The 283817-nt window shown below is 50.0% G+C and overlaps 7 protein-coding genes, 3 long non-coding RNA genes and 1 other non-coding gene across 44 annotated transcripts in view; 6 read left to right on the top strand and 5 right to left on the bottom strand.

Moving 5' to 3' along the window:
- INSR (insulin receptor) overlaps positions 1-82412 on the bottom strand; it is a 130587-nt gene extending 48175 nt beyond the window's left edge. For 2 of the 5 annotated variants that reach the window (XM_033854512.2, XM_033854515.2), the window contains exons 1-3: positions 81867-82411; positions 64578-65129; positions 4545-4866 (exon numbers count right to left, since the gene is read on the bottom strand). In XM_033854512.2, coding sequence (XP_033710403.1) covers positions 4545-4866; positions 64578-65129; positions 81867-81966 — 974 coding nt within the window. In that variant the 5' untranslated portion in view covers positions 81967-82411. Of the gene's footprint in view, positions 1-4544; positions 4867-64577; positions 65130-81405; positions 81538-81866 lie in introns of those variants that run through there. The other 3 variants (XM_033854513.2, XM_033854514.2, XM_073803336.1) reach the window with 3 other exon arrangements.
- On the bottom strand, positions 55496-55568 carry TRNAW-CCA (transfer RNA tryptophan (anticodon CCA)). The gene has a single exon. It is a non-coding gene; the product is annotated as a tRNA-Trp (tRNA).
- A 39282-nt stretch (positions 82413-121694) lies between the features above and the next one.
- ARHGEF18 (Rho/Rac guanine nucleotide exchange factor 18) lies at positions 121695-215495 on the top strand. Of its 6 annotated transcripts, none has more exons than XM_033854508.2 (30): positions 121743-121890; positions 127678-127768; positions 137914-138035; positions 144266-144531; positions 145455-145605; positions 146280-146394; positions 147080-147137; positions 147467-147511; positions 148005-148082; positions 149012-149114; positions 149262-149403; positions 189210-189348; positions 190841-190953; positions 191112-191252; positions 192587-192837; positions 193583-193708; positions 195353-195470; positions 196363-196611; positions 197857-197933; positions 199350-199528; positions 200320-200411; positions 208145-208327; positions 209414-209551; positions 209959-210083; positions 210845-210901; positions 210992-211042; positions 211164-211643; positions 212029-212362; positions 213141-213257; positions 213344-215495. In XM_033854508.2, the coding sequence occupies exons 3-30, from the start codon at positions 138021-138023 to the stop codon at positions 213496-213498; spliced, it is 4098 nt and encodes a 1365-aa protein (XP_033710399.1). In that variant the 5' UTR covers positions 121743-121890; positions 127678-127768; positions 137914-138020; the 3' UTR covers positions 213499-215495. The 6 variants fall into 6 exon arrangements, with proteins under 6 accessions (XP_033710397.1, XP_033710399.1, XP_033710400.1 ...); XM_033854509.2 differs by lacking the exon at positions 121743-121890 and adding an exon at positions 122481-126666; XM_033854506.2 differs by lacking the exon at positions 127678-127768 and having other exon boundaries at positions 121695-121890; positions 210995-211042.
- Positions 215496-216462: 967 nt separating this feature from the next.
- LOC141278395 (uncharacterized) lies at positions 216463-223351 on the top strand. Its single transcript, XR_012331108.1, has 2 exons — positions 216463-217137; positions 217509-223351. It is a non-coding gene; the product is annotated as an uncharacterized lncRNA (long non-coding RNA).
- PEX11G (peroxisomal biogenesis factor 11 gamma) lies at positions 217455-232748 on the bottom strand. Of its 3 annotated transcripts, XM_073803335.1 has the most exons (6): positions 232733-232748; positions 225514-225583; positions 223618-223806; positions 221050-221228; positions 218640-218702; positions 217455-218023 (listed from the first exon to the last, which is right to left on the bottom strand). In XM_073803335.1, exons 3-6 carry the CDS (start codon positions 223804-223806, stop codon positions 217717-217719), a joined length of 738 nt encoding a protein of 245 aa, XP_073659436.1. In that variant the 5' UTR covers positions 225514-225583; positions 232733-232748; the 3' UTR covers positions 217455-217716. The 3 variants fall into 3 exon arrangements, with proteins under 3 accessions (XP_073659436.1, XP_033710402.1, XP_033710401.1); XM_033854511.2 differs by lacking the exon at positions 232733-232748 and having other exon boundaries at positions 225514-225730; XM_033854510.2 differs by lacking the exons at positions 225514-225583; positions 232733-232748 and adding an exon at positions 225164-225272.
- SAXO5 (stabilizer of axonemal microtubules 5) lies at positions 232421-239555 on the top strand. Its single transcript, XM_033854504.2, is given in 10 exon segments — positions 232421-233355; positions 233775-233790; positions 234378-234464; positions 234557-234657; positions 234921-235033; positions 235115-235224; positions 235554-235755; positions 236351-236399; positions 236401-236434; positions 236940-239555. Coding segments are annotated over 10 exon segments (1515 nt in total). The 5' UTR covers positions 232421-232780; the 3' UTR covers positions 237168-239555.
- Positions 239556-241899: 2344 nt separating this feature from the next.
- On the bottom strand, positions 241900-249863 carry LOC117311785 (uncharacterized). Of its 2 annotated transcripts, none has more exons than XR_004526061.2 (2): positions 249215-249863; positions 241900-242157 (listed from the first exon to the last, which is right to left on the bottom strand). It is a non-coding gene; the product is annotated as an uncharacterized lncRNA (long non-coding RNA). The 2 variants fall into 2 exon arrangements; XR_004526060.2 differs by having other exon boundaries at positions 249350-249863.
- ZNF358 (zinc finger protein 358) lies at positions 242988-247327 on the top strand. Of its 8 annotated transcripts, none has more exons than XM_073803331.1 (4): positions 243802-243863; positions 244454-244533; positions 245173-245278; positions 245524-247327. In XM_073803331.1, the coding sequence occupies exons 3-4, from the start codon at positions 245206-245208 to the stop codon at positions 247254-247256; spliced, it is 1806 nt and encodes a 601-aa protein (XP_073659432.1). In that variant the 5' UTR covers positions 243802-243863; positions 244454-244533; positions 245173-245205; the 3' UTR covers positions 247257-247327. The 8 variants fall into 8 exon arrangements, with proteins under 8 accessions (XP_073659431.1, XP_019787984.2, XP_019787979.2 ...); XM_073803332.1 differs by having other exon boundaries at positions 243804-243863; positions 244454-244517; XM_019932425.3 differs by lacking the exons at positions 243802-243863; positions 244454-244533 and adding an exon at positions 243355-243474.
- MCOLN1 (mucolipin TRP cation channel 1) lies at positions 248934-256959 on the top strand. Of its 7 annotated transcripts, none has more exons than XR_012331106.1 (14): positions 248934-249098; positions 250580-250785; positions 251327-251494; positions 251581-251746; positions 252367-252475; positions 252719-252815; positions 253034-253133; positions 253319-253425; positions 253530-253679; positions 253825-253926; positions 254354-254476; positions 254855-255070; positions 255886-256633; positions 256738-256755. XR_012331106.1 is itself a non-coding variant. In XM_033854501.2 (14 exons), exons 1-14 carry the CDS (start codon positions 249068-249070, stop codon positions 256772-256774), a joined length of 1743 nt encoding a protein of 580 aa, XP_033710392.1. In that variant the 5' UTR covers positions 248937-249067; the 3' UTR covers positions 256775-256959. The 7 variants fall into 7 exon arrangements, 4 of the variants coding, with proteins under 4 accessions (XP_073659434.1, XP_033710393.1, XP_033710392.1 ...); XR_004526059.2 differs by lacking the exon at positions 256738-256755 and having other exon boundaries at positions 255886-256384; positions 256503-256634; XR_012331107.1 differs by having other exon boundaries at positions 248935-249098; positions 255965-256633.
- Positions 256960-257036: 77 nt separating this feature from the next.
- PNPLA6 (patatin like domain 6, lysophospholipase) lies at positions 257037-279733 on the top strand. 9 transcript variants are annotated; one of them, XM_073803328.1, is made up of 34 exons: positions 257037-257187; positions 258402-258470; positions 258798-258885; positions 259056-259138; positions 259326-259423; positions 261189-261329; positions 261418-261577; positions 262069-262149; positions 262371-262499; positions 262853-262933; positions 263020-263182; positions 263527-263610; positions 263918-264027; positions 264169-264324; positions 264411-264488; positions 269476-269681; positions 269901-270032; positions 270121-270244; positions 270701-270814; positions 271084-271159; positions 272903-273043; positions 273261-273324; positions 273609-273777; positions 273977-274159; positions 274328-274446; positions 274634-274790; positions 275080-275196; positions 275284-275353; positions 275794-275910; positions 277484-277785; positions 278787-278903; positions 279020-279122; positions 279227-279336; positions 279441-279733. In XM_073803328.1, the coding sequence occupies exons 2-34, from the start codon at positions 258444-258446 to the stop codon at positions 279510-279512; spliced, it is 3972 nt and encodes a 1323-aa protein (XP_073659429.1). In that variant the 5' UTR covers positions 257037-257187; positions 258402-258443; the 3' UTR covers positions 279513-279733. The 9 variants fall into 9 exon arrangements, with proteins under 9 accessions (XP_073659429.1, XP_073659428.1, XP_033710386.1 ...); XM_073803327.1 differs by having other exon boundaries at positions 264157-264324; XM_033854495.2 differs by having other exon boundaries at positions 264157-264324; positions 272900-273043.
- Positions 268455-270761, bottom strand: LOC141278396 (uncharacterized). Its single transcript, XR_012331109.1, has 2 exons — positions 270651-270761; positions 268455-269241 (listed from the first exon to the last, which is right to left on the bottom strand). It is a non-coding gene; the product is annotated as an uncharacterized lncRNA (long non-coding RNA).
- Positions 279734-283817: the final 4084 nt, after the last annotated feature.

The following is a 283817-nucleotide window of genomic DNA, read 5'->3' as shown; positions in this document are numbered from 1 at the left end:
GTCTGGAACTCTCCCAGCCTCAGTGCATCCATAATAAGGCTGTAATTGCAATTGTAAGCCTGACATGAAGCTTTCTGACTGCTGAGGCATCTGTTTCAAAAGACATCTGTCAGGCTTCACTGGTGGCGCAGTGGTTGAGAGTCCGCCTGCCGATGCAGGGGACACGGGTTCGTGCCCTGGTCCGGGAAGATCCCACGTGCCGCGGAGCGGCTGGGCCCGTGAGCCATGGCCACTGAGCCTGCGCGTCTGGAGCCTGTGCTCCGCAACGGGAGAGGCCACAACAGTGAGAGGCCCACATACCGCAAAAAAAAAAAGACATCTGTCTTGAGTAAATGTAACACCGGGTCTATGACCCAGCCACTAGCAAAACAACCAGATAAGGAATTAGGCTGCCCCCACCCATGAAGGGGGCTCTTTCAGAAAGCCGTGGGGAACCTAGATAACTGACCACTTGACTGACCCTGCTTCCCCCTTCCTGTGCCCTAATTCCTGCTCTTAAGCTTTAAATTCACCATAGAGTGAACCCATAAAACCCTAGACACCCCACCCTCAGACCCTAATAAAAGCAAACCCCCCCAAGGATTCCTCTCTCTCTCTCCCTTCCTCCCTCCCACTCTTTTTCTCCCCTCTCTCCCTCTCCCCACCCCTGCTCCCCATGACTCTACTGTGTGGCCCTCCAGGACCTGTGAGTAACAAATCTTGTTCTTTGAGGTTCCCTGATGGTTTCTCACTGAAGTGCATCCTGGGATCATAATAGGAACCTCAGAGCTGGCCCAGCCATAAATAGGGGCCCCAAAGGGAGAGCGTCTGTAGAGCTCGCTATGAGTGATGCATGCCCAGGTAAGCACTGCAAGCATCCCTAACCCAAGGTGCTACCATCAATAGGCTTGGACCAACATAATAGTATAGACTTTTTTTTTTTTTCAGCTCTGTGAGTTGTCCTAGCAAATTATGGAACCCAGGGGGTTTGTGGGAGCCTCAAAATTTATAGCCAGCCAATCAGAAGTGTGGGTGACCTGGGGACTCCCAAATTGTGGCTGGCATGTGAAGTAAAGTTGGTCTGATGGAGAACCAAGGCTTTAACCTGTGGGTCTGATGCCAAGCCAGGTGGTTGAGGTTGAGCTCTATTGCAGTACACCCAGTTGGTGTCAGAGCAGCTGGGGTGGAAACAGAATAATGACCAAACGTTTGGGTTCTTTTGTTGGTTCTACAAATATTCACTGAGCATTTATCATGGGATAGATGATGCTCTAAGCCAAAGGCAAGCAAACTACAGCCCACAGGCCAACTCCAGCTGGCCACTGCTTGTGGTAAATAGAGCTATATTGTCAATATAGCTATATAGTCAAACCACAACCACTGGTTTGACTATCATAAATAGTAAATAGTAAATAGACTATCATAAATAGTAAATAGTAAATAGAGCTATATTGTCAATATAGCTATATAGTCAAACCACAACCACTGGTTTGACTATCATCAATGGCTGCTATCACTCTATGAGGCCAGAGTAGAGTAGCTGCAACCGTCCAGACCTCAGAGCTGAAAATATTTACTCTCTGGCCCTTTGCCAATGGCAGTTATAAACCACAGGCGCACAGAAGTGAACAAACAACCTACTTTCCCTGTGGGAAATCCACACGTTCTTTCCAGCCCTTCCCACCAAGAAGTGGAGTCTGCCTTCTCATCCATGGAATCTGGGCTTGGCCATATGAATTGCTTTGGCCAATGGGAGGTTAGCAAATGTGATACAGCAGTGGCTTAAGAAGTACTTACCCAGTAAAGCATGCCCTTCCTGGCTACACACGGAGAGAGGTCCCAACTGCCCATGCAGGATATGAGAGGTTAGCTTGTACCATCTCATCAGAGCTCACCCAGCCCTCCAGTCAATGCACAGACTCCTTAGAAATCATACATGAGTGTTGTTTTAAGTCACTAAGTGCTGGGGTGGTTTGTTACACAGCATAAGCTAGCTGATACACTTGTGAAGCGTATGGTCTCGTTGGGGAAGATTAATAAATTGACAATTAAAATATCAGCTAGTGGTAAATAGCATGAAAAGTGTTAAAATGGAGTGTTGTGCCCAAGAGCAACCAGATGGCTAGTTCAGAAAGAAGGTCATACAGGGAAGGAGTCTCAAAAGAAGTGACGTTTAAGCCTGTGACCTGGATGACAAGGAGAAACCAGCCATGCGAAGATCAAGAGGCAGAGAATTCTCCACACCCTTAACATGCACCCCAAATATCTAATCCTCCTCATCTCACTAAAGAGCACCCCACCAGGTATCTGGGAACGACCATAGATGGTGACGCCTCTTAATGAACCCACATGGGTTCCCAGACCTCTGCTCTAATAATATCAAGAACTACTTCCCAGGGACTTCCCTGGCGGTCCAGTGGTCGGGACTCCATGCTCCCAGCGCAGGGGGTCTGGGTTTGATCCCTCGTCAAGGAACTAGATCCCGCATGATGCAACTAGAAGAGCCGCATGCCACAGCGAAGATCCCGTGTGCCGCAACTGAAGGATCCCGCATGCCACAACTAAGACCCAGTGCAGCCAAATAAGTAAATAAATAAATACATATTAAAAGAAAAAAAAAAGAACTAGTTCCCAGATAAGCCAAAAGAATGGAAGAAAACATATCTGGCCCTTTTTAATAACAAACCACATTAGAAAACACGACAGCACCGAAGTCTTTCACAAAATAAAATAAAAGCTTCAGAAGGAAAACAAAAATTTTTTTAACCTACAAAGTAAAATACTGCCATGATGGGTCATAATTAACATCCCTCACTATCCCCTCTTTCACTCAGTAAACGTCCCAAGCATCACAGGACAAGCTGTCAATTTCCTGGGGCTTCAATCCTGGGGCCACCGGCATCAGCAAAACATCAAAGGAAGCTGTTCTATTTTTCAGATCTTTGTTATGATCCAAAAAAAAAAAAAAAAACAAAAACTTTAAAGCCAACGTCTTTTAGTGGAAGATGTTAATATCCATGCTTTATCTCAAACGTGAAAAAAAAAAAACAAATAAATCAAGAGGAATATGATAATTTTCCCAATCTTACTGATAAACTGGCCCCAAAGAAGAAAAAATAGCTCTGTCTGGCATGCAAAGGTGATTTATAGAAGCCTATTTTTGGTCAACAAAGCCACTTGATAGGTTTTATCAAAAATGAGTAAAACAAAACATACTGTACTTGCAGGTTTCACAAACACTCAAAGAGAGGCTCCTAGGAACCGGAATAAAGATTGTTTTCCTTCCCACCCTCCCCACTCAGGGAAATAAAATTTCCCACCAGAACCTGCTCACTTGGCTCATTTTCAAGTCTGAAGAGGAAGGTTTTTTACGTATGCAGGTCAGCTCAAGGCCCTTAGACGTACGTCTGTTTCTGATCTGTTTTTGGGTTGTTTTGTGGGTTGGTTTGTTTTTTTCAGACCCTCAACATAAAAATCAGGAAACAGATTTGTAAAACTCAGTTACAGCCCTGAGACACCAAAATAGCTCATCTGAGACGCTAACAGCATGAACAAAAAGTCTGAGATGTGGGTAGGAAATCTGACTCACCGTCGGGGAGAGAAAACCTTGCTTTTTCTCACCTAAATAGTAGGAAATGGTTTGATGGCATTGTCCTTCAAAAGACAACAAAGCCTTGAGAACAATCTAGAATTGAGTCCCTCTTCCTGGCACTCCAGGTTAATCTCAGGACACCACCCAGATCCAGCTTGGAGAAAACATTGAAAACATCTGAGTTCTGATCTTGATTGTGAGAGTCAGGCAGCTACATCAGTGGGAACAATCGGACCATCTCAAGGGCTGTATACAAAACCAAAGCTTCTATTTTCTTTTTTTTTTTAAATTGTATTTATTTGTTGTTTCTGGCTGCGTTGGGTCTTTGTTGCCGCACACGGGCTTTTCTCTGGTTGCGGTGAGCGGGCGCTACTCTTCGTTGTGGTGCGCGGGCTTCTCTTTGCGGTGGCTTCTCTTGCTGCGGAGCACGGGCTCTAGGCACACGGGCTTCAGTAACTGTGGCACGCGGGCTTCAGTAGTTGTGGCTCGCGGGCTCAGTAGTGGTGGCTCACGGGCTCTAGAGCGCAGGCTCAGTAGGTGTGGCGCACGGGCTTAGCTGCTCCGTGGCCTGTGGGATCTTCCCGGACCAGGGCTTGAACCCGTGTCCCCTGCATTGGCAGGTGGATTCTCAACCACTGCGCCACCAGGGAAGCCCAAGACTTCTATTTTCAATGCTAAGCATAGAAAGCTTTACATTTTCGGTATGCAAGATGCAGAAAATATTTACCCTCTGGCCCTTTGCAAGAGAAAGTTTGTTGACTCCTGTTCCAAAGGCCAGCACCAAAACCAGGAAGCAGGGATGGCATCCGAGAGACCCACGCGTGTCACTAATCACCAGTAGCTTCCTCACTCACAGTCAATTAACTCTAGTTTTCCACACAGTTTTAATAGGCAGCATCACCAACACCAACCCCATGCCCCTTCCCCTCTTTACCACCTGCCCCCAACCCCGGAACCCGTACCCAGGACTCACTTGCTGGAATTCATCGTGTACCCGGAGGGGCACTCAGGGATGCACTTGTTATTGTGAATGACATACTGGTGGCAGCCCTGCCTCCGAGAGTTCTTGCATTTGTTGTGCAGGTCCTGGCAGAAGCTGAAGTTCACACAGCGCCAGTCTTGGAAGTGGTAGTAGGGGGGCGGGCAGGTCTCCACACACCTGCCATCCAGGTAGAAGTTGCGACAGGCCACACACTTGGTGGGGTCGTCAGGCTCAGAGCAGTTGCCCAAGCACTCACTGTGGCAACAGAGACCCTCAGCGGTGCAGCCGTGAGACTTACAGATGGTCGGACACACTGGAGAGAGAAAGAAAACAGCTGGTCAGTGGCTTTGCCCAATTCCTGTCTGCACGACAGCGAATCTGGATGAGGAAGTGCAAGCCAAACAAAATAGTAACAGTAACAGCTCACTTCTGCAGCACTTGCTACGTACCAGGCACAACTATTAACTCATTTCAGCCCCCAAGCCAGTGACGTGCTTGTAGACGCTTAACAGCTTCTCCAGGGAGCGGGGCAGAGATGCTCTGCTTTGTAGCGTTTGCCAATTTCCATGGTGTAAATACTCCCACTACGGTTCCTTTCAAGCTACCCCACCTAGAGTTACTGAACGTGGAGCCAGTAAGAGATACACAGTATCACAGCATTAAATAGCACATCTATGGTATAGATGCAATAGTAGCAAATAACCTCAAAAGCATAAATCGTAGGAAAATGTAGTGAGATGATTAGGAAGTGGTGAGTTTGGAGTATTTATTACCTTTGTTTTAAACATAATTTGTTTAATTGTAAGTTGATATCATTTAAATTTTAACAACAGCTTGTTGAAGAACCAGATTTCCTGAAAATTACACAATTGGCTTTAGCAAGCCAGCTCCAGCACGCAGCTGCAGGACTGGTGTAAATAGATATATCTGGGGCTTCCCTGGTGGCGCAGTGGTTTAGAATCCGCCTGCCAATGCAGGGGACACGGGTTTGAGCCCTGGTCCGGGAAGATTCCACATGCCGCGGAGTAACTAAGCCCGTGCGCCACAATTACTGAGCCCACATGCCTAGAGCCCGTGCTCCACAACAAGAGAAGCTGTGACAATGAGAAAACTGCGCACCGCAATGAAGAGTAGCCCTGGCTCACCGCAACTAGAGAAAGCCCACGCACAGCAATGAAGACCCGATGCAGCCAAAAATAAATTAATTAATTAAAAAAAAATTTTTTTAAGATAAGAACTCTTTAAAATAAATAAATAGATAATGATCTCCATTTTACAAATGGGGAAACTGAGGCACAAGGTGGTTAAGCAAATGGCCCAAAGGTCATTCATTGCTTCAACACACATTTGCTTGCACTGATCTAGATATTACAGCTGCTGCAGGAACATGGTGGCCACAGACCCTGCCTTTGGGACCACATGGTCCGATGGAGGAGACATATTCATTATTTAAAAGTATAACTGCATAAACAGCAGGCACCGTGCTGGAAGTAAGGAGGTGGCATTTCTGCTGTGACCTGCGGGAGATCATGAACGGGAAAGGAGGGGGCCCTGCGGATGGCGGGCAGAGGCTGTGCGTGGATTTTGCGGCTGGAGTTTCTTATTTGATGCAACCGAACATGTCCACTGAAGGCTGGACTCTTCCCTGGCTTCCTGCAGCAGCTTGGAACACATCCCCTCTCTCCCGATGTCTCACTACTCATGACTTCCTGATTCCCCTTAATATGGGTCCCTCAGCATCTGACCTGGGCTTCCATGACCAGCCCTCCCTTTCCAGGCTGCCAGCAAATTTGTCCCTGGACCGATGGCTTCCCTGAGGCTGGAAAGACCTCGGCCACAGCAGAGCCTGTTCCCTGGATGCCTTCTTTGCTCACTCCGTGCACACCTTGGAACGTGGTTTGGAAGCTGGGGAGTGTTCTTCACTCCAAATCCTCAGGCCCTTTGATTGCTGCAATGAACATTCCGGCCCACGTGGACCCCACCAACCAGACCCAGGGAACTGACGAGGCTTCTGAAGCCATACTCCCCCATGAGCATCGCTGTTGGATGCAACTTTCTGTGATGATGGAAATGGTCTCCCTTGGCACTGTCCAACACGGTAGCCACTTCCCCGCGGCTGTGGAGTGTGGTTAGTGCAACAAGGAACCAATTACTTTTATAATTGCAGCAAAATAGGCGTAAAACTGACCATCTTAACCATTTTTAAGCGCACAGCTCAGTGGCATTGAGGACATTCACATTGTTGTGCAACCATCCCCACGGTCCATCTCCAGAACTTTCTCATCTTCCCAAACTGAAATTCTGTCCCCGTGAAACACTGACTCCCCAGCCCCTCCCCCAGCCCCTGGCCCCCACCACCTACTTCCTGTCTCTATGGATTTGACTCTTCTAGGGACCTGCTATGAGTGGAATCAGATCGTGTTTGTCCTTTCGTGTCTGGCTTATTTCACTGAGCATCATGTCCTCAAGGTTCATCCATGTTGTAGCATGTGTCAGAAGTTCCTTCCTTTTTAACAAAGGCAGAATTCTTGTTGACAACATCACCAGTGGGTGCTTGACTATATCTTGATAAGGAGGAAAACATCTATACACAGTAAGATGAGCTAGCTTGAATAACTGTAGCTGCTTACATTTATACAATGAAAATCAATCATGTATGTCAAAAAGGGGAGAATCCGGGGCTTCCCTGGTGGCGCAGTGGTTGAGAGCCCGCCTGCCGATGCAGGGGACACGGGTTCGTGCCCCGGTCCGGGAAGATCCCACATGCCGCGGAGCGGCTGGGCCCGTGAGCCATGGCCTCTGAGCCTGGGCGTCCGGAGCCTGCGCTCCGCAACGGGAGAGGCCACGACAGTGAGAGGCCCGTGTACCGCAAAAAAAAAAAAAAAAGGGGGGGGGGAGGAGAATCCAAGCTTTGTATAGGTTCTTAGGCAAAATTTTCTGGAATTTTAATTCTCTCCAAGCTTGTCATGATCCAAAGGGGAAAAAAGAGTCATTGAATAAGAGATGTGGAATGTGCAAATCATGATTAATAAATAGAGCTGGTTTTGCCAAAAAAAAATAAAAGGTTCCTTCCTTGGTAAGGGTAATACTATTTCATTGTGTGTATATACCACATTTTGTTTATCCATTCATCTGTCAGTTGACTCTAGGGTTCCTTCGACCTTTTGCTCACTTCGAATCATGCTGCTGTGATAATGGGTGTACAAATATCGCTTCAAGACTCTACTTTCAGTTCTTTTATGTATATACCCAGAAGTGAATTGTTGAATCGTGTGGTACTTTTATTTTTAATGTTTTTATTGAAGTATAGTTGATTTACAATGTTGTGTTAGTTCCAGGTGTACAGCACAGTGCTTCAGTTTTATATATATATACTTCTATTCTTTTTCAGATACTTTTCCTTTTAGGTTATTACAAAATATTGACGTAAACCACAGCAATATCTTTTTGGATCCGTCTCCTAGAGTCATGAAACAAAAATAAACAAATGGGACCTAATTACACTTAAAAGCTTTTGCACAGCAAAGGAAACCATAAACAAAATGAACACACAACCTACAAAATGGGAGAAAATATTTGCAAACAATGTGACTGACAAGGGATTAATTTCCAAAATACTTTTAATTTTTTGAGGAACCACCATACTACTTTGCACAGCGGCTGTACCATTTTACATTCCCACCAAGACTACACAGTAGAAGGTTCCAGCTTCTACTGAGGAACCAAACTTTTCATTGCATTTTAATTTTAAAATTTGGGGGGCTACTGGCTCTTGTATTGGACAGCAGAGTCTTAGCGAAAGAAACTCCTTGCCAAAGCCTACAGGTCTCATGTGGTCTAGTGCCTGCAGTCTCTCTGAGTCCTTCTCTCAAACCCAGGCAGTCGCCACTCCAGCATCCTTCCTGCCCCTCACACACCCAGGCTCAGCCCTACCACAGGACCTTTGCATCTGCTGCTCTGGCTGCAGCATCCTCCCCTTATCCTCCCATAACTAGCTCCTTCTCAACCTTCAGGTCTCAACCCCTTAGAAAGACCTTCCCTGACCTCCCCTCTGGAAGTCACTTTCTCCTTCTTGAACCACGTTCTAACACATGATCCTATGACATTTTTCTTACAGCACTTATCACTCTCGAAAATTATCTTGGGTGCTTGTTGACTGTCTGTCTGGAGGGGAGCTTAGGGGGCAGGGCCACTCCTGCTCCATTCACTGCACTGGATCCCACGACACCCACTCCTAGGACAGGGCCTTGCACCCAACAGGAGCTCAGTAGACCCAGGTCTGAAAAGATAGAAAGGAGGCAAAAGAAAGGCCTTTGGAGCAGTTCTAAGCCCCCAGTTTCTAGCCAGTGGCTCAGGAATTCATCCAAGAACTCCGAGTTGGAGGAGCGTCACAAAACACCATGAAAAATTACATGGAAAATCTGGAGCACCCATGCCTAGGCGCAGAGTCTGATTTTCTACGTGGATCAAGAAAGAATTAAGAAGCTGTACTAGGAGCAGGATGGAGTTAACCCCACCAATGTCTGTGTAGGATTTTCAGCGTTTACATACACGCCCCCATTGGATTCTTACTTAATTCTAACAAAGACCCCGGGAGGGAGGGGGGTAAGTAACATCGTCTCCATCTCACAGAGGAGAAAAGACTTGCTCAGCTGAGATGCAGCATGAACCCGACATTCCTGGGTCTCAAGAAGGACACGGCCATCCACAGGGTCCACCCAGTCCGGGGGAGGAGTGACACGCATACAGCTCTCCACCCACAGGCATGCCAAAAAGCTTCCTCTAAAGAATCCATGACAGCCTCAGTTTTCTTGTCTGTCAAATGGGGATGATAAACCCTTAACTCCTTCTCACGCTTAAAAGAGGGGATGCGGGTAAGGAACTGGATTCTTTGATAGACACAGTGTAGGCTGGATATCAGTTAGCTACTCTGGGCATTGTTATTATTTCCATTGTCATTAATAATCTGTCTACGAGGACCCAAGGAACTCCATGGCAGGAAGCAATATAGAAAGCAGACAACTATTTAGGACCCACAAAGACTCCACCCTCTGGGAAAGCACATGTGTGAGCAGGAAAGGGCCTGTTTCCTGGGCTGGGGCTGCATCTGAGGGTCAGCCCTTAAGTTCAAAAGAGGTGTCAGCAAAGACCTCACAAAAACTTCCCAAACACATAAGCTTTCCGGCCTAGACAATGCTAAGAAAAACGATCCAACACTCACAAACAAGGCCAGAGGTTAACCACAGGGCTATTCAATCTTCCTCTGGAGCCCTGCCTAAGAGGCCCATCTGAGAACAACTTCATTCTCCAGCAAAGGAGCTGGCAACGTTTTCCCATGGAGGGTCACAAAGCATATGTTCGGGGCTTATGTTCGGTGTCACAACTAGTCCACTCTGCCGCTGTGGCGTGAAAACAGCCCAGAGAAGGCTTATGGGGACAAACGCATTGTGTCCAATAAAACTTTATTTACAAAAGCAAGCAATGGGCTGGATCATTTGCCAACCCAGGCAAATGATCAGAGGTAAGTTTCAATACAGCGAAACTTACCTGTGATTGATTTATTTATTTTTTAATATTTATTTATTTATTTGGTTGTGCTGGGTCTTATTTGCAGCAGTCAGGCTCCTTAGTTGAAGCTCGAGGGCTCCTTAGTTGCAGCATGCAAACTCTTGTTGCGGCACGCATGTGGGATCTAGTTCCCTGACCGGGGATTGAACCTGGGCCCCCTGCCTTGGGAGCACGGAGTCTTAACCACTGCGCTACCAGGGAAGTCCCTGATTCACTATTTCTATTAGCGCCTCAACTCCAGGAAGCCAGATGTCAACTTATAGATGGATACGTTGTAAATCATTTTTTATCCCATAGAAGAAATAACCTCCAAAAATGACAGGTTTATTGCCCCTGGGACATTAAGTGTCCCCATCTAACTTTGCAATCCTAGTTCAGTGACTATACATGTTTTGGCTTTACCGTCCAGCCGGTGCCCTCACTAAAGGGTTAAAAGTGTTGACAGGTGCTTTTTTTTGTGCTTTATTTTTTTCTTTGCATAAGAGTTGTGTATTTTAACTTTTGAAGACTATACTTTGATAATGATAAGTCTGCTCTGGGTGTCTCCCATTCCGTTTCCAAGTACTTTATCTTATTTAATAGAAATGCCACTGCGGGTGTCCCCCACCCAGGTTGAATTATGAAAACCACACATCTGGCAAGATGAAAATGGAGGAGGCGTCTGACTCTCCTCTCCCTGTGCACCTTGCCCTGCCCTTTTATAGACACCAAATGAGCCACAGCCACAGTCCCAGCAGCCCTGGCTCAGAGGGCCACCACACCCAGGCTGTTTCTGCCAGAGACGATGGCAGCCTTCTCAAGAAAATGCCCAGCAGTCCGGGAGCTATGGACCTTCCCAGGACAGGTACGTGATGTGTGTGTATGCAACGTCCACACGCCCAGACCTCCCTCCTCCAAACACACAAGTTCCTTGTTCATCCCTCTCCCATCCCCCACCCCCCACCCAAGCTGCCGTGGGCTGCTGGCCTCAATTTCCTCCCAATTCTCCCCTAAAGTTTCCAAAAGCCCCTGGTCTCCAGTTCCACTAGCAGAAGCAGCCACTACCCTCCTGAAACTCTCACCTCAAGTGGCTTTTTCACTACACCCCGCTGAGAAGATTGAAAACTGAACTCTAAGCAGACCGGCAGAGCGGGAAGGAGGGAGCAGAGTCAGCATCCTCTGGTTGGACCCTCTGAAATAAGTGGAAGGTTCTTCACCAAACGACGCTTTCCCCAGAGAGAGATCTACAGAAATGCCAACTGGTTTAAGAGATGTGGTATAAAGCAAAGGAGACAGGTGCAATTTGACCTCGGTATTTCTACTGCTAGGAATTATCCTGCAGACAAGGACCATATGTGCACTTAGACACCTAGACAAGGATATTCTTTACCCTACAGGACATTAACCATTGGGGTTTAAAACTGCAAAAGCCTGTAAACGATGTAAAAGTCCAAAGCAGGAGACTGTGTAAATAAATTAATGTGGATCAAGGAAGTAGAATAGTACGCAGCTGTGAAAATGGAAGTGGCTCTATGTATTTTGATGTTGGAGTCACTTCCAAGATAGCATTAAGGGGAAAAAAGGTCTAAAGAACACAGCTTGTTCGTGGAAAAAGGAAAGAGATGTACATTGTGGGAATACAAAATGGACAGCTAGTGTGGGAGACAGTTTGGTCGTTTCTTATAACCTTAAACATATACTTCTGATCCTTACCACAGAACCTAAGGCTTTACCCGGGTGAAGTGAAGAACAAAACACTTATGTACACACAAAGACCTGTATTTGAATGTTTACAGTGGCTACATTTGTAATCACCCCAAACTGGAAATAAACTAAATATCCCTCAACTGGGGAATGGATAAACATTGTATCTGCATGCAACAAACTCTAGGGAGCCGTCAAGATAGAATGAAGGGCCGATTTCCACAACACAGGGATGAATTTCAAATGCAGGGTATTGAGTGTAAGAAGCCGGTCTCCAAAGCTACACATTCTAGGATCCCATTTTATTTGTTTTTTTTGTTTGTTTGTTTTTTGTTTTGCGGTACGCGGGCCTCTCACTGTTGTGGCCTCTCCCGTTGCGGAGCACAGGCTCTGGACGCGCAGGCTCAGCAGCCAATGGCTCACGGGCCCAGCTGCTCCGCGGCATGTAGGATCTTCCCGGACCGGGGCACGAACTCGTGTCCCCTGCATCGGTAGGTGGACTCTCAACCACTGCGCCACCAGGGAAGCCCCTAGGATCCCATTTTATATGACATCCTGGAAAAAGCAAAACTCTAGGGACAGTGAACCCATTAGTGGTAACCAGGGGCTGGAACTGCAAATGACACACAGAAATTTGGAAGATGATGGAACGATTCCGTATCTTGACTGTGGAAGTGGTTACATGACTATATAATCAGTGAAAACTCACAGAACATTACACCAAAACGGGTGAACTCTGCTGTACGGAAATTACATCTTAAAATGAGGGGGAAAGAAAAGGACAAATAGGACATATGTCCGTCTGGAAGGGACACAAGAAATGTGCCCCGTGACTGCCTGTGGGGAGGGGAATGTGGATGAAGTGGAGGGTGGGTAGCAACATCCTTGCATGTCAGCACAAGTTTTTTTATTTTTTCCTATGTATGTGTACGCCCTTCTAAAACCGACCTCTATTTAAAAATACATTTTTAATATAACTGAATCACTTTGCTGTACACTTGAAACTAACACAACACTGTAAATAACTGTACTTCAATAAAAATTTGAAAACTAAAAATACATTTTTAGAAACTCTGCTAGATGATTAAGAAATGTTTTTGATCCATTATACCATTCTACCCCCAAATATTCCTGTAGTGACTGTGTCAGAATAGCCACCAGGCATCAACGAGAGCTTTACAAAGTTTCTCTTAAGATCTTTTTTTGCCTTAGTACAAAATCAACAGTCAAAGCAACTAAACACCAAGTGTGCTCCGAGGTTGGAATCCAGACCAGGTAGAAATATTATTGATGATAGACAACACTGGGACAACAGATGAGATTTCTATAACAGACTGTGGATTCAAATACTGCGTCGGTGTTAATGCCCTGTTTTTAAGCACCATACGGAGGTCGTGTAAGAGCATTTTCTTGTTCTTAGAAAATACCCCCGAAGAATTAAAGGCAAAGGAACATCAGATGCGCGCATCTGACTCTCCGATGATTCAGGGGGGAAAAAATTAATATGTTTATAATGTGTACATAAATATATCAGAGAGATAATAAAACAAATGGGGTAAAACTAGTGAATTTAGATACAATTCTTGCAAGTTGTCTGTCAACTTGCAAACTACATCAAAATTAAACGTTACCAATTTATAACCAAGCAAGGTTAAAAGCTGCAATACTGGGAGAAAACAAAGGCCCTGCGGTAAATAACATGCTTATAAAACTACAGCCACTTTTGGTTTCTTTGCCTTTTTAAGTTCAAATCAATTTGGTTTTTCTCAGTTAAGTAGATATATGGTAAAAACAAAACAAAAACTTTTTTTAAAAAACCCCTTTTAAATGTTTCCATAGCACGACATATGTTAATAACATCTTGCTACATTCCTTTCCAAAACCCGTGGTTAAAAAAAAAGATTTATTATTCCAAAAATTACTGCTTTCCAGAAATTTCCAAACGGAACAGTTGCGTCATGGGCCTGCAGACACATTAACCACAGGGCCTCGTGGCTCTCCCTGAAAGTGTGAATATTATAAACTCCATAAAGTAATTTACTTTGTTTCCATCCTAAGCCTTTCTCTGCCGCGCCCGCCCCAGACCCTGACAGACGAGGTTCGAATCCCCGGAGCCCCGGGGCGCGGGCAGCACTTAGTCGGGAAATTCCTCCCCTTGGAATCTAGTTGATTTAATGGTGGGATTGGGCGGGGGGAGCGCTAGGTGAACTTTTGACAGCTGGGTGGTCAACAAACGCCCTTTCGGGTATGCGCTCCCTGAGAAGCGGCGACCGCAGGAGGTCGCGTCCTTGAAGCTAGGAAGCTTCCCCCTTTCCTCCCCAGACAATGCCACCCCCGCGGGCGCGAGTAGATTCGCTTCCCAGATGCGTTTGGAATCGAGTGGCGGAGCTCTTCGGAGAAATACGGCGTATGCAGGCCAGAAAGGAGGCGGAGCCCCGACGGGGTGGGGGCCTCCCCGCTAAGGCAGCCTCAGGATTGGTTGGTTCCAGGCATCTAAGTGTGTGTTCAGGAGGGGCGGACGCTGGGCAGGAGAAGCCCCGCCCCCGCGAGCTAGTGGCGGCCGCGAAGCACAAAGCCCGAGGCGCACTCCGCTCCTGGGAATCCAGGCCAGGCAGTGACGGCGGCCGCAGCACCGCCCTCGCGCTCAACCAATGGGCGGGCGTGCTGCCGGGGCGCTGGCCCCGCCCCCGGGCGCTCGGGGCTCCGCTCGTCCGACTGGCGCTCCGGCAGTGACCGCCGCCGGGCGGTCCGCGCTGGGGGCTCCGGGAGGGCCTCTCGAGGGTGCAGACCTTGAAGGGCGGGTCTGCAGAGGATGGAACTTTGGATAAAGTTAAAGAAAAGGTGAAACCGAGTGTGCGGGCCGCCTCAAGCAGCCACCGGGTGGCTTGGGCCGCGCGCGGAGCTGGGCTTGTGCCCGGGAGATCGGGTCACCGCGTGGCAGGCAGCGCCTGGGATGGCCGAGAGGGGCCCAGAGAGGGGCAGCGGCTCGCCAGGGGTCGCACAGCACAGTCTCCCAAATTGGGGGTGAGGGGGGCGTGGCAAGGGGAGAGTCCCACTCTGTCGGACCCTACCCACAAGGTTTCGACCCCTCACTCGCCCGGAATACCAAGGACCATACTCATAAATTACATTCTTAATAAAACTTACAAGGTTTCTTTTCGGGGTGCCCTCCGGCCACTGTTCCCCCAGCGTTTGAAGATGTCCACCTATACTTGCAATTCCAGGAGACCGAAGCAGCAAATGGGCATTCACTAACGCCCCCCACCCCATTCCACGTGAATACACTTTAAAATGTGTATTCCGTTTGCAGAATACAACATTCAGCCCATATCGGTTAATAAGCTTTTATTAACCCTATTATTCAAACAACCATCTCCATTACAGATGGAGAAACTTAAGCACAGAAGGCGGCTTTGCTAATGCCAGCTCAGCTAGCAAGCAGCAGGGCCAAACTGGAACCCAGCTCTCCCAGGGAGACTGGGACGGCGTGTGGCATCAGGGACTTGTGACACTGTGGGTTTCATTCACAGTGTTTCCCACTCTGACCCACCTGGATTTGGCACCTTCCTGGCATTGGGATTCAGAAAGGGATGGTGACCTTGACTCTACTCTCCCAGGATGCACAAAAGAGACAGACAGGTAGGGCCCATGAAGGGGAGGCTTATTACTGCATCTGTCTTCTTACTGCATCCCAGTGCCAGGCACACACAGCAGGAGCACAGTGAAGCTCATGGGGGGGGGGGGGGAGTGGAGGAAATCAGGTGACTGGCTTTATCCCAGCAGGAGAGGGACAGTACATGCAAATGTGTGAATCATCAGGGCTGCCTTTAACTATAAACAGTTCAGAGTTGATGAAGGGCAAAGTACAGAGAAAAAGGTATGGGACATCAGGCCAGGCAGGACGGTTAGGGAGCCGAGGGGCTTGGACTTTGCATCACAGGAGGAGCCCAAGAAGGGCTTCAACCAGAAAAGACACCACCAGATCCACATTTGGGGCCAATTTTCTGGCTCTCTGGTGGGTGGCTGAAGAAGGCAAAAGGGAACAGGGAGGAATAGGCTGGCTTCTGAAGCCATCAGGGAGGTGGAGTCATCAGGACTTATCACATGGATGACTCCCAAGTTTCCACCTTGGGCAGGTGCACAAGACTCATAAGATGAACTAAGAAGAAAAACTAGGTGCTCAAACTTGGACCATCTGAGTTTGAGGTGTGGAGTCCAGGATGTCAGGGCTTCTGCAAATGATTGATTGTTTCCAGTTGCTAAGTCACACCTCAAACAACCCCAGCCTGCTCCTGAAAACCACTCTTGCTAAAGTGCCTGGGCCCTTGTTTGTTGTGGACATTTTAGAACTTCCCCCTCATTTATGTATGTAATACATACGCATTTTAGGCAATGAACTGTAGCAATGACTTCTTAAAAGTTGTTGCGTTTTAAGGGCTTCCTTGGTGGCACAGTGGTTGGGAATCTGCCTGCCAATACAGGGGACACGGGTTCGAGCCCTGGTCCGGGAAGATCCCACATGCCACAGAGCAACAAGCCCATGCACCACAACTACTGAGCCTGCGCTCTAGAGCCCACGAGCCACAACTACTGAGCCCACATGCCACAACTACTGAAGCCCACGTGCCTAGAGCTCATGCTCTGCAACAAAGAGAAGCCACCACAATGAGAAGCCTGCACACCGCAACAAAGAGTAGACCCCGCTCACCGCAACTAGAGAAAGCCCATGCGCAGCAATGAAGACCCAATGCAGCCAATAATTAATTAATTATTTATTTTAAAAATTGCTAATTTTTTAAAAAAAGTTGTTAAGTTTTAGCCTACTTGTGTTTTCTACTTCTTGAGCCAATGTAACTTTTACAGGATTTAGAAATTAATGGCAAGAGAGCACAACTTATGAGATGTGGGCATAGCTGTTCTCAGGGGCAAATTCAGAGCCTTAATTTCTTGCAAAAGGAAATGATTAACCTAAATAAAATAAGCACTTAAACCAGTAAATGAAGTTATTTTAATAATATTCCCCCAATTATTTATTACCAGAGCTGGCTTTATAATTTTTTCATGGATTTTAAGTTACATTTCCATTTTCCTTCTTTATTTTATGCACTTGTTCTTCCCACATCCTTTTTTTTTCTTAGTTACACTATATATATAGTGTAACTCTCTATATACAGAGTCTTCCTGCTAAAACAGCACTGTCCAATAAACAGTCTGCATTGACAGAAAAGTTCTGTATCTGTGCTGTGCAGATAGTAGTCACTAGCCACATGTAGACACTGGGTGTTGGAAATTGGCTAGTGTGACTGAGAAACTGAATTAATTTTCCTGTGGCTAATGGCTACCCTATTGCACATTGCAGCTGTAAAAGATCCAGCCCTTGAACTTGTCAGTTCTGTTTTTTTTCTAATCAGTTAGTCCCTGCTAATTTATTATTTCCTTCTTCCTGTGTAGATTTGTTTCATTATTCGTTGTCTCATTTTTGTGATTTCTCTATATAATTATTTAAGTCTGCATTCACATCTCCCCAGTCTTCTAAAGCATCTATCCTTGCAGTGCTGAGATCCACCTTTGACCAAAGTTAAGAGTTGTGTTTTGTTTTTAATTATCACATGGCGGGAGTTTGTCTTGCATGCTTGTTTGGTTAAGCTTTTAAAAATTAATTTCCAGTTACGTGTACTTGCAGCCAGAGATTAGGCAGTTCAACGTCTGCTTTTTGGAATGCGTTGGGTTTCATTTTTTTTGTTTTTGTTTTTATTTGAGATTTAACAGATGATTAGTTTTTCTAAATATTCCAAGAGCACTTTAAAATGTGTATTGTTTGCAGAATACAAAGTTCAGCCCATATCTTTTACCACGATCTTATTAACGGTATTATTCAAACTCCTTGTTGCCTAATTGAGGTTTATCTACGTAATCAAAGCTATGTTTGTGACTCCCCTGAGGTTTCTTTTTTTTTTTTAATTTATTTTTGGTTGCATTGGGTCTTCGTTGCTGTGTGCGGGCTTTCTCTAGTCGTGGCGGGCAAGGTCTATTCTTCATTGCGGTGCGCAGTCTTCTCATTGTGGTGGCTCCTCTTCATTGCGGTACGTGGGCTTCTCATTGTGGTGGCTTCTCTCTGGTGGAGCACAGGCTCAGTAGTTGTGGCACGTGGGCTCAGTAGTTGTGGCGCACAGGCTTAGTTGCTCCACTGCACGTGGGATCTTCCCAGACCAGGGCTCGAACCTGTGTCCCCTGCATTGGCAGGCAGATTCTTAACCACTGCACCACCAGGGAAGTCCCTCCCCTGAGGTTTCTTAATTCTCCTTGTATTTCCTACAATTTGTTCTCTAAAGTTGGTTCTATGAATACTCTACCCTCATTAAAGACTGTCCCTTCACCAGTGGAAAACCTCTCTCCCCTTTCCTCCCGGATAATGCCTGCTGCCTTGAATTCTCTGCATATTTTCCTCGTTCATATTTGCCCACAGGTTTAAATTTTCCGTGTCATTTTTGGAATTAGGTATAACCATTTTCTTTTTTTCTTAATTGAAGTATAGTTGATTTACAATGTTGTGTTAATAGGTATAACCATATTCTAGTGGGGAGAGTTGAGAGAGAGAGAGAGAGAACCACAGCCTCCATGGGAACAAGGGAGTGGGAATGGGAAATGTCAGAGTCTGAAATCTGTCTCTGTGGAAGGTCTGCATTGCAAGAAGGGTTTTCCTGGGGACAATCTCAACCATAAAAAGGTCCACTCACATGACTGATGGCTTCTCATAACAAGTACACGGTGGTCTTGAATAGTGTACATGTCGACAGAAGCCAGTTTCCCTGAAGCTGCTACACCCACAGGCTGGCAGAGTTTAGGCACAGTGACAGGGAATGGAGAACATTTCCTCAACTCCTAAAGGACAAAAATAAACAGTACTGCCTCTCTGTGGAGACACCATGAGATGGAATCATCAGAATGAAAAAAACACCTATTTTAAATTCCATCGTGACCAAAAAGAGACAACGTTCGGCTTATTTCCTTATTGAGTTGGTTCCTAAAGCCAGTCTGGCTGCCTTCTTTTTCCATCTAGGAGAAATGAGAAGCTTGGTGTGGCGTGTCCATTCCAGGAGCCCCGTGGCTGTTCTTGGGACACTCCAGTGTGTACACTTCAGACACTGCTATTCTACTAGAAAAAGATGGAGTTCTCTGATGGGGGTGGGGGTACCCATTTGCTGCCCATGTTTATTTCGACTTAAGAAAAGAATGTGTTTGTCCCTTTGCCACTGGATCCTCAGACTTTTACTGGGTCTTTGGATCCACTTTGCAGCCCTCCATCTACCTGAGTAAACACCCTGTACACCTGGAACTTCCTGGCTCTGCTTCTATCTACGATGCCAAGCCCCAGCACACACTTGGGAGAAATGCATGAAGGAAATTAAAGCTGTGCGAATGCTTTCCCATCCGACTGAATGCAAGGTATCATCTAAGAAAGTTCTAAGAAAGATGGATAGCATTTCAACTCCCAAACCAAGTCACCTGATGGCGAGAAAGCTTACTGGTAAAAAACGCCTCTCTGGGCTTCCCTGGTGGCGCAGTGGTTGAGAGTCCGCCTGCCGATGCAGGGGACGCGGGTTCGTGCCCCGGTCCGGGAGGATCCCACATGTCGCGGAGCGGCTCGGCCCGTGAGCCATGGCCGCTGAGCCTGCGCGTCCGGAGCCTGTACTCCGCAACGGGAGAGGCCACAACAGTGAGAGGCCCGCGTACCGCAAAAAAAAAAAAAAAAAAAACAAATAAAACGCCTCTTTTACATGCATACTACGATCATGGAGGAATTTTCTTTCCCCACCCGAATCCACAATAGCCACTCCCTCACTCTCCCGCCAGTATTTATTCACAGGTGGATGTCTTCTGCACCATGGAGGTGCCCTAAAACCCTTTTGACCCCCTACAGACAGGTTCTCTGACTACTAACTTTTAGTTTCTTAATTAAAACGTTGACTAGGCAGCAAAACACACCCTGTTGCCAATCCCATCACCATCTTCCTTCTCGGTCCCTCAATCAACAGCTCTGAGCTCCTACTGAGTGGCAAGGCACCACCCTGGGCGCTGAACACAAACTGGTGAATAGAACAGACACAGTTCCACCGCCTCCTGGGGAGACAGAAATCGGTGCACCAGCACAAGAACATTTAGTTACAAATCAAGAACATTTTGTTACAAATCATACTCCAAGCAAGTTCACAGTGGGGCTGTAGCAGGCCTAACCTGTTCATTTCCTCAGATGGTTATTCTGTAAAAGCTAAAAGAGTTTCTTTCTTGCCTTGAACAGCCGGAGAGCCAAATGCCATCTACTGGCTGAACCCTCTGCCTTACCTTAGTCACGGAGGAGTTTTCCCCTCCATCTTTGCCATGTGATCAAGTTGATGGACAGACGGACAGTCAACCATGCTTCCCAGTCCCTCGGCCTCCAGGCCTGGGATGGGGAAGGTGTGACGGGCTCAGATCGTCCGAATGGGCTCTCTCGAGGCTCACCCGTCACACCTGGGATCCACAGCTTCAAATCACTCACGGGTGGAGCGCAAAGAATTATGAAGCCCGGCAGACCTGGGCTTGGAGTGGATGCAGCCATTTCCTCGTCACATGATGCCACTTTTTGTGCCTTGGTTTCCCCATGTGTACACGGGGACAGTAATAGTACCTTGGGCTGTCCTGAGCATCAGATGGGATAATGCCTGAAATGTGCCTGACACAGCATCTGGCCCCTTGCAGGGTTTGCAAAGGTGTCATCAGCAGCAGCAACAGTTTCAGACATCTCCTCTCTCAGTCTCCTCCATAAAATAGCTATAACAGTGTCCAACATCCTATGGGGGAGTTTGCGGTACGCGGGCCTCTCACTGTTGTGGCCTCTCCCGTTGCGGAGCACAGGCTCCGGACGCGCAGGCTCAGCGGCCATGGCTCACGGGCCCAGCCGCTCCGCGGCATGTGGGATCCTCCCGGACCGGGGCACGAACCCGTGTCCCCTGCATCGGCAGGCGGACCCTCAACCACTGCGCCACCATGGAAGCCCTAAATGACCAAATTTAAAGCGTGCCCCCAGAAACATTTGTTTCCTTCCCCTTGAGGTGTTCTTGGGGAAACTGTGTTCATCCTCACTTTTGCATGTCGCTCCACAAATCTGCCAGGTATGGGAGGAGGGACAGACTGAGACATGGTTTCGCTGGTGACCCTGGACTGACAGCTGATCCTGCAAATCCAGCTCATTGCTGTGCTCCATCCAATTCAACAAATGTAAATATATACCTGTTCTGTGCCAGGCATGGGAGGCAGCAATGAATGGGCTGTCCCTGCCCTCCAGGACTCCCACGACTGAGCACAGAAAGGTCCCAGCTGGACACTTCTGTATGTCCGTCGGGACCTGAACCCACAGTCTCTGCACATTCCCATCAACCCCACACCGCCCTCTTCCTCAAAAGGAAATAGCCTAAAAGAAGTGCACAGGGGGACTTCTCTGGTGGCGCAGTGGTTGAGAATCCGCCTGCCAATGCAGGGGACAGGGGTTCAAGCCCTGGTCAGAGAAGATCCCACATACCGCGGAGCAGCTAAGCCCGTGCGCCACAGCTACTGAGCCTGTGCTCTAGACCTAGCGAGCCACAACTACTGAAGCCCACGTGCCACAACTGCTGAGGCCCTCGCGCCTAGAGCCCGTGCTCGGCAACGCGAGAAGCCACCGCAGTGAGAAGCCCGCACACCTCAACGAAGAGCAGCCCCCGCTCAGCACAACTAGAAGAAGCCCGCGCACAGCAGCGAAGACCCAACACAGCCAAAAATAAATAAATAAATACATGTTTTAAAAAAAGAAGCGCCCAGGGCTCTAAATAAAACACACTGCATGCTCTTTCCAAAGCCCAGCTATGCCATAAAATAACTGCACTTCCCAGTGATATCACAGTGGCCTCTGAAACCACTTGGAAGTTTCTAGAAGGGCTCTCCCACAGTAGCAGAACACTGGGACTGAAAGGGAAAACACAAGATGCCCAATTTTCCTCTCAGAAATCAAGATTTAATAGCCTCCTAAGGAAACCATAATTGGAGGGCTACGGGGTGCATTCCTCCCCAAGGCCGGTGATTATGGAACGCCAGGAAAGGTTGGGAATTTGGACCGAGAGCAACTCTGGGCTCAGACTAAAATGAGTCTGACCCAAAGCAAGAGGTGTAGCTAAGTCCCTTCACGCACACACACAGACACTGAAAGAGAGCTGGATGGGGGCACAAAGAGATTGGAAAGAAATTCTCATGCAGAGAAACAAAGCTACAGTCAATTAAAATATGGGTCCGGGGTGGGGGATGGCCAAGATAAGGACTGACCCATTGGTGCCAGAGTCAGCCACCCCTCCGAGAGAAAGCCAGGAGGCAGATGCTAAGCTGAGGGAGGGTGGTCTCATGGAGGGATGTGAGACAGGTGGTCCTTACACCCCACGTGGTATTTTATTTAGGGTAGGGTGTGCCAGTGGTTAGAAACTAAGGCCAGAGATTATAAGATCCAAGGTGGGCTCTGCCATTCCCTGATTCTGGGCTCTTGGGTAAGTGTCTTAGCTTCTCCAAACCTTGTTTGCAACCTCAGGGCCTTTGCACATGCTGTTCTGACCACCTAGAATTCGCTCTGCCCCCCACCCCACCCCATGCCGCCCATGGCAACTTCCCCTTCATCCTTCTGGTCTAAGCTCAAACCTTAGCCTCAGAGGGGCTCCCTCAACCTCTTTATCTAAAGGAGACCCCTCTCACCTCACCCCATCTTGTCACCCTGATGTAACTGCTTCCAGGATTTATTGCCACCTGAAATTATCTTGTCCATCTCTCTGTGAACATGTTTACTGCTGCCTGGCCCACTGGAACATGGGCTACAGGAGAGCAGACCCCCTGCATTTTTTAATTCACTGCCAGACCCCAGAGCCCAGCACAGATGGAGAGCCCCACAAACAGTAGGTGCTGCTTTTAATAATGTCCTCATGTGGGCTAAGGATTCTGCCAGCCCACGGTAAACAGGGGGGCCAGTCACAGACTGGCTGAAGGCTGACAAAACTGAGGCTTCCCTAGCGATGGGTTGGGCCACAGGGCAATGCCACATCTCAGCTCCCTGTTACTATCTGAGAGGTGAATTACAGCCTTTTCTGCTCACCGTATTTATAGGGAAAACGGGGTTAGGTCCACAGCAGTCAAGCACATCGTCAGTGGCACATAATAAAACAAGAATCTAAGTTTAAAAAAAGAGTAACAGTTCTACACATGTTAAATGGTTAAGAAATACACAATCACGGCAAGATGTAAGACACTTGATCTTGAAAGAGCCTGATGTTTGCTTGTACGGAAGTGGGTGTCAGAGGGTTGTAACCTGTGAGTGACGGTGAAAAGATGGAGAGGGAGGGCTGTCTGAAATCGGATGCAAAGTCAGAACCTCAGATGCAGACGGTGGCGGCTCGTAACCCACGAGGGGCGCTGAGGGGGCTGGTGGGTGTTTGAGGTGCGTGCCTGCGTTTTGTGTCACCTGGGTGGAGTTTTCAGAGTTCAGCTCCCCTGGTGTTTCTCGGAGATGAGATCGCACAGAAGCAAACTCAAGAAACAAAATTTTGTTTTAATGTCTTTAATGGAGTATAATTGCTTTACAATGGTGTGTTAGTTTCTGCTTTATAACAAAGTGAATCAGCTATACATATACATATGTCCTCATATCTCTTCCCTCTTGCGTCTCCCTCCCTCCTACCCTCCCTATCCCACCCCTCCAGGTGGTCACAAAGCACCGAGCTGATCTCCCTGTGCTATGCGGCTGCTTCCCACTAGCTATCTATTTTACGTTTGGTAGTGTACATATGTCCATGCCACTCTCTCACTTCGTCCCAGCTTACCCTTCCCCCTCCCCGTATCCTCAAGTCCATTCTCTAGTAGGTCTGTGTCTTTATTCCTGTCTTGCCCCTAGGTTCTTCATGACCTTTTTTTTTTTTTTAGATTCCATATATATGTGTTAGCATACGGTATTTGTTTTTCTCTTTCTGACTTACTTCACTCTGTATGACAGACTCTAGGTCCATCCACCTCACTACAAATAACTCAAGTTCGTTTCTTTTTATGGCTGAGTAATATTCCATTGTATATATATGCCACATCTTCTTTATCCATTCATCTGTTGATGGACACTTAGGTTGCTTCCTGTCCTGGCTATTGTAAATAGTGCTGCAATGAACATTGTGGTATATGACTCTTTTTGAATTACGGTTTTCTCAGGGTATATGCCCAGTAGTGGGATTGCTGGGTCGTATAGTAGTTCTATTTTCAGTTTTTTAAGGAACCTCCATACTGTTCTCCATAGTGGCTGTATCAATTTACATTCCCACCAACAGTGCAAGAGGGTTCCCTTTTCTCCACGCCCTCTCCAGCATTTATTATTTGTAGATTTTTTGATGATGGCCATTCTGACCGGTGTGAGACGATATCTCATTGTAGTTTTGATTTGCATTTCTCTAATGATTAACGATGGCAAACTCAAAATTTGCATCGTGCTCAAATTGGTCCTGTATAGTGTTGGAATAAATTCAAGTCTTCAAATCGAGCCTTAGAGCAGGGCTGACCGTACAACCTTGGAAACAACACAGACCAGGTGGGAGCGTCCAGTGTAATGTCACCCACGCTGGAGCCTGGATGCATGACCCACCTGAGGCCAGTGTGGGTCTCAGCACAAGCCTGACATCGCTGTCATAATTAAGGCTTCATTCCTCCAAGCACGCCTTGCAGGGAGCAGTGAACGTACAACACACCTCCCGCCCCTGGGCAGCCTGCAGAGGCTAGACATTTATTTGGACTCTCCAGCTTACGCTCTTAAGTGTGTGCACACGTGGAGATCGACTCTGCAGAAGTCATGTATCTGACTGCATAAAAGAGCTGTGTGGGTTTGAGGATCAAAATCACACGTGAATAACTCGCAGGTTAAAATCCAGAATGTTCTGCATCACCCCCATCTTTGAATACGAATTCACCTGCACCTTCCAGTGCCAGAGCAAGGTCTGGGATGCCGCCAGCATCCCCCAAACAAAAAATGCTGTACCTTTCAAGGAGAAGGATACGCAGCAGCTTCACCACTGATAATAACAAAGGGCTGGAAATGTCCATGGATTGTGGGTTGATTAAATACATCCCTAAGGACCGTGGTCACGGAAGACAAAGTTTCTGACAACTTCCAGGAACTGCTGTTAACGGAGGAAGCCGAGCCACAGAGCAACAGGGAAAAAAGGGTATTTGTGTAAAAGGGGGGCAGGCAGATGTGTGTAACAGCCACACACGTGTACACATAAAATTCCACGGGGTGAACAAGAAATGTCTGGGGAGAGAGTGGGCGAGGAAAGGCCTTACTTGCTTTTTCTTGTAAATCTCTTTAAAATGGGTTTGACCATTGCATTTTTAAAATTAGGTTGAATGGAGGGAAGGGAAGGGGCAATATAGGGGTAGGGGATTAAGAGGTACAAAGTACTGTGTATAAACTAAGCTACAAGGATATATTGTACCACACGGGAAATATAGCCAATAGTTTATAATAACTATAAATGGAGTATGACCTTTAAAAATTGTGAATCACTGTACTGTACACCAGTAACTTATGGAATATTGTACATCAACTATACTTCAATAAAATTTTAAAAAAGAAAAAAAATAGTGCATTAATATACTGAGGGGGGAGCTTCCCTGGTGGCGCAGTGGTTAAGAATCCGCCTGCCAATGCAGGGGACACGGGTTCGAGCCCTGGCCCGGGAAGATCCCACATGCCGCGAAGGGGCTGGGCCCGTGAGCCACAACTACTGAGCCTGCGCTCTAGAGCCCGCGAGCCACAACTACTGAAGCCCACACGCCTACAGCCCGTGCTCTGCAACAAGAGAAGCCACCACCATGATAAGCCTGTACACCACAACAAAGAGTACCCCCACTCGCCACAACTAGAGAAAGCCCGCGCATAGCAACGAAGACCCAACGCAGCCAAAAATAAAAAATATTTTTTTAATTAAAAAAAAAATACTGAGGGGTTTGGTGTTTTTGTTTGTTTGTTTTGGCGTTGCTTTATGTTTTGTGCTCCACGGTCCCCATCCAGAGACTTCAGTCAAACTGCCCTTGAAACAACCAGGTAATTCTAGAAAAGTTGACCCCTTTGGGGTCAAGGTGTTGCTTTATTTAGCAAGAAGCTAAATTCCATTTTCAGGAGCTGATGCTGCCAGCCCTTCCATTCCAGGAAAGGATTTTATTCCACCCTCTGATTTTTCCAAAGCCAGCCTTTAAGAAGGATGTACATGCCAAGCTTCCTCGATGAGTGACCTGGGGCATCAGGACCAGGTCAGTTCCGGGTTTTATTATTAGCAACAAATTAAATTAACTAACGACAAAAGCAAAGCACACAACCCAGTGACCCTCTGAACCAAAACATGCACAAGCACATTTACACGGGGGCCAGAGTTATAAGCGGAGCAGCTGTGTCCTCTCCCACGGATGGAGAGCTATGGGGTGGGCAGTCATGGGGTAGGACGCTGTGCCCATCGACACAAACTGGACCAATCCACAGAGCTTACTGAGGGAGGTGGCCTGGGCAAGAGGCAGCAAACACACCTTCTGCCCAACAGGACTTTGGAGGGGATATTGGGTAATGGAGGCAGGGCAGGACGCCGCTACCACCCCTTCCTTTATCCTTGCCAGTTTCACACCTGGTAACTCCGGGGTACTTTCCCAAGTCACCAACTGGGACCAAGAAAGATCTCAGGCTGAGAATGCCATCTCTGTGGTCTTAGAGTACGGTTTCTCAACTGTTGACATCTGGGGCCAGAGCGTTCTCTGTGATAGGGGACGGTCCTGGGCACTACGGGGTGTGGGACAGCATCCCCGGTCCCCACCTACTAGATGCCAGGAAACGCCGCGTCGCCCCCAGGTGTCACAACCCCAGATGTCCCACAGATGCCAGAATCACCCTCGGGTGAGAACCACTGCCTTAGAGCGTCACCCGTGGCAAAGACAGAGGGTAATCGTAAAAGCAGATGGGGCTGAAATGTCCGCCTCGCCCTGACTTACAGCTTCAGAGGCTCCAGCACCCCTCCCCCAGGCCCCCCTGCAGGTCACTCTCCAGTTTCTGGTCATCCCCACACTCCACTTCTCGCAATGCCAGCTCAGCTCCCAACTTGCGCACATGCGCGGAAGCACCATCCACCTGTCGGAATTTTGCTGAGAGCCAGCCACGCGCCGGGCCATGGGTGTCCTGTGGCCACGGCCCTCGTGATGGTTCCAGCCTAGCAGGCAGCGAGGCAGAGTTAGAGAGAAGTTCCTACCTGCTTCTGGGCCACCCCCTGCCAGCCTCCAGCAGCCCCAGTCCCTCAGTGACTTCCTGCAGCAGAGGGGGACCCCAGGCCAGCAGTGAGGGTCCTTTCTCGGCTCCATTTAAAATACGAGCCTTGGAACCAATGCTGAGGATTCCTCAAACCACTGTAGGGCACTGCAAGAACCCACCCTCGATGAAGTCTGCAAAGAATTATTATTAAAGACCCGTTTTCCTTTTGTTTCTCTCGCCGGGGAATACTCAGGCTAAATTCTCCTTTCTGGGTTTTTAATACCTGGAGACAAAGAGCGTCTCAGGACGATTTCAGAAGCCAAGGTTGCAAGTCATTTGCCCACCTTTGGAGTCAGATAATCTTTAGCCTGGGTGCGTGGGCTGCTAAAAGAACTCACGAAGAAAAGGACACCATCCGCAACCCAACTCCAGCGGGGAAAGGCTCCTAACAGAAAAAGTTAAATAGAACCGCTCGATGCGAGGAGGAAGTAGACCCTTGGGGGTCCACGTTGGTTGGACATTTCCGAGCAATTTCGAGTGTCTTGTTTCATTCCATTCCCCAAGGTCATCTTGTAAAATGGGTTGGGTGTTCTCATTTCTCCCAGAGACTTGACTGAGGGCACACACAGCCAGGGGGTGGAAAAGCAGGGCTTCATCCTGTACTTACTTGCATGTGGTGGAAAATCCGCTAGCTGCCCACAGCCTGGGCACACGTGTGCGAGATGTCAGTGCAGAGTTGGGTTTTAAAACCCAAGGAGCACCACTGACACATGACTGGATAAACCCAGTGTGGTCCATCCATGCCATGGATTACTATTCAGCCTTAAAAAGGAGGGAGATTCTGACATCTGCTCCAACATGGATGAACCTTGAGGACATGAAACTCAGTGAAAGAAGCCAATCACGAAAGGACAAGTACTGTCTGATTCTACTTATACGAGGTCCCTAGAGGAGTCAGATCCATAAAGACATAAGGTAGGATGGCGGGTGCCAGGGGCCGGGGGAGGGGCTGGGGAGTCAGTGTTTCATGGGGACAGAGTTTCATTTTGGGGAGATGAGAAAGTTCTGGAGATGGAGGGTGGGGATGTTTGCAAAACTGTGTAAATGGACTTAATGACCGTGAACTGTACACTTAAAAATGGTTAACATGATAAATTCCACATTATGTATATATTACCATGAAAAAGTGGGGAAAAAAAAACAACTCAAGAAGCAATAATGGTAGCCAGCCCTATGCCAGGCATTGTAGTAGGGGGACTCTGCATTCTCCCATTCGCCACATCAGGTCCAAAATTATCCTCATTTTGTAAGTGAGGAACAGAAGGTTTGATCATTTGCTCAAGGTCACACATCAAGGTCATGGTGGATGGAGCCAGGATTTGAACCAGGCAGTCTGGCTCCAGAGCTGTAAATTTTTAATGTCCACATTGTACAGTCTTCAAACTCAGGCTTTCTGACTCTTCACATCCACCAATACCCCCTGCCTTCCAGTAAATTCCTTGCACTTCCTCGCATGAATCTCCAATAGCTGCCTTTTTTCCCATGACCATCTCGACAACACGTGAGAATTGTGACGATCACAGGACCCCCAGCCAGACCACACTTGCTCTTTCTCTAGTTTGACTGGCCTTGAGCTGGGCCCTGGTGACACACAGGGGGACCAGGGGCTCCCAGTCCAGTGGGGAGCAGGACAGAACTGATACCAGGTAGAGCTCAGAGCTCAGGCTCTGAGGTCAGGCAGATACGTGTTCAATAACCAACTCTACCTGCCCATATGTGAGGTCCTGCCGATTCTTGGGCCCCAGTTTCCCCATCTGTAAAACAGAGGTAATGAATAACCCTCCCTCCATAGCAACTGATTAGAAAATTAAACACATGTAACCATGGAAAGCAACTAGTCCAGGTCCTAGAAAAACCAGAAGCCCTTGATCAACAGAAGATGCTACTGTTGTATATCATATTACAGAATTTAAAATCTCTAACAATCCTAGTTATGGTCAAACAGGACCCAGAGTAAAGAGACGGAATTCTCTATGTCTGAGAAGGCGTCCTGGAGGAGATACGTGGGAATACGGGTTTTTTAAGGAAACGATGGCTAATACATAGGACAGAGGCACTTGCACTCCCTGAGACCCAGGCCAGTCGGCTATTAACATCCTCGCCAAACATTCTATGAATCAGCTCCTTTTAAGGATGGCAACTTGGTGAAAGGGTTTTCTCACTGTAATTAAACTACGTGCTCATCCGAAGGGGGAAATTCAGTCTAAGAAGCAAACCAGGTAGGAGAGGAAACATTTTCCCTGAAGGGAGGAGGTTACCTCCTTTCCTACCGCAGCCCCTAAACTCATTCCTTCCAAGGCCTTGTCATTTACATCCACCGCAGCGCCTGAGAAAGCAAGGCCTGGGTCAAATTTCCCCCTGTGCCCGCCTTCCATACACGTTTACTGAACAAATAAACAAATGGGTTGGAGGTGACAGAAACCTCAAGATGATGGGTCATCAGCTGCCTGACTGGAGGGAACCAGTTGTATGCACTCAAGTTAAAAGTTAAAAGACTCCCCAAGGTCACGGAGCTGGGACTCTAACCTGGCCTGAGGTCTTTGTTCCTCTCTGCTGGGCTTACCCGGGTTAGACCATGACTTTCTTTGCAGGTGGGCAAACGTTTGGAGGTTTTAAACCTACCATAGCTAAAGCCCAGGGAGACAGAACACAGGCCAGCTTCAAGCCGGGCACTGTGTTAGGGAATTTGCAAACACTGTCTCATGAAATCCACCCAACAACCATACACATCACATGATATTATTTATCCCAAATTTTTTTTTTTTTTTTTTGCGGTACGCGGGCCTCTCACTGTTGCGGCCTCTCCCATTGCGGAGCACAGGCTCCGGACGCGCAGGCTCAGCGGCCATGGCTCACGCGCCCAGCCGCTCCACGGCATGTGGGATCTTCCCGGACCGGGGCACAAAGCCGTGTCCACTGCATCGGCAGGCAGACTCTCAACCACTGCGCCACCAGGGAAGCCCTATCCCAATTTTACAGATGCGGAAACAGAGCTGTTAAGGAAGTCCCAAGGCCACACAGCAAAGAAGTAGTCAAACCTGGATTTGAACCCGGGACTAGGGCTCCTGTCCACGTATGTTAATGTCATCACCAGTCAGCTCGGGCACCCTCTCTTCCAGAGTGTCGAAAGCTTCTAACCAGGATGCAAAGGAACCCGCTCCACGTCATCACACCTCCAAAGACAGAGAAAGACTCAAAGCGCGACACTTTGCACAAATGGCCAGCAAGCCAGAAAATACTGAGCCTCCTTTGCTGAGGACATTTCCCCTTTCTGCTTCCCCGCTCTTCCTCCAATGCCACGTTCACACCACGAGACACAGCTCCGTTGGGAATTAGGATGCAAACTGAAAGAGGTTTTCTGAGCCTCATCTTAGGGGAACATGGTGAAGAAGAAAACATAGACCTGTGCCGGCGCGTGGTAAACACCCAAGAAAGAGTCATGGTTCTTCTGCATGACACCATTTGCGAGAGGCTGCATCGGAGTCTGGGTGGGCTGAAGGAGGGAGGACACACAGAGACCACGTCCTCAATAAGCCAGCAGCGTGCCCGGTGGTCCACTGAACAGCACTGGGAAAGGAGGAAAGATGGCAGAGGCGCTAGGAAGGAGAAGGGATTCTTAACCAACATCTGACCCAGCTTGACCCTTTGGGCTGCAGCCTCCACGGAGATCCCTGGCCTCCGATGACCTTGAGCGGTCTTGGCCCTGAATCCTAGCCCTGAACCTGTTTCCTGTTTACTCTGCTAAGTCCTGACACTTGACACAGGCAACTTCGCTAGTGGATGATGATTATGCCCTCCCCTCGCTCTTGCAGGCAGGCAGCTCCAATCCTTGGGGAGAGCCAGGCTGGAGGAACTGTGCTACAAGGAAACCTGACCACGCCAGGGACGTGGTACCAGCTCCCACACAGGGCAAAGAGGAAGGTCAGTGTACAACACTGACTAAAACCCCAGGGGTTACTGTGTGCCGGATGCTTTGCTTAGGTCATCATAAGCATTAATTACCTCATTTAATTCTCACCCAAACCAAGAGATGGAACCGTCTAGAGAAAGAAGCCCAGCATGAAGATACGAGGGGCCCTTTGGGGTGATGACCATTGTTGGGGATGAGTCAGAGAGAATTCAACAGGTCTCCGGGCTCTGGTGTAAGAGTCTGCTGCTGGGTGAAACCTAGGGTGACCACCTATTCCGGTTTGCCTGGGATTGATGGGTTTCCCAAGAAGCAGGGCTCTTAGTACTAAAACTAAGAAAGTACTAAAACTAAGAAAGTACTAAAACTAAGAAACTAATTGTCCTAGGCAAACCAGGACAATTTGGTCACTCTAGTGACCTAATTCTGGCTTCTAGGTATTGGCCTCTGGCCAGCTTTAAGAGGAACAGGAGGCTGAAGTCAGTACAGGATGTGCTTCTTCTTCATCAAACTCCTATTCACCCTTCAAAACCCAGTGCAGAAGGACCCTTCCTCTATAAGGCAGAGTATAGCAGGAAAAGCTGAGGTTCTGAAGCCATACCCTCGGTTCAAATCCCAGGTCCATGAAAAGATCGTTATGAGGTCCATGTACCTGGTAGATGGTGCTTAATAAATACTGGCTTGTGGATGTTCCCAGGCGCTTCAGAGCCCTTAATCCGCTGTATCTGTTTCCTGTCCTTGTCCTCCATTGGACCCAGAGTTCCCCATCTTCCCTTGCCTGAACCACCGGAACAAACTAGCACAGACACACACACACACACACACACACACACACACACACACACACACACACAATAAAATCTCGTAACGTGCAAACCAGTTAATGCAAATCTCCACTGCAGTCTTTCCCCCTCACCCTCAAGCCCTGACACCAAGCAGGGCTGTTTTTCACTTGGTTTTTCCTCTCCTAGTGATTTCACAAGAGCCCACAGAGAGGCGTGCAGCGAAGTAAACAAGAGAAGCTCTGAAAACCCATTCATGGGCAGCTCAAAGGTGTCGGGCAGCCCAAGAGTGCCGCCGCCGAGTCTTCAGCTGTGGGGACAGAGGCTCCGTGAAGCTGAGGAGACTTGCCAATGGTCCCACTCCGGGCAACCAAGCCACATCTGGACCAGAGGAACAAGAATGCACAAAGAAAGACACTGTCGCGGCCGGAGGATACAGGTCTTAGGCAGTACCCAGGGAGGGGCAGGGAAAGCAGAGAGACGTGCAGTCCCGAGGAAACGCACTGTGGCTCGACATAGCGGGGAGTGTTTTGATGAAGATCATGTATGAAAGTGGAGACGGTCCGGGCTAACCAATCACTGGTGGGCTTTTGCACAAATAAACCAGGGCCTTTGATACAGGGGCCTGGGGACTGTGCAGAAGATTCTAAACTCCGTGAAATAGCCAGGTGACACTTATCTCTAAGTTGGCTGGCTGAAAAAGGTCTTCGGCCAAACGGCACCAGAGGAGTGGGGAGAGAAGGAGAAACAGCAAGGTTAAGTGGCAAAAGGGGGTGATGGGGAGGTCACAGCTGACTGAGGAGAGAAAAGAAGACCATGGAGAGACAGGTGACTGTCCCATCAGGGCAGCACGAGAAAGGAGAGTCTGTCCCCATGCACTGCCTAACGCTCGGACAGCGCTTCCTACCTGCCAAGCACTGTTCCGATGGCTAACCATTTATTCCTCCCAACAACCTTAGGCGCTACTGTTATCTCCACTTAACAGATGAGAAGAGAGGCACAGAGAGGTTAAGTCACTGCCCATGGTCACAAAGCTAGTGAGTGGCCGGGCCTGAGTCGGACAATCCAGCGTTGCCGTGAGCCAGTTGCCATCGTGGGTATGAGATGATTCTTTTGTGTTCCGCCCTACTGTGTGTGATGTACTCAGGGGAAAATGCTGAAAGTCCCCTTCCCTGACTCTTCCTCCAGATCAGTTTAGGGATGCTAAGTTCCCAGCACCCACCCTGAACCAAATAAACTTAACTGGCATCCTGGACTTTTCTAGTCTCCGATGTCACTGATCAGGTGTTTAACAGATGGCGTCCAAGGCGGGGGGGGGGGGCATCTGCCTGTTTGCTCCCCGCTTCTGTGTCCTCCTTGTCACCTCGTACAGCACCTGGGAAATCCATAAACCCACCCGCACTGGATCGTAATCACATTTCCTCAGATTCCTTGGTCCCCGAAGGGTGGAGATGTGGTTTTTGTCAGCAGGCAGCGCTGCGATGCCAAACCACTGATTCTACACACACGTGGCTGACAACTGGGCCCTGGTTTCCATTTTGCCATGAAAAGGAAGAGAAAACAACTGCAGAGCGCCCTCCCTTCCCCGCATTCCATCATCCTCGTCCAGTGGTCCTCAAACGGGGGTGAGTCTGCACCCCCCACAAGGGACATGGGTGATGTCTGGAGACGTTTGTGGTTTTCACAACTGGGGCGATGGGTGCTTCTGGCATCGAGAGGGTGGAAACAACCCACACGCAGGGCACAGGACAGTCTCCGACATGGAGAATTATCCCTCCTTGAACGTCGTTAAGCGCCAAGGCAGAGAAATTCTGTCCCAGAGTGAGAAGATGCCCTCCCAATGGCATGAAAGCCAAGGTCTCGATGTTTCCAATTCCGAAACAAGCTGAGGGGAAAAGTATGTCTTTCGAATGGTTGGCTGCAACACTTTTTTTAAAAAACGCCCCAAAGCGGAGGTAAATCCCAGAAACCAGCCCAATTTTACCCCTGCTCCTAACAGGTTTCCAAATTGCAAAAACACCGATAAAAAAAAAAAATCCCTTAAGCTGACAGGATGCCGCCCCCCACCCCGCCTTCTGCTACTCTTAAGCAACATCTCAGCAATTCCACTAGGACACTGGAAATATATGCCAGAGGAGACTTATTACGCTAATTTCCTTTAGTAAACAGTTCAAATCTTACCTTGGAAACCCATGAAACAAGGCAAGCCAGCCCCAGGGCCATGCAGAATCCTTTCCTCTCAACGCTAAGCATCAGACTTTCTGTAACTTTTGCTCTTGAGGTGGTAAATATGGATGTTTCAAGAATGGCATGAGTTTCCCAGCATATGTTTTTTTTTTTCATTTATTTTCAAGAGGCTTTGGTGTGAAAGATTAGACGACCAGGAAATAAGTGACGGAGACGATTAGAAAATTAATACATTCACTGTTGGCTGCTGGAGAGCCCCTCTGGGACAAAGTGAGCTGCGTGTTAAATAACCACTTCAAAATCGAGGGAAAACTTGCATTCCTGCCTAAGAATCGCTTGTGCTTTCCAAAGCACTTCGAGTTTACTATCGATTCTAGCTGGCTCAGAACGATTCCTGACATCAGTCTCCCCTTTCACCAAGAGGACTGCTGTTCTTACACGTTCTCTTGCAAGTTACACAACAGTTTCTCCACTGAGCCACACAGGATTGTGGATTAGAAAAGCAGTCCACCTCCGTGATAACTGTACCAGCAGCATGACTGTTTCGGTTTTGTTGGGTTTTTTTTTTTTCCTGAAAGCCATCATTTATCGCCAACTATTAACATCCTGAAAGGTGTTTTTCTGTTTCTTAATACACCTGGAACAAGGTAGTCTGACACCTGTACCTTCACACGAAGATCCTATTTCAACACAGGAATTAGGGTGGCATCACCTAGAAAAACCACTAGCAAATCTGGACCAGACTGTCCCAAAGCTGGGGCCTCTCTCAGGGCATAAGAAACAGCTACAGAAGGACCCAATAAGTCCTGCTCACAAAGGCAGTTTTGCTCTGGCCACCACTGCGTAGGGCAGCTCAGAAACTTACCCAGGGGGTCGCAAGAGTTCCCAGGTCTGGAGCCCACCAGGACCCCCACTCCATGGAAAGCTGCCTCAGAAATGATTTGGCCGTTTGGACTCTGCTTGAAAACCGGGCTTGGGTCTCAAAGGCTATTTTAACAGCTTAACACATTGAATCTGCTGTCCTCACAAATGGACAAATGCCATCTGTATCTCTCGGATATATGAGACAGTCAAGAGTTCCTGATTGCATCCCATTTACTAAGAGAGGCTCAAAACCCGAAGGTCAAGAGTCTTAACCATTATATAATTATCCTCTGAAGTAAAACAATTGAAGCATTCCACTCCAATTAGAAGCTAGCGGGGCTCACCACATTCAAATCTGTCATTTATCACTGTTCCGAAGGCTCCTGCCCTAACGAGGTTAACATCCGTAACCGACATAATTATTGGTGAAGGGCAGCAAATCATTGCTATCTGCAGGTGCTATGATTATAGCGTTGGAAAATTGAAGGGAACCGACCGCACGGCTTTTAGAATTAGTAAGCACTTAATAAAGTAGCAGTGAAATGAGAAAACACAATCCCTGCCCCATATTCTGAAAAATTACCACTTTCAATGCTTTTTTGAGGGGATAGGGGGATGAAAACTGATTTTTTTTTAAGTACAGTTGATTTACACTACTGTGTTAGTTTCAGTACACAGCAAAGTGAATCCGTTATATATATTCTTTTTCAGATTCTTTTCCATTATAGGCTAGTCCAAGATATTGAGTAGAGTTCCCTGTGCTATACAGTAGGTCCTTGTTGTTTATCTACTTTATATAGAGTAGTGTGTATCTGTTAATCCCAAACTCCTAATTTATCCCTCCGCCCCCCATCCCCTTTTGTAACCATAAGTTCATTATCTATGTCTGTGAGTCTGTTTCTGTTTTGTAAATAAGTTCGTTTGTATCATTTTTATTAGATTCCACCTATTAGCGATACATGAGATTTGTCTGACTTCATTTAGTATGCTAATTTCTAGGTCCATCCATGTTGCTGCAAATAGCATTATTTCATTGAGTGTTTTTTTAAAAATCTCTGTCACATTAGATAGATAGATAGAGAGAGAGAGAGAGAGAGAGAGATAATAGATGGATAGTTAGATAAATAGATGATAGATAGATAGATACATAGATAATAGATAAAGTAGGTAGATGGATGTCTAGATGAAAGAATGGGTGGGTAACGGCTGGATGAGTAGGTGAGTCAATAGACAGATGGATGGGTAGGCAGAAAGCCAGCCAACCTACAATTCTATTCTGTTCTAAGAATAGAATTATTTTATGATTTTTCTTCAGACAGAATCTAATTCTTATGTGCGTCATTTGTAGGTTGGCTGGCTTTCTACCTATCCATCCATCTGTCCATCGACACACCTACTCAACCACCAAAAGAACCCTTGGGAAACAGAGATACAAGAAAATATTATCAAGATGTCACTTCCCTCCAAATCAATTGACAGGTTTAACATCCCACAAGAAAACTCTCCAAGAGCCTCTGGGTTTTCTCTTTTTCTTTTACTTTCTCTCCTTTTTCTTTCTTGACGCTTGGCTACATTTTTTTACATTTTAAGAAGAATAAACAAAGCTAGGGTGCTTTCCAAAAACGGGAAGGAAGACTTACCTGGAAGATCCTTTTAGGATCATTTTACAATCATTTTCATTAGGACGTGAAGGCCAAAAGGAGTGCGAAGATGGATGGTTTAGCATACATGGCTCTAAAAACAGATTTCTGCTATGTACGTTCGCCACCCACCCCCAAAATAAATAAAGGAAATGTGAGTGACCTGCCCATGAGGTGGACCATAGCCGTACAAATTTATGTCACATTCTCACCTCTAAACAAAGGTGTAATAGACCCCAGATGCTTCGTATATATGGTACAAGGAAAACTTTTCAGAATAGAAGCAATGGTGGCATCGCAGATTGGGGGGTTGACAGGAGCCCAAGTCCAAATTTAAGAGACTTAAGAGATAGGAGTGTCATGGAATATTACTTGGCCATAAAAAGAAAAAATAATGCCATTTGCAGCAACATGGATGTACCTAGAGATGATCAGGCTGAGTGAAGTAAGTCAGACAGAGAAAGACAAATATCATATTGCTTATACGTGGAAATTTTTTTAAATGGTACAAATGAACTTAGTTACAAAATAGAAATAGAGTCACAGATGTAGAAAACAAACTTATGGTTATGGGTTGGAGGGGGGAGGGATAAATTAGGGACTGGGATTGACATATACACACTGCTATATATAAAATAGATAACCGGGGACTTCCCTGGCGGTCCGGCAGTAAAGACTCTGCCCTCCCAATGCAGGGGCACAGGTTCGATCCCTGGTCAGGGAACAAAGATCCCGCATGGCATGTGGCATGGCCAAAAAAATAATAAAAATAAAAAGGGAGGGACTTCACCTTCCAATGCAGGGGGTGCGGGTTTGATCCCTGGTCAGATCCCACATGCCTCGCGGCCAAAAAGATCCCACATGCCTCGCGGCCAAAAAGATCCCACATGCCTCGCAGCCAAAAAACCAAAACATAAAACAGAAGCAGTATTGTAACAAATTCAATAAAGACTTTCCAAATGGTCTACATCAAAAATAAATAAATAAATAAAAATTTAAAAAAATAAAAGAGTGGATATATGTACAACTGATTCACTTTGCTGTACAGCAGAAACTAATACAACATTGTGAACCAACTATACGCCAATAAAAATTAAACACACACACAAAAGAGACAGGAGTGTAAACCCCAGACCCTGATCGCGTGAACTGTACTGAGGTTTCCAACCCACTTCTTTTCAGAGATAGAATCTGTATCCATTTGCTAAGGCTACTGTAACAAAGTACCACAGACGAAGTGGGTCAAACATCATAAATTTACAATCTTATAGCTCTGGAGACCAGAAGTCCGAAATCAAGGGGTCAGCAGAGTTGGTTCCTATTGTGGGACTGAGGAAAGGATCTGTTCTAAGCCTCTGTCCTTCACTTAGAGATGACTGTCATTCCTCTATCCCTTGTCACATCATCTTCCTGTACACGTTCGTCTCTGTGTCCAAATTTTCTTTTCTTATAAGGACACCAGTCGTATTGGATTGGGACCCACCCTAATGACCGCATTTTGACTTGGTTGCCTCTCTAAAGAATCTATTTCCAAACAAGGTCACACTCTGAGCTCCTGGGGGTTAGGAATCCAACATATCTTTTTGGGGGGCACACAATCCAACCCTGAACAGAGCCCTTCTGGGCCACAGTGGTGGGTGGGATCCCAGGATGTGGTGCACGCCCCCTCCAGACCACAGCAAGCCCACCAGGGATGGAACACAGAACCCACCTCTCTCCTCCACTTTCCAGTCCCCCGTTGCCCTGAACACACTTAACAGTGCCTACTTCTTTCCCCAAACAGACCCAAATTCCTCATTCCTTCATCCACTGAGTGTCACTGCTGATTGCCGTGTTGCAGCCACCAAGGAAATGCCAGAGACGCAAAAGACAAAAAGGGCACAGAGCTCTCCAAGTGAGACAAGATATTTGCAAGCCTGCCACAGGCTTCCTGGGCTTCATGACCCACTGGAATGAAATCCCAGCTTTTCCCTGAGGCCTACGGCATTTTTTTCTTTCTTTCTTTCTTTCCTTTTTCTTTCTTTCTTTCTTTCTCCTTCCTTTCTTTCTTTTCTTCCTTTCTTCCTTTCTTAATTTATTTTTTAAACTGTGATGAAATATACAGAATGTAACATTGACCAATTCAACCTTTTTTTTTTTTTTTTGCGGTACACGAGCCTCTCACTGTTGTGGCCTCTCCCATTGCGGAGCACAGGCTCCGGACGCGCAGGCTCAGCGGCCATGGCTCACGGGCCCAGCCACTCCGCGGCATGTGGGATCTTCCCGGACCGGGGCATGAACCCGTGTCCCCTGCATCGGCAGGCGGACTCTCAACCACTGCGCCACCAGGGAAGCCCTCAACCATTTTTAAGTGTACAGTTCCGTAGCATTAAGTACATTTATGAGGTTGGGCAACCATCACCACGTCCATTTCCAGAGCTTTTTCATCTTCCCAAACTGAAACTCTGTCCCCATTAAACACTCACTCCCCATCCCCTCCCCAAGCCCTTGGAACCCACCATCCTACTTTCTGTCTCTATCAATGTGACTACTCAAGGAACCTCCTATGAATGGAATCATACAGTATTTGTGTCTTTTTTGTGACGGGCTTATTAGCATGAAGTCCTCATTTGTAGCATCTGTCGCAATTTCCTTCCTTTTCAAGGCTAGATCATATTCTATTGTAAGGATATACCACATTTTCCTTATCCATTCATCCAACGATAGACACTTGGGTTGCCTCCACCTTTCAGCAATTGTGAATAATACTGCTATGAACATGAGTGTACAAATGTCTCTCCAAGTCTCAGCTTTCAAAGATTTGGGGTATACCCTCAGAAGTGAAATTGCTGGATCAGATGGTAAACCTATGTTTAATTTTTTGAGGGACCACCATATTGTTTTCCACTGAGGCTGCATCGTTTTACATTCACGCCAGCAGCGCGCAAGGGTTCCAGTTTCTCCACACCCTCGCCAACACTTGTTATGTTCTGTGTTTTTGATAGTAGCCATCCTAGTGGCTGTGAAGTGATGGCTCATTGGCCTACAGCTAATCAAGGGCATCTATCGCTTCCCCAAGGGAACGTCAGCCTCGTGAGGGCAGAAACTCTGATCTCTACTGTTTCCAGCTACACTCTCAGGGCCTAAAACAGTAACTGGCACTTGGTAGGTAGATTGAAAGCCAAAGTCAACTAAAGAGCAACTTGGACAGGGAAGACGGATTTGAAGGATATTTAAGGAGTTAAAGAGACAGGCTTCCCTGACTGATCGGGTAAAAGGATAAGGAGAGAAGGGTTTCCAGCTCCAGGCCCAGGTCGGGCTGTGAAGGGGAGGGGCGGGGGGAGTGGGGTGGAGCTGTATCTTAGGGGCGGAGCTACCCATCTTGGTAACAGCTGGGTCTCCTTAAGCGTGGTCCTGATTTTTCTGTGAGCCTCAATTTCTTCCTCTATAAAAGGGGAATGATGATGATGTCCACCTCACTGGGTCACCAAACAGTTGGTGAGATAATTCACCCAAAGGGTTCGGCTTACAGCACGGCACGCTGCCTTCCATCCACGTTAGCTCATGGTCTCCCCTAGGAGAGATTAAATCAGGCCCTTCCTCACACAGTGAGCCCTCCAGCACGCCCAAGAACCCCAGAGGTCTGTGCAGAAGAGAAACTATCTAGGGAATGTGTTTTCAACAAAGTGAACGCCAAAGGAACACGTGTCTATAGCCGGAGCTACGGCCTTTAAACGCCTCCAGCTTCCCTGCCTGGCTCGGGGCACTCACTCCCCTTAGCTGGTCCAAGACCTTGGGCGGCCTCAGGAACGAGAGCCAGGAGCCGCGAGGCGCACCAGCCTGCTGAATTGCAGAAACTCAGAATTGCCCACTTAATCTGCACAGCCTGCACCCGAGGAAACTGAAGAATCTCCGTGGAACATTCTAGCTGTTCAGCAAAGAGGGGAGAAAGTTCCTGATCCTGAAAGTGCTTCTGCCAGCACTGTTCTGGTTCAAACTCTTCCCATTGTCTTGATAAAGTTCAAAGTCTGGGTGTATATCTACCACCCAGCAACCTGCCACCTGTCCTTCCCCCTGCCACCAAATTCTTGGTCTTCGAATCCTAATGGCTCATGGCAGTGAATCTCATTGACCACGACCTGCCAACATCTCTCAGACTTTTCCAACAAAACTTTTCTTAGGCTGTGTCTCAGGCTCCGCCATGCACTTTTTGCATGAAAGGTATGAGAAGTCTGAATAACAAGGAATTAATTGAAAAGAGTGTGAGTGAACTCCTGGGGTGATGTCATCTTGTTTACGGTGGTGGTTACACTTGTTAAAATTCACTGAGCGCTTAAGATCTGTGCATTTTATTATATGTTACATGTCTTGGTTGTTAAAATCAACTAAAAGGGATTACAAAACAGCAACAATATGACTACAATTTATAAGTACAATATAAGTGAAATGATAGCAACAAGGTAACTGCTATTTATAATTACAACATATTACAATAATAACAATGTAACTATACTGTCTATCATTCCTGCATTATCTCATTTGGTCCTTACAACCACGTGATATATTTCTGCAACAGTCCCCCCCTTACCCATGGGGGACACCTTCCAAGACCCCCAATGGATGCCTGAAACCAAGGAGAGTACCAAACCGTATACATACTATATTTTTCCTACACATACATACCTACGATAATGTTCAACTTATTAATTAGGCACAGAAGAGAATATCCCAATGGCCAGCATCACTAATCTTATGCTTCGGACCCATTATTAAATAAAATAAGAGTCACCTGACACAAGCACTAGGATACCATGACAGTCAATCGGATAACTGAGATGGCTACTAGGTGACTCATGGGCAGGTAGTATATGTGGATATGCTGGACAAAGGGATGATTTCTGTCCTGGGTGGGACAGAGTGGCAAGATCTCATCACGCCAACTCAGAACTGCATGCACTTTAAAACTTATGTCACAGCAAGATCCTTTTTGACCCACCTCCTAGAGAAATGGAAATAAAAACAAAACTAAACAAATGGGACCTAGTGAAACTTAAAAGCTTTTGCACAGCAAAGGAAACCATAAACAGGACGAAAAGACAACCCTCAGAATGGGAGAAAATATTTGCAAATGAAGCAACTGACGAAGAATTCATCTCCAAAATTTACAAGCAGCTCATGCAGCTCAATATCAAAAAAACAAACAACCCAATCCAAAAACGGGCAGAAGACCTAAATAGACATTTCTCCAAAGAAGATATACAGATTGCCAGCAAACACATGAAAGAATGCTCAACATCATTAATCATTAGAGAAATGCAAATCAAAACTACAATGAGATATCATCTCACACCAGTCAGAATGGCCATCATCAAAATATCTACAAACAATAAATGCTGGAGAGGGTGTGGAGAAAAGGGAACCCTCCCGCACTGTTGGTGGGAATGTAAATTGATACAGCCACTATGGAGGACAGTCTGGAGGTTCCTTAAAAAGCTAAAAATAGAACTACCATACGACCCAGCAATCCCACTACTGGGCATATACCCTGAGAAAACCATAATTCAAAAAGAGTCATGTACCACAATGTTCACTGCAGCTCTATTTACAATAGCCAGGACATGGAAGCAACCTAAGTGTCCATCAACAGATAGATGGATAAAGAAGATGTGGCACATATATACAAAGGAATATTACTCAGCCAGAAAAAGAAACGAAATTGAGTTATTTGTAGTGAGGTGGATGGACCTAGAGTCTGTCATACAGAGTGAAGTAAGTCAGAAAGAGAAAAACAAATACCGTATGCTAACACATATATATGGAATTTGAAAAAAAAAAAAAAGGTCATGAAGAACCTAGGGGCAGGACGGGAATAAAGTCTCAGACCTACTAGAGAATGGACTTGAGGACACAGGGAGGGGGAAGGGTAAGTTGTGACAAAGTGAGAGAGTGGCATGGACATATATACACTAGCAAATGTAAAATAGATAGCTAGTGGGAAGCAGCCTCAAAGCACAGGGAGATCAGCTCGGTGGTTTGTGACCACCTAGAGGGGTAGGATAGACAGAGTGGGAGGGAGGGAGACGCAAGAGGGAAGAGATATGGGGATATATGTATATGTATAACTGATTCACTTTGTTATAAAGCAGAAACTAACACACCATCGTAAAGCAATTATACTCCAATAAAGATGTTTAAAAATAAATAAATAAATAAAACTTATGAATTGTTTATTTCTGGAATTTTCCATTTACTATTTTCGGACCTCAGTTGACCACAGATAACCAAAACCATGAGCTGTGAAACCACGGATTGGGGGGGGGGGCGGGGGGGACTAGTGTATTCCCATTTTACAGATGAGAAAACTGAGGTACCCCCAAGAGAATTCCAGTAACTTGACTGGGATCCCACAGCTAGTAAGTGGCAGTCCCAGTTTACAAATCATAGTAGCTTCCTGTGTGCCCTGGCGTGTGCTAGGTAGGGGTATTCAAAAATTCAAACATGACTACAGGTTTCAAGAAACGTCCCCACTGAAGCCCTGAAGCCAAGTGCTCTGAGCCACTGCCAATGACAGAACATCACCAACAAAGATAGAAACTCCATCTCACGCACACACACACACACACACACACACACAGCCCACTGAACTTCCCTATCATCCGTGACATTCAATACCTTCATACCAAGGCTGTCCAGTCCCTGCAGATTTGAACAGCCCAGGAAAGCTATCTTTTATTTATTTTCTCCCAACTATTAAAAGATCTATTTATTCTGACTCTTAGCAAAGTGCACCGTTGGAAGGAATGTAAATTGATGCAGCCACTATGGAGAACAGTATGGAGGTTCCGCAAAAAACTAAAAGTAGAGTGACCGTATGATCCAGCTATCCTACTCCTGGGCATATATCCAGACAAAACTCTAATTCAAAAAGATACGTGTACCCCAATGTTCACAGCAGCACTATTTACAATAGCCAGGACATGGAAGCAACCTAAATGTCCGTCGACAGAGGAATGGATAGAGTATACATTCCTGTATGTGTGTATGTGGCGTTTTGTTTTTAACAAAACAAATTAGACAAATATTTTTTAAAGCGTGGTTGATAGACGACTGCTTTCTCCTTCACACGCCTTAATCTGAACTGGGGTGTCATAAATGACGGCTTACTATGTGCTACATATTTTATTCGTGTTACCACGCAACTCCATGAGGAGTTTTATCTTTTACACGTGGGAAAGCAAAGGCCCCAAAAGGATAAACAGAGTTGTTGTCAGTTAACAATGGGCTGAGATTTAAACTCATCTGAGCCGTTCATCGCGACGGCAAAGTGTTTCCTTGAACCTGACATCTGAGTTGTTTTATCTAGAACAAATTAAAATTGACAATTTGATGTTTGTGGACACAACCCTGTTGATGGAAACTTCTGAACAGCTTTAAAAATACAGCCTGGGGTGGGAGGTAAACTGGGAGATTGGGATTGACATATACGTACTGCTATAATATAAATAGATAACTATAATATACTATGATATAAAATAGATAACTAATAAGAACCTACTGTATAGCACACGTAACTCTACTCAATACTCTGTAATGACCTATATGGGAAAAGAATCTAAAAAAGAGTGGATATATGTATAATTGAATCACTTTGCTGTACACCTGAAACTAACACAACACTGTAAATCAACTATACTCCAATAAAAATTAATCTAAAAAAAATGCAGCCTTGGGCTTCCCTGGTGGCACAGTGGTTGAGAGTCCGCCTGCCGATGCAGGGGACACGGGTTCGTGCCCCGGTCCGGGAAGATCCCACACGCCGCGGAGTGGCTGGGCCAGTGAGCCATGGCCACTGAGCCTGCGCGTCTGGAGCCTGTGCTCCACAACGGGAGAGGCCACAACAGTGAGAGGCCCGCGTACCACAAAAAAAAAAAATGCAGCCTTGGATACATGAAAAGATGCTCAATATCACTAATCATCAGATAAATGTAAGTTAAAACCACAATCGGATATCACCTCACACCTGTCAGAATGGCTATTATCAAGCATAGCACAGGGAGATCAGCTCGGTGCTTTGTGACCACCTAGAGGGGTGGGATAGGGAGGCTGGGAGGGAGGGAGACACAAGAGGGAAGAGATATGGTGATATATGTGTATGTATAGCTGATTCACTTTGTTATAAAGCAGAAACACACCATGGTAAAGCAGTTATACTCCAATAAAGATGTTAAAAATAATAATAAACAGGAAAAAACAAAATGGTAGCTTCTTAAAAAAAATTGGATTTTGAATGAGATATTAAAAAATCATGCATCATTAAACATATGAAAAAAAGAACACAAATAACAAATGTTGGCAAGGATGTGAAGACAAGGGAACCTTCGTGAACTGTTGGCAGGAATGTCAATTGGTGCAGCCATTGTGGAAAACAGTATGGAGGTTTCTCTAAAAATCAAAAATAGAGTTACCATATGATCCAGCAGTTCCACTCCCGGGCATTTACCCAAAGAAAATGAAAACACTAATTCAAAAAGATCCATGCACCCCAATGTTCATAGCAGCTCTATTTACAATAGCCAAGACATGGAAGCAACCTAAGTGTCCACTGACAGATGAATGGATAAAGAAGATGTGGTGTATAGACACAATGGAATACTACCAATGAAATAATGCCATTTGCAGAAACATGGATGGATGTAGAGCTTATCATACTAAGTGAAGTAAGTCAGACAAAGACAAATACCATATCATATCACTTATTTGTGGAATCTAAAAAAAAAATTATACAAATGAACTTATTTACAAAACAGAAACAGACTCACAGACATAGAAAATGAACTTATGGTTACCAAAGGGGAAAGGGAGGGATAAATTGGGAGTTTGAGATTCACAGATACACACTACTATATATAAAATAGATAAACAACAAGGACCTACTGTATAGCACAGGGAACTACACTCAATATCTTGTAATAACCTCTAGTGGAAAAGAATCTGAAAAAGAATGAATATATGTATATGTATAACTGAATCTCTTTGTTGTACACCTGAAACTAACACAATATTGTAAATGAACTATACTTCAATAAAAATACATTTTGTTAAGAGCATGAGGGAACTTTTGAGGGTGATGGAAACATTCTGTATCTTGATTGTGGTGGTGGTTACATGGTGTGCACTTTTGTCAAAACTCATCCATGAAAACCAACTAGTGTGTGTGTGCGTGTGTGTGTGTGTACTAGTTAGCTAGGGCTGCAATAACAAACTACCACAGATTGGGTGGCTTGAACAACAGAAATGTGTTTTCTTATCTGGAGCCTAAAAGTCCAAGATCAAGGTGTTGGCAGGGTTAACCTCTTTGCATGGCTTACAGATGGCCATCTTCTCCCTCTGTCTTCACATGGCTATCTCTCTGTGCACACGCAGGTCTGTGTCCAAATTTCCTTTTCTTAGAAGGACACCAGTCATACTGGAATCCAAATGACCTCATTTGAACTTAATTACTTCTTCAAAGGTCCCATCTCCAAATATGGTCATATTTTGAGATACTGGGTGGGGCTTGGGACTTCAACATATGAATTCTGGGAGGACACAATTCATCCCATAAACAGAAAATATGTGTACTATTTTTCCAAATTAACTTTGAAAAACAAATATCCAAAATTGTAAAAACCAAGATCTAAATAAAGGTGAGCTTTATTTGCACCCTAAAAATCACAGGTCCCAGAGGACAGTCAACCCACCTTCCATGTGTGTATCCCCTACCTCTCAGCCTTGGACTGGACACAGGGCAGGGCTGGAATAAAGACACGTCTCTCAATTGTTCATCCTGATACCTTGGCATATGAGACTGTCACCTGCAACGTCCCATGCCAATGATAAACTGTAAACAACCTCAAAATGTCCACCAACGCAGGAATTAAAAGTGTGACATAGGGACTTCCCTGGTGGCGCTGTGGTTAAGAACCCACCTGCCAATGCAGGGGACACGGGTTTGAGCCTCGGTCCGGGAAGATCCCACATGCCGCGGAGCAACAAAGCCCGTGCGCCACAACTACTGAGCCTGCGCTCTAGAGTCCGCGAGCCACAACGACTGAGCCCACGTGCCACAACTACTGAAGCCTGCGCGCCTAGAGCCCGTGCTCCGCAACAAGAAAAGCCGCCGCAATGAGAAGCCTGCACACCACAACGAAGAGTAGCCCCCACTCGCCACAACTAGAGAAAGCCCGCGCGCAGCAACGAAGACTCAATGCAGCCAAAAATAAATAAATTTATTTTTAAAACGTGTGGCATAGATTCATATTTACATGGAAAGAGCCTTAATAGATGTAAGAGGGGGAAAAAAACAGGCAACATTGGTATCATATGGCATCATATCATCTCATTTTCTTTAATGCATAATAGGATTCCAATTGACACATATATGTTTGCAGAGAAAATTATGGAAAATCTTTCATCAAAATTAAGAAGTCATAGCTCTTGGACAGTGGATATTAGGGCAACCTGATACCTTTATCTATATTTTTCTGAAATAAACATAGATAACTTACGAAATAAAGATCATGCATTTTTAAAAAGACATGATAAAAGGTTTTGAAATGGGCAAGAATAAACCATAGAATGTAGGGATGCCCTTTGGGTGGTAAACTATACAGAAATGCAAGGCAGTGCTTACTGTAAGTCAGGACACTTGTTGCTTTGGGAGACGTGAAAGGGACTGGGGTGGACATGGCCCATAGAGGGGATTAAGTGGGAACTGGCAAAAAGAAACAAGGTTCTTGAACTGGGTGAAAGAAACAAGGTTATTTGCTTGAGAGCAGTAGTTCTCAAGCAGGGGACATTTGGCAATGAGGTCTGGAGACATTTTGGATTGTCACCACTTGGTGGGGCGCTACTGGCATCTAGTGGGTGGAGGCCAGGGATGGTGTTCACCACCCTACAATACACAGGATGGTCCCACCATGACCAAGAATTATTCAGGTCAAGACGTCAGCAGTGTTGAGGTTGAGAAACCCTGCCTAAACTCATGACATTTAAAAAAGAAAAACTAGGGCTTCCCTGGTGGCGCGGTGGTCGAGAGTCCGCCTGCCGATGCAGGGGACGTGGGTTCGCGCCCCGGTCTGGGAAGATCCCACATGCCGCAGAGCGGCTGGGCCCGTGAGCCATGGCCGCTGCGCCCGCGCGTCCGGAGCCTGTGCTCCGCAACGGGAGAGGCCACAACGGTGAGAGGCCCGCATACCACCAAATAAATAAATAAATAAATAAAAGGTTTTGGTTGAAAAAGAAAAAGAAGATAAATACAAGGGAGGACTCCTTGAGGATCAGCAACCCACCCTCAGTCTCTGACCGCAGCCAAGACAGAGAAAATGAGGTTTTGGATAACAGACCTAATCCTCTGGGTGGATGTTCAGTCTATGGCCAAAGCCACCCTCCCCGACACCACTCTCAGTCATGAACAATAAAAACGTGTAAGAGACACAGATTCCAGATGGCAGATTAAAACCTCTATTAGATTTCAAATGAAAACTCCTACTGTACTATTTCGAATGTGACACACAGTCCCATAAAAATAAAGATGAATCACAAGGCATTTTCAAGGGAAGGTTGGACTGCATTACGTCACAGCAAGTCACACTGACTCTCAGCACGCTCACGCTGAGAGCAAGACCCAGAAATAGAAATGAGGGCCGAACGGCAGGTCAGCCCACGGGTCAGCTTCAGCCCTGGCCCAGCCCTCCCCCTTTAAGCCAGCATCACAAAACCCCAAGCCCATGATGAGTCAAGGAGAGAGAAAGTGTGTTTGGAAAAACTAGTTCCAGATGTCTTGAGAGGCAAGGCAGCTGGGATGACAGAGGGAGCAGGGAATGAGAACTCTGCAGAAACAATTCCTAACTCTCGTAGGGCAGAGACATTTTGCCAGTGAAGTTAAGTCTTTATTTTCACACTCCACATGCATGCGGGTCCCAGGGGAATGTTTCCTTGTGGCATTGTAGATTCTGAGCTTTGATTCTAAGTTCACTGACTCTTCCAGCTTGTGTACGACAATTACAGAAGCCAGAGTAAACAGACACTCAGCTACCAAGAAGCCACAAGCAATTATAAAGTGCAGAAACTCGACAGGTCACAGCAAGTTACATTTTTTTTAAAACCCTATCAACTGGAAATGGAGACAACCCATTAAAATGAACAGTTAATGGTTTTTAAAACCCTAACTCACTCAACGGGAGAGGCAGTGTAGCATAGTCAAAAAGGCCCGTGGTTTAGAAATAAGACCATGAACTAAATTCCAGTCCTACCCTACCCCCATCCCATTATCTGTATGACCCTGGGCAAGTCACTTTACCACTTCTAGGGCTAAGCCAGGCTGTAAAACAAGGACTATTCTTAGGGTGCCTATGAAGACAGAATGAGATAATTTATATAAAGTGATTAAAAGATAGTAAACAGGGGCTTCCCTGGTGGCGCAGTGGTTGGGAGTCCGCCTGCCGATGCAGGGGACGCGGGTTCGTGCCCCAGTCCGGGAGGATCCCGCGTGCCACGGAGCGGCTGGGCCCGTGGGCCGTGGCCGCTGAGCCTGCGCGTCCGGAGCCTGTGCTCCACGATGGGAGAGGCCACAACAGTGAGAGGCTCGCGTACCGCAAAAAAAAAAAAAAGATAGTAAGCAGCTTTCATGATAATGATTATCAAAAATAACAAATCAAAATTAACTTCACAAACTCTTTAGAAAACAAAAATGTTATATAGCCAAAATCTGTGAAGGCAGCCAAAGCCATGTTTATGGGTGAATTCATGGCCTTAAGAGCTTTAATTGTATTAAAAGTACTAGCTCTTTCCATATGAAAGAATTCTCCTTATTTAAATAAAAAAAAAAGTATGGTATTAAATTCTTCACTCATTCATTCCCCAATTTATTCCAAAAAGGATTTAGGTGCCTGCTGAGTCATCTAAACGTTTCACACCAGAGGGGAAAAAAGAAGCAAAATCATGACTCAGAATAATCTAAAAATGAAAAGAATTCAGATTATAACAGTAACTAATGCATGTGAGAAAAGAGAATTGATAAATAAATCCAAGATCTGCTTTGCTGAAGGAAAAAAAAAGAGCAAAACTGGCAAGTCTACATAGATGTAAAGGAGAACATGCCAACGAGATATTTAATAACATGCTATTAAATCTGAACATTTCAATGAAATGATCCCTAATAAAATACAAATCACAAAAGTTGACTCAAAAAGATCCCACCAGAGGTGAAAAACAATTTTAGACTGAATTCTCTAACAAGCTGGTATACAAATTTTTTAAGTTACTAAAGAATTGTTTCCTCAACAGTTTATTGCACCCTGTGATTTCTCTAACACATAATCGGTTTTTCGAGGAAGTGTTAGTCCTGATGCCATAATTCTAAAACATTTAAACTGGAAACTTGTCTCGTTCATTTTATGTGGCTAGGATATCAGATAACAAAACCTGATGAAGAGATTGCAAAATAAAACGGACCAAAAACATAACACAGTTTATCTCGTGATCACAGGTGGCAAAGATCCATAAAAACAAAACAAACAAACAAACAAACAAACAAAACAAAACAAAGCAAATCAAATTCAACATTATATTAAAAGCATAATTCATCACAACCAAGTAGCGTTTACCACACAGGAAAGCAGGGGTGATTTTATACTAGGAAATGATTGTCAGATAATACCATTGTTAAATATTTAATATTAGTCTTGAAGCCCTGGTTAGTAGAATAAGATTTAAAATGAAATGAGAGGTACGAGATTTTTTTTTAATTGTAGAGAATAAAATTGCACACAATGAATAAAAATATTTAAAACCTACGAATCAATGTCACTAAAGGATGTGTATTCAGGAGAAATATGCTTATTCACAGTAGCAACAACTAACAACCAAAACTCCGTGTTACAGAAATCAGGAATCATCACAGCAAGAAATATATGGGATAAATATTTTTTAAAGCACCATATGAAAAGATTTGAAAAAACAGAGACACTGATCACATACCTGCATGGAAAGGAAAAATATTAAGGTATCAATTTCTCAAGTTAATTTATAGATTTTACAGATTAATGCAATTTTTTAATCAAAATTTCGGTGGATTTCATGTGTACTGGAGGAGGTAGATTTGGAGATTCTTAAATTCAACAAGAAGAAGAAACACTTTGAAAAAGTGTAATAGGAAAGAAACCTGAATCTACCATCAATAAAACATGTTCTAAATCTATAGTAATAAAACCAGCATGTGGTACTGAAGAGGCACAGATGAATGCAACAGAATTGATATCTCTGAAGCAGAGCCTGGTTTTTTTATTGCACTTAATAAAAGATAAAGAAAACATCAAAAGTCTTTAGGAAAGGAATTGATTATTCAACAACTGGAATCCGGGAAATGAAATAACTACTAGGGAAAATCACTTTAGATTCTCAGTTATGCCACACACAGTCTTGGGTGTTTCATCAAGCTCTAAGTCCTGGCTAAAATGTTTCATAAGTCCCATTGTTGTTTCCCACCCTGGGATTTTGTGGCAAAAAAAAAAAAAAAAGGTCACAAATGCTTCCCCTCCAATCCACAGGTGGCATCTATATCCACCCTCTTCCTTCAAGCTTGTCTTAGCCATGTTACTTGCTGTGACCAACGGAACATTAGCATACGTGATGCAAAAAGAGATTTGAAAAGCACTTGAGGGCTGGGGATTGATCTCTTGCTGCTCTTGGAAGCTGGAGACCATGATAGGATCCAAACCCAAGCTAGGGAGGAAGAAAAAATTGATGTCTTTTCTGCAGGGAGAAAAAACAAAGCATCCCAGCTGACAGCCAGCACTGAATTTGGCGCTCAATGCTGAGCCAAGAAGACAAACTCAGGCTGAGGTTCCCTCCCTCATTCCCCTATCCATCCTGAGTCTACTTCCTCTCTACCCACACCCATTCTATTCTGCTTACACTGAAAGCGCTCTGTTCCCGGTTCCCCAGAGAAAGAGGAGAAGCCGAGAAGGAGCTGACACATTCCTCACTCTTGGTCACCCATAGACATGATGACACTCTCACCCCCAGTCGACACACCTACCCCTTCCTTGTTCCTCTTGCTCAGATGGCCCTATAATGGCCTCTTTGTTACGTTCAACTTTCCTAAGACACTCCTTCCTCTATTCCAGAGACTCTCAAGGGCTTACAAAGGTCGGAAAAAAATTCATTGTTATACCTTATCTTCAAGGGGGGAAAAAATCAAACTCAAAGTAGAGAAGAGGAATGGGATTTTAAAATTTTTATCAAAAGAAGAGGTATCAGAGCTTCCCTGGTGGTACAGTGGTTGAGAGTCCGCCTGCCGATGCAAGGGACACGGGTTCGTGCCCCGGTCCGGGAAGATCCCACATACCACGAGGTGGCTGGACCCGTGAGCCACGGCCGCTGAGCCTGCGCGTCCGGAGCCTGTGCTCCGCAACGGGAGAGGCCACAACAGTGAGAGGCCCACGTACCGCAAAAAAAAAAAAAAAGAAGAGGTATCAGTTAAAAGTAAGGAAAAAACTTTGAGGCTGGTTCCCTTACCATTTCCTCATTACAGATGAGGAAACAGAGGCTAAGAAGAGCAAGTCCAAGGTCACACAATAGACTCAAGATTCAAAACCAGCTTTGTCCGACTCTAGAGCTATCTTTAACCATGAAATGAAATGCTTCAGAGCAGTGCTACCCAATAGAACTCTCTGTGGTGATGGAAATGTCCTACGTCTGTGTTGTCCAAATGTGGTGAGTATGACCAAGGGAGAAATGCTTCATTTTTATTTCATTTTAACTTAGTCCCTTGTGGCTATTGGGGCTACCTTATTGAACTGCACAGCTCTAGAATGCCACCAAGTTGGTTCCACACCACCATCAAAGGTGGGACCCTCAACATCCTTACCCTCCCTGAATCCCATTCACCCACCCAGGAGAAGTGGCAACTGAAAGATGATAAGACCTTAAGGGGAAAAGAGCATGAGGGAGGGTTATGGCCAAGCCTAGCAAAGCCCTCCATAAATACTCAAACGTCCTCTAAAATAAAACAAATAGACAATTTGTTACCCGAAAACTGGGTTCCCCTCTGGGTAGGTGTTGAACCAATGGACACAACCAAGCCAAAGATCGGGAGAAGAAAGGATTTATTATTACTTGCTCCAAATAAGGAGAACACCGGGGATCTTTCCCAAAGCAACGTCTCCCCAAACAGCAAAATTGGGGAAGTTTTAAGCTAAGGGTGCATGCATATCTATGAGGGGACTTGAGCAGAGGAGAATTCAGGATAGAATTGGGCCAAAGGTTGACAGAGTCCAAGCTTTAGTTGGCTGAAGTCGGGACATCATCCTTCCATCCTCTACCTGGGTGGGGGCTTTAGTTCCTGCAGAACTCTAAGGTATATTATTATGTATATAATACATCTGTATATTATGAGGAACCAGGACCCTGCCCTAAGGCTGCACTATTGTTTCTTGACTGTTCCTCCCTCGTTTCTGCATTCCCTCCCTTAAGATCATTAATTGCTGGGTGTTCCCTGGTGGTCTAGTGACTAGGATTCCAGGCTTTCACTGCTGTGGCCCAGGTTCAATCCCTGGTCAGGGGAACTGAGATACCGCAAGCTGAGCGGCCAAAAAAAAAAATTATTCATTACTGAGACCTATTCAAGGTAAGCATTACAGCTGGGCTTAAATCACAAAAGGGCTTAGGCCAAAATGGGTTCTCTTATGTCAAGAAAGCCATCCCTGGCTCTCTTTGTCCAGGGACTCCCTACCCTATCTGCTTACAAAACAATGCCATGCTACACTTATTCAGCTAGCAAGAACAGGTTCTGAAGGACTGATTAACATTGTCCACTCCCGGCTGGCTAGACCCCTTCCTAGAGCTACTTCATGGAGTCAGGAAAAACTCAGACATTCGTTTACCTCTGTATAGGTAACATTTGCACTTTTCATCAAGGGGGAAAGAATTGATGTCATTTTCGGACTTCTTTGATTCTGAATTTGTAACTCTTATGAACTGGGTCTATGTTAGCTTCCTTCCTCCTTCCTCCCAAGACCTTGGGGCCAACATGCCAACATATCCTCACTTTAGGTCCCGCATCTCCTATTTTTCATTCTACCAAATGCCCACCGCTGTTATTTGCATTCCCCAGTAGGAGACACTATCGCATAAATATAACCCTCCCAACGGCCAGGAGTCCTCAAATCAAGTCAGGCAGTGCACCAGGCTTGTGGGTCACAAAGACATCCTTTCGAAACTGAAAATCCGTGAAGAATTACGCCCTCATCTGAACCACATGGGCCTCTTTAAGACAATTCTCCAACTTTTTCTCCATCAAACTCATCCCACCGTGGGACATCTTTCCTTTCGCAGATTCACCTACTGCTTTACTTCTGACATGTCTCTCAAGGTCTTCTGACTATACTGTCTTCTGTACAACCACGAATCCTGAGGTCAACTTCTTGGTTTGTTTTTTTTTTTTTCTCGCCCTTGTAAAATTCCTCTGCAAATAACCTTCATACCTCCCTCGCTTATAAAAATAATTTTCTTAGCAAAACTTGCCTTGGTAAAGAACACAGAGTTTTGTTACAAAGTTCAGTCTGTGCCTTGTTTATCACGAACTGAAAAAGGGAGGCCAGTGAGTACTATTCGACTACATAACAGGATTTTCAGATTTCTGAAAAAGAAAAAAAATAATGATTGAAGAGCACACCACCACCCATAGCCACGCTCCAGAGAAGAAGTGGCCGAAATGATCACCTCTCAAAATGGTCTGTCGCGGGCTTCCCTGGTGGCGCAGTGGTTGGTTGGGAGTCCGCCTGCCGATGCAGGGGACACGGGTTCGTGCCCCGGTCCGGGAGGATCCCACGTGCCGCGGAGCGGCTGGGCCCGTGAGCCATGGCCGCTGAGCCTGCGCGTCCGGAGCCTGTGCTTCGCAACGGGAGAGGCCACAACAATGAGAGGCCCGCATACAGCAGAAAAAAAAAAAAAAAGAAAACCCAAGTTTAAATAAAGTTAAATATGTTTCAAAAAAAAAAAAAAAAAAGGTCTGTCGCAAATAGTGCTGGGGTGGGGGTGGGGCAGGTGTTAAATAAAGTCCACTGAAGGAATAGAACCTGAGTCTGACCCTGGTTCTGGGTCCAGAGGACAGAGGACCATGCCGAACTGTGCCATGAGAGAGCAGTCAGCAACATTCACACTGGGGGACGTGCCCCAGATGGAATGCCCAGTTCTCCAACAGGAAGAAGGGAAAGAAAAGAAAGGGATGGAGGGGGAACCTCTAGACAAGGGTTTTCACCCTCAGCACTAAGACATTTGGCCCTGGATCATTCTAGGTGGTGAGGGCTTTCTCTGCATCGTAGGGTTTGAGTGGCATCCCTGGCCTCCACCCACTCGATGCCAGTAGTACCCACCCCCCAAAACTTGCGACATCCAAAAATATCTCTAGACATTGCAAATGTCCCCTGGGGTGGGGGTGGGGGGGACAAAATCACCAAGGGAATCACTGCTGTAGGGCCAAAGAGATATATCCCTTTTTTTTAACGGTCAAGACTAAACTATATCGTCTAGAGAGTCACACTCGAGTGATAAAACTATACAGAAAGAAAGAAATGACCAGTAGAAAAGACAGGACAGTGACCATTTTAGGGAGAGAGAGGGGGCTGTGTCTGGGATGGGAACCATGGTAGGGCCTCTGGAGACAGGATTGCTGGCAAAGTACTACTGCTCAACTGGGGGAGGTGAGTTATGAGGTTGTTTGCTTTAAAGAAATTCATTAGGCTGTACATTTGGTTTGTGCGGTTTTCTGAATCTGTGTGTTCTTGGATAATCAAATGTTTATTTATTTATTTAGTTGCACCGGGTCTTAGTTGCAGCACGTGGGATCTTGGTTGCCGAGTGCAGGATCTTCAGTTGCAGCATGCAAACTCTTAGTTGTGGCATGCAGGATCTAGTTCCCTGACCGGGGATTGAACCCGGGCCCCCTGCATTGGGAGCATGGAGTCTTAGCCACTGGACCACCAGGGAAGTCCCTAAAATGATTTTTTAAAAAAATAAAACCAAAAGGAAAAAAAAAAAAGGAAGAAAGGAAAAGAAAGAAACCTTGACTCTATACAAGGACATAGAACATACTTAAACATAGTACTACCAAATGACCCAGCAATTCTGCTCCTAGATATAGCCCCCCAAGAGAATTGAAAAGAAGTATTCAAACAAAAGCTTATACACAAATGTTCGTAGCAGCCCTATTCACAATAGACAAAAGGTGGAAATAACTCAAATGTCTGTCAGTCGGTAAATGGATAAACAAGATATGGTATATCCATACAATAGAGTTTTACTCAGCAAGAAAAAGGCATAAAGTCCTGGTATATGCTACACTGTGGCGAAAGGTCCAAACCACAGGTAGTGAAAGACACAAGATGTAAAAGGCCACATGTTGTATGATTCCATTTATATGAAACATGCAGAACAGGTAAATCCACAGAGACAGAAAGAAGGTTAACGGTTGCCAGGGGCTGATGGGAGGGAGAATGGGGGTGACTGCTAAAAGCACAGAGTTTCTTTGTGGGGGTGATGGAAAGATCTGGAACTAGATAGTGGTGATGACTGCACAGCACGGCTTAGTGCTAAATGTCACTAATACTAAATCTTACGTGTATTGTACTACAGTGAAAAAGATTGTTTTTAAAGAATAGAAATCTTGAATGCTTCAGGTCAAGCCTGCTTTGCATATCTCCTGCTATGATATCCGATTTCTCTGCACACATGAAAACCTTAACCTTGTCACCACTAATGAGATACCTGTGTCAAGAGTCCTGTTTGCTTGCGGACAAGCGTTGCAAGCAGTCGATAAACAATGTGGGTGCTTCACACGCTGGGTGCCAGTGTGACTAGATGCCAGGGCTTGAAACCCTGTCCTTATAAGATCTTCCAAAGAAAACAGTTTCTTCCATAGGCGAGCACTTGGAAACACTCCATAGGTATAGCCTGTCCATCCAACTCCCTTCCTAGACTGCAGCCATCATTCAAGACCCAAGACCCTCCTTGATGGGACAAAAAAGAAGCAAAAAAAATTGTATAATAAAAAGGTCAAATGATCCTTTACCCAAAACCCTCCAGGCGTTTGACAGCTGTGGGCTTTATCTACCAGCTGCCCCTCCAGAGCCAATTTGATGACCATACTTCATCGTGTGCCTCTGTGTCCTATGACTTGAGTCTGGGTTGGGAGACCTCAATCCACTTCCTAAACCTGGAATTGGAGGAAAGTGGCCCAATCTACTGCTACTCAGATGGCCCCACCCATGACAGACAACAGGGTCCCAGAGGAAAGCAATTATTTTTGTTTGTTTGTTTCCCACTCTTGATATTATTTATCTCTAAGTGTAAGCAGACATTTAGCCTGAGCTAGCAAAGACTCTAAGTCCAAGACAAAGAGAGGGGAGAGGGGGAAGGGGAGGTGGGGAGATTGAGTGGAGAGGGGAGATGGAGAGAGGGGAGAGGAGATAAAGGATACAATTTTCAAACCCCACCACCCACATCAGTTCTCTTTTACTGGGAAAGGGAATGTTCTATCAGGCACAGGTGTGTGGAGAGAGAAGTACTGACCACAAAGAGCATCTGGGCTCCCAGCCTGACAGGAGCTGAGGTCCACAGGACCTCCCTGGGGCATTTCAGGTGTTCAGCCACAAAGAACAGATTTTAATTCTGACAAAGGGTCTGGTGTCACAGTGGGAAATAACTGGTCAATGAATTTCATCAAGTAGGAGGGAGAAAAAGAAAAACTCGTCAGACCAGTTACCAAGTTACCAGACAGCCACATTTCCATAATTATTTAACCCCACCCTACCTTCTTCCAAAGGATTGGGTTGATTTATTTCTCTAAGTGAAAAGGTAGCTAAATGGGTATCCCTATGTCTCCTCCAGGAAGCCAAGCACTTGTTAGAATTGTAAGTCTGTACCTTCACTAATAAATTGTTGGATAGTACTGTCCCCAAGATGCCAGGTGACGATGAGGCTAACTGGTCTACCATTCTTCAGTGCATTCATGAACCTACTGAAACACTTTCTGCCTACCTAACTTATTTCCTTATAGTTATTTCTTTGACTTTGTCCCAGACTCAGCAAGGACTTTGGGGTCCCAGCAACATACCTGGCTCAGCACAACTGTCCACTCAATATCAGTGGAAACAACACATCCTGAATATAGCCCCAAATGTAACCTCTGTGATCACTCCATCACACCTGCGGGTAAACTTCTGGCACTCAGAACACACGAGGGCACAAGCCTCTCTTCACAGCATGAGGCGACCTCCTTACTCTTGCCCACAAGACCTCTGTGCTTTTGTCACCGCCTTTCCACCCATCTGGAACACCCTTCCCCCTTATCCTCTTTCTAAGCATCATTTACCACCCAAATCAAACCACATCTCTTCAACCACTCCAATCTGAGACAATCTCTCTCCTTCTACAGATGCCCGTGACAACTTACCATCAATCTCGGGGAAGGTAGGGGAGGCTCAGAAACATGGTCTCTAGAGCTCTTGTTCTTTCCTGCTATACAAAATCTAATCATCTCCAAAAATAAAGTTCATTTAAAATCTTCCAGGGACTTCCCTGGTGGCGCAGTGGTTGAGAATCCGCCTGCCAATGCAGGGGACACGGGTTCGAGCCCTGTTCCGGGAAGATCCCACGTGCCGCGGAGCAACTAAGCCCGTGTGCCACAACTACTGAGCCCACGTGCCACAACTACTGAAGCCCGCGTGCCTAGAGCCTGTGCTCCGCAACAAGAGAAGCCACCACAATGAGAAGCCCGTGCACCGCAATGAAGAGTAGCCCCCGCTCACCGCAATTAGAGAAAGCCCACGCACAGCAACGAAGACCCAATGCAGCCAAAAATAAATAAATAAATTTTTAAAATATATATTATATGATATTGCTTATATGTGGAATCTAAAAAAATGCTACAAATGAACCTATTTACAAAACAGAAATAGAGTCACAAATGTAGAAAACTTAAGTTTACCAAGGGGTAAGGGTGGGAGGGATAAACTGGGAGATTAGGATTGACATATACACACTACTATATACAAAACAGATAACTAATAAGAACTACTGTATAGCCCAGGGAACTCCACTCAGTACTCTGTAATGACCTTATGGGAATAGAATCTAGAAAAGAGTGGATATATGTGGATATCGTATCGTATAAGTGAATATATGTATAACTGATTCACTTTGCTGTACAGCAGAAACTAACACAACATGGCAAATCAACTAGACTCCAATAAAAATTAATTTTAAAAAAAGAAAAGAAAAAGAGGGGATGAGAAGGGCTATAGGAAAAAGCAACCAGAATGTCGGCAGGGGCAAATTCTAGGGCATCTCCCCACCCCAGCTTTCTTTGTTCTCTGCAGTTCCCCAACTTTTCACAATGAGCTAAGAAAGCACAACAGTTAAGGGCTCAGATTCTGAGCCAGAATACCTGGGGTTTGGGTTCAAATCCCAGCTCTACTACTTACTAGCGATGTGACCCTGGGCAAGTGGCTTAATCTCCTGGGGCCTCCAGGACCTCATCTGTAAGGAGGAATTGCTGGGAGAACTTGCTGCAGTATGGTAAGCAAAGCGCTTAGAACAGTGTCTGCCACAAAGCAAGCCTTCACTGTCGAGATGATTCTGATTATTACAGTACCAAAGGCAACGTTAAAAAAATGAAAAATGGATCAAGGGGAGAACAGTTGTAATCTGAAGCTCAAACCTCTGTCTAAAAGCAAACCCTTCGGGCTTCCCTGGTGGCGCAGTGGTTAAGAATCCGCCTGCCAAGGCAGGGTACACGGGTTCGAGCCCTGGTCCGGGAAGATCCCACGTGCCGCGGAGCAACTAAGCCCATGCGCCACAACTGCTGAGCCTGCGCTCTAGAGCTCGTGTGCCACAACTACTGAAGCCCGCGTGCGTAGAGCCTGTGCTCCGCAACAAGAGAAGCCACCGCAATGAGAAGCCCACGCACCACAATGAAGAGTAGCCCCCGCTCGCCGCAACTAGAGAAAGCCCCGCACAGCAACGAAGACCCAACGCAGCCAAAAATAAATAATAAATAAAATTAATTTTAAAAATAAATAAATAAATCAAAGCAAACCCTTCAAGAGAGAATGTACATGCACTTAAATAGGTAGTGTTTAATATAAATGGAGCACCTCAGCTTTCAGAGACTCTGAAACATGGATGGAAACTCAAACTCAGGAAGGAGAGAATTGCCTCCCTTTGCCTCCTGCTCCTGCCGTATGTGGCATCAACGACCAGTTTCCTGGCACCCATCGTGCCCCAGACTCACCCACCCCTCTAACTGGCAGCGAGCAGTTGGGGTGGCCTCCCAGGAAAAAAAAAAAATGCCAGTGGGTTTTCCTGGGGCAGCTGGTCAAGCAAGTCCTGTGGTTTCTGTTCCCCGCCCCCCCACCGAAAGCCCAGAGCTTGGGGTCCCCAGAGCCTCAGAAGCTGAGGCACGAGGTAAGCACAGTGATCTTCCCTCTGGGGCCACAGGTCCGAGCACCCAGCTCTCATCAGCAGGTCACACGGTGGGCTTTCCTCTGCCTGCCCCAAGACCAAAGTCAGAAATGGAGCCAAGCTTTGGCAGACACTTACCCAGTGGCTGGTCTGCCCAGAAAGGGTAGTGGACTCATGGCGTCTAGGAGAAGCTTCCAGAAAATTCACAAAGTGTCAAGGGCTGGGATAAGTGTACCCCGTGCATCATTTCATTTCGCCCCCAAAACTGCAACCCTGACAAGCAGGTGCCGTAATGATCCTCACTCTTCAGATGGGGAAACACTAGTTTGGTCCAGCTCATGAGCCATGACCGGCAAAACAGGACTCCGAACAATTCTCGTAACCACTTGGAAACGGGTCCAGTGAGGCTGACCTTCGGGTCTTTATGACACACCTATGTGGGGGGAGGGGAGATATTTTCTGAAGACTAGTTTAGGGCTCCATCCCATGCTTTCACCCCCAGATCCCCCTCTTGTAACTCTTCCTACAAGTGCATTCAGTCACATATTCAATGTCTATATTTGCCATCAGAAGGTCCTCTCCAAGGATGCAGGGGCTTGTCCCTACTGTGGCCCTGAGGACCCCAATACCTGGCACATAGTAGGTTCACAATAAACCCATTTTGTGACCCAGCTCACAAAGACTCCATCTCCACTCTGCCCATCCAAGGCTCCTTGCATCTGGCCTCCGTTGGCATCTCCACCCCAAATATGTAGACAGAGTGATGGAGAAGAAGCATCTCAAGACATACACCACAGTGACTTTCCTTTTAAATACTTTCACCACTGAGAACCTTCTTTTCCTCTCTCTGCCAAAAGCAGCATTGTTTTGGGATCAGGTGGAAAAAGGGACATTTTAGAGAATGTTTAAACTGCGTTCAGAGGACAACCCAACACCTTCATCCCAAATGCTGACCAGACCTTAGATGTTTCCAGAACCTGGCAATCATGCAAGAAAACGGCTCAAGGAGGTGTTGGAGAGGATTCTAGGGGAATTGAGGGCTTGCCAGATAGTTTTCACAGGTCCGTGTCTGTTGCCTAAGACAGGGAGGTATCTTCTAAAGGCTCATTTCGGTCCGTTTAGATTTCAAAAATCCCATGAAATGGTGTGTAAGCCACAACAACAAAGAAACATAAGCATTTTAAAAGCCAGAAATGTACACCCAGGTTCACAGCAGCATTATTCACGATAACCAAAAGGGGGAAACAACCCAAGTGTCCGTCGATAGAAGAATGGATAAACAAAATGTGGTCCATCCATACAATGGCATATTATTCAGCCCTAAAAAGGAAGGAAATTCTGACACCTGCTACGACATGGATGAACCTTGAGAACATTATATTCAGTGAAATAAGCCAGACACAAAGGGACAAATACTACATGATTCCACTTATACGAGGTCCCTAGAGAAGTCAAATCCATAGAGACGGGAAGTAGATGGTGGGGGCCAGGGGCTGGGGGAGGAGATGGGGAGTCAGTGTTTCATGGGGACAGAGTTTCAGTTTGGGAAGATGAGAAAGTTCTGGAGATGATGGTGGGGGTGGTTGCACGACAGTATGAATGTACTTAATACCACTGAGCTGTGTATTTCCAATGGTTAAGATGGTAAACTTTATGTTACGTGTATTTTACCACAATTAAAAAACTGAAAGGGAAAAAAGCCTGAGCTGAGTTATTCTTGATAGACAAGAGTGTAGGTTCAAAAAACAATCATTTCTTGACATCTGTGACCAGGACAGGACAACGCTTCCCCTAGGGGACACCACCACTGATTACAAACCAGGAGCAAACATCGATGCCAGATGCCAGGAACAGGTATCTGGCAGGTCTCCGCCACAGCCGTACGTGCAGAACCACACCTTCTTCAGTGATGAAACCCCCAGTGCTGGCAAAACAAGTCCTGCTCTCAAAAGCACAAGATAAAAAATTTTAAAAATAAAAAAACCTGCTCAAAACATCAGGGACATTTTTGCAGATAATACCATCCTGGATATTTTGACTAAAATGAGTACAGAAATAAATCCACAGAGGAATGTCTTAAATTATATCTCAAGATATGTAAGCCTGGAGCATTTCAAACAAGAACCTGAATTTGGAAAACGGAGCATTGAGATAAAAGACTATTCACTGTTTTCCCTGGTACCCCAGCTAGAAGTAGCTCACCCGTCTTTAAACAGAGGGGGGCACCCACACACACAACACACCACACACACACACACACACACACACACACACACACACACACAATTTTTGTGTCTCAGATGCGGTGCAAACCCCAGCCATCTTTTCTTAGCTGTGTGGCCTCAGGCAAGTTAAGTAACCTCTCTGGTCTCTAAAACAAAGATAACGGGGCTCCCCTTGCAGCTGTGTGTCCTTGTAACATGGTAGGTCCTACACAGCCTCTCCTCCCCTCACCATCAGAGAACACCACCCCCTCACCTCCAAATTCATCTGAATGGTCTCTCCCACCCAACTTATTCACCCTCACCCCGACCCCCACCCCCACCTCGAAGTCTCCCTGTTCTACAAAATTCCAAACCCACGGGTGGTCCTCTACTTCAGCCAAGACTCTGCCCCAGCTTTAATCCTTCTTCTTGGTCATAGCTTGGCTTCTCTGCGTCCCTGACCTACCGACGTTCTCAAGAATTTTCCACAATATAATAATCATCGTTCCCTCCTATATCTACAAACCACCAGATTCTCTTTTCCTTCACCAACTGCCCTCTCAAAAGGGAGGTCTCCACTCTCTCACCTCCTGTTTCCTCCCTTCCAGCATTCACAGAATGGAAGGACTCCCTGGGGCTCGAAGGAGTCCTCCCTGCTGAGTCTATAGAGTCTACTCAGGACTCACCCTGTGTGGCTTCCCCATAGCTTTGGGCTCAGGTGAGAAGACCCTCCTTTCTCCCTTCCCTTATCTTTCGTGATACAACCCTTAAGCCCTCCCTCCCCCCCACCCGCTCACTTTCTCCATCTCACATTTGCTAAGTCTTCCCAGGGGATTTCACAACGTGTGAAAAAAGTCAATAAAACAATAAACAAGTAACGAGTGTGTGTGTGGAACTAGACTTCCTGGATATCAAAACATTATAAAACTATACGTATTAGAAAAGTAACAGCCCCGGTGCAAGAAAGGGCAGACATATTTATGGATACCCAGAAATGACCCCAAATTGATGACGAACAGGTAAATTTCTGCAATACCTGGGGTTGAGACGCCAACTAGTTATTTGGGGGGAAATGGATACCCTTTCGAATCACAAACAGGTCCCAAATGCCCAGGACAAAAATTTTTTTAATGATAATAATTAAAGTTATAGAAAATTTGGAGGAAAGATACGTTCATTTTATGAATAGAAAGGGACTTTCTAAGCATAAAATAATGAGAGGCATGCACAAACCCAGCTCTGAACTCCATAAACATTTTAAGCTTCTCTGGCAACGGACAGCCAGAGTATATTCGTCAAAAACACCTGAACAGAAACACCTGAAAACATAACTGGCAAAGAGTTAACAGTCTTCGCTATGAAAACAACATGCAGATTAATACTTCAAAAACCACTAAGGTACTAAAAGATAAATGGACAAAGGATATGAACAGGAAGAGAAAACCCAAATGATAAATAAACATGTTTTAAAAGGTTCAACCCTGATAGCAATCAAAGAAATGCAAATAGAAACAATGACAACACACCAGCTCCTCCTTCCAGTAAATTATGAAAGATTTTTCAAACAACACTCAGAGCTAGCCAAGGTGTTCCCTCTCAGCCACTGCTAGGAGGAGTGCCCGTTGGTACGTTTCCGGAAAGCCATTTGGCAATCGGTATCAAGAAACTTTGACCCAGAAATTTCACTTCTGGAAGAGCAAAACCCGAAGGAAAAAAAAAAAATGTTCGATAAAGCTTCGACACCAAAACGTTCATCCCTCTTTGTGGAAACTAGAAATAATCTAAATGCCCAACGACAGAGAACGTTAACTAAATTCAGACACAACAGAGCCACTAGCAGGAAGTATCCCCCCAAAACTGTGAAATAAGGATGTTTTGCTTTTATCCTTTACACAGTTCTTTTTCCAAATGTCTACCCCAAGCAGTCATACTTCTGGAATCAGGTAAGAAATACATTTGCTTTTGTTTTGTGTTGTTTTTGACAGTAAAGCCCATTCTCATCTGGTCTCTCAAGCAAGAGGAACATTCAACCATCTAGCTCAGGAGTTGGCAAAATCCGGCCCGACACTTGGTTTTGTAAATAAAGTTTTATTGAAACACCGCCACGCCCACTTGTTTATTGTGCCTCCTTGCAGGGTGGCTGCTTTCCCGCTCCAATGGCAGGGCTGAGTAGTTGCAACAGAGACCATACAGACCTCAAAGTTTAAAGTATTTAACATCTGAGTCTTTGCAAAAACGGTTTGCCACCACCTGAGCTAGTGAATGTCTCCAGCTTCTTTCTAATGAACAAGCCACGAGAAATGGCTTAGAACCCCCCAAAACCTCAACGTACCTTTCTGGCAGTGGCTGTGCGTCCAACACCGCTCCACAAATTGCCCGTTGATGACGGTGGCAGGGCAGTTGGTCTTGCCCTTCGCAGCGCCTGGACAAATGTCCCCACACTCCTCATTGTCGTCTTTGTTCAGCACGATGTAATTATCCTCCACGGAATCCAGGATGCGAGACCAGTCGATAGTGGCCAGGTAGCAGAGTTCATTGTTCTTCTCGATGCGAACGGAGCCCCGGGTGATGTTCATCAAGTTGTAGAGGCCAAGCTCCTTCAGGTGAACCATCTCGAAGATGACCAGCGCGTAGTTAAAGAAGAGGCGGGAGCCCCGGATGACCGTGAGGTTGGGGAACAGGTCCTTCAGGCTCTCCAGCCCGTAGACCCGGAAGAGCAGCAAGTAATCAGTGATCATGATGAGCTTGGGGAAACTGAGGTCTCGGAAGTCCTCAGGTCTCGTTTTGAACATCAATAGGATCTGCAAATGTCCTTCGATGACCGAGCAGTTGGCCAGCTCGTGCAGCCGGGTGAGGTTATTCCGGATATCCATGCCGGGGCACACTAGAAGCGCAAACAAGCAGAGAGCAAGACAGGTGAACAAACACCCCACGGATGGTTTATAAGAATTAGTGGCAGGGCCAGCCACATGGGCATGTGACCTGGGTCCCACACCCGCTCAGAAGGGCCCTGCCCTTGGCTTCATGCTCTTCCGTCTTGAAATCCTTAATTATTTCTGAGTGAGGGGTCCCAAGGTTTCATTCTGAACTGCACCCTGTAAATTCTACAGCCAGCCCAGTTCAGTGGCTTTCTCTGTAAGGTGTCTGTGCCTAAGTAATTACTCCTGAAAGGCAAATCATCATCATCATCATTCCTTTGGCAGGACCCATTAGAAGCCTTAAAAGCATCGCATCGAATATGATGCAGTGAAGACATTGGGATTACAGGGGATTGAGTAATGCAGCAGGTGTGGAAGAGGAAAGGGGAGCCGTCCCCAGTGAGTTGGTGTGGAAGATCTTCAGGAAATGGATTTATGGGGATAAAGGTGCCCACATCAGAAATGGGGCAAGGAGGGCTTCCCTGGTGGCGCAGTGGTTGAGAGTCCGCCTGCCGATGCAGGGGACACGGGTTCGTGCCCCAGTGCGGGAAGATCCCACATGCCGCGGAGCGGCTGGGCGCGTGAGCCATGGCCGCTGAGCCTGCGCGTCCGGAGCCTGTGCTCCACAGCGGGAGAGGCCACAACAGTGAGAGACCCGCGTACCGCAAAAAAAAAAAAAAAAAAACAGAAATGGGGCAAGGAGAGCTGACTTTGTTTTGTCAATTCTCCCACTTTCCTAACACTCCTTCCCAACCCGCCCTCCTGGCAGGCAGCCAAGGTCTAATTACCTTTTACCTGGGTGTGGCAAGGGCTTCCCAGAGACTCTGATCTCCCCTGCACAAACACCCTGCACACCCATTCTCCTGCAGGTGGTCCCTCTCTTGCTCGGACACCCTCTATGTCTCCCCATGACCCTGCACTTTCCTCTCGCGGCCCTCAAGGTTCTGCCTCACCACCCCCTGCACCATGTGAAACAGGCCTGCCCACTACTCTCCAATTCCAAGGGGGCCTTCTCAAGCCTTCCCTATAACATGACCTATGAAGAGGAATAAGTGAAATAATGCAGGCACCCAAGCAGTGGCTGGCACACAGTACGTGCTCAATTAATGTCAGCTATTTTGTTGCTGTTCATTTCTCCCAAACATATCACGGTATCACCTCTAGGCTCCGTGCCTTCATTCCCCTAGACCAGGGTGGGAAAATATTTTCTATAAGGGCTCAGATAGTGAATATGTTCAGCTTTGCAGTCAGTCTCTGTTTAGACTACTCCACTCCGCCATTATAGCTCAAAAGCAGCCAGAGACAGTGAGTGGATATGGCTGTATTCCAATAAAACTTTATTATAAAAGCAGGCTGTGGGTTGGTGTTTCCCCCTGGGGTGGTAGTTTGGTGACCCTTGCCTCAGTCCAAAAAAGTCCAACAGAACTTCTGCAATGATAGAGATGTTCTATATATGCACTGGCCATTATGGAAGCCACCAGCCATTTGTGGCTGTCTAGCCCTTGAAATGCGACTGATATAAGACTGAGGAACTGAATATTTGATTTTACTTTAGATAGTGTAAACAGAAATAGACACATGTAGCTAGTGGTTACTGGACTAAACACGGTAGCCCTAGCCCCTCTGACTGTCAAAGTCCTTTATACCTTAGCTCCCTATTTTGAAATCCAGCTCATCATCCTTCAAGATCCAGTTCAAATGTCACCTCCTCCAGGAAGCCTTCTCTGATTTCCTTTCCTCCATATACTTATTTGGATCTTTCCCTCCTCCTGTGTTCCTTATATTGGAGTTAACATTCAGTAGAATTGAATTCTTTAGACAGCCTCTCCTTGCCAAAACGCAAACACACACACATACACTCACTCAGAAATTGGGAGGCAGCTTCAAGGGGACCAGGATGGCAGTTCCAGCCCCACACACTCATGCCACCCAAGGCTGAGGCTCCCAGCTTCAGTCACATCAACGGCATCTACATACAGAGGTCTGGACAGGTACCACGCCACTGACACCTCCCAACAAGCTTCATCCGCACCCCACAGAAGGGAAAACTGGATCTCTAGGAGGCAAAACCAATCAGTCAAGGACAGATGACCCACCAGTAACATTCAGGGTTGCCAGATTTAGCAAATAAAAATGCAGGACGCCCAGTTAACTATGAATTTCAGATGAGCAGCAAGTACCTTTTAGGATAAGTATATCCCATGCAATGTTTGAGACATACTTATCCTTAAAAATTACTCATCGTTTATGTTAAATTCAAATTTAACTTGGTGTCCTGTATTATATCTGGCAGTATACAGCTTAGATTCAGCCACAGGTCCGGGCTTCTCAAGCCTGAGCCTCACACTCTGTTTTACACACACACGCACACAAAATTGTGAAATCGATACAGGTACAAAGAACACCAGCCCACCATCCTCCCCAAGTTGTGTCAGAACCAAAATCAGATACGAATATGCATTCAAAGATTAACCGGCTGTTGGACATCCAGGAGATGTAAATCCAAACCACAATGATACCACTTCACTCCTACCAGGATGGCTAAAATTAAAAAGACAGACAATAACAAGTGTTGACGAGGATGTGGAGACATCAGAACCCTCCTACATTACTGGTGGGAATGGAAAATGGTACAGCTGCTGTTGTGGAAAATAGACTAGCAGTCCCTCAAAAGGTTAAGCAAAGAGTTACCATATAACCCAGCAACTTCACTCCCAGGTAGATACCCAAGAGGAATGAAAACATAGGTCCACACAGAAATGTGTGTACAAATGCCCAGAGCATCATTATTCATGATAGCCAAAAAGTGGAAACAAGCCAAATGTCCATGAACTGACAAATGAATAAGCAAAATGTGGCATGTCCATACAAAGGAAGATAATTCAGCAATAACAGGGGAGAAGCGCTGACACCTGCTACAACAGGGATGAACCTTGAAAACATCAGGCTCAGTGAAGGAAGCCCGTCACAAAAGACCACATGTGGCATGATTCCATTTACATGAAATGTCCAGAATAGGCAAATCCCTAGAAAGTAGATTAGTGGTTTCAAGGGGCTTTGAGAGGGGAAAATGAGGAGTGACAGCTCAGGAGTATGTGATTTCTCTGGGGGGTGATGAAAATGTTCTAAAATTGATTGTAGTGATGGTGGCCCAACTCTGTGAATGTACTAAGCACCACTACATTTAAACTTTAAATGGGTGAATTGTATGGTATTGAATTCGATCTCAATAAAGTTGTTATTAAAAAATTAAACAACTATAACTGTAGTGGACAACAAAGAACGGCTTTTTTCTTTTAAATCTCCAATGACTCTAACTCAACTCATTAAAGCTGTACGTGTCCCTATTAGTCTAAGACAATAGAGCAATTCACTGCGTGAACAGAAAATACCCAGAGGATGTTAGAGATGGTGCCAGCAGTAGATGTCAGACCTCGTACTGGCTTTTAATACCTCTGGGTGGGAACTGAAAGATGCTTCAGGTCCTCAGTAAGTGACACCTGGTTAATCAGCACTCTACACACAGGAAGGGAAGGACCATGAGGACCGGGGGAGGATGGGGGGTCCTGGTGACAGCTAATAACAATTCCCACGTAAAGCACTTGGCCATGTTCTGGCAGGTACGTTCTCCTGATGAATTCTCAGAATAATCCCAGAGGAGGCGGATAAACGAAATGTGGTCCATGCCCATTTTTGTGATGAGCGAATCAGACTCACACAGGCTGAGTTTTAAGGGGTAATGCTAGGATTTCAACCCAGCAATGAAATGCAAAGTTTATGCCTGAACTATGTTACAGTTTCTCCGTCTTTGTTCTTTAAAAACATACCAAATTAAGAAGCAGGTGAATCTGACTTAAATAAGGAAACAATGAAATAATGTTCATGCAGTGACAACCTGGAGGAAGCTTGTTAAAGACAGTTTCTTTCGTTCACTCCTTCAGCAACTATCTGCTGAGGACCTGTTTCTGCTGTTCCAAGGACTGGAAGTGCTTCAAGGAATAGGACGAGAGGGATAGGACAACAGGATAGGGAGATACGTGTATACATATAGCTGATTCACTTTGTTATACGGCAGAAACTAACACAACATTGTAAAGCAATTATACTCCAATAAAGATGTTAAAAAAAATAAATAAAAGGAATAAGACAGAGTCTGCCCTGGATCTCACAGACTACTAGTTGCTATTAACTACCCAAATCAACTGAAAGTATAACTGAGGAGGAGATCTCAGTTATTCAAGGACAGCTTCAGGGGCTAGAAGAGATAATGAAAATGAGCTATTTGACTAAGTCCAGGACAATCAAGGAGGGCTTCCCGGAGGAGGTAACACCAGAACTAAAACCTACACAAACAGTGCAATAAGTTCTGCCTACTTCACTGGAAGGTCAAGAGCTGTAGCCTGTCGCTGTAGGTCACAAGGGTGTGTAGGGCCTAGAGCAGCCTTATCCAATAGAAACATGATGCGAGCCACACAGAATTTAAAATTTTCTCTATAAAGGTAAAAAAGAAACAGTGAAATTAAATATTCTTAATTTAACCCAATGTATCCCCAAACTTCACTTCAGCATGTAAGCAATACAAAAAAAAAAAATCTATGGGATTTTCTTCACACTATGCCTCCCCAACGCCACAGGTTTTATACACTTGCACCGGGTCTCAATTCAGGTGCTACATTTTTATCAGAAATACTCAATCTGTATATACAGATTTCAAAAAATGAATCACTGAAAAGGTAGGTTCTTGGCATCCCCAAGTTGTTGCAAGCAAAAGAGTTGTTCAATAACAGAATCAAGCATTGATTTTTCTTGACATTTCAATCAACTAATGTTAAATAAGACTTTACATTCACATTTTTTACATTTAAATGAATTAAAGTTAAATAAAAGTAAAAATTTAGCTGCCCTGGCCATAATTTCAAGAGCACCATGTAGATAGTGGCCGCCATATTGGATGGCATAGCTACAGACCATTTCCATCAAAGCAGACCGTTCTGTGGGACAGTGCTGGTCTAGAAGCTGCCCCTCGGCCAGAAGAATCTAAAAATTTTCCAGAAGGAGAGAAGACTGACAGGAGAGCCATCTTGGAAAGTGTCCCCTCTCCCCTGGTTTTCTCTCTATCATGGAAACAGCAAAGAGGTACTAAGGATCTGGGAGAGAGGTATCTAGAAGATTCTGAAACTCCTTTACAATGCTAGAGTCATACTTTCTGCTTTCAAGCCTGAATGTACTCATTCCTTAGTCTCGACGTTCTTCAAATGCTCCCTGGTGACGTATCTGGGGCCACACGTTCCTCCCTGCATTACTTCCAGTCTTAACAGGGCTTCTTCCAAAATTCAGGCATGCCAGCCAACAAGCCTTGGGTTCAGGTGTCAGGCCACCACCCACACCCGTTTCAGGGCATGCCAGAAACCCAACAGATCTGGCTTCCCATTCCAGCACGGGCACCTGCCAGCTGTATAATCCTGAGCCATAAACTCAATTTCTGTGTGCCTCAGTTTCCTCACCTGTAAATGATGACGATCGCATGAAGAACAGATGAGAACTGGGGTCTGGCCACGTGTGTATATTAGTTCTCCACTCTAAGATACATGGAACCAATTCCCAGATTTATTCCCTTCATAAATTAGAACTTGGGCACACCGAGGTACCAGATACCCTTAAGATTCTCCACCTGCCTGAAAGACTGGCTCTTTAAAATTGACTTCAGCCAAGAGATCCCCTGGTGGTTCAGTGGTTAAGACTCTGCGCTCCCAATGCAGGGGGCACGGGTTCGATCCTTGGTCGGGGAACTAAGATCCCACATGCCATGGGTTACAGCCAAAACTAAAAAATAAAAATTGACTTCAGCCAGAGCGTGTGAGATGGATTCTGTTGCAAATTGCTGGAAACGGAAGGGCAGTAAATATCCCGAGGGTGCAGGCAACAGGCAAACTGTCGCCCAGATAGATTTTCTAGAAGAGGAAAGAAATTGAGGCTCAGAGAGGAACATGTCCTCCTCAAGGTCACAAAGCAAGGAGGAGACAGACCTGGGATTTAAACCCAGTATATGAGTCCACTGGGGCCACCCTAACAAAGGACCACAGACCAGGTGGCTTAAACAGGATAAATTTATTTTCTCCCAATTCTGGAGGCTAGAAGTCTAAGAACAAGGTGTCAGCAGGATTGATTCCTTCTAAGGCCTCTCTCCTTGGCTTGTAGATGGCTGTCTTCTCCTTGTGTCCTCACACGGTCGTCCCTCTGTGTGTGTCTGTGTCCTAATCTCCTCTTATAAGGACATCAGTCTTATTAGAGGCCACCCTAATTATCTCATTTTTACCTTGATTACCTCTTTAAAGACCCTATCTCCAAAGATGGTCACATTCTGAGGTGTTAGGGTTAGGACTTCAACACATTAATTTGGGGGGGGGGGACACAATTCAGTCCATCACATAGGTCCCCAGGGCACCAGCACCTGTGCCTTTAGCCATCACACAGGGTTCCTCAAAGTGTGTTCTGTGGACCGACAGCATCAGAATCACCTGGGGCGGCAGGTGTATGTTAAAATGCAGATCCCTAGGCCCAGCTCTAGACCAAATGAATCAATATCTCTGGGAGCCAGGCCCAAGAATCTGCATTTTAAACAAGGCCCCCAAGGATATGATAGGGCCTCAAGTAGGACAGACGTACTGTCTACCCAACCTGGGCCACCTCTCCAGCAGGGGCTCTTTCCAGCTCCCATTCTTCTGCCCCACCCATTCCTCTGAGCACTTTGCCCCAGGATCAATGCCATCAGATGCCTTCTTTGGGGCTGTTGACTGTTGCTAGAGGGAACGGCATAAGCACGGTGGACTGGCCCCCACGAATTTCAAAGAAAGCTAGACCCACACCCATCTAGTCTACCTGAGTTCCTAGATGCTGTGTTTCAGAGCCACTTCTGACCTCAGTTCTTGTCTTGGTCAGCTTGGGCTCCAATAACCAGAGGCCATAGACGGGTGGGGTTAAACAGCAGACATTTATTTCTCACAGCTCTGAGGCTGGAAGTCCAAGATCAAGGTAGCTAGCATGGTCAATTTCTGGTGAGAGCTCTCTTCCTGGCTTGCAGACGGCCGACTTCTCACTGTGTCCTCACGTGCTCTTTCCTTGGTGAATGCGTGCAGAAAGGGAGAGATCTTTCTCTGTCTCCTTCTTCTTTTAACGTCACCAGTCCTATCAGTTTAGGGCCGTCCTCTTATGGCCTCGTTTAACCTTAATTACCTTCTAAAAGCTCTCTCTCCAAATACGGTCACGTTGGGGGTTAAGGTTGCAACCCATGAATGGGGAGGAGGGAGGTGGCCATTCAGACCATAGCAGTTCTTTTTCAGCCAAACCTTTTGCTCCTAACTTCAAGCCATCCTATCCTCTCCAGGACCTGCCCCCTCTGGGCTAGACTTTGCTTCCTGCTTTGGACAAACATGTATCAATTCCTCCTCCAACCCATACTTAGGAGTATGGTTTCATTTCCCATGCAGTCAGTGTTTCGCTAGAACGCACCTCCAATGTGCAATGTCTATGGGGACCCAGACAGATATACCCAGTCTGTACTGAAAGGGAAGGAGAATGGGGTGGGTGATGAAGCCAGAGAGGGGAGGAAGGAGGCCTCTGACCCGGTTCCATAAGGAGCAAGCAGGCATCCATGGGTGAAAAGGGGGAAGAAGGGTGCTTGGGCCACAGGAAGCAAATGCAAGCACATGGAAGAAGAGGGAGCCCCAAGGAACTGCAGTCATGAGCCTGGCGAAGTGAGATGGCGCACCACACAGCTGAGGCCAGGCTCCACTGCCAAGGGTATGGACCGAGCTGGCAGCTATAGAAGGACCAAAGCAGGAAGTAGAAAACTCTCTCTGGCAGCAGGGAAGAGAAGGTACTGGACGAGGCACTCTGGGACCACATCTACGGCATGGCCTGGGGGGCCTATTCTGGGGGTGGGTACAAGGGATTAGCATCAATGGGACTTGGTCCCCAGGGAGGTGGAAGAGAGGGGGAAGAAGTGAGGGCCCTCTCTTAGTGAACCTGGAGAGGACCGGATAGGACCAGTTTAGGGTGGCAAGGACAACAGGCTCAGGTTGGGGCATGTTGAGTCCGTAGGGGCTTTGAGATGCTCCCAGATGTGGGTCCAGTGGGCACTGGGAAGATGTGGATCTGGAGCTTGGGAAAAGGGGCGGATGCTGGCAGAAGGGATGAGAGTAGGTGATGAAACCAGGAGGAGAAAAGGATGGAAGGGGGGCGTGCCTCTGGCGAGCACAATATTTAAGGCCAGGGAACCAGAGAGGGGACCAAAGACGCATAGTCATACTGACACCAACGCCTTCTACAAGCCTGTCTGAAAGCTCTGGAACATCTAGGCTAATTCCTCCAGTCAGTTCCATAGTTCTGTAATCCCAAGGACATCACACATCCAACCACAAGATGATAAGGGGCTTCCATGACATTTCAGGAGTCCTACCTCCTCGTGTGTACAAATAAGGATGGATACTGCCCACAGAAGACACCAGAAAGAAAACCAAGAGAAGTCTTGCAAGAACAAAAAAGTAGCAGATGTCTTCGATACAATGTAACTGGATATAATTAGGAAGGAACACCTCAGTGAGAACTCACCCCTTTTCTGATCTTCTGTAAGGAAACAGGATACGTCTTTGAAAACAGATTAGCCACAAGAAATCAAGAAAGGCCATCAGAAAACAGGTGGAGCCCTGCCCTCTATCCCTTTGTGTCCAACCACTACCTTTTTCCGCACCGTTAACAAACACAGTTTTTGGAAAGTACCTATGTTTTCCACATTACCACAAAGACATAGGAGAGAAGCGAGAACCTCCTGGTAACAGGCTGCTCTTCCTGAACACAAAACAGAAGCTAACCTATAAACCTGACGGGACACCACACCCTTAAGGAACTGAAAGAAAAACTCAGATTTGACATCAAATTTTAATCCTCATCCGTCTGCCATGAACTCCAACTGGCACTGATATCCAGTCTGCACTGGGCAACACAGAACAGCAAACCTCGCTCTGCCAGAAACGAAATATGTTTTTAAACCCCTGAAAGCCACTGGGGCGCTCCCTGGCACCAGGGTCAGCAGAACACGGGAGAGCCCTCCTCAAGACACAGACCAGGGGTTCCGTGCCATCTCATGAACTTTCCGAGAGGTAACCAAGGATTTGTGCCCAGATGAAAATACGACAAAAAGGGCGGATGCGTTCAAAAAGAATTCTACACGGATGCTGACAAACGCAGTTTCACAAATTTTAAACCCCAGTGATAGGAAACCACCTACAGCAGATTCTCTTTGTTTATGGAACAAAGTGTTCTCAAGAACACTCATTTGCAACTCCATCAATACCATAACCTTGTTGTATGTGCGTTTCTGTTTAAAAACACCTTATTTAATATACATTGTTGATTCACTAAACACTATACAGTTCACGCCTGAGAAAAGCTTATCCAGCAGATGTATTTTCTCCGGAAGGTACATCACAGCCTTCTAGTACTTGGGACCCTAGACAGCACTTCAGAACTATGCATGCAGACCATGGTCAACCACAAAATCACCGACAAAAAGCACAAGAAAGTGTGAAAAACATGGCACTAAATACATCACAAAAAAGGACATTTTGGGGAACCTTCCTACACTGTTGGTGGGAATGTAAATTGGTGCAGCCACTATGGAGAACAGTGTGGAGGTTCCTTAAAAAACTAAAAATAGAGTTGCCATATGATCCAGCAATCCCACTCCTGGGCATATACCTGGAGAAAACTCTGATAAATGCACCCCAATGTTCATTGCAGCACTTTTTACAGTAGCCAAGACATGGAAACAACCTAAATGTACATAGACAGATGAATGGATAAAGAAGATGTGGTACGTGTACACAATGGAATATATTACTCGGCCATAAAAAAAAGAATGAAATAATGCCATTTGCAGAAACATGGATGGACCTAGAGATTATCATACTCAGTGAAGTAAGTCAAAGACAAATATCATGTGATATCGCTTATATGTGGAATCTTAAAAAATGATACGAATGAACTTATATACAAAACAGAAACTGACTCACAGACATCAAAAACAAAGTTATGATTACCAAAGGGAAAGGGGTGGGATAAATTAAGAGTTTGGGATTAACAGATACACACTACTATATATAAAATACATAAACAACAGGGACCTACTGTATAGCTCAGGGAACTATATTCAATATCTTGCAATAATTTATAATGGGAAAGAATCTGAAAAAGAATATATACACATACGTATGACTGAATTACTTTGCTGTACACCAAAAACTAACACAAAATTGTAAACCAGCTATACTTCAATTAAAAAAAATTTTTTAAAGGACATTTGTTTTCATCCTTGGGAATTTATGAATTCACAAGGGGAGAGATGCAACAGGAAGGCAAGATGTCACCTTGTTTGATCTGAGCTGGAACATGCATGTCAGATGATGCCAATTTTTTGCCACTTGGTGCATGTCCAGGAATAACCATTAAAGCGCTATTTATTTTGGAGTTACAAATAAATTTTAGTGAATAGGGGAATTCACAAATATGGAATCCAGGAATCATGAGAATCTTCTGAGTACTTAGGTTTTCAATTTTAAGAAGATTGATCCAATTATAAGATACTTTAAAAAATATTTTAAGTTAATTTTTACTGGGGTATAGTTGATTTACAGTATTGTGTTAATTTCTGCTCTACAGCAAAATGAATTGGTTATACATATACATATATCCGCTCTTTTTTAGATTCTGTTCCCATACAGGTCATTACAGAGTATTGAGTAGAGTTCCCTGCGCTATACAGGAAGTTATTCTTAGCTATCTATTTTATATATAGTAGTGTGTATATGTCAATCCCAATTTATCCCTCCCCTACTTCCCCCTTGGTAACCGTAAGTTTGTTTTCTGCATCTGGGACTCTATTTCTGTTTTGTAAATAGGTTCATTTGTACCATTTTTTTAGAGGTATCACCTCACACCACTTAGAACGGCCATCATCAAAAAATCTACAAACAATAAATGCTGGAGACGGTGTGGAGAAAAAGGAATCCTCCTACACTGTTGGTGGGAACGTAAATTGGTGCAGCCACTATGGAGAACAGTATGGAGGTTCCTCAGAAAACTAAAAATAGAGTTACCATATGATCCAGCAATGCCACTCCTGGGCACATATCCAGAGAAAACCATAATTTGAAAAGATACATGTACCCCAATGTTCATTGCAACACTATTTACAATAGCCAGGACATGGAAGCAACCTAAATGTCCATCGACAGAGGAATGAATAAAGAAGATGTTGTACATATATACAATGGAATATTATTCAGCCATGAAAAAGAACAAAATAATGCCATTTGCAGCGACATGGAGCGATCTACAGATTGTCATACTTAGTGAAGTAAGTCAGAAAGAGAAAGACAAACATAATATACTTTTTAAAGTCTAGAGAAAACTATAGGGATGGAGAAGGATCAGTGTTGCCAGGGGTTTGAGGTAGGGATGGCATAACGATAAAGGGATGGCTGGAAGGAGTCTGGGTGGTGATGGATGGGACACTTCTGTATCCCGACTGTGGGGACAGCCACACAACTCTATGCGGGGGCTAAAATGCAAAAACTGTGCACCAAAAAAAAAAGTCAGTTTTACTGTATGACCATTTTAAAAATAAAAATGTTTAAAGATACGCACCGGGCTTCCCTGGTGGGCGCAGTGGTTAAGAATCCGCCTGCCAATACAGGGGACACGGGTTCGAGCCCTGGTCTGGGAAGATCCCACATCCCGTGGAGCAACTAAGCCTGTGCGCCACAACTACTGAGCCTGCGCTCTAGAGCCTGAGAGCCACAACTACTGAGCCCACGTGCCACAACTACTGAAGCTCGCGTGCCTGGAGCCCGTGTTCCACAACAAAAGAAGCCACCGCAATGAGAGGCCCGCACACTGCGACAAAGAGTAGCCCCCGCTGGCCGCAACTAGAGAAAGCCCACGCACAGCAACAAAGACCCAATACAGCCAAAAATAAATAAAATAAAAATAAACAAATTTATTTTTTTTAAAAGTCACACAAGAAAAAATAAACTTTAAAAAAATAGGAAAACAAATTCATTGGCCAGTACTTATGTTAAAAAAAATTTTTTTTAATAAATAAATAAAGATATACACCCAACTGATAGCATGGTCATTTCCCAGGACAGAAATGCAATGGTTTTATGGACAAAGGGGGACTCTGGTTTTTTCCTCTGTATACTTTCATAATTTTTTTGGCAATGAGAATGCACTACCTGTTATTATTTTAATTTGAAAATCATAAATACGGCTTTTTTAAGATTTTTTTCGACGTGGACCATTTTTAAAGCCTTTACTGAACTTTTTACAATATTGCTTCTGTTTTATGTTTTGCTTTTTTGGCCGGGAGGCATGTGGGACCTTAGCTCCCCTACCAGGGATCGAACCCGCATGCCCTGCATTGGAAGGGGAAGTCTTAACCACTAGACCACCAGGGAAGTCCCATAAATATGGTTTTTAAGTTGCAAAACATAACCCAAGCCACCCCGATGTGTTCTTAATAGAAATTAACATAAGGGCGGGTCTCAAGAGAACATCTCATAGCAGATACCACTTTCTTTTGGTACTAGAGACAGGGCCAGGAGCACGGAATCCTCGTTCAATGCCAAGAAGACTGTTTAAACAAATAAATCCAAAGATCGTACACACACAAACACACACACACAAGGAGGGAACATCGCTGTTATTTTCTCACCATCGGAACCCCTACATTCAGCACAGCACATGGTATAAATTTCTTTAATACAGCTTGCTCCGTAAAGGGGAAAACACAGCATCCCCGGGCGCTTCATTTAACTTGATTCATTCAAAGTTGTATCAGGGACCACACAAGCTATGAGGTATGTCATCATGATCCTCAAGGAGTTTGTTCTAAATCAGGAGTTGGCAAACTTTGGAAAGGGCCCAAGTGTAAATATTGTCGGGAGCCACGCGCTCACAGCTATTCAGCTCTGCCTGTGGAGCACAAAAGCGGCCACAGAGGGTGCATGAGCGAATGGGCATGGCTGCGCGCCAGTAAAACTTTATTTACAACAAAACTGGCGTGGGTGGGCAGGATTTGGCCCCTGTTCTAGATAAAGGCTTTGACCATATATAAATTAAAAGCTGAGTGAGACAGAGAGAGTCAAGGGTAGAGAATGGCCCTCTAGGAAGAAGGGTCTAATAGCCTAGGAAAGGAGCAGAGGAAAGGAAGAAAGAGGATGGGAGAAGTCAGACACAGGTGAAAACTCACCAGGAGACGGTGCCTTCCAGGGGGAGGCAAAACCCAGAGAAGTCAGCTGGGGTGAGGCTACAATTGGGAGGTGAGGGATGACCTTCTCTAGCGCCATGCGCAAAGAGATGGAGACACAAGCCAGATGCCGTGGGCAGAGCAGTGGGTGAAAGGTGAGAGAGCGAGGGCGGTGGGGACCCATTGGAGGGGAGGCTTGGCAGGGGAAGGCGAGAGGTAAGTGGTGAGTAATTGGGCCCAGGGGAGTATTGAGCGTTTATAGGCTGAAAAGAGAAAGGCTCCTGGGTAGATGGAGATCCCTGAACAAACAGAGGGGAGAGAGCAGGGGACCCAGGTGGGTAAGTGTCCTAGAGAAGGAAAAAGTTATCTCCCCAAATGCAGTGATTCTTAGGACAGTTGGCAATGTCTGGAGACACTTTTGGTGGTCATGACTTGGAGAGGGGAATTGCTACTGGCATCTAGAGATGAGGGATGGCGCTCAACATCTTAAAATACACAGGACAGCCCCCTGCAACCAAGAGCTATCCAACCCCATATGTCGAGAGCAGAGAATTCAAGAGGTTCTGCTCTAATCACAAAAGAAAGGAAGTCAACGATGGAGTGGAGTGAGGTGGGGACCCCAGGGGGCTCACCCCAATGACCTCTATGAGTAAGTGGGGCAAGGGCGAGGGGTGGGTCACCAGGAGGGAAGCAAAGCCTGGGAAGAACCCCAGGGAGGTGACCCGGTGAGCGGAAGTTCTGCTCTAAGGGTCCCGGAGCACACAAGAGAACACACAGGAGAAACATCCGGTGGGATCTGAAAGCAGCATCTCACACCTCAGCTATACAACTCACTGCCCACCCCTCCACCCCCGCCGAAACTCTGTGGGTTTTCACTGTAATTAATCCCACTTTGCCTTCATTCTCTGACTTTGCAATGCCCCGGGTCATCTCGGGCCGGAGCGGATCAACCCGAGGAGAAATGGAGGGGAAAGCCATTGCCCAGGTCAGCCAAGCCACAGAGACTCCATGGGGGGACGAAGTGGGACGGCACACACCATGTGACATCTCTGAGTCCTCAGTCCTTAAAAATCCCATTGATTTCCCTCTACCCCACCCTCACCCACCCCAGCCAAGATGCCATATTGGTTGCTGTTGGAGATAAGCCATCTGTAAAGTTTCACGCCCCTCCCTAAACCTCCAAAGGGCATCACATGTCATCTCTTCAGTAGTATTTTGTTAACCTTTACCACGGGGGTGGGGAGGTTCAGACTCCAAAGAAGAACCTTTTATTAAGAAACCTTTTATTCACAGACTGGGCTTCTAATCACGGCTCTGCCATCTCGCCAAAGTTCCTCACCTTCCAAAAGGACAGTAAGCCTTACCTCCCAGCACCGTGGTGAGGATTAACCGAGATTACCTATGCAAAGTGTATAGAACCGCGCCCGCTGAGTGTTTGCTTATATTCTCGTTAGTTAGGAGTTATTTGGAGAATAAAGCAGCTGTGACTTGGACTACTCCTGGGGAGGACAGGAAGGATAGGAGTTGAATCTAGAACAAATATTTATCAAATATCTACTAGGTGCCAGGGACTGCTCTAGGCTCTGGAAATGTAGCAGTGAACGAAAGAAACGTAAACCTCTGCCCCTGTGGAAACTGTACACAAGTAAGAAGCGGAAAAATCCATCCACGGACCCCTGAAAGCCCAGGCACAAATCCACCGTTAATTACCAAAGCTACCAGGAACAGAGAAGCAAGGAAACATACGGGGGTGAGCCCACGCACACATACGCAAAGCCTAACAACTGGTCTCGGACTTTTTTAACAAGACCCTAAACCACTTGCCACCCTCCTTCATGAAGCACCCACTGTATACCAGGGTGCTTGGAGACAGTGCCTAACTGGCAAAGGGGCTCAGCAAACCCGGTCTGTCAACTCCAGAGCCTGCGTGTGCTTTCTCACGCCCCTCGCGCACCGTCAGGGAGCTCAGGAACTTCAGTTTCTTCCCTCCTTGACCCCTTCCTCCTCATGACTGATCTCCTTTTATGGCGAAATCTGAAGAAGTAACCCAACAGATATTTTGAAAGCAGGGCCTGAGCCATCATGGTGGGAAACCCCAGCTACATTCTTTTAAACGATTCTTCCGTCCTTGACCTGCAGCCGGGAAGACCTGCTGCGAAGCCCAAGAAGGATGCTGGGATTTGCCCCTGGTGGCTGCCAGCACAGGGACACTCAGGAGGGAGGCTTTGGGGGCTGGAATGACCACAGGTTAGAGACCTCCCGGAGCTGACAGGTAAAAGGGCAGAGGAGGAAGGTTATTAGGGAGGACATGGGCCGTGGGCAGCAGTCCAGAGCCTTGGGCCCTGGCACCACTGGAGAGGTTCGTTTTTCCCTCTGGCACTGACTTTGGGGCAAGTGAGTTATGTGTCCTTCCTGAGCCTCAGTTTACTCCCTACGAAATGGACCAACAACGGTATCAGCGTCAAGAAGCCGCCGCAAAGGTCCAGAAAGAGGGACTTCCCTGGCGGTCCACTGGTTAAGACTACCCCTTCCAATGCAGTGGGTGAGGGTTCGATCCCTGGTCGGGGAGCTAATATCCCACATGCCTAGCGGCCAAAAAACCAAAACGTGAAACAGAAGCAACATTGTAACAAATTCAATACAGACTTCAAAATGGTGCACATCAAAAAAAATCTCAAAAAAAAAAAAAGGTCCAGAGAGATAAGACCGACCAGTCCGTGGCATTTGGTGACACTAACTACAATAATCATTAAAGCCGACACTACCTCTGCTACTACGACTGCGCTGTTGCCAAGGCGCTAGAGTTTGCCTCCCGATATCTGGAAACAGAACCCAAGAGTGTAAACATGGACCTGAAGTCGGGGTAGCCATGGGTCTAGATACGAGGAAGAGGCGGGTGGATTCTACAGTTCCCCGCCCCGGGCAGCGTCACCTACCAGCAGGGACCCTCGAGGGACCCCCTCCCCAGTCCGTCACCCTCGACTCTGGCTCCAAACCGTCTGTGCCCCAGGAACTTGGCTGTCCGAGAGTGTCCAATAACCCCACTTCTCGGAGGCGACTCAGGACGCGTGTCCCGTCTCCGGAGCCAGTTGGGCTCGGGGAGGTCCAGGCACGGCACAGGTCCGAGGAGCGCTCGGGGGAGGCGCCCGTGGAGGGGCGAGCACTAGGGCAAGGTTCCTCCAGCCCGGGGCCTGCACGCGGAGCGTGGAGCCGCGAGCCCAGGCGGGCAAAGGCCAAGGTCAGCGGCTTCCCGCCCCCCGCGAGGCTGGAGCTACAGTCCCGGCCACCCGCCCTCCCACGGAGGAGGGCTCTCAGTCCACAGCAGGGGTTCCATTTTGGCAAAGGGTCCCCTCCCCACCGCGCTGGTCCCCGCCCACTCCCGGACCCCCAGACTCACCCTCTCCAGGGTACAGGTGGCCCGCGGCGCCCACCAGCAGCGCGGCAACGGCCACCAGCAGTGGCACGGCCGCCGCCCCCCGCCCGCCCCCGGCGCCCATGGCTACGGGAGCGCGGGGTCCGGATGGATCAGAGCGCGCGGCGCCGGCCCGAGGGGTGCATGCTCCAAAGCAGCCGCCCGAGAGGCGCTGGGGGCCGCGCGTCCTTCTCTTCCACGCGGGCGGCCCAGGGGCCGCAGCCTCCGCCCGGGAGGGTCCTTGAAACAGCCCCAGGAGGGGCGCGCGGCCTCCGCCGCTGCAAATCCGGCAACGCGGCCCGGTGGAGGCGGCCCCGACTCCGGGCCACCGCGGCCCGGGCCCCGTCCCGCGATCTCAGGGCCCCGAGCCCGGCGCTGCGCCCCTGCCTCCTGGCTCTCGGCCCCGAGCGCTCGGGGGCTCAGATCTTCGGACGCGCGGACAAACGGACGCGCGGACAGGCGGGCGGGCACCTGGGCAGGCGGGTGGCGAGCGGGCGGCGGGAGCGAGGGCTGCTCGGCCCGTAAACAACGCGGCCCGTCAGCTGGGCCCCGTGCGGGCCGCGGGAAAAGGCGGCGCGGATCCGGATTCGGAAGGGACTCGGCGCCCGGGAGAGGCCCGAGAGGGGTAGAGGGAGGACCGACAGGGGGGAGGCGCCGCCCCGCCCCACCCGCCAGCGTCCCTGTCCTGGGCCCCGCGCTGGAGGCCCCCGGCGCGCCCTAGCCGAGGGGGCGCCACAGATCCCTGCCCAGCCGGAGCGCCCCTTCCAGCCCCGTGACTCCCGTCTCAGAGCCTGGGGGCGCCCCAGATGCCCGACCCAGCGAGACGGATCCTGTGTTTAACGTTTTGCTATTTTGTTCATCATGGGACTTTGGAAAATTCATTTTGATTTTTTAAAAATATTGCATTAAAATATTGTTTATCTAGGTTACTCGGTTTTTTTGTTACTCCCTTAAATGTTGTGCTCGTCTCCCCCTCGTCCCAGTCCCGCCAGCAAGTCTGGTCCTCGCGGGCGCCCTGTCCTACCCCGAGTACTCCCCAGCCCAGCGCAGGCCCCTGGGGACAGCCACGTGCACGCGCGCCCCGTGCGCTCAATGTACTGGTGGCCTGGGCCCCTCCGCGCGGTCTGTGGTTCAAGTTGGAGAAATGACCCCTTGGAGAACGTGCAGAACCTCGCAAAAGTGCAAACCGGGCGGTGGAGATCTTGGATATGACACAAATGGACACACGCAGTTTTTCAACACTGCAGACCCAGAGTCCTCTCTCTGGATCAGCCTCACCTGTATGATGCATGTGAACAGTACCTGCGGGTCAGATTTGGGGAGTTGCAGGAGAAATAAAGTATGACAAAGCACCCAGCACAACTCTTGTCTGAGGGCGTTCGTTCTTTCTCTCGTCTATTAAACAAATATTAATTTGCCAGGAGGTGGGCCCACTGTCCTTTTAACTCAAACCTATTCCTGCCTTCCCGTCCCTCCAGTGTCTGGCTTCACCTCTCTGTCCCAATGAGCCTTCCCTGACCACACTTTGCAAACGCTCCCCAGCCCTTCCTCCCTTTGTTCCCCTCCCTGTTCTTGACAGCACGCCAGTATCCCTACCTGTGTCTTCGCCCCACCCCAGGAAGGCAGAAATCTTGTCTGTCTTGTTCACAATTTTATACCCGGTGCCTGACATATCCATTGCTTAATAAATATTTGTTGAATGGAAGAATCAACATGCAGTAAGTAATGGGGATTTGCAGGGAGCAAAATACACACCATCCATTTCCTTGTAGACCTCACAATCCAGTGGGGGAGAAGGGCGTTAATTATACATCAGATGTGTTACAAGGTGGGGTGGGGAGACACTGAAGGATCCTCCGAAGAAGTGATTTTTGAACTGAAATCTGAGGTTGAGGAGAAACCAGCCCAGGGAAGCAGCAGGGAAGTGTTCCAGGTAGAGGGAACAGCATGTGCAAAGGCCCAGAGGAGGACAGGTTGGTGTTCTCATAACTGAACCAGGCATTGTAGCTGGAGCACAGGAAGAAAAGAGGGGAGACTGAGCTAGACAGCGTAGAATCTTGATATGCCATGTGAAGGGCTGTCCCCACCACCACCTTTATCCTGAAAGCAACGGGGATGCATCAGAGGGTTTACACCGAAAGGTTAACACAATCAGATTTTCTTTCCAATAATATCTCACTGTGGACAATGGGGCAAGAATGGACCCACGGAGAACAGACAAGAGGCAACTGCAGTCCCAGAGTACCAAGAATTGTGGGTCTGATCAATGTTGTTCCCCTTCTTTGAGGGGCTTCCCTCTGATCCACAGGGGCCCCCAAAAGCCACCAACAATTCCAGGCCAGTGGCATTTGCTGAAATTCCGGGGGACGTGATGCTCTCTGGAAATCTTTCAGGACGCAAGACTTCCATGTTGGGGATAAAGTCAAGAGAATCATTGTAGTTGTGACTTGCTGGATGGAAATGAAGACACACCCACTTCCCGAAAAAAACTCATTGTTTCTTTTGTAAACCACCGTGCCCCTCCCCCAAAAAATACAATCATCTAAAAGTTGAAAGTCAACCTCTGCCTTTTATTAAAATCAATAGAATGGAAGTAGAAAATCACCATTTGCTAATCTCCAAAATAATTGGTTCTGGTAAGAGCCATCCACGAATGCTAAGTGATGGTTGGAAGTCTGAAAAGTAACAGGGTATTTCCACGGTCTGCAAGTGTCTCGCTGCAGGACGTTTGTCAATAATAAAAGAAAGGAAAAATAGAAGCTTCATGGAGGAGAGAGCTGGCTTAACTAAATGATCAAAGATGCTCTTGGATTTTCTTCTGTAATAAAAGATATTACTGGAGCAATTGGGGAAGACTGAAAAGGGTGTGTCAATCTGACAATGGTATTGTATCAATATTAATTTTGATCATTGTACTTAAGTGACGTAACAGAATGTCCCCGGCTTTAGGAAATACACACTGAATGAAGTACGCAGGGGTTAAGGAGTATAATATCTGCAACTTACTCTCAAATGGTTCAGAAAACAAAAATGAGACAGAGACGGAACAAAGCAGATGTGATAGAAAGTGTGATAAAATTGGTAAATCTGGCTAAAAGTGTGCATATAAGGATTGATCGTACTATTCGTGCAGCTTTTCTGGAAGTCTGACATCATGTCAAAATTAAAAGTTGTAAAAGTTTTGAAAAACCATTTGGGACTTTTTGTTTGGCTTTGCGTTTCTCTTAGATTGGCTTTGGTCTGACATTTAAGCACACCATACTTTGAAGGCATGATGTAATGAGAGAGATCTTTTCATCGTTCATGAATATAAACACCAAATACTCTACTTTTGTTGTCCATCAAGGAGGACTAAGGGAGGCCCACCACCACCCTACTGGGGTCTTCCTTTAGCCGGTCCCTCTGGGACAATCTCCCTCAATCTAGCAGTTTTCCGTTACATTAAAGCAGGAAACCAAATGTAAATCCTGACTCCTGTGTTGTCATGGAAACCTGCTTTAATACATTACATTTAGGAGTGGGGGGGGGGGAACTGCAAACTGATTTCATTTGTGAACAACAGGGCAAAAACACAGCAGTGAGAATTTACCAACAGAATCAGGCTGAAGATTGAAAGAACACAACACCTATACCAGGATTAAGTGGACCGTGGGCCAGGAGGGCAAAGACGGTTCAATGTTAGGAAGTCTAGTCATCAAGATCACAGTATTCGCATGTCCGAGGAGAGGAGGTACAAGAACATCTCCATGCTACTAAAAATGTATTTGATGAATTCCATAGCCATTCAAAAATGAAACCATAAGACTGCAATTTGGAAATTTTGTTTTATAATTGCAAAGTAAGGAAAATCTCTTTAAGCAAGATGCAAATCCCAAATCTAAAAATAGGGACTTCCCTGGTGGCACAGTGGTTAAAAATCCACCTGCCAATGCAGGGGACACGGCTTCGAGCCCTGGTCCGGGAAGATCCCATATGCCGCGGAGCAACTAAGCCTGTGCACCGCAACTACTGAGCTCGAGTGCCGCAACTACTGAGCTCGAGTGCTGCAACTACTGAAGCCCGCATACCTAAAGCCTGTGCTCTGCAACAAGAGAAGCCACTGCAATGAGAAGCCCGTGCACTGCAACAAAGAGTAGCCCCCGCTCCCCACAACTAGAGAAAGCCCACGCGCAGCAACGAAGACCCAACGCAGCCAAAAATAAAATTTAAATAAATAAAATAAAATAAAATCTAAACACAACAAATCTGGCTATGAAAAAATTAAGTTATTTGAATAGTAAAAAAAAAAATCCATGCATAAAGTTGAACGTCAGATTTTTAAAAGTGAGAAAAATATATGCAACTTAAGTGACAGATAAAGGGCATGCATTATAACATTTTACATAATATATAATACATAATACTAATTTTTTCAGTGAGAAAAAAAGCGCAAACTCTTATTTGCCAAAATAAAAATGGCAAAGGACATGAATAGGCAGCTCACAGAAACAGACCCACTGAAAAGACAAAAAGAAGGAATACTAAAGGTATTCAAATATATAAAAGGATGTTCAGCCTTCTTCATAGTTAGAGGTATGCCCATGTCATCTTCACTGAGTTTGCCAACTGTCAGGAAAATGGGCAACACAATGTGAAGATTTGTGAGAATCCGTTCTCATCAACACTGGTATAAATGAGTTCAACTAAGGGGTGTGGCAGGGGGGAGATTTGGCAAAGACTTTCAACATGTAAATTGCATTGAGACTTTTTCCCACTGGTCTCACTTCTAGGAAATTACATGCTGCACAAATATCCTCCCATGGGTGTCAAAAGAAGTATTCTCAAAGATAATCATTGCAGCACAACCTGGAATCACCCTAAATTAATTTTTCCCCCAAGAAACAGGGAGACCTCTACTTTCTCCAAAAATGCCTCATCAATTCAAATATTTCAAAGTTTCCTTTTTCTCTCTCTCTCTTTTCTTTCTCCTCTGATACCACTCACATATGATTTGCATTGACAAGTTATAGTAATTCGTAATATTCTCATGTGTTTTCCTGGGTTTTATTTTTCCTCTGGGGGAACTTTGAGGATATAAAGGCAGGGTGTGAAATTGGTATAAGAAAACAGACATCCTGTACTTACACAGCTTGGTGTCTACCCATCCTGGTCTCATGGGGGTTTATTTCAACACTTCCACATAGCTCTGTTATTCGTCAAGTCTTCATTTCTGACCCTTATTCAAATACACTGGGCTCTCGTTTTTGGTTGCTTTTTCTTATGATGGTAAAATACACATAACATAGAATTTCCCATTGAAACCATCTTAAAGTGTACAATTCAGTGACATTCAGTACACTGTTGTGCAACTTTTGCCACTATCTTGTTCCAAATTTTTTTTCATCACCCCGAACAGAAACTCCATACCCATGAAGCAATCGCTTTCCAGTCTCCCTCCCCTCAACCCCTGGCAACGGCTAATCTACTTTCTGTCTATATGGATTTGCCTATCCTGGACATTTCCTGTAAGTAGGATCATATATTATGTGACCCTGTGACTCTCACTACTTAGCATACTAGTTTTCAAGGTTCATCCATCTTGTAGCATGAATTAGTGCTTCATCTTTTTTTATAGCTGAATGACATTCCATTATCAGTAGATGTAGATATGGATTTTGAATCCTCAGACCCATTCCATGATCCCATGTTGCACCTACACTTGAAACCACACTTTCTGAAATGTGCGGCATGGCTGAGCTGCAACCCATGAGAATTCTGGAGTGTTGGGCTTCCCTGGTTTCTGATGCTACTGGGGTCATCGTCCAAACCGAGGCTTCATCTTAACCCGTTTCAGAGAGAATTTAGATTGTGACTGGACCTGACAAATAAAACGCTTAGGAGATGGATAAGCTTCCGAGACGAACTATTTGTACCCGAATAAGACAAAAATATTAAGGAAGTACTGCCAACTAAATCTAAAAGGATTAACACTGTGGTGTTTGCCTCTCCTTCTGCCTCCTTCCCTCCTCCCAATGTAGTTTTCAAGAGAGATGAAAGACGGGATGAAACTCATGTAAAATATTTTTATTTCTCAGAAACATTTCCTTTCATTGTTGCAATGTCCAGGAGTCTTTTCTACTGGCTTAGAGGGACAGTTACCCAAATCTAGATGGAAAAATATAAAAATTATAATTGAGAGAAAACTGTTTCCCAGGCCCACAGACATAGAGAACAGACATGTGGTTGGCAAGGGGGAGGGATAGAGTGGGAGTTTGGGGTTAGGAGATGCAAGCTATTATATAGAGAATGGGTAAGCAACAAGGTCCTACTGTATAGCACAAGGAACAATATTCAATACCCTGTGATAAACCATAATGGAAAAGAATATGAAAAAGAATGTATACATATGTTTAACTGAATCACTGTGCCGTACAGCGGAAAGGAACACAACATTGTAAATCAACTATACTTCCATTAAAAATAAAATAAAATAACTGTTTTCTAACATAAATATAATAATGGAAAAATATTCAGTGGGGTTCTGTGACCTTTTTAGAAAACAATGAGTTAAATCCACAGGTACAGAGATGACAAAATGTCCAAGATACATATTATTACACAAAAAGAATTAAGTGAAGAATAGTGTAAATAGAGCGCTATCATTTGCATTTTAAAAGGGGAGTAGACAACACAAATTAGCATATACACATTCACAGATGTGAATGATCTCTCAGGAAATATCCCTCAAAGAAGGTACAGGAACTGGTAATCCTTTTTTATCTGTTTGGATTGTTTTAACCATGTACGTGCATTCCCTTTTCAAAAATCAGCGTAAGACAGAGACTTTTTTCAGAATAGCATCATCATATCTACGAAGTGAAATAAAATAAAATACAGAGGAAAAACTTTAACAGCAATAGCTCTGACCCATATCTTTAAAAAAACTATAGTACTTTTTAAGGGGACATAAAATAGGATTTGAATAAATAAATAAATATGCCTCATTTCTGGATAAGAAAACGGAGTGTTGTCTAAGGGCCACCCCTCCCCCTCCAAGAAAATAATTTACAGATCCAATTTAAATCAAAATCTGTATCTAAAAGAATCTAGGGGGATGGACTTCCCTGGTGGCACAGTGGTTAAGAATCCGCCTGCCAATGCAGGGGACACGGGTTCGAGCCCTGGCCCAGGAAGATCCCACATGCCGCGGAGCAACTAAGCCCATGCGCCACAACTACTGAGCCTCGGCTCTAGAGCCCGCGAGCCACAACTACTGAAGCCCACGCGCCTAAAGCCAGTGCTCAGCAAGAGAAACCACCGCAATGAGAGGCCCCCACTTGCTGCAACTAGAGAAAACCCTTGGACAGCAACAAAGATACAACGCGGCCAAAAAATAAATAAAATAAAATAAATCTACTTTAAAAAATGAAATAATGCCATTTGCAGCAACATGGATGGACCTAGAGATTATCATACTAAGTGAAGTAAGCCAGAAAGAGAAAGACAAATACCATACGATATCACTTACATGTGGAATCTGAAATATGACACAAATGAACGTACCTACAAAACAGAAACAGACTCCCAGACATAGAGAACAGACTTGTGGTTGCCAAGGTGGAGGGGGGTGGGGGAGGGATGGATTGGGAATTTGAAATGAGCAAATGTAAGGTATTATATATAGGATGGATAAACAGCAACGTCCCACTGTATAGCACAGAGAACTGTATTCAGTATCCTGTGATAAACCATAATGGAAAAGAATCAGAAAACGAATGAATATATGTTTATGTATAACTGAATCACTTAGCTGTACAGCAGAAATTAACACAACACTGTGGATCAGCTATACTTCAATAAAATAAATTTTTAAAAATAAATAAAATAAAATGGAAAGCATGGGGGAGGGATGTTTGAGGGCACTGTTCAAGTCCACTGTGCCACTTATTTGAGTGCAATCTTGGCCAGGTCCTTCATGTCTCTGGACCTCAACAGTGCAATAGCCTCATCTTTAAAACGGCACCTGCCGTGTACCTTCATTCTGCAAATATTGAGCTCCTACCGTGGGCCGAGACTGGGGATCTAGAGGTGAAATTAGAGCCATTTAAATTCCCTTTTTCTCATACAGCAGTGCAGGGAGACACACAATAAGCAAAATATGTGACTGACATATACAGACTCAGTCGGACTGGGCTGTATGCTGTGGAGAAAAATGAAAATGGGATAGAAGTTACCAGTGGGTGAGAAAGAGGTGAAATTTTAAATAGGAGGCCTTCTCTGGCATGACAACATTTGAGCAAAGATCAGAAGGGAGTGGCGGCAGATCTCGTGTGGGTATGTGGAGGAAAGGCATACGAGGTAGAGGGCACAGCCTGTGCAATGGCCCTGAGGCAGGGTGATGACTCGCATGTTGGAGGAACAGAGGGAGGCTGGTGGGGCTGCAGCTGAGTGAGCAAGTGAGCGGAGATATCAGACAGGTAAGGAGGGGACACTCATATACCCCAGAGTCTCACAGCCCATCATGAGGTTTTCAGATCCAACTCCTAGGTCATCACGGGGATTAAAGGAGTTGGTACAGACCATGCACTTCACACAGAGCCTGGCATATAGCAAATATTCAGCCAACACCAGCCAAGGATTCTTTCTCGAGACTGCCAGCAAAAACCAAAACGGAGCCTTCTGTAAATTGCATTGGAAAATGGACCATCATAAACGGTCCCAGTAATAAAATAACCATCTCCCACCAGCGCGTATCAGATTACCAAGAGCCAAGAAAACTCCTAGAACTCAGCCTCAGCTGTTCTCCAAGCGGCCCGACCTCTGAATCCAAGGAGTGGGTCCATCTGAGACCTCAAGGCATGTTCCCATCCCGGGAGAGCCCAAAGGTCAGTTTTGAAGTCACATCCTCCTTCTATCCAACAGGCAAAGCCCCAAACGAGCAGAGGCTGAAAACCCAACTCCATTCTGAGTAAGTTCCCACACACCCAGACTGCCCTGCCCTAAATGGAAAGACACTTCTCTCTCCTTGGCTGAGAAATGTGACTATATTCAAGGGCACAGGAAAAAAAAAAGAAATAAAATGATTCCAAGAGGGATGTTCATTCAGTTAGGAGAGGTTTTCTGTTGACATTTTGGGCAGGATAATTCCTTGCATTGGGGCTGTCCTGTGCACTGTAGGATGTTTAGCACCATCCCTGGCCTCCACCCACCAGAGGTCAGTAGCACTCTCCTTTCCAGTTGTCAAAATTGTCACCAGACATGGCCAAATGTTCCCTGGGAGGCAAAATGACCACCAGGTGAGAACCACTGTATTAGGGTAGCGCCAGCTGCTATAACAAATAAACCCCAATGTTTTCGTTCTTCCTTGCTCATGTATGTGACTGTTTATTTCTAGACCTCAGTTTCTGCATCTGTAAAATGGGTATTCTGGGTTGATGGATGATGATTCAGGGATGTAACCCCCTTCCATCTTGTGCCATCCCTAGGATCTCTGCACATGTTTGCAGTAGCATCCCTTGAAAGGCAGGGGGAGGGAAGGAACAACCCAACTGTCCCTCAGCAGGGGACTAGGTAAATAAACACTAAACAAGATTCAAGTCATAGAACAAGGGTTGGTTTTTGTACAAGGCTTTATGGGCACACAGTCATGCTCATTCATCTTTTATACTGTCTGTGACTGTTTTTGTGCTAAAGCAGAAGGGTTTTAATTGCAACAGAGACCATTTGGTCCATAAGGCCTTAATATTTACTCTCCTTCCCTTAGAGAAAAATTTGCAAAGTCCTGCTGTGGAATATACCCTCTTTAAAAGTAGTGGAATCTGGGACGAAGTGAGAGTGTGGCATTGACATATATACATTACTAAATGTAAAATAGATAGCTAGTGGGAAGCAGTCGCACAGCACAGGGAGATCAGCTCAGTGCTTTGTGACCACCTAGAGGGGTGGGATAGGGAGGGTGGGGGGGAGACACAAGAGGGAGGAGATATGGGGATATATGTATACATATAGCTGATTCACTTTGTTATACAGCAGAAACTAACACAACAATGTAAAGCAGTTATACTCCAATAAAGATGTTAAAGAAAAAAAAAAAAGTAGTGGGACTTCCCTGGTGGTCCAGTGGGTAAGACTCAGGGGGCCCGGGTTCGATCCATGGTCAGGGAAATAGATCCCACATGCATGCCGCAACTAAGACCCGTCGTAGCCTAAATAAATAAATAAATAAATAATAAAAGTAGCATGATAAATCTTGTTTTCCAGGTAATGAGATGGAAAGACGAACGCTATCTATTACTATTTTTTTTTAAGTTGCAAAAATTATGCATCGTACAATTCCATTTTGGCAAAATGTATGGGTATTATTTATTCATTTGAGTCTATGTATGCTCATTATCTTCATTATGATGATGGCTGTATGTCAGAACTCATCAATTTTTTTACTTTAAATCTGTGCAGTTTATTGTTTGCCAGTTATACGTTAACAAAGCAACTAAAGGTAAAAACAATGAGATGCATTTAGTCCAAAGTAGTTCTCCTGCACACACAGCTGGCAAAGAGGGTCACTACTTTCCGTATCCTTTTATCTCCTTCCGGTACTACTAAGCGCCCCCTTCCTGAACTCCGAGCTTCCTCTTCTGCCCCCTAGAGGCCTTTCTCAGCACTGCAGTCATGGGACTTTTCTTTATGTGGTGTCCCTCCCAGGGCTCCATAGGGCCGGCAAGGCCACTCGTGGGCCTCTCTGCTGACCTCCCATCACACTCACTCTGGCTCCCTATGTTCCAGCCATCGGAGGTCTTTCGGCACCATCCATCAGCTACAGATAGGCTGTGTTCACTGCTGTGTCCCCAACATCTGGACCGAGGTTTGGCACACAGCAGGCATCCTAGGAATTGTTTCCTCCATAAATATTTGTGGATGCCCACGTTGGACCAGTTCCTTAAGTTGGTACTAGAAAACAGTGGTCTCTGCCTTCGTGGAGCTTCCAGTTGAATCAAATAATCACACAAATAAATATATTAATATATTATAGTATATCATAAATATATTAATTCATTGTGTTATATGATAAACTTAACAAATAAATTATTGCAGATGCCATTTATTTGTCCATTCAACTGCACCTTGTCAATGATCAATTCTAGAACACAACTGGTCTTTCATTCCTCTGTGGCTGGTGTCTCAACTGGAAAGAACCTCTTCTCCTTCTAGAAAACTCCTATTCATCCATCAAAGCCCAACTTAAAGTATACTTTCCCTGACTCTCCTCTCTCCTCCACATCATGAGATGAATACCTCCCTCCACGGTGCTACTGTGGAAATAAATGAACTGCTGAAGAATTTAATTCAATAAGTCAGAAAGAGAGAAACAAAACAAGCAAGGAAGGAATTTGTAATGAGTGACAGAGTAGATCTTCATCACTGAGAACACATAAAAACACTAGAATAAAGAAAGGAATTCAGGAACTGAAGAGCTCTATCTCTAGCCCATTTATTCAAGAAACAGAAAAAGAAAACAAATACAATTATCTAAAACCAGATATAGAGGGGTTTTTTTTAGTAAAAGAATATGACATACAACTCTAAGCTGAGAAATTTGAAGATCTCAGTGAAACTGAGCTTTCTACAAATATATACATTACCAGCATTAACTCAAGAAGGACGAAAACACCTGAATGAATAAATAAAAAATGATAGGAATAAAACCTAAAGATATTATCAAAAATAAACCCTCCCCAAAAGGTCAAATCTCAAATGCTTTCACCATTCAACCTTGAAAAGTTCAATCTTCAAAAGGTCAAGAAATAGATAAAGATTTCTAAGCTAGATGGAAAATTTCCTCATCATTCTGTAAACAGCCCAACCCTGATACAAAACCTGACAACCTAGGAAAAAATGTTTAAAGACTGAGCTCATCAAAAAAATAAAATAAAAATAAGAGGAAAAGTACTAAATACGACCCAGGTTCACAGACTCTTATCCATAATTCTGAAAAACCAAAAAGTTCTGCAAAGTTCATTTTTTTTTGGTAAGTTTGGCATCAAAACTAAGTTGATAGCCAACTTGACCCAAAGAGATGTGAGCCTCTTTATAGTATTTATGACACAGAATGTGAATATTCATGCATCTTTGCTGCTGAAATATTAATGTGCTTGATTACAAGGTCTCCTACAACCCACTAGGGGTGTTAAGTGACAATTTAGTATATGCACTTTGTTGCATATGTATGAGTGTGTAAAAACAGTAATTTGCCGTGACCTTAGAGGCTTATGCAGGAATGCAAGGATGAATCTATGTTGGCAGTTGGGTCACAGGAAGCATCAGGGTGCATTTCCCCATCTCCTCATTCAGCGATATCACGTTGGTAGTTTGAAATCATCCGTGGGAAGAGTCTTTACACCACAGAAATTGGCAAGTGCTTCTGAAATTTTCCCCCCATTTACCAGCACTCTACCGAACATTGAAAAGTCTTTTAAATAAAATTCAGTATCGGTAAGTGAAGGAAACCATAGTAGATGTTCATTTCCAGAGAAGTCAGAAAGTTATTTGGTAAAATCTTGATCCATTCCTCATATAAAAGTTTACTAATGCAAGGACATTTTTATTGTCCAGGAAGGCATTTTACAATACAGTGAAACACACGGGCTCAGAAGTTCTATTCCCTGTTTTTCAACCTTGATTCTTCCATTAGCTGTTTTTTCTCGGGTTCTCTGAACCTAAGTTTCCTCCTGTGAAAATGGGAATAAGAATAGTACCTACCTCTGAGGACTGAAAGAATTAAATGAAACCATCCTATGAAACACATAGAAAAGTGATAAGCAAATAGTAAGAATAGTAAATGATAGTTATTGTTATTGTGTTTTTGTGTGTGAAAGTTGTTTTTTTTTTTCGTTGGAGTATAGTTGATTTACAATGTTGTGTTAGTTTCAGGGGTACAGCAAAATGAGTCAGTTATACTATTAGTTATACATATACCTATTCTTTTTCAGATTCTTTTCCCATTTAGGTTATTACAGAATATTGAGTAGAGTTCCCTGTGCTCTACAGTAGGTCCTTGTTGATTATCTATTTTATATATAATAGTGTGTATATGTCAATCCCAATCTCCTAATTTATCCTCCCCGCCCCCCAACCTTTCCCCTTTGGTAACCACAAACTATTAATTGTTAAATATGAAAAAAATAACACTTTCCTAATAACAAATTATTTTATCTCAACCAGTCTATTATGTTTAACAGAGAAACACAAGCTCTCTTGTCACAATTAAGGAAAGACTATGTTGCTATTATTAGTTAACATTTGGATGTTCTAACCATCACAATAAAACAAGAAAAAATAAATATCAAGAGAAAAGGAGATCAAATCATCTTTATTGACAGGTAATAGCCTTATTTGCCCTAGAAAATCTAGCTGAAAATCTATTCGAGTTAACAGGAAGTCGGGAAGGCAACAGGGTAGAAAAAAATACACAAATACTAATTACTTTCCTATAGACCAGCAATTATCAAATAATATAATGGGGAAATGACTCATTTTATAATAGCAACCCAATATATGTATGAAATGTGAATGAAATCATTAAAAATTTAATGTGAATAAATGTGAGTGAAATATTAAAATCTTAAGGAATATAAAAAATGAATCAAATAAATATTCCTGAATGGGAAGAATATTTTGAAGAACTACTATGGTACAGAAAACAAAAAATACAGATTTATAGAAAAAAAACAGAAGATCCTTAAACAGACCCAAATATAGATAATTATTTCGTATTTATAAATGAGGAACTTCAAATCAGAAGGCAAACAGCTACTTATTCAATAAAATGGATCTGGGACAACTGACTAAACTTTTGGAAAAAAAAGTTACATTTGACCTTCATTTCAACCCTCACAACCAAATAAATTCCAGATGGATAGAGAAGTAAAATGTAAAAAAAAAAAAATTGCAGTAACACACCACTAGAAGAAAATACAAGATGGAATATTTACCAAAGTTATCAAGAATAAAGAAAAAGACTGAGAAATTTGACTAGATACAATTTTTTTTAATTCTGGGGGCCAAAACCATCTTCAAAAAGTTAAAAAAGAAAGGAAAAACTAGAAAAGGCTATCTGAAACCTATTTGCCAGGGTATTATTTTATACGTAAGAAATCTTAGAAATCAATAAGGAAAAGATGAAAGACTCGTGGCCAAGAGACACATAAAAAATGCTCAACTTCGTTAGGTATCAAAATTTTACCAATTAAAATGAGATGCGGTATTTGCCAATCAGTTTGGCAAGACAAGAAAAAAACACCCTTATGTATTCTACTGTGTATACAGAGTATATACACTGTATACTATAGTAGCTTTATTTATAGTTGCCATAAACTGGAAACAACACAAATGTCCCCCCACAGGATAAACAAACAGTGGCATAAGTCATACACCAGACTACTTCTCAACAACAAAAAGGAACAAATGCCAAACACACGCAACTAGAGGAATGAATCTCAGATTCATTCTTCTGAGTGAAAGACTCCAGGCTCAAAAAGCTAAATATTGCATACTTCCATTTATACAACATTTTGGAAAAAGCACAACTGTAGCAACAGACATCAGAGCAGTGGTTTCCAGGGACGTGGGTGGAGGGAAGAAGTGGAATACAAAAGAGCCTGCAGGAATTTGGGCAGATGACAGAAAATTCTGCAGGTATTTGTCAAAACCTATAAAATTATAGACTGAACTGGGAGAATCTTACTGTATGTAAACAATACCTCAATAAACCTAAAATTTTAAAAAGAATTATCTTAAGGAAGAGTATATGCAAAGAATTGTATATACGGTTGGTTGTCATAGCATAATACATAAAAATGAATCATTTAGAAAAATCTAACTGTATAATAACTGAGGACTGACACAGTAGACTGTGGAATATCCATATGGGGTCCTGGATTGATTCCTGGAACAGAAAAGGGACATTAGTGGAAAAACTGATGAAATCCAAATAACGTTTGTAGTTTAGTTAATAGTAATGTACCAATGCCAATTTCTTGGTTTTGATAGAAGTACCATAGCTGTATAAGATGGTAACTTTAGGGGAAGCTGGGTACAGGACATATGGAAACTCTCTGTATTGCTTTTACCGTTTTTCTGTAAATCCAAAATGATTTTAAAAATGAGTTTTTTAAGACTGTTTAAACATTCGTTATGCAGACATAGATAAGAACTCTGGACATGTATGCCAAAATGTTAACATAAAATCACAACTGGCTTTTATGTTATTCCTTCTATCTGCACTTGGATTTTTTCACAATAAATATACATGTATAATTTTTTTTACAGTGTTACAGTAAAAAACAAGAAGCCAGGGACTTGCCTGTGGTTTGCCATAGATTGAAAAACAAACAAACAAACAAACAAACAAACAAAAAACAAGAAGCCAGTATGACTTTCCATGAAGCTTGGTCTCGTAAGCTCACCTTGTGAGTTTTTTATTCATAAATCACCTACTGTGTGTCAGATACAGAGTCCACCTTTGGACAGATGTTGTCGTCACAAAAAATCCAAAGTGATAGATGGTATGTTTTCTGCCCCAAGTCATCAATTTCATGAGACAAGTCCATCTGAGCCCATGCTCTAAGAATTGCATTGGTGAGCTGTGAATAAACAATAATTTCCTTAAAAAACAAGTGGGCACAAGTTTTCGATAGTTTTCCTTCTCCCCCACCCTCACCATCTCCATGGACAATAGCCTCCAAGCCCCTAAAATTTGTTCAGATTGTTGGAATAATTGACTCCGTTTCTTGCTGGCTGTTGGACAGGGGGCATTTTCAGTTTCGTGCCATATGTTCCTAGGGCAGCTCACAACTTGGCAGCCTGTTTATTCAAAGCCATCAAGGTCGAGAGAGAGAGAGAGAGAGAGAGAGAGAGAGAGAGAGAGAGAGAGAGAGAGACTGCTAGCAGAAGACAGTATCATATCATCCTAACATCACAAAATCCTGAGCACATCATCACAAGCATCCCGTCACTTTTGCAATGTTCTATTGGTAAGAAGCAAGTCACAGACCCAGCTCCCACTCAGAGGAGAGGCTTACACAAAGATGCGAATCCCAGAAGGTAGTCACTTCGGTGGGGTGGAGGCGTGGCAATCTGAAATCCGCTTGCCTCTATAAATCAGATCACTGCTTCAACTCCATTTTAGCTCAGAATCTCAAACACAGCAGCCAAGAGATTCCATCAGGGATTAAGGCTGGGAACATCAGAACATTATGAGCTGCCTGAGAGCACACAGCTCACAAGTATAGTCAAAGCTGATATATACATAGGTATGATTCTGACACTTATCCCAAAGATGTTTCTGCGAGCAATTCTCACACAGCAGCTGGGTGTCCTAAATTCAACTCAATTCTGTCTACCTGGAGATGGCGTCAGATTCCATAGGTTAAGGGCTCAGTCCCACAGAACTGGCCCCACCCCCAACTTCAGATGCCAATTGCAAGTCCAGGCTGTCACTTGTGCTTCTGACCCATCAGTGTATAAATAGGAGGTTCCCACGACCCCCTCCTTAGGTTCGATTAATTTGCTGGAGCCCCTCACAGAACTCAGAGAAACAGTTTACTTACTAGATTACTAGTTTATTATAAAAGGAGATAACTCGGGGCGGGGGGGGCGGGTGATGAATTGGGAGATTGGAATTGACACATATACACTGTTGATACTATGTAAAAACTAGATAACTAATGAGAACCTACTGTATAGCACAGGGAACTCTACCTAATGCTCTGTGGTGATCTAAATGGGAAGGAAATCCAAAAAAGAGGGGATCTATGTATACGTATAGCTGATTCACTTTGCTGTACGGCAGAAACTAACACAACATTGTAAAGCAACTATACTCCAATAAAAATTAATTTAAAAAAGAAACAGAAAAAAAAAGAAAAGTTAGAACAGGATTAATATAGGGGTGTAAGTTTTCTTCTTGTGTCTTGCCTACCCAGTCAAAATGTGACATTTATATAATCACCTGCATACATTTTAGTTTTCTTTCTTTGGGAAAAAAAAAAAGATAATGAATTCTGGATAATTCTCTCTTAACCATTCTAAAACTTTCTTCATTGAACTTTAACCTACCAACATTCATAACAAAGGCAAGTTTTATGTCAACTCACGATATGTCTCAGAATAGGGCCAAAGTTATTTTTTATTTTTAAGATTTGAAACTGTGCACTGAGAAAATTTTTTTAAATATATCTATTACTGAATACAGAAAAAAAAAAGAAAAAAAAAAAAAGGAACTTAGGAGCAGCCGGATGGAAGAGACGCACAGGGCAAGCCATGGGGGAGGGGGCGGAAACTCCATGACCTCTCCAGGAGCACCACCCTCCCAGCACCTCCACGTGTTCACCGACTCGGAAGCTCTCTGAACCCCATCCTTTTCGGTGTCTATGGAGGCGTCATTACACAGGCATGATTGATTACATTATTGTCCACTGGTGACTGACTCAACCTCCAGCCTGTCTTTTCTCCCCAGAGGCCAGGGGGTGAAAGTTCCAAACTTCTCATCACAGAATTGGTTCCCCTGGTGATCAGCCCCATCTTTAGGTAACCTGGGAGGCTTTCCAAAAAACACTTCATTAACATAACAAAAGACACCTCTGTCACTCTCGGCACTTGAGAAATTCCAGGCATTCTAGGAGCTCTGTGCCAGAACAAGGGATGAAGACCAAATATATATTTATTTTTTTGTTTTTTTTTTTTTGGCTGCCCCACTCGGCTTGCGGGATCTTAGTTCCCCGACCAGGGGTTGAACCCGGGCCCTCGGCAGTGAGTGCGTGGAGTCCTAACCACTGGACCGCCAGGGAAGTCCCCCAAATATATGTTTCTTATTATATCACAATATGCTACACCAAGCTGGTCCAGTTGTAGCTTCCTCCTCCAAGAAGACTTCCCTGATGTCCAATGCCCCTCCCAACCGTGGTGGGAAGAAGTGTCAATTAGCATTTTCTGAGCTGGTCTCAGACGCTCCTCAGAGGGCCTAAAAGCCTTTTCCTCTCTGCACTTGCCCTGCCCCTACTCTGTCCACACAATGACCCTGTTGGGACCCTCCGTCAGAACCATCTTCCTAAGCTCAACCCCAGCTCCTAGACCTGGGAGTTTTGATGTGGCCTCCAGCCCTGGCCCAGCTGACTCACTCAGCCTCGCGGTGATGGGGGTCAATATGAAATTAGCTCTAACCTTACACATCAAGCAAAGCCCTGGGTATACAGCTCTGGACCACACCCCCAGACTCAAGTCACATCCCAGAATGAGATATCAAAGAAGCTTCCTGAAGGGGCAGACCCAGGAACGTGGGCCAGACTACCTCCCCATTTTGATTTGCTCTGTTTTTTAATTCTGGGAAAATAAATACACCTAACGTGAAATTTACCATTACAGCCATTTTTAAGTGCACAGCTCAGTGGCATTAAGTTACATTCACGTTGTTGAGTAACCATCCCCACCATCATCTCCAGAACTATCTCATCTCCCCAAACTGAAACTCTGTCCCCATGAAAAACTAACACCCCCCTCCCAGCCCTTGGTACCCACCAGGAAACCTTCTGTCTCTATGAATTTGGTTCTTCTCGGGACCTCATATAAGTGGAATCACACAGTATTTTTCTTTTTTGTTTTTGTTTGTTTGTTTGTTTTTGTTTTTGCGGTACGCGGGCCTCTCACTGTTGTGGCCTCTCCCGTTGCGGAGCACAGGCTCCGGACGCGCAGGCTCAGCGGCCATGGCTCACGGGCCCAGCCGCTCCGCGGCATGTGGGATCTTCCCGGACCGGGCCACGAACCCGTGTCCCCTGCATCGGCAGGCGGACTCTCAACCACTGTGCCACCAGGGAAGCCCTATTTTTCTTGTTTGTGTCTGGCTTATTTCACTGAGCATGATGTCTTCAAGATTCATCCATGTTATAGCAGGTGTCAGAATTTCCCTCCTTTTTAATACGGAATAATATTCCATTGTATGTGTATCACATTTTGTTTATCCAGTCACCCATCATGGCCATTTGAGTTGCTTCCACTTTTTGGCTATGGGGAATATGTAAATCTACATATTTTTAATGATTATAATATAATATAGTTGTCTATATTCACTATACCACGCATTACGGTCCTAGGTCTTTTACTTACTACTTGTTGCAAGTTTTTACCCTTTAACAACATCTGTCCTATCCTCCCACACCCCCATCCCCTGGTAACCACCATTCTACTCTCTGTTTTTACAAATTTGGCTTTTTTATTTATGTTTTTTTTTTTTATCAAATTTTTTTTGGCTGCGCTGCACGGCATGTGGGATCTTAGTTCCCCAACCAGGGATCGAACCCATGGCCCCTACAGTGGAAGCATGGAGTCTTAACCACTGGACCACCAGGGAAGTTCCAGTTTGGCTTTTTTTTTTTTTTAAGTTATTTATTTTAATTTATCTATTTTTGGCTGCATTGGGTCTTCGTTTCTGTGCGAGGGCTTTCTCTAGTTGTGGCGAGCAGGGGCCACTCTTCATCGCGGTGCGCGGGGCTCTCACTGTCGCGGCCTCTCTTGTCGCGGAGCACAGGCTCCAGACGCTCAGGCTCGGTAGTTGTGGCTCACGGGCCCAGTTGCCCCGCGGCATGTGGGATCTTCCCGGACCAGGGCTCGAACCCGTGTCCCCTGCATTGGCAGATGGATTCTTAACCACTGCGCCACCAGGGAAGCCCCAGTTTGGCTTTTTAAGATTCCACATATAAGGGATATCATATAGTACTTGTCTTTCTCTGATTTATCTCACTTAGCATAATGTGTTCAAGGTCCATACGTGTTGCGGTACATGAGAAGACGTCCTTCTTTCTCATGGGTGAATAGCGTATTTTTAGTCCACATCTTTTTTATCCATCCATCCATTGATGGGTACTCAGGTTTTCCATATCTTGACTATTGTGAATAGTGCTGCAATAAGCATGGGAGTGCAGATACCTCTTTTCTATTTTGTTTTTATTTCCTTTGGGTATATACCCAGGAGTGGAATTGCTGGATCATATGGTAGTTCTACTTTGACTTTTTGAGGAATCTCCATACAGTTTTCCATAGTGGCTGCACCAATCTGATTTCCTACCAACAGTGCAGGAAGGTTCCCTTTTCTCCACATCCTGGGAAACACTTGCTATCTCTTATCTTTTTGATAACAGCCATTCTGACAGGTGTGAGATGATCTCACTGTGGTTTTGTTTTGCATTTCCCTGATGATTAACTCTGCTGAGAACATTTTCATGCACCTGCTGGCCATCTATATGTCTTCTTTGGAAAACTGTCTAGTTAGTTCCTCTACCCATTTTTTTTTATCAGATTGTCATATTGTTTTGATTCAGTTTTTGTTTTACAAACCTCAGTTTTGACAAGGGAAAACAACACGTTGAAAGGGAGTTAAATAGAGAGGGTCTGAGCCAGCTACAGACTGTATGATAGGGGGAAATACCTACCTTCTCTGAGCCTCGGCAAACTGACCTGGAAAATGAAAATACCCCCCAAAGAGGGAATGAAAGTTCAATGAGACAGGCATATAGTATGTGCTCAGCAAATATTCACTGGTATCATGATTACTATTATTTTTTAACTTCAGCCTCTATGGTGTGAGCTTACTGGTCTGTGCCTCTCTTTTATAGTTGACACATAGCAGGTTCTCAACTAACATTTGCTGAATGAATGAATCTTTGCATTAATGGAGCTGTATGCCCAGGGAATCTTCCTTCCTTCCCTCCTTCCTTCCTTCCTTCTAGTAAGATTTTCTTGAGCACTTGATAATAATAATGGATAACTTTTAAGCCCACATGTGCCAGACACCATATTCTAAGCACTTCCCATGGCTTTACTCTGAATTAAGAAATATTATCATACCCATTTTATAGACCAGAAAAATGAGGCACAGAGATGTTAAAGTGCTTGCCCACATGGATGGTAAGTAGTGGAGTATGAGATTCAGTTAGAAATAGACCAGATAGGACCCTGACCACACAAGTTTCCATTCTCTAATTGCAGAGAGGAAAAAATAAGCCCAGTAACAAGAAAGAAACTCAAAGAGTGTCATAAACATAATAAAGAAAATAAAGTCAAGTGATGTGATAGTGAGTGATGGGGTGGTGGTGGGGGATTCACTTTGGAAGGGAGGGAGCATTTGACCTAAGACACAGAGAATGAGAAGGGACCAGCCATGAAGATCTAGGAGGGAAAAGAGTACCAGGGAGCAAAAACAGCAAGTGCAAAGGCCCTGAGGCTGGAGAAAGGTCCGTGCAAAGGACAAAAATGTAGCTGGTGTGTCTGGAGGGCTGTGAGCAAGAGGAGAGGGGTCCAAGTTATTGGGAGGAAAATAAAAAACAGCATTTATAGCATCTCAGCCCTGGGCCTGACACACAGCCCACACTCAATAAATGTCACGATTGTTCTGACTGAATTCAAAGAGGTAGGAGCTGCCTTTGTTGCCTCAGAGGCTGAACTTTGGGAAGTTCCCTGGCCTTTAGGTGTGGCTGAGGCCCAAGTGTCAGCCATGGGAACCTCTCCAAGGCCTAGCTTAGGAACACCCTGCCTGGGAAGCCCTGACCAGTCGGTGCACCATTCTTCCCAAGTCCTCAAACACTGCCCTGAGGTCACCCACACCCACCTGCCAGGAACAAGGCTGGAGAGTCAGCACCACCTTCCCACTCTCCCAAGACGCCTCCGTCAGAGGTCAGCGACTCTTTTTCACACAATAGTGAAACCGAGGAAAGGAACAACCAAAAAGAAGATGGAGAAGAAGGAGGGGGAAGGGGAGAGGGTGGGAGAAGAAGAGGAAGAAAAAGGAAAGAAAGAGAGAGAGTGAAAGAAAAGAAAGAAAGAAAGAAAGAAAGAAAGAAAGAAAGAAAGAAAGAAAGAAAGAAAGAAAGAAAGAAAGAAAGAAAGAAAGAAAAGAAAGAAAGAAAGAAAAGAAGGAAGGAAGAAAGAAAAAAGGAAGGAAGGAGAGAAAGAAAGAAAGAAAAAGAAAGGAAGGAAGGGAGGAAGAAAGGAAAAAGGAAAGAAAGAAGGAAGGAAAGAAAGAGGGACTTCCCTGGCGATCCAGTGGTTGAGGCTCCATGCTCCCAATGCAGGGGGCGTGGGTTCAATGGGGTCGGACAGCTAAGACCCCACATGCTATGTGGTGTGGCCAAAATATTAAAAAATGAAACAAAGAAAGAAAGAGAGAAAGAGAGGAAGGAAGGAAGCAAGCAAGGAAGGAAGGAAGGAAGGGAGGGAAGGAGGGAGGGAGGGAGGGAGGGAGGGAGGAAGCTTTGTTCAAAATTCATCTTTACTCAAAATGCTTGTAGGTATTAACTATATTTAAAGCACCTGCGATGACTGATGATCAGGGCAGGGTTTTCATGGACGCTTGTGTCTACCAGGGACTTAAAATCCTGAAACATGACCTTTGAGCTGGGTTCCTCCTTCCAGTGGGAAGCACCATGAACCCTAAGCCCCTGGTCTTGAGGCTGTACAGGGCTATCCTGCTTGATCAGAAAACATGACTGTAATTCTTCGCAAGTCTGTTAGGAAGCAGAATCCACTTCCCCAGACCTGGAATCTGGGCTGGTTGTGTGACGTTATGACTTGGTCTGACCAATAGAATGTGGTTGTACCATCTAATGTTCCACTAGCAGAAGTACGGAGAGTTCCAGTTGCTCCACGATTTTGTCAACATTTGGTATCGTCGGAAATGTCCACTCTGGCCATTCTGGTGGGTGTGTTGTGGTACCTCATGGTGGTTCTAATCTGGGATGGCTGAGGACACTGCGCATCTTTTCATGGGCTCACTGGCTATTCACCTGTTCTTTTGTTTGTAAGCATCTGATCACTGAGGATGCTGGGCATATTTTCGTGGGCTCTTGGCTATTCACCTGTGCTTTTGCTCTGAAGCATCTGTCAAGTCTTTTGCACCTGAGATACCTTTTATGTCTCTAAATTCAGCCCACGCTTCAGGATCCTGTCTGTCCCCAAAAAGACTTACAGGAGAGTTTCTCAGCCTCAGCACTGCTGATATTAGGGACTGGCTCGTCCTTTGCCATGGGGAAGGCAGTGTGCTGTCTTGTGCCTTGTAGGATGTTTAACAGCGTCTCTGGCCTCTACTCACTAGATGAGAGTAGCACCCCACTCCACGAGAGTGACAATCAAAAACACCCCTAGATATTGAACAATGTCCCCTGGGGGCGAAGTCACTCTGCAGTGAAGGACCACTGGCTCAGAGTGACCCATGCTTGAATTAAATCCCTCTGGGTCTCCCTAGCTCTGAAATTTGGACACGACTGACAGTGCCCCTCAGGGTGTGCTGAGGGTTTGGCACCATAGCCTCTCAGGTTCACCATCCAGGTACCCACTGGCTGTTCAGTAGATCACCTCTGATTTGTTAAGTATCATCTAGTTCCACATGTGAACTCAGCAGTGACTTCATGGAGCTGGATCCTGCCAGCAGAATCAGACCCTGAACATCCCAGAATTTTGGTCCCAGCTCTTGCCCCCTGGGAGCCGGGGCCCCCGTCCAAGAAGATTGTTCCCACTCCAGACAGCTCTGGATCCCTCCATGGGAACCACAGGGAGGCCCGGAAGCTGCAGGGAGGAATTTCCTCCACTGCATCCTTGTTCTCTGAAGGCGAGTTTGGCTTGGGGGGTAGCCAGAAGGTTCAGAGTCAAGGCTGGGGGACAGAGGAAGTCAGGGCCTGTCAAGCTCTTCTCTCAATCTGAGGGCGTCGGGAGAGCCCTTAGCTCAGGACACGCTAGCTCTGAAGGCGCGTGGGCACCGTGCATGGACACACTCAGACCTGGGGACACACGCAGGCGTGTTGGGGACACACGTGTGTTCGTGTGGGCACATGCACAGACGTGCTCAAGAACACATCTGTGCGTTAGTAAGCACATAGGCAAGAACATCCTCCAAAACACGCGTGCAAACACACACACCCACGTGCTCAGGGGCATGTGGACACCCGTGTAATCACACACCCACAGATATGCTCCAACACACCGACATGGGCGCACACACAGGTGTCATCAGGTGTGTGCATGTGCCTGTTGGGCAGATGTGCACAGCTTCCTATGTGCAAGGTACACCCGTGTGGGATGGCACACAGGGACTCGTGTGGGCATGCACCTTAGACAGCCTCGGGCACACATACAGATGTGCTCAGCACACGCAGGTACATGTGTGGCACATGCAAATACATGCGGGACACATGCAGAGGTGTGTTCAGACCCATGCACAGACCAGCACAGTGTCACCCACGTCCTGTTTGCTCATGCCACTACCCCCAGCGCCCAGCTGCATATACACTTGTCAGATTCAATCAACAAATGTCTACTGAGTACCTTGTGTATGCTGGGGGGGGGGGCTGGTATGTGCTCTGCTCTTGGGATCCAGTGGGGACTTAAAAAAAACAAAAGTCAAAACTTACTATTTACAAAAGTCAAGACATGGAAGTAACCTAAAAGTCCATCAACAGATGAATGGATAAAGAAGATGTGGTACATATATACAATGGAATACTACTCAGCCATAAAAAAGAATGAAATAATGCCATTTGCAGCAACATGGATGGACCTAGAGATTATCATACTAAGTGAAGTAAGTCAGAAAGAGAAAGGCAAATACCATATGATATCACTTATATGTGGAATCTAAAAAATAATACAAATAAACTTATATACAAAACAGAAACAGGGCTCCTCTGGTGGCACAATGGTTAAGAATCCACCTGCCAACGCAGGGAACATGGGTTCGAGCCCTGGTCTGGGAAGATCCCACATGCCATGGAGCAACTAAGGCCGTGCACAACTACTGAGCCTGTGCTCTAGAGCCCGCGAGCCGCAACTACTGAAGCCCGCACACCTAGAGCCCGTGCTCCACAACAAGTGAAGCCACCACAATGGGAAGCCCATGCACCGCAACAAAGAGCAGCCCCCGCTCGCCGCAACTAGAGAAAGCCCGCGTGCAGCAACGGAGACCCAGTACAGCCAAAAATAAGTAAATTTATTTTTAAAAAAAAAAAAAATAACAGAAACAGACTCATAGACGTAGAAAACAAACTTATGGTCACCAAAGGGGAAAAGGGGAAAGGATAAATTAGGAGTATGGGAGTAACAGCTACACACTATTATATATAAAATAATTAAACAACAAGGATTTACTAGATAGCACAGGGAACTAGACCCAATATCTTGGAATAACCCATAATGAAAAAGAATCAGAAAAAATATATATATATATCTGAATGTATATATGAATCGCTTTGCTCTACGCCTGAAACTAACACAATATTGTAAATCAACTACATGTCAGTAAAAAAGAAAGAAAAACAAACAAACAAGCGGGTCTTGCCCTGCAGGAGTAGAGAGACCAGAGGGGAGCCCAAAGCTCAAATCCAGCCACCTGCCAAAACAGACTTGAAGCGGGGAGAAATGTCTGGGGACATATGGGTTCCCAGAGTTCCACAGAGGTGGCAGGGTCGGGCCATGGCAGGAGACCCAAACACGATTTGGGAGTCAGGAAAGGTGATGTGGGAGCGAGACGCTGACAGATGGTGTGTTTCGCTGACACACTTACACATGCCACACCGGGGACATGTGCTTACACTGGAGGGCACACACAAGCTTGCATCCCCACCTCCCTCGCGCCCCTGCATTCCCCCAGGCCCACCCCACACGATATTTATCCCCAAAGTAAAGAGAAGCAGCCCGGAGGACTCACATGGGGCTGAGGGGGGGTACGACTCACAGGGAAGCAACTCCAGGCCTCTCCCCAGCCTCCATCTCGTGGGATCTCCCGCCTCCTCGGCGCCCCCAAGTCGGGGTCTCGGGACTGTCTGGCACCCAACATGCTCACACTCAGGATCTGACATTCCTCGCAGCCAAAACTCTCAGGTTCATCCTTGCCTCCACCAAACGTTCTTTTGCCCCCGCAAGTGTCTGCCCTCCATCTTGAACTGTAGCTGACCTCAAATCTTACCACCCGCTCAGTCTTCAAAATATACCCAGAATCCAGCCACTTCCTTTTCCCACGCTCCCTCACCTGGTCTGACCCCAGCATCGCTCACCTGGACCCGTGCAGTCCCCTCAGCCCTCGACCCCGGCTCCCACTCTCGCCCTTACAGTCGGTCCTCCCCGAAGCCGCCACCAGAGGGCGCCTGTGAGCCCCCGACTCAGGTCGCATCCCTCCTCTGCCCACAGCCCACCAGGGTTCCCACCTCCCTGGAGTAAAAGCCCAAGTCCTCCCCGTGGCCCACAAGGTCCTGCACGGCTTGCTCCTGTCCCCTCCCTGACCTCACCTCCTTCCTCTCTCTGCCTCGCTCACTCTGCTCCAGCCACGCAGGCCTCCTTGTTCATCCAACAAGGTGGGCACAGCACTGCCCCAGGGCCTTTGCACGGGCTGTGCCGTCTTCCCAGACAGCTCTTCTCCCTGATATTCAGTCTCACTCCCTTAACCTCCTTCGGTCTTCATGTCTGTTCTCTGTCCCCTGCCGCTTGAAAGTTCACTCCAGACAAGGATGTCTGTGGGCTTCGTGCTCTGCTGGTGTCTCCGTTCCAAATGGTGCGGGTGCACAGTATGTATTCCATAAATATCCCTTAAAGCTGCGTAAACGTTAGACATCATTGTTGCTGTTATTAACCTATCTACTATCTGTCTTTCACTCCCCTGGGGATGAGGGCTTTCTCCTCCTTTCTTTTAACAAATGTTTATTGAGCACCTACTATGTGCCTAGCAGGCAAAGGAAATAGACGAAAATCCCTGCTCCCAAAAAAACTTGCATTCAAGAAGGCAGAAGGCAGGTCAATGTGTGCAGAGCAAGAAATGATTTCAGATACAGCAGAAACTAACACAACATTGTAAACCAACTATACTCCAAAATTTTTTTTAATTTATATATATATATATATATATATAATAGATTACTAATAAGAACCTGCTGTATAGCACAGGGAACTCTACTCAATACTCTGTAATGGGAAAAGAATCTAAAAAACAAAAGAGTGGATATATGTATGTGTATAACTGATTCACTTTTGGGTTTTTTGTTTGTTTTGGTTTTGTTTTGTTAATGTTTTCCATTTATTTTTTGGATGAAGGAACTAAGTCATGCCGTCATAAAATGTAATAAAGCACCCAGTGAAGGTACAGAAGAGTACCTGCCAGCCTTAGAGCTGTGATCATCTGATTCACTTTTTTGTACACCTGAACCTAACACAACATTGTAAATCAACTATATTCCAATAAAAAAAATTTTTAATTAAAAAAAAATTAAGTCCAATCTAAAGAGTGCAAAAAATATGATTTCAGAAAGTGGCAAGAAAATGCAGACAATAGAGAAAATAAAACAGGGAGGGAGTCTGGAGAGTGGGAGGGGGAGAGGCAGAGTAGCGGAAAGATGGGGAGGCGACCACTTTAAGTCAGGCTGGCGTTGTCATTTCAATTCCAGCTGTGATGGGCAAATGAAGGAAGGAAGGAATGCACACAGCAGAAACACGTGCTCCAGCATGCAAGACACACCCCCAGGGCAACATGCACACACACGTGTCCAGATAACCAGCTCCCCAGCCCCTCACCGCAGACCTGGGCTTCTTTGACCCCTAAGTCCTTGAGGGCGTGGGAAGAGAGGTCCCCATGGCTGGGATGCCCCACCCTTCCTCCAGGTTCCAAGACGCCCTGCCAGTGGGCTCCCCAGGAAGGAAAAGGAAGAGCGTCAGCCCGGGGCAGCCTCTCCCTTGTCGGGTGGGCCAGCCACTGGGGTGGGGGAACTTCTTCCCAGCACTCTCCCTTCCAGGGTGGCCAGAGGGGTTGCTGGAAAATTCCAAGCACGGGAAATAGAGACGGGCAAATGGTGGGAAGCAGGCAGGGACGTTACACCCATAGACTGGTGGGAAGTGAAGCCATGCGTCCCAAGTGCGGAGCCCCGGAGCCTCTCCCAGGGCCTGTCTGCTAGGGAACCAGGCTGATATCCAGGAGGCATCCTCACTCCATACCCTCCCTCCATATCTACATCTAATCCAGCTCATTCTGCCTCCTGAATCCCCCTCAAAGCCACCCGTTTCGCTCCCTCCTGTGCCCTGACCAAGCAACCACCCTCTCCCCACCCCGCCACCGACCTGCTTTCCATCTTGCTGGTTGCACCCTCTCTCCATCCTGCCCCCACCCAGCCCCAGCCAAAGGGATTTCTTTCTAAAACAAACCACAGACCTTGCCACCTGCCCCCAGCATAAATCCCCCCATGGCTCCCCATCGTCCTTGGAGCCAAGCCTAAACTTTTTCCAAACCCACGACCTCCAACCCAGCCCACCATGGCCTCTGTCTCTAGCATCCTTTGTTATAGCCTCTCCCCTTCATGGTTCTGCTTGCAGCAGACAGGTGGAATCACTTTGGATTCCCCTGCAGCTTTGTCACAGGGTCCCCCAGCCTCCCCCATCCTTCAAGGGTCTGCTGAGCATCGCTTCCTGAGGATGGCTCCCTGGACTCCCAAGTCCAAGTCCAAATCCACCTGGGCTCCCGCTAGAGCACAGGCCATATTGCTTTGTTCTTACCTGTATCTCTGTCTCCCCAGCAGACTTGAGCTCTGCAGGGTCCTCCCACACCTGGCACGATGTCTGGTTCAAAATAAATGCCTAACAGATAACACAAGAGGTCCTGTACAGGGAGGTGGGTTTCAGGAGACTGGGCCAGGCAGGGGACAGCCTGCTACTGTCCTAACCACTGTTCCATGGTTGCGATGGATGAGTGGTTACCAGGCACTTACTAGCAATTCTTCATGGTTCACACGGAGGGTGGACATAGGTGATCATTTTCTCTGCTCTCTTAGCCAAGACGAGCTTCATGGGCCAAAAAAAGAAACTTTCTCAGTGGTGCCCAGGGCAGAATCAGCATCTAAAAGTTCAAAGCTTAACTTTCCCTAGCAGGGGGGGCTTGATTAACCCTGGTGTTGGGGTGCTCACTACCTCTCACCATTGATGACCCTAACCACGAGAAGACAGGTTCTGGCACCATCTCTCCCGAGCCTCTGTGCACCCCACCCAGCAGTGGAGGATGCAGTGGAGGATGACCCCTGCCCCACCATAGACACACCTCAAGAGGGAGCTTGGGCTGGAAGAAGCCACAGGACTCATGTGTCCAGGTAACTAGCAGAGACAGGCAGGGCTATCCATTTCAGGACTCATCTTACAATTGGAAGTAGGTAAGGAAATGATGCTGTGCTTCTGTGGGCATCTCGTTGTGAGAACGTTGGGTTCTTGGGTTATATTAAGATGTGGTTTTCCTGTTGGAGCCTCTCATGTCCTCTGTGGTTTCTCCGGGGGTTCAACAAGAGGGGAAGGAGAAGGTCCTCAATAAGGAGTGGGCATGAGAAGGGGCCCAGCCTCCCCCTACCTCGTGTTGCTGTCTGAACTCAGAATCCAGCCCCCAGGGGACCCCAAATGGTCCCTGAATGGGTTGCCACAATTCACAAATAAAAATATAAGATGTCCGGGGACTTCCCTGGCCGTCCAGTGGTTAAGACTCCACGCTTCCAATGCAGGAGGCGGGGGTTCGATCCCTGGCCTGGGAGCTATTGTATAAGATCCCACATGCCATGCTGTGTGGCCAAAAATAAATAAATATTTTATATATATATATATATATAATGTCCAGTGGCCTCTACTTTATTTGGCAAGCCTGAGTATACAGGTATGCTAGGGAGCCTCTCCTGCCTGAATAAACTATGTGCCCTGCATAGAGGTAGGTCTCTTTTTGTAAAGGGGGCAGGTACTGTTTTGCTTTAAAAATACAAATGGATTAAAGGCATTAATGAAAGAATCATAGCTTTTTGCCTACACACACACACACACACACACACACACACACACACACACACAGGGTTATGTAGTTAAAAGGGCACCAGAAGAGGACTATTCCAACAGACGGATCTGCAGGTGCAAAGGCCCTGAGGCTGGAAAGCTATTGGCAGAAATGGAGAGAAAACTTACCTGGTGCCTACGGTGTACGATATCCTGTTCTGAGTCCTTTACCTGCATCACCTCATCTAAACCTCTGTTACAGAGGCGGGATTGCAGCACAGACAGATGTAGGTGCTTGTTCACACAGCAAGTCATTGGCAGAATCAGGAATTGAATCCAGACCCCACACTCTTAGCCCCTGCAGATCCTGTCACCTCCACTTTCCATCCAGGGATAGTAAAAGCCCCAAGAGCAATCATCCAAATTTTCTGATGTCACAAATACAGACAACCAACTAGTGGTTACCAGTTGGTGAAGGGAAGGGGGAGGGGCAAGAGAGTGGTAAGGGATTAAGAGGTACAAACTACTATGTATAAAATAAATAACCTGGGGGTTCCCTGGTGGCTCATTGGTTAAGAATCCGCCTGCCAATGCAGGGAACATGGGTTTGAGTCCTGGTCCAGGAAGATCCCACATGCCATGGAGCAACTAAACCTGTGCACCACAACTACTGAGCCTGCGCTCTAGAGCCCATGAGCCACAACTACTGAGCCCACATGCCACAACTACTGAAGCTAAGACCAAATGCAGCCAAAGATAAATAACTAAATAAATATTTTTTTAAAAAAATAAATAAAATAATCTACAAGGATACATTGTACAGCACAGGGAATATAGCCAATATTTTATAATGACTTTAAGTGGAGTATAATCTATAAAAATGTTGAATCCCTATGTTGTACACCTGAAACTAACATAATATTGTAAGTCAACTATACCTCAATAAAAAAAGGAAGGAAATCAACATTGGTAACAATGTAGCTATTAAAATTTTTTCTGATGTTATAAAGGGGCCCTAACACAATGAGAGACCACTACACACCAACTGGAATGGCTAAAATTAGTAAATGACAACACTAAGTGTTGACAAGGGCTTGGAGCAACCAGAACTCTCAAATGTTGCTGGTGGGAATGCAAAATGGTGTATTATTAACACTATTTTGTAAAACAGTTTACATCTTTCTTATGGAGGTAAATACACATTTACCATATGACTCCCAGCAATGCCATGTCTAGATATTGTCCCAAGAGAAATGAAAAGTTGTCTTCACACCGAAACTTTGACATAAATGTTTATTGTGGCATTATTCATAATTGCCAACAACTAGATACAATTTAAATGACCTTCAGTGGGTGAATGCATAAACAAACAGCGGTATATATCATACAATGGAGTACTTCTCAGAGACAGAAAGGAATCACTGATACAACAACCTGGATGAATCTTGAATGCATGAGTGGAAAAGGTCAGACTCGAGGCTAAAAAGCTGAATGATTCCATTTATTTAATAGTCTGGAAAAGACAAAACTATAGGGACGGAGAAGAAATCAGTGATTTTCAGGGCTAGGGAAAGAGGATGCCTACCAAACTCCCAATCCGTCCCTCTCCCACACCCACCCCCCTTGGCAACCACACATCCGTTCTCTATCTGACTCCATTTTTAATGAGACTTCTGTTTATTAATTTTCAAACGGGCAGCCTCAGCTGTGATTGTTTATGGTCTATACATGTTAGAGGAAGAGTAACTAAACATATGATAGATGTCCCAGTACCCTTTTCTCTGCATCTCTGTCAGCAGTAGGTGTTATCACTTTTTAATGTTTTTTATCACTTTTAAAATATTTTAGGACAATTGCTTGAAAATTTTTTGTTCAGTTTTAGAAAATATTGGATTTTCCATATCATGGACAAGTTAAACCTGTAGAATTTCACAAATTTTCTGATTTCCACCACAATTGAACTACAATACGATGATAATTAAATACATGTTTTTCCCTTTTGTTGGTTGTTGTTTTTGCGCCTCACTTGGGTGTGAAGTGATAGCTCATTGTTACTGAAATTTGCACTCTCTGGGCTCCCAGGGATTGTATTTTCTCATATACTTTGGCTCTTGGGTCTGAGACGTACCTGTTCACATCCTTTCTAAATTTTCTGTTTACGTTCTTTGTCTTTTTCTTATCAATGTGTAGAAACTCTTTATATATGAAAGTCTAACCCTTCTCAGACGACTAATTGATTTTTACTTATTGGTTTTGTTTATAATATCAATTCCCTAAAATTTTGTAGGTTTATATATCATCATATATTTCTTTCATTTATGCCTTCCAAGTTTCCTGTCTTAGTTTAAAAAACAAAACAAAACAAAAAAACAGTTTTTAACCCTAAGTTGTAAAAGTAGCTTTGAAATCCATTCTACCACGTGTGTTGGGTTTCTCGTTTTTGTTTTTTGTTTTTTGTTTTTAATATTTATTTATTTGGCTGTGCCAGGTCCTAGTTGTGGCTCAAAGGATCTTCTTTGCTGCCTGTGGGATCTTTAGTTTCGGCGTGCATGTAGGATCTAGTTCCCAGACCAGGGATCGAACCCGGGCCCCCTGCATTGGGAGCGTGGAGTCTTAACCACTGAACCACCAGGGAATTCCCTTGGTTTTGTTTTGTTTTTACATTTTATCTTTAGCCCTTCTGGATTTTTCTGCAGCACAGAAGTATTTCACTCAATCACATTTCTATGAACAGTGGGAGAAAGAAAGGTAAACCTAAGGTCCACGTGTGTTCCACACCCATGTCCCTCACTAACTCAGCCATGGTCTGGCCCCTTGGCCTCGGGTGTTCTATCCCTGGTCTGGTTTTTCCTTTTTCATCGCTCTGTGGTCTTAGCTCAGCCAGAGAAGCCCCGGGGAAGCACTGCCTTCTATTGGCTATCAAAGTGATAGCACCCACATCCTGAAGAAAAAACCATCTCTTAAAGCTAAAAGCAGGATCTATTCACATGCCTGGGCTTAAAACTCTCCAGCAGCAGATACCAAAAGGATTGAAATTAAGGACTCAGACAGGTATTTGTACACCCGTGTTCACAGCAGCATTATCACAGTAGCCAAAAGGTGGAAACAACTCAAGCGTCCATTGACAGACGAATGAATAAACAAAATGTTCTCCATACACACATGGAATATTATTCATCCTTTAAAAGGAAGGAAATCCTGACACATGCTACGACAGGATGAAACTTTTTCTTTTGGCTGAGTTGGGTCTTCATTGCTGTGCGCGGGCTTTCTCTAGTTGTGGCGAGCGGGGACTACTCTTCATTGCAGTGCATGGGCTTCTCATTGTGGTGGCTTCTCTTGTTGCAGAGCACGGGCTCTAGGCATGCGGGCTTCAGTAGTTGTGGCACGCGGGCTCAGTAGTTGTGATACACGGGCTTAGTTGCTCCGTGGCATGTGGGACCTTCCCGGACCAGAGATCAAACCTGTGTCCCCTGCATTGGCAGGCAGATTCTCAACCACTGCACCACCAGGGAAGTCCCAACGTGATGATACTTGAGGACATGAAACTCAGTGAAATAAACCAGACACAAAAGGACGAATTCCACTTATATGAGGTCCCTAGAGGATTCAAATCCCATAGAGACAGAAAGTAGGATGGTGGGGGACTTCCCCTTCCAATGCAGAGGGTATGGGTTCGATCCCTGCTTGGGGAGCTAAGATCCCACACGCCTCATGGCCAAAAAACAAAACATAAAACAGAAGCAATATTGTAACAAATTCAATGAAGACTTTTTAAAAAAATGGTCCACATCAAAAAAAATCTTAAAAAAAAAATAAGAGGGGCTTCCCTGGTGGCGCAGTGGTTGAGAGTCCGCCTGCCGATGCAGGGGACACGGGTTCGTGCCCCGGTCCGGGAAGATCCCACGTGCCGCGGAGCGGCTGGGCCCGTGAGCCATGGCCGCTGAGCCTGCGCGTCCGGAGCCTGTGCTCCGCAACGGGAGAGGCCACAACAGTGAGAGGCCGGCGTACCGCAAAAAAAAAAAAAAAAAAAAAGAAAGAATGAAAGTAGAATGGTGGGTTCCAGGGCTGGGGGAGGGGATGGAGAGTCAGTGTTTCATGGGGACAGAGTTTCAGTTTGGGAAGATGAGAAAGTTCTGGAGGTGTCTGGTGGGGATGGTTGCCCAACAATGGGAAGGAACTTGATGCCACTGAGCTGTGCACTTAAAAATGGTTGGCATGGTAAATCCTACGTTACGTATATTTCACCACCAAGGAAAGCAGGAAAGGGTAGCACAGGCGGGGCGGCGGGGCGGGGGAAGTCTCATGGAGGTGAGACGGGGTAGTGGGTGGGGAGAGGAGAGCTAGGGGCACACGGCTGAGAGGTCAGCATCCAGGAGGTCAGTGGGGACCTCAGCAGGGAGGACATGGGGCCATGAGGATGGAGACTGAGTCTACAACCTTCTCAAGCACCTGGGCCATAAGAGGGGGCAGCAGGGCAGGGTGGCAGGGAGAGGGCAGTGGAGTCAGGGGACAAGCCTGAGAGAGTTTAAACTCTGGAGGAGGGGGAGCCCAGGAAGAGAAGAGTAAGAAGAGAGATGCAGAGAAAATCAAGGTACAGGAGAGAGAGACAGCAAGAGAACGAAAGAGGAGGGAATTCCTGCCACCCAGAATGCCCTTTCCCCAGACCTTCATTTATACGCCTGGCCCCTGGGCACTCAGGTCTCAGCTCCCATGGCCTTCCCTGACGCCCTTCCCCCTGTGCCCAGCTAAAGCAGCCACCACCCACCCCCACCCAATCTCTGTCACATCACGATGTTTACTTCCTGTCACAGCAGTTAACAACATCTGAAGTTACCTTGTGGGTCTGTTTCCTGGTTCACAGTTTGCTTTCCCCAATGAACCGTGAGCTTCCCCAGAACAGGGGGCTGCTTCTGTCTTTTTCACCACAATCCCACGCCTACAAAAGTGCCCAGCATACAGTAGGCGCTCAATCAATGCGTGCTGCATTAAACAAATAATCAACTGGTTGCAGGATGTGTCGTGCACGTGAATCTGTATGCCTTCGTGTCTCCTTGGTTCCAGGTGTATCTTGCATTTGCACGTTTCTGTGGACCGTGGTGTGTGGGTCCCAGAGGACAAGCACGGGGTTCTCAGTCAGCAAGGGTTTGTGTTGAAGGCCCCTGGGTCTGTGTACTTGTGGCTTTTGTGTGTGGGGGGGGCGGGTTGTGTCACAAGACAACCAGTGTGTCCGTGTCTCCCCGTGTGTTCTCACAGGTGCCCAGCATCTGCCCTTGTGTGCATGTATGTGTGTGTGAGTCATTATGTGGCCCCATGTACGTCCAGGGGTGTGCACTCTGTGTGTATGTCCTCATGTCCATCCTGAGTGTCCGCGTGATGGCACGTGCTCATGTGTGACCATGTGTGCATGAGCACAGCGGTCTATGTTAGTATCTCCTTGCCTGCCCCCCTCTGGATGCATCTCTGCAGGTTCATGTTTCCAGGAGTCCAGGAGCCTGCTGTGCCTGTGTGTGTCTCTGGTGTCCTGTGGGGGGAGGGGGGGCTCCTGCGTTCATGTATGAGGTGTCACACGTGCAGGTGCAGTGGTGTGCTAGTAAATGGCGAACAGCTGGCTCTCAAGCGGAGGACGCTGATTTGCCCATTTGCATGGTGTAAATACCCTCACCACGATCAACTTCAAAGCACCAATGTGATGTCACCAAATACAGAATTGCAAAGATACAGTCCAGTATGCAAAGGTATATCTTGATAGATAGATGATAGATCTATATAGATATATAGATATGGAATATTATATAACGCCTTCATATACTATTTCCATCAAGCAGTTTCAGTAGATATAAATAACCTCAAGAGCATGAGTAAGACAACATAATAAAGGCCATATATAACGAACCCACAGCCAACATCGTTCTCGATGGTGAAAGACTGAAACCATTTCCTCTGAGACCAGGACCAAGACAAGGCTGTCCACTCTCACCACTATTGTTCAACATAGTTTTGGAAGTTTTAGCTACAACAGTCAGAGAGGAAAAAGAAATAAAAGGACTCCAAATCAGAAAAGAAGAAGTAAAGCTGTCACTGTTTGCAGATGACATGATGCTATACATAGAGAATCCTAAGGATGCTACCAGAAAACTACTAGAGCTAATCAGCGAATTTGGTAAAGTTGCAGGATACAAAATTAATGCACAGAAATCTCTTGCATTCCTATACACTAATGATGAAAAATCTGAAAGAGAAATTAAGGAAACACTCCCATTTACCATTGCAACAAAAAGAATAAAATACCTAGGAATAAACCTACCTAAGGAGACAAAAGACATGTATGCAGAAAACTACGACACTGATGAAAGAAATTAAAGATGATGCAAACAGATGGAAAGATATACCATGTTCTTGGACCGGAAGAATCAACATTGTGAAAATGACTATACTACCCAAAGCAATCTACAGATTCAATGCAATCCCTATCAAACTACCAATGGCAATTTTCACAGAACTAGAACAAAAAATTTCACAATTTGTATGGAAACACAAAAGACCCCGAATAGCAAAAGCAATCCTGAGGAAGAAAAACAGAGCTGGAGGAATCAGGCTCCTGGACTTCAGACTATACTACAAAGCTACAGTAATTAAGACAGTACGATACTGGCACAAAAACAGAACTATAGATCAATGGAACAGGATAGAAAGCCCAGAGATAAACCCACACGCAAATGGTCACCTTATTTTTCTTAAAGGAGACAAGAATATACAATGGAGAAAAGACAGCCTCTTCAATAAGTGGTGCTGGGAAAACTGGAGAGCTGCATGCAAAAGAATGACATTAGAACACTCCCTAACACCGTACACAAAAGTAAACTCAAAATGGATTAAAGACCTAAATGTAAGGCCAGACACTATAAAACTCTCAGAGGAAAACATAGGCAGAACACTCTATGACATCAATCACAGCAAGATCCTTTTTTGACCCACCTCCTAGAGAAATGGAAATAAAAACAAAAATAAACAAATGGGACCTAATGAAATTTAAAAGCTTTTGCACAGCAGAGGAAAACATAAACAAGACGAAAAGACAACACTCAGAATGGGAGAAAATATTTGCAAATGAAGCAACTGACAGAGGATTAATCTCCAAAATATACAAGCAGCTCATGCAGCTCAATATCAAAGAAACAACCAACCCAATCCAAAAATGGGCAGATGACCTAGATAGACATTTCTCCAAAGAAGATATACAGACTGCCAACAAACACATGAAAGAATGCTCAACATCACTAATCATTAAAGAAATGCAAATCAAAGCTACAATGCGGTATCATCTCACACCGGTCCGAATGGCCATCATCAAAAATTCTAGAAACAATAAATGCTGGAGAAGGTGTGGAGAAAAGGGAACATTCTTGCACTGTTGGTGGGAATGTAAATTGATACAGCCACTGTGGAGAACAGTATGCAGGTTCCTTAAAAAACTAAAAATAGAACTACCATATGACCCAGTAACCCCACTACTGGGAATATACCCTGAGAAAACCGTAATTCAAAAAGAGTCATGTACCACAATGTTCATTGCGGCTCTATTTACAATAGCCAGGACATGGAAGCAACCTAAGATGAATGGATGAAGAAGATGTGGTACATATGTACAATGTAATATTACTCAGCCATAAAAAGAAACAAAATTGAGTTATTTGTAGTGAGGTGGATGGACCTAGAGTCTGTCATACAGAGTGAAGTAAGTCAGAAAGAGAAAAACAAATACCGTATGCTAGCACATATATATGGAATCTAAGAAAAAATTTAAAAAAGGTCATGAAGAACCTAGGGGCGGGCTTCCCTGGTGGCGCAGTGGTTGAGAGTCCGCCTGCCGATGCAGGGGACACGGGTTCGTGCCGCGGTCTGGGAGGATCCCACATGCCACGGAGCGGCTGGGCTTGTAAGTCATGGCCGCGGAGCCTGCGCGTCTGGAGCCTGTGTTCCGCAACAGGAAAGGCCACAACAGTGAGAGGCCCGCGTACCAAAAAAAAAAAGAAGAACCTAGGGACAAGACAGGAAAAAGACACAGACCTACTAGAGCATGGACTTGAGGATATGGGGAGGGAGAAGGGTAAGCTGTGACAAAGTGACAGAGTGGCATGGACATATATACACCACCAAACGTAAAATAGATAGTTAGTGGGAAGTAGCCGCATAGCACAGGGAGATCAGCTAGGTGGTTTGTGACCACCTAGAGGGGTGGGATAGGGAGGGTGGGAGGGAGGGAGGAGACATGGGCACATATGTATATGTATAACTGATTCACTTTGTTATAAAGCAGAAACTAACACACCATTGTAAAGCAATTATTCTCCAATAAAGATGTTTAAAAAAAAGAAGATGTGGTACATATATACAATGGAATATTACTCAGCCATGAAAAGAAACAAAACTGAGTTATCTGTAGTGAGGTGGATGGACCTAGAGTCTGTCATACAGAGTGAAGTAAGTCAGAAAGAGAAAAACAAGTACTGTATGCTAACACATATATATGGAATCTTAAAAAAAAAAAAAAGTTCTGAAGAACCTAGGGGCAGGACAGGAATAAAGATGCAGATGTAAAGAATGGACTTGAGGACACAGGGAGGGGGAAGGGTAAGCTGGGATGAAGTGAGAGAGTGGCATGGCCATATAAACACTACCAGATAGCTAGTGGGAAGCAGCCGCATAGCACAGGGAGATCAGCTCCATGCTTTGTGACCACCTAGAGGGGTGGGATAGGGAGGGTGGGAGGGAGACGCAAGAGGGAGGGGATATGGGGATATATGTGTACATATAGCTGATCACTTTGTTATACAGCAGAAACTAACACACCATTGTAAAGCGATTATACTCCAATATAGATGTTTAAAAAAAAAGAGAGAGCATAAGTAAGAGAAAAATGTAGCAAAATAATTAGGAAGTGATGAGTTTTTATTTTATTGCAGTAAAACGGCGTGACACAAAATGTACCACTTTAACCATTTTGAAGTGTGCAGTTCAGTGGCATTAAGTACGAGGTGATGGATTTAGTGGTTATTACTTTTGTTCTGAACAGAATTTATTTAACCATAAATTCATATCATTAAATTTTTATGATGCCTGTCTTTAACAACTTGCTGGCAAAATTCCTAAACATTTAAGAACAGGCTCCTGTGAGCCAGGACAGCTGGCCCCGCATGTCCCGTCACAGACTCCTTCTAGCCTCAGCATCCAGGTGTGTGTCCCCACGTGAGTGGTTCCCGGGCTCTCCATGACTATGTTGTGTGCGCCTATGCACCCACATGTCTCTGAGTGCAAAAGAGCCTAGGTGTGCCTTGCACGCACCCAGGTGTGTCTACAGGCAGACCGCTCTGTCTGCACACCCCCATGTCTTCGAGACCCACGGTTATCTACGCACCTGCGAGTTTGGGGGCCCATGTCTCTCCAAGAGAATCCACTTGCCTGGGTACCCACTCCAGTGGCGTACGGGAGGCAAGTCTGAGCATCTCTTCGTAACCCCACACCAAACAACATCAGGTTGGCAGTTGAAATCAGCCACGATGGGAGTATTTACACCACAGGGATCTGCAAATGCTCACATCGTGGCTCTTTTTGTGTGTGTGGTCAAGAGAGGTGGTTGGTAACCCTTTACCAACACACCATGGGGACCCATGTGCCCCATGTAACCTCGTGTGTGCCCACACGCCAGTGCCTGTTCATGGGTGTGCACGAGTGCCTGTGTCTCCGTGAATCCACATGACTGGTGTGTCCCCATGCATCTCTGTGTGTGTACCCACGTGCTCGGGTGAGGCCCCAGCACCCCGTACCTCTTCGGCAGTTGGTTCCGCAGGAAGTTGTCTGGGTGGGGGGAGGGTTCTGAGGCTCCCCCCCCCCCCGCCCCGTCCCCTACCCCAGCTCCTCGAGACACCTGCATGCACAGGTCTGGGCGAAAGAGGAGGGCTCCCTCTTCTAAAACCAGTCCTGTGCTGTACGCAGACCCTGGCCTCAGCCCCCGGCTGCGAGTGGAGGCGTCAGCCAGCCAGGCAGGCGGCGATTGTGGAAGAGGAAGTTAGGGCAGAGTTGGGTCACCCTGTGGTTTACCCTGGGCTCTGGCCCACAGATGCTCCCCCCCAGGCTCAAAGCCCAAGCCATGGGTCCTGGAGGATGCAGGAGCTCGTAGCCAAGCTGGATACCCACAGCGGTGAGGGCAAGGCTCCATCTGGTGAGTGACCATCACTGGGGAGTGGGGGACAGGTGGACCAACGGGGACAGAGCGGCAGGGGGGTCTGCGGGGGAGGCCTGAGGGGCCGCAGACAGACCATCCAGGATTTCTGTCCACCTTCCGGTCAGCCCGCTTCCCGAGTGGGCGGGGGGAGGCTGCTTGCCCTTCTGCGAAAGTCTGTGGACGCAAGAACTTATACCTGGGGGGGGGGGGGTCCATGATGGGCAACAAAGCCAGACAGAAAGATGGAGCCCCTTGTAACCAAAGTCTGCACAGGGAACAGGGGACAGGGGATGAATGGTGGTGAGGGGGGGGAGGTTGGTGGGTTAGGCTCCCCGTGGCAGAGTCGCCAGGGGCGCTTTGCTTCTTAAACGAGAGATTTGGCGCGAAGAGAGAGGTCCCAGACCTCCCTGAAACAGAATCCGAAGCGTGGCGCTGGGGAGTTTGACATTCAAAACAAATTCCCGCTTAAGACTGAGGTCTGAGAGCCAGTCCTGAGGAGAGCCTCACCCTGATCTTCCAAGGTCATCCAAGAAGGAGGACCCTCCCCCCGGGCAGCCCTCCTGGTTGGAGCCCTCCCGGTGGCCCACCGAGGGGAGTCTCACTCCCCCAGCTGCCAGGGGTGGGGCGAGGTGGAGTGGGGAAGGCTGTGGTTTCTGCAGGACACACCCAGGCCTGCAGCTTCCTCCCTGCCCTGGGTGCCAACAAGGCCATCAGGCGGGTTTCAGGCACTCTGCGGTCAGGGAGGGTGGCCCGGGAACAGCCAGGAGAGGGTGAATTGGACTGGACGGCTAGGGCCAGGGACGATGGAGCTGGTAGGGTTAGCCTAGGGGGCACATCGGGGAAGGCCCTGAAGCCCGCACTCAGAGAGTGGACTGTCCACGGAGAATCCCACTGGCTTGGTCACCCGCGGTTCTAAGGAAAGGGTTTGACAACCAGTGACAGCCAAGGGAATGCCGTCCCTACTCCCAGCCACTTTTGAGCTCCCTGGCCACCACCGCAAGGGAGTCCCTGTGGGAAGGCTTCCCGACAGAGGCAGGCTTTTCACTGGACCTTGAAGCACCAGTGGAATGTCAACCGCAAACCCATCAGTGTATCTAGTATGGGACATTCCCCGCATGCGCCCTGGCCCCCCAGCCCCTGACACAGCACTCAATACTGACTTAAACGGCAGAGGAACTCCATCACAAAATCGAATCTTTCTTTGCCTTTAACAGTGAATTCAAATCCTCCCTGGAGCTCCACTTTTCCCATCAGTTATAGTCTGGGGCATGTCTCTGACATGTAAGTTTCACATTCCAGGGAGGGGTGTTGGTCAGGACACCATTGTCACCACTCTGGGCTTCCGTTTGTTCCTCTGTAAAAGGGTCGTTGTAGACCTTGCATGTGAAATCACGGCACAGTGCCTGGCATGCAGTAGGTGCTCTGAAACATTGTCAGCCTCGCCTGTTCTCTCTTATTCTGTCTCTGTCCCCAAACCTGGCTTCCCTGAGCAATCCCTGCCCATGCCACAAGTGTGTAACCTCAGGAACTTTCTGTGCCATACCTAGAAAGAGGGACTAATGGTGGGTCTCAATCTCTATGAAGTATGTGGGGTAGACTTGTAAAAAACATGGCAACCACCTCCTTGGACTCTGCTTGAGGTGGGCTCTTCCTCAAGAGGGGTGGGGTTTTAGCATCCACAGAAGCATCGGAACACAGCAGTGAGGTTCATTTTAGAAGATCCCTTGGGACCACACCCCCCTGGAGAAGCAACTGGGTGGAAGGGAGACCCTCTCAGGAGATGAAGGTGGCTGGACCAGGTCAGGGCAAGAAGGATACAGAGGCAGGAGGAGGACCAGGGACAGGACTTGGGGACCATTCGGTGGCTCTAGATGGGGTTCAGGCTAAGAGGGAATCCAGGACAAGGTGCTGATTTCCACTCGAATGAGGGGATGGAGGTGATTTGAGAAGAGGCTGTGTTTAAGATGTTTGTTACTTACCCTCCTCGTGTCTCGGTTTCCTCATTTGGACAATGGGAGTGATGGAAGTGTCACTACTACCATCCCACCGTAGAGTGGCTGAGAAGACTAAACGAGCTATTGATGTAAAACTGTTGGACTGGAGCCTGTCACAACACAAGCTCTTGTTAAATGTTGGCTTGGGTTGCTGTTACTTCATCCCTGGCCTTTAGACTGGCATGACCCCCACAGCTGGCCCCCTAGTTGGCACCCCCTCCCCATACCCATCCTCTTAGCCTGTCCCTACACCTGCCCACACGGACTCCAGGCCCACACGCTCTTCCAGAATCTCTCCTCTCCACATCAAGAGGTGGAATCAAGGTGGAGTCCCTTGTGCCTGGACTTGGGCAGACCTTCATGGGTCCCTCAACTAATAAAGTCTAGCAGAAGCAATGTGAGATCATAAAGGACAAGGCCACTTATACCTGGCTATCTCTCTCTCTCTCTCTCTCTCTCTCTCTCTCTCTCTGTCTCTCTCTCTCCCCGCTTGGGAGCCCTGAGCCTCCAAGTGAGAAATCTGGCTTCCCTGAGGATGACATGCAGAAGAGACTATGAGAAAAGACCACATAGAGACGAAAAGAGATGCCCATGGAACCCCAGCTCTTTGAGTTTTCCCAACTGTGTGAACAAAGATGCCTTAGCCCCATACAAATACAAAGTTAAAGAAATAGAAAAATAAGGGGCTTCTCTGGTGGCGCAGTGGTTGGGAGTCTGCCTGCCGATGCAGGGGACACGGGTTTGTGCCCCGGTCCGGGAAGATCCCACATGCCGCGGAGCAGCTGGGCCCGTGAGCCATGGCCGCTGAGCCTGCGTGTCCGGAGCCTGTGCTCCTCAACAGGAGAGGCCACAGTGGTGAGAGGCCCGCGTACCGCCAAAAAAAAAAAAAAAAAAAAAAAAATATAAAAATAATTTTTTTGTGATGAGAATGCTTAGGATTTACTCTCTTGACAGCTTCCATGTATAACATACAACAGTGTTCATTATATTTATCATGTTGTACGTTACATCCCTAGTAGTACTGATTTATCTTACAGCTGAAGTTTGTATCTTTTGACTGCCTTCATCCAATTGTTTAGCTCATGACTTGTTGGGTCAGCTGGGTGGTTCTTCTTGCCTCAGCCAATCTCTGCTGGGTTCATTAATGGATTCATGGGACGCTGTCCTGGAGGCTTCCCTGGAATCTGCCCTTTCTAGGGGTCAGGACACCGTTGTGTCAAGAGAGTACCCTTACCAAGGGTACCCTTACCAAGATGGCAGTCCCTATCAACAAGATGGTAAAAGACCTCACTAAAATGGCAGAGACTCTCACCAAGATGACAGATGCCCTCACCAATATGGAGGCTATCCTTGCCAAGATGGCAAACACTTCTATAAAGATAGAACACATTCTGGGACTTCCCTGGTGGTCTAGTGGTTAAGACTTCGCCTTCCGATGCAGGGGGGGTATGGGTTCTATTCCCTGGTCAGGAGCTGAGATCCCACATACCTCGTGGCCAAAAAGCCAAAAACATAGAACAGAAGCAATATTGTAGCAAATTCAATAAAGACTTAAAAAAAAAAATGGTCCAGGGACTTCCCTGGTGGTGCAGTGGTTAACGGTCCACCTGCCAACGCAGAGGACACGGGTTTGATCCTTGGTCCAGGAAGATCCCACATGCCGCAGAGCAGCTAAGCCCGTGTGCCACAACTACTGAAGCCCACACACCTAGAGCCCGTGCTCCTCAACAAGAGAAGCCACTGCAATAAGAAGTCCGCGCACCACAACAAAGAGTAGCCCTCGCTCGCCGCAACTAGAGAAAGCCCGCACGCGGCAACGAAGACCCAAGGCGGCCAAAAATAAATAAAATAAATTTTAAAATAATAATAATAGGGCTTCCCTGGTGGCACAGTGGTTGAGAGTCCGCCTGCCGATGCAGGGGATACGGGTTCGTGCCCCAGTCCGGGAAGATCCCACATGCTGCGGAGCGGCTGGGCCCGTGAGCCATGGCCGCTGAGCCTGTGCGTCTGGAGCCTGTGATCCGCAACAGGAGAGGCCACAACAGTGAGAGGCCCGCGTACCGCAAAAAAAAGAGAAAGAAATAATAATAATAATAAAATTTTAAAAAATTAGAAAATTGTCCACATCAAAAAGAGAATCTTTAAGAAAAAAGATGGAACACATTCCATACCCTGCACCTCCATTCAAACTCTCCACCGGCTCTTTCTACTCTTACCATCCAGGACCAGAAGACCACCCTTTGGCAGGCCAAGGGACTATTTACAACTCACAGGAACTAGCGTCAGGTTAGAGGAGGCAATCCAAGCGGTAAATGCCATCAGAGCCTCCTTCTGGCACAGACACACAATAAAATCAGAACACTTTAACCTGAGACATTCAAGGTCACTTGGCCCTCTGCCTCTAATGACTCCCACACATGCAAATCCACCCAGCCTTCCTCCCCTCCCCACAACATCACAATCAGCTCGACAGCTCAAGGTGGGAAACACGGGTTCCTAACCTAGTACTCGAGCAACACCATGGTCCGCTCTGGCCCTGGTGAAATAAGAGACATTGGGGGGTTAACCACAGTAGAAGTCACCTCCCACGTCTACTCACTACATAGTCAACCCTCCGTATCTACAGGTTCTGCACCTGTGGATTCAATTAACTGCGGATCACGTGCTGTGTTTATGGTCTGCGGTTGGTTGAATCCGTAGATGCGGAGGGCCAGCGATGGGACTTGAAGATCTGAGGATTTGGGTATTCACCGCAGGTCCTGGAACCAATCCCATGCAGGTACTGAGGGATGGCTATATATCAGAACTTTCCACTAAGTGGGTACCCTTGATACTGCCCGTGGAGAGGGTACCTGGAAATACCCCTTCCCCGTGATGTTTTACACCAGACCAACCCATCCCTGTGCCACATTCTGCTGTACTTTTCACTGCAGTATCTGTATCTTCTGTGGGTCTGTCGCTATTGTCGGTTTTTCTTCTGATTTTAGGTCACGAGATTCTATCTTCTGTTGTGCTTCAATCTTGATTGAATGCCTGATAATGTTTATGAAAGACTGTAGATATCGTTGGTGGTTCTTCATGGTGTTATTTCCCTCCAGAGAGGTTTTACTTTTTGCTTCTGGAAGGTAGTGAAAGTAAAGGCAGGTGACTTTAATCAGGGATGAAGCTGACTTGAACCTGGATTTTGGTCTGGGTGAAGGTTGGTCCATTTCTGGTCTCCCCTTGCTCCTAGGGTATAGTCTTTGGTGACCCCAGCTCTCTCCTCTTTGTGAGCCCTGACTTCCAATGTCTATTTCTCCAGCCCCAGATGATTGCCAGAAGCTACACCCAGTTTCTCAGCCCCTTTCTGGTCTGCTTCACACTTAAGAACTGCATTTATATCAACAATTCGCTTGGAAGGAAAAAAAAAAAAACACCCAGCATTGCATTATGTCTACCTCACCCCTCTAGGATTCTGACATCTCAAACCTTGGCTGCCAACGCCTTCAAATTGAGGGTGTTTTTTTTTTTCTTCTGCTTTTATCCAGATTTTTTAGCTGGATTTACCCTGGTGGAAAGGCAAATCTGCAGCAAGGTAGCCTGCCATCGTTAGAAACAGGCATCCCTGTTGTATTTTTAACACAAGATTTTTATCAAACCTCCATTGCTAACTGTGCTTGACTCACTGTGTTTCTCTGTTCCTGAGCTCCTCGGTCCCTGTCTTTGTTGCCATCAGTTTGATGGAGGTCCCTCCTGGCTTCTCACTGCTTTTAATTTCCCTGAAGTTCTCATATCTGCTCTCCACCCAAAGGTCTGGAAGATCCAAGAGGCATCTGTAGTCTGTCCAGGGAAAAGTATGTGGTGGGAGATGAGGAATTAAACCCTGGAGCACAGCAGAGGAGGTGAGTTTTTAAATCTCCCTGAGCTGGTATCTGGATTTCTATGTATGTATGTGGCTGTTTCTGTATAATTGTGTGTGTGTGTGTGAACATATGTCTGACTATTTGCGTGTGTACGTTTGCCATTGTCTACATGCACTGGGAAGTGTATTGGATGGTGTTGGTGTATAGAGTGTGTGTTTTTATATCTTTTTGTGAGTGAAAGATCTGGAGGCCACCTACTCATAATAGGATGGTGGAAGTGATGAGAGAGGTGCAGATGGGGTCACCAAGGCCAGTGGGGAGACCATGAAGTGGCTAAGGACAGAGTCCTGGGAACACAGAGTTTAAAGGTCAGGCAGAGAAAGGAAGAGGAGCCGAGTCAGGAAGGGATACTGAGAAGGAGCAGACAGAAGAAGAAAAGGCATGAGAGGAATGGATTTCAAGAAGAAAGTGGTCATACTTGTCCAGTAAAGGGGAAACTGAAAAGTGCCCATTAGATTTAGCCCCAGAGAGAGCTAGAAGACTGGAGGGGATGGAAATAAGACTTCAGCGGGGCTTCCCTGGTGGCGCAGTGGTTGGGAGTCCGCCTGCCGATGCAGGGGATACGGGTTCGTGCCCCGGTCCGGGAAGATCCCACATGCCGCGGAGCGGCTGGGCCCGTGAGCCATGGCCGCTGAGCCTGCGCGCCCGGAGCCTGTGCTCCGCAACGGGAGAGACCACAACAGTGAGAGGCCCGCGTACCGCAAAAAAAAAAAAAAAAAGACTTCAGTGGATGATGGAGTCGAGTAGGTATGTATAGGTAAAGACAGACTTGTGGCTAACCCTTTGAGAAGGGAGGGTGGAGGCTGAGAGGTCACTGAAGAGAGAAGGGACAGCCAGGAATTTTTCAGACATTAGTGAAAATGCAAGTAAGGAGGCTTCCACCACCAGGCGGCAGCACTTGTACAGACAGGCGCTGGCTGGCACCCACACAGATGCACACAGAGATAAAGACACAAAAGTAGACACAAAGAAACCCAGGCAGATACAAAACCCCCCACAAATACCGGATTCAGATCTCCCCAAGTCCCAGATGAGTCATGTAGACCCAACCCCACAGATACTGATGGGCATTCAGATACACACACACACACACACACACACACACACACACACACGATCACAGAGATTTTTAAACTACGAGGATAATATTATTCAGCCATAAAAAAAGGAGGGGAATCTTGCCATCTGTAACAACATGGATAGACTTTGAGGGCATTATGCTAAGTGAAGTAAGTCAGACAGAGAAAGACAGATACTGTGTGATCTCATTTAGATGTGGAATCTAAAAGAAAACACCACCACCAGGGACTTCCCTGGTGGCACAGTGGTTAAGAATCCACCTGCCAATGCAGGGGACACGGGTTCGAGCCCTGATCTGGGAAGATCCCACATGCCACGGAGCAAGCAAGCCCGTGGGCCACAACTACTGAGCCTGCACTCTAGAGCCCGCGAGCCACAACTACTGAGCCCATGCGCCACAACTACTGAAGCCCACGCACCTACAGCCCATGCTCCGCAACAAGAGAAGCCACCGCAATGAGAAGCCCATGTACCACAATGAAGAGTAGCCCCCGCTCACCGCTAGAGAAAGCCCGCACACAGCAACGAAGACCCAACACAGCCAAAAATAAATAAATAAACTAATTAATTAATTAAATTAAAAAAAAAACACCACCACCAAACTCATAGAAAAAGAGACCAGATTTGTGGTTATCAGAGGCAGGGGGTGGGGGTGGGGGAATTGGATAAAGAGGGTCAAAATGTATCAACTTCTAGTTATAAGATAAATAAGTCCTGGGGATGTAACGTACAGCATAGTGACTATAGTTAACGCTGCTGCAGGGTGTGTTTGAAAGTTGCTAAGACAGTAAATCCTGAGAGTTCTCCTCAGAACAACAACAAGAAAACATTATTTTCTCTTTTTTTTTTTTTTTTTTTTGGTATCTGTATGAGATGATGGAAGTTAACTCCACTTACTGTAGTAATCATTTCACCATATATGTAAGTCAAGTCATTACGCTGTACACCTTCATCTTATACGGTGCTGTATGTCAATTACATCGCAATGAAACCGGGGAAAAAATACCCTAAAATGCTCATATACACACCCCCCCCATAGACAAGTTGACACTCAAGACTTGAAAACACACACTCTGTGCTAACACACAGATACACCGTCAAAAGCACAGAGACAATGAAACACACACACACACACACACACACTCAGACATTCACGCATACCCAGGTCCACCTCAGGACCCAGTCTATACTTGTTTTCTGAGGAACCCTCACTGCACCCTTCAGCTCCTCCTGGGAATGTCTTGTCCAGCCAGGGTGAAAAGCCTATAAGGCAGGGGAGGTGGGGGTTAGTACTAAGGACTTGGCCTCCTCCAAGGCTGGAGTCCCTGGGGCCCCCCCTGCCCCAGCCCCAAGCTCCCATCAGCTGATGTATCTGGCAGCCCCTGCAGACAGGCTCCGCCCCTCTTGCTGGCAGCCCCGTCCTGGCAGATATTCCCAGCCGATCGCCTTCTTCATCCTGCTGTTCACTCACATGCTCGCACACACGGCCCCCATGGCTGGCTCAGCGCTCAACCACACCTGGCCGGCCCTCTCCAAGCTCTGGCTGAAGCGGTGGGCCTTCAAGAGAGGTAAGGGGGCAGGCAGTGAGCAGTGGGTACCGGCCACCCAGGCAGGGCTCCCTGGACAACCTGCCCAACCATCCCACCCCAAGCCTTTCCTCAGCCCAGGGGCACAGAGTCTGCCTGAACCAGCCCCAAATTTCATGATCTCTGGTTCCCTGGGACCCCAACAGAACATCACAGACTTGTGGGGTCCCTCTTGTCTCAGAGGAAACGTGTCCCCAGGCTCAGCCAGGATCTTGTCTTGGGAGGTAAATCTGTAGAAGGAGAATCCACCCTAGAACCGGGGTAGCCTGGTGGCTTCCTGGGCGCTCCTGACGCGAGTTGTTCCAGGATGGCTGCAGGACAGAGGTTCAGAGAGGCAGCAAAAGGAAGGAGGTTTGAGACTTCCAGAAATTCTGGTAGACACCTCCCTAGAACACACACACACACATACACACACACACACACACACACACACATTGGCTGGTAGCCGCCGGGTCCCAGGACTTCAGTTTACTACGTGGCAGCTGGAGAGACCCTTGTATCATATCCCCCAAGGTCTGGGTGAATTGCTTTTGCAAAAAGGCATTTCTTAAATCTCGGCAGGAGTTTAGTCCTGGAAGATAGCCAGATGGTGTCCAAGGCCATGGGGCACGGGGGATAGTGTGATAGGAGCCCCCTGTACCCCCTGCATAAGCCGGGTACTTGTTCACGAATGAGTTTCCATGCAGGAGAGCAGTCAATAAGAAGATTCATTAGCTTGTTCATTACGTACGCTCTGGTTGAGGACCTGTCGTGCGCCAGGCACTGTGCTGGAGGAGACTGGAATATCGAGAATCGAGAATCGAGAATCGGGGGACCTGGAGGCTGGGGCTGGGGAGGGAGACGGTGGCGTGCGGACTGAGATGCAACGGAAGAGCAGTCGTAATGGTGGGAATTGCTGCCAGTTACTGAGCCCTTGTGAGGTTCAGCTCAGAACGGAGGAGTGATGATCTCAGGGTCACACGGCAAGTGCATGCTGAGGGAGCCAGGATTTGAAACCAGGTGTGTCTCAAGGCTACCTCTGTGGTGTGTTCTGACCAGTGAACAAAGCTACCAGTGTGGGCAGCTGGAGGGCTTGGGGAGGGTTTTTTAATCCACCAGTGGATAGTAATGTGAGAGAATTAGGGTATCAGCCTCGGATCCCACCTGGGACCCAGATCCTTACGAAGGTCTACCCACCCTTGGCCGCCCAGCACCCCCTGTCTCCCTGCCCGGGAAGGTTGAAGCTGTGACTTATAGGCCGACAGGTTGGGGATGAGCTGTGGGAACCAGTGGGAACTCTTAAACCCTTTTATGGCTGACGCTGCAGGGGCTGCTGTGGGAAGAGGCTGCCTAGAACTTGAATACAGGCTGGGAGGTGGCTCCTTAGCGAGCAGCATGGGGGTGGGGCGCAGAGAGGGACTCCCTCACCGAGTCCTTCCATTCTCTCGCCTTTCTGTGCCCTTCTTAACCTCTGTAACTGGCTGTCTGGGCACCAGATGGGACCTCCTGGGAAAATAATGGAGTGGATTTGGAGAGGCAGACAAGACTATGGAAGGGGGGTTGGGACCTGCAGGAAGTTCCCTGGGGCAGAGCCCCACTGGCCCTTCCCCTCAGGTGCTCAATTACCCATTTCGGCCATACTTTTTCACTCATTCCCTGGCACATAATAAGTGTATATATAATGTGTGCGTTCTGTGTCTCAACTTGGTGTCCTTCTTGCCTGGCCTCTGTGCCACAATTCTGCCTCTTTCTATCTACGTTTCTCCCCTCTTCATCCCCTCAGAATACCAAGTAATGCATCACTGCCACTGGACACTGACACACCACTTATCCCAGCTATCCACCCATTCATCCATCCCTGCATGCACACATCCATCCATCCATTCGTCCGTCTAACCATCTACTCGTCCATCCATCCAACCACCTACCCATTCATCCATCCATGCATGCACACATCCATCCATCCATTTGTCCACCTAACCATCTACTCATCCATCCATCCAACCACCTACCCATTCATCCGTTCAACCAGACAGTCAACTATCCATCCATGCAACCACGTATCCACGCATCCATCCATCCACCCACCCAGCCAGACAACGTTCCCTTCAGCCAGGCAGCCAGCTAGCCAACTATCCAACCACTCGTCCATCTATTCAACAATTCATTCATTCATCCATACAACCGTCCACGCTTCCATCCAACCATATATTCACCCATCTATCTGTTCATCTGCTCACCACAGGATAGCTTTGTGGTTGTGAGCCCTTGCTCTGGAGCAAGAAATACTTGGGTTCACATCCCAACTCTGACTCTTGCCAGTCCAGTACGACCTTGGATGAGTCAGTACATCTCTCTGAGCCAGTTTCCCCTTCCATAATGTGGGGACTCAGAGGGTTGTTGTGAGGCTAGAAGAATGCAAAGAACACGACAGGCTTAGCACAAGGCAAGGCATATTGGAACTGATCCACACATGTAAGATTTTACCACTTGGGACTTGGGCGTGTAAAAGTGTGTTGGATACAGAACTTGCCTCACGATCTGGAGCGGGGGACAGCAAACCTTTTCTGTAAAAGGCCAGAGAGTAAGTGTCTTCAGATTTGCAGGTCATATGGTCTCTGATACAACTACTGAACTCCGCAGTTGTAGCATGAAAGCAGTCAGACAATACGGACACGAATGGGTGTGGCCGTGCGCTACTAAAACTTTATTTACAAAATCAGGTGTTGAGTCAGATTTGGCCTGGGAAACTCCTGGTCTAGAAGCGAACAAGTAAGCCAGTTAAAGTACAACAGGGAGTAGAAAAGGGGTGCAGACGAATCCAAAGTCCTCTGGCTAAGACGGTCTGCAGAGGATCAGAGAAAAAGTCCTCGGTTGTCAAGGCAGGAAGAGTGGAAAAGGGTGGTGGGAACGGCACAGGGGCACACAGGAGAATACTGAGTTAGGGGCTCAGGTGTGCATGGGGAGTTGAGAGGGTAGACTGAAAAGGGCTCGAATGTCATTCTAAGGGGAGTCCAGGGGTAAGGACCAGAGGAAGGGGGGTGACTCTCTGAAATGTCATGCCAAGAAGACATACCAGCTACTGCAACAGAAGAAGCCAATTGTGGTTGGCTATTGTTTGTGCAGGAAAATCCCGACAAGAGTTGTGGTTGTGTAGGAAGAGCTATAATGGAGGCTGACATTAAGATAGTAGCAGAGGCAAAAAGAAAAGAGGATGGAGTAGAGAAATGTCGGGGAGGTGAAATTGACAGGGCTTGGTGTCCTGAGGGGTAGTAAGGAGGCAAGGCTCATCTCCGGGTCTCTGGCAGGGTCACTGGGAAGACGGTGCAGTCACACTGATATGGGGACACAGAAGGAGGAAGGAAAACAAGGAGTTTGGCCTTGACAGCTTGAGATTGGAGCGCGGGTGGGAATATCGGACAGTCACCACTGGAGACAAAGGCAGAGGCCATTGGAGACAAAGTCTGGAGCTTGGAGGAGATAATCTGTCACCAGAACTAAGGCTCAGTCTGTACCTGGGGTCAGGGTTCAGCACAAGATGAGGGTTGGGGTTCAGATTGTGGCTCTAGGATGGGAACTCAGTCCATGACACCAGGATCAGGGCTCAGTCCATGACACCAGGATCAGGGCTCAGTCCATGACACCAGGATCAGGGCTCAGTCCATGACACCAGGATCAGGGCTCAGTCCATGACACTAGGATCAGGGCTCAGTCCATGACACCAGGATCAGGGCTCAGTCCATGACACCAGGATCAGAAGTCAGTCCATGATACCAGGATCAGGGCTCAACCCATGACACCAGGATCAGGAGTCAGTCCATGACACCAGGATCAGGAGTCAGTCTATGATACCAGGATCAGGGCTCAACCCATGACACCAGGATCAGGAGTCAGTACATGACATCAGGATCAGGAGTCAGTACATGACATCAGGATCAGGAGTCAGTCCATGACACCAGGATCAGGGCTCAGTCCATGACACCAGGATCAGGGCTCAGTCCATGACACCAGGATCAGGGCTCAGTCCATGACACCAGGATCAGGGCTCAGTCCATGACACCAGGATCAGGGCTCAACCCATGACACCAGGATCAGGGCTCAGTCCATGACACCAGGATCAGGACTCAACCCATGACACCCGGATCAGGAGTCAGTACACGACACCAAAGTCAGGGCTCCGTCCGTGACATCAGGTTGAGGTTCAGTCTATGACACTGGGTTAGGGGCTCAGTCTGTGACACAAAGTTTGAGGCTCAACATGTGACACTGAGATCAGAATGGAGTCTGTCATCAGGGTCAAGCCCGGCCTGTTCCTGGGTCAGAGGCTTCCATGCAAAGAATAAACTCAGCCCTGGCCTTTCACCTTTAGCCTTTGCATCCCAGACTCTGAGGGTCACAGATGCAAGGCATAAGGTTCTGCCTGTGGCCTCTACAGGCTGCAGGAGGCCTCAGGCCTCTGTGAGGTCCCTGCCCAGGGAAGCAGACAGACCCTGCATCCTCTCCTGAGGCCCCCTGGGGCCCTGGCTGAGGGACGGGATGGCTCCTCCAGGCGGCTTCCCCTCCCCTTCCAAGCTCCCATCAGCCTCCAGGACCCAACCCCGCATCTGGCTTTTCTCGTCCTTCACAGCCCGCTTGTCGTGTCCTATATTTCCCTGAGTCATAGAAGCTGCCTCACGGGAGATGCAAGGTTGAATGAGGGCAGCGGAACAGAGGCCCTCAACCAGGTTGGGAGAGTAGCTGGGAAAGTAGTGATGGTTTCTAGAATATTCACAGTGATGGGAATTCCCTGGCGGTTCGGTGGTTAGGACCTGGTGCTTTCGCTTTCACTGCCAGGTCTGGGTTCCATCCCTGATCAGGGAACTGAGATCCCACAAGCCATGTGTCGTGCAACCACCACCACAATCCACTTTAGAACATTTCCATCACCCCCAAAAGAAATCTGTATCCTTTAGTCATAGCCCAGAGTTTCCCATTTCTCCCCAGCCTTAGACAATCACTCATCTATTTTCTGCCTCTGTGGATTTACCTATTCTGAACATTTCATATAAATGGAATCACATAGCATGTGGTCTTTGGTGGCTGACTTCTGTGATGTCACATCACGTCTTTAAGGTTCGTTCATGGTATAGCAGGTGTCAGAACTCCATTCCTTCTTTTTTTTTTTTTTTTTTTTGCTGTGCTGTGCAGCTTGTGGGATCTTAGTTCCCCAACCAGGGATTGAACCCCAGGCCTTTGGCAGCGAAAGCGCAAGTCCTAACCACTGGACAGCCAGGGAACTCCCAGAACTCCATTCCTTATTATGACTGAATAATATTCCACCGTATGGATGGACCACATTTTGTGTATCCATTCATCTGTTTATGGACCTTTGGGTTGTTTCCACCTTTTGGTTATTGAGAATAATACTGCCATGAACTGTCATGTACAAGGTTTTTGGGTGGATCTATGTTTTCCATTCTCTTGGGTATAGACCTAGGAGTGGAATGGCTGGGTCGTATGGCAACTCTATGCTTAATTTTTTGAAGAATTGCCAAGATGTTTTTCAGACTCCTTGAGGTTTTTATGCCCATGTGATACCTTTCCATTCATCTGTTTATGAAATGTGTTTATTTCTGCCTTGGCTATTTTCTGCTGTTCTTGCTACCTTCCAAAAGCCCCAGCAATTTTGCATTCAGAATTTTGTATTCGTTTTCTTAAAGAAGGCTCCCCAAATTATACACCGTCAGCACCCCCCAAAACTTGGGGCAGTGTTTGTATTTACACAGCTGGGAGGAGAAGGAACAGAAGTGGGTACAGACAGCTCACCCCATGTTGGGATAGAAAAGGACAGCCTCACCCCTTCCCCTCTGCCAGCTGCAATGGTCATAGGCAGAGTGGCCACAAAATAGATCACCCCACCCGTACCCTTTGGAGGGTGAAAGTGGGCTACTGTTAATCATTACTTGACTCGGTAGCATAAACCAGGACTGTCCCCAGCAAGATGAGACATGGGGTCCCCCAGCCACAGGGGACCCAAGCTAAGGCATGGATGAGGACCTAACTGCCACTGTCCAAAGGCATCGCCATCCCTCTCCCCACCCCCACCTTGGCCTTTCCTGAAACTGCTATCGCTCTTACCGCAAACGTGCTGTTCAGTCTCTCTGGGTATCACCTCCATTGGATTCCTCGCCTCCACCTTCACCCACATCCTCCAGCTTCACCTCCAGGCACTCTCCCCTCAGCTCCCTGGTTGCAGCAGGACCCAGGATGTTTTTGCAGGGGGTGTGGAGGAGCGAAGGGAGTCCAGATGCCAAGGCAATGCAGTGCAGTGCAGTACAACACAAGGCAGTGCAATGCAGTGCACAGGAGAGAGGCACCATAGATGGGGGGGTGGACGAAGGTTTCTGGAGCGAATAGGATGAGGTCTTTAGGCAGGCGGCCCTACAACAGGAATGGGGGGCTCTTAGGCAGTGGGTCCTGCAGCGGCAGGGACAAGGCACAGGAGGAAGATCCTGGTGGACACCAGTGGCTGGACCAAGACATTTGACCTTCTTCCTGCAGGCGGTGGGTAACCTCCGTGGGGATTCGGATACGCAGGGGTGACGCGCTCTAGCTGCAGTGTAAGGGGCAGGGGGAGAGAGTCGGGGGTGCCTGTTTCTCCCATGGCAAAAGACTCCATCCAACACCCAAGATCAAGCCAGGGCACCCTCCTGACCTGGAGGGAAGGAAGGTGACCAAGCACCCCAGCATCGGGCCCTGAAAGGTGGGTACCATCACACCCACCTTCCAGGTGAGGAAACTGAGGCGCAGAGAGGTGACTTCCCCAAAGGTGTGCAGCCATTAGGGGCAGGTCCAGGCAAGGACACAGTCTGGTTGACCCCAAACCCCTTGTTTTCTCTATACCATGCCACCCAGGGGTCCCTGGAACTCAAAGTAAAATATAGGGAGAGAGACAGCCTGAAGTTCTACCATTAGAGACCCTCTAAAGGTGGGCACTGGGTACTTGCATTTGGTCTTAGGGACCCATTCTAGCAAATGAGGGCTTCTTGCTAGAGCAGGCATGACAAATCGATTTCATGTCATGAGCTAACTCAGATCAGCTGAAGACGGCTTCCAAACATGATGCAGTGGGAAGCGTTCCGAGGGGACCATGGCTCAGGAAGAAAGAGCTCTGGGATTGAATAGAAATGTCTGTCCCAGGCTCAGCATGAGTGGTGTCGAGTGGTGTCGCGTATGTTGGCTTAAAGAGGGAATTCCCTGGCGGTCCAGTGGTTAGGACTCACTCTTTCACTGCCGAGGGCGTGGATTCGATCCCCGGTCAGGGAACTAAGAGCCCACAAGCCACAGGGTGTGGCCAAAAAAAAAAAAGATCATGGGGACCATCCTCCCCTGCCATCCCATTTTACAGATGAGAAAACTGAGGCCCAGATGCAGCACTCAGGCCCTGACTCTTCAGGCCTCCCACTCAGCCGTGACACCTTGTCCCTCCTTTCCCCACAGGCTCTGAGCCCAAGCCATATGTCCAGCCCTTTGACTCTGGAGCTGCAGACTCAGCCACGAAGAGCAGCGGTGGACCCTGGAGGCCTGAGGACCCAGACGTCCCCGCCATGGAGGATGAGCAGGCATGTGTCTGACTGCTGAGACGGGCAGGAGCTGATGACGCCTGCAGCAGCAAGTACACACTTTTAGCACCTGCAGGAACACTGTGTGCATAATTTCAGGGAACTCTCCTCAAAACATGGCAGAGTAGTTCTTATCCCATTCTACAGAGGAGGAAATGAATGCTTTCTGGAACAAGAAGAGGGAGGGTGGGATGAGTAGAGGGGAGGGTTGATGGATGGATGGAAGGAAGGAAGGATTGACAAAAGAGATGGATGGATGGATGGATGAAAGAATGGAGGGAAGGGAGGGAGGGAGGAGGGAAGGGTGGCTAGATGGGTGCATGGGTGGGTAGAACAATCAATGAAAGAGGAAGAAAAAGCTCCCATGGGCACCTTTGAGCTAGAACAGCCCTGCAGAGTGGTCCTAAATCAGGCTGAGATGGCCAAGCCGTTACGTCCCCACATCAATCAGTCGTGGCCTGTGGACTGCCCAGGAAGGGATGTGACTTCCCAGAAGGAGACTGACAGCTGACAGCCATCTGCTGGCAGCCCTCCTCCAGCATCTGGGGCAACCCATTCTCACTGAAGGGGGGGTCTGGGTGGCATTTTATAACACCCACCACACTAAGGAAGGAGGCTCCATTACAGTCAAACCATATGTAGGAAATGCTGTGTATCTGCCCCTATCATTTTACAGAGGAGCATACTGGGGTCCAAGCAGGAAAAGAATTGGCCTAGGTGTCAGGGAGAATTCAGGGTAAATGAAGACAAGACCAGGACTTAAGTTCAGCTCTGGACCTTCCAGGGCTCTGGACCTCTTGGAATGGGAACCCTGGGCTGCAGGCAATGGGGCAGATAGGATGGCAATGGAGGAAGCGTGTACCTGGAGAAGCAGGGAGCCCTGGGTATATACGGGGGGGCTCTACCCCACCACCACCAAATAAGCCCCACCACCCACATCCGTGTCCTCATCTAGTTGGTCACCAGAGCTGGAAGCAGCAGAAGGCAACATCCTTGCCCTTCCTTCCCCAAGCCCTGTGAACACTACATCTGTACAACCCTCAATTCTGTCCATGTCTCTCCTTCCTTCTCCACTGCCCTGGTGGAGGCCACTGTAATTGCTCACCCAGGTGATTTGCACAAGTGTCTTCGCTGCTCCGACAGCCCTGCCCCTGTCCAAGCCTATCTGGGCTCTGCATCTTGCATAATCTTTCTGAAGGCAAATCACAGCCCCCTGGCCTCCATACCACCATTGTTTGGAACTTAGAGATTAAATCCTTCCTTGGCCTACCAGGCCTGCTGATCCAACCCCATTCCCTCCCCCCCACACACCCCTTCAGCCATAAGGAAATCTTGCCAGTTTGGGGGGGAAGCACCATGAGCTCCCAAGCCAGCAGGCTTCTGAACATCCTGTTCTCTTAATGCCTGGAATGCCCTCACCCAGAGCCTCTACCTAGCTAACTCCTACTCATTCCTCAGGGTTTCCCTCACTGTCACTTCCTCCAGGAAACCCTCCCTGATTTCTTCCTTCCTTCCTTTCTTTCTTCCCTTCTTCTTCCTTTCTTTCTTTCTTTCCTTCTTTCTGTCTTTTTGTTTTTAAAACATTCAGTAGGACTTTTCATTGAAAAAGATATATATACTGATAAGATGCAAATTATTTTAAAATATATGCAACTTGACCTATATAGCCAGCTCAAGAAATCATTTATATGTCACATAGACACTATTTTATGTGGTTGGAAGTAGGGTTTGGGGGTTTTATTTTGTTACGGAAACTGTCTAAAGATGGTCTAACCTGTCCTAGTTGAGTTGTCCTTCGTAGATTTCGCACACCAGTGATTACCCCGGGGTTTGTCCTTTTTAAAAAAGGAATTTTCTATATGATCTGGCTTAGACTAAATCTTATTTTTCAAACTTAAAAAAATTAAGTTTAAAATAATAATAACAAAAAAGGGATTTTCTAAGGATAACTCCAAACCAGAATTCCTGTCCCTTCAAACAGGGTCAGCTGGCTCCCCTTCAGTTCTTCTCCAGCCCATTTTCTAGAACATTCACTCATCCTTGATTATAATCGCTGGATTTAGTTGTCAGTCTACTCCAATTAGCTCCATCTGGCAGGGTCATCAATTTGCCCAGAGGAAGGGCCCTGACTCCTGAAGTATAAAAACAATAACCATGGTTGCAACAACCAATATCTACTTCCATTGATCGAGGGCTTGCAATGTGTAAGCATCATCTCATTCTACCTGCCCAGCAATCCTACAAGAAGGCAGCATCACGCCCATTTTAGAGATGAGAAGACTGAGGCCCAGAGAGGGTTAGAAACTTGCCTGAGTTCACACTGAGCTAATAAAAGACACGCGAGGGATGCAAACCTTGACTAAGGCCTTTCTATCATTCCAGCCATCCGAAAACTGTCTGTCCCTGTCATTTATTTGCTCTTTTGTTTGAAATCAATTCCCTTTTTACACGATGAAATGGAACCAGAGAAATGATATGCTTGAAGTTGCTTTGGTGTGCTATTTTTTCTTAATATACAAGGAGATAAATAACTATTTACATTTTTAAAAAACGTGGACCCATGTACTATCTCAATCTGCACGCAGCAAGCCCTTTGGTAGAGTGGGATTCCTGGGACATCTCGTCTCTGGGTCTGCCATTGAGGGGGGACCCATCCCTCAAGGTTCCCCAGGGTTCCGGGAGCAGGAACCTGGATTTACTGTATCCTCTCTGGGGCATCAGGGCCAGCATACAAATGTTTAGGGAGATGCCTGGGAAGGTCCTCAGTGGGCCGGCTCCCATTTCTGACCCAGGAAATGTTGGAAGAAAGATACAAGTTCCCCAGCAAAGGACAAAGCCCCCTCCCTCCCCCCTCCATCTCTGTACCTGCCACAGCTGCCCACCATCCCCTTCTACCCAAAGCTCTGGCGGGGTTCCCACTGCTGCCTCCTGTGAGGGAGGCCAGATAGGAGAGGGAGTGGGGAGGGCCCGGCCCAGGCCAAGAGGCTGTCCTGATGTATTTATATTTATAGGAGGATGAAAACCAGAGAGGCAAGGAAACTTTTGGGGCCGTGGCAGAGGAGACAGGAGTTGGCAGAGGTTACCAAGGCACCAGGGATGGGACTGGAGTGATCTCGGGAAGGCTGCCGCTGAAGTCATAGGAGAACCAGGGGAACCTGGACCAGCCAGGGCCAGAGGTGTGGGTTTTTTGGACAGAGACTGAAGAAGAGGGACCCTGGTATATGAAAGATACAGGGAGGAAGCAGCAGGCAGAGAAGAAGCAGCCAGGGAGGTTGGGGGGAGAAAGATCAGTGGGTGCAGGTACTTCCCCAGCAGTCCAGTAGTTAAGACTCTGCACTTCCATTGCAGGGAACATGGGTTCGATCCCTGGTCGGGGAACTAAGATCCCACATGCCACGCAGTGCAGCCCCCCACTATGGCCGGGGTTCAAAAAGCCAATCAGAGAATTGCCGTACGATCCAGCAACCCCACTTCTGCAGATCTACCCAAAAGAGGTGAAAGCAGGGACTCAGACAGACATTGTACATCCCATATTCATAGCAGCATAATCTACAAGAACCAAAAGGTGGAAGCAACCCAAATGTCCATCAAAGACTGAATGGAGAAACAAAATGTAGTTTTGTTTATATCCATACAATATGGTCCATCCATACAATGGAACGTTAGCCTTTAAAAGGAAGGAAATTCTGACCCATGCTAAAATATGGACGAACTTGAAAACATTATGCTAAGTGAAATAAACTAGACACAAGAGGACAAAGATTGTATGATTCCACTTATACGAAGTCCCTAGAATAGGCAAATTCAATAAGACACAGTAGAGTCGAGGTGACCAGGGGCTCAAGGAGGTGAGAATGGGGAGTTACTGTTTAATGGGTACAAACCTTCTCTGGAGGAAGATGAAAAAAGTTCTGGAGATGGACAGTGGTGACGACTGCACAATAGTGTAAATGTACTTAATGCCACTCAGTTGTACACTCAAAAATGCTTAAAATGGTGAATTCTATGTTATGTATACTTTACTACGATTTTAAAAAAGAAGGAAGGTGTCAAAACTGTAGACAGCTCCAAGTGGGGGAGGTGAGAGAAAAAGCCAGACCCTGCATAGCTCTTCCACCCTCATTCCACGGCAGGTGTGGACACTGCCACCTGCGTCCTGCCAGCCAAGATCTGCAGCCGACCAAGAGCGTGGCTCTTGGCTGGCAGGTGTTTTCCACTTTCAATTGGCTGCTTCTCTGAAAATTCCCCACACCAAGTGTTAACAGGGACCTTCCTGTTACCCCTCCCCTAGTAAAGACTGGTCCAGGGATAAATAGGGTTGCAATATTGAACAGATAAAATTAAAGGATGCACAGTTAGACTTGAATATTGTCATGTTTGGAATCTACTTACACTAGAAAAAAATTCGTTGTTTATATAAATTGGAAGTTCACTGGGCGTCCTGCATTTTATCTGGCAGTCCTATCCTGGGGCCTCTTATAGAGCTCATGAAGGGGGCCAGGTCTGCTCAGTGGGCCCTTCAGGCCACCAATTGGGACAGTCCATCAAGGGCTGCCTGAGCTCACATAGATGTCTGGGGTCACATCTGAGGGCTGGTTTTGCATGGAGCACTTGTAGAGGACTTCCCACCTACCCACAAAACCCTGTCTGAGGACAGTGCTAACAAAGGCCTGGAAAAGGACAGTCCCTGTCCTGCAGATCCTGACAGCCCAAAGGAGGGACACCTTATTTAGACTGGAGGAGTCAGGAAGGCAGCCTGGAGGGCATGCCCAAGTTGGGTTTTGACGGGTGAATAGGAGTTCACCAGGCTGCCTCTTGGTGGCTTGGGAGAAGATGTTCTCCAAGGAAAGGAAAAAAGCAGGTGCTCTGTGGGGGGACATAAATGACAAATAGAATGACTGGGAGGGAGAGAGAGGAAAAAGAAATAGAAGAGTAACAAGGGTAAGAAAGAGGATAGAGCTTTGGATCCAGACAGATCTGAGTTTGGGTCTGGCTCTGCGGTTTACTGACTGTGTGGCCCAGGACTGTGTGGTCCTTTCTCCTCCCTGAGCCTGTCTCCTGATCTGGAAAGTGGGACAACAGCGCCCCCTGGTGGAGCTTCTGTGGGATTAGGGTTAACACCCGTGTAGTTCTGGGTGCAGATTGGTTGCTGCTTTGGTGGATGTGGCAATCATCGTCCACCCCTGTGTATCTTCCGTGTCCAACAGCGCCTGGCACATCGATGCCTCATGGGTGGGTTGCGACGTGAGGGTGCAGACGGGCCAGAAGCTGGAGGCAGCCTACCCTGGAGCCCTTTGCACTGTGCTCACGAGCTCAGGCTTCTGCTGTCCGGGAGCGGAAGTTATTGCAGGGGATTTAGGAGCGCAGAGGTTCCAGGCTACCCTCTGGTAGGACGGAGCAGGGCCGGAAATAGGGGGAGGCAAGCGAGGTGCGGGGTCCGAAACTGTCATGTCTTAACATTTTGATAATTTGCTCATCACGGAACTCTTTGCACTGTATTGAGTTCTTTTTTTTAATATTATATTAAAGTATGATTTTCTTTATTCTTGAGTTTTGGGGCACCCCCTACAATTTTGTGTCCGAGACGAGTGCCTCACTTGCCTCACCCCGGGCCTGGGAGGGAGACTTAGGGTACAGGAGACCCATGAGTACACACCCTAAGCAGCCCCGGGAAAAGACTAGGAGCCCCTTGGGACTTCCCTGGTAGTTCAGTGGTTAAGACTCCGCGCTTCCACTGCAGGGGGTGCGGGTCCGATCCCGGGTGAGGGAATGAAGATAGCGCATGCCACGCAGTGCGGCCAAAAACAAAAACGACTACGAGCCCTGACACTGCCTGAAATTCCACCAGTAGCAGTGGCACCAAGGATAATTTACCTCCGTGCAGCGCTTCTGCAAATTGCGTTCACAGGCATGATCTTGCGTGAGGTTTAAAACAAGCTGGGTGAGCCGACAGGACAGAGGTTATTTTGTCTGTTTCATAAAACCATCAGACAGAAATTCAGTAAGGGAGGTGGAATCAGGTCTGCCAGCCCAGATTTCTGGCCCCTTTTGGGGGCATAAAGCCTTGAAGGCCTGGGTTAGACATTACACTGAGGGGACCACCCCCATTCTACCCCACCTGCCACTAGATGGGCGCTGAACCCAGGTTGGACGGGAGGGGGGTGGGCAGGGTCTGCGAGTTGGGGGCCTCTGCTGCCCTCGGTCAATGCCTTTTCCCCATCCGTCTCCAGGAGGATGGAATTCCAGGGCTGCTCGGCAATGGCGAGAGCTCGGAGGACTTCAGCCTGGACTTGGGGGACCTTCAGGGCAGTGAGTATATCCAGGACCTGGGCCTTGAGGTCCCTTCACAAAGCCAGCCTAGTGGGGCCAGGGGCAGTGGGCCCCCTAGCGAAGAAGCCAGAGAAGACTCGCCCTTCTCCAGCCTGGCAGGGTCCCAGGGCCTGCCTCGAAGACGCAGCTGGGAGAGGTCGCGGAGCTGCTCTGAAACCTGGCAGAGGTCAGTCCTGCCCCACCCCCCCCCAACGCCTTCCGGGACACACCCCCAGGGCGGCCAGGCTACGCTGCCCCCCTGCCTCTCAGTCATCTAGCTCAAGGGCCACCAGAGGTGTCTGCACCGTCAGAAGGCAGCCCCAAAGGCCCTCTCCGGAGATGCAGGCTTGCACACAGAGCTCACGTGGGCACATGAATCCGTGTGCATGGGTAAGCGCGCACACGCTGAAGGAGCGTGCACCAGCCCAGACTGGAACTGCGTGAACCCGGCCGGCAGGCTCACACCTAGATGTGCACACCCGCCCGTGCACCCTGGGCGTACATGCCCACGCTCAACACGCAGGCGTGCATCCTCTCCCTGCTCAAACCCAGGGACGCATAAACATGTCACTTGCACATGCGTGCACAAAGCCACAGATGCACTTGTGATCAAAACACAGATGCGTGCTCAGTGCCACCCACAAACCACAGTGGCAGCCCCAAACAGTAGAGAGGGGTGCTTTAGCTGCGCCCTCCACCCCTCACGGGTCCCCCCAGATAGAAATCCAGTCTGTGTAAAAAAAAAACAGTGGGAGGGAGGACTTCCCTGGTGGTCCAGTGGTTAAGACTCCGAGCTTCCAATCCAGGGGCATGGGTTTGATCCCTGGTCGGGGAACTATGTGAATACCACATGCCGCTGGGCCAAAAAAAGGTAAAAAAATCCAAAACACAAAAAACAGTGGGCCCGCGATGCAAATGGAAATTCAGCATCAAATCCCCCAGCCAGACTCCCCACCCGCCTCTCTGGTACTGGGAGAGCTGGACCCCTCTCTGTGCCCTGTCCCCCCAGAGGGCTACCCACGGGTTCCCTCCAGGCCCCCATGCTTCACATGCTGGAGCTGGGGCAGCAACCAGGTGGAAGAGACCCGACTCCCTCCCTTCCTCCACCAGGCTCAGCCTCGAAGCCTCAGCTGCAAATGAGGGGTCCTGTCTCCCTCGGACACTGGCCAGCCTTGCTCTGAACTTGCCAGGAGAGGGCCTGCAGGCCTGGACCAAAGGGTGTCTGTCTGGGGGCGGAACCCCCCCAGAGGCACCAAACAAGGTGGGTGCAACCTGCAGCCACCCCGGACGATACCACACCTGTGGGCCCAGGCACTGTCTCTGCAGGTTCCAAGGAGTGCCTTGCCCATAGCTGGGGGGACCGCTTTATCATGGCAGGTGTAGCCCGTGACTGGGGAGTCGCTGGGTCCTGAGACCGCAGCCCAGACCTGAAGGTCCTTTTCTGGGCTGGGATCCTTGGCCCTAAGTTCACCCCTGGGCTGGGGAGCAGGGGCATGTCTCCGCATCTTTGCAGCTGGAAGGAAGTGCTGCCTGTGACTGGAGTTTGGAAGTAGGGAGGGCTCGTCTGAGGTCTGGGATTTTAGCCCAAAACTGGGGAATGCATGCTCGGAGCTGTTGCCTCTGCCTGGGGCATCTTTGCCCATGACCGTGACCTGGGGGGAAATGACTGGCCACGGCTGGAATTTGTGGCTCAGAATTCCAGAGCTGCAGCCCACAGCTGGGGTGGGGAGCTGGTGGTCCTTAGCAGGGCTGCAGCCCATGGCTGGGGAGGGTACGGCTCCAGCCCTCAGCTGCTATGGAGTCCCAACGCTGTGCTCATACCCCATGGCTGGGGGCAGCCCCTGTCTGCAGCTGAAGGCTGAGGACCCTCGACCCGGCGAGCCTGCCTGCAGCCTGGGCTGTCTCCAGGCTTAGCGAGATGCTTATTCCCTGCAGGAATGTGACAGCCCCGAAAAAAGAGTGAGGTCACGGTCGGTTCCCGTGTCCTTCGATGAGATCAGCTCCCTGGAAATCTTTCCGGCTTTGGAAGTACCCACTCCAGCAGTTCAAGGTAGCCGAGGCTGGGGCTTTCCTTCATTCAAACCAAGTGGAGTAGGGGGTTTCTGCTGGAGGGTCCCCTGGATGGGGCTGGTGGAGGGGGCTTAGGGCCCCCTGGACAGGAACTGGGCAGAATGTTGAGGGGGTGGGGGGGATTCCTGCATCATATGCCCTTCCCCCACCCCTACCCCCCCGCCCCCCCCCACCCCGGGATCCTCCAGCCAAGGTGGACACAACACTGCAATGACCCGCAGGGCTCACTCTTCTCCCTCTGACTCTGTCTCTTTCTTTATCTCCTTCTTTGTCTCTGAATCTCTATCTGAAGAGCTTGTGTCCCTCTGGTGTCAGACAGACCTACAGGCCAAACCGGAATCTACCACTTTCTAACAAGTCTCTAAGCCTCCTTAACCTTCTCACGGAGAAGGGGACAATTACTGTATCTCCTTAGGGTCGCTTGGAGGGTTCACTGACCGCATATGTGTAAAGCGTTTAGCCAGTCGTAAGCACTCATGACACGCCGGGGACACTTCCATCCCTGGCTCTCTGCCCTCTTTTCACCTCTCCTCCCTGAGAGTGGCAAGCCACATCTGGACAGCCTCCATTTCTGCAGGGGTGGGTTCAGGGGGCACCATGCCGGGCTGGTCCTGCCCCAGGGCCCCCTTCACGCCTGTGCCTCTTGGGGTGGGGGCTGATTCCAGGCCTGGATCCACCGGTGCTGGAGTGCATGGAAAAGGACCACGTGGAGCCAGATCACGTGTGAGTGTCCACCCCTGGGTCAGGGAGGGACCCCCTGGACAGCCAAGGAGTCAAGGCTTGGGGAGGAGGGAGGCAGGCTGTAGCATCACTGTCTGTACGTGACCAGCCACTGTCCCCCTATAATAATCTCGATCTTCTCTACCACACCATCCTTCTCCCCGGAGAGGGACCCAGACCCCTCAGAAAGGTTCTCAACAGCATGGGGGGGGGCTGGGGACCCAGTTTAGCTGCTGCATCAGGACCCGGGACCGGGTCGGGCAATCACAGCTCGCCTTGGGGAATGTCTGTCATGTGGGGCAGCTGTGGGCTGTTTTTATCTGCCATTGCAGGCTAATTGTCCAGCAGGTGCTTCAAGAACTCCGACAGTACCATGGGTAAGTGGAAAGGGGGCTAGGTGTGAGGAAACGGATATGTGAGGACAGATGCGGAGGACAGGTGTAGGGGGACAGGTATAGGAGTGAACAGGCATGGTGTGAAGACAAGGAGAAATGGGAGGAACACGGTGACAGGAGAGGTGGGAGGACGCCCAGGTGTGGGAAAGGGCAGGATGCAGAAGCAAGCCGCCACCTGTCCATGCACTTCCTTTGTCCAAATGGGAAAAGGTACCTCTTTCCCAAAATACTGCCATCTGTTAGAAAAACGTCCTGACATGCAGATTTTGTTTGACCAAGACCTGTTATCACCCTCTGCTGGAAAACCCATCGCAATGACCATGTAAACAAGCCCACATGTGGAGGGATGGTGGGATCTCAGACATGGCACGGGGGGGCACACCTATCCACAGGAGCCCAGAGGGAGAGGGGCACGAGAGGGGGCATCTGCGGGAGGAAGGAAGGGCTGTTGTGTCTGTCCCCTCTGATCCTGCAGGGCCCGGGAGAGGGCTCGCTTGTCCATCAGCTCCGGAGGAGCCCACTCAAACCTCACCTGGTTTGAGTTCCTGTCCGAGTGAGTACGCAGAGCTGCTGGCGGGCTGCCACTGGATTCCCACAAGAGGTTACTGTGGGCCCTGAGCTGGGGGCCCGTCCTCTCACTGGAACCGTCAGGGCAATCAATGGTAGGGGTGGTAGGGGGGCTCCTCATATGCCCTGGGAGGGCAGAGGAGGGCTTCTTGGAGGAGGTGACAGCTTGAGCTGGATTCCGATGGAACAGTAGGAGTTCACCCATACGAAGAAATGAGGATGGGGAAAAGAAATCGGTGCCTTCCTCAGGAACGGTGTCGGTGTCGGGGTGGGGCTGGGAGGAGGGGAGGGAGGGGGGAGTCAGCAGAGGCCAGAACACACCTGGGAAACACAGGAGCACAGCTCTGTGGTGAGCGATGATGGTGAGCACTGAGGGGTACAGACTGGAGGTACGGACTCTCCCTCCAGGGACTAGATTCTGCGGGGGCTGGGTTTCTTTGTCAATGACTTAATACATATTTATTAAATGAGGGTGTGCCAGCCATCCAGGAGAGGCACGATCTGGGGCTGGAGCATTGGATGGGAAGAGGGAAGCCGGGTTTGACAGATATCCCACAGGAAGAATGGACAGGATTTTAGGCTGATGGAGATAGGAAGGGGGCATGAATCAGAGGGAGGAGACTGCGATGGACAGGGCCCATCAGGGGACCTCAAGTTGGAGACCACGTCACCTTCCCCTCTGCAAACCTGGTCCCCAAGGTTCCTGAAATTTGCAAACCTCTGTAAATGTTTGTTCAGTGAATGAGTGAGTGAGAGAAGGAGGGAGAGAGTTAGGGACCACAGCAGGGGTGAAACAGGATGAAGGGGCCTCAGGGAGACAGATTCCGGGTGGATCCCAGAAGCGACCTGCAGGACTGGCTCAGAAGGGCCTTCTGGGTCTGCTGCGCTCTCCTCACTAAATTTTCTGCCCCTCAGGAGCGAGGACAGAGCGGGGAAGATGGAGAGAAGTGACAGGAGTGCCAGGGTGAAGCGCAGACTGAGTTCCCTCCGATGTCGAGTCACCAGGCAGAAGGAGAAGGTCAGGGGGCCGTGCCGGGGGTGGGGGTTGGGGGAATCCCCCTCTGCCTTCTGCTGCTTGTCAGGGTGCCCCTGGCTCCAGATCTCTATGCTTCGAGGCGAGACTGGATGCACAGGGCATTCTAAGGCCCACCTCTGTCCCCAACAGGGGAAGAGCCCAGTGCTTCTGAAAGACAAAGGACAGGATGCTCGAGAGCGGAAAGAATGTGTCAATGGGCACCAGCTGGCTCAAGGAACCTTCTCTGGCCACTCCAGCTGCCCGCTGTGTGGCAAACCTTTTCTGAACTCTGGTAAGTCTGCTGGCCCAGCCCATCCCCCTGGATGGCAGCCACTTCCTCTCCTTCACTTCCCCTAAATCATTCTCATGGTATCCTTCTCTCTTTGCATCCTCGTCCTATTTCACCCTTTCTAAGCTCGGACCAACCCTGGCTTCCTGGATGTTCACCAGGAATCCATCCCTAAGAGCAGGGACCATTTGGTTAGCCTGGGCGCCCCCCTCCCCGCCGCCGCCAAATTCCCTTTGAGTCTCAGCTTTCGTCGTTGCAAAAATCCTTTGGCAAAATCCAGACTCGGGCAGTATATTAGTTAGCTAGGGCTGCGTAACAAAGTAACACCATCTGGTTGGCTTAAACCACAGAAATGCATTGTCTCACAGTTCTGAAGAAGTTCGACATCAAGGTGTCAGCAGGGCCAGGCTTCCTCTGAAGGTGCTAGGGAAGGGTCCACCCCAGGTGTCTCTCCTGGCTTCTGGGATTCTGGTGGCTTGTGCCAGCAGAACTATAATCTTCACACGGCATTGTCCCTGTATGCCTGTCTACGTCTGAAATTCTCCCTTTCCTAAGGACGTCAGTCACATTGTATTAGGGGCTGACCCTACCGTAGTATGATCTCATTGAACTAAATAAAATGGCAATGACCCTATTTCCAAATAAGACCACCTTCTGATGTACTGAGGGGGGTTAGGACTATAACGTATGAATTGGGGTCGGTGGGAGGAGGCACTATCAGCCCGTAACAGGCAATTTCCTGCCTCCCGGGGCTGTCTGGGGGGTAATGGTGTCTGCTCAGGAAAAAGTACTGGGTTCCAGAGGCCTTGGAGGGAGATGACTCTGGCCTTTTCTGAGATTTAGCGTATCACCTTTTTGAAAACAAATCGGGCTTTGTAAGGGAGAGAGAAGAGGCACCGGCAACTGCTTGTTAGTTGCAAATTCAGGCTGGTGCAGGGTTCCTCAGCCTTGGCCCAGTTGCTATTGGAGGCCTAGTAATTCTTTGCTGGGGGAAGGGGGAGCTATTTTGTGCATTGGAGGACGTTGACCGGCATCCCTGGTCTCCACCTACTAGATACTTATTACCCCCCCATCCCATGAGTCATGACAACCAAAAATGTCTCTAGATGTGGCCAAGTGTCCCCTGGGGGCTAGGATTGTCCCCAGTGAGAATCACTGCAGAGGGCCGTAGAGAACTGGCCCCAGGATGGGCTGTGCCGTGAGAGCTGTCCCTCCACCTGCAGGGCAGCTGCCTCCCTGTGACCTGAGCCACAGGTTTTGCATTTCCTCCTTGCCCGGCCCCACACATGGGCATCTTCCTTCTTCCTGATTCCTCCCTCTTTCCGGAGCACTGTTTTTGCTGGTGGTGGGACTGTTGCCTGCTCTTCTCAGGGGTGTCCCCTTCGGAGCTTTCTCTGCATTGGAAGATTTCCAATCCGCTTCCTGACACATGGCCTCAGTTTTCAGCTGAGGCCACCTGGGCTTTGCCAAGTCTTCAGCATCTTAAAGTCCTTTTAAGCAGCAGGTGACTTCCTGTTTCTGTTGACTTCCTAATCTCTTCTTCTGGGGGTCAGGGGTGAGGTCTGCTGGATACAGGGACTTCCCTGGAGAGCCAGGATCAAGCCCCCACGGAGCTGTATCTGAGGCATCAAATTCAAGGGGCAAGTGGGAGGTTGGCAGGAGGAAGAATGAGGTCAAAGATCCGGGACTGGGCCATGGACAGTACAGAAATGCATCCACGCTATAATGGCAGGGTTGAGTATTTTGCAGCACGTTCTCAAAGCTGAAAATATTTACCTTACGGTTCTTTATAGCCAAAGTTTGCCGATCCCCGAGCTAGCTTTCCCAGCAGCAAGGAAGACCCAGGGAAGTGACTTACAGTAGCCAACAGATCAATGAACCCCTTACACATCTGACCTTGAAGATGAGGGTTCCAACAGGGACTCATTTCCTGAAGGTCACTTTACAATCACAGAAGACTTTGTACAAATAGAGAGTAACATTACTATGCTGAGCAGATACAATATCCCAAACACCAAGTCCTTTAAACAGATTTCCTCATTAATCTTCACAACTCTGTAAGATAGGCACTAGTATTCCCCCTTTCTACAGATGAGGAATCTGAGGCCCAGAGGAGTTAAGTTCTTGCCAAAGGTCACACAGCAGGGTCTGAACTCAGAGCCTGAGCCCCTGATCACCAATCCACTGCCACATGACGCCATTTAATATTTTTTTAACTTTTTTTTTGATGTGGACCGTTTTTAAAGTTTTTATTGACTTTGTTACAATGTTGCTTCTGTTTTATGTTTTGGTTTTTTGGCCGCGAGGCATGTGGGATCTTAGCTCCCCGACCAGGGATCAACCCCGCACCCCCTGCAATGGAAGAGGAAGTCTTAACCACTGGAGCACCAGAGAAGTCCCTATTTTTTGTTTAATAAAATTAATTTTTAATTCTTTTAGTTGTACCAAAGGCAAAATTTTATAGTTTAAAGGAAAATTAAATTACAGATACATGAGAACCAAAAGTTTAATATACCAAAGACACTCTGTTGTTTGACGCACTTAATGTCAATATTTGGGGCAATTTTTAAGGTTTTCCCACCAAAAAACGGCATTAATAATAGCTCTGTACAATAATATTTAGAGTAATAGGAAGATGAAAACACTTTCATACCATATTTTTGCCAGCTGTTCTAAAGACAGCAAACACGTGCTCAGTTGGTTTTCCTTCGCTTTGAAATAAGCTACCGGTAATTCTAAACCAGGCAAAAATGTATTGTTGCTGGATGGAATACAAGCGGTCATCCTTGCAAAAATGTTTTGCAATGAGTCCTTGGCTTCTATGAAAGCCCTAAAATAGTAAACGAGAGACTAGAGTTTATTTTCAGATTCTGTGACTGGCTTCCAATAATCTTTTATCAGTAGACTTACAGGCAAAATACCAGGTACAAAGGATCAGATTCCATTCTTTGGTATAAGCATGAAACTGTTGTGGATTGCTGTCCGTGGCTAGCATAAAGCAACGAATTACCACGCGTAGAATGCAATGCAAGGCAGGCAGGAGGGATAACTTAAATGTTTTGTTACTTCAAAAAGACCAGACCTGGGACTTGTAAGTGGAATCTTTTGCTGCATTTTGGCATTATACCCTAACTTAGGATATACAACTATCTATCTGAGGACTCCCCTAACCCTCCAGTGGGCGGCAGATCCCTTTTCTCCCCGAAACTTTTCATTTTATTTTTTTAACTTTTTTTATTTCTCTTAATTTTTTTTTTTTTTTTTTTTTTTTGGCTGCGCTGGGTGTTCATTGCTGCATGCGGGGTTTCTCTAGTTGCAGTGAGCAGGGTCTACTCTTCGTTGCGGTGCGCAGGCTTCATTGCGGTGGCTTCTTTTGTTGCGGAGCACGGGCTCTAGAGCACGTGGGCTTCCGTAGTTGTGGCTCGTGGGCTCTAGAGCGCAGGCTCAGTAGTTGTGGTGCTCGGGCTTAGTTGCTCTGCGGCATGTGGGATCTTCCCGGACCACGGCTCGAACCCGTGTCCCCAGCAAGTGAGTCCCCAGGAAGTGAGTCCCTCAATCCAGCCTACTCTCAGGATGGCCGGAGTCAAGTTCCACCTCCTGGAAACATCATTTGACTTTCGGGACAACCCTTTGAGGTCAGGGAAGATTGGAGCTCGTGTCGCGGAAATGATGTGGCTAGCACTCAGCGTGGCCCCTGGTACTTACAGGCAATGGTAGCACCTACTGACATCATCATTATTTCTTGTTGTTGAGGAGGCAAAGCTAGCATCTAAATCACAGACCCTAACCCTGGGCTCTGACCACAGCCCCACACCTGTCTAAGGAAGCATGTGAGGCCAGAAAGGCTGTGTCTCGCTCCCAGCAGGCGGAGAGCAGGCACTGCCCAGGTATAATTCGTCACAAGCCTACCTCCCATCGCAGGTATTCAAAGCCAGATGTTACTGACTTAAGGAAACAGCCTCACAGTAAGTTCAACAGAACAGTGAATGAGTCACGCTCCAGGTAATTATGGAAGGTGCGTCTCCAGGGTAAAGCTGAGATGCTTTCCTAGAGACCAACCCCGCTGATGGAACACAATTCCAGACAGTCCTGTTCCTGGCCTTGACCTCTGAGGTCCCTCCGTGGTCTGACCCCGCCTACCCCTCCACCCTTCTCTCCCACTACTCAGCCACCGGGATTGCCCGCCACCGCCGCCCTGAAGTCTTGTGGCTGCCTGTGCCCATCACCTGCACCTTGCTCACTCAGCACTGTTCCTGGAACTCCCTCTGCCACTTAACTCTTACTCACTCTCTAAAACAAAGCGAAGGGCCACCTCCCCAGGAAGCTGGCATTAGGTGACTGTAGGTTCTGAGCGTCTCTGAGGCCAATTGCTGTCAGCCAAGGGCCATTTTGTCCCCCTAAAGAACATTTGGCAATATCTGGAGACATTTTTGGCTGTCAGGATTAGCAGTGCTATTTGCATCTAATGGGAAGAGACCAGGGTTGCTCAATACCCTCTGATGCACAGAAGCCCCTGACGACAGAGAATTATCCAGCCCCCATTGTCATTAGTACCAAGACTGGGAAATGCAGCTATAGACATATAGCTCCTTAGCTCTTAGCAGAGTCCCTGGCCCATGATAAGGACTCAAAAAAATGCAGAAAATGGTTGGATGGATAAAAGGAAGACAAGAGACACCTCTCCTTCCTGACAGGCCCCTTGGAAAGGTTTTAGGGGAGAACTTTGTCAACCTGAAGATTTCTATAACCCAGGGGGCTATAGAAATAAGGCTCATGCCATTCTTCCTGCTTAGAATCGTCAATGGCTCCCCATTGCCTTTGGGATAAAGTCCAAAAGTCATAGCAATTCAGAGAGTGAACATTTACAGATCCATCGAGATCTCGAAATACCTGTGTCTGGGCTTCTGACCTCAGTTGGGGTGGGGTATCTGATGGCCTCAACTGGGGTGGGGTTCTTGCACTTCTGGGCTCCCCAACTCCCTGGATATGCTCCCTCTCTTGATCATGAAGCCTAAACTTAAAGTGAAGGCAGGTCACTTGGGAACTTTGCCACCCAGTTTCTGAACTGAGAGCTCTCAACCACAGATTGTGTGTGTTTTGAGATGAGTTTGGTTTGACCTGGTTGAACAACCAGGCCTTAGGTGAAAGGTGCTTGGCTTCTCTCCTGGTTCCTGCCCACCCCCTCCACTTATGGGGGACCTGGGTTAGACAAGAAGCCTCAGGACCCGGATGGCTGATGGCACCTGAGGGGTGCTGACACTTGGAGAGACATCTGGCGTGGCTACAGGTGTCTAAAAACATCTGTGTGGGGGTGTCTGGCATGTGTTTCAGACTCTGAACACCTGTTTGGGGGTATCTGATAGCATCTGTGTTGGAGGGTGTCTGAAAGTGTCCATGTGCGGTATGTTTCTGGGTGTTTCTGGGTGTCTGAAAGCCTGTTTGGGGGTGTCTGATGGCTCCTGGATGAAGGTGTCCGGTACTTTTGAGATATTTGGCGTGTTTTTCAGATTTTGAATCGTTTGGGGGCATTTAACAGACCTACGTGGGTGTCTGACCTATTTGAGGGTGCCTGAAAGCGAGTATCTGATGGCATCTGCCTGGGTGTCTGGTATGTGTTTGGGGTATCTGGTGGTACCTATACTGGGGTGTCTGGGACCACTCGAGAGATATATGACTCATTTTTCCAAGATCTGTAATCTTCATTTCCTGTAATCTATGCTGCCACGTCTTCACAGGAGACAGCCCTGTTCTCTCCATTTTTCGTACTCTCCCCTCTCAAACTTCTCGTCCCCGGACTCATCCCCCTTAGATGTCCCCAAGCTTCCACTGTACCCCAACTCCCGCATCCAGACACCCCCAACTCCCCAAGCCGCCCCCCCCCAGTACCGCTATCTTCTCCCAGGAAACCCGTCCCGGTTCCGCTAATCACCCAGGCCCCCGTTGACCCCACAAAACGCCCCTCAACCCCGCTGATCTCTCCTTAAGATCCCCTCTAAGCGCCCCCCAGTCCCACAGATACCCCAGCGCCCCACTGACCCCCTCCCCAAAAAAGCCCCCCACCCCGCAGATTTCCCCTCAGGATCGCCCGTAGCCCCCTTGCTCCACTAACCCGCCCTTCAAGGATCACTCTCACCCTCCTCGCAAATACTCTTCAGTCCCCTCGCCCCGCGTAAACCCGAGCGAACGACTCCTGCCTGAGGCCCCAGGTACAGCTTCAACCCAAGTCCTTAGTTACCCGGACCCACCGATCCTCGCGGCCACGCCCCCTTCCGGGCCCACACCCTCTAGTCCGCCCTCCGGGGCGGAGAAGCGCGTGCGCACCTCGCCCGCGCGGCTTCCCGCTTCCGGCTCCGGGCTGAGGGCGGCAGTGGATCCCGGGAGGCCGGGCGGCAGAGGCGGCCGGGACACTAACGAAGCTGCGGGCGGCGAGTGACCAGCGGGGGACCGAGGTGAGGCCGGCGGGGCGGGGCTGAGGAGAATGGGGTTCGGGCCCCGAGGAGGCGCCGTCGGGGCCCGGGGGCGGCGTCGGGCGCTGGACCCCCGGGGCTGCCTGGGCTTCGGGCCCGGCCCCCATGGGCTCGTCCAAACTGGCGGGCGGGTCCTGAAGTGCAGGCTGCCTCTTTCGTGCATGTGGGCTGTGTTTGGCGAATGCAGAGTGCAGACGATGCCCGCCGGTTCTGTCCGAGCCCCAGCGCTTGGGCGGTGCAACCTCCGTGGTTCAGCCGGGAAAGGACACGGGTTCTAGGTTCTGGAGCTCCCCGGGGCAGGACCTGGGATGTGGCGATAACCATAAAAATACCCAGCACCGGGGGGACTTGAAGCCTCCGAGCAGCACTTATTCCGCGGAGCAGACGTCCTCCTGACAATTGATCGTTGGGGTAACAAAAACATACGAAGTGTGTGTGCTTTGGGTCTTTCTTAGTTCTCTCTCCAGTTTCTCTCTTGTGGGAGAATTTAGATGGTGCGGTGCAGGAATGAGAGGCCGTTGGTCCTTGCACGGTTTGTTGTAGCTGTCCTCTTGTCTTTTCTACCTGGCGCTCTGTTGAGATCGAAGCGGTAGAAGAGATGGCTGGCCCAAGGGGTCAAAAGTGTTCGCGAAGTTTTACCACAGAAGCGAAGAACACAGCTTTTCCCCCTTTTGCCTCCGTTCGGGGAGAGTGGAACTCCAGCCAGGAGCGAGGAAGGGCGGGTCCCTTCTTGTTGACCAGAGAGAGTTCAGGACAGGTGAACAGCCCTATGGCCAAGGGTGATCTGGGGATGATTTTGCAGGTATCCGGGTGAATGAGTAATTCTGGAGCTGTACGGAGAAGTGTCCAGAGCCCAGGCTTGAGTGTCAAATCAGATCTGGGTTCTGGTGCCAGTTTCCACCACTAAGTCTCAGTCTCCCCACCTTTAAACCAGGAATAAGGATTGGTTGGGGATTTGATGGGGTCATATGTGTAAGGTGCATGGCACAGCGCCTAGCATATGGTGAATGCTCAATAAATGTTATATACTCCGTGCATATGGTATGCCCCCAGGCCTGTATTTTAATTTTAATTTTTTTTTGAAGTACAGTTGATTTACAAAGTTGTGTTAGTTTCAAGTGTACAGCAGAGTGACTCAGTTATGTATATTCTTTTTCAGATTCTTTTCCATTATAGGTTATTACAAGATATTGAGTATAGTTCCCTGTGCTATACAGTAAGTCCTTGTTGTTTACCTGCTTCATATATAAACAGGTAAACAACAGGTGTGTATATGTTAATCCCAAATTCCTGGTTTATCCCCCACCCCCGCCATCCCCTTTGGTAACCATAAGTTTGTTTCCTATGTCTGTGAGTCTACTTCTGCCTCCTAGATAAGTTCATTTGTATCATTTTTTTTAGATTCCACATATAAATGATATGCGATATTTGTCTTTTTTTTAATGTTTATTTTATTTATTATTTATTTTTGGCTGTGTTGGGTCTTCGTTGCTGCGCACGGGCTTTCTCTAGTTGCGGCGAGCGGGCGCTACTCGTCATTGCAGTGCACGGGCTTCATTGTGGTGGCTTCTCTTGTTGCAGAGCATGGACTCTAGGCGCACGGGCTCAATAGTTGTGGCGCACGGGCTCAGTAGTTGTGGCACACGGGCTCAGTTGCTCAGCGGCATGTGGGATCTTCCCGGACCAGGGTTCGAACCCGTGTCCCCTGCATTGGCAGGCGGATTCTTAACCACTGTGCCACCAGGGAAGCCCTGTCTTTCTCTTTCTGACTTACTTCACTTAAATATGATATTCTCTAGGTCCATCCCTGTTGCTGCAAATGGCATTATTTCTTCCTTCCTTCCTTCCTTCCTTCCTTCCATCCCAGGCCTGTATTTTTAAGTTGACATTCCAAGTAATAAAGAGTCTGGAAAGTTTGAGCATCTCGGTTGTTTGGACTGGGTCAGAGTTTTATGCTTTATCAGTAGCTTGCTAGCTCTATGGCTCAAGCCCTTTTGAGTGGGAAAGAAAAAAAAAAACACATTGCTCTAAATCCAGTAAGAGCATACAGCCGGCGGGCATACTAAAGTTAATTCTTGTAAATTTAACTTGTTTGGGGTTTGTATCGCTTATGTCCCTTTTCAATGGCATACCTGAGAGAAAGGAGAAAGGGATTCTTTGGTTCCTTTCTTTCTCTTTTTTCCTTCAGTCGACTTGAGAATGCCCCCACGCTGAAAGTTGTGGTGGCATGTACGTTGTTCCTGGCAGAAACTGTGGTATAATTTTCATTCTTGTCACACAGTAACGATTACAGCTGGCTGCAGGGCCCGTTGCCCATGTCACCAGCGCCCGGGACTAGGGCTGTAGTCACCAGCTGTGCCTCCCTGGGTGTTTACCTTCCACGTGTTTAGCATATTTCTGATCCTTGTGTCAAGGTCTCCTTCATTTTTCTTCACTCATCCTGGGTCCTGTTTCCATTTCCTCAAATTCCATCGATGACTTTTTAAACACTTTCATCTAAACATTTTCATCGGGACTCTCTTAAATCATTTTAAGCCCAGAGGTCTTTGTTACGTCCAGCCCAATCACTGTTTCTTTGTTAGTTAAACTTTACTTTTCCCCTGAAAGTGGCGAAGAGCCGCTCTGTTTTGAAAACCCTCTCTCCAGGTGCAAAACAATTCCAGTCACAGTTCTGGAGCGGCCCGGTAGGAATTTTTTTGGAGGAGGAATGTGGCTGACGGGGGAGGGGCAGAGTGATTAAAATAATGTCCTTGTGGAAGTCTCAGGGAAAGGACCCCTGCAGCTATGCTCATTTTTTGTGTGGTTAAAATTGCCTTGGGTGTAAACTAAATTCTACTGGCGTTTCTCTGCTTTTGTTCTTAGGTAGATTCATAGTTTCCACCGAGATTAAAGTAGTGTTTGGTTACATTCAAAGTAGCAAATACACAGCCGACTTGCCACCGTGTCTTGAAAAAATAATGTTCTAAAGGTTTAATTTAGAGTATTTACGGTTAACACATTGTGGGTGGTTACATTTTATTTTATTTTGTTTTCATTTTTTTTTAATGGCTGCGTTTGTTGTTTCACGGGAGCTTTCTCTAGTTGCAGCAAGCAGGGGCTACTCATTGCGATGGCTTCTCGTGTTACGGATCACGGGCTCTAGGTGCACCGGCTTCAGTAGTTGAAGCATGCAGACTCAGTAGTTGCGCTGCATGGGCTCAGTAGTTGTGGCGCATGGGCTCAGTAGTTGTGGCGCACGGGCCTAGTTGCTTCGCGGCATGTGAGATTTTCCCAGGGCAGGAATCAAACCCGTGTCCCCTGCATTGGCAGGCGGATTCTTAACCACTGTGCCACCAGGGAAACCCTTGACCTGTTTTAGACTTCAGACCTCCAGAACCAAAAGAGAATAGATTTCTGTTGTTCTCAGCCAGCGTTTGTGGTAGTTTGTTACAGAAGCAATAGGAAAATCGTGCACCTGGTTTTCCTTCTCATTTGACTTGGGAGCCTCCTATGCACACCCCTGCGCCATCTCATTTCCCTTTCCGTCTGTCCTTCTACCACGGAAGCTTCTAACATTCCAGGCTTTTTAACATTCCCCAGCAAGCCGCTGTCACCCCACCTTCGCTGACCTGCCCTGCAGCCCCTTCTCTGCACACATAGCCGTGAGCACCGTGAACACAGAGGTGGCAGCAGGGAGCTCAGATCTGCTTCGGTGATATTGGAGGTGCAACTAAAACTCTCTAATCCTCAGTTTCCTGTCTATCAAATTAGAAACATAATACCACTCCTTATTTCCTAGGGTTGTCATTGCGTGTGGAGTGCTTCTGCAGTGTTTGCGTGTGTTCGTTCATTCCTTTATTAATTCATTCAGCAGATTATTACCTGGCACCCTCTGTGAACCAGGTCCTAGGGTTACAACAGCAAACACAACTTTGCTTTTTTTTTTTTTAAATAACTTCTTTCATAACAAATATATATCTACATATATATACATATATATATATATATATATATATAGTATTTTTCTTCAACGAAGTACAACCACAGTGGTCTCCTCCAGAAATCCGAGGCCCAATTATAAGTCACACCTGGTAAATCAGTGCTTCTAAATTTGTCACCAGGTTCCCCCTGCACCCCCTCCCCGCTTATGATCAGGAAGCTAAAACCTTCCTTGTGGTGTTTCTCCCTCTTCTAGAATATTCCCAGAGCTCTGATCAAAGGGGAAGGCCCCCAGCTTCCCCACCTGCTGGGGAGAGCTCTGCCATCCGCAGGGTCAGCCATTCTGCTGCTGCTGTTTTTAATTGGGATATTATAATTCATATACCATAGCATTCACCCTTTTAAAGTGTATGAGTCAGTGGTTTTTAATATAGTCACAGAGTTGTGCAACCATCACCACTAATTCCAGAACATTCTCATCACTGGAAAAGGAAATCTCCTACTCATTAGCAGTCACCCCCCATTTCCCTGTCCCCAGGCACAAATCTGTTTCCTGTCTCTATGGATTTTGCCTGGACAACTGATCTCTAGTCAGTAAGCAGAGGGAATTCTCTGGTGGTCCAGTGGTTAAGACTCCGCGCTTCCACTGCAGGGGCGCGGGTTCCATCCCTGGTCGGGGAACTAAGATCCCACATGCCGCAAGGCAAGGCCAAAAGATAAACAAACAAACAAACGAAAAGCAGAAACGGAGTTAAGGTGAAATCTGAAGGCCTTCTAGATGGTAAAACTAAACACTGTCCCCGGAGAGTTTTAAAAACTGGGGTTGCTTTCCGTTGGTCTGGAAGTTTCGCCTTGTAGATGGGCGTGGATAGGGGGGCTTCTGGGACACTGTGTGTTTGGTTTTGACCACAATCATAATGAAAACTACCATTTTACACAGTGATGCCATAAGCATGCGCACACGTGCGCACACACACACACACACACACACACACACACACACCCCATGGGATCCAAAGTTTTACTCTGGTAGTTTCTATTCTATTTTATTATAAGCTGTCTTCCCAATTCATGAATGGGCCTGGTCCTCAACTGGTCCTCAATGTCAGAATGCCACACCGGGGTCCCAGTGCACCAGACGGTAAAAAAATGTTTAGAAAAGGATGAAGCACTTGGTGACACAATAACTCTGACTTTTGAGGAACTGTATTAGTTTCCTAGGGTTACTGTAACAAATGACTACAAAATGGGTGGTTTAAAATGACAGAAATATATTCTTTCGTGGTTCTGAAGGCCAGAAGTCTGAAATCAAGGTGTGTGCAGGGCCATTCTTCTTCAGAAGGCTTTAGGGAAGGATCCTTTCTTTTGATGGACTCTTTCAGCTTCTAGAGGTGGCCAGAGGTGATCTTTGGCTTTGGCCAGCTTTTTTTTTTTTTTTAATTGAAATATAGTTGATTTACAATGTTGTATTAATTTCTACTGTACAGGAAAGTGATTCAGTTATACATATATATACATTCTTTTTCATATTCTTTTCCATATGGTTTATCACAGGATATTGGATATAGTTCCCTGTGCTATACAGTAGGACCTTGTTGTTTATCCATCCTTCTGCCTCCATCTTTTTTTAAAAAATAAATTTATTTTATTTATTTTTATTTTTGGCTGTGTTGGGTCTTCATTGCTGCATGCGATTTTTCTCTAGTTGCGGTGAGCAGGGGCTACTTTTCGTTGCAGCGCTTTGAAATTGCGGTGGCTTCTCTTTTTTTTTTTTTTTTTTTTGAGGTACGCGGGCCTCTCACTGTTGTGGCCTCTCCCATTGTGGAGCACAGGCTCCAGACGCAGCCTCAGCAGCCATGGCACGCAGGCTCAGCGGCCATGGCTCACAGGCCTAGCTGCTCCGCAGCATGTGGGATCTTCCTGGACCGGGGCACGAACCCGTGTCCCCTGCATTGGCAGGCGGACTCTCAACCACTGCGCCACCAGGGAAGCCCCGCGGTAGCTTCTCTTGTTGCAGAGCACAGGCTCTAGGCACATGGGCTCAGTAGTTGTGAAACGCAGGCTCAGTAGTTGTGACTCGCAGGCTCAGTAGTTGTGACTCGCAGGCTCAGTAGTTGTGGCGCCCGGGCTTATTTGCTCCGCAGCATATGGAATCTTCCCGGACCAGGGCTCGAACCCGTGTCCCCTGCATTGGCAGGCAGATTCTTAACCACTGCACCACCAGAGAAGCCCCTGCCTCCATCTTCACATGGCCTTCGCCTCTCTGTGTGTCTGTCTGTCTCTGTATCGGTGTGTCTCTCTGCGTCCAAATCTCCCTCTTCTTTCCCTTATAAAGACACCGTCCTTTGGATCTAGGAGGGCCCACCCTAAATCCAGGATGATCTCATCTTGAGATCCTTGGCTTGATTACATCTGCAAAGACCCCGTTTCCAAATAAGGCCACATTCTGAGGTTCCGGGTGGACATGAATCTGGGGGGGACCCTATTCCACGCCCCTCAGGAACTTTCTATTTCCAGTGACGTGTAAATGAGAACAAGTTTACAGGGGTTATTAGTACTTCATTCTTACACTCTTTAGAACACATTGTAATTTTCAGGTATTTTAAAGCTAAGTGTTGAACTTCGGCTCACTCTCAGGAACCCAGTAAGTAAGAAGAGGAAAGAGGAGATCTTCAGGAAAACTAGTTCCTTGTTGGCAGCTTCTAAATCTGAATCTGCTGTGAATATAATTTGCTACAAAGTATAAAGAGGTGCCTGATACGTTACAGTGGGTCAAAATGTTTGGCTAGTTGCCTGTACTCTGAATAACTCCTCCTTCTCCGTGCGTTCAAATACCACCCTCATCAAATACACAACTCTTGTACCTTAGAGAGGGAGAAGAATGTTCCGTCTGCCTAGCCCTGCACCTAGCTTACATAAGTACATGAAAGTGTTCTCTTCCTGACCTTGAGACATGAGATATATTCAAATATATTCGAGCTCACACCGTGGCAGCACTAAAAGGAATACTAATGAAGGTTTTGCAAGGTTCTGGAATTTTCCTAATATAGGAGCTGGTTAGAGCTGGCATTCTTAGGACGGTGAGGATCTTGAGATGGTCAGAAACCCACCTCGTACCTGTTTGCTGCCAGCATGGGCTATTTCAGGGCTCTGGAATTCAGTAATGACTCCACACAGTTAAGCCACTTTGCTGCTTCCCTTATTCCATTCCCTTGTGTGTGTCGGGGATTAAAAATGGGAGCTTCCCATGCCCCGTGAGCCCTGCTGGGTGCATCTTGATTGTTGGGAATAGGCCCTTGTTTCCAAAACAAACCAACTAGATACAGTAGACCAGGGCTCAGCAGACTTTTTCTGTAAAGAGCCCGATAGTATATACTATAGTCTGCAGGTCACACAGCCTCGGTCACAGCTACCCAACTTGCTAAGGCAGCCCCAGACTACGTGGAAATAAGTGGGCATGGCTGGGAGTCAGTAAAACTTTATTTACAAAAACAGGTGGCTGGCCCGCAGGCCAGAGTCTGCCACGCACTACAGTAGACTCATGACTTTTCCTGTTCTCTTTCTAGGCCCGTGACTCTGATCTTGTAAATTTGGCGAGGGACACAGGTGCAGGGGGGACAGGAGTTCCTCGCAGGTGTGAGTTTACACTGAGAACTCCCCATGGAGGGTCTCGCTAAGCCTCACCTACCCCTCAGACCATTTTGGTTGTCCTGTGACAGAAATGCAGCGCCCTTGAATAATTTCCCAGGCCATTGCAAGCAAACAGGTTTTGTTTTTTTTTTTCCTGGCATTGTAGGTGCAAGTTTTTCTTTCCTCCCTTCCGCCTTTAACAGAATGCTTTTTATCTGCTGAAAGAGAAACCCACTGGCCTCTGTCAAGTGTTTGATTTCCTCTGCCCTCCTTCCAGCCACCTCTGCTAACATTTGCTCTGTGTTTCCTGCATTGAAGGTTTTGAAAATAGTAATAATATATAATAAGGCCAGTTGGGGTTTTCTGGAAGATTTCAGATGTGTAGTAGCTACACCTGAATTAATCTTTTCAAAATCATCTGTTTTCATTGACAAGTTTTTCAGTCATGTCATTTTGATTTCTGGACAGTCAGCTGAATTAACATAATTGTTTAAAACACGCCAGTGATGAAAAGCCGGCTGCCCTTCTTGGCGGGGCCTGAGGGGGTGGAATGGTTTTGCTGGGCCCAGTACAGCATCTGGCCTCGTACTCAGAGGGACGAGAAATACTTACCCACGAGGCATATGCTCCCTGTGGATGAGACTGAAGGTGCCTCCTTCCTGACACCAGAAAGTAGTGTGAAATGGAGCAAAGGGGAGTGGATAAGCTCTGGGACAAGCCTGGACAGCGCAGGGGTGTCTTCCTCATGTTCTTTCCCAGCTGTGTTCTTACCAAAGTGTCAAGGTCATACCTCTGTCCTCCCGACCAGATTTGCCCTTTTTCAACCTCATGTTGGAAGGCCATTTCCGTTGGTGGTCCATGTCATCCTTTAGGTGTGATTCTTACTAGTTTACTCTTTTTTTTTTTAATCACTATAGAATTTCTTTTTAATTGAAGTATAGTTAATTTACAATATTGTGTTAGCTCCAGGTGTACAGCAAAGTGATTCAGAAATATATGTGTGTGTGTGTGTGTGTGTCTGTGTGTGTGTGTGTCGGTGTGTGTCTGTGTGTGTGTGTGTGTCTGTGTGTGTGTGTCTGTGTGTGTGTGTGTGTGTGTGTGTGTCTGTGTGTGTGTGTGTGTGTGTGTGTGTGTGTGTGTGTATCTCACATCTTCTTTATCCATTCATCTGTTGATGGGCACTTGGGTTGCCATGTCCTGGCTATTGTAAATAGTGCTGCTGTGAACATTGGGGTGCATGCGTCTTTTTGAATTAGACTTTTCTCTGGATATATGCCCAGGAGTGGGATTGCTGGATCATATGGTAACTACTAGTTTACTCTTGGTAAAAAGTTCCAGGGACACCCCCGCCTCCCCGCTCCCCCCCATGCAGTGGTTAAACTTGTTCATCAGAATGCCTCACAACACTAAACGGAGCGATTTTTTCCACTTATTTCCATGAACCATCCTTGCCAAATGCTAAGGGAGCTCTGAGGAGTGAGCACCACAGGGTGCCTTCCAGGCCACTTACAGAACACTATGGGGGTCCCTGGGTGTCGGAACCAGTTCCTCGGCGAAGCTCTCAGGGTCCCAACCATCACGCAGGATAGCTGTCGGTAGAGAAGGAGGAATGAAGCTCTTAAGTGCTGTTTGAGTGTCTCCTGCAGCTCTAGTTTTGCTTTTTTTTTTTTTTAAGGAAACATTTTAACCATTTTTAAGTATAGATTCACATTGCTGTACACCCATCCCCTCCACCCATCTCCTGGACTTTCTCATCTTCCCAAATTCTGTCCCCATGAAACACTGACTCCCCAGGCCCCTGTCCCCCACCATTCTACTTTCTGCCTCTAAGAATTTGACTACACTGAGTCCCTCGTAAACATAAAATCATGCAGTATTTGTCCTTTTGTGACCGGCTTATTTCACGGAGCATGATGTCCTCACCCAGGTGTAGCAGGTGTGAGCATTTCCTTCCTTTTTAAGGCTGGATAACATTACATTTTACGAATATATCACATTTTGTTTATCCATTCATCTGTCAGCGGACACTTGGGTTGCTTCCACCTTTTGAGTGTTGTGAATCATGCTGCTATGAACATGGGTGTGCAGGTATCTATTTGAGTCCCTGCTTTCAGTTCTTTCGGGTCCATACCCAGAAGTGGGATTGTTGGATCATATGGTAATTCTATGTTTGACTTTTCTGAGGAACTGCCACACTTTTCCATAGCAGCCGCACCATCTTGCATTCCCACCGGCAACACATGAGGATTCTAGTTCCTCTACATCCTCACCAACCCTTGTTATTTTCCATTGTACCATCCTAGTGGGTGTGAAGTGGCATCTCATTGTGGTTTTGATTTGCATTTTCCTAGCAGTAAGGATGTTGAGCATCTTTGCACGTGCTTATCGGCCATGTCTGTATCTCCTTTAGAGAAATGTCTATTCCCGCCCATTTTTGAATCAGATTGTTTGTTTTTTAATCGTTAAGTGGTAAGACTTCTCTACACTCATTGCATCTGACACCAGAGGGTTGTAAGAACTTAAAAGCAAGTCTTAGATACCCATGACCTCTGACATCTCCAGGCATTCCACCAGAAGACTGGTGTCTGGTAAGTATGGTCCCAGGCCTGGGAAGGAAGCAGAAGAATTGGCCCAGGGCAGTCGCCCAACTAGAGACCAGCCAATCCGCTGTCATCCCCCTGTCCCCCAGAAGAGTAGGTTATCAGAGCTGAAGTCATGAGCCTGAAAGCCAGCATGAATCATTAGGAAGAAATGGTGTCACATCAGCCTCATTTCCTCTTCTGGCAGGTGACCGTCTAGTCAGTAGACCAGGAAAACGGGGTGGAATGTGGGGAGATGGGAAGCGTCAGATCGGGTCCTGGACATCATTCTTGGGGGCAGAAGTGAGAAGCACACAGAGATGTTAAGATAATTCTGAGCTCATCACCATTTAGCCAGGCTTATAACTAGTTGGATGAAAGTTCCCAAACGGCGTTAATTAGTAAGTTAATTAGAGGGAGATGGCCCCCCGGGTTCCATCCTCTGCTCTGTCCACCAGCCATTTACCATGTAATTTTTTTTTTTTAATTTATTTTGGCTGTGTCTGGTCTTCGTTGCGGCATGCGGGCTTTTAGTTCCCTGACCAGGGATCGACCCCACGTCCCCTGCATTGGAAGGCAGATTCTTTACCACTGGACCACCAGGGAAGTCCTTACCATGTCATTTAGAAAAGCAAAGATGTGGAAAGTTTGCTTATCAAAGCTGGAGGGGTGGCCTCCATCTCTGTGTAGTAGAATCGGGGCCCCCAAATCTCAGCGACTGAAATAGTTAGCTGAAGCCAGCAAGGTGGGCTTCGGGGCAAGGAATGTTTCGATTCCCACGCCTGGATCTAACTCTGCATTTCCTGGCCTGGACGCCATGGACATTGGGGGCCAGCTGATTCTCCGTGGTTGGGATGCTGAACAGCATCCTTGGTGGTGACCCACTTGATGTCAGGAGCACCCCCCATAACCCCTGGTAGTAATGATCAAAAATGTGTCCAGATGCTGCTAAATGTCTCCCAGGGATCTGAATCAACCACTGGTCTCAGTAAGCAACTGTGGAAATATAGGATGGGAAAGGAGGAATGACAGCCTGTGAGAAAACAACCTAGAGATTTCGGTTGATAATAATAATAATAGTTTGAACCAGTGGTTCTGAGATGAACTACTCCTCACCCCCCTTTCCTGTTCCGGTACTACTTGCAACAAAGCAGAGCCCCTCAGGCCTGTAATTTCCGTGTCTTGTCCCGTTCAGTCTCCAGGCAGCTCTGCAAAGCAGTCTCCCTAGCCCTGGAATCTCGTAAACTCCTTGGCTTCGGGTACCGTCCTCTTCCCAAATCTCCATCCCTCTTCTAGACCTGTCTCCTGAGCGCCCCACACCTGTGTCTAGCTGCCACCTGCCATCACCCCGAGTCCTCCCAAGCAGCTGGGGTCAAACCCGCCACTGCTCCCCCCCACCCCGGCCCTAAGTCTGCCCTGCCTGTCCCCCACCCCCAGGTCAGTGGTCCTGGCACCCTCCACCCTCGGCCCCTTCCAGTCTGCTGCCCGCTTGCATCCGCTACTTCCAGAGGCAAATCTGAACTAATAACCTCATGCATAAACCTTTCTGTAGCTTCAGTTTCAAGGATAAAGTATAACCCCCAGGGGCCCCCTAAGGCCCACCACAGAACCGTTGCGCACAAGGCATCCCCTCCCCGACTGCCCCTCCACCCCACTTTGTTTCTCCTCGTTTCTCCTCTTCTAAACCACAGACCAAGCATCTCCCTTACTTGCCTGCCTCTCTCTCTCCCTCCCTCGAACAAATATTTATTGGGCATCCACCCTGCACCAGGCCCTGTGCCTATCACCGACAACAGAGAGATCCCCAGCTGCGTGGAGTTTCCTAAGTAAAACATGAGAATGCAGCACCCTCCTCGTTATTTGTGGATTCTGTATTCACGCACTCGCCTACTGGCTAAAGTTTCTCTGTAATCCCCCCACGTCAGTGCTCACAGAGCTTCCTCCGCCATTCAACAGCGCTCCGGGCTGAGGTTGAACTGCACACTCGGCCTTCCCGCCTTCCCCTTCCCGCCTTCTGCCGTCTCAGCTTGTTCTGTAAACAAGCATCCTTTTTGTGGTGTATTTAGTGCCACATTTTCTGCATTCTTGTGCTTTCTGTTGGCAATTGCGCTGTTTTGAAAATGTCCCCCAAGCCTAGGGCTGAAGCGCTGTCTAGTGTCCTAAGCCCAGGGAGGCCGCTAGGCTCCCTCTTGGGGAAAACACGTGTGTTCCACGAGCTCTGTGAGTTACAGAGCTGTTGGCCACGAGTTCAGTGTTAATGAGTCAGAGATATATATTCAGTAAGTCGCCTTTCAACAGAAACACACATCACACGAGGTTCTGTATTAATGGCTTGATGAAAATATGACCAGAGGCTCTTGGAATCTAACCCCAGATTTGCCCTAGAAGCAACGGCTCGGTAACCACTAACTCAGTGTTCGCAACAACTTTATAGACGTAACCAGTGCACGAGTGGGTGCAGAAACCTCCCAGATTGGGCCTCCTTGACCTTCCCCTTCACTTCTGCCCTGCAGGTGTGTCTTCTCTCCAACCACGTTTGTCCCCTGCACCCCAGGGGCAACTGCAGCCTGGGATCCCCAGCCACTGTACAGGGAACTCCTCATCCCCAGCCTGTCTCGGGAGCACACCCTTGCCCTGAATTGGAGGCCCTGCCATGCCTGCTGCAGGACAGGCATCTGTCTCCGAGTCTTACTCTCCCGACCCTTGCTCCTCCAAGCCCCTTTTCACTCAGGACTCCTCATTTCAAGGAGCCACCCCAGCTTTTCCCCATGCTCTGGACCAGCCAGCTGGGGTGTACAGGTGTGGGACATGAATGAGTCACACGGGGGATCTGGGGCAGAGCCTGCCCTGGTGGTCCTTACCTTGTCAGTACGGGTTTTCTGAACTCCACACGCTGCACGCTAGGTGGCTGCCCACGGGAGGACCGAGCCCAGCCCAAGGCCTCACCTCCAGCCTGTGAGCACTCAGAGATGATCAACTCATCACAGAAGGCCAGCATTTATTTCTAAAAGCCATATGCCTTCAGTAGTTAGCTTAAAGTGGATAAATGTACTTTTATTTGCCTGTCTTTTGGTGTAGATCCAACAGCCTTTCCAGCGATGGAAATTTGTCATGTTTCTTGAAACCAGACCTATGGTAGAGACTCTGCTCTCTAATTTCCATTTAATCAGAAATTTAAAGAAACCTCCGGCCATCCAACTGCTGAATCCTTTGAAATAATTTTAGATTTACGAAGGGTTAAAAAAAAAAGATCATGCAGGTATTCCCTGGCAGTCCAGTGGTTGGGACTTGATGCTTTCACTACTGGGACCCAGGTTCGATCCCTGGTCAGGGAACTAGGATCCTGTAAGCCACGTGGCACAGCCGAAAAGAAAAAAAGATGGTGCAGAGAGTTCCCATATACCCTGCACCCAGCTTCCTAGCGTTAACTTTTTTTGTTTTATTTATAAATGTCATATGACCATTGCAGAAAATTTGGAAAATAGAAAAATGGGGGAAAACACCCAAAATCCCTTGCAGCTACAGTTAATTTTCATTTTGTTGTATCACCTCCCAGGATTTTCTTTCTTTACCCCTGTTTTCCTGCAGGGTTGTCCTTGTCGGTACAATCATTTGAAAAAACAGTTTGGTGATGCATATCTAAAATCATAAAGCATTTCTAACCTTTGCCTCCGCAATTCTGTCCCTTTGAGACGTGTGTGTGTGTGTGTGTGTGTGTGTGTGTGTGTGATTGGAATGCATACATCTGACAACAGGGAAATGATTAAAGCAATACTTGAAAAGACCATAGCAGCATGCAAAACGTGGAACGTTGGTATATTCACCGTGATGACAGCTGTCATCGTATACACCCAGGCAAATAAAGATCGGGGCACAGTGACATTTGTAAATGATGGCAAGAATATTGGCCAATTTTCCTTTTCTTTTAATTTTTCCTTTAAAAAATTTTTTAAGTTCACTCCTGTACTAATAATTGAGGGATCAAATTCAGGTAACAGTGACATAGGTGACATTTTTTCATGAGCCCTTACCAGTGTTTCATAAGGGCCGTTTCTTATCAGCCAGGAATCTTTGCAGGTGAAGAGTTTGTACCACATTTGTTCTTCAGGACCATAACATGCAGCTGGCTGGATTTATGCCCAAGAATGTTCCGCTTTTTTTTTTTTTTGCCCCTCAGATGACTCACCACTAGCAGTTTGCCTCAGTTAGTTCTTACCTTTATTAAAGAAGAATAATTTAAAAAAACACCATCTTGGCATTAGATATTAATCAGAAATGTGCCTTATTTATCGATGGACTAATTAAGCCAGTGCCCACCCGCCCCCCCCCCACAAAAAAAACCTTTGAGGTTAAGGTTTATTAAGAACGCTCGCTAAGGGCTTCCCTGGTGGCGCAGTGGTTGGGAGTCCTCCTGCCAGTGTGGGGGACATGGGTTCGAGCCCTGGTCCGGGAAGATCCCACATGCCACGGAGCAACTGAGCCCGTGCGCCACTACTGAGCCTGCGCTCTACAGCCCTCAGGCCGTAGCTACTGAGGCCCGTGCGGCTGGAGCCCAAGCTCTGCAGCGGGAGAGGCCACCGCAGTGAGAGGCCCAGGCACTGCGGTGAGGAGTGGCCCCTGCTCACCGCAGCTAGAGAAAGCCGCACGCAGCAGCGAAGACCCAATGCAGCCAAAAATAAATAATAAATAAATAAATAAATGTATTTTTAAAACAAGAACACTCGCTAAGAATTCACTCCTAGGCAGTACACCAGCTACTTAATTGACATCTAGTGATTTGGGCACTAAAATCTAGCTCTCTGCCTGACTGTCCCATGCCAACCTCATTTTTTCCCTTATGCAAAATCAGAGTAATATTTTTCTACACATCTTGTCACCGAAATTATGCTAGACTGCTTGAGGTATCATGGGGACGGATTGGCCCATTTCTGCCGGGATAAAGGTCTCACATGAATAGTTCCAGTTAGCGTATATTTTGTGCCGCGAAGTGTCCCTGACTCTTAGATGGCCCGGAAGAAAAAGCAGCTTCGAACTGTTTTCATGGAGGGGTGTGGTTTCTCCCCACGCATCTGAGTTTTTCCTTAGTGAGCCGTCAGAACTGTTTAATCAGAGGTCACCTCGCAGTGTGGAAAGGTTCGGAAGAGCCTTCTGCGTCTCTCAGGATTCTGGGGCTGGAGGAGCCCGAGGGAGACCGGGTGCTGATCTGGGCGGTTAGAGATGAGACCACTCACGGCCCCGCCCTCATCTTTCCCCTGACAAGCTAGAGGCCACCTGGCCCATCACCCCGCTTCCAGTCGGGTAGTGGGGTTCCGTCTGGCCTGCTTGCAGACACAGAACTTTAAAACCTGCCAGGAGGGAATTCCCTGGCGGTCCAGTGGTTAGGACTCTGAGCTTTCACTGCCGAAGGCCCGGGGTCGATCCCTGGTCGGGGAACTAAGATCCCACAAGCCACACAGTGTGGCCTAAATAAATAAATAGATAAAAATAAAAATAAATAAACTCTGCTAGGAAAGCCCACCCTCTGGGGCCAAGGGCAGTTGTGTCTGCCCAGTTCCCAAGGGTGGGAGTGTCTCTGGGCACCGTGCAGAGGAGGAGAGCTGTCCTCATGAAGTCAGCCAGGGTAGCAAGAGGGCCACGGAGACCCCAGGAGAAGAGTGGGCTTGGGCAGGGGGAGGTCAACTTTCAGGGCACACAGGACGGGACAGGTCCTGTTGGGGTGATGCTGGCTCAGTAAACGACAGGTCTGGGGGTGAGAAAGTGCACCTGGGGTGGGGGGCGCGGTGGGCAGGGAGTTCATCAAGAGAGGAGCCGTGAGGGTTGGCAGACCCTCATTTCGTTCCCCCACCTTCCAGCAGAGCCCAGTCTGTTTCGTGGAGATTTTTTTGTTTCTTAAGTGGAAAGGTGACAAGTTGTCTTTAAAGTGAAATAGCCAAGGACGGGCTCGCACCCGACCCCTGCAGGCCTCACCCTTGGGTGTCTGCCCTTGACCTTCCTGGCAGGGACCAGGTCTTCCTGTGTACCTGTGCCATGCGCACAGAGATGGCCGGTGATGTCACTCAGAGATGAGTGACACCCGACCCTCACCCTGACGAGGTCAAGGTTTGATGGGGCCTGAGGCAATGAGATGAAAGCAGTGTGTGTAGGGGGGTGGGGGGCAGGTAACGGAAGCGCACTGGAAGGCCTAGACCACGGGGGTGGGGAGCAGGGCAGGGCAACCCAGAGGGACTCTGACCTGGCCCCAAAGCTGGCCGAGCAAAGGGGCACCTGGGCCAGGGCCTCCAGGGCTCCCCAGTGCTGCATGACAGCACAGTTGGGGTACAGGGTGCAATTGGTGGCAAAAGGTGAGGCCTGGGAGGGCCCTGAACCCTGGAGAGTCCGGCACAAGCAGGCCAGGGAGTTAGGACTTTATACCAAAGCCATGGGGACGCTGATCAGGTGTGTGGGAAGCTGCACAGGCAGCAGGTGGGGAGGGACCGGGGTGGCAAGTCTGGATGGGCAGCCAGCCAAGGAGGTCACAGCCTTGGCTCAACGGCCAGGACTTGTCCCGCTGGCACAGAGGGAGGGCCCTGCACAGAGGGGAGGAGGCTCCCAGAGAGCACGGGGGAGGAGCCCCGGGGACAATGCAGGGAGAGAATGAGTGTGGGCGGAGGGGAAGCCACCTCTCCTGGGAAGTGTGTCAAGTCCAAGTTCCCTGGTGGGGGGAGGCCATGTGCTCCCAGCTCACCACAGTGCTCAGCAGAGCTCTTTTTTTTTTTTTTTAATTATTTTTTGGAGTATAGTTGATTTACAACATTGTGTTAGTTTCTGCTCTACAGCAAAGTGAATCAGTTATACATATACCTATATCCACTCTTTTTTAGATTGTTTTCCCACATGGGTCATTACAGAGTACTGAGTAGAGTTCCCTGTGCTAGTTATCTATTTTATATATAGTAGTGTGTCTATGTCAATCCCAATCTCCCAATTTATCCCTTCCCCCTGCCGCCAGAAGAGCTCTTTTGAGTGGATCTAAAGTATCTGAGAATCCAGACCCTCGACCCTGCTTGCAGAGTGCGACCCACTAAGCTCCCCAGCAGCTGGGGATAGAGTGGTCGACCGGACAGTGGCCTGCTGTCAGGAAGCTTCCAGACAGTCTGTGCTATGCTGGGGGAAGATGGACTGTGGAAACGAGGGGTGGGGGACCCAGCTGCTAAGAATTTATCCCAGGAGAGTATCCATTGCTGATGAAGTATGTCACGCAGATGTCCATCACAGTTTAATTTACAACCACGGGAAACATTGGAAATACCCCAAGAACATGACATTAGAGGAATGGTCGTGTTTAATAAGTGATTTTACAGCCATTGCAAAAGGTTTCCTTAAGAAAGCTGTTGTAAAAGCTTTACACAATATATTTGACAGGCGGGCAGAATGTTTATGACACATCTTAAGCAGAAAGGCAGGATGTAAAATTAAGTTTGGGCAGGAGCTCACCCATGTATTAGGTCAAACCGTGGGAAATGGTCATTTTTGTAGGTCAGAAATGGTTGATGGTTGGCGACCGTGTGACCTCACTGAAATGAACGGAAATAAGAATGGAAAGGAATGTGCTAAAACAGGAGCAGTGGTTCTGTCTGGTTTGTGAAATCCCAGGCGGTTGCTATTTAATTATTATGGGAAACTAGGATTCCCTCGTCTGCGTTAACGTCACCTGTTACATAGGGGACCCCCCCAGGAGAGCCCACTTCCACGCCCGCCCATGAGCCAGCCCTTCACGGGGACCACCATCCTGGACTTCCTTTCCTCCAAGCATCACCCCCATCCTTCGGCCCCTTCCTCCCAAGTCACGGCTGGGACCCCTGGGTAGTTCTACAAACTCTCCAGGGCATACCCCGCTCAGCCCGAGTTGGCCCTCGTGGGGGCCTCAGTCTGCCTACATCCGACCCTCCATGGTACTTATTAGAACACAGCTTTCCAGGTGCCGCTTCCAGCCAATGAACTCACTGAACTTGGCCCAGGCCCTAGATAAACTCCAGGGCAGGCTTGGCCGGCCAGCAGTTTGGCCCTCCTAGCTCTGGTTATCGCACTGATACTGCTGTGACCTAAGATGGCCCAGCCCTGTGTGCAGCACACTGTTGGTTTATTGAGCCTGCCTTCAGGCACCAAAAACCCCTTTGGTTTTCTCACCTGTGCTGCTGCTACAGGTGGGACCCTCCCATGCCCCCATCTTGGCTGAATCTCTTGATGTTTCCTCCATAGTAGCCTATCAAGATGGTTTTGTGTTTGGGAACTCCCTGGCGGTCCAGTGGTCAGGACTCAGCACTTCCACCGCAGGGGGCCCAGGTTCCATCAGCGGTCGGGGATCCCGCATGCCACGTGGGGCGGCCCCCCCCCAAAAAAAAGCTTTGTGTTAATTCATCCCTCTGTCTTTATTTCCAAACAAAATCTGGGGCAGCTTCTCTGCTCCATGTCATCTGTGAATTTGATAAGCAAGCCTCCTATGGTCTCATCTCAGGCAAGACCAAGGACAGAGCCCTTTGGCATTCCACTAGAGACCCTCTTTCTACGTAACAAGCTTGAGTGTGGATGCCCAGTAAATTTTAAAGTCGCGCAACCTGCACTCATCAGTTCTTAATACCCCCTGGAATTTACAAGGATGTCATGAGGGATTCAGCCAGCACCTAGCTGATACCCCAGGGGCCCGTATCCACTCTGTCTCCCCACTGTGCACAGAGCCACGAGGATTAGCGACCCATTTGCTGTAGTGGCTATAAACACCTTCACTCTGTCTACTCTCCTGTAGGGCTGCAAAGCACACCTCTCAGAGTTTAGTCTTGATTTGTTCCAGGAAACGGGAAACCCAGGATTCACGGCCTATTTCCCATCCCCACAGCCCATAAGCCATTTTTTGCCAGAGATTAACATCGAGTTTGTACGATTAACTTCCTTCCTCTTTTCCAATCAGGATCGCTTTGCCCTTCTGTTGTTTTCTGTCACTCTGCGCTCCCCGGCTCCCCAAAGGCACTCCACACAGGCTCAGCCAACTGTCTCCGTGACGCAAACGTTGTCCGATCTGGCGACTTTAGTTGGCGCCATCTGTGTCCCTGGACAGCCGTGTGCCAGGTACTGAGGAGTTGAGGTCAGCTACACGTCCCTCGTCCTGCACTGAGCTTCGACGCCATCCTCAGCGTGCTTTCCCTGATCCTTCTTGGTCCAAGTGCCATCTCACCAGCAGAGGAGACAGAAGGAAACCACGGTTAAGCAGTCTCGTTTTAGGGAGTTCCCTGGTGGCCTAGTGGCTAGGATCGCAGGCTTTCACTGCTGTGGCCCGGGTTCAATCCCTGAACTGAGATCCCACAAGCCACGCGGTGTGGCCCCAAAAAATGGGGGGGAGGGGGGAGTCATTTGTGTCATATTTTAGATTCCACATGTAAGTGATATCACATGGTGTTTGTCTTTCTCTGTCTGACTTACTTAGCTTAGTATGATAATCTCTAGGTCCATCCATGTTGCTGCAAATGGCATTACTTCATTATTTTTAAATGACTGAGAAATAGTCCACTGTATATGTATACCACATCTTCTTTATCCATTCATCTGTCGATGGACATTTAGGTTGTTTCCATGTCTTGGCTATTGTGAATAGTGCTGCTGTCAACCTAGGGGCGCATGTATATTTTCAAAACATAGTTTTGTCTGTGTATATGCCCAGGACTGTAACTGTTGGATCACATGACAACTCTGTTTTTAGTTTTTTGAGGAACCTCCACACTGTTTTCCATAGTGGCTGCACCAATTTACATTCCCACCAACAGTGTAAGAAGGTTCCCTTTTCTGTACACCCTCTCCAGCATTTATTATTTGTAGGCTTTTTAATGATGGCCATTCTGACCTGTGTGAGGTGGTACCCCATTGTAGTTTTGATTTGCATTTCGCTAATAATGAGCAACGTTGAGCATCTTTCCATGTGCCTGTTGACCATCTGTATGTCTTTGGAGAAATGTTTATTTTGGTCTTCTGCCCATTTTTTGATTGGGTTTTTTTGGGGTTTTTGTTATTGAATTGTGTGAGCTGTTTGTATATTTTGGAAATTAAGCCCTTATCAGTCACATCATTTGCAAATATTTTCTCGCACTTCGTAGGCTGTCTTTTCGTTTTCTTTATGGTTTCCTTTGCTGTGCAAAAGCTTTATCATCTTAACCATCGTAAGTGCACAGCCCGGTGGCATTAAGCACATTCACATTGTTGTGCAAGCATCCCCACCATCATCTCCAGAACTTTCTCACCTTCCCAAACGGAAACTCTGTCCCCATGAAACACTGACTCCTCATACCCCACCCTCAGCCCCTGACACTCACCATCTACTTCCTGTCTCTGTGGATGTGACTCATTTAGGGACCTTACATGAGTGGAATCACACAGTATTTGTGCTTTTGTGTCTGACTTACTTCACTGAGGATAATGTCCTCAAGGTTCATCCATGTTGTAGCAGGTGTCAGAATCTCCTTCCTTTTTAGGGCTGAATAATATTCCAGTGTTACGAAAGGACCACATTTTGTTTATCCATTCATCCATTGAAGGACACTTGGGTTGCTTCCACCTCAGCATTATTGTGAATAATGCTGCTGTGAACATGGGTGTCCCTAAATATTTTCGATTATTTGTCACTTCCCTCCCTCTGTCCCAAGAGGGGCCTGGCCCATTCCTGCCCTTTTGAAACATAACTCGGAGCACCCGCACACACATACCTCTTCAAATGTTATTCTTTTGTTTTTAACAAGGCTCAGTTCCTCCCGAACTTAACTTTTTTTTTAAAAAAGGAAACTTTCATTTGAGAATAGTTTTCAGTTTATGAAAAACTTGCAAAGAGAGTACGGAGTTTCCTTATACCCCCACCCCCGCCACGTAGTTTCCCCTGATGTTCACATTACTGTTGACTAAACTCTGTACTTTATTCAGGTTTCACCAGGTTTTCTGTGCCAAGGTCCAGCCCAGGAGCCCACATTGCGCTTAGCGGATTTCACTTTTGAGCTACTTCCCTGATGTTGTCATCCTTTGCAGTTAAGCATCGTCCAATTCTAATAACCAGCCTTTGAAAATCTGAACTTGGTGGTCTTCCATGGCAGCCCCTCATCCTCCTCCTTCAGATCCTGCCCGCTTTCCTTACTCCTCATGATTCTTCATCAAATCATGTTCCAAATTTTTTATTTTATTGAAGTGTAGTTGATTTACAACGTTGTGTTAATTTTTGCTGTACAGCAAAGTGACTCAGTTATATATATATATATATATGTGTGTGTATATATATATATATATGTGTGTGTGTATATATATATATATATATTCTTTTTTTTTTTTTTTTTTGCGGTACGCAGGCCTCTCACTGTTGTGGCCTCTCCCATTGCGGAGCACAGGCTCCAGACGCGCAGGCTCAGCGGCCATGGCTCACGGGCCCAGCCGCTCCGCAGCATGTGGGATCTTCCCGGACCGGGGCACAAACCCGTGTCCCCTGCATCAGCAGGCGGACTCTCAACCACTGCGCCACCAGGGAAACCCTTCTTTTTATATTCTTTTCCATTATGGTTTATTAGGGTATTGAATATAGTTCCCTGTGCTGCACAGTAGGACCTTGTTGTTTATCCATCCTGTATATACTAGTTTGCATCTGCTAATCCCAAACTCCCAATCCATCCCTCCCCCACCCCCACCCCCCAGTCTGTTCTCTATGTCTGTGAGTCTGTTTTTGTTTCGTAGGTATGTTCATTTGTGTCGTATTTTAGATTCCACCTGTAAGTGATATCATATGGTATTTGTCTTTCTCTGTCTGACTTACTTCGCTTAGTATGATAATCTCTAGGTCCATCCATGTTGCTGCAAATGGCATTATGTCATTCTTTTTTTATGGCTGAGTAATATTCTATTGTGTATATGTACCACATCTTCTTTATCCATTCCTCTGTCAATGGACATACTGGTTGCTTCCATGTCTTGGCTATTGTGAACAGTGCTCCTACGAACATTGGGGTGCATGTATCTTTTTGAATTATAGTTTTGTCTGGGTTCATTTTCCAAATTTTTAAGACCCCCCTTCCCCCTTTAATCTCAGATATCAGGTCTTTGAAATAAACCCCTCTTTTCTTCTTCTTCTCAAAAGTAAACTCTTAACACAAAACCAAACAAAGGAGGAATTATCTATAATCACAATAGGCAGGCATCTACTCATTATAAAACAGTACTGCATTTTGGTACCAACATATTCATTGATGTCATTGGAGAAAAGGAAAATGCCATTCAGCTGATGAACCTCCAGGTTATCTGCCAACCAACCCATTTCAGAGAGAGGAAGCTCCTTGGCCATTCATTTTTGTTATTGTTTGTTTCTGTTTTAATTTTAAGGTACATATGCTTCCTAAGTTGCAGGCCCCGTTCAGTAACGTAACATTCACAAATGTCAGGTGTACCCAGCGAAATGTCATTTCAGACCTGAGCTTTCCAAAAATCTTTTACTCAGATTAATTTTCAGCAAGATACACACGCATAAAAGATCACGCAGTTCCCTTTTCTCTAGACACAGGCAGACAGTGAGTTGGGCACAGTTTCTTAGCTAAGCAGACAAGGTACAGTTGCACCCCCCCCCATATCCACAGGTTCCACATCCTTGATTCAGCCAACCAAGGATCAGAAATACTCCAGAAACTTCCAGAAAGCAAAACTTGAATTTGCTGCGCTCACAGCCAACTATTTACCTAGCATTTACATTGTATTAGGTGTGATAAGTAACCTTGAGATGATTTAAAGTATACCTGAGGGTGTGCATAGGCTCTATGCAGATTCAGCTGACCCCTGAACAGTGCGGGGGTGGGGGGGGGGTAGGGGCGCTGACCCTCTGTGCAGTCGAAAATCTGAGTATAACTTTATAGCTGGCCCTTTATATCTGTGGCTCCACATCCTCAGATTCAGCCAACCACGGATTGTGTAGAACTATAGCGCATATTTAGTGGGGGAAAAAATCCGTTATAAGTGGCCCTGCACAGTTCAAACCCGTGTTGTTCAAGGGTCAACTGTATTGATACTTTGCCATTTCATGTGAGGGACTCGAGCATCCTGGAATTTGGAATTTTGGCATCCTTAGAGGCCCTGGAACCAATCCCCTCCGGATACCGAGGGCTGAGTGTATTTATCATTCATGCTAATAACAAAGTAAATTTTTCTTTTTTTTTAAATTTTTTTTTTTTTTAATTTATTTTTGGCTGCGTTGGGTCTTCGTTGCTGCATGCGGGCTTTCTCTAGTTGCGGCGAGCAGGGGCTACTCTTCGTTGCAGGGCACAGGCTTCTCATTATGGTGGCTTCTCGTTGCGGTGCACAGGCTCTAGGCGTGCGGACTTCAGTAGTTGTGGCACGTGGGCGCAATAGTTGTGGCTCGCGGGCTCAGTAGTTGTGGCTCGCGGGCTCTAGAGCACAGGCTCAGTAGTTATGGTGCACGGGCTTAGTTGCTGCACGGCATGTGGGAACTTCCCAGACCAGGACTTGAATCCATGTCCCCTGCATTGGCAGGCAGATTCTTAACCACTGCGCCACCAGGGAAGTCCCCAAAGTGAATTTTTTCTATGCCTTGCGGTGATGTTGGGGATTTACTCAATAAGGGCAGATTCTCCCATGAGGTCAGGGACAGGCAGGGATGGCTGGCCTAGGGCCATCTGGCAGCTCTCTCAGCCAGGTATAATTTCTTACCATCCACACCTTTGTGCATTTCTCTTTTACGTGGTGGCCCCTGGCAGAGGCTTCTGCATGAAGTTCCCAGGTTTCCAGCCAGGACAAAGTCTTGCGTTTGGCCACTCTTAGTGGAGCAGCCCCACATCCTGTTGGGTGGCTCTTTTTTTGGCCATACTGCAAAGCTTTTGGGATCTTAGTTCCCCAACCAGGCATCAAACCCATGCCCCCTGCGGTGGAAGCACCGAGTCCTCACCGCTGGATCACCAGGGAAGTCCCTCTCATTACTTTTTATACTCTCACAGTCTCTTCTCCCAAATTATGGTGACTCGCCATGAGGTCCTCGGGCATGTCTCGTTTTCATTGTAACCCTCTCTGAATGTCTCCAAGCCTGCTTTCTTATAAAGCACTATTCCCAGACCCTCCTCCTTGACCATCAGAACTGCTCTCTGAGGTCTCAGTTGAGTGTCCATCACCTTCTGCAGGAATTCTTCTTAAGAGGCTGTGCCCTTTGGCCTTCCCTCTAAGAGATGAAGGGAGGGAAGAAAGAGGAAGTCTGCTTGTTCTTTCTGCTGAGGTGTCCAGTGAGTGATAAGAGAAGCTCTGGAATTAAATGAGTTCGCAGGAAACACAGCTTTATTCACTGTGTTCTGGTCTGAATTGTGTTCCCCCAAATTCCCATGTTGCATCCCTAACCCCCCAGTGTGATGGTAATAGGAGATGGGGCCTTTGCAAGGTGATTGGAGTAGATGAGGTCATGAGGGTGGGGCCCCCATGATGGGATTAGTGCCCTTATAAGAAAAAACCCTAGATAGCTTGTTCACACTCTCTCTACCATGTAAGGACCCAGCAAGAAGGTGGCCATCTGAAGCCAGGGAGCAAGCCCTCAGCAAAGGCCGAATCTACTGGCACCTTAGTCTTGGACTTCCCAGCCTCCAGGACTGTAAGACATAAATTTCTATTGTTTAAGCCACCCAATCTGTTATTTTATTATGGCAGCCGGAGCTGTTTACGACTTTGGGCATGAGTGTTCTTTCTTTTTTTTTGTTGGTGGTGATGCTTTTGTTTGTTTCACACTTTTTCTTTTGAAATCATTACAAATTCACAGGAAATTGCAAAGGTGGTACAGAGAGGTCACGTGTACCTCGTGCAGTTTCCCCCACTGGTTACTTCTTTGTAACTACAATATAATAGGATGTCAAAACGAGGAAATTGTCATCTGGACAATATGTGAGTCTGGTCCAATGCCATTTTATTACATGTGTAGATTCCCACAGCCGCCACTTCCCTCAAGATCCAGGACTGTTCCGTCACCACAGATTGCCCTTGAACTTCTGCATTATATTCTCACCCACTCTTCATGCGCCCGCCTCCCCCTCCACTGATAACTCCAGCAACCACAAATCTTTTCTCTATCTCTATAATTTTGTCATTTCAAGAATGCTACATAGGGAATTCCCTGGTGGTCCGGTGGTTAGGACTCCGCACTTCCCTTGCTGGGGGCCTGGATTTGATCCCTGGTCTGGGAACTAAGATCCCGCAAGCCACTCGGTGCAGCCAAAAAAAAAAAAAGAATGTTACATAAATGGAATCATATGGTGACCTTTTGAGATTGTCTTTTATCTCAGTATAACGCCCATGAGATCTACCCAGGTTGCTGTGTGTTATCAACAGTTCCTTTTCCTTGCCAAGGAGTATTCCGTGGCATGGGTGGACCGCAGTTTGTCTGACCATTTACTCAGTGAAGGACATCTGTGTTGTTTCCTGTTTTGGCCTCAAAGCAGCTGCGAACAGTCATGTAAAGGTTTTTATCTGGACCTGAGTTTTGCATTTCTCTGAGATAAATACACAAGAATGCAGTTGTTTAGTTTTCTTTACAAACCACCCAACTGTTTTCCAGAGCGGCTGCACCCTTTTACATTCCCACCAGCAATGTATGAGTGATCCAGTTTCTCCACATCCTCACCAGCATTTAGCATCATCACCGTTTTTTATTTTAGCCATTCTGGTAGTGACGGCTCACGGTGGTTTTGCATTTCTCTGATGGCTAAATGATGTTGAACATCATTTCACATGCTTTTTTACGGTATGTATATCTTATTCGGTGAAATGTAGTCTTCATCTCTTATGCTCATTTTCTGAATGGGTTATTTGTATTTTTACTGTTGGATTTTGAGAGCACGTCATACATTCTAAATGCTAGTCTTTCGTCAGATAGGCAGTTTGCAAAATATTTCCTCCCACTCTGTAGCCTATCTTTTCATCCTTTTAACAGATCTTCCACAAGCAAATGTTTTTCATTATGACGAAGTCAATTTAAAGATATATTTTTCTTTTGTGGATCAGGCTTCTGGTGTCATAGCAAAGAACTCTTTCACCCATCCAAGCCCCAGTTCCTGAAGATTTTCTCCTATGTTAGCTCTGAAAAGTCTTATAGTTCTACATTTTCTGTTTAAATCTGTGGTCCATTTTGAATTCTTGTTTGTGAAAAGCATGAAGTTTAGGTTGAGGTTCATTTTTATGCCCACGGACATGGCCATTAGTTCTTTCTGCGTTAACTTCCGGAATTATCCATAGAATAATACGAACTATTTTGTAGAATAGTGATTTGCAAGCATATCGCTTGATGGTATAACCCACATGTCCTGCATGATATTTACGCCAAAAATATATATTTGCTACCATATTATCCTTTTGCTATACATGAGGGATTTTTCAACACAGATCTCTAGATCACTCATTATTAAACATTAATTCTCAACGTATAAATCTTCATTCCAGAAGCAATTAACTGTGGGTGGTAGCAGTACAGGTTATTTCTACTTTTATACTGTTTTGTGATTTTTAAGTCTTCTGCACCCACAGTCAGGAAGATCCCACAATTCTTTTTTAAGTGGTGTTTGCTGGGTTTGACGTAATTTGGGAGTGGGTGGGGGGCTTGTGTATTTTTTTTAATTTCAGGTTCACGAAGAGTATTCTTTCTGGCTCACACTTCTAAGCCCCAATATGCCTTTTTTTTTTTCTTTTTTTCTTTTTTTATTTCTCTCTCTTTGTCCTCTGAGGCATGGGGTTAAGGTTTGGGGTTTGGGGTTTTTTTTTTCCCCCTCCTGTATTTTTCTTTTTTTTCTTTTTTATGCTGTCTTGCTTTTGTAACATCCAACTGAAGCAGGGCAGAGAAATCAATGAGTTGTCTTGGCATTGATTTAGTCTATTCCCAGGTGGCTGCCAAGCTGGGAACTGTGAACTGAAAACTTCATTTGGTATCAGATTTTCTTAATTGTCTCTCGAACACTCGCCCGCAGCCCGTGCTTGCTAGAACTCTCCAGAGACAGGTGGCACTCGCAGCCTGAGAGAAAAGTCTTCGAAGACACAAAGAATGGGGGCAGGGAGGGGGGCCTAGGACCTCACCAAATATGAGAAAAGGGGCAGCTGTTTCGAAGCCAAGCCTTTGAAACTGCCGGGCGGCTGGTGGTTTTTTCGTTTGTTTTTTTGTTTTTAATATTTATTTATTTATTTGTTTATTCTGGCTGCTCCGGGTCTTAGTTGCGGCATGCGGACTTCTTAGTTGTGGCATGCGGGATCTTTAGTTGCGGCACGCAGGATCTAGTTCCCCAACCAGGGATAGAACCCAGGCTGCCTGCATTGGGAGCACTGGACCGCCAGGGAAGTCCCCTGCGTGGCCTTTTGCAGAAAACCGCAGGGACCTCTGTGCCCGGGCCCAGCTGCCCCCCAAAGATGTTTCCAGTTACTTTCCCATCGAGCAGCAGGAGGAATCTGCCATTTAGAATATAGAATTCTTTTTTTTAAAATTGAAGTACAGTTGATTGACAGTGTTGTGTTAGTCTCAGGTGTACAGCAAAGTGACTCAGTTATACGTATATATATCTATATGTTCTTTTTCAGATTTTTTTTCCATTACTGGTTATTATAAGATATTGAGTATAGTTCCCTGTGCTATACAGTAGGTCCTTGTTGGTTAGAATATAAAATTCTTGCTTGGAAGTTGGTGTTTCTAGAAGCCAGTATGCTTCTAGATTATAAAGGACAGTTTAAGCCCAATTAAGATGGTCACTTGATACGTCATAATGAGTTTCCTTGAAAAATGACTTTCAACAGGTTCTTAACTATCAAGTCTTGTTCATGGACTTCCCTCGTGGGTCCTTACGTTCCCCCAAGGGCTGATGGGGTTGTGCTTGTGTATCAGAGGATTTATAGACTGCAGGTCACTCGGGAGCCTAAGTACGCTAGAAATTAGCCCCTATTAACCTGAACTTTGTGGCGTGGGGTCTGTTGTCCAAGTAAAATCCCAAAGTGGGATCATCGTAGCTGTCACACCAGCTTAGTCATCTGATTTGCTCACAGAGACCACTCTTCAAGAAACCGAGGCAAAACAGGTTTAAAAAAAAAAAATTCATGAGAACATGCTGCTGTCTGTTTGTGGCTGAGAACGGGTGTGTTTTTTCCTCTGGGCCAAGAACTTTTTCCATTTTCACCGTTCACTTCTCATTGTCATTCCTGGCTCTCCTCTGGGTCCCCTCTGTGGTGGACCGGTTGCCGCAGCGGGCCAGGAGCATGCCGATCGATGGTACCTCTCAGCGGTGGGCAGGCGGTGCTAATTAAGCTCTGAATCGGGTTCGATGGCTGTGCACACAGCACAGCCCAGATCCCAGCGACCCACCACCCACTGTCTGCCCCACCATGGCTGTCTGGTTTAGGAAAACACGAGGGCAGGATAAATACAGATTCCTGTCTGTCTCAGAGCCAGGGGCAGCATGACTAAGTCATACTGGGTGTGAAACCTACAAATCACTGGGCTTGTTCTCCTGCAGAAAGGTAGCCCTTCTTCACAGGAGTTTATCCGCTGAACAGCTTTCACTGAGATGTAATTCACATATCATACAGTGCACCCATTTCAGTGTCCAGTGCAGTGGCTTTTAGTGTATTCAGAGTCACTGCAATCAATTTATTTTATTTTGTTTTATTTTATTTTATTTATTTTTGGCCATGCTGCACAGCTTGGGGGATCTTAGTTCCCCAAGCAGGAGTCGCACCCAGGCCCTCAGCAGTGAGAGCACCGAATTCTAACCACTGGACTGCCAGGGAATTCCCCCCTTTTTTTTTCTGCAATCAATCTTAGAATCCCCAAGAGAAGCCCCATACCCATTAGCTGTCACCCTCCAATCTCCCCAAGTCCTAGGCACCTACCTATTGATCTACTTTCCGTCATTGTGGATTTACCTATTCTGCATGTTTCCTATAGATGGACTCCTACACTGCATGGGCTTGTGTGCCTGACCACTTTCACTCAGCAGGATATTTCCCGGGTCCATCCACGTGGGAGCATGTTTCAGCATCTCATTTCTTCTTTAGATGAGCACTGTTCCATTGTATGGATGCAGGATTCTGTCTCTGCAAATTCACCTACTGGCTAAAATGTATTTGTAACCCTCCAATCAGTACTTGTGGGGTGTTTTCACAGTCACGTGCAGACACTTGCGGTGAAAAATGTGAATCACTAAGGCGCACGTTCCCAGCTGAGGTTGAACAGGCCGTGCCCAGCATTCTTGCTTCAGTTCATACTGCAAACACGTGTCCTTTTTGCAGTGTATTTGGTGCCACATGTTTTGCCCTTTTTTTTGGTGGGGGGGGAGCTTTTTGTTGGTGATTTGGCAAAGGGGCCCCCAAGCATAGCGCTGAAGTGCTGTCTAGTGGTCTTAAGCACAAGAAGGCTACAGTGGGCCTTACAGAGAAAATCTGTGTTAGACCAGCTTCGTTCAGACACACGTTCAATGTCAATGAATCAACAGTGTATGTTAAGTAACGCGCTTTTCAATAGAAACACACATAAAACAAGGTTACAGGATGAATGGTTGGCAAAAGTGCAGCCAGAAGCTCCCATAGGAGCCGTGGTTCCGTATTAGCTAATTCAGTCTCTACCACGAATAACAAGAATTGACTGTAACTTTTTATTCCGGAGTAGTTCAAGACTTACAAGAAGTTGTAAAAATAGACTTCCTGTGTACCCTCCACCAGGCATCCCCCACTCCTGACATCTCACGTAACCATAGTCCAGTGGCAAAACCAAGACCTTGATACAATGTTACCAGCTCAGGGACAGACCCTATTCGGGTTTTGCTCGTTGTTACCTGCACTCTTGTGAGGGAAAGGGGAGTGTATATATCTATGAAATGTTTTCCAGGTGTACGTGTGAGGAACCAGTACCACAGTCAAGAGGCAGGACTATTCCATCACCCTAAATAAACAATGATTTCTTTTTTAAAAAACGGTGGTAGGGCTTCCCTGGTGGTGCAGTGGTTGAGAATCTGCCTGCTAATGCAGGGGACACGGGTTCGAGCCCTGGTCTGGGAAGATCCCACATGCCACGGAGCAACTAGGCCCATGAGCCACAACTACTGAGCCTGCGCGTCTGGAGCCTGTGCTCCGCAACAAGAGAGGCCGCGAGAATGAGAGGCCTGCGCACCACAATGAAGAGCGGCCCCCGCTCGCCACAACTAGAGAAAGCCCTCGCACAGGAATGAAGACCCAACACAGCCAAAAATAAATAACTAAACAAATGTGGGGTTTTGATTCAGAAAAAAAAAAAAAGGGGGTAAAATATACATAAACATAAAACTGACCAGTTTAACCAGAGTACAATCCAGTGGCATTAAGTACATTCACAGTGTTGGGCAACCACTACCGTCATCCAGCTTCAAAACTCTTCATTTTCCCCAATTGATACTCTGTCCATGTTAAGCAAAACTCCCCATTCCCCTTCCTCAGCCCCTGGGAACCCCCCATTCTAATTTTTCTCTCTATGAACCTGACTCCTTTTGGGACCTCCTAGAAGTGGAATCCGAGGGTATTTGTCGTTTTTGTGTCTGACTTATTTCACTGAACACCATGTCCTCACGTTTCGTCCATGTTGTAGCAAGTGTCAGAATTTCGTTCCTTTTTATGGCTAAATAAAATCCCGTGAAACAGTGATTTCTTGGCACCTGTTTCGTGGGAGGCACTGTCCTCCATTCCACTGGGGAGGCAGACAGTGATCAGAATAAGTAAATTATATCATACGTTTAGTTCATCATTCTTTTAGCTGGAATTCTACCCCTTGTACCCTTTTGAGTCCAGTTGTACCTGGGGCCCCTAATCATGGCCCCCAAGACATGAAAACCTCAAAGTGTCTTAATCATCCAAGGAAGATCTAATTCCATTTATCGTAGATTCAGCATTACCGATCATTTTCTAAAAAGTCTCTGGAACCAGTGGTTCTGAGAGGGTGTTTAGGGTGACTTTTCCTCCCGTGGGCTGTTGGATTAAAGCAGAATCCATCCGACTTCAGGCAGGACCTCGGATCACAGGAACAATCTCTCAGCCGCACCAGGATGCCGGGCAAAGTCTTCATTTTAGCATTTGTCCCATATTTGTACATCCAGATCATAATTGCCTGGGTGGAGTCCACTGGGCGTAGAAATGCCAGGAAGTGCCTGCCCTGGACCGTGGAGGCCTCGATTTATGATTTTCACCATTGCAAACACGTGTTGGTATGTGAACGAACAGCCTCGTCACCTTTGTCTACTATGATAATAGCCGTTGTTAGCTGTTTATGATCATGACGTCAGGATGTTTGAGGTCACTGACCAAATGGCATCACGTAGTCTCCGTGCTGCTCAGAACCAGAGTCCCAACTACTTTCCTTGTGTGACATAGAGAAACTGGTGGGTGGGTGCATTGGGGACCCAGGAGCCGGGTCAGGAAGGCCACTGGACAGATTCTTCTTTTTTTTTTTTTTGGCCATGCTGCTCAGCATGCGGGATCTTAGTTCCCTGACCAGGGATGGAACCCATGTCCTCTACATTGGGAGCGCGGACCACCAGGGAAGTCCCCAGATTTCTTTTCAAGGCTGCTGTTTGTCTTAGAGCAAAGCTTTCAAATGTGGCTTTCACCCTGAGAATAAATAGATTAGCCAAGCGGCCCGTCACAACTAGGCTTGACTTAAATGGTCGACTTGTCAAATAGGAGGAGGAAAAAAAAAAACAGCTTCATTAATGACAGCCTGGCTTTCAAAGAGCTGCATCTTTCCATCGATGGGGAAGGATCAGTGGGTACAATACATCTGAACATTCCAACTCTTTTTTTTTTCTTTTCAATACATATTTTTTAATTAAAAAAGGTAAAAATTACATTCACATTCTTTAAACACTTGTTCTAATATCACACTATTTTTTAAAATAATTTGACTCTTTGTCTCTTACTTGTGTTCAACATCCTTTCTATTCAATATCCAGTCTGATGCTAGATTTCTGTTTTTGTTGTTGTTTGTTTTTGTTTTTGTTATGTGTGTGTATGTATGTGTTTGGTTGTATGTATCCAAAATCCAGTACAGTCATGTACTTCAGGTATAATTGTAATAGATCAATACTTGTCTGTAGATTATGACCTTAACAGAACATACGAATTCTTGCTAGTACCGAGTATGAAAAAAATTGCAGATTTGAATCAGGTAGTCCTGTGAGTGATGTCATGGGCTTTCATTTATCAAATATAAGTGGCACTGGACATTGTACATATCTTCTTAATTCTCACTGTCCTTATTTATCAAGGTGAAGATAAGATTGCATACCTTGATATTTATTGAGAGGATCGAATGAATTAACATATAACATATGGGAAGAACATATTCAAGTATATGATCTACTGGAGGTAGTTGGCATCAACAGTAATATCCCAACTCTTAACTAGCAGATGAGGGCAGACAACCCTTCGGGGCTCCTGTCGTGTGTTAGGTTGGTTTACGATCACCTTATAATATAGGATCAGGGCCTCTCATCAACCTTGGGAGTCAAATTCTATCAGAGCAATTAGGAACAGTGGCGCGTGCGGCCAAACACCAGAGACCCCCATGGTCTCTGCATCTCAGAATCATCCTGACAGCCGGTCTCAGATTAATTACAATCTGAGATGTGTGTGATGTCGGCACCAGCTCCCAATCCGTGATCTTAAGACTCTTGGCGGTGGATGTAAACCGCCCTTTGCTTTTTACCCCCTACCAAGACGGAGGGGTACGGGGTGGAGGAGTTGTCGTGTTGTTCCTTTTTTACCTGAGGAGAAAATACTGTGCGATTTCCACACTAAACGGTCACAGCGGGGACCAACTTCCTGCTGTCCATACCCGAGGCTTCAGCCAATACAATACGAGAAGCAGCTTTCCATTTCTAGAAGGATCACCCCCGGGGCTATAAAAACGGCAAAGCCCGGCCAGGTCTCGGTGCCCCCAGCGTGACCATGGGGAACGCACACTCCAAGAGCAGCGACGGGGCCAGCTCGCTCCACAGCCGCCCCGAGCTCTCGTTCTACAGCTCTTTTCCCAGGAAATGGAGCGAGAACGTCTTTCTGGATAACGAGCTGCTGACCTCCAAGATTCTGTCCGTGCTGCGGCCCCAGTCAGAGAGGGGCCTCCGGACGGGCCACCTCCGCTACCCTGCCCACTTCCTCAGCACCAACTCTGTCTTTGCCTCCGTCGCAGCATCCCTGAAGGAGCACCCGAGGGCCACCCTCCTGTCCGATGGCAGCCCGGGCCTGGCCAGGAATGTCGGCATGACGGTCTCGCAGAAGGGGGGTCCACAGCCAGCACCCAGCCCGGCGGGAACGGGGACGAGACTTGGGTGAGTCGGGTAGCCCCTCTGCCAGGGGCTGGCGAAGGGAGGGAGCAGGGGTGGCGTTCCTCAGGGACCCCCGAGGGTAGCCTCTCCGGAAGGAGACCCTGGGGGGGCGGTTAGGGAGAGCCCCACCAAGCGGTGAGATTGCTGTTAACACCTGCTTTGGAGAGTCACTCCTTTTCCTTTATCAAAAATGATGTGTTCTGGGGGTCCTCGGCCATTTGGAGCCAGTTTGCTTCCTGCTCTTGAAGGACCCTTGGACAGGGCTCCTCTGTGTCCTCCAGACGAGGCTGGAAGTCCACTGAGGTTGCCGCAAAGTCTGTGTCCTGTTATTCATGCCTTAATCTGGTTTTCCTAGGACTTTGAGGTGGTTCTTGTAATATTGCATTCAGCAGCGTTCAGGTAGAAAACCTCATGTAAAAAAGGAAAAGAAATGTCACTGCAGTGATCCTTGGATGAGTCGGTGGGGAGAGGAGCTGATTTTCTTTTTCCTCTAGAAAGGATTCTCCCTCCAATCTCAAGTGGGAATGAGGCTGTGTCCACCCTACTCTGGCCAGAAAGAATTCCAGGGGTTCCTGAGGGCTCCGGTGGCCAGGAAAGGAAGCATATAATGAATGCGCCCTTAGAATGTACTTGAACATTAGATTAAAGTTAGTTTTGATGGCAGACATAGGGAACAAACTAGTGGTTGCCAGTGGGGAGAGGGAAGGGGAGAGGGACAAGATAGCGGCAGGGGATTAAGAGGCACAAACTACTATGTATAAAATAGATAGGGATTCCCTGGTGGCACAGTGGTTAAGAATTTGCCTGCCAGTGCAGGGGACATGGGTTCGAGCCCTGGTCCGGGAAGATCCCTCATGCTGTGGAGCAGCTGAGCCCATGCGCCACAACTACTGAGCCTGCGCTCTAGAGCCCATGAGCCACAACTGCTGAGCCCGCGTGCCACAACTACTGAAGCCCTCATGTCTAGAGCCCATGCTTCGCAACAGAGAAGCCACCACAATGAGAAGCCCAAGCACTGCAACGAAGAGTAGCCCCTGCTCGCCGCAACTAGTGAAAGCCCACGCGCAGCAACAGACTCAACGCAGCCAAAAATAAATAAATTAAATAAATAAATTTATTTTAAAAAATAAAATAGATAAACTGCACAGGTGTATTATACAACACAGGGAATATCGCCACTGTTTTTTAATAAGTGTAAATGGAGTATAACCTTTAAAAATTGTGAATCACTATGTTATACACCTGTAACTAATATAATATTGTACATCAACTGTACTCCCCCCAAAAAACAGGCAGTTTTGATGGAAGACCTGATGTCACATTGACAGATAGTCTCCTAATTTTCAAAATGATCTGTGAGTTAAGGCTTACGTTGATAGCCAGAAAGTTCTTAAATAGTATCTAATCAGATTGAGTAATAACGTGAGTTGCCTTTGTAGAATGTGTGTGTGTGATGCAATTTTTTTAAATGACTGGTTTTATGATTTCCATTTAGACCAGTCACAGGAGAGATGGATGAAACCGACACAGTGTCTCTGAAGTTCAAGCAGGCAGCCGATGACTCTCTTTCACTTACGTCTTTGAACGCTGACTCCATCTTTATAGAAGGTACCGTCACCTCGATTCTTTCTCGAGTGTCAGGTGGTCTCCATTCACTGGGAGGCGCCGAGACCCACATCCGGGCGTCCAGGCGGCACGGGCAGGGGCAGCCCCAAGCCTGCCAAGGCCCCGGGCCCCTGAGCAGCGGCCTCCTATCCTTCCCTCAGACCCCTACACTGCCTCGCTGAGGCGTGTGATCGAAGCAGATGCCCACGAGTTCGAGGCTGAGTCCTGGAGCCTCTCCGTGGACCCCGCATATGTGAAGAAACAGAAGAGGGAGGTGGTGAAAAGGCAGGATGTGCTCTATGGTAAGGAGGCCTGCCACGCCAGCCCTTCACTTCCTACCCCTCCTCCCTCTTCTTCTTCTAGATTTTTTTTTTTTAATTTATTAATTCCATCTGGGAGCCAGGGCTCCACCGCTGACCCTCCCTGAGACTGTGTGGCCCACTCCACCTACTGCCCCAGGGTAGCCCTGCCTTCCGGGCCGGGAAGGAGGTGGCCGGACGGGGCTTTGTGAGAACCAGTCCCCGAGGACAGGAATGGCCGAATGCCCAGTCCTGACTCGTCCTTACCTTGCTGGTGACCCCAGGAGAGAAGACCTCCTGGGCCCGTCCCAGCCATCGCTGGTGACCACAGACAGGCCCGGGCGTGGTGGAGGTTTTGGAGGCAGGTCCCTCTCTGCATGTGACTGTAGCGCTGCTCCGGGGTGGGCGCCCCTTCCCACCGGCTGTTGGAAAACCTGGCCGTGGGCAGCCGCTGTCCTTAGATGGGATGTTGCAGTCACCGTGGAAACCACATCTCCCAGGCACCACCCATCCCTGGGCTGGGTGCCCCGCTTCGGTCCCTCCAGGCCCCCAGCACTGCTCAGTGGTGTCCACTCACCAGTGGACACTCAACTGCCTTCCACGTTTTGCACACTGAGCTCCCTGCCAGGGCCAGAGCAGGTTGGGGTGTGGGTGGAGAGGAGAGCCTGAGCCCGGCCAGGAGTCCTGCCTAGAGGGGGCGGGGGGGCAGTGCAGTCCGTCGCTTCCCTCTGGGCAGCCCTGTGTCACGCTGTCTCCACTGCTGGGCAAGTGCAGAGTCCTTGCAGCCCTGTGGCTGGCGACCCTGGCCCCGGCCGGCGCCACTGACTTCTGTTTCATCTCTAACAACTTCAAGGCCTTGACTTAAACGGCAGAGGAGCTCCATCACAAAATAGAATCTTTCTTTGCCTTTAACAGTGAATTCAAATCCTCCCTGGAGCTCCACTTTTCCCATCAGTTATAGTCTGGGGCATGTCTCTGACATGTAAGTTTCACATCCCAGGGAGGGGTGTTGGTCAGAACAGTCTTCTTGTTTCAAACAGCCTGGAAACGTCTTCGGTTAATATTAGGCAGGAACCCCTCCTGTGCATTTGAGGTCCCAGCGCACATCCGGGTCCTCTCTTTCCTGATATCCTTCCACCCCTCGCTGTCCCCTTAAGCTGGGCCCCCAGCACTGCTGGGCCGGGGAGGACAGGAAGCCTGGCCCCTGGGCTGTGAGACCACCAGGGCGAGGGCTTCGCGGAAGCCTGAGAAGCCGGCCTGGCCCATCGCGGGACAAGGGAGAGGCGAGCCGGGGCGTTGGCCCCGCACCACTAAGTCCCGCGTCCCTGTCCCTGCAGAGCTGATGCAGACGGAGGCCCACCACGTGCGGACGCTCAAGATCATGCTGAAGGTCTACTCCAGGGCCCTGCGGGAGGAGCTGCAGTTCAGCTCCAAGACCGTCAGCCTCCTCTTCCCGGGCGCAGACGACCTGCTGGAGGTGCACGGCCACTTCCTGTCTCGGCTGAAGGAGCGCCGTCAGGAGTCCCTGGAGGAGGGCAGTGACCGCAACTACATCATCCAGAAGATCGGGGACCTCCTGGTACAGCAGGTGGGCGCGACCAGGGCGGTTCAGGGCCTGGACCAGCCCCTGCCCCGTCTCTTTCCTTCCAATGCAGAAAGAACATGCCCCCCACTTACTGGGAGCCCCAGCCCCCGAGGACTTCAGTCCCGGCCCCTTAACAGCCGCGCATCCTGCCACCAGCCCAGAAACACAAAGACCTAAACGGCGAACGCACTCGTCTAGACGCTACCCAGTGGGTGTTCTAGGCTTTTGTTTGGTTGGTTGGCTGGCTTTCATTTTTTTTGGTCTCGACGGCTGTTTGGTTTTTGGACCAGAGCCATCCATGGTAGGGCCGTTGACCCTGAACTGACTTCTGAGTGGACTTCTGGGCCGAGACCGAGATTGACAGAGGGGACGCAGGACCCCTCGTCTGCCCTCGGAGTGCCCAGAGCATCCCAAGTCAGCTAACTAGGATTCACGAGAAGAAGACGCCGTTCGCTTTTGAATTTTTCTAACATTGTTCCACTTAAATTTCTTTTTCCTTCTCGGATTTCGGGATGTTTTACAAGCACCTGTGACGTGTAGACGTTTTCTCCTTTTCCCCCTCGGTACCTTGTGCCGAGACAGCACGTACTGAAGCATTTCTCTGTTTGGGTGCCAGCGAGCCAGACAAGAAAGTGAAATCCCAAGTCAAGTCAATCTGCGTTTCAGCAGAGTCAGGCGAATGAGGTGAAAACATTCCCTGGCAGTTTCTGTGTTTCCTTCTGGTAACGCCTCCACGGCCTCTCTTCAGTTTTCAGGTGAAAACGGGGAGAGAATGAAAGAAAAATACGGCGTCTTCTGTAGCGGCCACAACGAGGCCGTCAGTCACTACAAGTTGCTGCTGCAGCAAAACAAGAAATTTCAAAACTTGATCAAGGTAAAAAAAAAAAAAAAGGGTATTTATTTTTAATTAAAAACATATCCTCAGGACTTCCCCGGCAGTCCAGTGGTTAAGAATCCACGCTTCCAATGCAGGGGGCGCGGATTTGATCCCTGCTCAGGGAACTGAGATACCACGTGCTGCACGGTACCGCCAAAAAATTTTTAAATTTAAAAAAAAAAGAAGTATCCTCTTTGCCATAGGTTGTTCCCCTCCCCCTCCCCCTCCCCCCGAACTGTAGGCTTTGGGAGAGGTTGGGATTATAAACAACTTGTTATAAGGCAGTGAATTTTCAAGGTTCTGTCTCATTGTTAACCACAAACTCATTCAGAACACAGTGGTGAAAGCTCTGGAGAGTCCCCAGGTGTAAAGCAAAGCAAGCCTAGGGTTTTGTTCCTGCCGCAGCAGTGTGGCCCCTGAGATGCCCCTCAACGGATGACCATGGGTCCTCAGACCGTTGAGCAGACATGAGTGTCCTCGCAAGGGGCCGCCCTGCCCCAGGAACCGGCCCTCCAGAGCCACCCGCTCTGCCTCGGATTCTCCAGCAGATGCAAGTCCTGCCTTCCTCTAAGCCTTTGTCCTTTCATCACCTCCTCCCCTGTCTGGTCCCCGTGCATCCCCCACAGCCCATGGAATGACCCACACCTGTCTTCTTTCTGCCCGACAGTGTGCAAGTGCTCAGGGCCCAGGAGCTGAGTCAGTAGTCGGGCAAGACCCCGTCCCCCCGCATCCTGGGAGGCACTCCTGGGTCAAGGCTGCCGGGCGCCTGCACCCCACAACAGCTCCACACCTGCAGCCTGTACCCCAAGGACTCTAACCTCAAGTGATATCCAGCAACTAAAGGTCTAGAGTTAAGGATGCAGGGTTGTTAAATTTCACCCCAGGGAACTTCCCTGGCGGTCCAGTGGTTAAGACCCCGCGCTTCCACTGCAGGGGGCACGGGGTCGATCCCTGGTCGGGGAACTAAGATCTTGCACGCCACGAGGTGTGGCCAAAAAAAAAAATTTTTTTTTAAACTTTCACTGCATTATCCTGGCAGTGGATAGATGTGAAAAGGAGAGGGTTGTTTGGGGGCCTAAGTCCAGTGGTTAGGACTTGGCACTTTCACTGCCGCGGGCCCAGGTTCAGTCCCTGGTCAGGGAACTAAGATCCCACAAGCCACATGACGTGGCTGGGAAAAAAAAGTGACTTCAGGTGACCACTTCTTAGGCTCTTAGCCAGAAGCGTGCACCAGCAGCCGCCAGGGAGCCAGTTCAGAGAGCACCAGCCCAGCCGCGTCTGGAGGGTCCCGACGGCCGTCAGCAGGGTTAGGGTCTGCGCATGTGCGTGTGCACGTGGACAGCTCTCCAGGAGATTCCCACAACCACCCCCCACTCACTCCCCCACCCCCCGGCTGGTTTCTTCCTAATGGGTTCTGCAGGGGCCCACATTTTATAGCAGGTGAGGCTGCCTCTGCCTTTGTGGCCTTTCTGTATACAGCAGGCAGTCCCTGCTTTCAAGTACCTGCAAAGCGGCAAGGAAAAGGTCCCCGTAAGCCGAAAAGGGACCGTGAACTGGATATCGCTCGATGTCCGACCGTGAACTGATGTGGCGGGAGATGAGACACCCACGCAGCATGCCTTTGTTTTCTCCGTTTCATAGAGAATCGGCAACTTCTCCATCGTGAGGCGGCTCGGCGTGCAGGAATGTATCCTTCTGGTCACCCAGCGCATAACCAAGTACCCCGTGCTGGTGGAGCGTATTATTCAGAACACGGAAGGTACGGTAGCTCTCCTGTCTTGCCCTTAGGTGCTTGGTGGGGCGGAGGGTCTCTGTCTCCCCACCCCCTATTCTAATAGTGGGTTAGATAATCCACTCTGCGATCTGTCCCTGGTTCTCCGGATTCAGCTGGGCTCAGCAGTCACTCACTGAGCTGCCACCTTGCAGAATCCACTGTGCTGGGTGCTAGGGTTTCCAACCAGGGTGCCTGGTCTCGCCTGCCGTTACCCCCCCAGTCCCCGCACAGTCTGGGCTGGAGCAGCCCTCAGTCAGTATTGGAGAGTGGATGAAAAGACACAGGCAGTGCCCTTGCTAAGGTCACCCCTGGGTGACCCACACAGGCCCAGAGGTGACCTCCGTGTCACGTGCCTGGTGCCATGGAGGGCAGAGAGGAAGGGCATGTAGCCCAGCCGGGGGTTCCCGGAGGCCAGGGCAGTGCTGACCGCACCTCCCTTATCTCCAGGGGATTTGGGTGGTGGGAGAATGCACAAAGTTCCCCTGCCGTGAAAGCAGAGCCCCTGGAGTGGGAGGAGCCAGCCCTCGGTAATGGCCGGAGGTGGAGGGAGTCTTTTATGGAGAGCTGGAGGGCACGGGGGAGTCTGTTTACCGAGGAATGGCCGGCGGAGTTATGCAGGGGCTGTTCTTGCCACTTGATTGGCACCTCAGCTTCTGCATTCGACAGAAGCTCTGTCTTGGTGAAAACCAAACGCTGGGCTGTCACGTTTACTTTGGAGAAGCGTTTACATCTCAGGAAATTCGAGTTGGAAGGTGATTCTCGAGGGTCCGCTGAGCAGTGGCCTCGGGACACACCTCCTCGACCCCATAGCCTGTCCGCCTCCATCGTGTTCGTGGACGCAGACCCAGGAAAGCGCTAACTCTGCTGTGTGTGGCAGCTGACTCCGAGGACCACAAAGACCTGACCCAGGCCCTGAACCTCATCAAAGGCATCATCTCGCAAGTGGACGCCAGGGTCAGCGAGTGTGAGAAAGGCCAGCGCCTCAGGGAGATCGCGGGGAAGATGGACCTCAAGTCCTCCAGCAAGCTCAAGAACGGGCTGACCTTCCGCAAGGAGGACATGCTGCAGCGGCAGCTCCACCTGGAGGGCACGCTGTGCTGGAAGACCACGTCCGGGCGCCTAAAAGGTAAAGTCCCGCTCCAGTCACCTCTGCTGGATGCCATCCTGGGTTGGTGGATGCCATCTTGGATCAGTGGCACCTCCTTGGATGAGTGAGCACCATTTTGGATTGATGGGCACCAGCTGGCACAGAGCCACTGCAGCCTGGCTGCTTCGCGGCTGAAGGGAGGTTACCTGCTGAGTCAGGTCGAGCACGGAAGTAGAGCAGGAACGAGGGGAAGGTGGTCCTGCCAGCACGCTCTGTGTCCGGTGGTTGAGATGGTGTGGTGCACACAGGGAAGGCCACCGGGTGAAGAGGGCACACTGAGTCCTTGCCTCCTGAACAGAAAGCCGGGGTATCAGGACACCCCAGATTTAGCAGAGGCCCCAGGGTTCTAAACAACAGTCACAGGCCCCAGTCGGGGTAGAGGATGCCACCTGGGCCACGGACCTCTGTGGCCCCCAGCGTCCCACCCGCTGTTCGGGGTGAGCTCCACGCCCTACTTGCAAGATCCGTGGTGTGGTTCCAGACCAGAGAGCGCCCGGGGCTCATCCCTGAGCTTCCTGTCCGTTTCACGAGCCTCTAGAAACATCCTAGCCTGTCCACTGGCATCAGCCTCTTTAAAGATCTCTGGGGGGTGTCGCAGTAGCCACCCGACAGGATGTGCTTGTTCGTAATTTGAGCAGGCGAGCAGCCAAAAGGTACAGTCCGGGGCTGAGCGCCCCTGCGCGCCAGGCACAAGGCGAGCGGCAGAGGCCCCGCCCACGCGGGGCTCCAGTCGGTGGGCGGAAGGAGAGAGGCAGACACAAAAACAGCGGAAGCACAGTAAGTGCTTTAGAGGAACCCAGCGGGCTGCAGCGAGAGAGAGTCCCACGAGGAGAGGGTGTCTCATGGGAATGGGGTGTCTGAACAAGCTCCCCGAGGAGGAGGTATTTTCGTTTGCCGCAGCGCGAGCGCTCCTGTTGGAAACACAGCTCGGGATTTGCACCCACGTGCACCAGCTCTGCCGGGCAGGTCACCGCACCATGTCCCTACAGGGACAAGACTCCGAGCCTGCCACCACCAGGAAGCTCGGGCATGCGGGCACGAGAGTTTTGCTACGGCAGGAAGCAGGACGCGAGCGTCCAGGGGCTCGGCGTTAAAAGCTGAAACCAGGAGGGTGATGGGGTGGGGTCAGGTTGAAGGGCGCCCGCGGGCTGTGGCGCCGGCCTGGGATTCCACGTCTGCCCGGCGGGACCCTGTAAGATGTGTCCTTCTGCGTTCTCCCCTTAGATGTCCTTGCTGTCCTGTTGACGGACGTGCTTCTCCTGCTACAAGAAAAGGATCAAAAATACGTCTTTGCTTCCGTGGTACGTGTCCCGTCCCTTCGCAGAAAGGGCTGCTCGAAAGCTGTCTGCACGGGCCGGGGATGGGGGGACTGAATGGGCTCCTGTCCAGTGGCCTGAGGCGGCTTCAGGGTCATGCCAACATCTTGCCCAGTTCCGCCCGGGCTCTGTGCTTCCGTGGCCCTTCCCCTCACAGGCGCCCGGGCTCTCACAGGCCCGGGCAACCTCGCCGGGAGAGCCTGTCCCTCCTTCCCGGGGAGCTAGCGCATCGCTGAGGATGCGCACTCAGGCAGCCACTGCCCTGGGAGCTATGACCACGTCGGCCCCACGGCATGCTGGTCCCAGCACAGCCGCGTCACGGGAGCCAAGCTGGCCGGGAGCTCCGTGCGGACGGAGGGCTCGGAGTCAGGCTGGGATCCCACCCATCCCACCCGGCCCACGTCCACTGGGGACACCGCCTCCGCCTCTGCTCGCCTGGGTGACCCGTGGGTGCCTGCCGCGGGGGTGCTCAGCGAACCCATTAGCCTCTGGGTTCACCTGGAGAGGAAGGTGGCCTCTGTCACTCAACTCCAGAGTCCCACCCCTTTCCCAGGGACTTAAACTAGCTTCTCAAGAAGTTTCCAGAAATAGGTCACGCTGTCTTGCCAAACGGTGGTCTTGCCCTGACGCCAGCCCACCTCGTGTGCTGTGTGTTCACTCACGAGGGTGATGCGACATCTGTGATCTGCTGTGCTGCCTGCTACCCATGGCCTCCCCGCTCGCCCTGTGTGTGTGTGTGTGCGTGTGTGTGTGTCTGTGTGTGTGTCTGTGTGTCTGTGTGTGTGTCTGTGTCTGTGTCCTGATTGCCTCTCCTCAGAAAGACACCAGTCCTGTTGGGTCAGGGCCCACCCTCATGACCTCGCTTTAACTTAACCACCTCTTTAAAGACCCTGTCTCCAAATACCGTCACATTCTGAGGTTAGGACCTCGGCATCTGGATTTAGTGGGGAATGGGGGGAAATGCAGTATAGCCCATAACAACCAGTTAAAATTGCGCATTTTACTGGTCGGTCAGAGCATTATCTCTTGTCGGACACACCACAGATTGGGAATACTGGCTGGCTCTGGGTGTTTGGGGCACACGGTTGGGAGGAGGATTTATTTGTCATCCCAGACTGCCTGCTCTTGTATCTTCTGAGTTTTATACAGTGTACGTGCGTTAACAATTATAAAACATTTTTTAAGCACATTGAACAAGCACATGAAAAGGATGTGAGGATATCATCGCGATAGTGTCCGTTTCCCCCAGGTGGCAAAATCTTTCTGCTTTGAATTGTTGGAGGATAAGCAGGGTGCACGCCTCCCCCGTTCCCCCCCAAGTCCCCTTCCCCGCCGGCTCATGGCTCCACGGCTATAGGCCAGGTACAGAGTGACCCTCCCCGCCCCGTCCCACCTGTGCAGGACTCCAAGCGCCCCATCATCTCGCTGCAAAAGCTCATCGTGAGGGAGGTGGCCAACGAGGAGAAAGCCATGTTTCTGATCAGCGCCTCCCTGCACGGGCCCGAGATGTACGAGATCTACACCAGCTCCAAGGAGGACAGGAACACCTGGATGGCTCACATCCGAAGGGCCGTGGAGAGGTGAGAGGGACCCGGGTGGGCCTTCCCTCCACTGACGGCTGTGCCCCTGGCTTTGGTGGCTGGCTAGTCAGCAGAGACCTTGGAGCACCTGCGAGGGTGCCGGGGGTCGCAGGCGGAAGACCCCTTCGCTTTTCCCCTCCCTGTCATTCCACCTCGGTGCTCTGTCCATCCCCTCATCTAAGGGCAGACAGAAGACGCCATTCAGCCCCTTCTGACAACAGCTAAAAAGGCCCAGATGTCTGTGGCTGGAGGATGCGGGGCCCGCAGCTCTGTATTGGTGGACTGTCCACCTGACACGGGGGGCTGTCCTCCTCCTCGGGCCAGGGGACCCCTCAGGACCCCAACCCTGTGGCTTTGAGTGATGCCTGGCTCCTGCCACCGACAGACGGTGGTCCGGCCCCCACCCCAAGCCTGCTGCTCCCTCCCTTTATGCCCAGAAGCTTCTCAAAGCTTTAGTCTTCTTCGAGCCCCCTCAGTCCTCAACTTGGACTCTGCTGGCCTTGCAGCGTCCCGTAGCTGGGAGGTCCCCAGGGAAGGAACTGCTCTGTCTCCTCCACCCCCCACACCCTGCAAGACATTTGAAACCTGTGGCCGGTTACGTCCTGACACTTTGAGACTGGATGCTTGCCGACGGCTGTGTTTCTGTCCTGCACGGTTGACCATTAACAAACTAAATCTCTCAGCACATCAGAGATGCTCTTTGCAGCCGGGCCTGCAGGCAGACCTCAGTGCTGTTTCAGAGGCAGCCAGTCCACGGAGCGTGCTCGCCCATCTGTCCCCTCTCCCTGCAGCTGCCCGGACGAGGAGGAGGGCCCCTACAGCGAGGCCGAGGAGGAGAGGAAGATGGTCGAGGCCCGCGCCGTGAGGCTGAGGGACTTCCAAGGTAAGGGCGGGGTGGGGGGATGGGGTCAGTGTGACCTCGTCGGGTGACTTGGCCCCGAGAGCCCTCCTGGGCCCGGCAGTGGCCTTTCTGTTCTATCCCATCAGAACTGGCCATGGAGCGAACCGCCGCCCAAGTGACCAGGAGTTTGGCTGTGGGCTATCCCATGTCCTGCGGTTCTCTGGGCCGTTTGCCCTGGGGTAACGCTCTTCCAGAGGGCGTGTGGGAAAGGGGAGTGGGGCGCTAGGGTTGCTCCCTTGGTCCTCGCTCAAGAAGGGCTCAATAATTCACATACATTACCAGTCACCCATTTAAAGTATGCCATGCAGTGGATTTTAGTGGATACCAAAAGGATGTGCAACCATCACAGTCAATTTTAGGCTGTTTCCATCACCCCAGAAAGAAACGCCATCCCCATTAGCAGTCACTCCCGTTCTTTCCCCATCTCCAGCAGCTGGGAACTTCTGTCCTACTGTCTATCTGTCTATGAACTTACTTACTCCAGACACCTCGTATAAATGGGGATAGTTGTCGCTTTGTGACTGGCTTAGTTTACCAAGCGTGATGTTTTCAAGGTTCATCCCTGTGGCAGAATCGCTTTCCTTTTTAAGGCTGAATAATATTCCATTGTATGGATGGACCACATCGTGCTTATTCTGCTCCCCGGTTTTTAACAGAGTCCTGTGAGATTTCAGCAAGGTCATTGCCAAGAATCCATCTCAGTACTTTGTGGTCTCAGGCAACTCCCCTCCTCTCTCTCACTCACTGTGATATTTATGTTTAACATAGGTAACATTTGAGCAGTAAGCGCATAAAATTAGGCAGTATGTATTTTATTTCTTTTTGTGGGGAGAGGTGCAAGTTTGAAGGTATTAAGGAATAAAAATGTCCAAAAGAAATCAGAGAAATCCCACTGACCCCTGAAAGTATAATGTTAACATAGTATTCATTTCATCCTGTTCTAAATTTGTTTTTTAACATCTTCATTGGAGTATAATTGCTTTACAATGTTGTGTTAGTTTCTGCTGTACAACAAAGTGAATCAGCTCTATGTATACATATATCCCCATATCCCCTCCCCCTTGCATCTCCCTCCCACCCTCCCTATCCCACCCCTCTAGGTGGTCACAAAGCACGAGCTAATCTCCCTGTGCTATGCACCTGCTTCCCACTAGCTGTCCATTTTACATTTGGTAGTTTTATATATGTCAATGCCACTCTCTGACTTCATCCCAGCTTACCCTTCCCCCTCCCCATGTCCTCAAGTCTATTCTGTGCATCTGCGTCTTTATTCCTGTCCTGCCCCTAGGTTCTTCATGACCTTTTTTTTGTTTTCTTAAATTCCATATATATGTGTTAGCATAGAGTATTTGTTTTTCTCTTTCTGACTTACTTCACTCTGTACGACAGACTCTAGGTCCATCCACCTCACTACAGATAACTCAATTTCGTTTCTTTTTATGGCTGAGTAATATTCCATTGTATATATGTGCCAATCTTCTTTATCCATTAATCTGTCAATGGACACTTAGGTTGCTTCCGTGTCCTGGCTATTGTAAATAGAGCTGCAATGAACATTGTGGTACATGACTCTTTGAATTATGGTTTTCTCAGGGTATATGCCCAGTAGTGGGATTGCAGGGTCATATGGTAGTTCTATTTTTAGCTTTTTAAGGAACCTCCATACTGTTCTCCATAGTGACTCTATCAATTTACATTCCCATCAACAGTGCAAGAGGGTTCCCTTTTCTCCACACCCTCTCCAGCATTTATTGTTTGTAGATTTTTTGATGATGGCCATTCTGACAGGTGTGAGATGATACCTCATTGTAGTTTCGATTTGCGTTTCTTTAATGATTAGTGATGTTGAGCATCCTTTCATGTGTTCATTGGCAATCTGTATATCTTCTTTGGAGAAATGTCTATTTAGGTCTTCTGCCCATTTTTGGATTGGGTTGTTTGGTTTTTTTTGATATTGAGCTGCACAACCTGCTTGTATATTTTGGAGATTAATTCTTTGTCATTTGCTTCATTTGCAAATATTTTTTCCCATTCTGAGGGTTGTCTTTTCATCTTGTTTATGGTATCCTTTGCTGTGCAAAAGCTTTGAAGTTTCATTAGGTCCCATTTGTTTATTTTTGTTTTTGTTTCCATTACTCTAGGAGGTGGGTCAAAAAGGATCTTGCTGTGATTTATGTCATAGAGTGTTCTGCTTATGCTTTCCTCTAAGAGTTTTATAGTGTCTGGCCTTACATTTAGGTCTGTAATCCATTTTGTGTTTATTTTTGTGTATGGTGTTAGGAGGTGTTCTAATTTCATTCTTTTACATGTAGCTGTCCAGTTTTCCCAGCACCACCACTTATTGAAGAGGCTGTCTTTTCTCCACTGTATATTCTTGCCTCCTTTATCAAAGATAAGGTGACCATTTGTGTGTGCGTTTATCTCTGGGCTTTCTATCCTGTTCCATTGATCTATAGTTCTGTTTTTGTGCCAGTACCATACTGTCTTGATTACTGTAGCTTTGTAGTATAGTCTGAAGTCAGGGAGCCTGATTCCTCTAGCTCCATTTTTCTTTCTCAAGATTACTTTGGCTATTCGGGGTCTTTTGTGTTTCCATACAAATTGTGAAATTTTTTGTTCTAGTTCTGTGAAAAATGCCATTGGTAGTTTGATAGGGATTGCATTGAATCTGTAGATTGCTTTGGGTAATACAGTCATTTTCACAATGTTGATTCTTCCAGTCCAAGAATATGGTGTGTCTCTCCATCTGTTTGTATCATCTTTAATTTCTTTCATCAGTATCGTATAGTTTACTGCATACAGGCCTTTTGTCTCCTTAGGTAGGTTTATTCCTAGGTATTTTATTCTGTTTGCTGCAATGGTAAATGGGAGTGTTTCCTTAATTTCTCTTTCGGATTTTTCATCATTAGTGTATAGGAATGCAAGAGATTTCTGTGCATTAATTTTGTATCCTGCTACTTTACCAAATTCATTGATTAGCTCTAGTAGTTTTCTAGTAGCATCTTTAGGACTCTCTATGTATAGTATCATGTCAGCGGCAAACAGTGACAGTTTTACTTCTTGTTTTCGATTTGGATTCTTTTTATTTCTTTTTCTTTGATTGTTGTGGCTAAAACTTCCAAAACTACATTGAATAATCATCATGAAAGTGGGCAACCTTGTCTTGTTCCTGATCTTAGAGGAAATGGTTTCAGTTTTTCACCATTGAGAACGATGCTGGCTGTTGGTTTGTCATATATGGCCTTTATTATGTTGAGGTAGGTTCCCTCTGTGCCTACTGTATGGAGAGTTTTTATCATAAATGGGTACTGAATTTTGTCGAAAGCTTTTTCTGCATCCATGGAGATGATCATATGATTTTTATCCTTCAGTTTGTTAATATGGTGTATCACAATGATTGTTTTGCATATATTGAAGAATCCTTGCATTCCTGGGATAAATCCCACTTGATCATGATTTAATGTGCTGTTGGATTCTGTTTGCTAGTATTTTGTTGAGGATTTTTGCATCTATATTCATCAGTGATATTGGCCTGTAGTTTTCTTTTTTTGTGACATCTTTGTCTGGTTTTGGTATCAGGGTGATGGTGGCCTCATAGAATGAGATTGGGAGTGTTCCTCCCTCTGCTATATTTTGGAAGAGTTTGAGAAGGACAGGCGTTAGCTCTTCTCTATATGTTTGATAGAATCTGCCTGTGAAGCCATCTGGTCCTGGGCTTTTGTTTGTTGGAAGATTTTTAATCACAGTTTCAATTTCAGTGCTTGTGATTAGTCTGTTTATATTTTCTGTTTCTTCCTGGTTCGGTCTGGAAGGTTGTGCTTTTCTAAGAATTTGTCCATTTCTTCCAGGTTGTGCATTTTATTTGCATATAGTTGCTTGTAGTAGTAATCTCTCATGATCCTTTGTATTTCTGCAATGTCAGTTGTTACATGTCCTTTTTCATTTCTAATTCTATTGATTTGAGTCTTCTCTTTTTTCTTGATGAATCTGGCTAATGGTTTGTCAATTTTGTTTATCTTCTCAATGAACCAGGTTTTAGTTTTATTGATCTTTGCTATTGTTTCCTTAATTTCTTTTTCATTTATTTCCTATCTGATCTTTATGATTTCTTTCCTTCTGCTAACTTTGGGGATTTTTTGTTCTTCTTTGTCTAATTGCTTTAGGTGTAAGGTTAGGTTGTTTATTTGAGATTTTTCTTGTTTCTCGACGTAGGATTGTATTGCTATAAACTTCCCTCTTAGAACTGCTTTTGCTGTGTCCCATAGGTTTTGGGTCGTCATGTTTTCATTGTCATTTGTTTCTAGGTATTTTTTGATTTCCTCTTTGATTTCTTCAGTGATCTCTTGGTTATTATTTTTTTTTCCTTGGTTATTTAGTAGTGTATTGTTTAGCCTCCATGTGTTTGTATTTTTTTAGAGTTTTTTTCCTGTAATTGATATCTAGTCTCATAGCATTGTGGTTGGAAAAGATACCTAATAAAATTTCAATTTTCTTAAATTTACCAAGGCTTGTTTTGTGACCCAAGATATGATCTATCCTGGAGAATGTTCCATGAGCACTTGAGAAGAAAGTGTATTCTGTTGTTTTTGGATGGAATGCCCTATAAATATCAATTAAGTCCATCTTGTCTAATGTTTCATTATTAAAACATCTTGTGTTTCCTTATTTATTTTCATTTTGGATGATCTGTCCATTGGTGAAAGGGGGGTGCTAAAGTCCTCTACTATGATTGTGTTACTGTCAGTTTCCCTTTTTATGGCTGTTAGCATTGTCCTTATGTATTGACGTGCTCCTATGTTGGGTACCTAAATATTTATAATTGTTATATCTTCTTCTTGGATCGATCCCTTGATCATTATGTAGTGTCCTTCTTTGTCTCTTGTAATAGTCCTTATTTTAAAGTCTATTTTGTCTGACATGAGAATTGCTACTCCAGCTTTCTTTTGGTTTCCATTTGCGTGGAATATCTTTTTCCATCCCCTCACTTTCAGTCTGTATGTGTCCCTAGGTCTGAAGTGGGTCACTTCTGGACAGCATATATACAGGTCTTGTTTTTGTATCCATTCAGCCAGTCTGTGTCTTTTGGTTGGCACATTTAATCCATTTACATTTAAGGTGATTATCGATATGTATGTTCCTATTACCATTTTCTTAATTGTTTTGGGTTTGTTTTTGTAGGTCTTTTCCTTCTCTTATGTTTCCTGCCTAGAGAAGTTCCTTTAGCATTTGTTGTAAAGCTGGTTTGGTGGTGCTGAATTCTCTTAACTTTTGCTTGTCTGTAAAGGTTTTAATTTCTCCGTCGAACCTGAATGAGATCCTTGTTGGGTAGAGTAATCTTGGTTGCAGATTTTTCCCTTTCATCACTTTAAATATGTCCTGCCACTCCCTTCTGGCTTGCAGAGTTTCTGCTGAAAGATCAGCTGTTAACCTTATGGGGATTCCCTTGTATGTTGTTGCTTTTCCCTTGCTGCTTTTAATATTTTTTCTTTGTATTTAATTTTTGATAGTTTGATTAATATGTGTCTTGGCATGTTTCTCCTTGGATTTATCCTGTATGGGACTCTCTGTGCTTCCTGGACTTGATTGACTATTTCCTTTCCCATGTTAGGGAAGTTTTCAACTATAATCTCTTCAAATATTTTCTCAGTCCCTTTTTTTTCTCTTCTTCTTCTGGGACCCCTATAATTCGAATGTTGTTGGGTTTAATGTTGTCCCAGAGGTCTCTGAGACTGTCCTCAATTCTTTTCATTCTTTTTTGTTTATTCTGCTGTGTGGTAGTTATTTCCACTATTTTATCTTCCAGGTCACTTATCCGTTCTTCTGCCTCAGTTATTCTGCTATTGAACCCTTCTACAGTATTTTTAATTTCATTTATTGTGTTGGTCATCATTGTTTGTTTGCTCTTTGGTTCTTCTAGGTTCTTGTTAAACGTTTCTTGTATTTTTTCCATTCTATTTCCAAGATTTTGGATCATCTTTACTATCATTACTCCGAATTGTTTTTCAAGTAGACTGCCTATTTCCTCTTCATTTGTTTGGTCTGGTGCGTTTTTACCTTGCTCCTTCATCTGCTGTGTGTTTCTCTGTCTTCTCATTTTGTTTAACTTACTGTGTTTGGGGTCTCCTTTTCAGAGGCTGCAGGTTCGTAATTCCCGTTGTTTTTGGTGTCTGCCCCCAGTGGGTGAGGTTGGTTCAGTGGCTTGTGTAGGCTTCCTGGTGGAGGGGACTGGTGCCTACCTGTGTTCTGGTGGGTAGGCCTGGATCTTGTGTTTCTGGTGGGCAGAGCCGCATCTGGTGGTGTGTGTTGGGGTGTCTGTGAACTTAGTATGATTTTAGGCAGCCTCTCTGCTAATGGGTGGGGTTGTGTTCCTGTCTTGCTAGTTGTTTGGCACGGAGCACCCAGCGCTAGAGCTTGCTGGCCATCGGGTGGAGCTGGGTCTTAGCGTTGAGACGGAAATCTCTGGGAGAGCTCTCGCCAATTGATATTACGTGGAGCCGGGAGGTCTCTGGTGGTCCAATGTCCTGAACTCGGCTCTCCCACCTCGGAGGCTCAGGCCTGACACCAGGCTGGAGCACCAAGACCCTGTCAGCCACACGGCAAATAGTGGTAGAAGACCAACATCTAGAAAGTAGGGGCCCATCCACTCAGCCTCAGGGCTGTTCCAATGTTGTCAGGGCTCCGCCGGTCCCTCGGCGCTGGTTCACCCCCTCCCCAGTGTGTCCCGTTCTAACTCTTAGTTCTGTCAGAGGGTAATAAAATACATGCCCTGCACAGATGCATCTCCACGGATACCACAGAATCATACCGGAACGTCTCCTCATCACCCACTCCCGACAAGAGTCTTAGTGAATTAGAAATAGATGTTTCCTTCACCAAGATCTCCTTTATTATCTTGGACCAAAAGCCAATCTCATCCTTTACACTGGACCATCAGGGACACTCCCATCGAAGTCAGGAGCGAGGCAGGGCCCCCCACCCCCCCACTCTCACCATTAGTATCTTCCTCCTGGACGTTCCAGCCAGGGTAGTAAGGGAAGAAGCAGAAGTAAGAGATCACGAGTGGTAGGGAGGTGGCAGAATTATTTTTTGCAGGTGACATGATTATCTGCCTAGGAAATCCTGTAGAATCAACTGGAAAGCTATTTGAAATGTAAGAGAGCTCAATAATTTAGCTGAACGGGATGTGTATATTTATACTAGCAATCACCAGTGAGAAAGTCTAGTAAAATAAGTCGTAGTCATGGCAGCAAAAAAGAGGTATAGGGACTTCCCTGGTGGTCCAGTGGTTAAGACTGCATGCTTCCATTGCAGGGGGCCTGGGTTCAACCCCTGGTCAGGGAACTAAGATCCCGCATGCCTCGTGGTGCGGCCAAAAAAAAAAGTATAAAACCCACAGACTTGTAAGAAGATTAGAAAACTAAGTCTCATAAGGCTCTCAGTTTGTCCCAAACTAATAAAAATCAGCCCGTTATGGTCCTCCCCCATCCCCTCACCGTGTCTGATTTTTATAATTGAGGGAAATAAGCTGGAGACAGGGCCACACCCTTGCCTGCTGGTCGGGAATGTTGGACGAAGGGAGAGGTCCAGCTCCGGACAGGGTGTGGGTCAGCAGGGTTCCCAGAGGCCCGCCTGGCCCTGTGAGGCATCCTTATACCAGCTCCTGGGGGAAACTACCCCAGAGGAGGCCGAACCCCACACCCATTGCCACTTTGCAGAGCGACTTAACATGAAAGACCAGCAGATCGCCCAGAGCCTCAGCGAGAAGCAGCACATCTACCTGGAGATGGCTGAGATGAGCGGCCTCGAGGACCTCGCCCCGGCTCGGCTCCTCTTCCGGGGAGGGGACCCCCCCGAGAACCTGCAGGGGGAGCTGATTCTCAAGTCGGCCATGAGTGAGAGTAAGTAGCCACCAGCCCTCGCTGAGCGCCGGCCCGCCCTCCCTGTGCTGCCTGGTGGGCTCCTGGGAGACCCCAGGCTGGGCACACAGCCCCGTGGGGCCCACAGGCCACCCTGTCCGGGCACGATTCTGCCTGCCTCTATTCTGCTTAGAGCTGGAAGGTCCTTGGACCCAGTCGGGTGCAGACCCCCCTCTGCAGATTTACAGTACCATCTCCTATTCACTCAACAAACACTCCCGGTGCTGGACCCGGGGGTCTCAAATTGACTGAGACGGTTCCTCTTTCCTGATGAGTGGGTCACTGATGCTGTCCCCAGAAAAATACACACATACACATTTGGTGGGTTGTTTCAGGGGCTCCTGGCCGCACAGCCACGGGAGGGCACTGGCCGGTAAGCAGCCTGCTTCCAGGAGCTGACAGGGTCCTTGCGGAGCTCCTAGAAACTTCCACGCAGCTGCTGAGCCCCATGCTAGGCCAGGGCATGTGCTCCTGCTGGGCAGTCAGGCAGGAGGGCCAGCACTGTTCTTTCAACGTCAGGCGAGACAGACACAGCCCTGCCCTCCAGAATTTTCCATCGGAGTGAAAAGGCCAGAGGGGTCCCGCTTGGACGGTGCCCCTGCTCAGCCTTGCTCCCTCCGGCCATGCCTCCCATGTCTCCAGTCACCACTGTTCTTGGGCTCCCGAGACCCTCTCATGTCCTGTGCCTCGGCCTAGAATAGTCTCCCCACCTCCTCACCTGGCCAAAGCCCGTCTGTCCTCGAGCACCTTATGTGACCAGCCCTGCTCCCCCAAGGCCACCTCCCATGGCCCCTGACCTTCTGTATGGCTGTCAGCACACAGGCAGTGGCCACACCGAGTTCCCTCCTAGGCCCAGCGCAGCCCCAGGCTCAGGGCCCGGAGCGCCCCAAGGTCCGGCCTCGTGTAGATAGATTGGCACATCCTGGGTGCAGTACCTGTGTAGGGGGTGCACAGAGTCAGAGGGGGTGACCGACACCCTGCGAGGCCGTGGCCCGGGTCTCTGCACCCTGCTCTGATGCCCACGGCAGGGCCGCGGGTGACTTGGTTCCCCTCCATCTCCTTCCACAGTCGAGGACATCCAGAGCCTGATCTGCAGGCGGCTGGGCAGCACCAACGGCCAGGTGGATGACGGGGGTGGCTCCTTGTCCCCAGCTCGGAGGGTGGAGGCCTCCGGGGGCTACGACAGCGCCGGCAGCCCCGGCAAGAGTGAGTGGCGCCGCCTCCTCTCGGGGCTGGGGCTTCTCGGCACCCCAGGAGGTCGGCGGGTGCGGGAGGATGTGCAGTTTCTTAAAACGTTCCCTTCACAAAGCATTCTTGGCAAAGCCCAGGCGTTTGCTGTTCAGCATCTCTGCTGCTGATTCCCCTCAACCTTCTGTAAACTCTCCGGGGTCAGGGTTCTGGAACTTTCCAGGGGTGGTGAGTCACATTCTGACAGCAGCACCCAGGCCAGTTCCTGCTGCTGGTCTCTGAGCCCCAGATGCCGCCCTTTCTGCCCAGGTCGGAAGGCAGCAGCCCGGCCACGATTCCTACCCAGGCTGGGGGCGGGGTGGGGAACAGGGCATGCAGACCCCTCGGGACCCACGGCATCTCATGCGCCTGGCTTGGCGTTTCAGATGGCAGTTTTCAGAAGAACGTCTGCAGCAGCAACCCCAGCCTCCGAGACTGGCAGGGCGCCGCGGGCAGCCCGGACTCGAGGCCCGGCGACACCCCGGGGGCCTCCGAGGAAGCACCGCAGGCGGTACGCTGCCTCCTTGGGATGTTCCCGAGCTCCATACAGAGTCGGCCCCAGTGCTTTTAATTATCGTCAGTGAGGGGGAACAGCCTGTGCTTGGCTTGTCTGGTTTTTCCGTCTCAGGGCAAATAGTGAGCAGCGTCGTCCCGGTTGACGGTGACTAATAGTTAATGTGCAGATTGACATGTGGCCAGGTGACCCTCTTGGTTCCTCCTGCAGGCCCCGGCAAGGGCGGGGTGGGAGGCAGGGGAGGGGCGGGCTCAGGGCGGCGGCCTCAGCAACAGGTGAGAGCCACCGTGCGGGGACCACGAGCTTTCAGTCTGCACAGGTGTCCTGCTCCGCCCCCCCCGACCCCCCCCCCTCCCCGGCCGGGTGCCGAGGTCACTGGCTGTTCCGTCCTTTGACTCAGAAGGCCCACCCTTGCCAAGCGCTGGGGTCAGAGTTGGAGGCTGGCTGCCTCTGGCCACCTCTGAGGTCTGAGGCCTGGGCTCTTCTGACAACCACCCCCTGCCAGCCCACCCCCCGCGGCCAGGCTAAGAGGCTCCCACACGGCGGGCCCACCCCACCCGCCGCCCTCGCACCTCCCGGAGGCCACCCTGCGCCCACCCTGCGCCCTCAGTTTCCAGACACCAAGGCTGGCACACGTCAGACGAGCAGGCGGGGGCCTGTCCCATGCTAAGGGGATGCCTTAGCTATAATACGCGTGTCCCGCTCGAGTTGGATTGGCCCTTAGAAGCTCTCTGAGCTGTGATGCCGTGTTTCCACAGGCGGAGGCACCAGGTGCTGAGCCCAGCCCCCGGCTGCCCGCCCTCCTGGAGTCGGAGGTAAGCGCGGGCTTGTGCGTCCCCCCAGGGCCGGCACGCACGCCCGGCGGGGCTTCCTGCAGAGCGCCAACGTCCCTCTCCTTTTCTCAGCAGCTCGTCCGGCGGATCCAGACACTGTCCCAGCTGCTCCTCAGCCTCCAGGTACGTGGCTTTTGGGGAGCGTGCCAGGCTGCACGTGCCCTTCTTCGGGTTGAGGCTGTGGTCTGGGGGAAGGCCGGGCTCTTCCTGAAGCCGGCCGCTCACCGGCCCTCCCCTCCCCCAGGCGGTCATCGCCCAGCAGGACAGCTACGTGGAGACGCAGAGGGCGGCCCTCCAGGAGCGGGAGAAGCAGTTCCGGCTGCAGTCGACGCGCGGGAACCTGCTGCTGGAGCAGGAGCGGCAGCGCAACTTCGAGAAGCAGCGGGAGGAGCTGGCGGGCGTGCAGAAGCTGCAGGGCCAGCTGCGGCTGGAGCAGCAGCGCTGGGAGCGCGAGCGGGAGCGCGAGCGCCAGGAGCTGGGCCTGGCCTCGGCACGGCTGCAGCAGCGCGAGACCGAGGCGCTGCGGCTGCAGGAGCAGCTGAGCCAGGAGCGCGAAGAGCTGGAGCGCCAGCGCCAGGCCTACCAGCACGACCTGGAGCGGCTGCGCGAAGCCCAGCGCGCCGTGGAGCGGGAGCGCGAGCGGCTGGAACTGCTGCGCAGAGTGAAGAAGCAGAACATGGTGCCCGGGGCGGCCGGGGCGCTGCCGCCCGAGGTGCTTGCGGAGGTGAGCGCCGGGGGTGCGCCCTGGGCCCGCGCGGGCGCGGGCGTGTCTGTGAGTTGTGAGTGCATGAGCACATGCGTGGGTGTGTATGTATTTTGGGGGCAGGCGGTAAATGGCAGCTCCGTCGGACCAGCGTCAGTCTCTACCCAGATCTGACCCTCCCAGCTAAGAAGCTTCCGTTAAGCCACCCCTCACCCGGGAGTTGGGCGGGCAGGCAGGCCAGGTCCAACCATCTCCAAAAACCCCGCCCCACCCGGGAGCCGGCAGAGTGCGGGACGAGGGAGGCTGGCCCGCAGCGCCATGCAAATCTGCGGGGCGTGGCTCCTTGTCGGGACACGGAAGGGCTGCCCGAAGGAACCAGCATTGGTGTCTTCTGGCACTCTTTCAGGCCCAGCCCCCCAGCCACACTCCCAGCTTCAACGGGGAAGGGCTGGAAGGATCCGCGGCCCTGACTAAAGCGCCACGGCCCCGGGTGAGCTCGCTGCTGTCTGGTGCCGGGCCTGAGTACGCAGAGCGCCCCGAGGTGAGCCGAAGGGACAGCACCCCGGCTGAGGGTCGGCCAGCCAAGAGCGACGTGCCCATCCAGCTGCTCAGCGCCACTAACCAGATCCAGAGGCAGGCGGCCGTGCAGCAGCAGATCCCCACCAAGCTGGCCGCCTCCACCAAGGGCGGCAAGGACAAGGGCGGCAAGAGCCGGGGCTCCCACCGTTCGGAGAGCTCAGGTGAGTCGGGGCCTCCTGGCAGCCCCCTCCCTACCTTGCCCAGGGCCTGCCTGGCCCCTCGCCTTCGGAGGGGGCATCGGGAGGAAACCCCAAGGCACAACTGGTGAGGCAGCTGAGGCTGCTCCCTCCCCCCCAACACGTGGAGGTCTTTCATCTCAAAGAGCAAAAAAATGGAAACATCAAACCTCAGCTCTGTTCCCGCCTTGGCCCTCAAACTGGGATCAGGGACAAGGGACTGCGCTGGTGATTCAGAAACGAGCCTTGGAAACCTTTGCGCAGTTAGTCACCCCGGGCGGGAAGTCGGGCAGGAAGTTGCACAGTGATCAATGCTACGGCTGCCCCACCGAGCCCCGCCCTGCGCTGGTCCAGGTGCTGCCAGCTCTGCTGGTGTCCTTGCTCCACCGATGGCGTGCTCAGCCCTTGCACCAGAGCACCCTGCAGCCAGCTGGCCCTGGTAGGGAAGGCCCAGGGGGAGAGTCCCTGGGACATTCCTGGGGAGCAGGTCCTGTGTCCCAGGACCACTGGGCAGCAGGGTCACAGGGCCTCTCGTCCAAAGGTTGAATGACTCCAGGGCCTTCTGTGGTTGGGCAGGGGTGTCTGCCCTGGATTTTGTCACTGAATTTGGGGCCTAACGTCTGAGTGGGGTCTATTCCTGGGAACGGGCGCTGGGGAAAGTGTGGGCGAGAAGTGGGATGAGGCCCTGGCCCAGGTCCGCAGAGCGCTCCTGTGCCTGGAGCGAGGCCGAGCACCCCAGCTGGCACCTTCCTCCCGCTTCCAGCCTCATTTGACCTGAAGCAGCCACTGCTTCTCAACAAGTTCATGGGCAAAGAGGAGAACGCCTCTCGAGGCCGCCGCTCGCAGAGTCCCGTCCTGCGCAGCTCCACACCGCCCCCAGGTGAGCCGGCCTGCACCCCACCCCCACCCCCTGGCACCCTCAGTGCCTGGCAGCTCCTGACACCCACAGCCCCCTCTCTCTTCCAGACTCCTGCCTCCCAGCCCCATGCCCGGTCCCGGCTGATGTCCCCAACGAGTACTTCACCCTCAAGGCCTGGGGGGCATCCTTCCCACCCGTGGCCCTGTTCTCCACACCACTCGACAAGGAAGAAGCCAGCAAGGAAGATGTCATCTTCTTCTAGGGGGCGTGGCTCAGGGTGCAGACCCCTTCCTGTGCTCTCTGGGGACGCGCCCGCGGCCCTCTCCCCTTCCCAAGTAGGCCTCTGCCAACCACCACCAGGCCGGGGCAGCGTTGGCCTGCCATCTTGAGGCTCTGTAGGATTAGCAGTGGTGCCTGGGCAACTTTGTAAACTTATTTTTTCTAATACAAAAAGGAGAGTTTTTAACGGAAGGTTGAACCAAAGCTAACCCATGGAGCTGTCATCGTAGCGCCCCAGTTGGGTAGAGGAGAGACCAACTCCAGGCTGTGTTTGCAAGGTAGTGACCAACTGTGGTGGTTCCACCTAGAGCATGACAACAGGCCAGACCCTGGCCTGAGGAGATGCCGGCCCAGGCTGGGCTCCATGGCCACCGGGAGACCCTGGAACGAGTCATTATGGCACCAGAAGGGACCCAGTGGTGTTGGCTCTGTCCACAGAATCAGGCAGAATTGACTTCCAGGAGTGGGTTCATGGTGAACCTCCAGGCCAAGACACGAGCCCAGCCAGGGGTGGCACACAGCTCTCCCGGGACAGGACCACAGGGCTGGGCAGCCAGAGAGGTTGGCTGATGGCTTGCCTGGCGGGTCCTACAGGTGCAGAAACTCGTCCTGAAAGGGGCTGACCTGGAAGGGACTGACCGTAGCTCACTTTAATGTGGTGGAGGTTTTTAAAACCTGCTCTTGTCAAACTCGGTGCTTTCCCAAGGCGCCTCACCAAGGCAGCGTGGTTCTGTGGGCCTCTCGAACACCAGGCGCCCAGGAAGCCAAGTCCAGAGCTTCAGCCAGGGCCGGCACGCACCTGAGGGTCCCAGCCCCGGGTGGAGGGTCCTCCATCCCCTTGAGATGGGCCAGTTGTTCCAGGGCTGCCGGGGGGTAGCCCCTAGGGCTGGTGTCCCGAGCCAATGGGCAGAGGCTGGGACAAAGGGCAGTGGGGTGGAACGCTGGGGGGACCCATGTGGCCTGGGTGGTGACTGTTGCCAGCAAGTGCACAGACGGCCGCCTCGCGGGCACCTCAAGTCCAGTGAGCTGTCGCAGCTTATTGTCAGCAAACACCCAGGAGGAGGGAGAAGGCCGCCGGTCCAGCCTCGAGGCGAGGCTGTAGGTGTCGGGGATGGCATCGCATGTCCATGAACGGTCCCAGGGTGGTACCTGGGTCAGACCCACATTCCAGCTCTGGCCAAGTGCAGGCTTGGGTGCCAGGCGGGAGGGCGGGGCATTCCAGCCTTTTCCTGCACCCCAGGCTCCCCAGTGGATCCCACAGCCCGAAGCATTGGTGGGAAGACTGAGTCCTGGCGGAACAGGAGCCCGGGCACCCGGGGCGAGGTGACACAGCCAGCAGTGACAAGGAGCTGACAGTGGTTCCGGACCTCTCCAGAGCTGTTCCCTGCCCCTCTGGGGACCTCCCCCACCTCGCCCTTGCCCGAGGGCCTGCGGCACCAGCTAGCAGCAAGGAGCAGCAGCCTCCCCGCCCCAGGACACGTGCCACGCCCCAGGACACGTGCCACGTCTGTAATCAGTGTTTGTGTTTTGTACTGAGACGCATCAGAGCACTTTAGAAAAGTTGACTTTTAAGTTCCTGTCCTGTTGTGAAGAGGACATTGCTGGGCCGCGAGCGCCACCCACAGATCCGCTGTGACGCTGTGACCCTCCCAGAGGATTCCTCGGGCGATCAGCAACTCGAGCCCGCGTGGATCTCAGCAGAGGAGATTTCCGGGTGGTACCAGCAGCTGGGCAGCACCGTGGGCACATCTCACCAGGACCCCGAGGTCACTCCCCGGTAGGGTCCAGTCTTATTTGTAAAGTTAGGGGTCGAGCAGATGTTCCTATTTCTGTGGGATCTGTGCACGTTAATCGTGACCATGACCTTAGTTCACCCGACAATTATTTTTACAATGATGGCAGCATTTCCTCACTGTGATATATGTCCGAACCGCCCTAGAACTTAAGACCTGATTCTAGCAATAAACGTGTCTGAGATGAGCTGACCGGGTGGCGGTTCTTCGGAGCTTTGTTTTAGGATCACCGGCCCAAAGGCTGGTGCTGCAGTGTGCTTTCGGGGCGGGGGGGCAGGGAGGAGAGGAGCCTCGGACCCTCTGCTGCACTAGGAGGCCTGAACACCAGGCCCAGGGCCTGCCTGTGATGCCCTGTGCCTCCCATGTGGGCCCAGGACACCACAGCAGTGCTCTCTGCCGCTGTCACCTCTCCTGCCGGGTGCACTGCTCCCCCTGCCCCGAGGCTGGGGTGGGGAATGTAGGGAGGTGGAGACACCTCCCAGGCAAGTGACAGCACGTTCCCCCCCGCCGGGCACCAGCTCAGACCAGTGGTTGGATGGACTGCACAGAGAGAGCCCAGGCCAGGTAGCCTGCTCTGTTCCCGGTGAGGAAGCCCCAGACAGACAGTGATTCCATCTGGACAAAGTTGGAGGCAGTGCCAGTGCCAAGGTGGCTACAGTGGTCCCCAGGGGGAGCGCTGATGAAGCCAGGGTGCGGAGAATGCCGCCAGGTCCTCCGGCCCTGGCCGGTCCCCTCCCACTTAGGCCGCCCCTGTGGTCCTGGGGCGTCAGCCTCCTCGACAAGGCGGGGCCCCTCAGCCTCCCTGCTCCCTGACGGAGCACGCGCTCCCCGAGTCCCGCGCCGGGACCGGTCCCCTGGAATTGTCTTGCTTCACCCCAACCTGCAGCTGAGCTACCAGCCCAGGGAAGGGCACGGGGCAGGGTGTGGCCACACGACAGTTGGAGCCGGCTCCTGGTCACCAGCCCACCCAGCTGTGCCTGAGGCCGTCAGCTGCGTCCCCGCCCCGCTGCCCAGGCTGCCCAGGCCCGAGGGGGATGCCAGCCTCCTGGGGCACCTGTGACCTGCCGTGTTACACGTCCAGGTGTTCACGTGGTCCCCTGACAAACACGCTGCCTTCCAGGTGTTAACTCACCGAGTCTCCCAACAGGTAGGCAGGTGCCGCTCTGACCCCCGCCCTAATGTCGCTGGTGCCTCTGGGTGCTGGGAAGGCAGAGTGTGCCCCCCCTTTACCAGAGGGAAGAGGGACCCCCTCCCTCCTCCTCCTCCCTCCCCTAGCCCAGAGGGAGCCCCCCCGTTGGATGGGGCCAGGTGGGGTCCCTGCAGCCACCCCAGCTCTTCCTGGCCACGTACCTTCTTTGTAAAAGAACAAAACGTGGTTGAAAGCACGTGAGGCTTTAGGGACTGTAAACGCCGCCGGTGCGTTGGGTCTCCCCGGTGCTTCTGAGTTGTGAGGGAGAGCGCCATTCCCTCCGCTTTCCCGCCAGGACTCAGATGTGGAGGGTCACAGGCAAGAGCCAGGGGCAGATGTGGGCCACCCACCACCCGCCGAGGCCACCCGAGGCCACGTGTGTGGCCTCTCAAACGTCAGACTGGAAAACAAGCTCGTCCAGTCCTGCCTGCCGTGCTCTCCACGAGCTGGGAGACAGGAGCCTCGGGCGTCTCCAGAGATGCTCGGAGCCCACGAAATGCTCAGACCAGCCCTGAATGGACAACGGCAGCTCTGGGTCCAAGCGGTGGCTGTGAGATGCTTCGGCCATGACAGGCACCCCGTGATGCCCAGGAGCACGAGGCCCGGGCACAGCCTGGTGGAGGCGGCATCCACGGCCGGGGTGCCCGAGCCCGCGAGGAGGGAGAACCGCCCGCGGGGAGGGAGAACCGCCCTCCATGGCTGAGGGCCGCTCAGGGTCGGCGGGCCACGCTTGGCAGCGTCGGAGGGGACCACCGGCCAAGGATGCTCCAAAGGCGGGCGGGGAAGTGTGGTTTCCCACTGCGGCTCCAGCCTGCAGGAGGCTGAACCCAGGCCCACAGGGGCACCTGCACACCCTCCCTAAAATAAGGCCCAGGGGCACCCCCGCCCGCCCGGGAGAGAGGGCGTGTGAGTGAGCGGACAGGAGGGACCGGGGCGTTAGGAATAAGCTCTCACATCTGGCCTCGCAGCAGCACCACCGCCTTTAATTGATTCTCATTTCACTTTCTTCAGGCCCACCTGGCGCTCGCCATCCCAACCCGGCTCCCCCGCTCGCCTTTTGGGTACAGGACTCCGGCCTGCGGGTGCCTGTTCCACTGCACCGAGTCTCGGGGTCTACCCGCTCCGCCCACACACACCCGCCCCTCTGGGGGCTCGTGCCCCAGGCTGCTCTGCGCATCCTCTGGCCGTGCCTCCCCACACCTGGCCTTGATCTGCTCAATTAAAGACCTGGCCCCTCCGGGGCGATCGCTGCTCCGTGGGAAGGGCCGCCGTCAGGGTTCCGGCTCCCCGGTCCGTCAGGGGCGGCGTAGGCCTGGCCGCCGGCCCCGACTGCCTGGTACATGCTGAGGAGCGAGGAGATGGTGCCCAGGAGGCCCACCAGCCACGGGGGGAAGCGGCCGGCCCACAGGATGCCCGGGGGCAGCCAGTGCACCGCGTTGGCCAGGTCAGCCAGGTTGCTCAGGAGGGTCAGCGCCTCCGACCGGATCTGGGCCTCCATGTCCCTCCGCTTGCCCTGGGGCAGCCGGCTATGGGAGCAGAGTGGGGGGGTGCTCAGGGAAGGCCCGGGCGCCCCCCGCCCACCCACAAGGGCAGGGCAAGGAGTGCTGGGGAGGGAGGAGGACTGGCAGGGCTACGTCCAGGTCACACTCGCCAGAGGTTGCCCACAGCGGGAGCGAGAGTCTCAGGTCCACACCTCCGTCCTCCTGAGCCCGTGGAGCTGGGCAGGGGTGTGGGCAGCTTCTGGGCTTATGCTGGGAGTGGCCCTACCCCGTGTTCTCTCCCAGGATGAGATAGTGACTGACCTTGGTCCTCAGCAAACGGACTCCATCTCCCATCATCCTCCCTGATGGGGGCACGGCCGTGAAGGCTCAGCCCTGGAGTCCTGGCTCTGCCACTTCCTGCCTAGGGGACCTGCAGCTAGCCTCAGTTTCCCCATCTGTAAAAGTGCTACATCCACCCGGAGGCAGCAGCGAGGCCCCTCGATGTGGCACACATCATGCCCCCCCAACAACGGGGCCTGCACAGGGCGGGGCTGATCGCTGGTGACTCTGAGCACCTCCCTGGCTTGGGGAGACCCTCTGGGGTACCCAGCCTGCAGGAAGAAGTCGGCCTGTCTCCTGGGCAAAACCCCGGACATCGTACCTGGTGAGGGCTGCCAGGGGGCTCCTCAGCCTCTGTCTCAGCTTCAGGACCATCCACAGGGACCTGCAACACCACAGAGGACGGGGTTGGAGAAGCCGGGTAGGGTGCGCAGGGGCCTGAGGGGAGGCCCCGCCTGCCACTGTGGCCACAGGTTCCCTGTAAAGTTTGCCAGCCTCGCCAGTGGATGGCTCCATCTGTCCTGCGCCTTTCTGGAGCGCCAGAGCAGCCGTGCCTCGGAAGCTCCTGGGGACTCATCCCTAAGGCAGGCCCCCCACCTATTGGGCTGCAGGCTTGGGAGTGCCCAGTGCTTCTGACCTGGCCAGTCAGGCTCCAGCCCGGCCTCTGTGAAGCATTGGCCCCAGGACCGCAGCTCAAAAGTACATTGTGCCACGTGCAGGGTTGATGGCCCAGCTGGGAAGCCACCCCACTGTGGATGAGGACACCGAGGCTGGCCCAGAGCCGGCCTGGGGAAGCTGTCTCCCTCCCTGCGCCTCGGCTGGCTCACCAGGGAAATGGGGTCCAGATGGGCGCCAGGCCTGCCCCCTCCCCCGCCCACACACACACCCTGGACACTGGCCAGACCTGTCTGAGGTGAAACTAGATGACCTTTTGGGCCCCGAGGGCTGGTGTCTGCAGACTGAGGAAGCGGCCATCAGTTGGGCATCCTCTAGAGCTCCCTGGGGACTCTGGGGCCCTGGTGATGTCCAACCAGGCTGCTCTGCACAGCCCTTGCACCCTGCAGCCTGGGCTGTGGGGCGTGCAGGGACGTGAATGTGCCGAGTCCCACCAGTTGGAAGGCTGACCTCAGCCAGGCTTCCTGACTCAGAGGTCCGTCCAGGGCCTGATCACATCTTCCCAGCCACTGTGTGCCCATCCAGTTGACATGTTCCCTGAGGGGATGGGACAGAGGGCAGCACCTTCAGTGAGGTCAGTGGCTCTGCATCAGAGCCACCAGGGGGACTCAGGCAAAATGATGCTTCCTGCGCCCCCAGACCTGAAGAATCAGAACCTCTGGGAGCCTGGGCCAGGCACCTACATTTCAACAACCTCCCACATGACTCTCCGGCACCCTGGGGTCTTAGGAACCCCCAGTCATCATGAGCACCCACGAAAGGCTTCCCAAGCCCCACACCCTTGCTCACATCGCATACAGAGAAATGAGGGGAAAACCAGAAGCTCTAAAAATGAATGGACTAACAGGCAGAGCATATTCATCCTAAAAATGGGACGTTTAGGGCAGTGAAAATATTCTGTATGATACGTCACTGGTGGATATAACTCACAGAACGGGCAACACAGGGCGTGAACCCTGATGTAAACCATGGACGTGGGGTGATTACGCTGTGCCAGCGTCGGTTCATCGATTGTAACAAACGCCGTGCTCTGGTGCCGTGTGGATGGTAGGGGAGGCTGTGTGTGTGTAGGGGGAACGTACATGGGAACTCTCTACTTCTGGCTCCGTTCTGCTGTGAACCTAAAACTGCCCCCAAGAAAAAGTCTATTTAAAAAAATTAAGGGAACCAAGGCTGCCCCTTCAGTCTCTTGGGGCCGGAGGTCACAAGGCAGCCTGAGGAGACGCTGCAGCCTCAGAGCAGCCATAGCCCAGCCCAGGCTGCCCAATCACGCGAGGAAGGCCAATGCCCAGAGAGATGGGCCAACTCCACGACAGCCACTGTGGCTGCGAGGGGAGCTTACATCAAAAAGCTTCCCTGGTGGCGCAGTGGTTAAGAATCCACCTGCCAATGCAGGGGGCACGGGTTCGAGCCCTGGTCTGGGAAGATCCCACAGACCCCGAGGCAACAAAGCCCGTGCGCCACAACTGCTGAGCCTGCGCTCTAGAGCCCGCGAGCCACAACTACTGAAGCCCACACGCCTAGAGCCCGAGCTCCGCAACAAGAGAAGCCACCACAATGAGAAGCCCGTGCACCGCAACGAAGAGTAGCCCCCGCTCGCCACAACTAGAGAAAGCCCGTGCACAACAACAAAGACCCAACGCAGCCAAATAAATAAATAAAATTTTAAAAAAGCAAAAAACAAAATACAGATGGAGGACGGGGCCACAAGCGGAGGAATGCAGGCAGCCTCTAGGAGCTGGAAAAGGCCAGGAAACAGGCTCCCCACTGGAGCCTCCAGAAAGGAACTCAGCCCTGCCCACACCTTGATTTTAGCCCAGTGAGACCCATTTTGGACTTCCGACCTCCAGAACTGTTAAGATGATCAATTTGTGTTGCTTGAAGCCGCCGAGTTTGTGGAAATCTGTTTCAGCGGCAATAGGGGACGGATACAGTGAGGTGGTGAGGAGGAAAAGCAGAGGAGGCAAAGACCCCCGCGCCTCCAGCCTGTCTTTCCGTCAGCCTGGGGATCTCGGGTGTTCCCTTCCAGCCCCCTGGCGGGCGGCCCCGCTGCTTACCTAGCAATCCCCAGGAGCAGGGAGAGGCCCCAGAGGGCTGTGCTCAGTGTTAACCATGGCGCAGACTCCACGTGGAGGATTTTGGCGTCGGCAGCCCAGGCGATGTGCTCACAGGGGTAGTAGAGCTGGTCAGCCAGGTTGCCCAGGACAGACACGCAGCGGACAAAGATGGCCTCCTCCTGCAGGACCGGGAGAGATGGGGGGATGGACCTGGGATCAGACCTACCCACTGCCCATGTTAGGCGCCCAGGCCATGCCAGGTGGCAGTCACAGGGCAATGTCCAGGCCTGGCAGGCTGGCCTGTAGCTGGCACTGCAGGAGAACAAAGGCCTGATTTCTCAGCAGTGTGGTCAACATTGCCCAGCGGAGTGGCGGGTCTGAACTCAGCCACTCAGTGGAATCCCCCAAGGAGTTTCAAAAACGCCACACCCAGCCCCCAGCCCCAGGGATTCTGCCTCACCAAGGCTGGGGTGGGCCCCAGCACCAGGAAAGTTTTTTAAGTCCCCGGGTGATTCCCGTGTAGGACAACTTGGGACACCCTGCATCAGAGCCTTCCTAGCTCCTGTGCGTGGGTGTCTGGTACAGGACCCTGCGAGGGGAGCAGGGGAGGCAGCCCCACAGGGAGCCCTGAGCAGGCAGATCAGGGTGGCTGGGTGGGCTGCCACACACCCGGTGCCAACTTCCAGCAGGCACTACACTGCAAGGCTTGGGTCAGCTCCCCCAAAGCAGAAAGGGGTCACCACCCCTGCAAACAGGCAAACTGAGGCTCTTAGAGGAAGCTGCCAGCTGCCCCATCTCATACAGGGGTGGGCCTCAGGCTGTTGAGTTGCAAATCCCATGGCCTCCAACCCTGAGTCCTGAACCCCTGCTTGCCCAGCGAGGCAGGGCCAGCTGAGGCTGCCGGAGCCCCTACCCTGGGCTCCGCCCCTCAGGGTCCGGCCCCCTCAAGGCCTCCAAGCTGGCCGGGTCGCCAGCCAAGTCCTTCACTTCTCTACCTTTAACCTCGTCATCCTCACTGCCTGCCATACCCTCTGCCTCTTCTCTGTCGTCCCAGGAACCCCGCCCTCCCAGCCAAGGCCCCACCAATGCTCGCTGCCCGCCTCCTTCCTACTGGCCAGCTGTGATCCTGCCTCCCTCTGGGTTCTGAATCCCACTCCAGCTCCGCCATCCTGTCTGGGGCCTTCTGGGGTGTCCTGGCACACTTCACCCCTCCGTGAGGATGGGGCCTCCCACCCCGACCCCAACATGCTCATTCCGCTGGTGTTTCCTGAGAAGCAGCAAGGTCCGGGCCCTACGCTGGGGAGGAGATTCTCACTGGGGCGGGAGGTGGGAGCAGGGGTGGGGACCAACAAAAGAGGTTCTTGTTCTGGCCAAGGGACCTAGGAGATGCAGGGAGCCCCCCACCCCTTGCCTGGGGACTCGGGGGAGTCCTCACAGAGGAGATGGGGGGATGCACAGGAAGCTGAAGAGATGGGTGTCAAAGCAGGAGGAAAGTCCAGGGAAACACTTGAGATTGGGGATGATCAGGCCACGGGCACTGGGGCAGAATGGAGGAGCATCTGAGTAAGTGAGTCGGAGAGGAGACCCTTGGAGGGCAGTGAGGAGGGGCAGGGCAGCCCAGGAAGGGGGCATGACTCAGCCAGGCTGGCCCAGGGCAGCTTCTCAGCCCATCCCCTGGGGGGCACAAGATCGTACCACCACCCAGATGAGGAACACTGCTCTAGATCCACTGGTGAAATGATGCGGTCCTGTTGTAGTAACGGCAAGATGTAACTAATCTGCGTGTCCAACAGGGGATCAGTTCAGTAAATCACCATCTGGCTATACATGCGTACTACGTGGCCATAACGAAGGAAGAAGCTTCTTTTGTTTTTTGTTTTTTGTGTTTTTAGCTGCACCATGTGGCTTGCTAGGATCTCAGTTCCCCGACCAGGGATGGAACCTGGGCCCTCGGCAGTGAAAGCATGGAGTCCTAACCTCTGGACTGCCAGGGAATTCCTGGAAGGAGCTTCTTTTGGATTGATATGGAATGACCTCCAAGTTGTACTGTTACGTGAAAAAAGCAAGTGGCAGAAGAGTGTAAATGGCATGCAACTATTTATGTAAGCAATGTGTATTTGCCTGTGCAGGTGCAGGAGACCTCATAAAGGAAACACAAGAAGCTGACAACAGTGGCTGCCTCTGAGGAGGAAAATTGGCGGCCAGAGGGTCAGGAAGGAGAGAGACTTTTTAATTACGTAGTCTTTAGGGATGTGCAAACGTATGAGCTAATTTTTTTAATTAAAATTGAAATGAGAACATCTGATTGTCTCCAAAAGTAGTAAAATTGGGGACTTCCCTGGTGGTCCAGTAGTCAAGACTCCACACTTCCAATGCAGGGGGCGCAGGTTCCATCCCTGGTCAGGGAGCTAAGATCCCACATGCTGTGCAGCGTGGCCAAAAAAAAAAAAAGTAAAATTGAAAAAAGTAGTAAACTGCCCACATGATTGCCTTTATAGAGACCAGTCCATAAGATGCTGACTTCCCGGGGTCCACACCCCCTCCCTTCAGCCCAATGCGCCCTGTTACCTCTGCCCCCAGGCCGTACTGCTTGGTGTAGACGAACATGGCCACGTCATCAAAGAGTCGCAGGACGGTCCTGCAGTGGCTGAGTTGGGAGGACAGTGCCAGCAGGCGTGTCCCCACTTCTGACCTGGCAGGACATTGTTCCACCAGGACCCCGCCCACCAGCTGGCAGCAGTACCCCAGCGTTCGCATCTGTGGGAAACCAGAAGCAGTCAGCATGGCCCTGGGGCAGGACTGAGCTGGATCACCCCTGACCTGGCCGTGGACCCCATAAGATCAAGTGGGAGGACGAGTCTCCATCAACAAACTTCCAGTAAAAGCCAAAAGTTGAAAAGGATACTTGTAGGTGGGATAAATGGAGACCCATGACATCATTGTCCAAAAGGCACTGGGAAACTAACAGAGTACTGGCTCATGTCACTGAATGGCACAGTCTTTGGAGACATATGTGATGGGGACAAGAAAAAGAAACCCCCATTTCCCACCTCCTGGATCTTCCTTTTCCCAGCATGTAGGAGGGCTAGGTGGAAATGTATTGAATACATTTGCATCTACCTGGCTGCACGAAATTCTGTGGCTGGGCTGTGGATTGGGAAGGTGACCAGGCCTCAACCCAGTGGACAAAAGGATCATTTGTTTTTATGACTTTAGTGAGAAGGAACCCAGTGGTGATTTGGGAATCAGTGGGTGATTTGGGGCATGGTGAACTGGGTCTGCATCACCACCCTTATATCTTTATATCATCTGCTTTTCAGAAGATACTTTTTCCTGTTGTTTTATATATTATTTTTACTTGTCATTCCTTTTCAGCACCTTTGTAATGGCAAAAACGCTGCAATTTAAATGTCCAGCTTGGGGGCGTTTGTTAGAACCCGAACACCCGATCATACGGGATTTGGTTGGAACCTGAATGCCCAGCTACTGGTACCTTCCCTAGTACAACCTGAATGCCTACCTGGAAGAGACTGATTGGGACAAGCTCAGAGTCTGACCTCAGGGGCCTGGAAGGAACAATCTACCCAACCAGAGGGGATGTGGTGAGATCCTACACATCCAGCCATAGGGAAAGCCCTGCAAAATCTTAAATCCCTGTGTGAGATTGTTTGGGACAACTCAGGGACCAACTACAGTGGCCTAGTCCGATCCTACATGTCCAGACATGGATTTGTTTGGCATGGAAATGTCCAGCCAGGTTGAACTGGCCAGAACAACCTAGGTGCCCGACTATACGGGATTCATCAGGATCCAAATGTCCAGCCAGAGGGGACCCTGCAACATCCTAAATCCTCATACGATATTGTTTGGGACCCAACGACCAGCTACAGTGATCCGGCCGGATCCCAATGCGCAGACGTGAGGATTTAGTTGGTACTGTAAATGTCCAGTCACGATGGGGTGGCCGGAACAACCTACATGTCCACTACTCGGGGACAGGGCCTCTGCCCTGGGGGATCGTGAGTGACCCCGCTCCCTCTCTGGCCTCAGTGTCCGGGTCTCGGGGCTTTGGCCCGACTCCGAGACCTCTGGCCGCGCTCCACCCCAGCCTCACCAGGCGGTCGCGGCCCCTATAGGACTCCAGCGCCGACGCCAGACCGCTCAGGGCCACCATGGCGATCCGCCGTGACGTCACCTCGACGTCAGCGCGCCGCGCCAGGGGGCGGGCCCGGCACCAGGCTGCGCGCTCCCGGGGACGTTCTGCGCAGGCGCGGCTGCGACGGTTTGTGGGGCACTTGACCGTTTGTCTGCTGCTGGGAGGGACAGACTTTGCAGCCTTGGGGCCGCCACGTGTGCGCTCCCCAGGGCCTGTGCACCCAGGTGGATCCTCGGAGTTAGCTACCCGTGTTTTCAAAGGTAACCAACTGCCCACACACACAGAAATATTCCAAGCAAAACACCAACCTGTTTGCCGTGGTCCAAGAAGGGAGTTCTCTAATTTTCCTGCGTCACCCTTTCTGTATTGTCTTCTTGTCTGTAGGGAGCATGGATGGCTGTTGTCATATCATGTAAGGCGTTTTTAGAAAGTCAAGGAAACTTGGGGGAATTCCCTGGCGGTCCAGTGGTTAGGACGCTGTGCTTCCACTGCAGAGGGCGCAGGTTCAGTCCCTGGGACTAAGATCATGCATGCATGAATGCATAAATAAATAAACTCTTCCCCTTTAAAAAAAAAAAAAGTCAAGGAAACGCATAGAACCGTTCTAGAAGAATAGACGAGAATCTGATAACTGGAATTGCACCAGAGAGGATAACTGGGCGGCTGGTATTGACAAATAAAAACGCACACCGTGAGAGCTGTGAGTTTCGGGGGTTTTTTGTTTGCTTTTTGTTATTTATTTATTTATTTATTTATTTTTGGCTGTGTTGTGTCTTCGTTTCTGCGCGAGGGCTTTCTCTAGTCGCGGCGAGTGGGGGCCACTCTTCATCGCGGTGCGCAGGCCTCTCATTCTCGCGGCCTCTCTTGTTGGGGAGCACAGGCTCCAGACGCGCAGGCTCAGTAGTTGTGGCTCACGGGCCTAGTTGCTCCGCGGCATGTGGGATCTTCCCAGACCAGGGCTCGAACCCGTGTCCCCTGCACTGGCAGGCAGATTCTCAACCACTGCACCACCAGGGAAGCCCGAGTTTCCGTTTTATTGAGGGATTTACTGAGGACTGTAGCCCTAGACACAGCCTCAGACAGCTCTGAGGAAAAGGTGGGGGGAAGGTCAGTATATGTGTGATTTTGGAGAAGGGTATGTGTAATCACACATCTCAGGAGAAGGTAGCTTCTGGTCACAAGGAACAAATACTGCAGTTAATGATTTTAGTGCTTTTCTTAGTTTGGAAAGATGCAAGAATCCAGGCTCATAAAAAATTTGTCCTGAAAATATCTATCTGAAGTCCTGCCAGTTTTTCCCCGAGCAGAAAGAGCCTCATTCCTGATCTTCGGCCCTGAACTCCTGTCAGGGTTTGATGAAGGTCAGTGACTGCAGTTGCCAATGACTCAGTCCTTGTAGAGCCAGACAGTGAGCAACATTCTTTGGTTGTCACTGGGAAGAGATTAAAATGTTCACCTTTGCACTGTTTTGTAGCTTTTGAATTTTGTGCAGTCTCTGTGGACTAGCCGGTCAAAAAAATCAAAGACATTTTCTCAAAAAGTTAGCATAGCCTGTTTCCTTTTTTTTTTTTTTTTTTTTGTTAAATTGAGGTGAAATTCACATAACAAAAAGTTCACCATTTTAAGATATACAATTCAGTGACTTCCCTGGTGGCATTGTGGTTAAGACTCTGCACTCCCGGGCCTTCCCTGGTGGTGCAGTGGTTAAGAATCCGCCTGCCAATGCAGGGGACACGGGTTCGATCCCTGGTCCGGGAAGATCCCACATGCTGCAGAGCAACTAAACCCGTGCGCCACAACTACTGAGCCTGCGCTTTAGAGCCCACAAGCCGCAACTACTGAAGCCCGCTCGCCTAGAGCCCGCGCTCCGCAACAAGAGAAGCCACCACAACGAGAAGCCTGCGCACCACAACAAAGAGCAGCCCCGGCTCTCAGCAACTAGAGAAAACCCGCGTGCAGCAGCAAAGACCCAATGCAGCCAAAAATTAAATAAATTAATAAATAAATTTATTAAAAAAAGACTCCGCACTCCCAATGCAGGTGGTCCAGTTTCAATCCCTGGTCAGGGAACTAAATCCCATATGCGTGCTGCAACTAAGAGTTCACATGCGACAACTAAAGAGCCTGCAAGCCGCAACTAAGGAGCCCGCCTGCTGCAACTAAGACCCGGAGCCACCAAATAAAAATAAATAAATAAATAATTTTAAAAAAAGATGTACAATTCAGTGGCATTTAGTACACTCACGTGTTGTACAGACATCCCTCCTTTAGAGTTTTAAAATGTTTTCATCACCCTCAAAGGAAACTCTGTCACTCTTTCGAGCAGTCACTCTATTCTTCCTCTCCCTAACCCCTAGCAACCACCATCTGCTTTCTGTGTCTATGGACTTACCTGTTCTGGATATTTCATATAAATAGAATCATACCATATGTGAACATTTGTGTCTGGCTTCTTTCACTGACCCTGTTTTCGAGGTTCATCCACGTTGTGCATGTCTCAGTACTTCATTCCTTTTGTAGCTGAATAATATTCCATGCTCTGGCTCCGTCACATTTTGTTTATCTGCTCATCGGTTGATGGACACTTGGGTTGTCTCTACCTTTTGACTCTTGTGAATAGTGCTGCTATGAACGTGGTGTACGTGTACTCGTTCTAGTCCCTGCTTTCAATTCCTTTGGGCATATACCTAGGAGCAGAATTGCTGGATTATACGGTAACAATGTTTGACTTTTTGAGAAGCCACCAGACTGTTTTCCACAGTGGCTGCACCATTTTACATTCCCACCAGCGATGCAGAAGGGTTCCAGTTTCTCCACATTCATGCCAACACTTGGACTATTAATTTTAATAATACATTTTAACCCAGCATATCCAAAAATATTGCCATGCCAGCACGGGCTCAGTCCGGACTAACGTACGTACGATATACCACCTACTCCCCCCACCTCCATCCTCTTCTCATAGTACATCAGCTTTCTTCTTCCTCTTCTCAGTCAGCTGAGGAAACCCCTCTACATACTTTCCTCCTTTGAAAGATTGCGTCTGCTCTCCTATTTTTCCTGAGCCTCAAATAATCAATAGAGGTCAGGGAAAGATAAGCTGGCTTACCAGTAAGGAGACACACATGGCACGTCTCCTACTAGCTGGGAAGTGGTATCTCACCGTGGTTTTGTTTTGCATGTCCCTAATCACTAACGATGTTGACTGATCTCCTTTAAAAAAACAAAAATTTCCTCTTGATTTCGACTCCTATCACTCTCCCAGCCTCATTCACTCCTATCCAGCCACATTGCCCTCCTCCTGTTCCTTGAAGTTGCAGCCCACACCTGACTCAGGACCTCTGCATGGGCTGTTCGCTCTGCCTGGAAGGCTCTCCCTCCAGATACCCACATGGCTCCTTCCCTCACCTCCTCCTCATGTTCATTCAAATGCCATCCTCTCACGGGACCTCCCCTGCACACCCTCCTGGGCACTTCCTGCCCACATTTCTTGCTGCCTTATTTTTCTTCTTAGTTGGTAACACTACCTAACATAACTGTCTATGTTGCTGCTTAACCTAGTCATCTAGTTATTTGTCTGGTTGTCTAGTTATTTGTCTCTCCTCAACAGAATGTGAACTCCACCAGGGCAGGGCTTTGGATCTGTCTTGGTCACAGCTAGATCCCCACAGCGTGGCACAAAATAGCTTCTCAATAAGCGGTGTTGCCTGTGGGGCTCAGCGCCCTGTCAAAAGCTCACTATTTCTGCTCCATCCGCACTGTCCTGGGAGATCCTATCCACTCCCACGATTTCCCTAGCCACCTCTTTGCTGGTCTCTCCCCCCATCTCCCTCCAATCCTGCCCTGTCTACTGCTCCCACCTGCCCCCTGGACAGTTCCCCTGCAAATCCTACAAGCCCCCTCACACTCAGCTACTCCCAGACTGACATCAGACTGACAGCAGCGGCGTCTTGCTCTTCTGTACTCCCATCTCGAGGCTCCCCTGCCCATCACCCAGGCACAGCCCTGGATATCACTCTCACCTCTTTACCTCAGTATGCCCCTCCCATGTCCCAACAGCCACCAAAATATCCCTGGAATCCATCTACTTTTTCCCAGCCCACATCCTCCTCCATAGGCAGCCCCCATTCTCTCTTACCTGGACCCCAAGCCCCAGCCTCCTTCCGAGGGCCTGACTTCCCCAAGACATCCAAGAGACTCTTTAAGCCTCACATTCGAGCACAGTCCTCCTTGCTTAAGACTTGGGTGCAGGGGTCTGTGTGCTCCCCAACCCCCTAACTGGGGACACTGCTCCATCAGCAGAAAAAATCCAGGGACTTCCCTGGCGGTCCAGTGGTTAGGACTCCACGCTTCCACTGCAGGGGGCCCGGGTTCAATCCCTGGTCGAGGAACTAAGATCCCGCAAGTCGCATGGTACAGCCAAAAAAAATTAAAACAAAAACTATATACACACACATACAAAAAGCAGAAAACGTCCAAGCCAAGCCCAAGGCCCACAGAGGGAAGGGGGCCCCTTGGGCTGTGGAGCGGCTCCATGAGTGACTGGATCCCTTCTCTTGAGCCTGTACTGTCCCCATGGACCTTGTAAAAACACAAGGCATTTCTCTGATGCCTGCTGTGCACCAGGCTCCGTTCTAGGCACCAAGGAGACAGCGGTGAGTCTTGTGGGCAGGGCCCCGCCCTCCCAGTGTCTGCCACCATCGGGTTAGGGCTGAGCTTGACCTTTGGGAAAGAGACAGGAACCGGCCTGGCACTCACAGCTGGCCTTGTGGTTGCTAGGGCCTGGCCTGGCGATCACAGCATTTCACAGAACGCCCACATTGGACAAGGCCACTCTGTGACCGTGGTTGAACAAGACAAAACAAGCCCACTCCATCATGGTGTCTGAACACAGACAAAACATGAACATTGTCCAACTCACAACAGCAACCAGACATTTCCTGGCTAATCTAAATGACTTCTGTGTCTTTGCCAATCGCTGCTTTAATCTTACTTCATTCCTTAGACTTTGTGATCCAAATTATTGTTTCTCTGTAAGGGTGTTACCTCTCCCCCTTGCTTCCTGACAGCATCCAGGATCTACAAACTCCTGGGTCCTCCTTTTCCCAGCAGGCAGGGAAAATGTATATTTGCATCAACCTGGCTGGGCCAAAGCCCTCAGCAGAGCCCTGGGCTAGGGAGCAGGTAATGGGACCTCGACCCAGTGGACAAAACAACACTTTGCTTGAATTTAGTGAAAAGGAACCCACTGAGTACATAAGTCCTGGAGCTCAAATTCAAAGTACAGGGACGACAGACCAGAGGACTGTATTATAAACATTAAACCCGCCAAGAGACCAGATGTTAATTGTTGCAGACACTAGAAAGAAGTGATAGTTATGTGACACCATAGACGTGTTGGCTAAGGCTACAGTAGCAACCATGTTGCAATAGAAATGTATCAAAAATCGGTATGTTGTATACCTTAAACTCACACAGTGTTATGTCAACTATATGGAAAGGAAAGAAGAAAGAAAGAGAGAGGGAGAGAGGAAGGAAGGAAAGGAGGGAGGGAGGAAGGAAGGGAGGGAGGGAGGAAAGAAGGGAGAGGAGAGGGAGGGTGGGAGGGAGGGAGGGAGGGAGGGAGGAAGGGAAGATCCCATTCAGTAGGTGATTTAGGGCACCATGAACTGGGACAGGTTCACCAGCCTTACATTTTTATTTCATCTGTTTGTTAGTTGTTTTTTTTTTTTAAGAAATTGCTTTCTCCTTTAAAAAAATTTTTTGTATTGTGGTACAATATACATAAAACGGACCATTTTAAACATCTTTAATTGCTCAGTGGCACTGATTACATTCACACTGTCGTGCAGCCGTCCCCACCATCCATCTCCAGAACGCTCTCATCTTCCCAAACTGAAACTCTGTCCCCATTAAGTATCAACTTCCCATCTCCCCGCCCCCCTTCCCTGTCCCGATGTTTTTATATATTATTTTTATTTGTCGGAACATCTCAAAACAAGGAAGTCAAATTTCCAACCGGTAAAAGAATCCAACACAGAGCAAAGCCCCGCTTAACCGAAACCTCCCAGGAAGCACCTAAGACGAGCCCAAGTCTGATAGGTCCATAGAGTACGCCCTCCCCGCTGCAACAGGTAACAAGCCCTATGTGTTCAAATACCTGTGTGTTCCTGGTGGTCTTGGGGCTGGAGGTGGAGAGCACAGATGTCTCTAAGGCTACATTGCAGGTATATGAGCCCTGGAGTGGCATTAAGCGGTACAGTGACTCAGACGGTTCGGCCTATCCTGTGCAGAAGAGTGTTAGAGGAAAACCTGGGGAAATGGGGATAATGGACATCATCGGCCTCTGACATCAAATCCTCCACGCTGAAGTGGTTGCCACGTTAAAACCTTTGATATGTGTTTTCTAAAGAGACTGACATGAGCAAATAGCTGTGGGCTGAAGTGATCCAGGAGGGCCTCCCACACGAGAAGAGGCTAAGCCAGGGGTGCCGGTGGCATCCAAGGGTCTGGTCTCTAAGGTGCAGAGAGGAGAGTGAGGGAAACACCTCAGCTCTGAGCAAAGACCAGAAAGTCGCAGTCGGCTAAGTGGGGTGCTGGGAGCCCGGAGCTAAAAGCCCAGAGAAATGAGTAGAAGGTGTGTAAACCTCAAACAGCTTGAGGACAGAAAGAATAGTCAGGACCTGGGACAACTGCAGAGGGCAGGAAAACCAGTGAGGGGGTGTGTGGCAGAGATGGGACAGTAGCCAGGGTTGGGCAGAGAGACGGAAGTGGGTTCCCAGACATGAAGGAGCGGAGAGCCATGGCCTCGACAACTGACTGAGAGTGAGGAGAGTGGGTTCTGGCAGCAAACTGTCAAATGCAGTGGTTAATTCTACAGCTCTTCCCGTTTCTCTGCACCAGCCTCAGGGCCTTTGCACCTGCTGTTTCTTCTGACCAGAATGCTCTTACCCCCAAATACCCAAATGCCCCGCTGCCCCTCTTTCCAGGTCTTTGCCTATCATCTCGGTGATGCCTTCCCTGACTATTTAAAACTACAACCCTTCCACCCGAAACCCCATCCTTCTACCCTGTGTGACTTTTTTCCCCACAGCACTTATCAGCTTGTAACTGACTCTGCAAGTTATGTGATTACATTTATACATTATTGTTTGTCTCCTCTAGGCCCCATTACCATCTCCACAAAAGCAAGGCTCTTGGTCTGTTAATGATGGACCCCCTCTGGGGGCCTAGAACCATGCCTGGCACACTGTAAGTGCCATATGAGTGACGACCTATAGCTCTACATTCCCTGGGGGCAGGCAGAGGGGCTACACCTGTTTCTTTTTTTTTTTTTTTCTTTTTTTGGCCGTGCCAACCGGCTTGCGAGATCTCAGTTTCCTGACCAGGGATTGAACCCGAGCCCCACAGTGAAAGCCCAGAGTTCTAACCACTAGACCACCAGGGAATCCCCTACACCTGTTTCTTATGATATCCAGTGCCTGGCACAGAGAAAAGAGTAAAAGGCAGCATTGACCCCGCGGGCACCTGCTCAGTCCCTTCTCCGCGCCCTCACAGGTGGCGCTGCGTCCCGCGATGGCCGCGGCAGCCCTCCTGCCGTGCCCAATGTCCTGGCTGGAATTCCTCAAGGCCTCGCACTTTGCGCTGGGGCCCGACCCGCGGCTGCACGTGGACGCCAAGCAGTCCGCGTCGCACCGGGACTTTCCCGCCTACCGGAACGTTACCCGTGGGCCGCTGTGCCAGCCACCGCCCCGCGCGTCCCTCTTCCAACAGGACGCGCGCTGGGCCGGCCAGGAGCCCCTGTCGGAGACGCACTGCGCGTATGCGGCCGCGTCACCGCTGCTGTCAAGGGAGCGGGAGCGGAAACTGGCACGGGAGCGTACGCTCGCCATGCAGGCCAGCAACCTGCACGCGCACGCGGACTCCCGCGCCCGCACCGGCCTCTCCCCCGCGCGCGCCCACCGCGGCAGGCCGGCGCTTCCGGAGCGCGCCAGCGAGCAGATCCGCGGCGCGCGCCTCATCTTCGACCGCGACTCGGTGCCGTCCCGCGACCGAGCCAAGCTGCCCATCCCGCCCAGCGCGCACCAGGAGTTCTTCTCGCTCCACGACATTTGCCCGAAGCTCCGCGAGCCCTCCTGCCTCTTCGGTGAGCGCGCGCCCGGGCACCCTAGGCAATTTACCCAACACAATGGTTCTCATGGCGAGCGGGGATACTGTGCCCAGCCCGGCGGACATTTGGCAATGCCTGGGGATCATATTTTGGTCTTCAGGACTGGGCGTGGGGGGTGGAGGGAGAAAGCGGTACCATCAGGGAGCGGCTGGAGGCCCGGGATGCTGCTAAACATCCTACCACGCACAGGAGAGCTTTCCACAGTAAAGAATTATCCAGCCCCACATGTCAGTAGTGCAGAGGCTGAGACACACTGGAAGCTCCTCGAGCCTCAGTTTCCGCATCCACACAATAGGCATGTCTCCCGAATCTCTCCAGGGTGCTGTGCGGTGGCCCGAAGTCATGAAAGCTGGTTTGGGGTCAGACAAATCTGCTAAGTGTCCCCCACCACCACCCCAGCCCTGCGACCTTAGTAGTTGTGTGACTCTGAGCAAGTCGATCTCTCCCAGCCTCAGTTCACTCACCTGCAAAGTGGGTGCAACAACAGGGCCCCACTTTATAGTTATTGGTGAAGCCGAAAGGGCCCCGAGTGCAGAATATGCCTGTCAAATACTGAGCGCTCAACAAGGGGTCGCTGTCATGCATATGATTTTCCAGTTCTGTGATACAGAGGACCTTCTGGTAGACATCACTAGTCAGAGACCCTCCAAGCTGGGTTCACGGATTGTCAGTTGGATTTGACTCCACCTGGTTCTGAATTTCTATTATTTCTGGCAGGTTATTTGACCTCTCCGAGCTTCAAGGAGGCTTCAGGTGGGGGGGGGGGATAATATCGGCCCCCCCCAAATGAGGTGCAAAGCACTTAACCTAGGTACTGGGCTCAAAACTTGGTAGTTATTCTTGTTGTCATTATTATTATTATTGGCCACACCGCGCGGCTTGCGGGATCTCAGTTCCCCGACCAGAGATTGAACCCGGGTCACAGCAGTGAAAGCCCAGAATCCTAACCACTAGGCCACAAAGGAACACCCTTGTTCTCATTATTTTTTATTATTTTGGGAGTGGGAGCACAGGAGACAGGATGACAGCACCTCCTACCAGAGACAGTTCCAGGCCCTTCCAGGCCCACTTGCCTTGACGTGTAAGAGGGTAAATTGAGGCTGGGCTGGTGCTGCTGGCGGTGGGGGGAGCAGAGGTGGGCGCTGGGTGGTCCTGCCTTTCCCACCCCTGTCCTCCCACAGGCCTCCTCCAGCATAGAACTGGGAGACTTCAAGATTGGCTATGGGCCCATGTGTGCAGAGCAGAAACAAGCCTACAGGCCCCAGGTTCTGCCCCCAGACAGGTACAAAGGGACCATGGCCTACTACTAAGATGGGGCAAACGGCTCTCAACGACATGTGGGATGTGTCACCTAAGGCTCTAGGGCCAATGCTGTGCCTTTGAATTCTCCATCACCCACAGGCAAGACCCACTATTATGCCACACTTCCCACGATTAGCACCCCACAGCTCGGCCATTAGAAAGCCTGTCCCTCTCTCCTTTTTCCCGGGAGTTGCATGGGCCCAGATCAGATGGGTCCTCCTTCTCCCACCTCCTTATCTGCAGGTATGACAAGGCCCAGGCCTCAGCCCACATCCACTGTGTGAATATTCGACCTGGAGATGGCCTCTTCCACGACAGGACCACCAAGGGTGAACACTTCTATGCCCGGGAGCCAGGTGAGAGCCTGCCGCCTGCCCCGCCCCTCACTCCCACAGCAGCCTCTCAGAGCTGCTCAGGACCTACTCTGCCACTGGCAGAGCCTTTTGTTCTTCACCACGACCTGACTCCGGAGTCGCACATCCTGGAAGGAAATGGGTGCCCTGGTCCGGGCAGGCTCACCACCTCCACGCACTTCTTCCACGGCCAGGTCAGCAGGAAGGGGAAGAAGGCAGCAGGGCTCGTCAGGGAAAAGGGCTTCCCAAGCAGAGTGAATAATAGCAAGTGCAAAGGAGCTTGACATGCGTGCGGGCATCTCCTGGATCTGTTTGTGTGAAGTAGGGTGAGTCGCTTAACCCTCCAAACCTCAGTGGCTCTGCCTGTAAATTGAGATAACAGTACCAACTCCCAGCGCCATCACGTGGGACCCAGAGAGAGTGTGAGCCGTCCAAGGTCTCACAGCACCCACTTCTGCCCTCCGTCCTGGCCATGGGACATCCCTGACACCGGGAGCTTCCCAGATGCCATGTGGTCCTACAGCCGCTGCCCGCGACCAAGCCACCCAGCCGCCACATGCCTCATGAGAAATTGCAGAGTCACATAACCCTAGGGGAGCCGTCGCTGCTCGGACAGTTCTTCCAGACCTCCATGGGCACAGACTATTTACCCCCTGGGATGCAGAAGCCGCCGAAAGCGCTCAACCTCCGCTTGCTGCAGAGCAACCTGCCCCAGGGCACAAGCGGTGAGCGCGGGACCCACCTCGGAAGCCCCGCCCTTGGCACAGCTGTGGTCCCGCCCCCGGCCAATCCCACCCCGCCCCCTGCCCGAGTCTGGCTCCGCCTCCTGAAGGGCTAGATTCCCACCCCCTGAGCCAAGATTACCAACTCTGACCCTGAACAACCCCACTCCTTCGTGATCGTGACCCCCAACGCCCCCACCCACACCCCGTCATGGCCCCACCGCTGCATGACTCCGCCCCTCTGGTCTGGCCCCGCCCCTCTCCATATCCGCCCTCTCCTGACTCTTACCCCTCCTCTTCTGGGACACTCTGGCTCCGCCCCATGACCAGCTAGCCTATTCTTCCTGCCCACCCCTCCCCCCCAGCCCCCCGACCCTCGCTAGTCTACCCTTGCCCCGCCCCTGGCGTCCTCAGCCCTATCCTGGCTGCCCCATCCTCCCCGCCTCATAATCCATCCTCCTCCCCTGACAACTTCAGCACTAGCCAAGGCGTCGCCCTTGAACCCTTACCCCATCCTTAGTCTCCCGTGTCCCTTCCCCCTGGGCCCTGCCTTTCCCCCCTCAGCCCCTCAGCTCAGCCACCCCTCCCAAATCTCCAGGAACAGATTTTTTAACCATGAACCAGAAGCTGCTGAAGCCACACAATAGCTCCAGCCTCCATGACTGAGGAGATGCTACCGTGGGTGAGGGAGGGGGAGGGGGTATCTCTCTAAGCAGGTAACCCCCGAAATCAGTGTAGAGTTATCTCAGGAAAATTATAGCATCAACTCAGACTCAGAGTTCCTGTCAAGTCTGCTCAGGGTCACTCTAGGGTCACCCCAGGCTCAGGGTCATCTTAATGTCATCCCAGTCCCAGGTCGTCTCTAGCTCAGCCCCAGGGTCATGTCAGGGTCAGCTTCGTATCACCAGCCACAGTTATACTCCAAGCCAGGGATTAGCTCAGAGTCACCTACGGTCAACCCAGCCCTGGGGGCATTCCAGGGGCCCACCTGCTTTCTCTCCAGCTTCTCATCCAGCTCCTGGGTCAGCCCAACCTGGGGTTCCCTTTTGCCCACCTCCCCAGGACCCAATCATCAGCCGTTCCCCACTCTTTGATGTTCCCAAGGTGGTGCGGGAACGACAGGGTGGCCAGGGTGGGCCAGCCATCCTCCAGGCTGCCCTGCCAGGCTCCCCACCCTGACTCCACAGTGCAGGTACAGCCACTCGGAGCCCCCGCCGGGTAGACAGCGCTTCTTCTCGACCCTAAACAAGGATGAGTTTGCTTTCAAGTACCAGGGCCCAGGACTGCTGACATGGGACGACCTCCAGGAGAGTCATGTGCCCCTGGGCTCCCCTCGCCAGTGGGGCTGTGGGGCTGGGAAGGTGGACCCTCGGGCCCCCCAGACCCCTACCTACCCATGCCGCAGCCAGCAATAAACACCACTTTGGCAACATCCCACCACTTTCCATCAGTCAGCCATGAAAGAGGATAGGGTGCCTATGGGGTTGGTGAGAGAACGTACGGGAGAGAATGACTCCATGGAGAAGCCCTGAATTTCCGCAGACCCTGGGTGTCATCCCACTCTGGGCAGGGAGGCCATCTCAGTTTGTGCAAAAGCTTGGTGGTCTGACGCTTGTAAGGTGTTCAGGTGATACCACAAGTTCTTTCTTTCTTTCTTTCTTTTATTTATTTATTTTTTTGGCTATGCCACAGGGCTTGTGGGATCTCACTTCCTCAACCAGGGATTGAACCCAGGTCCATGTCAGTGAAAGCGCCGAGTCTTAACCACTGGACCGCTAGGGAATTCTCGCTGCCAAAAGTTCTGAATGGTGTGGGAGGATGGAGTTACAGTGTTGAACGGAGGCAGCGTGGTGAGAGGTTGAGAATGTAGGCTCCTGGGGCTGAATGGACAGAGTGCAAATCCTGACTCCTCCCTGTCCTGGAAAGTAGTCCTGGGCAAGTCATTTGACCCCTCTGAGCCTCTATTTGCTCATCTGTAAAATGGAGATAAACAATAGCTCTCTCTCATTAGATTGTTGTAAATGAGAAATGTACACACTGGTTAGTGTGCGTGGCTGGGGGTCAAGAAGGGAGAGCTTCCTTTCCAAGGATGAAGGTAAGGAGGGTGTAGGATGGAGCTCAATCATTGAGAGACTGGGTGAGGCTCAGAGGGGGCATGAAAGGGTGGACATGCTGAGAATGGCCCAGCAATGTCCCCTATTGTGAGCAGAGGCTGGAAGCTGAATGGTTGGTGCACTGGCTGGCTGGGCAGCTGGCGCCCAGATCACAGCTGGGTCCAGGGGCACATCAACAAAAGTCATCAGCATGTGATCAGGCCCAAGGGGGTAGGTGTTCAGCCAGAGACAGAATGAAAAGGGTGGAAAGGAGGAGTATGGGGTGGAGGCTTGAAGCTGGTAAGTATGTCAAGGACATCAAGTATGTCAAGGACTAGTACCTTGGACAGCACCCCACCTGGAAAGTCTTGGGGTCTGATGAATCACCACCAAGAAGCCAGATCTGTCTGGGACGATAAGATGGGCCTTGGTGGCCGTGCCTGGGCCCTGCCTCTGCAGGCTGTTGAGAATCTGGGAATGAACACGGTTCCCTGACCCTGTAGACAGACCTTTAAAGACCAAGGCCCCCAATCCAATGGGCCACTAAGAGCCAACCTCAAGCCTGGCCAGGAGACCTTTCCCCATGGGCAGCAATCCTGTGAGACCAGCTTGTCACTTCCACAGGAAGGAGAGGAGTCCAGTTTGGGGTCCCACGGGGACAAGATGGACCTTTCGTCTGCAGTCATGGTATCCATGTCGACCATGAGAGGGTCTGCTAGAGGCAGAACACCTCTTCTGCTTGCTTCCACTAATGATGTAGATGACACTCGTCTGAATTGCCTCATGATAAAACAAGCTTTCTCAGTCTCGGCACTATTGACATTCTGGATAGGATCATTCTTTGCGGTTGGAGGCTGTCTTGTGCATTGTAGGGTGCTTGGCATCGTCCCTGAACTCTACCCACTCCATGCCAGTAGCACATTCCTTCTCCCCCGCCCAGTTGTGACAGCCAAAATTGTCTCCAGACATTGCCAAATGTCCCTTGGGGGGAAAAGTCGCCCCTGGTTGAGAACCACTGCAATAAACCCATCCTACAATGATTCCTAGGATAAAATTAGGCTCTCCTGGTAAAGCCGGTCTGCTTGTTGACCGGACTACATGTACAAAAAGCTTTCCCTTTTTGCCTTGCCTGCCAGGAAGCTCAGAAAGCTTGCTTTGATTCCATGTAGCTCCAGTTGCAGGATTATGTGTACTCCTGCCTGGTTCTAGGAATGGTTTCAACAACCGAGACATCAGATTAGAAATAATGGGTAGGAGTTACAAGGAAGCAGATTTCAGCACAACTTGAAGCATTTTCTAACAGTGGAACTGACCAGCCCCGGGATGGGTTGCCAGGAAAAAACAGAAACTACTCAAGATGTCTTCAGTACAGAAAGACACTACATTATGATGATTCTGGATGCATTCTATGGATTTATGTCTATCCCTCCTATATCCCACTTACCCCCCAGAAAAGGCATTTCATATGAACTACAAAAACTAAAAAGACTTATGAAATAAGATGAGTAAAATAGTATTGAACATGGGAAAACAGATTAAATTTTAAAGGAAAACATTTTGTCAATGGTAATCATTGCTAAGCAGCAGACTTGTCTTTTTCTGTCCCTAGGCAAATGATTTCATGCTCTGACCCTCACTTTCCTCATCTGTAAAATGGGGATGGCAACAGTTCCTCCTTCATGGGGTGGTTACGAGGAGTAAATAAAATGTGCGTGTACCATTCTTTTATATATATATATATATTTATTTATTTATTTATTTATTTATTTTATTTTGGCTGCGTTGGGTCTTCGTTGCTGCGTGCAGGCTTTCTCTAGTTGCAACGAGCGGGGGCTACTCTTCGTTGCAGTGTGCAGGCTTCTCATTGCGGTGGCTTCTCTTGTGGAGCACGGGCTCTAGGCGCGTGGGCTTCAGTAGTTGTGGCTCGCGGGCTCTAGAGCACAGGCTCAGTAGTTGTGGCGCATGGGCTTAGTTGTTCCGCGGCATGTGGGATCTTCCTGGACCAGGGCTCGAACCCGTGTCCCCTGCATTGGCAGGCGGATTCTTAACCACTACACCAACAGGGAAGCCCGCATATACCATTCTTAAAACAGGGCCTCGCACTTGGCTGCAGCTCAATAAACAGTGCCTAAATTTTGTTAAAGTCTTGGGTATTTTTGTTGCAAGTGTCAGAAACCCAGCTGTATCTGCTCAAGCAGAAAGGGATTTTATTGACTTAGAAACAAGAAAGTCTGTAATTAGGTCTAACATCAAGCCTGCTAATTCCTCATCAGGCATGCTCTCTCCCTTGCCGCCTCTCAGTCCAAGCAGTGGCAAAAAACAAAAGCAAAAACGATACAAAACAAAACGCAAATCCTAATGATTAAAGCCCCAAAGGAAGGGGTGGAGGTCTTCCCCTCAACTCCTCACGTTAGAATTTAACAACCCTCTGACTGGCCCATTTGAGTCACATGTCCAGCTGTGAACCAATCACTGTGCCCAGAGGGATGGAATGCTGTGATTGGATGCCCGGGTGATTTGGTTCTCCAAACCTCACCAGGATCTTGGAGTCTGGAGCCCAATCTTGCTGGATCCTGTCTCCTAGCAACAGACCTGTGCCTGCCCAGCCCCACAGCATCTATCTTGCCCCAGGTTACAATCTAGAGGGCAGAAAGACTCAGCCAATAGGCTCTTCCCAATGAGGTTAATTGTGCCTAATAGACAGGCAGTGTTCAGTGTTCCATGCTTGAAAGGCTGAGGCATTAAGAGCCCACCGGATCTCTGATAATCCCAATCTTATCTCCCCATCTCAGTACTAACTTCCTCTTTTAGATTGGGGCAGAGAATTCAGCCGTAGCAATCTCACAAAATTGAGCAGGTGCTAGACTCTGCTTTAAGAAGGTGCTCCTAGGGACTTCCCTGGTGGCACAGTGGTTAAGAATCCGCCTGCCAATGCAGGGGACACGGGTTCGATCCCTGGTCCGGGAAGATCCCACATGCCGCGGAGCAACTAAGCCCGTGTGCCCCAAGTACTGAGCCTGTGCTCTAGAGCCCGCAAGCCACAACTACTGAAGCCTACACACCTAGAGCTCGTGCTCCGCAACAAGAGAAGCCACCGCAATGAGAAGCCCATGCACCGTGACAGAGTACTGCCCATGTGCAGCAGTAAAGACCCAGTGTAGCCAAATAAATAAACATAAATAAATGTATAAAAAAAGGAGCACATAGAGGTAGCTTGTGTCTATCTCATAAGACCTTGCCGAAGACTTCATGAAAGCTCCCACCTGTTCCAACATCCTGATATTTTCCTCCAAAGCCGCTCGAGCCACAGTCCCAGGTGACACACAGAGTGCGAAGATAAAACAGGCAACGATTTAATCGGCCATTTTTCTTCAACATAACAGATTTCTGGTTTCCTGAGCAAGGCCCTTCTACAGGGCTGCCACATATATCTGGGGAGGTTGTGCACTGCACAAATCTTGAAGGCCTATTCACTTTATAATGAATATATATGTCAAGGTGGCCCTGGCCCTCTACTTCACCTTTGTTCAGTCAATTTCACATTTTAAGTTATTTCCTTCAATACCCTTCCCTTTTCTGGAAATCATGTCTAAATTAGTCAAGACTGTCATGACTGCAAGAGACAGAAACCCACTAAACTAGCTCAAATACCCAGGAAACTTGTTGGCTGGAAAGACTGTGGGCTTTCCGGCTTCAGGTACGGCTATGTCCAAGAGCTCAACCAATATAGCTAGAGCTGTCTCTCTCTCACCTCTACATCCTGGTATAGATTGGCTTCAGTCTGCAGACTGTTCTTCCAGACAACTGAGGAAGGTGGGTGCAGGCAGAAGGAAGCCAATAAACAGCTCATGATCCCAAAGGAAGAAAGAGATTCTCCAACCTCATGACTTCGTCCCAGACCTCATTGTGGCCGGGGGGTGGGGTTCTTGGGTTGGTAAGTTTAGATCGCATGGTACTGGGGGGGCACGGGTTAGACACGGGTCCATCTGGAGTAGTGGAGGGGGCTCCACAAAGGGAAAGCGAGGTGCTGAGAGACATACTGGGCAGACTGAAATGACAGCTGTCATTACAAGTATTATTTGTAATGGGATCATCCAGTAGGATGAAGAACAAGCGACATAATCCAACTGCAGTTTCAAGTCTCTCAGATCTGCTGCTGGCTTCTCCACAGAGAGCTGGAAAGCAGGTCTCAGGCCACAAGTTCAGCCCAGATCTAGAAGGTTCTGGAAGGAAGAGCGAAGTCCCCCGGAGGCCTGATTTGCACGCAAGGGTAGGTGCTGTCCAAATTCGTCAAAGACCATCGGAAGCACACCTGTAGTCAAAAAAAATTTTTTTAGCTTGCGCAGCAAGGAAGATCCCGTAGCGGGGAACCATGGGGCATCTCCAGAAGAGCTGGGGGACAGGAGGGCATCTTTTAGGATTCAGGCTTGTGCTGGGTAATTTTAAGAAGAGGAGAGTAGAAGCAGCTCTAGCCTGGTGCTGTCAGCAAGCAGGGAGCAGATCGGCGACTGGGACTGGGTATTTTGGTGATTCTTATCTCAGAAGTGGGAGGATGGACATGCGGCCGTCATTGGGAAGAAGCGGCGGTCATCTGTGTTAGTTGCGGGGGGGAGAGGAGGGGGTGTGTATTCATTTTTGTGGTTGCAGAGTGTCCTTGTGTCTATCTCGGCTCAGGCGCGGTCACAGAGCGGCCTTGTGTGATCATTGTTTATATTCTGGGATCGTTGTTTATGTTCAGGGAAGAACATCTCACGGCCCAGCTGCCAGCTGCCGGGGCTGTATTTCACTCCCTCCTCACGGGGATCTGTGTCTCCAGGTAAAGTCTGCCCGGAGTGCTTCCCAGATCTGGTCTAGGCTTCAGAGGGAGCATCAGGCACGGGGAGTCCACCAGTGACAGCCGTGCGTGACCAGGGAGGAGAAGGAGGAAACACTCAGTATCCCCAACTCTTTTCCTTGGAGGAGGAGTCTTAGAGGGAAATGCTGGACTGAGCAAAGATACACAAGTTTGTAAATTCTCAGCGTCTTGACTATGCTGATGTGCGTGGCCAGTCTGCAAGACAGAGAGAGAATGTTCGGTGTTTCTTGAAACCAGAGAGAGTCAGAGACCTGGGCAGGAGGCAGAGACAGGGAGAGAGAAGAGGATAGAGACACAGAGGGACAGAGGCAGAAAAAGTGAGGGCAAGAGAGGCAAAGAGATTGAAATGGAGAGAGACATAGAAATAGAGGGACAGAGCGACAGAGAAGGAACAGAGAGAGAGAGGAAGAGGCGGAGAGGGATCGAGAGCGGCTGAGAGAGACGCAGAAGAGGAGAGGCCGCGGCGGGGACAGCGCGGGCGGGGCGCGGCGCAGACAAAGGCGCGGCCGCGCGGCCGGGTGGCCGGGCCGGGACAAAGGCTGGCCCGGGGGGAGGCGGGGGCAGCGATGGCGACGGCCGAGGCGGACGCGGGCGAACTACAAGTCCCAGCAGCTCCCGCTGCGGCCCTCGGCCGGCCCCTCTCGCTCCCTGGGAGCGCTTGGCGGGGCCGCAGGGCCGAGGGGGCCGCCGGCGGGGCTGGCGGGCGGGGGGCTTCCTGCGGGCCCTGGGGGCGCCGGCGGGCGCGGCGGGCCGGGCTGGGGCGAGGGGCGCCGGGTGAGTGTCCCCGTGAGCTGGTCGGGCGGGCGGCGGCCGCGATGGGGCGGGGGTGAGGGGGGCGGGCGGGCAGGGGGCCCCGGCGCGGGGCGCGGCCCTGGGCGACCTCTGTCCACCCCCTTCCCTCGCCTCGCGCGCCGCCAGCCCCGGCCCGGGAGAGCAGAGACGCCGGCGCGATGGGAGGGGGCCGCGCGACCCGCGGGCCTAGCGCGCCGGTTCCGCCGCTGCGGCCCCGGGGGAGGGCCCGGCCCGAGCTGGGCGCCGTCAATCGGGAGGTATGGGGGTGGGGGGAGAACCCCTCACTTGGGGTGGGGACGGGAGTCCAGGACGCCCGCCTCCCCTGGAGGCGCTCCAGACCCCCCACCCCAGGAACCCAGAAGTGGCCCCAGGTATTGTTCTCCTCACCCTTCAGCCTGGCGTAGGGAGTTCAGGAAGCCCATCTTCAAGAGGGGGATCCAGGGGTTCCCTCCCTCCCCCAGGACCCCAGTTATTGTTCCCCTCACTCTCCAGTCTTGGGGTCCAGAGTTCTGGAAGCCCCTTCCCCAGGAGGTGATCCAGGGTTCCACCTGCCCCCCAGGAACTCAGAGAAGGATCCCAGTTATCTCTCCTCCCAGCGTGCAGCTCAGAGATGGGAATTCAGGAGCGAATCTTAGGGTCCCCCTGCCCCCTGGCAATCTAGGAAGGGACTCAGCACTGTCTCCTGACCCTCCGTCGTGGAAGTTAAGGAGGTGAACTAGGAACTCAGCCCTCTCTGTTTGCGTACCCACTCCCAGCTCTGGGGTTGTGGCTCGGGAGGTCCCCCTCCCCAGAAGGAGAGCCAAAGGTCCTCCCCTGTCTCCCAGGAATAGATCTATTTGTTGTTTTCTCCCCGAGGCCTAGCCATGTGGTGGGCATCACCTCCCCTTCAGGTAATCCTGATTTCCTCCTGCTCCCCTGAAGGGATCCCAGCTTGTTTCTCTGCCCCCCTCCCTACCTCTAGCCATGGAGCTAGAATTCAGGATCTTCCTTCCAGGAGGGGACCAGAGTTCCTGACGCCCATTCCCGTACGTCGATCGTGGGGTCAGTCACTCAGGAATCTCCCCTTCCTAGGAGATGGCCCAGGGTCCCTCCAGTAACCCAAGAGGAGCCCCAGGTATTATTTTGCCCACCCCAGCTAGGGGTTAGAATTCAGGATCTTCTATCTACTTGGGCAAACAGGTACACCGACACCTGTCCCTACCCTCCTGGCTGATGGATCCATGGGTCTCCCTGCTCCCTCCAGGGGTCCCACATATTATATCCCCGCACTCACTCTAGCTTTAGAAATCTGCATTCAAGATCTTCTATCTAAGATAGAATACAGGTGTTTGGACTCAGTCCTACCCCAGAATTGTAAGGTTTGGAATTCACGTTGTCTCTTCCCCAGGAAGCAAGCCAGGGGTCTTTCTGCACTCCCCCAGTGAGGAGTACCAGTTGTTGTTTGCCCCCGCCCCACTTTTCCCCCAGATAGAGGCTTCAGAGGTCAGGATGCTTCTTCTCTAGGAGGTGAGCCAGGGGTCGCCCTCCCTACTAGGAACCCCCAACATGCCACCCCCAACTATGGGACTGGAATTCAGGCCATGTACTGAGCAGAAAGCACGAGAACCCAGACACCCCCCCCTTCCCCATGAAGGGGCCATGGTCAAGGGGATAGGTATCTAGACTCTCTCTCCTCCACAGGACCCAAGCTGCCCACCAGAGGAGGAGCCCAGGATGGAGAGAGGGGCAGAGCCATGGAGCTGGGTACTGGAGACCTCTAGTGCTGGGTCCCACGACTTCTATCCAGGTGTGGGGCTGAGAAGGGAGTCCCCCCCTCCCCATGTCCCACCAGGGTCCCTCTTCTCCCTGCCCTGGCGGGGGCGAGTGCAAAATCTCCCTGCAGTACAAGACAAGAGAATGATCCGTGTGTGTGCCCCGGAGTGGGATCTGGGGCACGGTCTAGCCCCCTCTCCCTTCCCTGCTCAGGCTCCAAAAGAGACCCCCCGGTTCCCCAGAACCTACCTCCACTCACCTTCTGCCCTCACCCCGTAGAGCCTGCCCCGGAAGCAGCCAGCACTTCCACACCCGGGATGCGGCGTTCGGTCCTAGTCAGGAACCCAGGCCACAAAGGCCCGAGGCCCAATTATGAAGAGCTTGACTCCGACTCAGAAGACCTAGACCCCAAGAGTGAAGAGCTGGACCCAGTTTCTGAAAACCCAGAGCCTGAGCCGGAAGACCTCAACACTGTCTCTGAAGATGTGGACCCCAGCTATGAAGAGCTGGAGCCTGTCTCCGAGGATCTGGATCCCGATGTGGAAGCTCCGAGCTCCATCTCGGGGATCCATGACTCGGATCCCCAAGATCTCGACCCCATGTCTTCAAGTTTTGACGACCCAGACGTCATCGGCCCCGTCCCCCTGGTTCTCGACCCTAACAGCGACACCCTCAGTCCCGCTGCCACCCCAGACCTGGACCCCCTCTCGTCCGACCTCACTGCCACCCCCGAGGTCCTGGCCGCCGGCCCCGCGGTGCTCCCTGCACCTGCCAGCCCGCCCCGGCCCTTCTCCTGCCCGGATTGCGGGCGAGCCTTCCGCCGCAGCTCGGGTCTGAGCCAGCACCGCCGCACCCACAGCGGCGAGAAGCCTTACCGCTGCCCCGACTGCGGCAAGTCGTTCAGCCACGGCGCCACGCTGGCCCAGCACCGCGGCATCCACACGGGCGCGCGGCCCTACCAGTGCGCGGCGTGCGGCAAGGCCTTTGGCTGGCGCTCCACGCTGCTCAAGCACCGCAGCAGCCACAGCGGCGAGAAGCCGCACCACTGCCCTGTGTGCGGCAAAGCCTTCGGGCACGGTTCGCTGCTGGCGCAGCACCTGCGCACGCACGGCGGCCCGCGGCCGCACAAGTGCCCGGTGTGCGCCAAGGGCTTTGGGCAGGGCTCGGCGCTGCTGAAGCACCTGCGCACGCACACGGGTGAGCGGCCGTACCCGTGCCCGCAGTGCGGCAAGGCCTTTGGCCAGAGCTCCGCGCTGCTGCAGCACCAGCGCACACACACGGCCGAGCGCCCCTACCGCTGTCCCCACTGCGGCAAGGCCTTCGGCCAGAGTTCCAACCTGCAGCATCACCTGCGCATCCACACCGGCGAGCGGCCCTATGCCTGCCCCCACTGCTCCAAGGCCTTTGGGCAGAGTTCGGCGCTGCTGCAGCACCTGCACGTGCATTCGGGCGAGCGCCCCTACCGCTGCCAGCTCTGCGGCAAGGCCTTCGGCCAAGCCTCCAGCCTCACCAAGCACAAGCGAGTGCATGAGGGCGCGGCCGCTGCAGCTGCTGCGGCCGCCGCCGGTTTGCGCCTCAGCCCCGCTTCGATGTTGAGGCCGGGGCAGGTCTCCCTTCTGGGTCCTGATGCTGTCTCTGTGCTGGGTTCAGGCCTGGGCCTCAGCCCCGGCCCCAGCTCTGGCCTTGACCCTGACCCTGGCTCTGCGCTGGGCTCCCCCCCCAATCCCAGCCCCAAACCCATCCCTGGCTCTGGATCTACCCCCACCCCTGATTCTGTCAAATCTTCTGACCCTGAGCCTGGGCACAATGCCAATTCCGACCTTGTGGCCAGCCCCGATCACAGATCTGGTCCCAGCCCCGACCCGGATCCCGTGCCCAGCCCTGACCCCAGCTCTGAGTCCCACCCTGACCCCGGCTCTCCCACCCATGACACTGTCGGCGCAGTCCTCCCTACCGGTGAGAGCCCCGAGTGGGTGCAGGAGCAAGGGGCACTGCTGGGGCCTGATGGCTGAAGGGCATGCTGGCACCCACAGGGGCCTGGGAAAGTTGTGTGTTGTGCAGTTAGTAAAATCCTCCCACTGCCTCCTGGCTCTGTGTTGTGGTTCTCCTGTTGCTGTTTTTCCTCTGATGCACAGCCTCTTCTTCTGGAGATGGGAGGGTATGGCCGGAACCAAACATACAAATAGAACGTCAATGTCCTGGCTCCTCCCCCAATACCCTCCAGGCTTCCTAGCTTCCCCCACAAGGGCTCACACTGGTCCATCCCAGCAGTTGCCACTCCCTGCTCCCCCAGACCTGGCCACCCCAGTCAGGGGCAGACTTATCCTGTGGGTGATCTAACTCCCTTCCTTTTGGAGTTGGCTTTCCCAGGAATGGTGGGATTTCTGGCATGTTGACCGTCTAGTAGGCTGATGGTGGAGGCTGGTATGAAACCATGTGGGTGGCCCTGCCCCGTCTGCTCTCCTAACTTACCCCTTGCCCTTCAAAGCCCACATTGCAGGTACACCACGGGACAAAGGAGGGCACTCATTTATGCATCCAACAAACATCTGTTGATTGCTTGGGTCTCAGCAGGGAACAAGATAAGTATGGCCTTGGCCCTCACACAGCTCAGAGACCAAGTTTAGAAACATTTAAAAAGTAATTACAGAGTATGTTACATTCAACAAGAAGCATAACAAGACTTCTGATTTAGATGGCAGACAGCCTTCCCAAGGAAGGACTTTATAATCCCAATAACCTCTAATTTAATCATCAGTACTGTTTGCCCAGGCTTCTGCTATGCTCTAGCATTTTCTCATTTAATTCTCTCGGCAGCTCCACGAGGCAGGTAACTATGAATATTCCCATTTTGCAAATGAGGACGCTGAGGCACATGGCGTTCAAGGGACTTTTTGGAAGACCCAGAAGTGGTGGTTGGGAGCGCCCAGATTTAAACCCAAATTGTCTGCCCTCCAGAGCCTAAGTTCTTAACCTTTATGCTCTAGGGCAAGATTGTGCAAAGGCCCTGGGGCCGTTGAGAGATGAGCTAGGGGAGGAGTTAGGTGGGGCCAGAACAGAAGGCCCTGGTAGACTGAAGAGGGGAGTTTGCTTGTCATCCCAGGGAAATGGGAAGCTACCAACAGGTTCTGACTGATACGAATTATTTTTTGAAGATGCTTCTGGCTGCTGGATGGCGAGTGGAATGGAGGGGATCCGGAATGGGAGCCCAAGATCAGGGAGGTTGTTGCAGTGGTCCAGGCCATAGGGAATCTTGGGGGACTATGGGTTTATAGCCATAGGAGTGGGGAAAAGTGGTCCTATTTGCGATGTAATTAGGAAATGAAGTAGGATTTCAGGACAGTTCGGATGAGGGGGGGTTGAGAGTAACGCAGAGTTTCTGGGAGGATGGAGCGGGGCAGCCTTGAGATAGGATCATCATCCGACACCGCGGAGGGAAAGGGGTCAAACACTGGACATGGAAGTCAAGAGGTTAGCACTGGACGGGGGCATGACGGAGCCAGGACGGAGCCAGCAGCCAGCCCATCCCCCAGCACATTTGCGCCCGTCGGCGCTAGGACCTTGGGGCCGCCTAAGGGCAAGTCGCCAGCTGAGGCACGCATGCGTGCTGCTCGGGCAGGGGTCGTCGTGGCGCAGGGGGAGGGACCGGATCCGGTCACCTGCCTCCAGGGCCGCGCTGGTCACGTGACTGGGGCTCGAGTCAGCTGACGCGGGAGGGTTTGAAGCTACACCGCGAGGGAGCGAGGCCGCAGTGACAGCAGCGGGTGTTTAGACGCCGGTTGCACCGCCGCGCCCGCCGGCGTTCGGCGCTCCCCTCCCCGGCATGGCGGTGCCCGTAGGCCCGCGCGGCTCAGGTGAGGGCGCGGGTGGCCCCGCAAGTCCCAGGACGCGTGCGGCGGACGGGCGGGCGGCTTCTCCAACCTGGGGCGGCGGAGCTCCCGGTTTCCCTTTCCTCAACTCTGATGCTGACCTCTCAGCGTCCCCTTGGCGTAGATATGGGCAGACGGCTCCTAGAACCTGGGCGGCGGGTGGGCATCAGCTTCTCCGACCTCGGAGTGGCGGGACTCCGACCGCCCTTCCTGAACCCAGGCTCTGCTCTGAGTACCTCAATTCAGGCAGCTGGTGGATCGTCAGCTTTTCCGACTCAGGCGGCGAGGGTCCCAGGATTTGCATTCTGAGCCTAGATTCGGATTGTTCAGCTTTGCTGGAACTCCGACAGCGGGCCCCAGCTTCTCCAACCCGCACGTCAGATTCCCAGGCTTTCCTTCCACAAACCAGGAGGCAAATGTTCAGTTTCTCTAAACTTAGGCAGGAGTGCTGGGGGCGGGGTTGCCACCTTAAGCGCAGGCGCCTAACTCAATTTCAGCTCTCCAAACACAAGGAAGCCCAGTCGCCTCTCACAGGGCAGCATGCAGGAATGCCCTTTGTGTTGATCTTCCCTTCTTAAGCTAGCTGCAGACACCTGAAAGATGTCCTGGCTGGTGGAGTCTGGGATGAATTAGCTGTGATCCCAGCCAGGGAGGCAGCCTCCCTTCTGGCTTCCCATCCAGCTATCTTGTGAACAACCACGATAGCATCTGAGCTCCAAAGGGACCAGGGGCTGGCCCTCCCTGCCAGACAGGTTCTGACAGTGCCTACATTTCATCCTGGTGGCCATGCCAGGCAGGAGGCCAGCCAGACCCTGGAAGGAAGCGGGGTTCTCCCAGTGGGGATGGTGGGTTGTGTCAGGAACAGTTCAGGGCTGCTGTGACCAGCTATGACCCGAGCCATTGCTGAAAACTTGGACTTTCATCTTGGACTGGTCAGGATTGAAAGGAATAAGTGGTCCTTAGAGTAGCCTCTATTCGGAGTTCCCTGGGGGTCCAGTGGTTAGGACTCAGCGCTTTCACTGTTGTGGCTCGGTTCAATCCCTGGTCGGGGAACTAAGATCCCACATGCCACACGGCACAGCGAAAAAAAACCAAAAACAAACCAAAAAAATAGAATAGGCTCTATTCATTGAGGAATTATTGAGACTCAGAGACCGAATGCTTTGTAAGTGTCAAATCCTTAGCTTCTTGGTGAGAGGTTTTATTGCCCCATTTTGCAGATGAGGTAGCTGAGGCTCAGGGAAGCTGAGTGCCCTGGAGCAGGGGCAGGAATCAACTCAGGCCCTCTGGAGTGACTTGAAACCGCTGAGCCAGCACTGCTGCATAGATCCCTAAAATGTTACAGATTTTCTGGTTTTCCTTAGATCTCTCAGAGTTCTTTCTTGGCTGGAGCTTGGGACCTGCCTCCCCTATTGGCAGGTGAACCTGCCTAGGCCTGGTCCCCACTGCCCTCTCCCATCCCACAGAGACTGAGCGCCTCCTGACACCCAAACCTGGGTATGGGACCCAGGTGGCGCCTTCCCCAGCCCCTTCCACCCCTCCAGAAGAGGAGGATCTCCGCCGTCGCCTCAAGTACTTCTTCATGAGCCCCTGTGATAAATTTCGGGCCAAGGGCCGCAAGCCCTTTAAGCTCATGCTGCAGGTGGTGAAGATCCTGGTGGTCACAGTGCAGGTGAGACCTTCAGGGCCCCCACCCCACCCCACAGAGTGCCACCTGTGGTTGCCGTTTTCCTCGAAGGAGAATCTTGGAGTCAGAGCTTAGTCCTGACCCCACAGCCCCATATCATGATAGTGACAGTGGCACTAATCCGTCAGGAAGCCCTCTCGGACCTGCACGGGAGCAGCGCCTTTAAGCTTCATAAATGCCCTCTGAGGTCCTAGCGACTGCTCTTGCCCCTTTCTATAGATAGGACAGCTGAGGCTCAGAGAGGTTAAGGGACTTGTCCAAAGTCACATAGCAGCTGAGCCTTGGAAGGTGGCACTCGGACCCTGGCAGTGTGATGCTGTGCTTACCCTCGAGCATTCATCCGGTAAACATTTCATGAACATTAGTTGTTGCCACGAGTTCTATGAGTGGCCACTCTGCGCTGCGCCTTGGGGACGTAGGGTGGTCATGCCCTCATGGGGTGGGCCTTCTCTTTACTCTGCCTCCGCTCATGCGCCGTGGGAGACCCCATGCCGGTAGTACCAATCCTCCCCATCCCTCCCGCCAGCTCATCCTGTTTGGGCTCAGCAACCAGCTGGTGGTGACATTCCGGGAGGAGAACACCATCGCCTTCCGGCACCTCTTCCTGCTGGGCTACTCGGACGGGGCGGATGACACGTTTGCGGCCTACACCCGGGAGCAGCTGTACCAGGCCATCTTCCACGCCGTGGACCAGGTGTGGGCGACCGGGAGCAGGTGGGCAGGTGGGCCCACCCGGGAGAACGGGCGGGGCTCACTGACCCTCCCCTCCTTTGCCCACAGTACCTGATGCTCCCCGACGTGTCCCTGGGTCGGTATGCTTACGTGCGGGGCGGGGGCGGGCCCTGGGCCAATGGCTCGGCCCTGGCCCTCTGCCAGTGCTACTACCACCGGGGCCACGTGGACCCAGCCAATGACACCTTTGACATCGACCCCATGGTCATCACTGGTGAGTGGGCTGGGCAGGGCTCAGCTGTCGGGATTTAAAAAAAAAAAAAAAAAAAAAAAAAAAATCCCACTTTAGGGACTTCCCCGGCGGCCCAGTGACTAAGACTTTGCCTTCCAATGCAGGGGGTGCGGTTTCAATCCCCGGTGAGGGAGCTAAGATCCCACATGCCTGGCAGCCGGAAAAAAAAAAAAAACCAACAAACATAGAAGCAATGTTGTAACAGATTGAATAAGGACTTTAAAAATGGTCCACATCAAAAAAAAAAAAATCTTTAAAATCCACTTTGCGTCCTGCCCATCCGCGAGATGGGGTGGTCACGATCGTTAATAATTTGATGATTAGCAGAATGCTTGGCACGCGGAAAGAGCTGAGTGTTATGTTTCACTATCATTCATTCCCTAAACATTTGGGGGCCCACTGAGCGCCAGGCACTAGGGTCTGTGTAGGGAGTGAGACAGACAGACCAGGCCTGACCCTAGGGGGAGACAGCAGGAACAAACGACAAATGTCGAAGTATGAAGGGGGAAGGAAAGCCGGGAAGGGGTCTGTCGGGGACTCTGGGGAGACCTGCCTGTGCCTCCCCTGTCCCCAGTGTCCCTTCCCTGACTCCCTGTCTTCAGACTGTATCCGGGTGGACCCTCCCGAGAGACCCCCCGTGCCCCCCAGTGATGAGCTCTCCCTCTTGGATGGCAGCACCAGTTACAAGAACCTCACGCTCAAATTCCACAAGTACTGCCCCATCAAGGGGGCCGAGGAGGGGGGAGGCAGGACTCCAGGCATCTTCAGGGGTGGGGGTGGGGGTGGGGCAGCCGCTTCCCCACAGGCGGGGGCAGGGGCGGGCCATGCCGATGCGGCCAGGCGAGCACTTCCTCTGCCAGCTGCAGAGTCAGCGTGGGGCAGGAGTGCTGGCGCTCCGGGGCAGGAGGGATGGGCAGAGCCCCCCCACCCTCACCCAAGCCTAACCCCCCCCAGGCTGATCAACGTCACCATCCACTTCCAGCTGAAGACCATCAACCTCCAGAGCCTGATCAACAATGAAATCCCAGACTGCTACACCTTCAGCATCCTGGTGAGCCCACAGCGCCTGGGGGGTGGGGCGAGGGACCGGCCAGGGACGGGGTGGCATGGTGGGCAGGGGACTGCTGAGTCCTGGAGCTGGGGACCCTCGGCCAAGGGCAGCGTGGGGGTGATGGGGGAGGCTGGGGCTGGAGAGACCATCCGTCGTGCGCCTCTGGGGGCCTAGGTCTGCTGAGGTTTACTCTGTCCCATCCCGCCACACCCCTGCAGATCACATTTGACAATAAGGCACACAGTGGGCGTATCCCCATCAGCCTGGAGACCCAGGCCCACATCCAGGAGTGTAAGCACCCCAGCGTCTTCGGCCACGGTGAGCCCCCAAGCCCCCGACTAGCGCTGACCAGGGGCCCCAGCCTGCCCAGGAATTCCCCAAGCCCCAGACCAGCACGGACCAAACTCCCGACGTACCCAGAGAAACCCATGAGCCTGATGACCAACCCAATCCCGCCCTGAAGCCGCCTCACTCCTGGCCCTGCCTTCGGCCCCTCCGCACAGGAGACAACAGCTTCCGGCTCCTCTTTGACGTGGTCGTGATCCTGACTTGTGCCTTCTCCTTCCTGCTGTGCGCCCGCTCGCTGCTGCGAGGCTTCCTGCTGCAGAGCGTGAGAGCCGCCCCCAGCCTTCCCCAGCTCTGGGACCGTCAAGGCCCGGGTGGCAAGCCTCCCACGTCCGGACCGGCCCTCACCCCGCCCACCTCCCCCTGCAGGAGTTTGTCAGGTTCATGTGGCGGCAGCGGGGACAGGTCATCAGCCTGTGGGAGCGGCTGGAATTTGTCAACGGCTGGTACATCCTGCTGGTCACCAGTGACGTGCTCACCATCTCAGGCACCATCATGAAGATTGGCATCGAAGCCAAGGTGGGTCCTGCCACGCCCTGCCCCCGAGCCCCGGGGTCTCCTTCCAGACCCTGGACCCCTCTCCCACCCCTGCTGATGCCTGCCCGGGGCCCCATCCCCAGGGAAGGGCCAGGCTGGATGGGGTTGACGCTGCTTCTGCCCCTAGAACCTGGCAAGCTATGACGTCTGCAGCATCCTCCTGGGCACCTCGACGCTGCTCGTCTGGGTCGGTGTCATCCGCTACCTGACCTTCTTCCACAAGTACAACGTAAGCCTCCGACATGCAGGCGGGGCCCTCCCAGGGGTGGCCACGTGCCCTTTAATTGCCACCCCCATCCCCAGATAAATTCGTACACGTATTGCCATCACCAGCCCCTGCAGATGACCCGCCAGGAGCCTCTTCCCCATACCTGCCCACACGAGGCACACCTGTCATTCCACCTGGGCAGGGGTCACATGAGCCTGCTCTTTCATACTCCTCCCCCGAGCTGAGTCCAGCCAGGGGGTGCCCTTGGGCCTACTCAGCACCACCCTGCCTTGTTGATGGTCATCCCCGTTTCTGTGGTCACCCCATCATGCCCTTGGGCAGGCTTCACCCCATCTGCAGGCTCACGGCCCACCTGGCTTGTGGTCCCGCCCCCATTGCTGACACACACCCCCACCCTCTCCCGACCCCAACCCCCACCCCTCCGCAGATCCTTATTGCCACGCTGCGGGTGGCCCTGCCTAGCGTCATGCGCTTCTGTTGCTGTGTGGCCGTCATCTACCTGGGCTATTGCTTCTGCGGCTGGATTGTGTTGGGACCCTACCATGTGAAGGTAGGGGCTGGCCGGGACCCGTGGGTGGCGTTTGTGACCCACAGATGAGGGATCCCTGGCTCCCCATCTTACTTCCCAAGCCCCCTGACTCCTGGTCTATCTATTGTTGACTTGGTGACACTGAATGACCCACCTTGACCCCCGGTTCCTTACCAGCAAGTTTGCAGCAGTTCTACCCACCATCCCCTCTGATCCCCGGTGACCCTAGCCTTGACTCTATGACGTTGTCATTATTCAGTGACCCCCCCCCTCAAGTGGCTCTATCGTGACTACTGGTACTCTGTACGCTGTCCCCTCTGACCCCACAAAGCCCCCAACCCCGGCCCCCAGCCGTGCCCACAACTCCCTCTGACCCCTGACCCCCCTGCCCGCCGGCAGTTCCGCTCGCTGTCCATGGTGTCGGAGTGCCTTTTCTCGCTCATCAACGGGGATGACATGTTCGTGACGTTCGCGGCGATGCAGGCGCAGCAGGGCCGCAGCAGCCTGGTCTGGCTGTTCTCCCAGCTCTACCTGTACTCCTTCATCAGCCTGTTCATCTACATGGTGCTCAGCCTCTTCATCGCGCTCATCACCGGCGCCTACGACACCATCAAGGTCAGCTGCCGGCCCACCCGCCCCCTCGCCGGCCTGCCGTCCCCCTGCCTCCCCGTGGGGCCGTGCATGCATGCGTCCATGCACGGCCCCAGACTCGGGCTCTGAGTCCCTCGTGGTTGGCCACGGCGGGGTGCGCAGAGGAGGACCCAGGGAGAGAATGTGGGAGACGCTACGAGGCCAAAGGAGAGGGTGGCTTGGAATTGGGGGGCCCAGGAGGGACCCATACCGTCCCGATCACAGCTGCCACACTCTCAGTTTTATCAAGGTGTGGGGCTCGGACCAGGTAGGGTTCCTGCGTCTGCTTTCACCGACAGGGAAGCTAAGCCATAGAATTTCAGTGACTCGCCCAAGGTCAGCTACCAAGCACGTGGTGGAACCCAGCTCAACCTACGACTGTCTCATTCCGGAAGCCCCGCTCCCAACCCCTCTGTCCTGTGGGTCTGGGGAAGGGTGGTTGTCCTGCAGGCTGCGAGGGTCAGAGCAGAACATGGGCGTGGCAGGTAGACAGGATCTTTTAGCAAACACGTGTGACAGCCTACCGTGTGCCAGGCCTGGTGCTGGGTGCCAGGCACCTGAGGAAACGTACATGGTCGGTCCAAGACTGATGGGCAGGATGAATGATGCACAAACGGGAGTATAACAGCCAACTGATGAGAGGTGTAAAGGAAGAATGGCAGGTTACAGAGAGGCCCCTGCTTTAGACTCGTATCGGGCTGAGTCCAGGGAAGTTTCTAGAATGTGCTGTCCAGTAGTAGTCTCTAGTATGAAAATGAAATACAATTCCAAATGCAGTTCCTCACTTACACCATCCACAGAGCAAGCGCCCAAAAGCCAATGTGACTAGTAGCTACCAGATTTGGACAGCATAGATATCACACCTTTCCATCATCTCAGGAAGTTCTGGATCGATGAGACAGGAGCCCAAGAGAGAGCACCAGGGAGAAGGAACAGCCAAAGCAAAGACCTAGAGCCAGAAAGGACTTGGAGAGGCGATATTGGCCCTGTGAGGTTGGGAGAGATGAAGACAAGGCTAAAAGCCAGAACATTCACTGCTGCTGGGAATGCAGATGTTTGCACCCCGCCTGCTCGCCGCCCCCACAAGTGGGTGGTTGTCAAGCACCCAGATTGGGTCAGGCACGGCTCGAGGCGCTGGAGCCACAGCGGAGGGCACCAACTGACCAAGATTCAGGGTGTGCACACATTCAGTGGTCAGGGAATGTCTCCGGGTGAAGCAAACCACGAGGAACAGCAGGTGGAGGGCACAGCACGGTGCAGAGGCCCAGAGGTGGGAGCCTGGTTGGTCCACAAGGACCGGTGAGAAGATCCAGATGACTGGGGAGAAGGGGGGAGGAGGGGTAGGGGAGGGCGCATCTCAAGGGCCTCGGAAGTCAGAGGCCACTTTCATGCCGGGCCGCCGGGCATCTCTCCCCAGCATCCGGGCGGGGCGGGCGGAGAGGAGAGCGAGCTCCAGGCCTACATCGCGCAGTGCCAAGACAGCCCCACCTCCGGCAAATTCCGCCGTGGGAGCGGCTCCGCCTGCAGCCTCCTCTGCTGCTGCGGCAGGTTGGAGGCCGGGTTGGCTTGGGTTTGGGATTGGCTGGGGGGAAGGGAAGCGGGCCTGAGGGAGCTGATGCCTTCCGCCTCCGCTGACACCGACCCTCCTCCAGGGACGCTTCGGAGGAGCATTCGTTGCTGGTGAATTGACTCGGACCCGGACCGTCATAGGACATTAGCCCCCGGACTGCGGAGACCCATGCTTATTTATTTTAACCTTCGCTTTTTAAGGACCGGCTCCTTGTCGCGCCCTGTGAGGGCCCGGGCTAGTCGGGTCGGACATTGGAGTGGGACAGGGAGGGTTAGAGTGGGTGGTAAATAAACGGGAAAATTAACTTGCTCTCATTTCTAGCGGGAGGGGTATTCCCTGCGCCAACTGGTCTCCGGTCCCTTTAAAGCGTCGCCACACTCAGTGTGGCTGGCTCCGCGCGACCTTCCAAGCATGGCGGGGGGCGGGGCGGTGGCGCACCCAGAGGTGAGTAACTTAAAGGGGCCGCGCCTGCGGCGCTGGGCAGAACACTAACGGAGTTGGCGCAGAGTGGACCACGGCTGCGGCCCTTTGGGTGAGTCCGGGTTTTCTTCGCCCCGTCCCTTCGCGGGTTGTTAGCGAGCCCTCGGCTTTCCCAAGGTGTGTCTTCCGCCGATTCCCGGTAGCTCTCGACTTTCTGACTCTCCCATCCGCCCCACCCCGCCAGCCTCCGGCAGGTGTTTTCGCACCGGTTGCCAGGGCACCCTCGGGTGGAAGGAGACTAGTCCCCCGTGAATTTTACAGGTAATGTCTCAAGGACCCAGTGACTCCCCCAGATTTCCATTAATACTCGAATGGCGCCAGAAACAGCCTCAGCCTCCCAGAAAAGTCTCAGTAATATTCCAGCATTCCTCAGTATCATGTTCGGACGACTGCAGGGACGTGCCCAACCAGCTTTCGGTTTTCCCAGTAATAGTCCTATAGTCCTCAGAATCTCTCGGTAACTTCCTAGTGAGCCCCCACCCACCCACCCGTAATTCCAGCGTCCCTGGTTACGTCTCCCAGCAATGGCGCCAGCATCGTTCCTGGAATCCCAGTGGTGCTCTGCACCATCAGAGACCCCATAACTTTACCATTACGTGACAGTAAATCTCCAGCATCACCCAGTAACACTTTGCGAGCCCACCCCACTCCGAGCGTCCCAGGATGCTACTGAGACCTCGGCATTGCACCACGACCCCTTGTGAAGGAGCTCCCGGCTGCACTCCCGCGTGCCCCAGTCTCTGTCTCCCCGGGGCCAGGCTTGGGCCGGGAGCCAGGCATCTCCCCGGCCCCATGACTCGGGCCCAGTTTTCGTGGGGTGCGGGCATCCAGTCTTCGCAGGGGGTGCTGGGGTGCGACCTAGGGATCGGTAGGTCAGGATTGATCAATCCTTCAGAGACTGGGGAGGGGGCCACCTGCTGGAGAGAGCCGTGCCCCTTCAGGGACTTGTTCGCTGGCTGCTAACAGTGGGTGCCCGGCTGGCTGCCCTTTGGCCCCAGGGTGGGTCTGGATAAGTGGGGCATCAGGTCGGCCTGGTGCGTAAGTAAGGGGAGCCTGGTGGGGACCCGGGGACCCACCTTACTCCCTAGCTCGGGCCCCGAGGTCAATTTGCCCCACCCCTCTGCTCCGCAGCGCCCCTTCAGTCGCCCACAGGCCTGCGGAGAAGCCGCCCCGGCAGTGGGTACGAAGGGGGCAGGGCTTATAGCAGGGGAGGGGCGGGCCCAGAGTGATGACTTGCCCGGGTTCGTCCTGCATCCTACTCCCCAGGAGTCTGAACTACCAGACCTGCCGCCCAGCCTGAAACAACTGATGGAGGCGCCGCTGCAAACCGGAATGGTAAGGGTCGGGGGTTCGTGTGGCGCCGCGGGGACTACAATTCCCGACGTGCTCAGCACGCATTATCGCGGCCTCGCGAGAACCAGTCTGCGTCTGTTCAGGGGGAACTACGTTTCCCGGTGTGCACTGCGGGCCGCCGAGCCTCCAGAAAGCGTTGCTCCCCAGGGGAGGGAGCAGCGCTGGCCCATTTTGCAGATGGGGGAGTCGAGGCCCGGGCCGACTGCGATCTCGGGGGCGGCCTTGGCTCCGTGGGAGGCCGGGACGTCCCCCGGGGAAGGCTTGGCGGAGCGGGCATGCGATGAACAGCCAGTGCCGTTCGTCCCGCAGGTGCTGGGCGTGATGATCGGGGCTGGAGTCGCGGTGCTGGTCACGGCCGTGCTCATCCTCCTGCTGGTGCGGAGGCTTCGAGTGCCGAGTGAGGACCCGGAGGGCCTTCTGGGGGTGCTGAGGGATGGGAAGCTGAAATGTCCGGGCCCCTGAGGCAGTAGAGATGGGATTTGCGGGAGCCTGCACGCAGCGTCCCCATCTCTGGCCGTGCGGAGTGTGCGTAGAGGTCAGATTGCCCCTCTCCGCACTTACCCCTAGAAACTCCAGCCCCGGATGGCCCGCGGTATCGATTCCGGAAGAGAGATAAAGTGCTTTTCTATGGCCGGAAGATTATGCGGAAGGTGAGTCTGGGACCCCCTGGGGCTCCCACTGGCCACACAGAGATCCTGCCCTTTCCCTAATTATACTTCTTAGTAAGCCGGCCGCCCTCCTTGATCAAGGGCCTCTGGATCTGCCCCCCTCTTCCCTAGGGTCTGAACTGGCAGTTGACGCGTTCCTCCCACCCCACCCCATCCTTGATCCTCCCAGGTATCACAATCCACTTCTTCGCTGGTGGACACCTCCGTCTCCACCACTTCCCGGCCACGCATGAAGAAGAAACTTAAGATGCTCAACATTGCTAAGAAGTAAGGCTGTGCTAGGTGTACTTGGGGCTGTCCAGGGCTTTTTGAGTGATCATCCCACACCGAAGGGTGTATCTCGGGCTTCTTTGAACCCCACGGACTGTCTTAGGAATCTTGCCATGTCAGTGGGACTATTTCAGAGCTCTCCCCAACCAGACAGGCTGTCTGTATCACCCGAAGGCTCTCTCAGTGATGTTCCCTGCCACAGGGGCATCCGTGAGTTATTTAATCCCCAGGCACTACCTCGAATGTCTTGTCATACCCTTAGGGGTCAAATCTGGGATCTCCCCACACGAGAGGGTTTATTTCAGAGTCTCACTGGAGTTATCACAGGTCTCTCTGGGACTTGCAGGAGGGGCTATCTCTGGCTTTTGTTCCCTAGGGGTTATCTCAGCAATCTCTCTGCATCAGAAAGCATCTCTCTGTGTCACCTCCCTTGGATTTTCCCCAAACTACACGGAGGCTGTGTTAGGGGGTTCTGTTCCCTAGGAGTCATCTCAAGAATCGTTTGGCACTAGAGACACGGGAAGGGCATGTCAGGGCATGTCATCAGCAAAGGGTCCCTCAGGGTCTCTGAGAAAGGCTCTCTCAGGGATCTTTCCAAGTTGGGAGCTGGCTCTGGGGTCTCCTGACATCAGAGACTCTATTTTGAAGGTCTGTCTCAAGTGTTTCTTCACACTGAGGGGCCATTCCAGGGGTGTCCATGGTCAACAGGTGTGCTATCCCATGGCTTTCTATGACTTGAGTAGAAGGGCTATCTCTAGGTCTCCCACAATTAGTTGAGGGTCTGTCCACCTCCTGGGAGCGGTTTCAGTGTCTGCACACCCTTGAGGAGCTACCCTGATGTTGCCATGGCCTTGAGAGAGCTATCTCAGCTCTCTGTGACCTGGGCGAGGGCTAGCCCAAGATCTTCCTGATCAGAAGAAGAGCTGTTTCTGGATTTCTCTGTAATGTGGAGTTTAACTCAGTTTAAGCTCATTCTAGAGGGTCTATCTTGAGCATATTGTGAGTAGTGGAAGGACTGTCTTCAGTAGCAACTGTGACTTCCAGGGGGGAGCTCTCCTAGGTCCACGGTTAGTAGAGGGGCTGTATCTGGATTCTCTGCACGGAACCAGGGCTATCTCAAGAGTCTCTGTGACCATCAGAGAGGCTCTCTGAGGGTTGTCTGAGACTGGGGAGGAAGGGTTATCTCAGGGATTTTTACAAGGATCAGAGAGGCTTTATCTGGGGTCTCCTGATGTAATGGAAGCTACCCCAAGGCTCTGCCTACGTGACGGAGGCTACATGATGGAGGCGTGCAATACGTGGGGTCCCATGATGAACAGAGGTGCTTTTCTGGGGTCTGCCCATATCTTGGAAGCTGTGTCAGGGGTCTGCTTAATGAGAGGGTTCATCTAGGGAGCCTCTGACTAGTGAAGGGTGACCTCAGAGTTTTATTTCAGGGGTCAGCAACTTTTCTCTTTTTTCGGCCACATCTGGGGCTTTGCAGGCTGCGCGCAACGCTGCTGCAACTGCTGCAACGACTCAACTCTGCTGTTGTAGCGTTAAAGTAGCCTCAGACGATATGTAAATGAATGAATGTATTAATAGCTCGTGCCAATAAAGCTTTATTTACAAAAGGAGATGGCTGGCCTAATTTGGCCAGTGGGCCACAGTTTGCTGAGTCCTGCTCTGGTGTCCCCAGGGTAGGGCTCTGTGGGGGGTCTCAGGTCTTCCTGAGTCCCCTCCCTGCTTCTCACCCCCCCTCGCTCCCCCCTCCTCCCACCAGGATCCTGCGCATCCAGAAAGAGGCGCCAACGCTGCAGCGGAAGGAGCCCCCGCCTGCGGTGCTGGAGGCTGACCTGACCGAGGGCGACCTGGCCAACTCCCACCTGCCGTCCGAGGTGCTCTACATGCTCAAGAACGTCCGGTCAGTGTCAAGGTGCAGGCAGGGGGCTGCAGAGCTGGGGCTGACCTGACCTCCTGCATCTCTCCATTCCCCGGTCCCTATCCAACAGGGTGCTGGGCCACTTTGAGAAGCCGCTCTTCCTGGAGCTGTGCCGGCACATGGTCTTCCAGCGGCTCAGCCAGGGTGACTACGTCTTCCGGCCAGGCCAGCCCGATGCCAGCATCTACGTGGTGCAGGATGGGCTGCTGGAGCTCTGTCTGCCGGCTCCTGTGAGTGGGCTCCCCCTCTGGGGGGCACCACAGTGAGATGGGCGGCAGGGATGAGTAGTGGTGCAGTGGTCACCGGGGACAGGCAGTGCTTTTGGTCAGCAGGGTTGGTGGGCTTTTTTTTTTTTTTTTAATTTTGGCAATGCCGTGAGGCGCAGCTTGTGGGATCTTAGTTCCCCCACCAGGGATTGAACCCGGGCCACGGCAGTGAAAGCGCCAAATCCTAACCACCGGACCACCAGGGAATTCCCAGGGTTGGTGGTCTTATGAGATGTGCAGGCAGGAGTTGGGAACGGGTGTCCAAGGGCATCTGGGGTGGTCTGCACAGTCACCGGTCATGGTTAGTGATGCTGGTCGGAAGGTTCAGTGGGGTCCGGGTGTCCGTGATCACCGAGGGAGAATGAGGACCAGTGGCGTGGTCAGGGGGCAGGACGTGGGCTGGCAGGGCAGGGGCAGCCCTGGTCAGTGCCCGCCGCCCCCACCCCGTGTCTCAGGATGGGAAGGAGTGTGTGGTGAAGGAAGTGGTTCCTGGGGACAGTGTCAACAGCCTTCTGAGCATCCTGGATGTCATCACCGTGAGTGACCAGTACGGAGGGGGCTGGGGAGGCTGGGTGGGAGGCCACACCCACCAGGCTGGGCTGGGGACGGTCACCCCCAGGGCCCCCATCTCTGATGCGTCCCTGATGTTGCCGGTGGTCCCTCAAGGCAGTGGCATCAGGAGGGGTCGGGGGGGAGCAGGAAGGGGGGCTCTCACAGCCCCTGACCTTGATTCTCCTTGTGCCCCCGGCACCCCCAGGGTCACCAGCACCCCCAGCGTACTGTGTCCGCTCGGGCGGCCCGAGACTCCACGGTGCTGCGGCTTCCAGTCGAGGCCTTCTCAGCCGTCTTCACCAAGTATCCCGAGAGCTTGGTGCGGGTAGTGCAGGTCAGCGGGCCATCCACTTCCTTTCATAACCCCCCACCCATCACAGGCTCCTGGGGGCTGGGACCCAGCAGCCAACAGGCACTGAAGCTGCGCTTATCGGCCCTGAGCAGCCGGACCTCCCTGACTCCTCCCATAAGCTGCCTCCACCCCGTGTCCCCAGGTTTCTGCCACCTGATTGTCGGTTTCTCCCTGGCTCCTAGGGCCCTGCCCAGCCCCTTCCTGCTCCGACCTTGATCTCCTGGCCTTAGCTCCATCTCCCTCTCCCCACCCACGGCCCCACCCCCTCAGTGCCAAGTCCTGTGGCTGACCCTGTTTCTCCCTGGCCCCCTCCTCTGACGGCCATGCCCCCAAAGATCATCATGGTGAGGCTGCAGCGGGTCACTTTCCTGGCGCTTCACAACTACCTGGGTCTGACCAACGAGCTCTTCAGCCACGTGAGTTACGTGGAGAGCACCAGGGGCCGGAGGGGTGTGCGGCGTGTGCCTCCCCAGACACGCCACAGGATCCCCTCTGCCCCCAGGAGATCCAGCCCCTGCGCCTCTTCCCCAGCCCGGGCCTCCCAGCCCGCACCAGCCCTGTGCGTGGCTCCAAGCGGATAGCCAGCACCTCTGCTTCTGAGGAGGCGAGGGAGACGCCTGGCCGGCCGCCTGACCCCACCGGGGCCCCACTGCCTGCAACTGCAGGTACCCAAGATGACCCCTGCCTGACCCCCAGGAACCGTAGGCTGGCCCAGCCCACTCCCAAGAAGCCCAGGCTCTGCCCCTCAATGCATGTCTCAGTTCCTCAGATACTTCCACCTGAGCTGCCCAGCCCCCCCGGGACCCGCTTAGCTAGGTACCCAGGTGTGACTCCTGTTTGGATCCCCCAGGACCCCTGGCCTCAGTCCCCTGGGCCCACTGGAATCATTTTTCCTAGTCCCCCGGTCCCCAGGGACTCTGAGCTGACCTCTCCCCAGGCCCCCTTCAGCTCCCCACCCCCAGTCCTGGGCGCTCTGAGGGGCAGGAGCCTGAACACGCGTCTCCCCTAGGGGACCCAGTGAAGCCCACATCCCTGGAAGCCCCCTCGGCGCCCTTGCTGAGTCGCTGCATCTCGATGCCAGTGGACATCTCAGGTTTGGGGCACCAAGTGGAGTGGGGGGAGGCCATCGAATTTCTGGGTTGGATGCAGGCCTGCCAGTCTTGATTTTTCTCATCCGTGAAATGGGAATATCAGCAGCACTTACTCATGTCTTTTTGTTGTGGGTAGTCGTTGAGATGGTGCCCTCCCAGCTGTGGTGAGAAGGGTTGCAAGGGCCAGAGCAGTGATCGATTAGTCATGTCTGTGTAGCTGTGGCCTCGGGTACATAGGTAGTGCTTGCTTAGACTCCAGCTATGGTCACTCTCATCTTTATTGCATTTATTGCCCCCTGCCCACTGCAGGCTTGCAGGGCGGCCCTCGCTCGGACTTCGACATGGCATATGAGCGGGGCCGGATCTCCGTGTCCCTGCAGGAAGAGGCCTCTTGGGGGCCCCAGGCAGCCCTGGCTCGGGTAAGGCCCTGCCCTCTTCCCCCACCCCACCCCAGTCCCCTCCTGGGACCCTGGTCTGGCCACAGGTGGAGTCCCCCGAGGAGGAAGGTCGGGTGGGAGCAGGGAGATCACAGGCCTTGCCCCACACAGACCCCTACTCAGGAGCCCCGGGAGCAGCCAGCCGGCGCCTGTGAATACAGCTACTGTGAGGATGAGTCGGCCACTGGCGGGTGCCCCTTCGGGCCCTACCAGGGCCGCCAGACAAGCAGCATCTTTGAGGCGGCGAAGCGAGAGCTGGCCAAGCTGATGCGGATTGAGGTGGGCAGCTGAGGGTGTCTGGGGGACCAGGTTGGGGGTGGGAGGCCTGGCTGGGCCAGTCTCAAGCCCCTTTCCTTCCTCCCCAGGACCCCTCCCTTTTGAACAGCCGAGTCTTGCTGCACCACACCAAAGCCGGCACCATCATTGCCCGCCAGGGGGACCAGGTGAGGCTGAGCCCTGAACTCTGATCGTGCAGCCCTGACCCAAGACCTCTCTCTCTGATCTCTGGTCCTTGCCTTTTCACCTTAGATGTAGACCTCCCAGTATATGATTTCCAGCCCCTGACCTTTGGACCCTATGACTCTGACTCACAGCCCTCCCTCCCCATGTCCTCTGGACATATTGACCTCTCTCCTCTAACCCCTGAACCTTTTATACTAGGACCTCCACCCCTAGATTTCTCTTCCCTGTCCTGGCATTTCCTGCGACTTCCATTTTCTGACCTTCCAACTCTACAACATACTCTGATGCTCTGTCTGCTTCTCATTCCTGGGTCCCTGCTAGGATGGGGGCACTCAGTAAACGGGTGCAGGTCAGAATCTGGACCTGGAGGCTGGGAACTAGCCCCACGAGCTGGATTTCAGTGCCTCCTGGTGACACACAGGTGTGGGAAACTGTGCATCCCACTTATCCATCCATTCTCCAGGCGGGGAAACTGAGACCCGTTGTGACGTCACAGGCCAGGAGCACAGAGGAGGAGGGTTAGGGAGGAAGCCAAAGGTGAAACCCGGACTCTGCCCTGACTCCCTGTGTGACCTTGGGTGAATCATCTAGAAACTTGTCATCTTCCTCGCCTGCGGAATGAGTGTCGTAACTATCTGCTAGAAGTGTTGTGGGGATGAAACAGGAAATACTCAGTTCGCAGCTACTAGGGTTTGCAAGGGTGACAGGCCAGGGGAGGGTTGGAGCAGCAGCTCCCAGTCGGGGGATGGGGTGGGGGTGACAGTAGGGGTGACATGACTTAGGCGTTGAGACCACAGCACCGCCCCAGGCTCAAGGGAGGAGCCCTGGGCTTGGGGGAGGGGCTGGGGGTGGCCCAGCTATTAGCTGGCTGGGTGGTGGTGGTTGTTTTTAATTTTTATTGGAGTATGGTTGATTTAAGGGTGGTTGTTACATCACATGATCAGTTGACTGAGTGGCCACGTTGAGCTGCTCATTGCAGGGTGGGCTCCTTTCTGCAGAGGAAGTTTTGTGCCAGCTGTTTGAGGTACTTGGGGGACTGGCTGAGGAAGTGTGGTCACACCATGGCCCTTGCAGGGGCCCCGGGCCCCTGCTTATCTGGGAGCCTCTGCTGGGCTCAACCCAGCCCGGCCCCAGCCCCAGCCCCAGCCCAGCCTGCTAACACACCAGGCTCCTCGGGGTCTTCAGAACTTTGTTAGGGACAAAGCTGGTCTGCTGTGCCCCCCTCTGAAACTTTACACCAATAGTTTTCAACGTCATTGTCAACGACATTTGGCAACGTCAAGACATTTTTGATTGACTTGGGAGGGTGCTACTGTCATCTAGCGGGTTAGAGACCAGGGATGCAAGACTGCATGGGCCAGTCCCCCTACAACAGAATTATCCAGTCCAAAATGTCAGTGTTGCCAAGGTTGAGAAACCCCGCTTTCCACAAACATTTCCCAAAGCGTATTTCATGGAACGGCCATATCACAGGGGGTCTGTGTGCAACATGTTGGAGAAACACAGGTTATTTTACCCCTTCATGGCAGCTCCCAGTGAGCATTATTAGCATATTCAAGGCTCTGAGAAGTCCTGCAGTGAAAAACAACATGCTTCCCAGTCTGAGGACAAATGGCAGCCTACTATTAGTCACTCCCATTTATATCCCAAACCCAGTCTGGGAATTCTATCTTGGAAGGTTCCAGCATGTGTGTATGTCTCCTGGGCCTGGGCCTCTCCCAGGGATCCTTGCAGTGTTTTGGCACTCATCTGGGGCGTTGTGGGGTGTCAGACAGGTTTGTGTAATGAATGACGAAGGAATCTTTCTGTCTCTGGGCAGTTTCAGTTCCTTATTTGAAAGGGTGGGACAGAGAGGTGTCCAGCTGGGCAGGCTAACCAGAGGAGAGAGGGGCGTTTGCTGTGTCCCAGGGTTGTTGCAGAGGCAAGAAACACCAGTGGGGCCCCCTGCCTTTGGGAAGCTCACAGTTCTGACAGACAGTACAGTCAAAGGATTACACAAATTGTTACTACATCATATGTGCTTAGTGCTACAAAGGAGATGTTCTCAGCTCCACAACATCTGGTTTAGTCAGGGCAGTGTCTCTGTGGAAGTGACCACCAGAGGAGGAAGGATGAGGACGAATTAACTAGGTGCAAGGGGAAGGAAAGAGCATTCTATGCAGAGGGGACAGTTTGTGCAAATGTCCTGTGGTAGAGCTATTCCACCTGTAGGAAACAAAAGGAAGTCAACAGCGATGGAGTGGAACAAGGGAACCGGGAGCAAAGGGGATTTTTTTTTTTTTTTTTTTAATGCACTGCACGGCTTGCAGGATCTCAGTTCCCTGACCAGGGACTGAAGCCAGGCTCCAGGCTCCAGCAGTGAAAGTGGCGAATCCTAACCTCTAGATCACCAGGGAACTTCCCAAAGGGGATTTTTTTTTTTTGCGGGGTGATAGTTTTAGAGACGTAATTCATGCATTATACAATTCACCCACTTAAAGAGTACAATTCACTGGTTTTTAGTATATTCACATAGCTGTGCAACCATCACCACTGTGCATTTTCAGAGCATCACCTTAAAAAGAAACACCATACCCTTAAGCCATCAGTCTCCTACCTCCTAAACAGCCCCAGTCCTAAGCAACTACTCATCTTACGTTTCTATAGATTTGCCCGTTCTGGACATTTCATATAAATGGAATCATACAATATGTGGCCCCTTGTGTCTGGGCTTCTTTCACTTAGTATGCTGTTTTCAAGGTTCATGCACGTTGTGGCGTGTGTCAGTGCCTCATTCTATTAGGGCTGACTACTGTTCCATTGTACGAACGGACCACATTTTGCTTCTTAATTCATCAGTTGATGGACATTGAGTTATTTCTACCTTTTGGCTAGTAGGCATAATGCGGCTATGAACGTTTATGTGCAGATGTCTTTGTGGACACGTTTTCATTTCTGTTGGGTAGATACCTAGGAGTTGAGTTGCTGGGTCATATGGCAACTCTATTTTTTTTCTTTTTCTTTTTTTTGGCTGCGTTGGGTCTTCGTTGCTGCGTGCAGGCTTTCTCTAGTTCCGGTGAGCGGGGGCTACTCTTCGTTGCGGTGCGCGGGCTTCTCATTGCGGTGGCTTCTCTTGTTGCGGAGCACGGGCTCTAGGCACACGGGCTTCATTCGTTGTGGCGTGTGGGCTCAGTAGCTGTGGCTCGCGGGCTCTGGAGCACAGACTCAGTAGTTGTGGCACACGGGCTTAGTTGCTCCGTGCCATATGGGATCTTCCCAGACCAGGGATCGAACCTGTGTCCCCTGCATTGGCAGGTGGATTCTCAATCACTGTGCCACCAGAGAAGTCCCGGCAACTCTATTTTTAATTCTTTGAGGACTTTTTAAATTTTTGCCACATTGTTTCCCAGTGGCTGTATCATTTTACAGTCCCACCAGCAGTGTGTAAGGATTCCAGTTTCTTACATCCTCTCTAACACTTTTTGATTCAAGCCATCCTAGTGGGTGTGAAGTGGCATCTCACTGTGGTTTTGATTTGCATTTCCCTAATGATTCATGATGTTGAGCTTACTGGCCATTCAAAAATCTTCTTTGGAGAAATGTCTATTCAGAGCCTTTGTCCATTTTTTTAAAAAAATTATTTATTTTTTGGCTGCAGTGGGTCTTCCTTGCTGCACGCAGGCTTTCTCTAGTTGCAGAGAGCGGGGACTACTCTTCATTGCAGTGCGCGGGCTTCTCATTGCAGTGGCTTCTCTTGTTGTGGAGCATTGGCTCTAGGCGCGGGCTTCAGTAGCTGTAGCACGCGGGCTCAGTAGTGGGGCTCGCGGGCTCTAGAGCGCAGGCTCAGTAGGTGTGGCGCACGGGCTTAGTAGCTCCGCGGCATGTGGGATCTTCCCGGACCAGGGCTCGAACCCGTGTCACCTGCATTGGCAGGTGGATTCTTAACCACTGTGCCACCAGGGAAGCCCTTACCCATTTTTTAATTGAGTTGTCTTTTTAGTACTGAGTAGTAAGAATTCTTTACATATTCTGGATACCAGACCCTTAGTAGATATATGATTGGCAAATATTTTCTCCCACACGGTGTGTTGTCCTTTCACTTCCTTGATAGTGCCCTTTGAAACTCAAAAGTTTTTAATTTTGTTGAAATCCAGTTTATCTATTTTTCATTTTGTTGCTTGGGCTTTTAGTATCATATCCAAGATTCTGTTGCCAAATTCAGTGTGACCATGATTGACCCCTGTATTTTCTTCTAAGAGTTTTATGTATGTATATATGTATGTATTTGGCTGTGTTGGGTCTTTGTTGCTGCGCATGGGCTTTCTCTAGTTGTGGAGAGCGGGGGCTACTCTTCGTTATGGTGCGCCGGCTTCTCATTGTGGTGGCTTCTCTTGTTGCGGAGCACAGGCTCTAGGCGTGCAGGCTTCAGTAGTTGTGGCACGCGGGCTCAGTAGTTGTGGCGCACGGGCTTTGTTGCTCAGCGGCATGTGGGATCTTACCGGACCAGGGCTCGAACCCCTGTCCCCTGCATTGGCAGGCGGATTTTTAACCACTGCGCCACCAGGGAAGTCCCATCTTCTAAGAGTTTTATAGTTTAAGCTCTCAGATTCATATCTTTGATCCATTTTAATACGGCATAAGGTGAGAATCCAACTTTATTCTTTTCCATGTAGCTATGCAGTTGCCCAGCACAAGCAAAGAGGCTCTAAGCTCAGCCATGCTCCTGTGTAGCCAGTCTTCGTCGGCTCTTGCTGGCTGTGTTGAAAAGAATTCATGGGCCTTAATCTGGGTTGAGTTGGGTGATCCATTAGCAATGTCTGCCCTGGTGCTGAGTGGGAATATAGATAACATATGCTGCTCAGCTCAGTGCTATGGAAAGCCTTCACTCCCTCCAACTTTTCCTTCCTTAACCTTTCCTCTGGAGTGCACTGACCTGAGCTGTGGGTGAGGTGGTGCCCCTGTGCCCATCTCCTGGCCCTCGCCCTACAGGATGTGAGCCTGCACTTCGTGCTCTGGGGCTGCCTGCACGTCTACCAGCGCATGATCGACAAGGCCGAAGACGTGTGCCTGTTCGTGGTGCAGCCCGGGGAGCTGGTGGGACAGCTGGCCGTGCTTACCGGCGAGCCCCTCATCTTCACGCTGCGAGCCCAGCGTGATTGCACCTTCCTGCGGATCTCCAAGTCTGACTTCTATGAGTATGACTGGGCCCGATATTGGGGTGGGGGTGACGCTTAGGCAGCCCCGACCAACTCTGTTCTGCCCTGCACGAGGCCATCCCTCTGAACAGCCAACAGTTTTCCAGGGAAGATTTGAGCCCTTCTTGTCCCGCCTCCAGGCCATCCCCCACCCTCTCTACTCCCTAAGGGCTGTTCTAGGGCGCCCCCGGCCCATGCACCCCTGCCCTTCGCCTACAGGATCATGCGTGCACAGCCCAGTGTAGTGCTGAGCGCCGCGCAGACCGTGGCCGCGAGGATGTCGCCCTTCGTGCGCCAGATGGACTTCGCCATCGACTGGACAGCGGTAGAGGCGGGACGCGCACTGTACAGGTGCAGGCCCTGCCCCCACCTCTCCCCTCAGGCCCTGCCTACGAGGACCCCTACCCTGTCTGACCCGCCCCTCCCACCCCCACCCCAGGCAGGGCGACCGCTCCGACTGCACCTACATCGTGCTCAATGGGCGGCTGCGAAGTGTCATCCAGCGTGGCAATGGCAAGAAGGAGTTGGTGGGCGAGTACGGCCGCGGGGATCTCATAGGAGTGGTGAGCTCGGCCCCACCCACTGACTTCTAACCTCTCCCAGTCCAGTTTCCCCCCACGCCCAACATACACTTCATCCCAGGTAACCTGTTGGGGGTAGAGAACGCTCCCTCCCCAACCTATGACCTCGTGCAATCCACTTTCCCCAGCTCCTTTCCATGGGGTGGGGCCATGGGGGCAACCTCATCAGGGTGGCGAGTCTGATCTGAATCAGTCTCCAGACCTCTCTACATCAGAAGAGGGGACCCCCGCCGGTGTGGATCCCTGTCCTCCTGTCCTCTCCCTTTCCTCAGAGCCCCGAGATGGGTAGTAAGGCTTGGTTCTCTCTATCCCCATCTAGGGGTTGGGGCGGGGTGGGGGGGACTCGGTAGGGCCTCCTCTCTGCACCCACGGTCGTCCTCTCCCTTACCTATCAAGCTCCTGGCTCACGCAGCCCTGGTCAGGCACGCTGTCCCCTAGGTGGAGGCGCTGACCAGGCAGCCACGTGCCACAACGGTGCACGCGGTGCGCGACACAGAGCTGGCCAAACTCCCCGAGGGCACCCTGGGCCACATCAAACGTCGATACCCGCAGGTGCAGCTCGCTGGGTTGTGGGCTGTTCTCCTAACGGGGGCTGGACAGATGGGAGTGGGGGCGGGTACCCAGAGAAGGCAGGGCCTAATGTGTGGAGAGGGGGGTTAGATGGGGGTGGAGCCCTAGGAAGGAGGTGAAGCCTCCAAGTGAGGGCGGGGCTCATGGGGTGGGACTCAGGTAACAGGGACCCAGGCGCCCTGGTAAGGAGGAAAAGGTGGTGCAGAATTGCTCCTCCAGTCTCACTGGACCGCCGGCCTCCAACGACCCAGGTTGTCACCCGCCTCATCCACCTGCTGAGCCAGAAAATTCTGGGGAATTTGCAGCAGCTGCAAGGACCCTTCCCAGGTGAGAGCTGGCCAGCGCCCGGGAATGCTAAGGGATCTAGTCCAACGCCCAGAACGAGCTAGGAGAGGGAGCCATTGAACCCAGGGCATGCTGGGAAGTGGAGTCCTGCGTATAACCCGCTCTGGGCGGGGCTTCAAGTGGGAAGTGGGAATCCGAGTTCCGGTGCATGCTGTGGGCTGTAGTGCTGGTTATTGGGCATGCTGGGAAACGGAGTCCTGGACCCAGGGCCGGCTTGTTAATGGAATCTGAAGTATCAGTGGTGCTGACAGGAGGAGTCTTTAGGGCAAGCTTGGTTCAGGGTGTCAGGGCTGGCTGGAGGATGGAGTCCACATACTAGGAAGGGGAAACCTAGACTAAAGTGTGCTGGTAAATGTAGTCTATGGGGTGGTGTTTGGGGCCCAGGGCATGTTGGAAAGTGGCTTCGTAGGTTACCAGCTTGGTGGGAGATGTGGTTCCTGGTCCCGGTGAATGCTGGGAGATGGCCCCTGTCCCAGTGCATGCTGGGGGTGGTGGTGGTTGTGTGGTTCCCTTCCCTGGGCATGCTGGGAGATGTGGTTTCCGTCAGCTAGGATACGCTGGGAAATTGAGTCAGATTCGAGATGTGCAGAAATATGGACCTGAGGTTCTATGTTATGGTGACCTGACCCTGGACCAGCCTGGCAACCTCTACTCTCCTTTTCCCCCCAGGGGCTTCTGCCCCATCAGCCCTGACACCTGGATCCTGAGGGTAGGGGCGGGAGTGGGCCGTGGCCAAGAACTGCCCCTATGCCCAGGGTCTTCCCCGATAGACTTTTCCCCCAGTCTCGCACCAAGTACACAAATACATGTTCTCTCCCACCCGGCTGCCAGGACCGCCCTTGGTGTGATTCTGGGGCAGATAATGGGGGCAGGGACTTTAAAATCTCAGACCTCTGGGAACCTGGAGAATGCACAAGACAGACAAAGCCCCTAGAAGGGTTTACAGCTTCAGAAGCAAGATACAGTTTTTAAGATACAAAGAAAGAGTACAATGTCGGATAATGTATTGTGAAGAAAACAAAATAGGGTCTTGATGGGGTATAACTAGAGGCGGGAGGGAGGCTTTTCTGAGATCAGTGAGCTGAGACGTGATAAATGAGATGGGGCCAGACGCTGACAGAACTCTGAAGGCTCTGCACACAGGGTTTGGCGGTGTTGAAACACTTCAAGGAGGAAAGTGAGTGAGGGGGAGGGGGGCAAGTCATGCAGGGACTAGAAGCCGTCGAAAGGCATTTGAACTTGTTCAGACTGTTATAGGAAAACTGGAGGAGAGGAGGCTGGGAGAAGTCCGGTCAAGAGATGGGGGTTGATGGTTTGGTCTAAAGTGTAAGTAGAGAAGCTGAGAAGCAATCAGTGCGTCAAAAATATATTTATTTCCATCTAGTTTTGTGTTCAAGTCCCTTTAGTGGACAGAGGCCCCAAGGCCAGAATGGGGTAGGGGCACAGATCAGTCCACACAGGTGGAGTGGAAAACAGAAATGGTTATACAGTTGTGTAATGGATGCCACTGAGGAGATTGGGCCAAAACTGAAGGTCAGATAGGCAGGTCTTATCAAGAACAGTGGTTGAGGCTGTGAAGCTAGGATTGAGGCCATGACCTTCACTACGGCATCACTAAGCCTCAGCTGAGGAACAGGGAACAGGGATTTCTGAGAAGGCAGAGGCGAGCTGACCTTTCCAGACACAGGACTGCACAGCAAATACCATCCTTTGGGGTCTCAGCAGGTTCGGGCCTAGGTGTTCCCCCTCACTCGGAGCTCACCAACCCAGCCAGCAACCTGGCAACGGTGGCAGTGCTGCCCGTGTGTGCCGAGGTGCCCATGGTGGCCTTCATGCTGGAGCTGCAGCATGCTTTGCAAGCCATTGGTCAGTCGTGGGCAAGGGCAGGCTTTCCGTCTGCATGGGGCAAGGCGCATGTGGGTGGGGGCATTGGCCAATGAATGGAGACGCCTGGGTGGGCCAGAGGTGGGGCTGGGGGGCTGGAACAGGGCTGTGGGAGCGGAGTGGGTGGTATTGTCTTATAGGAGGGTCCTCCAGGTCCGTTGACCTGGGTTCCTAAACACCCTTCCTCACCCATTCCCAGGCCCCACACTTCTTCTCAACAGTGACATCATCCGGGCACGCCTGGGGGCCTCTGCACTGGACAGGTGTGTGTTGGGGGTGCAGGAGGTTAGGGTGGGGCGCGAGGGATAAGCTCAAAGCATAGGATTCTTTCAGATCTCATTTGAGGTCTAGGCTGTGAAACAAGGAGCTTGCGCCCCCATTCCTCTGGTCACTGGGGAGACAGTGTAGTGAATCCGCCCCTGGAGGATGCAGGCGTGTGGGGCTTGGATGTCCAGGTCCCCCTCCCCAGAGCAATGGAGCTACATGGTCCCTGAGGGCAGGGACCCCTGACCAGCCCCAGGATGACGCTCCCCCGCCCCCATCCTAGCATCCAAGAATTCCGGCTGTCAGGGTGGCTGGCCCAGCAGGAGGACACGCACCGCATCGTGCTCTACCAGACGGACGCATCGCTGACGCCCTGGACCGTGCGCTGCCTGCGCCAGGCCGACTGCATCCTCATCGTGGGCCTTGGCGACCAGGAGCCCACGCTTGGCCAGGTCTGGAGACCATTCACAGTGACCCCATCCCTGGGATCCCGCCCCCTGCCCTCCGGTGCCTGCGCCGGGCCACGTGCACCCTCACCGGTGGGGCTAGGCGACCAGGAACTACGGGGCCAGGTGTGGGAGGGGCAGGGAGGAAACCACGGGTGAGAGTGACTTCCGTGCTTCCCCCTTCTCCCCCCACCACCCCCACAAGCTGGAGCAGATGCTGGAGAACACGGCGGTGCGCGCCCTCAAGCAGCTGGTCCTGCTGCACCGCGAGGAGGGCCCGGGTCCCACGCGCACAGTGGAGTGGCTCAACATGCGCAGCTGGTGCTCGGGGCACCTGCATCTGCGCTGTCCGCGCCGCCTCTTCTCGCGCCGCAGCCCAGCCAAGCTGGTGAGGGGCCCTGCAGGGGACTGGTCGGCTCTCAGGACCTTTCAGGGGCGTGGCTACTGGAGGGGCGCGGCCTAGAGACCAGCGGGGCCAGGGCAGTGCCTTGGAGGTCCAGACGCCGCTTCCTACACCCGCATCCTCATGGGCCGCGTCTCTCTCCTTTCACACCAGCACGAGCTCTACGAGAAGGTTTTCTCGAAGCGCGCTGACCGGCACAGCGACTTCTCCCGCCTGGCGCGGGTGCTCACAGGCAACACCATCGCCTTGGTGCTGGGCGGGGGCGGGGCCAGGTGAGGGGCGGGGTCAGCGCTGACAGGGGCGGGGCCAGGGGCCCTGAGGGGTAGAGCTGATTCCCTGGGCGCGATCCCATAGGGGCGGGCCGGCACCACCTTCCTAGCAGGTGAGGGAGAAGGGATAAGATTCCTGGGGGTGGGGCTTAGGGGATCTCCAGAGGGTCACTGGGTCTCCACCTTGCAGAGGCTGCTCACACATCGGAGTGCTGAAGGCATTAGAGGAGGCGGGGGTCCCTGTCGACCTGGTGGGCGGCACGTCCATCGGCTCCTTCATCGGGGCCCTGTACGCCGAGGAGCGGAGCGCCAGCCGCACTAAGCAGCGGGCCCGGGAGTGGGCCAAGGTGTGTGTTGCGGGGAGGGGTCCCCCCACCCCAGGAGCACCCTGAAACCTCACCCTAGACGGGCTTCTGGGTTTCTCCTGCCCCTCCCCGTCTTAATCTGTGAACCCCACCTGGATCCTTTATAGAGATACCTCCAGGACCTTGGATGACCGCCCCCACCCCGTGACTTTCTGGCTAGTGACCCTAGTCTCCAGCTCCCAGCTGGAGAAGTCAGGCCCCTTAGGGACTGCCTAATCAGTGACCCCCAAGTGACTCCTGTTTGACCCCCCGCTGGCCCATTGCCCCCTAGAGCATGACTTCAGTTCTGGAGCCCGTGCTGGACCTCACCTACCCCGTCACCTCCATGTTCACGGGGTCGGCCTTCAACCGCAGCATCCACCGTGTCTTCCAGGACAAGCAGATCGAGGTGCACTCTTCCCCCATGCCTGCCCCTCCCCTGCCCCTCCCCACAGGAGTCCCCACTCCTCCTGGACCGCAGTCCCTGTCCCTGTAGGACCTGTGGCTGCCGTACTTCAACGTGACCACGGACATCACCGCCTCAGCCATGCGTGTCCACAAAGATGGTGGGTACCCCAGCCAGCCCCACCAAAACCACTGTAGCCATGTGGGGAATGGGTGCGGGGGAGGGGCAGCCGAGCACCTGGGACATTGTTAACATGAGTGACCATCCCTCCTGGCCTGAGTGCTGAGCACCAATCGTCACCCACTGATGCCCCAGAGGCCCCAGGTATGTCTGTCCTCGCGGGCAGGAGGCCGAGAGACCAGTTGGGCGCCTCACCCCCTCACACCAGTCCCCACAGGCCGCGTATGGCGCTACATCTGGGCCACTGCCTCCTACTGCCCCTCCCTGCCCCCGCCTTGCGACCCCAGGGACGGGCACCTGCTGGTGGACGGGTGCTGTGTCAACAATGTGCCGGGTCAGCGAGCCCACCGGGCTGGCCGGGCCTCCAGGTGTGTCTGGGCGTGCCAGTGCGTGTCTGTGTCTGTGTGTCCCGCCGGGCAGGCTCCCTGTGGCGATACGTGCGTGCCAGCATGACACTCTCGGGATACCTGCCGCCACTGTGTGACCCCAAGGATGGGCACCTCCTCATGGACGGCGGCTACATCAACAACCTACCAGGCAAGTAGCCATCTGCTTGTCCCCGTGCACAGACACGCGGGCAAGCTCGTAGCAGGCACGTGTGTGTGCAGGTGAAGGATGCGCCCATGTGCTGTATTTGACACGCACACACACAGGGCAAGCGTGGGCACACGCAGGGGGGTGGGGCAGCTCCACGACGAGCTTTCTTTCACACCCACTCACTTGAAGCATGCAGATGAGAGGCAGGGGGGTTGCAACTTAAAATTCCACACACCCAGTGGTGTGCAAACACAAGTAGACACCTACACTGGCTCCACAGGCGCTTGAGGCCCCATAGATCAGGGATCCGCACACTGCACCCCACAAGCCAAACCTGGCCTCCCACCTGATTTTGTAAATAAAGTTTTATTGGCACACAGCCACACCTAATCGTTTATCCTTTGTCTGTGGCTATGTCTGTGCAGCCCAGTTGAGTAGTTGCAACAGAGACCATATGGCCTGCAAAGCCGAGATTATTTTTTCTCTGGCCTTTTACAGACAGCTTGCCAACTCCTGCATAGGCGTTCTGTACAGATACTTGCACTCACACAACCTCATGCGCGTGAGCAAGTGTGTGCAAACTCACAGGTGGACGGACACACTTGGACGCACAAAGAAACATACTTAGACATTGATCTAGGGACACGGGAAAGGAATACAAACAGTCCTGGGTGTGTGTGCAGAGGTATAGCACACCCAGAGGTGGGTGTGTTCACAAACATACAGACGGGACATGCACATACCTGATAGGGGTGTGTACAGCACACACACAGACACAGACAAGCTTACCACGGGCGAAGTCTTCTGGAGACTTAGGTGTCTTTGGGGACTGGACCTGGCTACAGGACCCTGTCCATGTCCCCCCAGGCACCCCCAGACCCACTCAGGGGCCCTCAGTGGGGCACCCAGACCCACAGCTACAGCACCCTCCTCAGCGCGCCATCACCCCACCCTTCACCCCATCCGTCCTGCTGCCTGAATCTCCTTGATCCGGCTCTTTGCTCTGTGTCCCTTGTCTCAGTCTCAAGATCCCTCTTTCCGCCCGGATTCTCTCTCCTTCCATATCTCTGGCCCCTGATATCTCTCTCTCCCACGAATCTCTGTTGCTGTCTCTGGTCCCCTGCATTTCTCTCCCCGCGGCTCTGTCTCCCGATGTCTTTATTCCCGCATCTCGCTGCGTCTCTGATCCTCCGTCTGTTTGCATGACTCTGATCCCTTCATCTCTGCCTCCTGGTGTCCTTACTATAATCTGTCTCCGTGTTACTCTCCTTCCATATCTCTCTCCCCCATGTGTCTGACCTTGGGTCTCTTTCCCCAGTGACTTTATCCCTCTGCCTCCATCTTCTCCATTCCTCTGGCCCTGGTTCCCCAGACCTAAAAGCTCCAACACCCGTCCCCTCCTCCACATCATTGGCCTCTACAGCCATACCCTTTGCACGCCTACGTGTTGTTCGCATGGTTTTTTTTTTTTTTTTTTGCGTGACCACGTGCGTGATGGTGTTTGCGGGGCTGCATTGAACTTCCCTGCCTCAGTCCCGGTGGAGAACAGCCCCCTGACCCCCATGCCCCACAGCGGACATTGCTCGCAGCATGGGTGCCAAGACGGTCATTGCCATCGACGTGGGAAGCCAGGATGAGACGGACCTTAGCACCTACGGGGACAGCCTCTCTGGCTGGTGGCTGCTGTGGAAGCGGCTGAACCCCTGGGCAGACAAGATCAAGGTTCCAGACATGGCCGAGATCCAGTCTCGCCTGGCCTATGTGTCCTGCGTGCGGCAGCTGGAGGTCGTGAAGTCCAGCTCGTACTGCGAGTACCTGCGCCCACCCATCGACTGCTTCAAGACCATGGACTTCGGGAAGTTCGACCAGATCTATGTGAGCGGGTGGGAGCCACTTGGTGCCAGTGTGGTGGGCCGGCAGAGCTTTAATACTGAAAGCCCAGAGCAACATGAAGGGAAGGATTCTAGGGCTGCATTTGGGATCCATGGGGAATAGAACGGTAATCAATCAGTGATGTCTGCAGTGAGTGTGGCAAGGGGATGTACGTGTGTATGTGCGAACTAAGTTTCTTAGTATGTGCCAGCGGCACTGCCTGAAGCACGCTGTAGAGATTTCTAATGCCGTTTCTGTGTAGGTGGGAATGAGAACCACGAAAAATTAGTAACGTCCCATGCCAAGTCTGGGATACACTGGATGGAGCACTGTATAATGTGCCACTGACCCAGAAAAATGTGTCATAGCCCATGCCAACTGAAAATGATCAGTAGCTGGGACTTCCCTGGTGGTCCGGTGGTTAGGACTCCGTGCTTCCCCTGCAGGGGTCATGGGTTCGATCCCTGGTCAGGGAACTAAGATCCCGCATGCCGCACGGCGTGGCCAAAAAAAAAGAGAGAGAAAGAAAGAAAAGAATATGATCAGTAGCTGCTGCCCAGAGCCCTGAGTAAAAATGTCTGCTTCCCTTTCTGGGCTCACTGGGAAGGCATACCATGCTGGATTAGTGATGTCTGTTATGGGCATGGGAGATGGTGATATTTACGGGTATACCGCATATTTGCAGACCTTGAAATAAGCCTGCACGCCGCCATCTCGAATCATTTGGTACTTGGCACACTGCATGGGGCTGAGTGGGAAAGCATGAGCAAAGAGTGATTGGTAATGTCTGGCAGGGGCACAGGATAGGGGACATGGGGGTGAGTGTGCTACGTGTGGCCGACTCTGAAATCAGTGTAGTCTCAAATGCCAGCTCCGGCAGAGCATCAGGCTTTTGAGGGGCCAGGGCAGGGGCAGGCAGGGTGGGGATAAGCAGAGAAGATGAGGCAGAGAAGAACACCCCCAGGGATTGCAGACATGGCCCCAGCCCCCCTCGTTTCCTGCAGGATGTGGGCTACCAGTACGGGAAGGCCGTGTTTGGGGGCTGGACCCGGGGCGACATCATTGAAAAGATGCTCACGGACCGACGGTCTGCAGACCTTAATGAGAGCCGCCGTGCAGATGTAAGCCTGCGCCCTCCTCCTCCGGCGGGGCCACTCTGATGACACATCCCCAGTCCCCTCTGGGTCTCCCCCAGACCTCAGACGACCCCGAGAGCCTCACCCACGCCTCTCCGCAGGTGCTTGCCTTCCCCAGCTCCGGCTTCACCGACTTGGCGGAGATCGTGTCCAGGATCGAGCCCCCCACGAGCTACGTTTCTGTTTCCGACGGCTGCGCAGATGGTGAGGGGGCTGAGGGCATCCCCAGGAGCCCGGGGTCGGTGTACTGGTGGCTGGAGAGGTCAGCCCAGCCCAAGCGCCCTGAACTTCACCCACTGCCATTCCAGGGGAGGAGTCGGACTGCCTGACTGAGTACGAGGAGGACGTGGGGCCAGACTGCTCGCGGGACGAAGGGGGCTCTCCAGAGGGCGCGAGCCCCAGCACTGCCTCCGAGATGGTGAGAGTGGGCGGTTCGGGCCCCCCACAAGGTGGGGAGACCCGGATGACTGCGCCGGTGTCCCGGGCTGTGTGTCACGTGCGGGGTCGCCCCTATCCCTGCAGGAGGAGGGGAAGCCGATCCTCCGGCACCGGAGCTGTCTGCCGCAGGACGCCCCCAGATCTGCGGATGCCTGAGGACCTCGAGAGGGGTCCCCCCTTGGGCTGGACTAGGGGTGGGCCCTCTGGAGGCGGCTCACTGCCCCTCTGCCTGCTGCTATGCCTGTGACCTCCCAGGGTCCCCCTTGACCCCCAGCCCCCAGGGTCCACACACTGGACTGGCTTGTCCCCCGGGGGAGGGCCAGCACTGCACTGATGACCCTTGATCAGTCCCACCAATAAACCTGCCCCTCTCGGAAGCGGCCGTATGTCATCTTTGGGTTCAGGGGGCACCTCGCCCCACCTTCCATGCTCAGGATGGCCAGGGCTGGGGCCAGAAACGACCTTGAGCTTGTCACCATGACCTGTGCTCCCAGCCTCGGGGTGAGCTTTCCCCACTGGGAGTGGCCATCCCCAACTTCGCCTGTGAGCCCACACACATACGTATGTATATATATGGCATAAAATTTATCATTTTACCCCTTTTTAAGTGTACGGTTCAGTGGCACCAAACAGATTCACATTGTGCAGCCATCCATCCCCAGAAGTGTCTCATCTTCCCAAACTGAAACTCTGTCCCCATGAAACACTCACTCCCTACTCCCCTCCCCCAGCCCCCGGCCCCCACCACCCTACTTTCTGTCCCTAGGAATTGGACTTGTCGGTGGACCTCACGTGAGTGGAATCATATATTATTTGTCCTTTTGTGTCTGGCTTATTTCACTGAGCAGAATGTCCTCAAGGTTTCTCCGTGTTGTAGCAGGTGTCAGAATTTCCTTCCTTTTTAAAGGCTACATAGTATTCCATCGTACGGATGGACCACATCGTGTTTATCCATTTACCCGTCAGCGGACGTTTTGGTTGCTTCCACGTTGGGGCTGTTGTGAATTGTGCTGCTCTGAAAACAGGTGTACAAATACCCCTGCTTTCCAATCCTTTAGGTAGATACCCAGAAGTGGATTGGCTGGACATAGGGTAATTCTATGTTCAACTTTTTGAGGAAGTGCTAAACTCTTTTCCACAGCAGCTACACCACTTTTTGTTCCCACCTGCAATGCACGTGAGTAGTTTTTAAGCAAAGGAGAGAACGGTCAGATCTGTTTCTGGAAGCGGATGGATTGGAGGAGGCGGAGGCAGGGGGCCAGAGACCAGGGAGAGATGACAAGGCCGAAATTAGGACAGTGGACACAGAGACGGTGGGGAGGGGACAACACCCAAGAAATGTGTACAAGAAATTTTGGCAGAACTTAGAAATTAATGCTCTGTGGGAGCTCGGGACAGGGGATCCCAAGGAGGATGAAGGGACCTTGGCATAGGTGACCAGGGAGGGGCATCTTTTTAAAAAAATTTACATCTATTTATTTTCAATTAAAAAAATATATTTTTGGCCACGCTGCACGGCTTGTGGGATCTTAGTTCCCCAACCAGGGATCGAACCCAGACCCCTGCAGTGAAAGCATGGAGTCCTAACCACTGAACTGCCAGGGAATTCCCTTTTCTTTTTTTTTTAAATTGAAGTATATTGGTTTACAATGTTGTGTTATTTTCAGGTGTACAGCAAAGTGATTCAGTTATACACACACACACACACACACACACACACATATATATGTATGTATATACATATATTCTTTTTCAGACTCTTTTCCCTTATAGATTACTACAAGATATTGAGTAGAGTTCCTTGTGCTATACAGTACGTCCTTGTTGACTATCTGTTATATATATAACAGTGTATATGTTAATCCTAACCTGCTAATTTATCCCTCCCCACCTTTCCCCTTTGGTAACCATACATTTCTTTTCTATGTCCGTGGAGTCTGTTTCTGTTTTGCAAGTAAGTTCATTTGTATCATTTTTTTTAGATTCCACATATAAGTGATATCATATGATATTTGTCTTTCTCTGTCTGCCTTACTTCACTTAGTATGATAATCTCTAGGTCCATCCGTGTTACTGAAAATGGCTTTATTTCATTCTTCTTTATGGCTGAGTAATATTTCATTGTGTATATATATCACATCTTCTTTATCCATTCATCTGTCAATGGACATTTAGGTTGTTTCCGTGTCTTGGCTATTGTAAATAGTGCTGCTGTGAACATTGGGGTGCATGTATCTTTTTGAATTACGGTTTTCTCCAGATATATGCCAAGAGTGGGATTGCTGGATCATATGGTAGTTCTATTTTTAGTTTCTTAAGGAATCTCCATACCGTTCTCCATGGTGGGTGCACCAATTCACATTCCCACCAGCAGTATAGGGGGTTCCTTCTTCCACAGGGAAGGGCATCTTGACTGAGATGAGGGTGAGGGGAAAGGACCAGGAGAAGGGGACACTGATGCTGGGCTCTGCTTTGAGCATGTTGAGTTTGGGGAGCCAGAGGAACAATCCAGGGGAGACAGCAGGGGCTCTGGACATTTGGGATGGGAACTGAAGAGAGATTTGTGCCGGGAACATGTCTGGAGGTGTCAGGACAGTGGTGGAGACTGGTGCCGTATGGATGGGTGAAGTTGTCCAGAGAGGATGAGACAGTCAAGAACAGCCCTGTGGCCCATGTGTGTCCTGACTCTAGATGGTCCTCTGAAGTCCCCTCCTCACCTCGAAATAGCTCGTGATTTGAACCAGCTGGGATGGATCTAGCATCCTAATTCTGGTGCCTCTGTGGCTTTGGGGGGTGCTACTCTTCTGGGGGGCTCAGGTTAGGCCAGAGATGGGGTGCAGCTTCCCAGAGTCCCCAGGTATGTGGCTTTGCTGGGGCTGCCATAACAAAGTACCCCAGACTGATGGACTTAAACAACAGACATCTCTCACAGTTTTGGAGAATTAGAAGTCAGAGACCAAGGTGTCAGCAAGGTTGGTTCCTTCTGAACCTTCTGTCCTTGGCTTGTAGATGGCTGTCTTCTCCCTGTGTCCTCACATGGTCCCCCTCTGTGTGTGTCTGTGTCCTGATCTCTTCTTATAGGGACACCAGTCACTTGAATTAGGGCCCACCCCACTGACCTCATTTTAACTGAATTGCCTCTTTAAATGTCCTTTCTCTAAAAGCACTCACATTCTGAGTTACTGGGGGTGTTTAGTCCATTCAAGCTGCTATAACAAGTACCATAGGAACTTCCCTGGTGGTCCAGTGGTAAAGAATCCGCCTTCCAGTGTAGGGGATGAGGGTTCGATCCCTGGTCGGGGAACTAAGATCCCACATGCCGCGGGGCAACTAAGCCCATTCCACAACTAGAGAGAGAAGCCCCACATGCCACAACTAGAGAGAAGCCCGCGCACCGCAGTGAAGAGCCCGTGCGCCTCAGTGAAAAATCCCACATGCCACAACGAAGACCCAACGCAGCCAAAAAAAAAAAGTCTAGAGTTGTACAACCGTCACTGCAATCAAGTTTTAGAACATTTTCATCACCCCCCCAAATTCCCTCAAGCTCATTGCCGCCGCTTCTCTCTCCCCCAACCCTGCCACACCTGCCACCTACCCTGCTTTCCTCTACAAATTTGTCTTTTGCGGGGGTATTTCATATAAGCAGAATCATATAAAATACAATCTTTTATATCTGGCTTCTATCACTTAGCAACTTGTTGAAGTTCCTCCATATTGCAACATGGATCAGTACCTTGTTCCTTCTTACTGTAAAGTAATAGAAACAACGGAAATTTATTTCTTGCACTTCTGCAGGCCAGAAGTCCAAGATAAGCGTTCTGGAGAAGGCCCTTTTCTGGGTTACAGACTGCTGACTTGGTGGAAAGAGGACAGGAGAGCTCTCTGGGATCTCTCTTATAAGGGCACTAATCCCATTCATGAGGGCTCCACTGTCATGACCTAATTCCCTCCCAAAGGCCCCATCTGATACCATCACATTAGGGGTTACAGTTTCAGTGTATGAACTGGATTGTGGGGGGACACAAACCTTCAGTTCACTGCATGGGGATTAGAACTTCAACATGCGAATTCGGAAGGGAGGGGGCCACAGTTCAATCCATAACACCAGGGAAGATATTTTCAGCATGGTGAGGCAGTGAAGGACACAGGCCTGGAGTCAGACCACCTGGCTCGAATTCCCGTTTCTTCCAATTCCTAGATTTGAGAGGAAGAGACCTGGCTTTTCCAAGCTTTGGCTCCTTCATGAGTTCCCCACTGTTTCTGTAAGTGATTACCATAAACCTGGTGGCTTAAACCAACACGCATGTATTATCTTACAAGTCTGGAGGTCAGAAGTCTGAAATGGGTTCCACTGGGCTGAAACCAAGGTCAGCTGGGCTGAGTTCCTTTCTGGAGGCTCTGAGGAGAACCTGTTTCCTGGCCTTTTCCAACTTCGAGAGGCCACTTGCATTTCTTGGCTTG

The sequence above is a fragment of the Tursiops truncatus genome, chromosome 3 (assembly GCF_011762595.2).
Source record: "Tursiops truncatus isolate mTurTru1 chromosome 3, mTurTru1.mat.Y, whole genome shotgun sequence".
NCBI classification, from domain to species: domain Eukaryota; kingdom Metazoa; phylum Chordata; class Mammalia; order Artiodactyla; family Delphinidae; genus Tursiops; species Tursiops truncatus.
The sequence above is the reverse complement of the archived record's forward strand: the minus strand, read 5'-3'. Positions and strand labels throughout refer to the sequence as shown.

Excerpts from the sequence above, each read along its gene's own strand:
- PNPLA6 (XM_033854490.2), top strand. The coding sequence starts at position 258,666 with ATGGGGGAGTCGAGGCCCGGGCCGACTGCGATCTCGGGGGCGGCCTTG. Across the intron at positions 261,330-261,417 it reads TACATGCTCAAGAACGTCCG|GGTGCTGGGCCACTTTGAGA; the intron begins GTCAGTGTCAAG and ends CCTATCCAACAG. Across the intron at positions 270,245-270,700 it reads GCGGGGATCTCATAGGAGTG|GTGGAGGCGCTGACCAGGCA; the intron begins GTGAGCTCGGCC and ends GCTGTCCCCTAG.
- ARHGEF18 (XM_033854506.2), top strand. The coding sequence starts at position 121,833 with ATGCAGGAGCTCGTAGCCAAGCTGGATACCCACAGCGGTGAGGGCAAG. Across the intron at positions 147,138-147,466 it reads CACGTGGAGCCAGATCACGT|GCTAATTGTCCAGCAGGTGC; the intron begins GTGAGTGTCCAC and ends CTGCCATTGCAG. Across the intron at positions 213,258-213,343 it reads CAGCTCCACACCGCCCCCAG|ACTCCTGCCTCCCAGCCCCA; the intron begins GTGAGCCGGCCT and ends TCTCTCTTCCAG.
- MCOLN1 (XM_073803333.1), top strand. The coding sequence starts at position 249,068 with ATGGCGGTGCCCGTAGGCCCGCGCGGCTCAG. Across the intron at positions 253,134-253,318 it reads CCCCAGCGTCTTCGGCCACG|GAGACAACAGCTTCCGGCTC; the intron begins GTGAGCCCCCAA and ends CCCTCCGCACAG. Across the intron at positions 255,071-256,502 it reads GCGCCTACGACACCATCAAG|CATCCGGGCGGGGCGGGCGG; the intron begins GTCAGCTGCCGG and ends ATCTCTCCCCAG.
- PEX11G (XM_033854510.2), bottom strand. The coding sequence starts at position 225,223 with ATGGTGGCCCTGAGCGGTCTGGCGTCGGCGCTGGAGTCCTATAGGGGC. Across the intron at positions 223,807-225,163 it reads ATAGGGGCCGCGACCGCCTG|ATGCGAACGCTGGGGTACTG; the intron begins GTGAGGCTGGGG and ends GGTTTCCCACAG. Across the intron at positions 221,229-223,617 it reads AGTACGGCCTGGGGGCAGAG|GAGGAGGCCATCTTTGTCCG; the intron begins GTAACAGGGCGC and ends CCGGTCCTGCAG.
- ZNF358 (XM_019932424.3), top strand. The coding sequence starts at position 243,651 with ATGGGAGGGGGCCGCGCGACCCGCGGGCCTAGCGCGCCGGTTCCGCCG. Across the intron at positions 243,864-245,172 it reads GAACCCAGAAGTGGCCCCAG|GACCCAAGCTGCCCACCAGA; the intron begins GTATTGTTCTCC and ends TCTCCTCCACAG. Across the intron at positions 245,279-245,523 it reads GTCCCACGACTTCTATCCAG|AGCCTGCCCCGGAAGCAGCC; the intron begins GTGTGGGGCTGA and ends CTCACCCCGTAG.